We start from the raw sequence: 288358 nt of genomic DNA, 5'->3' as shown, positions 1-288358 counted from the left end.
TCAAAACAAGTATGGTGCTGTATCCCCTTTGAGGGGTCCTCCCTTTTCGGCAATAAGTTGGATGAGGCTATTACCCGAGCCACTGGTGGGAAGTCGGGGTTCCTTCCCCAGGACCGGCGTTTGCAGGCCCAGAGAAGGTCTTTTCCAAAGAGACAGTACCAGGAACGAGCCAGGGAAGCTCGCAGTTACAGACCGGGCCGTGAATTTTCCAGGCCCTGGAAATCAAGACAATCCTCTTTTAAAAAATCTACAAAAAGTGATTTGAAGGTAGAGAGGGAACCGACTAAATCCTTTTGAGGTTGGGCCCGCTCAGACAGGGCAGGTGGGGGCTCATCTTTTCCACTTTCGCCATGTCTGGGCGGCCTCGATCCAAGACTTCTGGACCGTCAAGACTGTCTCCTCAGGTCATGTTTGGACCTTCAAGGAATCTCCCAGGCTCAGATGGGTCCCCACCTCTCTTCCGGCTTCAGATGAAAAAAGGCTAATTCTTCTAGCCTACGTGGAATCTTTGTTGGCTCAAGGCGCCGTTATCCATGTTCCAGTCATTCAGTGAGGCATGGGAATCTACTCTCCTCTATTTATGGTCCAGAAAAAGAGCGGGGCCTCGAGGCCAGTCATAGATCTAACTCACTTGAAAATTTTTATCAAAAAATAAAAATTCAAGATGGAGACATTATCCACAATTCAACAATCTGTTCAAGCAGGGGACTGGATGGTCTCCATAGACCTCAAGGATACCTATTTTCACGTCCCAGTTTCAGAAAATTAACAGCAGTATCTCCGCTTCTCCGTGGGTGAAAGCCATTTTCAATTCACATGCCTTCCCTTCGGGCTATCAACTTCTCCTTGTGTATTTTCAAAAGTACTGTTGGCAGTGGTGGCTCTTCTGAGAACCAAAGGGTTTCGTCTACATCACTACCTAGACGACCTTCTGTTGTTGGCTCAAGACAAGGATCAACTTCTGGTACACAGAGAGCAGGTCCTCTTCACCCTACAGGAGTTCGGGTGGATTTTGAACTTGGAGAAGAGCCAGCTGGACCCATCTCAGTGGCTGGTGTTCTTAGGGGCCCTATTCAACACTGTCAGAAGCACCATCTCATTACCAGAAGAGAAGTTGTCAGTGGTCAGGGACAGAATCCGTCCAGCCCTCTCTGTCTCTCATCTCCAGGCTCTCCAGTGCCTGAAAATTATAGGCACTATGGTAGCGACAATTCCGATGGTGAGGTGGGCACAGTGGAGGATGAGGCCCTTTCAGAAGAGTTTCCTTCATCAATGGTCAGGCAGAAAAACCCAGCTGATTCGGATCACCCTATCCATGAGTAGGGATGAGCTTCGTCTTCGAGTCGAACATATGTTCGACTCTAACATCGGCTGTTCGCCCGTTCGGCGAATTCCAAACGTTATGGGCCATTCGCACCAAATTCGTGTGGCGCTCACGGCCCACAATGCACTGCGATGGCGCAGTGCATTGCTGGCTCATGATTGGCCAAGCATGCACTGTGACCCCGCATGCTTGGCCAATCACAGCGACAGCGAGGAGAGCCATGATTGGCCACAGGCAGGATGCCTGTAGCCAATCATAGCTCAGGCTGAGTAGTACACGCCCCACACTATATAAGGCCGCCAGCGCGGCGGCCATGTGTAGTGTGTTGGCGTCTGAAGCAGTTAGTGGGTGTTCTGTGTACCTTCAACACAGTATACACCGATCGTTATCGGCCGATTTTCGTTCTTGCTCTTCTGTAATGGTTGTTGTCTGCGTGCCCTGACCGCAGTATACACCGCTATATTCACCTATATAGCTAGCGATATATCTATCTTTTATAATAGAGCTTGCAGTCAGTGTTAGGAGCTTGTGCGTGCTGTCTGCGTGCTCTGAACCCAGTACACACCGCTATATTCACCTATATAGCAAACTATCTTGCTCGTTTTAAGTAGAGCTTGCAGTCAGCGGTAAGAGCTTGTGCGTGCTGTCTGCGTGCTCTGAACCCAGTACACACCGCTATATCCACCTATATAGCAAACTATCTTGCTCGTTTTAAATAGAGCTTGCAGTCAGCGGCACCGCTATATCCACCTACATAGCTCTTCTCTATTTGAGCCATCTGCCATCTGCAGGAGTTATTGGAAGTTGTGTGTGCCTCCAGCACAATATACACTACCCAATTGCTGTTTTTCCCAACTCCCTTCAGGCCATTACCATGTCTGGAAGGCCAGCAAGGAGAGGCAGACAGCCGATAAAAGAGGGCAAGCAGGCTCTGTGTCTAGAGACAACAGTGCTGGTCGTGGACGCGGTGCATCGTCATCATCAGCACGTGGACATGGGACACGCTTGTCCTTCTTTTCAGTAGCTGGACATGTTGAGCCACAACATGCCAATGACTTGGTAGAGTGGATGACCAAGCCCTCTTCATCCTCCTCATCCTCTCTCACCCAGTCTCAGGGTACTAGCAAAGCAGCTGCCAACGCATCGTCTTCCCTCCTCTCAATGTCATCATCAGTGACTCCTTCCCTAGACCCACCACGTCCTCCTGAGGAGTCTCCTGATCTCTTTGAGCACAGTGTTGGGTACATGCTCCAGGAGGATGCCCAGTGTTTTGTAGGCTCTGATGATGATACTCAGCTAGAGGAAGGCAGTAGCGTGAATGCAGAGAGAGGGGATGCTCAAGAAGGACAGCAATCTGGCAGTCATGTTCCACAAGCTGCAGCATATTGCCAGGTTTGCTACAGCGATGAAGAGGGAGGGGATGATGAGGGCACTGACTCCACGTGGGTGCCTGGTAGGAGAGAGGAGGAGGAGGAGGCACATGTCCAACGAGGCAGGATGCCCTCCGGGGGCCAGCTTAGGAGCAGCACATCGACTGAATCACACCGCAGAGCTCCGCCTGTGCAGAGCGCTGCCTCTGCGTGTTATTCTAAAAGTTGGGGCCTTTTTTGAGACGAGTGCATCAGATCGCACCGCTGCTATTTGCAACATATGTCTCAAGCGTATCTCGCGTGGCCAAAACATCAGCCGCTTGGGCACCACATGCTTGACCAGACATATGTTGACCTGCCATGCAGCTCATTGGCAAGGGTACCTCAAAGACCCACACCAAAGAACAAAGCGGACCTCTCCTTGCTCCTCATCAGCTGGCATCTCCAACCCCACTAGACCTTCAGTCCTCTCTGAAACCTTCTCTGAGAGGAATGAAGGTATAGAATTAGGTGTGTCACAGCCAAGTGCTTTCGGGCACTCTGCTAGCAGTACACCCACGTCCGATTATAGCAGGCAAATGCCCCTGCCCCAGCTGCTGGACCGGCGAAAGAAGTTCACTCCCAGCCATCCACATGCCCAGCGGTTGAATGCTAGCTTGGCTAAATTGCTAGCACTTCAACTGCTGCCTTTTCAGTTGGTAGACTCTGCCCCCTTCCGTGAGTTTGTACAATGTGCGGTTCCTCAGTGGCAGGTCCCCAAACGCCACTTTTTCTCACGGAAGGCGATTCCGGCTCTCTACCGGCACGTGGAAGGCAATGTCCTTGCCTCACTGGACAGGGCGGTCAGCGGTAAGGTGCATATTACCGCTGACTCATGGTCCAGCAGGTATGGACAGGGACGTTACCTGTCTTTCACGGCCCATTGGGTCACTCTTCTTTCAGCTGGGAAGGATGCAGGACAAGGTGCAATAGTGTTGGAGGTTGTTCCGCCACCACGCCTCCAAAATGCTACTATTGGTTGTGACACACCTCTCTCCTCCACCCCCTCCTCCTCTTCTTCTTCCTCCATGGCCTCTTCCAGTGCTCTGTCCTCAGAACCAGCGGTGCTCCGTAGGCGTTCCAGGGGCTACGCAAGTATGCAGGCAAAACGATGCCATGCCGTGCTTGCGCTGGTTTGTTTGGGGGACAGGAGCCAAACTGGGGCGGATGTTTTGTCAGCTCTGCAGGGGCAGGCCGAGAGGTGGTTGACGCCACGCCAGCTTAAGCCAGGAATGGTGGTTTGCGACAATGGCACCAACCTCCTCTCCGCCCTCCGACAGGGACAACTGACCCATGTGCCCTGTGTAGCTCACGTCCTTAACCTGGTGGTGCAGCGGTTCTTGGGCAGGTACCCCGGCTTACAGGATGTCCTGAAGAAGGCCAGGAAAGTCTGTGTGCATTTCCGCCGATCATTTAATGCCTGTGCTCGGCTGGCTGAGCTCCAAAAGGAGTTGAACCTGCCCAAGAACCGCCTTATATGTGACATGCCCACCAGGTGGAACTCAACGCTGGCCATGCTGCAGCGGCTGCACACGCAGCAGAGGGCCATCAATGAGTACCTGTGAGACTACAGCACCAGGACAGGGTCAGGGGAGCTCGTTTTTTTTCTCACTACGCCAGTGGGGCATGATCAGGGATGCATGCACTGTCCTGTCACCATTTGAGGAGGCCACAAGGATGGTGAGCAGTGACAGTACATGCATCAGTGACACTGTACCTCTTGTCCACCTCTTGGAGCATACACTGCGTGGAATAATGGACAGGGTACTTGAGGCAGAACAGAGGCAGGAAGAGGAGGACTTCCTTGCCTCTCAAGGCCCCCTTTATCCAGACAGTGTTCCTGCTGTGCCACCCCTCACACAGGAAGAGGATGAGGAGGAGGAAGAGGAGGAGGAGGATGATTGTGTCAGCATGGAGGTGGAGGCTGGCACTCAGCATCAGCAGCAGCAGCAGTCTTGTAGGGATGATTTACAGTCCCAAGAAACCCGTGGACTTGTACGTGGCTGGGAGGAGGTAGCTGCGGATCATGTTGTCCTTAGTGACCCAGAGGACTCCGGACCGAATGCCTCAGCTAACCTACGCTGCATGGCCTCCCTGATCCTGCAAAGCCTGCAAAAGGATCCTCGTATTCTTCGGATCAAGGAGAGGGACCATTACTGGCTGGCCACTCTCCTTGATCCACGGTACAAGGGTAAGTTTGCCGACGTTATCTTGCCATCGCAGAGGGAGCAGAGGATGAGACATCTCCGGGAGGCCTTGCAGAAAGGTCTGTGCAACGCGTTCCCAGAGACTGGGAGGTTAAAAACTCCTGGTCCTGGACAACGTGTTGCTGAGGCATCGGCCAGAAGGAGCGGTGGAAAAGGTGGCCGTTAGGGATGAGCCGAACACCCCCCGGTTCGGTTCGCACCAGAACTTTCGAACGGACCCCAAATTCGAACGAACTTTAGAACCCCATTGAAGTCTATGGGACTCGAACGTTCAAAATTAAAAGTGCTAATTTTAACGGCTAATATGCAAGATACTGTCCTAAAAAGGGTTTGGGGACCTGGCTCCTGCCCCAGGGGACATGGGTCAATGCCTAAAATGTTTTTAAAAATGGCCGTTTTGGCGGGAGCACTGATTTTAATGATGATTAAAGTGAAAAAAAAAGTGAAATATTCCTTTAAATATGGTGCCTGGGGGGTGTCTGTAGCATGCCTGTGAAGTGCCACGTGTTTCCCGTGTTTAGAACAGTCCCTGCACAAAATGACATTAAACAGAAATAACATCATTGAAAACTGCTTGCGGTTTTAATGTTATATCTGGTTCCTGCAATATGGTTGAAAATCTTTGAGAAAAATGGCATGGGTAGCCCTCCCTGCCCATTACCAGCCCCTTTGGGTCTTGTACGCATATTAAGGGGAACCCCGTACCCATATTAAAAAAAGGAAATGCGTGTGGCCCCCAGGCCCTATATACTCAGAACAGCAGTATACAGGCGGTGCAAACAAGACAGGGACTGTGTAGGTTTGTTGTGTTAAGTTGAATCTGTTTGTAATTTTCAACTGGTACATTTTTAAAGTGTAGCTCCAGTCAAAAAAACTATTTTTAAGCTTTTTGGAAAACATAGGGAAGGGTTATCACCCCTGTATAATTTTTTTTGTCGTACATCTTTTTTCATCTCACTTGCTGTTGTCTCCTTCCGTTTGCAAGTAGGAGATGTTTGTAAGTTGGATGTTTGAAAGTAGGGGCCTGCGTTATATGCTCTACAGAAATGGCGGAACAAGGTGTTGGTTTTGCCACAACATTGTAAGCCCTCAAAGTGACTCTTGGTGGGCGCTGGAGCGCCCTGCTGTGAACGATTATATCAAGAATTGTAATTACATGCCATTGTTGAACAGTGGTAGAAAAATTGACCTTTGGTGGTTGTGGTGCTGGTGCCGCAACACTATAAGTCCTCACAGTTACTCTGGGTGGGCACAGGAACGGGCCTTCCTGTGAAATATTATATCAAGAATTGTAATTACATGTCCCTGTTAAACAGGGGCAGAAAAATTGTGCCTTAGGCACTGGTGCTGGTGCCACGACACTGCAACCTCTCCCATATACTCTAGTTTTATTGCAGGAATTAGCCCTGCTGCAAAGCATTGCATCAAAAATTGTACTTAAACGCCCCTGTTAAACAGGGGCAGAAAAATTGTGCCTTAGGCACTGGTGCTGGTGCCACGACACTGCAACCTCTCCCATATACTCTAGTTTTATTGCAGGAATTAGCCCTGCTGCAAAGCATTGCATCAAAAATTGTACTTAAACGCCCCTGTTAAACAGGGGCAGAAAAATTGGGCCTTAGGCACTGGTGCTGGTGCCACCACACTGCAACCTCTCCCATATACTCTAGTTTTATTGCAGGAATTAGCCCTGCTGCAAAACATTGCATCAAAAATTGTAATTAAACGCCCCTGTTAAACAGGGGCAGAAAAATTGGGCTGATGGCATCACCCAGAACCAGAAATGTTCTTCCAACATATCAGCGGAGGAGGAAGAGGATAGACAATCAACATAACAGGACAGTCACTCAGCATCAGCATAGGCAGTCTTGAAGGGATGTGATATTTCAAAAAAAATTATTCGTTTACATCAGCTTCAGGTGCTTGGTAGCTGTGGGTGATCCAAGACTGATTCATCTTGATGAAGGTCAGTCGATCAACTGATTCGGTGGACAGGCGCACCCTGTGATCGGTAACAAAGCCACCAGCAGCACTGAAGGTGTGTTCCGAAAGAATGCTGGATGCAGGACAGGCCAGTAGCTCAATTGGATACTGTGCAAGCTCTGGCCAGTGATCCATCCTCAAGACCCAGTAAGCCAGAGGATTTTCGGTGGGAAAGGTGTCCAAGTCTGACCTTGCCCCTAGGTATTCCTGCACCATGTAAATCAGACGCTGGCGATGGTTGCTGGAACAGATCATACCTTGGGGCTGCGGACTAAAAAATTGTCTGAAAGCATCAGTCAGACAGCCACCTTCTCCACCGCTCCTTCTGACCGATGCCTCAGCAACACGTTGTCCAGGACCAGGAGTTTGTAACCTCCCAGTCTCTGGGAACGCGTTGCACAGACCTTTCTGCAAGGCCTCCCGGAGATGTCTCATCCTCTGCTCCCTCTGCGATGGCAAGATAAGGTCGACAACCTTACCCTTGTACCGTGGATCAAGGAGAGTGGCCAGCCAGTAATGGTCCCTCTCCTTGATCCGAAGAATACGAGGATCCTTCCGCAGGCTTTTGCAGGATCAGGGAGGCCATGCAGCGTAGGTTAGCTGAGGCATTCGGTCCGGAGTCCTCTGGGTCACTAAGGGCAACATGATCCGCAGCTACCTCCTCCCAGCCACGTACAAGTCCACGTGTTTCTTGGGACTGTAAATCATCCCTACAAGACTGCTGCTGCTGATGCTGAGTGCCGGCCTCCACCTCCATGCTGACACAATCATCCTCCTCCTCCTCTTCCTCCTCCTCATCCTCTTCCTGTGTGAGGGGTGGCACAGCAGGAACACTGTCTGGATAAAGGGGGCCTTGAGAGGCAAGGAAGTCCTCCTCTTCCTGCCTCTGTTCTGCCTCAAGTACCCTGTCCATTATTCCACGCAGTGTATGCTCCAAGAGGTGGACAAGAGGTACAGTGTCACTGATGCATGTACTGTCACTGCTCACCATCCTTGTGGCCTCCTCAAATGGTGACAGGACAGTGCATGCATCCCTGATCATGCCCCACTGGCGTAGTGAGAAAAAAAACGAGCTCCCCTGACCCTGTCCTGGTGCTGTAGTCTCACAGGTACTCATTGATGGCCCTCTGCTGCGTGTGCAGCCGCTGCAGCATGGCCAGCGTTGAGTTCCACCTGGTGGGCATGTCACATATAAGGCGGTTCTTGGGCAGGTTCAACTCCTTTTGGAGCTCAGCCAGCCGAGCACAGGCATTAAATGATCGGCGGAAATGCACACAGACTTTCCTGGCCTGCTTCAGGACATCCTGTAAGCCGGGGTACCTGCCCAAGAACCGCTGCACCACCAGGTTAAGGACGTGAGCTACACAGGGCACATGGGTCAGTTGTCCCTGTCGGAGGGCGGAGAGGAGGTTGGTGCCATTGTCACAAACCACCATTCCTGGCTTAAGCTGGCGTGGCGTCAACCACCTCTCAGCCTGCCCCTGCAGAGCTGACAAAAAATCTGCCCCAGTGTGGCTCCTGTCCCCCAAACAAACCAGCGCAAGCACGGCATGGCATCGTTTTGCCTGCGTACTTGCGTAGCCCCTGGAACGCCTACGGAGCACCGCTGGTTCTGAGGAAAGAGCACTGGAAGAGGCCATGGAGGAAGAAGAAGAGGAGGGGGTGGAGGAGAGAGGTGTGTCACAACCAATAATAGCATTTTGGAGGCGTGGTGGCGGAACAACCTCCAACACTACTGCACCTTGTCCTGCATCCTTCCCAGCTGAAAGAAGAGTGACCCAATGGGCCGTGAAAGACAGGTAACGTCCCTGTCCATGCCTGCTGGACCATGAGTCAGCGGTAATATGCACCTTACCGCTGACCGCCCTGTCCAGCGAGGCAAGGACATTGCCTTCCACATGCCGGTAGAGAGCCGGAATCGCCTTCCGTGAGAAAAAGTGGCGTTTGGGGACCTGCCACTGAGGAACCGCACATTGTACAAACTCACGGAAGGGGGCCGAGTCTACCAACTGAAAAGGCAGCAGTTGAAGTGCTAGCAATTTAGCCAAGCTAGCATTCAACCGCTGGGCATGTGGATGGCTGGGAGTGAACTTCTTTCGCTGGTCCAGCAGCTGGGGCAGGGACATTTGCCTGCTATAATCGGACGTGGGTGTACTGCTAGCAGAGTGCCCGGAAGCACTTGGCTGTGACACACCTAATTCTACACCTTCATTGCTCTCAGAGCAGGTTTCAGAGAGGACTGAAGGTCTAGTGGGGTTGGAGATGCCAGCTGATGAGGAGCAAGGAGAGGTCCGCTTTGTTCTTTGGTGTGGGTCTTTGAGGTACACTTGCCAACAAGCTGCATGGCAGGTCAACATATGTCTGGTCAAGCATGTGGTGCCCAAGCGGCTGATGTTTTGGCCACGCGAGATACGCTTGAGACATATGTTGCAAATAGCAGCGGTGCGATCTGACGCACTCGTCTCAAAAAAGGCCCACACCTAAGAATTTTTTGAATAACGCGCAGAGGCAGTGCCCTGCACAGGCGGAGCTCTGCGGTGTGATTCAGTCGGTGTGCTGCCCCTAAGCTGGCCCCCGGAGGGCATCCTGCCTCGTTGGACATGTGCCTCCTCCTCCTCCTCCTCCTCTCTCCTACCAGGCACCCACGTGGAGTCAGTGCCCTCATCATCCCCTCCCTCTTCATCGCTGTAGCAAACCTGGCAGTATGCTGCAGCTTGTGGAACATGACTGCCAGATTGCTGTCCTTCTTGAGCATCCCCTCTCTCTGCGCTCACGCTACTGCCTTCCTCTAGCTGAGTGTCATCATCAGAGCCTACAAAACACTGGGCATCCTCCTGGAGCATGTACCCAACACTGTGCTCAAAGAGTTCAGGAGACTCCTCAGGAGGACGTGGTGGGTCTAGGGAAGGAGTCACTGATGATGACATTGAGAGGAGGGAAGACGATGCGTTGGCAGCTGCTTTGCTAGTACCCTGAGACTGGGTGAGAGAGGATGAGGAGGATGAAAAGGGCTTGGTCATCCACTCTACCAAGTCGTTGGCATGTTGCGGTTCAACATGTCCAGCTGCAGAAAAGAAGGACAAGCGTGTCCCATGGCCACGTGCTGATGACAATGCACCGCGTCCAAGACCAGCACTGTTGTCTCTAGACACAGAGCCTGCTTGCCCTCTTTTATCGGCTCGCGCCTGTCTGCCTCTCCTTGCTGGCCTTCCAGACATGGTAATGGCCTGAAGGGAGTTGGGTAAAACAGCAGTGTAATGGAGTCACACAACACCCACTAAGCCCTGCAGATGGCTCTATTAGAGAACAGCAATAAACGGTAGATACAGGTGTATATTGTGCTGGAGTCACACAACACCCACTAACTCCTGCAGATGCCTTTATTATAGAACACCAGAGATAAAGGGGTATACTGTAATTGAGTCACACAACACCCACTAAGCCCTGCAGATGGCTCTATTAGAGAACAGCAATAAACGGTAGATACAGGTGTATATTGTGCTGGAGGCACAAAAAACCCACTAACTCCTGCAGATGCCTTTATTATAGAACACCAGAGATATAAAGGGGTATATACAAATGTATACTGTGCTGTGCTGGAGGCACACACAACTTCCAATAACTCCTACAGATGGCAAGTGGGCTCAAATAGAGAAGAGCTATGTAGGTGGATATAGCGGTGTGTACTGGGTACAGAGCACGCAGACAGCACGCACAAGCTCCTAACACTACTGACTGCAAGCTCTATTATAAAAAATAGATCACTAGCTATATAGGTGAGGTGAATATAGCGGTGTATACTGCGGTCAGGGCAAGCAGACAACAACCACTACAGTAGAGCAAGATCGAAAATCGGCCGATAACGATCGGTGTGTACTGTGTTGAAGGTACACAGAACACCCACTAACTGCTTCAGACGCCAACACACTACACAAGGCCGCCGCATTGGCGGCCTTATATAGTGTGGGGCGTGTACTACACAGCCTGAGCTATGATTAGCCACAGGCATCCCGCCTGTGGCCAATCATGGCTCTCCTCGCTACTGGCGCTGTGATTGGCCAAGCATGCGGGGTCACAGTGCATGCTTGGCCAATCATGAGCCAGCAATGCACTGCGATGACACAGTGCATTGTGGGCCATGAGCGCCACACGAATTTGGCGCGAACGGCCCATAACGTTCGGAATTCGCCGAACGGGCGAACTGCTGATGTCGACTCGAACACGAAGCTCATCCCTAGTGGCCGTCTGACTGATGCTTTCAGACAATTTTTTAGTCCGCAGCCCCAAGGTATGATCGGTTCCAGCAACCATCGCCAGCGTCTGATTTACATGGTGCAGGAATACCTAGGGGCAAGGTCAGACTTGGACACCTTTCCCACCGAAAATCCTCTGGCTTACTGGGTCTTGAGGATGGATCACTGGCCAGAGCTTGCACAGTATGCAATTGAGCTACTGGCCTGTCCTGCATCCAGCGTTCTTTCAGAACGCACCTTCAGTGCTGCTGGTGGCTTTGTTACCGATCACAAGGTGCGCCTGTCCACCGAATCAGTTGATCGACTGACCTTCATCAAGATGAATCAATCTTGGATCACCCACAGCTACCAAGCACCTGAAGCTGATGTAACCGAATAATTTTTTTTGAAATATCACATCCCTTCAAGACTGCCTATGCTGATGCTGAGTGACTGTCCTGTTATGTAGATTGTCTATCCTCTTCCTCCTCCGCTGATATGTTAGAAGAACATTTCTGGTTCTGGGTGATGCCATCAGCCCAATTTTTCTGCCCCTGTTTAACAGGGGCGTTTAATTACAATTTTTGATGCAATGCTTTGCAGCAGGGCTAATTCCTGCACTAAAACTAGAGTATATGGGAGAGGTTGCAGTGTCGTGGCACCAGCACCAGTGCCTAAGGCACAATTTTTCTGCCCATGTTTAACAGGGACATGTAATTACAATTCTTGATATAATATTTCACAGGAAGGCCCGTTCCTGTGCCCACCCAGAGTAACTGTGAGGACTTATAGTGTTGCGGCACCAGCACCACAACCACCAAAGGTCAATTTTTCTACCACTGTTCAACAATGGCATGTAATTACAATTCTTGATATAATCGTTCACAGCAGGGCGCTCCAGCGCCCACCAAGAGTCACTTTGAGGGCTTACAATGTTGTGGCAAAACCAACACCTTGTTCCGCCATTTCTGTAGAGCATATAACGCAGGCCCCTACTTTCAAACATCCAACTTACAAACATCTCCTACTTGCAAACGGAAGGAGACAACAGCAAGTGAGATGTAAAAAGATGGACGACAAAACAAATTATACAGGGGTGATAACCCTTCCCTATGTTTTCCAAAAAGCTTAAAAATATTTTTTTTGACTGGAGCTACACTTTAAAAATGTACCAGTTGAAAATTACAAACAGATTCTACTTAACACAACAAACCTACACAGTCCCTGTCTTGTTTGCACCGCCTGTATACTGCTGTTCTGAGTATATAGGGCCTGTGGCCACACGTATTTCCTTTTTTTAATATGGGTACGGGGTTCCCCTTAATATGCGTACAAGACCCAAAGGGGCTGGTAATGGGCAGGGAGGGCTACCCATGCCATTTTTCTCAATGATTTTCAACCATATTGCAGGAACCAGGTAAAACAATAAACCAGCAAGCAGTTTTAACCACCTCGCGCCCGCCCTATAGCCGAATGACGGCCGTAGAGCAGGCACGTTTGTACGGGAGGCCGTCCCTGGACGTCCTAATGTTTACTTCCGCAATGCGCGCCGCCGCGGGCGCGCATCGCGGAAGTTCTGTGTTCGCCGTGTCCCCCAGGGACAGGCAAACACAGATCGCTGTAAACGGCCAATCACAGCGGCCGTTTACAGCGCGATCGGTGTGTCCAATGGGAGATGATCTCATATGTAAACATATGAGATCATCTCTCAGCGCCGCTCTCCCTCCTCACACAGAGTGTGAGAGGGGAGAGATGAACGGCAGCCGTTCTGCTTTGCTTTGATAAAAAAAAGTGCCATCCTCCCCCAGCAGTGCCATCCATCCTCCCCCAGCAGTGCCATCCATCCCCCCCAGCAGTGCCATCCTGCCCAAGTGCCATCCGCCCCAGTGCCATCCGCTCCAGTGCTACCTGCCCCCAGTGCCATCCACCCCAGTGCCACCTGCCCTCAGTGCCACCTGCCCCCAGTGCCACCTGCCCCTAGTGCCACCTGTTGTCAGTGCCATTTGTCCCCAGTGCCATCTGTCATCAGTGCCATGTATAAGTGCCATCTGTCATCAGTGCCACATGTCATCAGTGCCACATAGTGCCATCTGTCATCAGTGCCACGTATTAGTGCCATCTGTCATCAGTGCCACGTATCAGTGCCATTTGTCATCAGTGCCACCTGTCAGTGTCACGTGCCATCTGTTGTCAGTGTCACGTGTCATCAATGCCACTTATCAGTGCCATCTGTCATCAGTGTCACGCGTCATCGGTGCCATGTATTAGTGCCATCTGTCATCGGTGGCACATATTAGTGCCACGTATTAGTGCCATCTGTCATCAGTGCTACGTATTAGTGCCACGTGTCTTCAGTGCCATGTATTAGTGCCACGTGTCATCAGTGCCACGTATAAGTGCCACGTGTCATCAGTGCCACATATTAGTGCCATCTGTCATCAGTGCCACATATTAGTGCCATCTGTCATCAGTGCCACGTGTCATCAGTGCCACATATAAGTGTCATCATTGCCACGTATCAGTGCCATCTGTCATTAGTGTCACATGTCATTGTCCTGGTGCTTCAAAAGTGTAATAAGTAGTCAACAAGTTAGATTTAGATCAATTGTTAGATCAACAATTTATGCTCCTAGAACACGTGATGGCGCTCCCTGCATGTTGGGCCTCTCTATGTGGCCAGGCTGTGAAAAAGTCCCACACATGTGGTATTGTAATACTCAGGAGGAGTAGCAGAATTTTTTTGGGGGTGTCATTTGTGATATACACATGCCATGTGAGAGAAATAACCTATTACAATGACAATTTTGTGGAGAAAAAAGAAAATGAAAAATCTTAATTTTGCAATGAATTGTGGGAAAAAAATGACAACATCAAAAAGCTCACTATGCCTCTTACTAAATACCTTGGAATGTCTACTTTCCAAAAAGGGGTCATTTGGGGGGTATTTGTACTTTCCTGACTTGTTCGGGTCACAAGAAGCGAGATAGTCCACCAGTACATCAGATGTGATCAATTTTGTGCGATTCGCACCACAGCTTGTAGACTCTCTAACTTTCACAAAGACCAAATAATATCCACTAATTTGGGTTATTTTTACCAAAGATATGTAGCAGTATAAATTGTGGCCAAAATTTATGAAGAAAAATTAATAATTTGCATAATTCTGTCACAGAAACAAAGAAATATGCGTTTTTTTTCAAAATTTTCGGTCTTTTTTCATTTATAGCGCAAAAAATAAAAACCCCAGAGGTGATCAAATACCACCAAAAGAAAGCTCTATTTGTGGGAAAAAAAAGGACAAAAAATTCATTTGGGTACAGTGTTGCATGACTGAGTAATTGTCATTCAAAGTGTGAGAGCACCGAAAGCTGAAAATTGGTCTGGGCAGGAAGGGTGTTTAAGTGCCCAGTAAGCAAGTGGTTAAATGATGTTATTTCCGTTAAATGTCATTTTGTGCAGGGACTGTTCTAAACACGGGAAACACGTGGCACTTCACAGGCATACTACAGACACCCCCCAGGCACGATATTTAAAGGAATTTTTCACTTTTTTTTTTTCACTTGAATCGTCATTAAAATCAGTGTCCCCTGGGGCAGGAGCCAGGTCCCCAAACCCTTTTTAGGACAGCATCTTGTATATTAGCCGTTAAAATTAGCACTTTTAATTTAGAACGTTCGAGTCCCATAGACTTCAATGGGGTTCTAAAGTTCGTACGAATTTAGGGTCCGTTCGAAAGTTCTGGTGCGGACCGAACCGGGGGGTGTTCGGCTCATCCCTATCCATGAGGAATTCCCTTCCGTGGTGGCTCCAACGGGAAAATCTCTGCAACTGCCATTCCATTCTCCCCATTTCATGGGTCACCATAACAACGGAGGCCAGCAACAGAGGCTGGGGCGCCCACTGTCTGGCGGAAGTAGCTCAGGGCACCTGCATTCTCCCCTCCAGAAGGACGGTGTCAAACATCCTGGAGTTAAGGGCAGCCTTTCAAGCTCTGCTAGCCTTTCGGCATCTGATTTCAGGAACCTCGGTCTTACTCAGGCTAGACAATACCACAGCAGTAGCGTACATAAGAAGGCAAGGGGGTACCCGAAGTCTATCCCTTCTCCAGGAGGTGGAACCGATCATGACCTGGGCTCAGAGGTACCTGAAGGATCTGACAGCAACTTATGTTCCGGGGATTCAGAACGTTCAGGCAGACTTTCTTTCCCAGGTACTTCTGGACAACAACGAGTGGTCTCTTCACGAGGAAGTGTTCAACTGGATCCTGACGATGGGGCTCTCCCCAGAAGTCGACCTGTTTGCCTCTCCCTGCAACTAAAAACTGGAGAAGTACTACTCAAGGTACAGGGATCCTCAAGCCTATGGGGGGGATGCCTTGACTGAGAAATGGTGGTTCCACAGGGCCTATGCCTTTCCACCAACTCCTATCATTCATCAGTTCCTGAGGAGACTCAGGTCAGAGACAGCAGAAGTGATAGCCATAATCCCTTATTGGCCCAACAGACCCTGGTTTCCGCTTCTGATGCTCCTCAGTGTCAGGGATCCAATTCCTTTACCATCCAGACCAGACGTTCTGTCTCAAGGGTCAAGATTACATACTTGCCCGGATCACCTGCGCCTAAAGGCTTGGTTTTTGAAAGGCGGCGGTTGAAGGCTTTAGGCTGTCCTGAAGAAGTCATTCCCACTCTTCTTAGTGCACGAAGAAGTAGTACCAACCGGGTATATGAGAGAATTTGGGCGAAGTTTACAGATCACTTGTCTTCAAGGTCCAGTTCCTGTAATACCCTGACAGTCCGGGATATTTTAAGCTTTTTACAATCAGGATTGGATATCTCCCTTTCGGTTAGTTCTCTACGGGTCCAGGTATCAGCAATTTCAGCTTTTTCTGGAGTCGCATGGGCCAATCATCCCTTGGTCCAACAATTTTTCAAAGGAGCAGTTAGGCTTAGGCCACAAAGGAAGCCTAGATTCCCCAAATGGGACCATCCATTGGTTCTAGATTTCTTCTCTCAACTTGACAAAACGCTCTCAATCAGGGAATTAACCCTTAAAACCTCTTTTCTGGTAGCCATAACTTCGGTGAAGAGAATCTCCAAAATTCAGTCTCTAGGTGCAAAGGAACCTTTTCTCACCTTCTTTCCAGATAGGGTAGTCCTAATTCCAATGTTGGGGACAAATCCCAAGGTTACCTCTGTTTTCCATGAAAATCAGGAAATCATTCTTCCTACCTTCAATTCTGATGGAAGTCCGGATCCACATCCACTCGATTTGGGAGTTACTCTAAAACAATATCTGGATGTTACAGCTTCTTTTCGTCAATCTGACTTCCTCTTCGTGTTATTTAACGGGAAAAATAAAGGCGCTAAGGTCTCCGTTAGATCCATCGCTGCTTGGGTGGTCCAGGCAATCCAATGGGCTTATAGAGAGAAGGGCTTGGCTCCTCCTGACTCAGTTACAGCTCACTCTACCAGAAGTCTCTCAACCTCATGGGCGGCTTTGCGTCATGTTGCGCCTGATGTAATCTGCAGAGCGGCTTCCTGGTCTTCAATTCATACCTTCATGTCTCACTATTGTGTTGAGTCAGCATCTTTATCCTCTGTTGATTTTGGTTTGAAAGTCCTGTCGGCTGACAGTGTTAAATAAATCTTTTGTTCAGCATTTTGCCCACCCGGGTGTGTTTGGCGAGTTATTTCCCACACGTTGCTGCCATGGAGTCTGTCAGGAAAATGGAAAATTCCTATCAAAATACTTACCGTAATTTTCCTTTCCTGATGGACTCCATGGCAGCAGGAGTTCCCTCCCAAATGGCTGGAGTAGGCTAGTTACCGAACACGGCCAGGGGCAGGGAGCAAAGATTTATGGGAGTAGTGTCCTATAGGGTAGTGGAGGCGGGACTTAACCCACACGTTGCTGCCATGGAGTCCATCAGGAAAGGAAAATTACGGTAAGTATTTTGATAGGAATTTTGCATTTTCTTTTGATGGTATTTGATTGCCTCTGCGATTTTTATTTTTTACGATATAAAAGGAAAAAGACTGAAAATTTAAAAAAATATAAATATTTTCTACTTTTTGTTATAATAAAAATCGAATAAACTAAATTTTAGTCATACATTTAGGCCAAAATGTCAATAAGCATATATTTATTGGTTTGCGCAAAAGTTATAGCATCTACAAACTAGAGTACATTTTCTGGAATTTACACAGCTTTTAATTTATGACTGCCTATCTCATTTCTTGAGGTGCTAAAATGGCAGGGCAGTACACAGTTTCGAAGGCCATAAAATGGCAAAATAGCACAAACCCCCCCCCCCAAATTACCCCATTTTGGAAAGTAGACACCCCAAGGAAATTGCTGAGGGGCATGTTGAGCCCACTGAATTATTTATTTATTTTTTGTCCCAAGTGATTGAATAATGATACAAAAAAAAAAATGTACAAAAAGTTGTCACTAAATGATATATTGCTCACACATGCCATAGTTATATGTGGAATTGCACCCCAAAATATATTCTGCTGCTTCTCCTGAGTACGGGGATACCACATGTGTGTGACTTTTTGGGAGCCTAGCCCCGTACGGCCCCCCAGAAAACCAATCACTGCCTTCAGCATTTCTAAGGGTGCACATTTTTGATTTCACTCCTCACTACCTATCACAGTTTCGAAGGCCATAAAATGCCAAAATAGCACAAACCCCCCCCCCCCAAATGACCCCATTTTGGAAAGTAGACACCCCAAGATATTTACTGAGAGGCATGTTGAGTCCATGAAATATTTTATATTTTGCCACAAGTTGCAGGAATATTACAAACTTTTTTTTTTTTTTGCACACAGTTGTCACTAAATGATATATTGCTCACACATGCTATGGGCATAAGTGAAATTACACCCCAAAATAAATTCTGCTACTTCCCCTGATTTCGGGGATACCACATGTGGGGGACTTTTTGGGAGCCTAGCCGTGTACAGGACCCCGAAAACCAAGCACCGCCTTCAGGATTTAAATATAAAACGCTACCAAAAAAAAAACTGTTAGCGATCGCAGGGATCAGGCCTGACTATGCGAACGCTGCAGTTATGTGTTTAGTGTTTTGTAAGTGACAGTGATCGATCGATCGATACTGCACTTGGGTGGGCTGGGCGGAGGGGCAAAACGCAAACGTGCTAGCAGGTATCTGGGCTGATCCCGCTAACAATGCGTTTTTTTGGAACCCTACCTAAACTGCTGGGGACGCTAGTATAGATCTGATAAGATATTGATCTGTTCAGAAACTATACCACTAAGGGAGGTGTATGCTTTGCGTGTGGGTGTTAGTGGTACTGGCACTAACCTAGCGCTGCCCGGGGCGACGCAGACCCTGACCCTAAAACCTAATTGATATCACCCGCCGGGTGATCAGGGGGTTAAACCTTTATTGGGTAATAAATGGTGGGTGCCCTGATGCTATAAAAATCAAACTACCTAACCAGAGTCACCCGTAACACTTATACAGTGATCACTGGTGAAAGGGTTAACTAGGGGCAATCAGGGGGTTAAAATTTTTATTAGGTAGTATATGGCGGTCCCTTACGCTATATAAAAACCTGACGGGGAACCTAAATAACTAACTGGCTAACCAGCGTCATCAGTGACACTTATACGGTGATCGCTGGTGAAAGGGTTAACTCTAGGGGCAATCAGGGGGTTAAAATCTTTATTGGGTAGTATATGGGGGTACCTAATGCTATAAAAACCTGCCGTTGAAGCTAAAAAAATAACTAGCTACCTAGCGGCACCAGTGACACTAATACAGCGATCAGAAAAACGATTGCTTAGTGACACTGGCAAAAGGGGGTGAAAGGGTTAACTAGGGGCAATCAGGGGGTTAAAACGTTTATTAGGTAGTATATGGGGGTCCCGGACGCTATATAAAAACCTGATGGGGAACCTAAATAACTAACTGGCTATCCAGCATCACCAGTGACACTTATACGGTGATCGCTGGTGAAAGGGTTAACTCTAGGGGCAATCAGGGGGTTAAAACCTTTATTGGGTAGTATATGGGGATACCTAATGCTATAAAAACCTGGCGGTGAACCTAAAAATATAACTAGCTACCTAGCGGCACCAGTGACACTAATTCAGTGATCAGAAAAACGATTGCTTAGTGACACTGGCAAAAGGGGGTGAAAGGGTTAACTCTAGGGGCAATCAGGGGGTTAAACCTTTATTAGAGGGGGTAGGGGACTACCCTGGACCTAACACTAACTGCCCTGACACTTTTTATTGTCACAACTGACACTAAATGCAGTGATCAGTAAATAAATGATCACTGCAATCAGTGACACTGTGACTGAGAGGGGGGGGGCTGGGGGGGGATCGGGGGGGGGGGGTGATCAGGGGGTGATTCGTGTGCCTATGTGTACCTACATGTCAGTGTAGTGATTGGTGCACTTACTATGTGTTCTCCTCGCAGTCCAGTCAAAAAGACCGCCCCGAGGAGAGTGACATCACTTCCTCCTGTCTGTGTTTACACTACACAGGCAGGGGAAGCTTCTCATTCGCCAGTAGCGATCGAGAGGGGATGGCCTGAAACCAACGGCCACCCCCTCATCCCGGATCGCTCCTGAAGCGAAACAGACTGCCGCAGCCAGTGGGAGGGGGTCCGATCGGACCCCCCACCCGCTGGAAGGCAAGCACGTACCGGTACGTGCTTGTGCCTGTCCGTGCCATTGTGCCGTCGTAGATTTACATGCGGCGGTCCTTAAGTGGTTAAATATGTTCTATTTCTAGGTCCGGCAGAATTTTTGAAAGATAAAGTCCACTGAAGCCCACACATGATCAGAATATCCGATGGAATGATTCCGTCTGACCTTTTCTGCCAGAAAGTCCAACCGCGTGCATGCGGCATAAGCCTCTAAGATCTCTCACAGCACTCGGTACTCACAAATGTCTAGGGAAAGTTGGTTGCCTCCTTCCAACATTCATGCAACATCTTTCAGCTATGATACCAGACTTGATCTTCAGATGACATTCCCTCGGTCAGCTCTCGTAGCTTTAGCATTCAGGCCCCCAGGTTGCCCAACTGAGGCCTCATGAACAGCAAGCCCATGGCAGCGCTCCCCTCTTCAGGCAAAGACCCAGAAGCTATGTGTCTCAGAGTATTTATACAGGCTCCCAGTAGCCTTTAGGGCCACTCTTCCTGATTACAGTGAGCACAACTAAATGTACCTAAGTGACCACAAATAAATGTAACTAAATGTACCTAATACAGCCATTGTAGCCATGCTGATTACAGTGCGGCAAGCTAATTTTACCTAGCACAACAATACAGCTCCACGGAACACAGTGAACCAGAACTAAATCTACCAAATCCTAGCACTTATCTAGGAGGTTGCTGCATTCGTGATAATGATATTCAACTACAGCATTTAAATGTCTGAGGTGGTATCCAAGTACCATTAGGGAGATATAAAGACTGCCTAAGTTACAAGATTAAAATAAGTCTTAAGCCCCATACACACTATCAGATTTTCTGCTGATTTTTTCCTTCAGATTTACCAAAACCATGTAGTTATAAGGGCTGCCTGATTGCATACAAATTGAAACTCCTAAGGTTTGACCTCATATTATATGGTTTTGGTAAATCTGCAGGAAAAAATGATCAGAATGATAGTGTTCAAAACTGGTACATGTGTATATTAACAATTTTACAGTTCAGTAACATCACATTTCTAGCCTTTGCTCCTAAAAATCTATATATTTTCTTAGTTAATTAAAACGTACCATAATACAAATCAAAATCGTATCAATGAGACAATTGTAGCAGCAACAGGAATGCCACAGACCAAGATGAAAATTAATATTCTTCCTTAATAAAATGGCCAGCAAGGACAAGTTCTATTCTGACATGTCTTGTGTCTTGGCACAACATTTTCTTGTTCCATGACAGTACGCTTTCTGGCACTCAAGTAGCATTAAAGTTGCATCAAAGTAGTGCAGGAGCCTTTATGTGTCCAAAGTCGCATGTTAGGGTTAAGTGCTAGGGTTAGGGTTAAGGGCCTGCATTAAATGATAGGGTTAGCCGTAATCGTTAGGCCCCTTTCACACTGAGGTGCTTCTAAACTTCCAGTAAAACATTTGAATGCTTTTGAAGAGCTTTTCTGGTGCTTTTGAAGAGCTTTCCATTAATTTTAATGGAGAGGGGCGTTTTTTCACCCCACTGCCCCAGTGTGAAAGCATTCATTGATTTTAATGGAAATAGGTTTTTCGTGAGCTTTTCGGGTGTTTTTTTAGCGTGAAAGCGCCTCAGTGTGAGAGGGGTCTTAGGGTTTGCAGTAATTGTGAAGGTTGGCGGTAGAGCACTAACAATTACCACTAACTCTAACCCTAACATGTAACCCTAGCCCTTAACCCTAACATTTAACCCTAGCCCTTAACCCTAAACCTAGTCCTTAACCCTAACATGTGTCTTTGGACACAAAGGTTCCTGCGCTACTTTCATGCAACTGAGGTGCTACTTGAGTGCCAGAGAGTGTAAAGTCACATCAAAGTCACAATCCATGAACAACTGCAACCTGCAATAGATGTGAACCTAGCCTGATAGTCCAGGTCGACAACGCCACCTCTGCATTGATAAACAGTGGGAGAGAGTTGTCACCTTTGAAAAGAAAGTGACAGGGCTGAGAGGGTAAATAGTTCATATTTTAAAGATAATAAGAAAAAAAACTAAGAATCAATACAGGTTAAAGGGTGCATGTTCAGCAATATTTTACAAGTATATTTCTCTTTGGTTCATTGGAGAACACAGCTTTTATTTAGATCATCACTAACTCGATAAACAGTTGTGCTCATAAGTTTACATACCCTGGAAGAATTTATGATTTCTTGGCCATTTTTCAAAGAATCTGGATAACACAAAAACTTTTCTTTCACTCATGGTTAGTGTTTGGCTAAAGCCATTTATTATCAATCAACTGTGTTTACTCTTTTTAAATCATAATGACAACAGAAACTACCCAAATGACCCTGATCAAACGTTTACATACCCGGCCTGATAACATGCACACAACTTGACACAAATGAGTTTGAATGGCTATTAAAGGGTAACCATCCTCACCTGTGATCTGTTTGCTTGTAATTAGTGTATGTGTTCTGGTCAATGAGTTTCTGGACTCCTGACAGACCCCTGCACCTTTCATCCAGTGCTGCACAGACGTTTCTGGATTCTGAGTCACGGGGAAAGCAAAAGAATTGTCAAAGGATCTACAGGGAAAAGTTAGGTGAACTATATAAAACAGGAAATTGATATAAAAAGATATCAATGGAATTAAGAATGCCCATCAGCAGTGTTTAAACTCTAATCAAGAAGTGGAAAATTAGGGGGCAAGAAATCATAAATTCTGCCAGGGTATGTAAACTTATGAACACAACTGTATTGCCACCTGTAGAAGTTGGAAACTACGTGTGCTAAAAAAAAAAAAAAAGCCACTCTGCTGTTGGTCAAAATCCCCTTCATATAATGTTCTTGCTTGGCTATTTGTTCATACTTTCACCACTGTTTAGACAGTGGATGTGGCAACATCAGTCAATGCAATTTTTGGGTGTAAATGTTTACAAGTGGCAGTTTGACTGTCTTGCATAATTTGTACTTTAAGGTGAATGTAAACCCTCACATCTACCTGCCTCGGATGATACACAGGGATGAAACAAATCTCCCTACATAAGTTTTACTTGTATATCTGTTGTCTTCAGCTTTAGATACTGTTTAGAAAGTTCAGATCCTCTTAAGAGATTTTCTCTTCCTGTTCAGCATGCAGTGTGAAGTCTGGGCACACATTCAAGACAACTGATTGGAGGAAAGGCACACACCCCCCTCTACATTCTTTTTATTTACACTACTACAACTGTGGAGGGGTCTTGGCCAACAGCATGGGTGAACCCTTTGGCTGTCTTCGGGGGGGAATTATCCCCTGAGCTTTGTACCTAAGGTGAAGCTCTACTGACTTCCATTAGCAAACCATGTGCAATTTCAATCCATACAATTGGATATTATTTGCACAAAAGCTTCACCACATTCACTTAGCATTTGGGGAAATTACCTTGCAGAGGTTCAATTTTATTTCCAAAGTGAACAGTGTATTTACCTTTAGTAAATCAACCCCCTTGGGTCAACCCCTAAACGTGTTAAAGGGGTTGTAAACCTTCAAGGTTTTTCACCTCAATGCATAGTGCATTGAGGTGAAAAAGCTCCTGTAATGCTGCAGCCCCCCGACTCCCTGTTTTACTTACCTGTACCCCCGCTATCTCGTCCAGGGGATGAGCACACCAGCCAAAGCCTGTGTCTTGGGTCCTGATTGGATGGATTGATAGCAGCGCAGTCATTGGCTCCTTGTATCCAATGACCCGGGGGTGGGACGAGTCATACATTCAGCTCCTATGACGCCGAATGAATGAATCGGAAGCGTGCCCGCAAGATAAGGGGGTTATCTAATGTGGGGAGGAGCTGCGGCGGTACCCCAGAAGTCGGTGTTCAGGGCCACTCTATGCAAAACAAGCTGCACAGTGGAGGTAAGTAAGACATGTTTGTTATTTTTAAAGTAAAAAAAAAACACGAAGCTTTAATGTCACTTTAATTTATCTAACTTGAATGCCTACTTCAGTATTTCTTCACTCATGCTGAAAAGATCTTTCATCTAGTGAAGAAACCAACAGAGAAAAAACTGAAGACAGGCTAACGGGAAATTAGCAAAACGATCCTGGTAATTATTACAAAATTGATATCATCCATAGACCTCTTTGATCCTTTATTTTTTTACACATCCATCCATTCTTCTCTCTATTCATCTTTCCCTTCATCCGTCCTTCCCTCCATCCAAGGCCTTGGATAGGACAGTATAACCAGCCCTGTTGTACCGGGCCCGGTCAGCGGGGGTGGGGGGGAAGCAGCTTTGTAGTTAATTTCTAGGTATATAGTATCTTCCTGGGCCCCATCAGGTTAACAGAGGGGCCCAGGAGGTGAGGGCAGAAGAGGGACTTTTTCCTCGATTTTTGGGCGCAGGCATACAATCCCTGCTCTGCACCAGTTTAACTTGTAACAAACTAAAGTTCCAACTGCTCACTGTATGCTTTCCCTGGAGGATGGATTCAATTGTAATGTGACTCCCTTCCCACAGTGAGTGCCGTGCTGCCGCCTGAGGGAAGAGACTGATCACTGAGGAGTCTGAGTGCAGAAAGAGTAATCCTGACGCCGGTCCACAGGCAAGCAATCCCCCTGGACGCACACTGACACATCATACAGGCTGAGGCTAAGGTGCAGTCCCCAGACTCCCCATTGTGTGCTCATGGTCATCATCATATTGATGATCACAGCACAACAGGTGCTTTATGGCTCTGTCAGTGTATCCAGGACTGGTGCTACCACTAGGCAAACTAGGCAGCTGCCTAGGGAACATTGCTGCCTAGGGGCACCCACTGGTTTCCCTCCACGTCTGCATGCGATGCAGGCTCTCAGTCTGACTAGTCGTGCGTATTCGAGGTGCAGCGCAGCACTGGAGCCAGCGCTAGAGGAAGCAGAGCCGATGCTTCCTGTATAGCGGCGCCTTCTGTCACATGGGCAAATGGGGTGCAATCAGGGGTGAGCCAATGGGGGTGGCAAAATTAGGTTTCGCCTTGCACCAGCACTGAGTGTAACATGCTGTTGGGTGCTGACTTTCTTAATTCATGGCTGCACTGTGTGTTACAGACTATACCACAGTACAGACATAACAAAGTCAACATCCAACAGCAGGTTACACTGACAGAGCCATATAGCACATAGTGAGATACTACATTACACATGTGTTGGGGGGGAAGGGACAGTGAAAACACAAAGCCAAGCTGCATTTTTACCACCCCAAAAGCACTTCCCTTTAATGTTTCATCAAAGCTTTGAAATCCGGTCCACTTGTCAGCTTTTCATGCAGACCTGATTGAAAGTTCAATGTAGGTCTACATGTATCCAGATATGAACTGAGTTGTGTGCATTTAGATCTGCCTACCTCCATGTCCATTCAGGTAAAAAAAAAAAAAAACATTGAAAAGAACATCCTTTTCTATTTTTCCAGACTTAAATGTGACAGATCAGAGGTAGCCTGATGTTAAGTCAAAGTCTGTGGAGCATGCGGACACAAACTGAAAGGGGATGGATGCCAAAACACTGACATCTCTCCCATTCAGATCCAGTTATGCTTGGTTGGGTGCTGTAAAGCTTCCTGGTGGTATAGCTAAGGTGGGTTCAGACTATGGTCCAAACACACCTGAGCTCATCCCAGCTAATTAGTTGTTATCAAAAAAGTTCTAAAACAAGACATGTCTCCTGCTTTATAATATTGTAAAAAGTTTAGAATAATATTGGTTATTAAGCGTCCGTTCACACAGGGGCAACACGACTTGTAGGCGACTTGAGTCAGGCAACTTGGACACGACTTGAGTTGAGATCACAGCGCGACTTGGGACGACTTCAACACGACTTGTGATGACTTCAACGCGACTTACAAGTCGCCCCAGGCCAGGCGACTTTTGCCGCGGCCAATCAGAGAATGAGCTCTCAAGAGGGCACTCCACGCCAAATTTATGAATAAAAATTTGGCGTGGGTTCCCCCTCCGAGAGCATACCAGGCCCTTAGGTCTGGTATGAATATTAAGGGGAACCCCCTACACCGAAAAAAAAACGGCGTGGGGGTCCCCCCCAGATCCATACCAGACCCTTATCCGAGCATGCTACCCGGCCGGCCAGGAAGGGGGGTGGGGACGAGCGGGCGCCCCCCCTCCTGAGCCGTACCAGGCTGCGTGCCCTCAACATGGGGGGGTGCCTTGGGGGAGGGGGGGCGTGCGGCCCCCCCACCCCAAAGCACCTTGTCCCCATGTTGATGAGGACAAGGGCCTCTTCCCGACAACCCTGGCCGTTGGTTGTCGGGGTCTGCGGGCGGGGGGCTTATCGGAATCCGCGAGCCCCCTTTAATAAGGGGGCCCCCGGATACCGGCCCCCCACCCTATGTGAATGAGTATGGGGTACAATGTACCCCTACCCATTCACCTGTGAAATAAAGTACAAAGAAAACACAACACAGGGTTAAAATATTTTATTGCACAGCTCCGGGGTCTTCCGTCTTCGGGGGTCTTCTCGCCGGACTCCTCCGCTATCTTCTTGTAGCTCTTTTGCTAGCGGAGGAGTCCGGCTTTCTTCCTCGCCGCCGCCCTCTTCTTCCGACTTCCGGGGTCTTGTCCCCCTCTTCGGTTCTTCTGCCGGGCCACCGCGCCTTCTTATAGCTCTTTTACAGGCGGTGGCCCGGTCTTCTGTCGCCGCCGCCTTCCGTTCTTCTTCTTCTTCTCCAGGAGATGTTGACTCGATGCTCTCTCCGGCCACAATGCCAGGGACGCGCTCCGCTGCCACTTATATAGGGACAAGGGGCGGTGTCACATGGCTTTATGTCACATGGGTTGGTCACATGGGTTGATGTCACATGGGGACTATGACATCGTAAGGGGACGGGGTCACCATGTGACACCAACCCATGTGACATAAAGCCATGTGACACCGCCCCTTGTCCCTATATAAGTGGCCGCGCAGCGCGGCCCTGGCACTGGCCCCGGTCTTCTGTCGCCGCCGCCGCCGCCTTCCGTTCTTCTTCTACTTCTTCTTCTTCTCCAGGAGATGTTGACTCGACGCTCTCTCCGGCCACAATGCCAGGGCCGCGCTGCGCGGCCACTTATATAGGGACAAGGGGCGGTGTCACATGGCTTTATGTCACATGGGTTGGTGTCACATGGTGACCCCGCCCCCTTACGATGTCATAGTCCCCATGTGACATCAACCCATGTGACCAACCCATGTGACATAAAGCCATGTGACACCGCACCTTGTCCCTATATAAGTGGCAGCGGAGCGCGTCCCTGGCATTGTGGCCGGAGAGAGCGTCGAGTCAACATCTCCTGGAGAAGAAGAAGAAGAACGGAAGGCGGCGGCGACAGAAGACCGGGCCACCGCCTGTAAAAGAGCTATAAGAAGGCGCGGTGGCCCGGCAGAAGAACCGAAGAGGGGGACAAGACCCCCAAAGTCGGAAGAAGAGGCCGGCGGCAAGGAAGAAAGCCGGACTCCTCCGCTAGCAAAAGAGCTACAAGAAGATAGCGGAGGAGTCCGGCGAGAAGACCCCCGAAGACGGAAGACCCCGGAGCTGTGCAATAAAATATTTTAACCCTGTGTTGTGTTTTTTTTTGTACTTTATTTCACAGGTGAATGGGTAGGGGTACATTGTACCCCATACTCATTCACATAGGGTGGGGGGCCGGTATCCGGGGGCCCCCTTATTAAAGGGGGCTCGCGGATTCCGATAAGCCCCCCGCCCGCAGACCCCGACAACCAACGGCCAGGGTTGTCGGGAAGAGGCCCTTGTCCTCATCAACATGGGGACAAGGTGCTTTGGGGTGGGGGGGCCGCACGCCCCCCTCCCCCAAGGCACCCCCCCATGTTGAGGGCACGCAGCCTGGTACGGCTCAGGAGGGGGGGGCGCCCGCTCGTCCCCACCCCCTTTCCTGGCCGGCCGGGTAGCGTGCTCGGATAAGGGTCTGGTATGGATCTGGGGGGGACCCCCACGCCGTTTTTTTTTTCGGCGTAGGGGGTTCCCCTTAATATTCATTCCAGACCTAAGGGCTTGGTATGCTCTCGGAGGGGGAACCCACGCCAAATTTTTTTTCATAAATTTGGCGTGGAGTGCCCTCTTGAGAGCTGATAATTCTGTCAGAGTCGCCTCCGTATAGACGGAGATCCGACTTGGAGGCGATCTCCATTGAAATCAATGGGTACCGGTCGCCTACAAGTCAGATAGAAGTAGTACAGGAACCTTTTCTGAAGTCGGAGCGACTTCAGTAGTGTGCATTAAGACGGCTCTCATTCACTTACATTGCTTTTTAAATGTTGTCCGACCTGAGGCGACTAGGGGCGACCTGAAGTCGGATCGGAGTTGTCCCTGTGTGAACGGACCCTAAAGGTTCACTTTTTGGAACATGTTACATGTTTCAGCTCCTGCCACCATTCCCCCAGAATTTCATGACAGTGTGGCGTTAGGGGCGGAACAATGGGTAGGGTTGTGGGTGGGGCTAAGAGGGGCCCCATCAGGTAGGCTGTATGATTTTTAACAGTGGCCCTGCCTCCATCACACCCTAATTTCTTGCATCCAACCTAATATTATATTGTCATAAGCCTACCTATATTCCTCCTTTCATCTCTGTAAGCATCTATCCTCCATTCATCCCTCCTTCTCTCTCTCTGTCCATCTTTCAATCTGTCTTTTTGCAAAAATGAAATAAAAAGTATTTTTTTCAATATTCTTCTTTTCTTTGACCATAAAACAAATCTGATGAACTGCAACGTAAATACCTGAAACAAACACCATTTCAGTGGGTCTGTCTCCATACTGCAAGGGTTAACTATTCATTTACACACCGCCTCATCATTAGGATGATATACTTACCTTTGTCATGGTTATGCAGTAATCTTTCTCTGTCAGCTTACCTCTCCTCCATGTGTTCACCTTTAAAGGCCAGCCACCCTCACCTGACTGCTTACATAATCTTCCCTCAGCATAGCTCCACCTCAGTCTCTAATTAGGAACACTATATTAACCTGTGCATTGCAAGCCAACCTTGCTGATCAACCATTGTGTGTTTAGCTTTCGTGTGCGACTTGCTGTGTCTCCTAAGTCTAATTCAAGTTACCGATCTTGGCCTGTTCTCGACTATCCCTGTCTGCTTGTGACCCTGACATGTGGCGTTTTCTATGTTTATCCTTTTCTGCTAGTCACCCTAACCTTGGCTTATCCCTTTACTATCTTTGTTGTTCCAGCCTGCTGCTTCCTTCCTCTTTCTCCTGTAGTCTACCGTGAGCTGTGAGACCCTGGGGGCCGCGACCTGGAGCCAGACTGCGGCTCAGTCCATCCTCACCACTAGAGGCTCTGGTGAACACCTGTTGACTCTTAGACTCCACGCCCTGGGGAATCTATGCTCTAGCTCCCAGTGGGATCTGTGTTATGCTCAGTAGACCTGCTTCCTGTCCAGTTCAATCAGCAGCAGTCAGCCCCAGGGTCCTCTACCTTAGTGATGCACTCCTGACTCCTATGGAGTGCACCTGTCACCTGGACTCAGGTCCAGTTTGATCAGCCATGGACTCGGCTGATGTGCCGCTACCTGCAGATGATCCGTTGCAGGGCCTAGTTCGCAGCCTTGAGACCCAGAAATCTAATCAGACCCAGGTGATGCGATTCCTTCAGGATTTGGCCTCACATTTTGAACAGGTTCAGGCCTCCTTAGGACCCCCGGTTCAACAACCTCAACCACTATCTGCTCCCGCACCTATTCTGGTCACAGCCACAAATTCTTTGCATTCACTTTCTCCATCCCATTACTCTGGGGACCCTAAGGCCTGCAGGGCGTTTCTTAGCCAGTGCACAATTCATTTTGAGCTTCAGCCCCAAAACTTCCTGTCTGATCGGGCAAAGTGAGGCACCCTCTGTGGGAACTGAATGATCCAGTGGTATCTAGCCTGTCTGACGTCCTGAATCTTTTTTGGATATCTTTGACGAACCGAGTCCTGACTCCTCAGTGGCCAATGCCCTTTTACATCTCCGTCAAGAGACCACTACTGTGGGACAGTACGCTCTTCATTTTCATATTTTGACTGCTGAACTGAGCTGGAATAATGAGGCCTTAGTTGCAACCTTTTTACACGGCCTCTCTGATAGAGTGAAGGATGAATTAGCGGGAACAGCTATTCCTGCTGATCTGGATGGTGTCATCACCTTGTGTAACCAGATCGATATTCGCTTTCTAGAGAGGACTCTGGAAAAAAGACACCAGCACTGCTCATTCTTTAGGCAGCCTGAGATCCCTGTCCCCTCTCTTCATCCCGATGAGCACCTCCTGCCTGCTGAGGAACCTATTCAGCTGGGCCAGACCAAGTTATCTCCCAAAGAAGACACTAGGTGCAGAACTCTGGGCCTGTGCCTCTATTGTGGGGTCAAAGGTCATTTTTGTGACACTTGCTCTCTTTGTCCAGAAAAACGCTTGGGGCTAATACATCTGGAAAGTGGAGTATTGGACCCTGAAATACCACCTTCACCTTCTCGTCTTCTCCTTTCTGTGTTCCTTCATGTTGGCGCTTCCTCTCATTCAGTCTCAGCATATCTGGATTCCGGAGCTGCTGGCAATTTCATGGACTGGGGAACTGAATCTTCCACGAGGCTTACCCCTTTGCCCCTCACAACGCCATTGTTGGTGTTAGCGATTGATGGCACTGTTCTCCCATGGGGCCCTATCTGCTTCCAGATTCTCCCTGTTAGGATGTCGGTAGGGACACTCCACCAGGAGTGGATATCCTTCCTTGTCTTATTTAAAGCTTCATCTCCTATCATTTTAGGCCTTCCTTGGTTATGGCCCCATTCTCCACACGTTGACTAGACTGCTGGACAGATCCTGCCTTGGAGTTCCTCCTGTTCCTCTTCCTGCCTACTCAAGGTTGCCCCAAAAGATAAACTTCCTGTTGCCGCCATTCCAGTATCTACTGCTCTTCCCACTGTATATAGTGATTTCTGGGATTTGTCCTGCAATAGTTGGGCCGAGGCCCTCTCTAGGTCATGTGGCACTCTGGATGAGGAGCCCACCTGTGAACCTGAGCCGATCATTTACTCCAGTTTGCATAACCATTTACCTTTGCCTGTCTCTAAACTCCCTTGGAGCCAGGTTAACTTGTACCCAAGTTCCACAGTTGTTATGCCCTGTGATGCAATTGAACTAGTCGCTACACCTGGCAATGCTATTCAGTCGGCCTTTGCACCAGTTATGCCATGCCCAGTGAGCTTCCTGCTTTTTCCTATTCTGGACCTTCTGTAACCTGGTCTCACCCTACTACTAGTACGTCCATTCAAACTTGTCTAAGAAGCTCAATCTATCCTTTGGATAGACTGCCTCATTCGGCCAGGTGGGGTTTTCAACCTTCCTTTCTGGACTTTCTGCATTCTGCTTGTGTTTCACCTATCCAGCTTGACTCTTGTGACACGTCACCTTCTAACCAACCTGGTCTCAGGGATCCACTGACCTCTGCCCAGTCTGATGGTCCTGTGCTGGTTGTCCAGCTCATCTTTAAGGGTCTGGGGGACCCTGCTCAGACTCCTGATGGCCTTCTCATGCCCTTACCCATTCCTAAGAAGCCTTTAGCCCTCAATAAGTCCTCGCATCCTCTCCCTTCCTCAGTTTCAGTCTCTGAGGATAATTTAAAGTACGAGGTTAGTCAAGTTCTGGATTCCCAGCGCCGTAGAGGCATTCTTCAGTGCCTCGTACATTGGAAAGGGTTTGGTCCTGAGGAGAGGTCTTGGATCACTGCATCTGAGATCTTTTTGCCTCATCTGTAGAGGAGGTTGCATCTGGAGTTTTCTCTTTAAGCCTGGGCCCAGTTGGGGGAGGCCTCCTAAGGGGGGGGGGGGGGGGTACTGTCTTGCAGTAATCTTTCTCTGTCAGCTTACTACTCCATGTGTTCACCTTTAGAGGCCAGCCAGCCTCATCTGACTGCTTATATAATCTTCCCTCAGCATAGCTCCACCTCAGCCTCTAACTAGGAACACTATTAACCTGTGCATTGCAGGCCAACCTTGCTGATCAACCATTGTGTGTTTACCTTTTGTGTGCTGCTTGCTGCGTCGCCTACGTCTGATTCCAGTTACCGATCTTGGCCTGTTCTCGACTATCCCTGTCTGCTTTTGACCCTGACATTTGGCGTGTTCTATGTTTATCCTTGTCTGCTAGTCACCCCAACCTTGGCTTATCCCTTTACCATCCTTGTTGTTCCAGCCTGCTGCTTCCTTCCTCTTTCTCCTGTAGTCTACCCTGAGCTGTGAGACCCTGGGGGTCGTGACCTCGAGCCAGACTGCAGCTCAGTCCATCCTCACCAATAGAGGCTCTGGTGAACAGCTGCTGGCTCTTAGACTCTGTGCTCTGGGGAATCTATGCTCTAGCTCCCAGTGGGATCTGTGTTATGCTCCAGTAGACCTGCTTCCTGAACCTCCCAGCGTTCAATCCGCAGCAGTCAACCCCAGGATCCACTACCTTAGCAGTGCACTCCTCACTCCTATGAAGTGCATCTGTCACCTGGACTCAGGTGACCTGACAAGCTTATTTTTCACTTCCCCAGCAGTTTTCACTCTTTCTTCCACTGTCTGACACTCTCGAATGTGGATGAGCCCTCGGCATCCTCTCATACGATCCTTCACTGCTGGTCTTGACCAGGGAGTGAAGAAAAGAGGCTCCAGGGGACCAATCACAGAAAGAGTAGAGAGCCTGTGGGAGTGCAGAAAAAAGTAAGTGCAGTATACACAATCATGATCCCCCAGGCAAAATGAACAGTTAACAAGCAGTGTTGCAAGGGTAAAGCAATTATTTGCCTGAAGTTCAGCTTTAAACATGATTTGTATTCCTCACAACCAATTGACATTTAGGTAGAACCACTGTATATTAAATGATGTTAACACAAACTGTTAGAGTGTTAATTTTTGTGTGCTAATTATTAATCTGTATATTTGTTTTGTCTTATCTTGGAGATTTAGGATTGAACAAAGAATATTCTACTGTATGTGAAACATACCTGTATTGCATAGGCCAACCTCTCTCAACCAGAGTTCCATGGAACCATAACGTTCCTCCAGAGGTTGCTAGGCGTTTCTTGAGAAATTAGCAATTTCTGACTCTCAGATATGTATCCTGTGACACCAATGATCTAGCTTCCTGTATATTCTTCCTACTAAGTACTGTGTAAGAAGCATTCTTTCCACTAACCACAATGCTAATTTACTGTTAAAGTGGTTGTAAAGTCACTTTCACTACTAACTAGAATCCTCTCTGTTATATCAGATTAAAACATTCAGGGCCTTTGTTTTTTTAAAATGATGCGGCCCAATACCTTACTTTGCAGCGCCGCTGTCAGTCAGCTGATGTCACTCTCCTGCGACTGTCCTGAGGACTACAGACGTCACCAGGAGGAGAGGAGGTCACGTGACTGCTCAGCGGCGGTCTTGCATAAGGTATTGTGCCGCATAATTTAGGCACCGACCGATTTAACCTGATATAACAGAGCAGATTCTAGTTAGTAGTGAAATTTATTGCACATAGTATGGAATCAGCAGGGGAGGGGCAGGGAGAAAACACGTGCTGACAGGTGGGGGGGGGGGGGGGGGGATGGGGGAGAGAGGACAGAACAGGGCTGCGGAAGAGGGAGGTACATAAACTGACCATGGTGTCAGAGCTTAGCAGCCATAATACACTGTGGTCAGTTTACAGGGGGAGGGCAGAACCAGGCAGGATCAACCTGTTTTTTTAGGTGACAGAAGGGCCAGATGACACAGAACAAGCACTGTGCTGCATAACACGCTTTCAAGGAACAGGATCCTATTTTTTGTTTTGTTTTTTAGGGCTACAAATGCTTTAACTGTAGATATAGTCATTAATATAGTAATTGTCCTGAAAAAAAAAAAAAAACGGTATAATTAACCTGGATACACTAAGTAGTTGTGATGATATCTACAGTTTTACTAACAAATGTCCAAGTTTCAAAACTGTGTTCGGGCACCCCTTGCAACTTGACTCTTGCTGAAAAAAACATCCCATGGGTGATCAATGTACATTTTAAGGATTTGAACAAACTTTGTTGCAGAGTCCTACCTGTTACTGTTCTGAAGTAGTCTTGTGCAGGACTGATTCTGATCAGTGCATACACTTGCTGCTCTCTAATGAGGAAAGCTGCAAGGTATGCATCCAGTTAGAAGTGATTACCGTATTTATCAGTGTATATCACACGTGCCGACGTATAACACGCACCCCAAGTTTAGGAGGGAATTTTAAGGAAAAAAACTTTTAGGAGGGAAATTTAAAGAAAAAAAAAATTACATTTTAATGCCCATCAATGCAGCCTTATCAGTGTCCATCTGAAGCCTTGTCAGAGTAATTTGCAGCCTTGTCATGCAGCCTGTCCATCATTGCAGCCTTGTCATTGCAGCCTTGTCCATCATTGCAGCCTTGTCATTGCAGCCTTGTCATTGCAGCCTTGTCATTGCAGCCTGTCTATCATGCAGCCTGTCCGTCATGCAGTTTGTCCGTCATTGCAGCCTTGTCCGTTGTCCCCTCAGCTTTTGTTTTTAAAAATGGCGCCGCCGAGATGTCCTTAGGCATCTCGGCGGCGCCCGGAAGTTCTCGGCGGCTTTCGGCTGCCACGGCCGTACTCGCAGGCTTTCGGCCGCCTCGGCCGTACTCGGTGGCTTTCGGCCGCCTTGGCCGTACTCCGCGGCTTTCAGCCGTACTCGGAGGCTTTCGGCCGCTCTCGACGCTTATCGGCGGTTTTCAGCCACCTCGGCCATACTCGGAGGCTTTCGGCCGCCTCGGCCATACTCGGAGGCTTTCGGGCGCTCTCAAAAACCGCTGAGAAAGGCCGAAGGCGGGCGAAAGCCGCGAGAAGGGCCGAAGGCGGCTGAAAGTCGCCCAGAGCCCAAAAATTGCAAGGAAATCGTGGCGGATCGGGGAATAACACGCACCCGCGATTTTCCCCTGATTTTAAGGGGAAAAAAGTGTGTGTTATATGCCGATAAATACGGTATTATATTATTATTATTATTATTATAGGAGCATCACACCAAACATTAAATTTTTTTGCAAAGGATGCTTAAAATCTGACTTGTATCTAAGTGCAGACATCTTGGAAAATCAGTGAGCCAATCACACAAGCAGGAAATCATTTTTTTGGAAGGGTTCTGTATACGGAAGGCCTACAAGTTGCCATATTGCATTGACAAAAATTACAGTGCTGCAAACTGAAAAGGAAAGATCATTTTTAATAACATTCAATTACAATATGGCTGTTATATATGCTATATATTTTTTTTTTAATTTGCTACGGTATATTATTTTCACCAAAAACAGAGTTGACTTTCCTGAACACTGGATGTTTTTAGAGCTGCTGTTTTTGGCTTTAGGCGTTTTTTTCTGTAGCCAGTAAACTCCCGAGCATGTTATCCTATGTGTCCATGTACACATAGGCTGTTATCAGCTTTTTTGGGCAGGGTCACACATTTTCTAACTGAAATTAATTGTAAAAACTTATGAATTCTGGGTTAATGTTTTGTAAATCTTGGATAAAAAAATTCATAAAAGGACTGACGTACAGCCGCTGCTGAAAATCTGTCTCAAGCATCCACTGCTTTTTTTTTATTGAGTAAAATAATTCTTTCTAATGGTACTTTTGAGCATACCTCTTTCTAGGCTGAGGTCATACCTCTGGTGTTTTTTAGTTAAGCTTGTGAGTGGAGCTTAATACGCCCGATCAAGGGCACTGTGTATAGCGCTCGCTAATGCCTGCAGGTTGTGTGAAACAACTTTTTTAAGTACTTGCCGATTACGATACTTTTTTAATGTCGTGTGAAAGTAGCACTGATGGGTGGCACTGATGAGGTGTGGACTGTGTCAGTAGTTTTTTATTTTTATTTTATGTAATGCACTACCCCCTTAGGAGCTGCTAATTTAGTTCATCTGCCAACACCACTACCGCCATACACACCACTCCCAAGAAACTGCAACAGTCCATCTTTAGGGTTTTCTTTTTCTAGATTTTATTGGCATGAAACTTTAACTTGAATGGGAGGAGGATTTCCTAAGATGCTCTCTTACTGCTTTTAGATTCTTCACTTGATTGCTATGCCAAAGAGTCACTCTGAATAACCCTTTAGTGATAGACTTCGGTAGAGTTGTAAAGAGTCACTCTGAATAACCTTTAAGCCCTTGTACACACGGTCGGAGATTCCAACGGAATGTGTCCGATCGGACCGTTTTGTCGGATATTCCCGACTGTGTGTGGTCTGCATTGGACTGTTTCCGTCTGAGTATCCGACGGACCAACTTTTCCAACTAGCCGGTAAAATTTTCAGACAAAATGCTCAGATCGGACATACTCCGATCATGTGTAGAGAATTCCGATCGGACAAAGTGCCACGCATGCTCAGATCAAATTCCTACACCAAAGCTATTGGCTACTAGCGTGAACGTAGTCCCGTCTTAACGAAATAACGTAATCACGTTGGATTTTCTGACAACTTTGTCCGGCCGTGTGTATGCAACAGTTTCGGACAAAATCCGATGGACAAAATCCAACGGATTTGGTTGTCAGAATCTCTGACCGTGTGTACAAGGGCTTAGTGATGGACTTCGGTAGAGTTTTAAAGAGTCACTCTGAATAATCCTTTAGTGATAGACTTCGGTAGAGTTGTAAAGAGTCACTCTGAATAACCCTTTAGCGATAGACTTCGGTAGAGTTGTAAAGAGTCACTCTTAATAGCCCTTTAGTGATAGACTTCGGTAGAGTTGTAAAGTGTCACTCTGAATAACTCTTCCCAAATATATTCCCCTACAGTGGGGTTTTTAGGCAGCAAAAAATGAATATAAGAGAGTATTATGTAAAAAGATTTCAATATGTATTAGTGCATAAAAACATATGGCACATTAGTTAAAAAATGAACTCCACTGGACAAATAATGAAAAATAATAAAGAATAACAATGAAAGCAGCCACATAGCACTTACAACTGCCTTTGCCTCTCTCCCTGGTGTGCGGCATCATTTGGGAGTGTCGGGGCCCCTCGTGGGGGGAGAGACAAGCGGTCTACCCTTGAGAAGGATTTCCACTGTGAATGTTTTCTCCATCTTTTCGGATGTACAATACTGGGTGACTATGCTAGGGTATAAGGTACCTACATTGTATTGAAGTCATTTTCAATGTACACACTTATAATATTCCTTTTTTTTATAACAGACCATCCCTCTGAAGAAGACCCACATAGCGTGTTGAAACCCGTCAGGGCCATATTCCCACTGTCTGTAATCCTGTACAGTGCTTGTATGAAATTATTGTCTGTATATCTACATCTTTTTTTTCATCATTGTTGTTCTTTATTATTTTTCATTATTTGTTCCGTGGAGTTCATTTTTTAACTAATGTGCCATACGTTTTTATGCACTAGAAAATATTGAAATCTTTTTACATAATACTCTCTTATATTCATTTTTTGCTGCCTAAAAACCCCACTGTAGGGGAATTTGTTCCTTTTCCTTTTTTTTGTCTGTTTTAGGGGAGAGCAGCACTCTCCAACCTCCTTGGTAGTGTGTTTTTTTCTGTTGATTCCCAAATATAGTCCCAGAAAACACATAGCCTGGATGATATGGAGTCACTCTGAATAACTCTTCACCCTGAGGACGTTTCTGCATCCCGGGCACACTTGCTGCTCTACCTCCACCTTTTGACTGCTACTTCAATTAGTACAGCACTCCCAATTTAAACAAAGGGCACCACTCTGAATAATCTCCTCTGCCTGATTGGATTTCCCTGGGTGTGGAACCTAAGCCACAGGCCATCACTGCCTATTTCCACGACTCCCGTTCCAGCATCCCTCAGTCTTTGGAAATACTGTTTCCCTGGGTTTTCACTCACTTGTCCTCCCGATCAACAGTCCATGTTCCAGTCACAGAAAGTCAATCACCCAGTCTTAGTTGTTCGCTTATGCCGGCCATACACGGTTCGAATTTCGAAAGAATTTTCTTTCGAAAATCATATCTAAGAATTTTCGTATGAATTTCGCGCCATTAGTGGGCTGCAGCAACAGCCGATTTTCGTGCGGAAATAAAATTTGAGGAATCGGACATGTTGGAAATTTTTAGAAAAACGAACGATTTTCTAATCAATGATGGGAGAATCGTGCGAGAAGCGTAATAAGAAAAGAAAATGTACGGAGATAAAAGAAAATGTACGGAGATAAAAGAAAATTTACGGAGAGAAAAGAAGATTCCCAGCCAAGAAAATTATTTTCTGTAGCAACATGAGGTGAAATTGAAGGCTTGATCGGCCGAATTTCGAAAATCAATGGTGGCATCATCGGATCACAAAAAAAACTAATTTTCTGATTTTGAAAAGAAATGGATGGAGGAATTTCCCACTTTTTCCATCTAACCATAGAAAATCTGCAGATAATCTATAGGTGTATGACCAGCTTAACTCTCTACATGTACCTGAGCTTCTGCATTTTCGAGGATCCTCTTTCTCTTTTGTCCCATGTCCTACAGGTTTGATACACCTGATACCCCATGACACAATATCACTCCCGTGTATGTGAGGTACCTATCACTAAGGAGGGAGTTAAGCTTGCAAGCCCCCTTACTACCAGGGCATTCTGTTGTTTATGCCAAGTTACCACACTTCACGCTGGCTGGCTGTTTTAGCACCCAACATAACTTTTGTTACCCACAGCAACATTGATATGGCCTCTCCTCTGGACCCACTGGATCCACTGCCAGCTAAACCTCTATATTGTCTCTTCACCACCTCTTCTTCATCCCAATTATAAGCCCTGTTCTTTTAAATGACTTGCATGTACCTTTTTTCTAACTTCAGACCAGGAACCTTTAGAACATGTAATTAATACTTCCTGCAGACACAAATTAGTATAAAACAGTCCTTCATGGCTCTTCCAACTGGGTACCCACCAATTTTAAAAAAAATTCAATATTTTTTACTTTTTGCTATAATAAATATCCCCAAAAAATATATAAAAAAACATTTTTTTTCCTCAGTTTAGGCCGATACATATTCTTCTACATATTTTTGGTAAAAAAAAATCGCAATTAGCGATTATTGATTGGTTTGCACAAAAGTTATAGCGTTTACAAAATAGGGGATAGTTTTATAGCATTATTTTTAGCGATTTATATTGTGACTGCGACATTATGGCGGACACATCGGACATTTTTGACGCATTTTTGGGACCATTGTCATTTATACAGCAATCAGTGCTATTTAAGTGGATTGATTCCTGTGTAAATGACACTGGAAGTGAAGGAGTTAACCACTTGGGGACGGAGAGGGATTAAGTGTGTGTGTGTTTTTTTTTAACTGTAGGGGGTATGGCTTGGCATCTGATGTCACTGATCGTCTTTCCCTATAACAGGGAACAGATGATCCGTGACAGGCTCAGTAGGAAGCACGGGAGAGGTTTGTTTACACAGACCTCCCCTCGTTCTTCAGGTCTGTGACCCAATCGCAGGACACCAGCGGCAATCGGGTCCACTAATCCCACGGCTACGGTGAGGACCGGGTCAGGAGAGCGACCCATGGCTGGGCACATAAAGAGCAACGTACAGGTACGTGCTTGTGCCCAGCCATGGCATTCTGACGACGTATATGTGCAGGAGGCAGTCCTTAAGAGGTTAAAACAGCTCAAAGTAACAAGAGGTAATGTGCATCCCAAATGTAGACACCTGCCTACAAACTTCATCTTTAAAATACTGCCCTTCTAATGCCACGTACACACGACCAGACTTTCCGGCAGAAAAGGTCCAACGGTCTTCCCGACTGATTTTTGACAGAGTTACGATGGACTTCCGAATGAACGGATTTGCCCACACACGAATGTTTGAAAGTCCATTTGTTTTGAACGTGATGACGTACAACGGGACTAAAAAAGGAAGTTCAATAGCCAGTAGCCAATAGCTGCCCTTGCGTCGTATTTGGTCCATTGGACCAGCATACAGACGAACAGTTTTCCGGATAGAAATTGGTGCGTCAGAATATTTTAAAGAAAAACAATCGGACTATCCCACACATGATCGGGCTATCGGACGGAATGATTCCATCAGACCTATTCTGCCGGAAAGTCCGGTCCTGTGTACGCAGCATGAAACTTATTTACCCTTAGGGCCCATTTACACTATGCTTTGCATATATGCAAATGCATTAACTGGCATTATAATGCTTTAACAACTTCCATTTTCACACCTCCATCTCTGGGGGTTGGAGCAATTTTTACATGCGTACTGTGGACGTTTTTATTTGTCAATAATTGTGTCTTTACTTATGATAGCAAAAATTTCATTTTGTATTCAATCCATAGACAAAAACATAAAAAAAACAAACACAATTTTGTTTCCATTTAGATCCCTTGGTGGGAGGAGACTGTAACTTGGCTTTAGACCCCTTTTTGAAGGTCTCAAAAGGAGCCTCCCACTTACCATACTCGAGGAATGTTCAGATGCTTTTTCATGACCACCAGCTGGTGGACAGCTGAAGAGCGCCCAATAACCTTGACAGGCACTATACATTCCATTCACCCAAACATAAGCCCTTGTACACATGGTCGGACATTCCGACGGAAAATGTGTTGTCCGTGTTGTCGGATAATCCAAACGTGTGTGGGCTCCATCGGACTGTTTCCGTCGGAATATCGGACGAACAAAGTTTTAGAGCTGGGCTATAAAATTTTCCGACAACATGATCCGATCAGACTTTGATCGTTTGTAGAGAATTCCGATCGGACAAAGTGCCACGCATGCTCAGATCAAACTCCTAGACCAAAACTATTAGCTACAAGCCTGAACGTAGTCCCGTCGTAACAAAATAACGTCATTACGTTCCGTACGATCGGATTTTCCGACAACTTTGTCCGACCGTGTGTATGCAACACCAGTTTCGGACAAAATCCAATGGATTTTGTTGTCGGAATGTCCAACTGTGTGTACAAGGGCTAAGACCTACATGAGATTCAACTGTATTTTTATATTGCAGCGTGCACTCTCTTCTCTTTCCACTGCCACTATCGGCTTGTTCGTCTTGTCTGGGTATATCCCCATGCACTTCTCACTCGAGCTAGTTAAGGCAAACCCACACAATTGGCACTGGAAATGGAATGAAACACTTTTGCAAGTCCCCACTTCCGTAAATAAATTATTGAATGCCTTGGACCTATTTATACAACTAATGACACAGGAGATGTAATGCCCTTCTGTTTATGGGGAATGCATAAATACGTGATCCATGGTATTCTCAATAAACTGGGGTCCCACAGAAAAAAATAGCTAACCTCTCATATTAATACCTTAATGGCTGAAATCCGCTCCTTGGAACAGGTGCGTGAGTAAGCTCAAGCACAACAGGTTGGGAAGCAGCTCAGGTGCTTGTGTGGCCAGCTGAACTCTTTCCTGGTAGAAAAGGCAAAAGCTAATCTTAATCGCTGCAGGAGGGCATTCTACGAGTTTGGCAACAAATCAAGTAGGATGCTAGCTAACACTCTCAGGACCACTCAGGCAAATAATTATATCTGGCAGATCAAGACACAGGGTGATATATCATCCTCAGTGATAGCTTGAGCCTTTAAGGCAGGGATCAGCAACCAGTAGATTGCAGCCAAGTGATTGGTAGATCGCCGTCTGGGCTTGCTGACCTGCCATCCCAGTGCATCAAACAGAGTGCAATGCAGAGGCACTTCTTGTAAAGTTGGAGCTGTAGTATGGAGCAAGAGCTGCATAAGCCGATGACTCCCCTGTACTGATGGCTCCTGTCCACGCGCAGTGATATGTTGCTTCCTTACCACCTGATGGTAGTACGGACATTAGAGGTTTAAATCAGGTGTGAGGAGGTGACACTGTGCCCGGTGATCTTTGACTTCTCCCATGTTGTTTAGGTAGATCATCACCGCTTTAAGGTTGCCTATCCCTGCTTTAAGGACTATAACAATTTGTAATACTGACATATAATCACACACACAGGTTGGACTTGATGGACGTGTGTCTTTTTTCAACCTCACCTACTCTGTAACTATGTATATGTAATGGACCGCCTGGGTGCCCCTGGCAAGATACAGCTTCCTCCACTCTGGAACCAGGTTTTATAGCTAAGAATTGCACCCAAGAACTAGATGACACTAGTTTAGGTGCAAATAGGAACTCCCTTTATTGTAAATTCACACAGAATTTATACCACACAAAATAAAGTAGGAGCTTGATCACATTATCCTGAACAATGCAAATTTTAAACATTAATATCATCAGTACATCTAACAGTACATCTAATGAAAGGCTAGCAGCTAACAGTAGCCTAATTAAACAGTGATCTAATTAACAGTAATCGAATCAACAGCCAGGAACCCAAGCTTTAATTAGTCAAGGAGCCCACCCCAGACAGTCCGGAATCAAGCCTACAGCCCTGGAGACACAAAGTACATTACACATGCTGTGTTTCAGGTGTTTGGCTTTCACTTGTGGAATCTGTCCACTAGAAAATACATCATAAGAAAAAACTTATACAATGTTCCATCAGTCTGAAAAAGTAGTAATAATAAATAAAATAAATAATTTATCTTCATAGATTTCTTGAGGGAGCTGGTTGATAAATATTTATTTCCCGGTGGAGGAGCTTCTCCAACCCAGTGTGCAGGATGGCCACCATATTTACTCACCAATTACCTGTACAAGATTAATATTATACCTTTCCATCCACTCCAGAAGCTTTATTGTCTTCATTCATAGAATTAATCCAAGCCTCGATCTCAGCGCTCATCACGTTGTTGTCCATCATTAGAGAATGAGATCAGAGGCTGAACTGAGCTCTTTTTCATGCGCTGACCAGGAGAAGTAGACAAAATCCCCAATCTCCTCCATGGGACATAATCAGTGGGGAGAAGGCTAACCCCTAGTTCCCTCCAAAACAAAACTGTCCTGGTTAGGTCTGTCACAGTATAACCTGGTAGACATGCACTCCTCACCCACCCATAGGCATTCTGCTGCACAACAGTATATCCACACTTCAGGGATGCCCTCCCTTTCTGCGGAAACAGCTGCGGAACTCGAGGCTCTGATTTCGGTTGAGGAGTTCCTTGGGGCAATACAATTCATGAAGCTGAGTAAAGGACCTGAGCCAGATGAATATACTTTACTCTACTATAAGAACTTCTCTGATAAATTAGCCCCCTAGATATATGGCAGCCTACAACTCACTCAAGACACTAGAGGCCCATATTACTGTTATCCCAAAGAACGGCAAAGACTTTTATGCCGAGTATACACGATCAGAATTTTGACCAGCAAAAGACTGATGAGAGCTTTTCTTAGGAAAATGCGACCGTGTGTAGGCGCCATCTGAATTTAGCTGGCCGAATTCCCACCAGCAAAAATTTGAGAGCACGTTCTCAATTTTCCCGATGGAAAAACTTTCTATCGGAAATTCCGATCATGTGTATGCAATTCACACAAACTCACGCATGCTCAGATTCAACTACGAGACGGATGCTATTGGCTATTGAACTTCCTTTTTCTAGTCCCGTCTTACGTGTTGTACGTCACCGCGTTCTTGGTGGTCGGAATTTGGTGTGACCGCGTGTAGGCAAGACAGCTTGAGCGGAATTCCGTCAGAAAAACCATCAGACCTTTTTCTGACCATAATTCAGATTGTGTGTACGTGGCATTAGTAATCTTCCTATATCACTATTGAAAGTTGAATGTTGAATGTTGAACTAAAGATCTTTACAAAAATCCTAGCATGCAGAATGTTACAATATTTCCCCTCTCTTATCCACCCAGATCAATCAGGATTTACCTCTGAAAGAGGCTGAAAGAGAAAGTAGGGATAACATACAGCAGGTTCTCAATGCCGTACAGTACTCTACTGTGGCTCATACACTTCTAGTGCATTTTTTCGCATATGCCACATTGGAACATATAGGCCTTGGGAAGGGAAGGCAACAGTGAATATCATCATTATACTCAGCTCCTAGTGCACATGTAAAGACTAACAACGTAATTTCAGACATGTTTCCTATTCGGGATGGGGCACGGCACAGTTGCCATCTGTCGCCCATAATTTTTATACTTACATTAGAGCCCCTCTGTCACATACCTGAAGGTAGAGCCTGAGGCCGCGTACACACGGGCGGACTGTCTGCCCAACTTAGTCCGCCGAAACACATTTCAGCGGACAGTCCGCTCGTGTGTGGGCTTCAGCTGACTTTTTCAGCGGACAGTCTGGCGGACTAAGTCTTTCGGAATGTTGGAAAGACTGTCCGTCGGACTCGCATTTCAGCGGACAGTCCGCCCGTGTGTGTGCCAGTCCGCCCTACTTTTGAAATGAGTGGACTTTTCCCGCCCGGAGAAAAGTCCGCTCATTTCGAGCGGGTATCCAGGTAGGCGGGGCCCGCGACGGAGACGTAGCTGGCCCCGCTGCCTGGTATGGACTTAAAGGGGAACCCCAACGTCGAAAAAAAATCGGCGTGGGGGTCCCCCCAAGTCCACAGCAGACCCTTGTCCCAGCACGCTACCCGGCCGGCCAGGAAAGGGGGGCGAGCGAGCGCCCCCCCTCCTGAGCCGTACCAGGCCGCGTGCCCTCAACATGGGGGGTGCCTTGGGGAAGGGGGGGCCACGCGGCCCCCCCACCCCAAAGCACCTTGTCCCCATGTTGATGAGGACAAGGGCCTCTTCCCGACAACCCTGGCCATTGGTTGTCGGGGTCTGCGGGCGGGGGGCTTATAAATATTTGACATATACCATGTGACACAGCCCCATTGTCACTATATAAGTGGCCGCGCAGCGCGGCTCTGGCATTCCGGCCGGAGAGATCGTCGAGGCAACATCTCCTGGAGAAGAAGAAGAAGAAGAAGAAGAAGAACGGAAGGCGGCGGCGACGGCGGCGACAGAAGACCGGGCCACCGCCTGTAAAAGAGCTATAAGAAGGCGCGGTGGCCCGGCAGAAGAACCGAAGAGGGGGACGAAGCGGCGGGGAAGAAAGCCGGACTCCTCCGCTAGCAAAAGAGCTACAAGAAGATAGCGGAGGAGTCCGGCGAGAAGACCCCTGTGCAATAAAGTATTTTATCTCGTGTGTTGTGTTTTTTTTGGTACTTTTATTTTACAGGTGAATGGGTAGGGGTACATTGTACCCCATACTCATTCACATAGGGTGGGGGGCTGGTATCCGGGGGCCCCCTTATTAAAGGGGGCTCCCGGATTCCGATAAGCCCCCCGCCCGCAGACCCCGACAACCAACGGCCAGGGTTGTCGGGAAGAGGCCCTTGTCCTCATCAACATGGGGACAAGGTGCTTTGGGGTGGGGGGGCCGCGCGGCCCCCCCTTCCCCAAGGCACCCCCCATGTTGAGGGCACGCGGCCTGGTACGGCTCAGGAGGGGGGGGCGCTCGCTCGCCCCCCTTTCCTGGCCGGCCGGGTAGCGTGCTCGGACAAGGGTCTGTTGTGGACTTGGGGGGACCCCCACGCCGATTTTTTTCGGCGTTGGGTTCCCCTTTAAGTCCATTCCAGGCGGCGGGGTCAGCGACGTCTGCTTCGCGGGCCCCGCCTACCTGGAGACGCGCTCGAAATGAGCGGACTTTCCTCCGCGTGTGTGGGCGAGTCCGTTCATTTCAAAAGTAGGGCGGATTGTATGGCGGACTTAGTCCGCCGTATTAGTCCGCTCAAAAAGTGCCATGTGTGGGCAAGTCCGTTCATTCAAAAGTTGAACGGACTGTCTGTCGGATTGTCTGACGAACTTAGTTGGGCAGACAATCTGCCCGTGTGTACGTGGCCTGATACGCAGAGGACGGCCTCTCTTACACCTCTGACTTGAGATCCCTCATAGAGCAGTCAGGAGGTGCAGGAGTGCAGAGTCGCACAAGTGCCTGGCAGGATCGCTAGCAGAGGAGCTGGGCCGGTACTTATTGCAGAGTTGTGCAGGAACACAGCGGAGGACCAGGAACAGCAGGTAGGCTGGAAGCTGGAACAGACTGGTACTGGGCACACCACCGGCTGAGAAGCAGCTGCTGGTGGAATAGATGATCTGAGAGGACCAGTGTGAAGGCAGGTGCAGGCAGGCTGGGTCATACACTGGCGAGAAAGTCAGGAACTGATTCAAAGGCAGGAGCAGAGTCAAGGTGCAGGCCAGGTCAGCAGCAAGCTGACAGCAATGTACCAGAGGGAGCAGGCAGGTGCAGAGTTGGAGACAAGGTTTCAGGCAGATAGCAGGGGACATCAGGAACAAGCTGGGTCAATCTACTGGAACAGGTATCAGGCACACCCGGTACCTGGAAAACGCTGTAGAGCAGACAGCATTGATTCTGGGTGCTGACCCAGTTTAAATAGCCCCTTTGGCGCCATGACTTGTCACACAGGGTGTGCACGCACAGGCACACCTGCGGAATTCTTCTCATGGGAATTGGGAGCTCTGGACATTTTCTGTGACCACCATCTTGGCTGATGGCATGCCCATCCTGACATTGCCCCCTCCCAATGCCTCCGGCTGCCCAACTGGGCCAATTTGGCAGGATGAGAATTTTTGAAAGCCTGAATAAGCCTTTAGCATAAATATATCCTTTTGGCTCCCAGTTGCCCTCTGGCCCATAACCTTTTCATTTTTTCAGGTACTAGATTTGATTCCTCCTTTTCCTGCAATCTAAAATTGCTTTGACTTCAAATTCTTCTTACCCGTCAACAACTACAGATTCAGGTGGACCCACATTCTGTCCAGGAAAGGAGTCAGGGATATCAGGCTTTAGTAAGGTTAAATGAAACATGGGATGAATCCTGAAAGAGTGTGGCAATTCCAACTCGTAAGCTACATCATTGATCCACTTCTTCACTGGAAACGGTCCCACAAACCTGAGACCCAATTTATTCGATGGGCAAGTTAATTTCAGGTTCATTGGGGAAAGCCATACCTGATCACCAGGATTCAGGATCAATTCTCCTCTTCTCTTTTTTATCAAAGATCTCCTTGTTATATACCTGGTTTTGGCCATTGATTCCTGCAACAAATTGTTAGTACTGAAGAAATTAATCATCTCAAGGAGAGCTGGTAGGGCACTATGGAATTGTATTAGACAGGGAAGAAGGATGGAGTGGCGTGGTTTGGCGCACAGAGTGAATGGACGCTGAATAGGAGAACTCTGGCGAGTCAGGAGACCTAAGGTGAAAAACGGCCTCTACACGGGACGAATATGCCCACCTACAACAAGAAGGGGCTCCACAATCACTCCCTGCGGAACCCCCAAAGGCAAGTTATCATCGGCCAGCCTAAGCAAATACCGCTACAGCGGCGAGCACAGCAGTCCCAAGATGGTGCTAACATACAGAGCTGCCGGAAGAGAAGACAGGGATGATGATGAAATCTCCCTACCAGCGTCAGAGGACTCCAGCAGAGGTAACACTACCAATGACCCACCCCTGACATGCCACGATGACTGAAATTGCTGCAGATATAAAAAGCTCATTCTCTGCAGCTATCACTGATATTAAAATGGAACTACTTAGACTCACAGAGCAAATGGCGGTAATCGAACAGACGGGGAAGAGGATAGACAGAGCCCTGGTGAGACTGGATGAAATAACAGACACACATTCCACACACATGCTGGAAATGAATAGACAAGTTGAGGACCTTGACAACAGGGGAAGAAGGCACAATATCAGAGTGAGAGGTGTCCCTGAATCCATCACCCCTGAACAGATTAAACCTGCCCTGTCCTCCATCTTCAACAGCCTTTTAGAAAGGCCTGCAGATTCTCCCATAGAACATGACAGAGCTCATAGAGCTCTCAGGCCCAGGGCGCCAGACAACAATCCGCCTAGAGACATTATATGCTGCCTGCCAAATTTCCCTCTGAAAGAGGACATTTTACAGAAAGCCAGGACAAATGACCAAGGATTTTTAATGGTGTAACTGTCCAGCTCTTCCAGGACTTGTCTCCAATTACCCTGAGAAATTGAAGAGCTTTGAGACCGCTTCTAGCAGTTCTCCAGGAAAAAGGGATCACTTACAGGTGGAAATTCCCCTTTGCCCTCCAGGCCACCTATAATGGCAAACAATATCTACTCAGTGTTCCGGAAGAGCTACCTACATTTTTTGAGAACCTGCAGATCGTCCCTGTGGACCTCCCTGAATGGTATGCTGACTACAGACTGCCTCCTTCCACCAACAATGTGCCTCTCCCACCAGGTCCTTCTCCTGCAAAATCACCCTACCACCAAGGGAGAAACAGAGGAAACTCTAATGCCCCGTACACACGAGCGGACTTTTCAACATCCAAAGTCCGAAGGACCGAGTCCGTCAGACTATCCGATCGTGTGTGGGCTGCAACGGACTTTTGATTCGCCAAAGTCTGACGGACTTTAGAAATGAAGCATGCTTCAAATTTTCCCGAAGGAACTCCGCCGGACCCGGTCCCCTTCGAAAACTCCGCTCGTGTGTATGCTACTCCGACGGACTAAAACCGACGCTAGGGCAGCTATTGGCTACTGGCTATGAACTTCCTTATTCGAGTCGGGTCGTACGTCATCACGTCGAATCCGTCGGAGTTTAGTGTGATCGTGTGTGGCCAAGTCCGTTCGGCCGAAAAGTCTGTCAGAACTCCGTCGGAACTCCGTCGGAACTCCGGCGGAACTCCTTTGGAAGTCTGTCGGACATAAGTCCTCTCGTGTGTACGGGGCATAACAGACGCAATTATACCTCTCCCTCTGGTAAATGTTCTAGAATGTGATTTACCTACTGAAAGGTTATGTTAAGCATCCATCTTGTTTCTGTCAGTCATCTTAATATTCACAAACTTCCATTTTACAATATGTACAGTTTGAACACCCCTTTAACTTCTCAGATAACTGTCTCAACATTAGATTCTTCTAACTCACTTGTTCTCACACACTTATCTAAAACTTTCACACATTTTATCAGCATTCCTTCAGCTACTGGAGAAATCATGAACTGTCTCACGCTTTGTTATCTTTTAGCTAGCTTAGAACAAAGCCTTTTTGTCTTGACCAGCTGTAATCGTCTTGATGTCTACTGCGCATGTCTTATTCTGTGTGACGTGTAATTTACTATATGAATCACTTTGTGTTAACTTAATACAATTAGTTCTCAAGGGACAGCGTGGTGTGAGTGTGGTTTTATTTGTCCTTTGAGAATTGATTCCAGATATATCTGAATTTATACAATACATTGAATCTAAGGTCTGAGAGGTTGAAGGGACCACCCTAGACAAAGGATTAACCCTTTCAGCACTGGGGGCTCGTCCGAAAGATGGATGTTTATTTACCCTTAACGGAATTGGAAAGCTACATTTAACGGTTAACGGGCTCGGTAAGTTGATTCTATTCTTATTGAGTGAAATTGACTTGCCGGGGTCCAGGTGTCAGGTGTATGACTTGGCTTCCATCCCACAGAAATTGCTGTTGGGTTATAGAACCTCTCATAAGTATAGATAAGTTGACCGGTCATGACCTTAGGGGTCATATAGTGTTTTGGGGACACTTGAAAAGGTTTTGGTGACCTTAGAAGAATTTACAGAGTACTTTAGAGTTTTAGTTCTGTTCGGGACAGAACTGGTGACTGGTGATCAATGTATTGTGTAAACTTTGTGTATGATTGTATAACTGCTTTGCTTTAAAAGTACCACACTGACTGAATTGCGCTGAGTGTGTATATGTGAACTGCTATTTTGTTTCAAGAACTTGGTGAGTGGTATTCCCGGAGGTTATAAAATTTGGGTAAAGCTATTTTGGGAAAGGTAAACAGATTAATGTACATTGCAAAGTTAATTTCATAGGTGGTTTAAATTTGTCTGAAACAAAACGGCAGCTCCATGAGCAAGATTGTGCATTTATTGTATGTCTGAAATACTCTTTAACTTGTTCCAAATTTATTCTGTTACAGACGTGAAGTGATTGTAGCCATATTAGTATAAAAAAGTATCACGCACAGTACTGAATTTTTTTGTTAAAGGAATCTAAGTTGCAATATTGTCTGATTGTCTGATTCACACCGTTGCCTGATTGTCTGCACCGCTAGGTGGCAGTCAAGCACGATAAATTGTTTTGTTTTCATAGGAAAATGAAATTTACGGAGCAATGCCTAGTTAACCCTTGGGTGGATCATATGGCAGGATGGACAGAAAGCCAGTTTGGGTATTCTGACAAATTTGGATCCATTATTGATCCAGACTTTCCTGAGTATTCTCAAACCCCATTTAGTGGTCCCAGTCAAACAAATGATTACTGAATGGTCAATACTTTCTAGAACTAACTTTGGCAAAGCTCTTTCACAGAAAGATGCAACAGGTTGTTTTGATATACCAAAGCCGTCGCCTGTCTCCACACAACATTTCCAAGGGAATATGAAGGGGAACTTTAGAGGCAGAGGAAATTTTAGAGGCAGATTTAAAGGCAGAAATGGAGGAGGGACGAGTCGCTCTAGAAACAATGGATGTTTCAATTGCGGTGATGAGGATCACTGGGTGAGTCAGTGTCCTCACCCCACCCCTCCTCAGACTCCCGTTTCCAGCTCTGTCCCTAACCAGACACAACAACCATAGGCATCCATCAAACAAGGTCCAACATTTCCAATCAAATGGGGAAATCAACAACAATGATGGGGCCCCGGAGGGTAGTGTCCAAGCTTTTCCTTTTGTCTCAGATGATTTCACTGACAGTCCAATGGTTGTTATTTCAATAAATAGGAGACTCCTCCCCTATCTTGTCGATAGCGGGGCCACTAGGAGTACTATTTGTGAAGATAATTTCAAAGGCAAGTGGGAACCAGTGGAACCCTCTTTGGGAATTAATGGGATACTGACAAAAACATATAGGACCCCACCCCTACCAATAGAAGATGATAAAGGGTACACCATATGCACACATTCTTTTAGGATAATACCAAGGTGTCCTGTAAATTTGTTGGGAAGAGACTTGTTTTGGCCACTAGGAATCACAATTAGAACCAACTCAGAAGGAGGTCTAGACATTTCCTCAGATAAAATCACTATAGTAGCATGCAAACCCGGTTTATTGATGCTGTCACAACAAAATAGTGAAGAAGATTTTGAGGATATAGACCCCCAGGTCTGGTCTACATCAGATCTGGATGTAGGATTTGTTTCATGCACACCATACAAGGCCACTCTCAAAGAAGGTGCATTTTCTATATATCACAAACAGTATCCACTCTCTAAAGAAAAGATGGATGGCATAGTGCCAATGGTGAAAAAGTTTCTGCAGGATGGAATCCTGGAAGAAATTATTTCTCCATACAAAACACCTGTTAACCCTGTAAAGAAGCCGGATGGCTCCTTCAGATTTGTACAGGACTTGAGGGCCATAAATTACCTCATAGTCCCAATAGCACCCATTGTACCTGATGTTCCATCACTACTGTCCTCCATTCCAGCAACAGCCAAATGTTTTACTGTAATTGATTTAAAGAATGCTTTTTTCTCTGTCCTTGTAGACAAGGAGACAAGGCCACTCTTTGCTTTTACTGTGTCGATTGACCAACACAATCGCCAGTTTACCTGGTGTAGAATGTCCCAGGGTTACATAGACTCACCTGTGGTCTTTTTTATAGTACTACAAGCCACCCTCAGGCCTTGGACTGCCCCTCATGGTTCTGTACTGTTGCAATATGTTGATGATCTTTTGATTTGTAGTTCTTCAAAGGAGGACTGCCGAGCTGATAGCCTATCCTTATTTAAATGGTTACATACATGTGGTCACAAAGTGTCTAAGAAAAAATTACAATGGTGTAAACAGGAGGTTGATTACCTAGGGTTTGTGCTGTCTCCTGGAGTTAGGAAAGTCAGTCACAAAAGAACTTTTGCTATAGTGGGTCTGCCCTGCCCACTTACCAAGAAAGACCTGCTAACCTTTCTTGGAATGATTGGTTATTCCCACCAATGGATACCTGACTGTTCTTTCTATGAAAATATATTGAGACAAGCAACCCTCTCTGAAATGTCTGACATTGTGAAATGGTCTGATGAAATGTTAAATGCTTTTGTCATGCTGAAATGTGCAATGGTTACCAGCCCGAGCCTCGGCCTCCCTGATTTTGGCAAAACGTTTCACTTGTTTGCTAGGGAGAATTGCAGAACCATGGCAGGAGTACTGGCCCAGGAACATGGTGGGAGACTGCGCCCTGTAGCTTTTTTCTCAAAGGTGGTTCCAGTACAGGTGCAAGGCATGCCTGCTTTTCTCAGAGCAATGGCTTCTTGTGCTATGGTTGTAGAGATGGTAGCACCATTTACCTTGGGCCATAACACTACTTTACACACCTCACATAATGTTACCACACTCCTCAAAACTTTACATACTCAGCATATGTCAGCACAAAGACTGAGTGGGTATGAAGTTCAAACATAAACTCTGGCCCAGCTGCAATTTTGAATGCCTTATTAGGTCTTAAAGGAGAACAGGATTACTTACTACCACCTCATGACTGTACACAATCAATAAATCAGGACACTTCACCTAGAGCAGATATGCTTTCAGTACCAATTCCTACTGCACAAACAGTTTTTGTTGATGGCTCTTGCAGCAGACCAAGTGATAATGTCTATCATGCAGGATATGCTGTTGTCTGACTGCCAAATACTGTCCTCGAGGCCAATCCAATACCCTATCAGTCTGTACAAGCTGCTGAATTGATAGCATTAACCCGTGCATACCAGCTGTTTGCAGGAAAAGAGGTAAACATTTACACCGATTCTAGGTATGCTCATGGTGTGGTCTGAGATCATGGTGTAATATGGCTTTGCAGAGGATATGTGGCAGCAGATGGAAAGAGCATCTCACACTCTGACCTAGTCACAGCATTACTAGATGCAATTCAGTTGCCTTCAAAACTAGCTATCATGCACTGTAAGGCACATACAGGCCAAATGACTGAACTAGCCAAAGGTAATGCACTAGCTGACAGAATAGCCAAAGAAGCTGCATCAACACAAAAGGCAGACATTCAAATGCCCATGCTAACACCTCAGCCATGTTTCCTGAAAGAGACACATTGGCTCACGGAATTGCAGGCTTTTTCCACCCCTGATGATATTGCGCAATGGAACTGTGATGGGATGGTACAGAAGGATCCTAAAACAGGATTAATCTGCAAAGAGGGGAAACCGTGTATTCCTGTTGCTAGCGCCCCCCTGTTCATTGCGCAATACCATGGACTGGGTCACAAGGCCTGACAGGCCACATGTGAACTCCTAGATGCAGATTTTGTCATTGCAGGATTACCTAATCTAGTCAAAGCCTTTGTACGGAGATGTGTCACTTGCATTAGGAACAATCCAACAAACCCAAAGAAATCAAAGCATGAACATCTTGAGTACCCAACAACACCGTTTACCTATTTACAGATAGACTTTACACATATGCCCAAAGAAGAAAAGAAACAACAATATCTTTTGGTCATAGTGGACATGATGTCACACTGGCCAGAAATCTTTGTCACCAACAATGAAAACGCACAAACTGTAGTGAAGATCCTCACACAGGAAATTATTCCTAAATGGGGATGTCCATTGCAAATAAATTCAGACAATGGCCCAACTTTCACAGCTAAAATCTTCCAAGATCTTGTAAAAGTACTAAAAATAGACTGGAAATTTCACCTCCCCTACCATCCACAGAGTTCAGGGATTGTAGAGAGAATGAATAGAACAAATTAAGACAGGATAAGGAAAGCTACAGGTGGGAATTTTGGCAAGTGGAAAAAAGTTCTCGCAGCTGTATTAGCTGAAATCAGAATGACCCCTCACAGTGTGACGGGTTATTCCCCTTTTGAGGTACTCATGGGTAGGCTATTCCCCACACCGTGGGCTAGTTATCCCTTGATGGTAGAGAAAAGTGATTTGGAACAAATACAGGAGGAATATGTAAAAAAACTGATTGAAACTCTTGATATTGTTGAAAGAAGAGTTGCTCGCACCTCTCCTTCTTCAGAGGTACCAACCCACCCATTCCAGGTTGGTGATCAAGTTGTGGTCTAGAGGCTTCAGAAAGGTTGAAAGCCGCAAGAGGTTCCATTCGGACCAGTGACCAAAGTGGTAGCCGTCACCAGGACCGCCATCCTTACAGAGGAAAGTCCTACTTGGAGCCATGCCAGCAGAATAAAGAAGGTTGATCTAAGCCCAGGAATTGAAGAAAGGCTAAAAAGAGGCGAAGCAGGTGTTTTAAGTCCTCAAAAGACAAGCACAGAAATAAAGGACAGTGATGACATTCCCTTCCACACCAGTAAAATTATCATAGGTCATATGTGTAGTTACAAAAATCAATCCCTTAACAACACCATTAGTGAACTTACTACATACAGGAACACAACCTCTGGGATACTTGTGAGTAAATTTGTTAGTGTTGCATTTGAGGCTTGAGCTGAGCCCCAATGTAGTTCTCTAAGAAGTTTTTCATTGGGAACCAATACATACATATGCTGTGCTAAAATTTGCTACCCATGGATCCCCGCGGGAGTGAAAGGATGGTGTTATTTAGCACAGTTGGTACCAGTCATGTCAGCCCTAGGCCAGAATCAGGAACATCACATACAAGTTACTTCAAGTCAAGGGCATAGGTTAACTTATAAATACAAGAGAGAAAACCCACCTATGTTTTCTATTTCAGATAAGTCATGGACATGGTTTCCATCCTGGACAGGATGGGGCATAACCATGATGGACAAATTAAATAACTACACTAGTCTAATAAATGATGTTATGGAAAAAAACTCCCAAGATATAGGACTACTCAATGTCAAGCTCAAAGCAATTAGAAGACAACTAGAGTTACACAAATTGGCTATTGAAAGCATGAGTGCAGCTCTGACAGGTTTATGCGAAATGACCCAAGATTATGAATTTTGTACATGGTTTTACAATACCAGCCTGGAAATCCCAGACTACTATGATGTTATTAATCAACACCGAACACAGGTAAATTAATTAATGAAACAAGCAAGGGACATAGGTAATTATGGATGGAACCCCTTTTCTAGTTTGAGTTTAGGTGGAATGTTTTCATGGTTAAAGGACATAGTGATTATGATTATCATAGTACTATTGTTAGGATTGATAGGCTACCTGATTTTACAGCTTATTCTACTTTGTATTAGCAAATGCACTACACCAGACCAACCTTCTCACGCATATACACAATATCTGCAGCTTTATGTAAATGAATATAACAAACCTAGCAAGAACCATAGATTTCAGGAGCCTGCGGATCTGTAGAAAGTCATTCCATGACTTAAGAGGGAGTTGAAAGGTTATGTTAAGCATCCATCTTGTTTCTGTCAGCCATCTTAACATTCACAAACTTCCATTTTACAATATGTACAGTTTGAACACCCCTTTAACTTCTCAGATAACTGTCTGAACATGAAATTCTTCTAACTCACTTGTTCTCACACACTTATCTAAAACTTTCACACATTTTCTCAGCATTCCTTCAGCTACTGGTGAAATCATGAACTGTCTTACGCTTTGTTATCTTTTAGCTAGCTTAGAACAAAGCCTTTTTGTCTTGACCAGCTGTAATCGTCTTGATGTCTACTGCGCATGTCTTATTCTGTGTGACGTGTAATTTACTATATGAATCATTTAGTGTTAACTCAATACAATTAGTTCTTAAGGGACAGCGTGGTGTGAGTGTGGTTTTATTTGTCCTTTGAGAATTGATTCCAGATATATCTGAATTTATACAATACATTGGATCTAAGGTCTGAGAGGTTGAAGGGTCTGGAGCCTTTTTCTCTCTTTTTCTGACAGCTACCACGTTGCCTATAATGATAAATCTTATTTTTCAATCCTAACGCCACAGCTATCCGGTTATACATACGTTGATTTCACCACATTGCTTTATTATATGGCTACAGAAAACTTGTACAACTGATTGCCATTCACATCTCCCACCACTAGATGGAGGGAACAAGACAGAAGTTGGTCGTAAGAACCAGGTTAGTAACAATTGCTGATTCTCACTGTTGCTTCCCTGCACCAGAAGGTCCTCCTTTATTAAGATCAATATAATAACTTTTATCAGAAGTTAAAACACGTAAACAACGGGCCATCGCCACAGCCTGCGAATACCAAATAGACTTACACACAACAGCAGCATAAAAGCTTATGTTGGGCCTCAGACCACATATTACTAAGTCTATATGTACGAATCCTAATGTAATCTTTTTACCTGATTGCCTAGGATTTTTCTGAAGGCATATAGAAACTCTAACAAAGCTCAAAACTCAGGGAAGCATAAACTGTTTGGATGCAGTAGTGCTGAGCTGCTCTGAATTACTTTTTAGTTACAGACAAAATGCACGTCCAAATGCCATTGGTACTTTTCTCCACTAGATGGCGGGAGCACGATAGAAGTTGGCCTGCTACTGTATCACCCTCGCAAAACCTTCCCCCTACCCCCTTCCCCCCCCCTTTTTTTTTCTCTCTCTCCTTTAACCGCCCTTACAATGGCATACTCCTTTCTGGGGAAATCTCCCACACTGATCTCGCATAACATAAACGGGCTCAATATCCCTGAAAAAAGAATCAAATTACTCAGAGAGCTTAAAAAAACGAACCCATCTATAGTCTTTATCCAAGAAACACATTTTAAAGGACCAAAACATCCCCAAACTCACCAACAACATATTTAAAAAAGCATATCATGCTACGAATCCACTAGCTAAAACTAAAGGGGTATCCATCCTCATAAATAAAAATTCCCCTTTTAAATTGACCAACCAACTTACAGACCCAGAGGGCCACTACATTTTTCTCAAAGGCACATGGGAGGGCTCACCCATCACTTTGGCGAATGTATACTTTCCAAACAAAGCACATATAACTTTTTGTAACAGGATAGAAAATGAACTCAAGTGGTTCGCAGAAGGCTGCATTGTCTTGGGAGGTGATTTTAATATCCCACTATCACCACTCCAAGACACTTCAACAGGGTATTCCCATGTGTCATACAAAATCTTGAAACGAATAAAAATCCTTTTACAATCGCTAGCCTTAGTCGACTCATGGAGGTCCACATACCCCACAGGGAAGGACTTTACATACTTTTCACCTCCACATCAGAGATACTCAAGGATCGATTTGATCTTTGTATCCCAGAGAGATCTGATCAATTTAACCAAAGCTGATATTGGAATTATTACAATATCTGATCACGCCCCCACGGCCATCACCTTAAAACTTGACCAGCCTAAACAAACCCCCTTTAACTGGAGGCTTAATGCCACTTTACTCACTGACCAGACCATACTGGAAGACATACACGAGTCTATCAAATCATATTTCACAAACAATGCCGACTATGACCCAAACCCCCTTAAAGCGGAGGTCCACCCTAAAGTGGACCTTCCGCTCATTGGAACCCTCCCCCCCCTCTGGCGCCACAATTGCCACCTTTCAGGGGGGAGGGGGGTGCAAGTACCTGTACAGTACAGGTATCTGCACCCACTTCCGTCGTAGATTCTGCAGAAGGTACGCCCCTTTCCGCAGAATCTACGCCCCTTTCCGAAGGTCCCCCGCTGCCTGCTGGGAAACACACGGATCCCACGTGAGAGATCGGCTTCGGGTGTCGACATCGTGGGCGCGCTGGGCGGGTAAGTGTCATTATTTTAAAAGTCAGCAGCTGCAGTATTTGTAGCTGCTGGCTTTTAAAAAAAAAAAACGGCGGACTCCCGCTTTAATAATTGGGAAGCGCATAAGAGTGTGATCAGGGGGGAACTTATAAAATGGGGAGCAAGAAAGAAAAAAGAAAGAAACAAAGAAATTATTGACTTGTCCCTTAAGATAGCTAGACTTGAGACCCAGCATAAGCAATCCCTTATGGCTAAAGCAGCAGATGAACTTGCTCAATGCAGACACTCTCTGCTACAAATTCTACATTTCCAATCCCAGAAACCTCTTTTCTTCCGTAAAAGCGTATTTTACAAGTACGGAGACAAGAGTGGGAAATAGCTCACTAGAGCTTTAAGGGATGCAACGACAGTGAACCATATCCATGTGATACGTAATAAAGCAGGTACACTTGAACACAAACCAGAAAAAATAGCAGAACTCTTTCATGAGTTCTACTCCAAGCTATATAACTTGCCACCAGAACACAAACCTGCACATGTACTACACTCGAGAGTGGACATGATCAAAAACTTTGACAGAAAGCAAAATTCCCTCCCTACAAACATCGGACAAAGACATTCTAAATGAACCCATCTCCATCACGGAAATACAAGATGCAATTAAATAGCTAAAAACAGGTAAAAGCCCTGGTCCAGACGGTTTCACGTCACAAAACTACAAAACCTTCACACAATTACTCTCCAAACCCCTACTCAAAGCTTTCAACCACCTAGCCAAACATGACAACGATTCAAACACCCTCCTTATGGCACACATAGCGATTATTCCTAAGCCAGACAAGGATCACACAGACTGTGCAAATTTTAGGCCAATATCCCTTTTGAACATAGATATCAAATTGTTGGCAAAAATCCTAGCTAACAGGTTTAAACCCCTACTCTCAAAATTGATTGGACCAGAGCAAGTGAGCTTTATGCCTGGCAGAGAGGCCAGGGACAATATTACCAAATCTCTGAACCTGATCCATTAGGCCCGTAAATCTAAACTCGAAGGCCTTCTGGTATCCACAGATGCTGAGAAGGCCTTCGAGGGAATATATGTTTGCTACTTGTACCCATGTAGGATTAGAGGGAAATATGTTAAACTGGATTAAAGCTCTTCACCGAACCCCACAGGCCAAAATCAAAATCAACAATACATTCTCAGACCCGATCCATATTCACAATGGCACCAGACAGGGATGCCCCCTCTCACCACTTCTCTTTATCCTAACACTCAAACCACTAATTAGAACTATAAATATGTCCCCCGAAATCAAAGGCTTCGATATACACAAAAGAGAATATAAAATAGCTGCCTATGCTGACGACCTCCTGTTCTTTGTCACACAACCCCATTTGTCTCTTCCCAATCTCATAAAACTCTTCTCGACCTTTGGTTACATATCAAATTTTAAAGTGAACCAAACCAAGTCTGAGGCACTCAACCTAAACCTCCCACCTGAAAAGCTTAGAATCCTTAAAGGAAACTACAAATTTAAGTGGGAACTTGACACACTTAAATATTTAGGAATCAAGTTAACAAGTAACATGGAATCCCTCTATTCATCCAACTTCACCCCTCTGTTAAACTCCATAGCCAAAGACTTCCGAAATTGGACCTCCAAATTTTTCTCTTGGTTCGGTAGAGCCTCAATATTAAAAATGATGATACTCCCAAGACTGCTGTATTTTTTTAACGCACTGCCTATCCCAGTACCCAATTCCTTCTGCTCCAAATTATTGTCAATACAAAGGAATTTCCTCTGGGCCAACAAAAAACCCAGGACAAATGTAAGGCTGACTGCAGGGCAGCCTGTGATTGTAGGAGGAGTCAGGCTGCATAAAGCCTGCCCTCCTCTGTCTCCTCCTCTCGTGGATGCCGGCTCTCGTGTGGCTGACGTCACTTCTGGCGGGTTGGAGGAGGACGACATTCTGCTGCTCTGGTGCTCGTGGATGGGGGTGCTTTTGGTCCCCGCCGGCTCCATTTGCGGGCATCTGTGGGTGGGTAGGGGGAGGTTCATCCGCCGGCAGCTTCTGTATGCACGGGGGAGCCTTCCTCCCACCCGCCTCCTTCTCCGGCTGCCTCTGCTGAAGGGGAGGGGGAGGGAGGTTTCTGTCTCAGGCTCCCCCCTTGTCGCCCACCCGCCTCCTTCTCCCGCTGTCACTCCCGGAGGGAAGGGGGGTGCCAGCCACAGGCTTCCCCTGTGTGGTGCTGTGGGGGGGTTCACTGTACACTCCAGTCACCACGAGGGAGCTTTCTCCCGCCTGCCTCCCTCTCCGGCTGCCTCTGCTGGAGGGGAGGGGGGAGGGAGGTTTGCATCCATAGGCTTTCCCTTGGTAGTTCTGCAGGGGGAGGGGGGGTTCACTGTATGCTCTGGTCACCACGGGGGAGCCTTCTCCCGCCCGCCTCCCTCTCCGGCTGCCTCTGCCGGAGGGGAGGGGGGAGGGAGGTTTGCATCCATAGGCTTTCCCTTTGTCCCTGTGCCATGGGGGAGGGGGGTGTCAGCTGTGGGTTCTCCCGCCCTCCTCTTTCTCCTTGTGCTTCGGCTGGGGGAGGGGGGTGGGGGGTTTTGATCACCGCTGAGTGGGGGGGGGGGGCGGCTAGTGCATTGGAGTACATTCGGCCTGTGGTGGGACCTCCTACATTGCCTTATGCTGGATATGATGTTCCATTCAATCAGTGATCACACTGGGGAATGTGAGGACTGCCCATCCCATGCTCTCCACATAGCAGCAATCTGAGGGGACTGGGAATGTTTAAACGTTGTAGGCCAGGTTCACATGGAGCTTTATATGTGACTCCCTTCACACTTGTGTGATGCAGGAACTCGAGCTGAATGGTGTTTGTTCCTGCACATCCTATTTTGCAGGTGCACATCCTCTTAAGCTATAGATTTCATCTGTGTGGCTCAGGGACGTGTGCAAGAGTGTACATATTCCCCATCCCCCCACAGGGAAACGCTCTGCACTTCAGTAGATGCATGGGGTTGCCATTAATTCTAGGCCCCGTGCACAATCTCACCTAGCCGCCTTTCCTCCTGATCAGCAGAACACAATTGACACTTGTAAAAGCATGTGATGTGATTAGGTGTGTCCAGTGCCTCGGCATTAACTTATTTCATTGGTCGAGGTAGAGCTGCACGATTCTGGCCAAAATGAGAATCACGATTTTTCTGCTTAGAATAAAAAGATCGGGATTCTCATGATGTAAAATCTTTCACGTTATACCCCGCCTGAACTGCACATGGCGTGCCTCCCCCCGCCTGAGCTCCACGTGGAGTGCCTCCCCCCGCCTGAGCTCCACGTGGCGTGCCTCCCCAAGCATGAGCTCCATGTGCATTTTGCAATTTACGTTCTTGTGTGATTTACATTCTTGTGCTATTAATGTTCTCGTGCCATTCTTGTTCTCGTGCTATTTACGGTTTTCTCATGCAATTTTACGTTCTTGTGCATTTCACGGTTTTCTCATGCGATTACGATCTCATGCGATTCACGTTCTCAAGCAATTATGTTTCTCAAGCAATTATGTGCTCATTCGGTTTTCGTCCTCATTCGATTTACGTTCTCATGCAATTATGTTCTCATTCGATTTTACGTTCTCATGCGGTTGTGTTCTCATGCGGTTGTGTTCTCATGCGGTTGTGTTCTCATGCAGTTATGTTCTCATGCAGTTACGTTCTCATGCAGTTACGTTCTCATGCAATTATGTTCTCATGCAATTATGTTTTTGTTCGATTTATGTTCTCATGCATTATGTTTTCACGCACGTTTCTTACACGTTTTTTTTACGGTTTCACATGGAATTGCCGTTTCTCATGCAGTACACAGTTTATGCAATTCACGGTTTTCATGCAATTGACGTTTTTCGTGAAATTTACGGTTCGTATGCAATTTTGTTTTTCATGCGATTTGGGTCTCTCACGTGATTTACTTTTCTCATAAAGTTGGCGTTTCTCATGCAATTGACGGTTTTCCATGCAATTTTACGGTTTCTCATACAGATCGCGTTTCTCGTGCGCCTTGCATTTCGCAGGCAGTTGACGTTTTTAAACGATTAACAGTTCTTACGCAATTATGGTTTTCATGAATTTATGGTTCTCAGGCATTTTACGTTTCTCATCAGATGTAATGTATGTGTCTGTTGCAATTTACGTGTCTCATGCAACTTCTTTTTACGTTTCCTATGTTTCTGACGTTTCCCCATGTTTTCCAGCGTTTTGTTACATATTCCCATGTTTTCTCGTGTACGTATTCCCATGTTTCTGTGACGTGTTTCCCGTGTTTTCTAACGTGTTTCCTTACGTGTTTCCTTACGTATTCCCATGTGCCGCACGTTTCATGTCTTATGCCTTTCATGTCATTGCCCTTGTGTAATTTTATGATTCTCAGGCATTTTACGTTCCTCATGCAATTTACGCGTCGGATGTAATGTACGTGTCTGATGCTATTTACGTGTCTCGTGTATCTTCTCACGTTTCCCATGTTTCTGAAGTTTCCCATGTTTTTCTTGCCTTTTCTCGTTGTTTCTTATGTTTCTTATGTATTCCCATGTGCCGCACGTTTCATGTCTTATGCTTTTCTTGTCATTGCCCTTCATTCACTGCTTTTTTGTTAGCTGGTGCTTACATCCAGGATCTTTCACGTTTACAGGTCCTTACGGGCTGAGGTTTTGTTATTAATTGCCGTCCCACAATCTTCTTGCCTGTAGTCCATACGTCATACGTTACGTTCATCTTTACACCTCTACTACTACCCACCACGGTCTGTGGGTACCTTAGCCCTGAGTGTTCATTTTAATTTCCTGTCTTAGCGCTGCAGGTTGCTCGGGCTTACTTCTGCATTCACTAGGGTGGTGTTGTCATTAGGTTCACTTTCATGCGCTATTGGTCCTGTCATTTCGACACCCACGTCCTTATATTTAGCAGATACCAGGGGGATGGTTATGTCTTGAGTAGGTGGGCTATCATGTTCTCTGGTTGTTTCACACAGCTGGGCTGTCCATGTATTTCCACCACGGGTTACCAATCACGCTTATGGGTATAACAGATTGAGGTGATCGTTTTTAATTGGCTTGTTTGGGGGCAAGTCTCCTCATCTGTTCTTTTCACCACTCGGATTTCATTTTAACTCACATTTCTCATGCGGTTTGTTCTTATGCAGGTAAGTTTCATGCAAATTATGTTTCTCATGGAATATTTCGGTTCTCAAGCAATGTTACGGTTTCTAATGCATGTCCTTATGCTATGTTACGTTTCTCATGCTATGTTACGTTTCTCTCGTTTTCCAGGTTTTTGCTGGTGTCCCCAGATTCCATCTCGTGTCCCCAGGTTCCCTCTCGTGTCCCCAGGTTCCCTCTCGTGTCCCCAGGTTCCCTCTCGTGTCCTCAGGTTCCCTATCGTGTCCTCAGGTTCCCTCTCGTGTCCCCAGTGTCCCTAGGTTTCTCTTTTTTTCCTAGGTTTTTCTCGTTGTTTCATCAATTCACGTTCTCATGCAAACTGTGTTTCTTATGCAGATGGTGTTTTCTTGCAGCTTCAGTTCTTTTGCTGCTCTCGTTTGTTCCAGCTAACCCTACTCATGTTTCCTGTTTAGTCATGTTTCCTTCACGCAGGTTACATTTTTGTCACGGGTTAGGTTTGTCTCATGTCACTGCATGACATGTTTTCCAGGTTTTCTGGTCTAGGTTTCCAGTCCTCATGGTTAACATCCAGTTCCTATTTCCTTTTTCTGTTTCTTTTTGGCCTCTTCCAGCTCGTATCATCCCACAGCACTTTCAGGTCGAATCGAGTTGAGTCTCACCATTTCAGGTGGGTTAACCCATCAGGTTGTTTTATTTTCGGCACTTCCGATTGAACCCATCCTCAGGGGTTTCAGCAGAGTAGTCCCCCTACTGTGCTCATCCATTGTGGTTCCTAGGGCCAGGGGGAGTGGTGCTTCTGGCCCAGGGTCTCGCATACTTTAGCCAATCAACTGATTTGCACCCCGGCTTTCTGTTACATCTGTATGTTTGCGAAATTCAGCTTTTGGGGGCGGCTCTGTTCTTGGAGCCCAGTAAGGTGTGGTGCTCGGGTTGGTTTATACCAACTTGTTATGTTACATTTGCCAAACCCTGGGATGGTCCTCTGCTGCCTTTCCTAGCGCTCCCCCTTTCTGCAGCTAGGTTCATATTTTCATTGCTGTCACCCCAGGTTAGATGTCAATTCACAGTTTAATCTGGTTGTTAAAGCTTTCATCCTACTGTATTTTTTGCCCCCTTTTAGGCATACTGACCACGTGACCCCGGCACACTTCAGGTCTATGTTCTTTGTAGCTCTTTGTTCCTTGCCATACTATCCACAGATTGACAACAAATGTAAGGCTGACCGCAGGGCAGCCTGTGATTGTAGGAGGAGTCAGGCTGCATAAAGCCTGCCCTCCTCTGCCTCCTCCTCTCGTGGACGCCGGCTCTCGTGTCCCACCCACCCATTCCCTTTTTCATTTCATTCATTATATTTCATACTTGGGTATGCCCCCTTTTAGACATACTGACCACGTGACCCCGGCACACTTCAGGTCTATGTTCTTTGTTGCTCTTTGTTCCTTGCCATACTATCCACAGATTGACTCCGAGTACAAACTTCCGCTTTTTAACATGGCCCAAACACAAAGGAGGGATTAGCCTGCCTGACTTCAAAAAATACTATTATGCCACGCACATTGCCAGAATAATTGATTGGCACTGCCATAGCAAGACGAAGGATTGGGTACAACTTGAACACCATCATGGTAAACCACAATTACTATGTTACCCATGGTCCGTGCATTCTAAAACCACCAGACACATTACACACCCACTGGTAGCTAATACTTTAAACATATGGCATAAAATTGCTCCACAACACAGACTCGCCACTATTCCAGGTCCATTGACCCCACTAGTCAATAACCCTGACTTTTTGCCAGGTTTAAACCAGAAAACACTCCCAAGCCCAGGTCACAACTCAAGATTCTTAGCCATTCACTGCATGTGCGGAAAAAAAGTCAAATCACTAGAAATTCTCAAATCAGAACTAGGTGACTCTTCTCCAAATCCCTGGTTTTACCTATAGATAAAAATGGAAAAAGCAAACAAAGAAAGATGGGAAGCAGACCTAGGCACCCTAAGTGACCCTAAGTGACACCCAATGGGAAAAAGCATGCATTTTAGCACATAAATGCTCACTTAGTTCAAGATATCAAGAAATTTCTTACAAAATACTCACACAGTGGTATATGACACCGGTCAAGACTAAAAAATGATATCACACATCCTCAGACACATGTTGGCGCTGTGAGAGAGAAATAGGTACATTTATGCATGTTTGGTGGGGGTGCCCCCTGATCCTTGACTACTGGAACAAAATCACTAATTGGATTAGACACATTACAAATACTAAGATCACCCTTGATGCTGCCACTTGTCTACTATGTCTACTACACATTAACTCTTTCACGATCAGTAAATATAAGAAGTCTGTCACAGATCAGCTACGGAGCTGATCTGTGTCTCACCTTTACTGCAGTGGGTCGGCTGGCATCTGTTGTTCCACTGTCGGGTGTTCAGCTCTGTGCACTCTGCAGCTATGGGTGTTGCCGCCCTTCACCTGTTGCCTAATATATGTTTCCTTCCTGCTACTTCCTGTCCAGCCCCTCATGTGCTTCTCTATTTAAATCCCTTTCTAAGCAGCTACCATTGCTTGAGCAATGTTTGTTTCTAAAGCTCCCCTGTGTGACCTGTTTTACCTGACCTCTCGTGAACTGATCTTTTTGTGTACCGACCTGGCTAGTTCCGATTACGTTGTCTGCAGCCCGCCCTGACCTTGGCTCACTATCCGGCTCTCCTTTGCTTCATCCATCCATCCTTGTCTAACAGTGTCTTCTGGTACTTCCCTAGTGAGCAGGGTGAACCCGGGGGTCGTGACCAGGGGTCAGCACGCAGCTAAGTCCAAACCTTTGTGAGAGCGTCCCTGGTGGAACACCGGCTGGCTCTTAGATTCCACGCCCTGGGGGATCCAGTGACAGCACCTAAAAGTTTAATTCCATTGCACTAGAAATCCACTCATGTTCCGAAGGTCAGGGATTGGCTGGACAGAGTCCATTATATGTATAAAATGGAAGTAGCGGCAATTAAAAAAGAAAACTGTACTAGCTTCCATGAAATGTGGCAACCTTGGCTACTGTTCGCTCTAATGAATTCCAATCCATTCTCTCATGAAGACAGGAAGAAATACACTATGTGCTCCTAGCACGAGGGCTTTTGACTATCATAGAATTAGCATAACTAGATGACAACATTACACCCCTGGGCTCCCTAGAGCCCAAATCAGATATCCACCCCACATTCGGTAATACCATTAATATTATTATCAATTCCTTTGTGTTGTTCTTTTTGTACCTAGCACCACCCTACTTCCTTATCCCTATCCCTCTCCCCGTCCATATCCTCCCCCGCTAACCTATTCCAAACCCCTTCTATTTCCCCTTATCCTCTCCCTCCAAGTATTATATAATAATCTTATATGATCAAGCTTTAAAATACCTGTAATGGAATAAGCTAAAATGTCTTATTGTTTACGATGACAAGATCTTTTTCCATGTTCTTCATCTCGCATATAAATCCCTTTTGTTTTTTCATTGTATGTTACATTTTCATTAAATAAAAACCTTTGATTGTGAAAAAAAAAAAAAGGATGGAAGCCGTAATTGGCAAAGAATGATGACTGCTTTGTTGCTGAATGAACATAGTAATTGTAAGCCAAAAATGAACCCCGTCAATGGGACTTTGTCAGACCACCAACACGAACAAATATAAAAAAATATTATTTTATTGATACAAAATGGTAAAAACAGAGACAGACAACTCGTTTCTAAACAATAAAAATATACAATACACAATAGGGAACAAACATTAAACCATATACAAAGACCACTTGTACTCTCATAGGGATTGGATATCCCATAACCCAACGCGTTTCCAGTTTTGCTCAAGAACTTTCATCAGGGGTGAAGAGTAAGAGAAAATAATATGGTAATAACTCGTGTAACAACTGTTCCTCAATACGAGATGGAAATATACATTGGTGTCAAGGCAGCTCGACCACAATGACAAATCTCTGATTAAGATCGTAGATGGTGGAGTATTCTTCCATAGACAAAATGCTCCAAAATAGGTCTTGCGGGTTATATATCCACTGTCCCCAGAAGGATATTGGGGGGTAGACTAGCCCCCATGACAACATGAATCCAAGCCCAAAATATGGCTCCCAGGGGCCTCCTAGTTAATGTGGATCCCTTAATGAAAATGTCAGGAAAAACAATGATGTGTGGTATGGTATCTCTTGTGGCTGAAGTGCTGCACACTTCTTGAGCCGGTAAGAAATGTGCCATCTTAGACAACCGATCTAATACCACAAAGATGGTATTACAGTATAGCCCTCAGATGGGGGAAGCTCAACAATAAAGTCTATTGAAATCATTCTCCATGGTCTATTTGGGACAGGTAAAGGTTTAAACTTGCCCCAAGCTATGGACTTGCCGTTCTTGTTGCAGATGCAAGTGGTGCAAGATTCCACATACTTCTTACAATCTTTTCCCACCTGAGGCCACCAGACCATCTGTTGCACCATTTCGGAGGTTTTGCTAATGCCAAAATGCCCAGCTAGCACATGATCATGGCACAGCCCCAAGGTGGAGATTCGGAGATCTTCTGGTACAAAGATCTTGTCTCTGCACCAAAGCAGCCCATTTTTTGCTTGTAAGGTAATTCTTGAGGGTGGGGAGCTCCCCACTGAAGCTTGTTTAATTTGGGACACCAAGTCTCCTTGTATTAGGAGGGAGTTCCCTGATGACAGAATCGTATCTGGGGGTGAAGTTTAATCAGACTCACTAAACATGCGTCACAACTCATTGGGTTTTGTGTTCTTTGACCCAGGCCTGTATGTTATATGAAAAGAGAATCTGGAAAAGAATAGCGCCCACCTGTCTTGCCTGGGTTTCAGCCTCTTTGCTGTCCTTAAATATTCCAGATTCTTGTGCTCTGCATAGACCAAGATTGAATGTGTGGCTCCTTCTAGCAGGTACCTCCACTCTTCCAGAGCAGTTTTGATTGGACTAGGAGTTTGCAGTCCCCAACATCATAATTCCTCTCCGCTGTTGATAGTTTATGGGAAAAAAGGCAACTGGGTGCAACAAAGCCTTGGACCCCTGCCTCTCAGAAAGCACTGCTCCAACCACTGTTTCTGATGCGTTTACTTCTAGGACGTATGGTAGGGCTGGATCACGGTGTTTCAGAACAGATGCAGAGGTGAGATTTTTTCAAAGGCAGACTGAGCTTCAGGGGAGCAACAGAATCGAATGTCTTGTTTGGTCAGTTGTGTGATGGGGGAGATGAAAATCGCTGAAAATCCCCTGATGAATTTCCAGTAGAAATTTGCAAATCCCGCAAAGCGTTGGATACCTTTTTTTATAACTGGGGGATGGCCAGTCCAAGATGGCAGTGACCTTTTGGGGATCCATCTTGATACCTTCAGTAGACATGATCAGGTCCAGAAATGAAATGCTTTGCCATTCAAACTCACACATCTCAGTCTTGGCATATAGTCCATGCTGTTGAAGTCGGCCCAATACACTTTTAACATATCTGCGGTGGTTGTCTAGAGATGGGGAGAAGATTAATATATCATCAAGGTACACTATGACAAACATATCCAGGAAATCTCAGAAGACATTGTTAATGAAGTGCTGAAATGTAGTGGGGAGGTTACAAAGTCCAAAAGGCATCACAAGGTACTCAAAATGCCCAAATCGAGTGCGGAAACCTGTCTTCCATTCATCCCCCTCTCAAATAAGAACCAGATAATAGGCACCTCAGAGATCTAGTTTTGTGAATATGGTGGCAGCACCGAACCTCTGGAACAATTTGGGAACCAATGGAAGGGGATAATGTTTCTTGACGGCAACTTTATTAAGTTCATGATAATCCACACAAGGCCATAAAGAATGATTCTTTTTCTCCACAAAGAAGATACCCGTTGGATGGACAGATGAAACCTTTCCTTAAGTTATCTTCAATATAATCCTTTAATGCGACAAGTTCAAGTTCAATCAAAGGGAAGATTCTCCCAAAAGGGACTTCAACCCCTGGGAGAAGTTCGATTGGGCAGTCATAGGGCCGATGGTGAGGAAGAGTCTCTGCCTCTTTTTTTGATAAACACATCCAGGAAGTCATGATAAACTGCTGGTACAGATAGACAAGCTTTAGGGTCTGTGTCAAGGCACAGCAGGGATGGTTGATCACAGGAGGCTTCCTGCAAACAGTGTTGGAGACCGTAGGGGGAATGGAACTTGATTATCTCCATGGCCCAATTGATATGCGGGTTATGTGCTTTTAACCATGTCATGGATGACTGGAAACAGGGGTGAGGAGATGGCATCCAGGTATAGCAGTTCTTGATGGTGTTTGGTAATGGTGGCAGATAATTGGAACTGTTTGGGCGACTAACCTGGATTTAATGGCAGACCCATCAGTCTCTGAGCCTTAGGTTTTTTAGGAGTTTTTAGCACTAATAAATTTGATTGTATTTCATTATATATTTTTTAACAGATTATATAGATATTGTCATATATATATATATATATATATATATATATATATATATATATATATATATATATATATAGTCTAAGCACTGCACCTTTTTTATTATTATTTCACCATTAGGGATGGCCGAACGGTTCGCCCGGCGGTTGTTTCGCGGCGAATATCGGCGGACTATTGGCGCAGTTCGCCCGGCGGACTTTCGTGTTTACTGTGTAAAAGAACTTTGACCTATGATGACACATCCATCATGGGGTACAGGACAGCCAATTGAGACATTACAGCACATGGACACTTGGACATTCCCCCTAACTTATAAATAGACCCGATCCGGCGGCCATTTTACATTCTCTCTTCTGTCACTATAGGGAGAGGTTGCTGTGTGGAGCAGGGAGAGACTTCAGTGACCCAAATCGCTATCTATTAGTTCCACAAAAGTTATTTTAAGGACTGGTATCATGGTATAGGTGTTAGGTGTAGTTCAGGATATAGGTTTGAGGCAGTGCTGTGCTAGTGATTGTTGCAGCAGCCTGAGTGTCAGTGTAGAGAAAGGGACAGGATGCTGTGTGCTGCAGGGACAGTCTAATCATTAGCTGTTACTATTAGGTCCACAAAAGTGCTATTCAAGTTATTGTTCCAGCAGCCTGTGTTTTGTCAGTTTAAATAGGGACAGGCAGGAAGCTGAGTGTGAGGCAGTGAGGGACAGTCAGTTTAATCAGTAGCTGTTACTATTAGGTCCACAAAGGTTCTTTTCAGGACTGGTATGGTAATAGGCTTGTACACGTATAATATTCTTTCTTCCAAATATAGAAAGAATATTATACTCGACTGCTGCCCTTCTGCTGCAGTCTGCTAATCATTCACAACCTACTTGTTCCACAAAGGTCCTTATAAGGACTGGTAAGGTCTATGGTGCTACAGTACATAGGGTTGAGTGAGGTACAGTCTGCTATTCCTTAAGGACTGGTATAGGTCCACAATACATAGGGTTGAGGTGCACTACTGCTGACCGCTGCCCTATACTGCAGCAGTCCTTCATCAGTATAGGGACTGACGTACAATCTGCTAATCATTCACAACCTACTTGTTCCACAAAGGTCCTTATAAGGACTGGTAAGGTCTAGGGTGCTTCAGTACATAGGGTTGAGTGAGGTACAGTCTGCTATTCTTTAAGGACTGGTATAGGTCCACAATACATAGGGATGAGGTGCACTACTGCTGACCGCTGCCCTATACTGCAGCAGTCCTTCATCAGTATAGGGACTGACGTACAGTCTGCTAATCATTCACAACCTACTTGTTCCACAAAGGTCCTTATAAGGACTGGTAAGGTCTAGGGTGCTACAGTACATAGGGTTGAGTGAGGTACAGTCTGCTATTCCTTAAGGACTGGTATAGGTCCACAATACATAGGGTTGAGGTGCACTACTGCTGACCGCTGCCCTATACTGCAGCAGTCCTTCATCAGTATAGGGACTGACGTACAGTCTGCTAATCATTCACAACCTACTTGTTCCACAAAGGTCCTTATTAGGACTGGTAAGGTCTAGGGTGCTACAGTACATAGGGTTGAGTGAGGTACAGTCTGCTATTCCTTGAGGACTGGTATAGGTCCACAATACATAGGGTTGAGGTGCACTACTGCTGACCGCTGCCCTATACTGCAGCAGTCCTTCATCAGTATAGGGACTGACGTACAGTCTGCTAATCATTCACAACCTACTTGTTCCACAAAGGTCCTTATAAGGACTGGTAAGGTCTAGGGTGCTTCAGTACATAGGGTTGAGTGAGGTACAGTCTGCTATTCCTTAAAGACTGGTATAGGTCCAAAATACATAGGGTTGAGGTGCACTACTGCTGACTGCTGCCCTATTCTGCAGCAGTCCTTTATCAGTATAGGGACTGAGAGTTTTGTCACAGGGTCATTTAAAAAATGACAGGCAGAGGAAGAGGCAGGCCCTTCCGCAGGGGTGGTAGGGGTAGGACAGGAGCAACAGGCTTGAGCCAAAGTGGGAAGTTGCAGAAGGTGCATTCAATTAATTTAAAGGACGCACCAGACTTGGTTGAGTGGCTTCCTCAGCCTTACTCTTCTGCACCCTCCTCATCCTCTCGATCTGCACCCTCTTCTTCACTCTCTGCTATGTGCATCCCCAAAGACACTACCACCAACAACACCACCACCACCACATACCTTCCGCTTGAGTCACAGGAATTATTTTCCGATCCATATCAAGACATTTCTGATGCGCAGCCACTCTTGGTATTGGATCAGGAAGAGGAGGTAGCAACAACCGCCACTCAGCAGTCTGATGACAGTACCCAGATCATGTCCAGAAATGTATCAGAAGCGAGTCATCGACCATGTACGGTCACATCTGGCGCTCCCATGACACCGGCACATGGCTCCGCAGTGTGGGCTTTTTTTTACGTGTCTGCTGCTGACAATAGCGTTGCCATCTGCAATCTTTGCAGTCAACGCATTAGTCGCGGTAAACCCAACACTCACCTAGGGACGACCGCCTTAAGAAGGCACATGAGCAGCCATCACCGAGCCCAGTGGGAGCAACGGAACACACAAAGCCACACTCCAGGCTCTCACCGTCCAGCCTCGTCTTCTACTTCTCCTTCTCCTCTCTCCTCACAATTGTCCTCCACTCCACCTTCCATCACACCAAGCTCACGTTTTTCTGCAAAAAGGCAGGCTTCCGTGGGCCTAATGTTCGAGCGTAAAAAAATGATGACACCGGATAACCCTCTTGCCCAACGGTTGACGGCTGGCTTGTCAGAACTGATAGCCCGCCAACTACTGCCATATAAACTGGTGGACTCGGAGGCCTTTCGCAAATTTGTGGCCATTGGAACACCACAATGGAAGGTCCCAGGACGGAAGTATTTCTCAGAGAAGGGCATCCCAGAGCTATATGGCCATGTTCAGCAGCAAGTGAATGTATCTCTGGCACACAGTGTCGGTGCCAAGATACATCCGACCACAGACACGTGGTCTAGCAAACACGGGCAGGGAAGGTATATCACTTTTACTGCCCACTGGGTAAACCTTCTGACGGCCGTCAAGCATGTAAGCCATGGCACCCGTGTAGATTTGGTTTTACCGCCACGGATTGCATGCAGGCCTGGCTCTTCTTCTCCTCCTCCTCCTACTCCATCCTCCTCCCTCTCCTCCTCAGCTGACTCCTCCTTTTCCGCTGCTAGCGTCTCTTCCGCTGCACCGCCCAAGCTCCCCAGAACCTATTCGACATGCCAGGTGAGACGTTGCCATGCCGTGCTGCGTCTGTTGTGCCTGGAAGCCAAGAGCCACACTGGCCCGGCACTCCTTTCAGCTTTGCGTTCACAGGCAGATCAGTGGCTAACACTGCTCAATTTGACAGTTGGTAAAGGGGTGTGTGACAACGGTGCCAATATGCTTAGCGCATTGAAACAGGGCAAAATTAGGCATGTGCCATGCATGGCACACGTCTTAAACTTGGTCGTGCAGCGATTCGTTGTCAAATACCCTGGGGTGCAGGACATCTTGTGGCAGGCAAGGAAAATCTCGGCCCATTTCAGAAGATCTTACACGGCCATGGCTCGCCTTGCTGACATTCAGGGCGACACAATCTGCCGGTCAGACGTCTTATCTGCGATTGCCTGACGCGATGGAACTCAACCTTCCATATGCTTGATAGGCTGCTCCAGCAGAAACGTGCAGTTAACGTCTACCTGTATGAACTCTGCGGCAGAACAGGTTCTGGGGAGCTGTTTTTTTTTTCACCGCGCCAGTGGCTGCTATTGCGCAACGCATGTAGACTTCTGCGGCCATTTGAGGAGATCACCAAACTGATCAGTCGCAGCCATGGCGCCATCAGTGACATGGTACCTTATGCCTTCTTTATGGAGCGTGCATTGCGTCGTGTCATTGATCAAGCTGTGGAGGAGCAGGAGCGGGAAGATGAGGAAGTCGCAATGCTGGATGAATTCCCAGGGGGGGCTACTCTATCTGAGACAAGTCAACAACAGGAGTCTGAAGAGGAGTCAGAGGAGGATGGTGCCGGGGTGGATGAGGAGGAGCAAGAAGAGCATGCTTTAAACCTTTCTGGGATCCCTGTTGTTGTGCGTGGATGGGGAGAGGAGAATGAAGAGGATGACATTATCCTGGATGATGAGCAGGAGCCAGGCCACCACACCGCTTCCAGTTTAGTGCAAATGGGGGCCTTCATGCTCCAGTGTTTTAATAGGGACCCCCATATAAAAAGCATAAGGGTCAAGGACCAGTACTGGGTGGCAACGTACTTAGACCCCCGGTACAAACACAAAATAGCGGAAATGTTACCGCCGTCACAGTGGGCTGTCAGAATGGAGCACTTCCAGGCCTTGCTTCGAGAAATGCTGCATTCTGCTTTTGCGTGCGCTGGTAGAGGAGCAATTCCCATTCCCAGAGAAGGAGTTGCGGGTACCAATCCAACAGTGCCTGCAAGAAGAGGCCGGTTTGAAGATGTGTTGGTGACTTCGGATATGAGGTCATTCTTTCAGCCGACCCATCGACAGGTGTCATCCGGATCCAGCATCAGGGAACGCCTAGACCGTCAGGTGTCCGACTACATCGGGTTAACGACCAAGTGATGAACCCCTGGACTACTGGGTGGGCAGGCTTGAACTCTGGCCAGAGCTTGCCCAATTTGCAATCGAACTGTTGGCTTGCCCCTCATCCAGTGTCCTGTCCGAAAGGACGTTCAGCGCAGCAGGGGGGATCGTGACCGAAAAGCGTACTCGCCTAGCTCATGACAGTGTTAACTACCTCACATTTCTAAAAATGAATGAGGCATGGATCTTGGAGGAATTCAACACATGTGACCAGTAGACCATGTATATGTCTATAAACAATTTTTTTAATCGAGCACACAGACCTTCTTTCTTCATATGGCTCACTTCCTTGTCCAAAAAAAGCACACCGTACTATATGCCCGTACCCTCCTGTTTGAAGAGGTTGAGCGGTGTCATATTTCTACTGGAGCTTCTTATTATGAGGGGCTCCCACCATCCCTGTGCTGTGCTGACTTCCTCCTGGGGCTGTACCTCTGCTGTGCATATTATGAGGGGCTCCCACCATCCCTGTGCTGTGCTGACTTCCTCCTGGGGCTGTACCTCTGCTGTGCATATTATGAGGGGCTCCCACCATCCCTGTGCTATGCTCATTATGAGGGGCTCCCACCATCCCTGTGCTGTGCTGACTTCCTCCTGGGGCTGCTTATTATGAACGGCTCCCACCATCCCTGTGCTATGCTGACTTCCTCCTGGGGCTGCTTACGGTGCAGGTGTCAGTGCTGTATATCACGGTGCTGGTGTCAGTGCTGTATATCACGGTGCTGGTGTGAGTGCTTTATGTCATGCTGCTGATGTCAGTGCTGTATATCACGGTGCTGTTGTCAGTGCTGTATAGCACGGTGCTGGTGTTAGTGCTTTATGTCACGCTGCTGATGTCAGTGCTCTCTATCACGGTGCTGGTGTCAGATCACTCTATCACGGTGCAGGTGTCATTGCTGTATGTCACGCTGCTGATGTCAGTGCTCTCTATCATGGTGCTGCTGTCAGTGCTGTATATCACGGTGCTGGTGTTAGTGCTTTATGTCACGCTGCTGATGTCAGTGCTCTCTATCACGGTGCTGGTGTCAGATCACTCTATCACGGTGCAGGTGTCATTGCTGTATGTCACGCTGCTGATGTCAGTGCTCTATATCACGGTGCTGCTGTCAGTGCTGTATATCACGGTGCTGGTGTTAGTGCTTTATGTCACGCTGCTGATGTCAGTGCTCTCTATCACGGTGCTGGTGTCAGATCACTCTATCACGGTGCAGGTGTCATTGCTGTATGTCACGCTGCTGATGTCAGTGCTCTCTATCACGGTGCTGCTGTCAGTGCTGTATATCACGGTGCTGGTGTTAGTGCTTTATGTCACGCTGCTGATGTCAGTGCTCGCTATCACGGTGCTGGTGTCAGATCACTCTATCACAGTGCGGGTGTCATTGCTGTATGTCACGCTGCTGATGTCAGTGCTCTCTATCACGGTGCTGCTGTCAGTGCTGTATATCACAGTGCTGGTGTTAGTGCTTTATGTCACGCTGCTGATGTCAGTGCTCTCTATCACGGTGCTGGTGTCAGATCACTCTATCACGGTGCAGGTGTCATTGCTGTATGTCACGCTGCTGATGTCAGTGCTCTATATCACGGTGCTGCTGTCAGTTCTGTATATCACGGTGCTGGTGTTAGTGCTTTATGTCACGCTGCTGATGTCTGTGCTCTCTATCACGGTGCTGGTGTCAGATCACTCTATCACGGTGCAGGTGTCATTGCTGTATGTCAAGCTGCTGATGTCAGTGCTCTCTATCACGGTGCTGCTGTCAGTGCTGTATATCACGGTGCTGGTGTTAGTGCTTTATGTCACGCTGCTGATGTCAGTGCTCTCTATCACGGTGCTGGTGTCAGATCACTCTATCACGGTGCAGGTGTCATTGCTGTATGTCACGCTGCTGATGTCAGTGCTCCCTATCACGGTGCTGCTGTCAGTGCTGTATATCACGGTGCTGGTGTTAGTGCTTTATGTCACGCTGCTGATGTCAGTGCTCTCTATCATGGTGCTGGTGTCAGATCACTCTATCACGGTGCAGGTGTCATTGCTGTATGTCACGCTGCTGATGTCAGTGCTCTCTATCACGGTGCTGGTGTCAGATGGCTCTATCACGGTGCAGGTGTCATTGCTGTATGTCACGCTGCTGGTGATCATCTCCTGCACCCTCTTCTTTGCCTACCCTGACCTTCCCTCTCCTCCATTGCCTTCATGCGCTCCACAGTCCTGAATTGTCACAACAATTTCACATATAAAAAAAGAATGCTTGTAGTTGTCGATCCCAGATTCACCTCATACATGTGTTATGTCATTGGCCATGTGGTGGGACTATGTTTGCACAGCTATTAATTATTTTGTGGCTGCAAATTTGACCTGTAGGTTTGCACAGTTCGCCTCCCATTGAAGTCAATGGGGCCCGCTGCGAACGTTACGGTTCGCAAACTATCGGCCGCGTCCGCGGTCGCGAAACGTCCCGTCGGAAGTTCGTCCATCACTATTCACCATTTTGTTTGTTGCAGTAAGTCTGCAGTGCTGGCAGCTATTATATATTTGTTGTTTGCGGATAGCGCGTTTTTTTCTCACTTTATATACACTTTGTTTATTTTTTCAACTGCGGCAGTCCAGCCACTCTTTACAGAGAGATAAACTTTTCGTGGATATCATTGAGTATAGAGCTACACATAAGGTCAACACAGAGGGTGTTTTTACGGCTATTAATAATGATAGTGAAATAGGAGGTCTGTTTATGAGGCTTAAAAACATCATGACAACAGAGTTACACCTACAATGGGACGTATCCTTTTTAGAACATTACATCTCAGAGTCTATGGTACCCAGGAGTCTGAGATGGGATGTGTACCCACAACAAGGTGACCCAGATTTAGACTCCTGGTTTAAATATTTTAATGATGCTGGTTCTAAGTTTTTAGATTTTCTTGTTAACGGAAAGAAAAGCAAACTTCAGGTACTTGGTAGAGAAATTAGGGAAGTTAAATACAAACTTTCAGTTTTTAAAAATTAAACTGAATATAATTCCTTTTCTATGGGGCTCCAAACCCATCTAGAAAAAGAAGATAAGGATCAGAAAAACAAAAAACTTAAAAAATATTCTAAGGATTTTGGTGATTATAAGTCAGGGTCTGTTTTCGGTTGGCAAAAATTTAAATAACTGAAAGCACATCCGAGACTCCTATGGAATCTGGAGCCGGACTTGTGGACAATACTGCAGCGGTTCAGCCCAGAGTTTCTAAACAGCAATTACCACAGACCCCCAGGGGTGGAGATTGACAACATAAAGATGAGTCTGTACCCCATCCTAGAAATAATCTAAATGCACGTACTCCAGTCCAACATAGAGGTACCGGTAAGAGGGGTGGAAGGGTTTTTTCCAGAGGCAATCATCTCAACCCTGGTCCCAATCCATATAGAGAATATGATCATTATTCTCAATATAATTCCCCCTCCCAACGGAACGATTATTTCGTCCCTCATAATGGACAAATGCATCCCCCAAATCGCCCCTATCTGGCTAATCATAATAGATTTGCTACTTTACAGGACACCTATATGACGATTATCGTCACTACATAGCAGACGAATTTGATTCATCATCATATATTCAAAATTAATATGAGTATCAACCTTTTAACAATCAGGTTTTTCAGCAGGACACTCAGGGACGAAAAAGGACTCAAGACGCAAAAGAGGGTGCAGAAGCGGCAGGAGAGTTCAGAGGAAAAAGGAGGATAGTATAGTAGGCCAAGGGGTGTTCAATTTGAGTTCTAAGATACTCACAAAAGATGAATTATACACTTTGGATAAGGGCCTTAAATATGCCCCTCCAAAAAAATTGGATAAGTTTCACACCTTCATTGATGTGCAGAAATATATTAGAAAAATAAACATCCAGAGATATTTAGTGTCCAATCCCTGTGAGCGATCGGCCATAGCTGCTACAGGTACAGTACATTTTGGACTATCAAATCCATCATTGTTTAGTCCGCCAGTCCCGGTTGCCCCAGCAGTTGCCATTTTTAGAGATCTTGTTCTTAAGGATTTGGCAGAATTACCAGTTAAAAAACCATATACGCCCCCCTCATTTCAAATGGGTCTCAATTCACTCAGTAAAAACAAAGAGATCATTATACGTCCCGCTGACAAAGGTGGGGGTATTGTGGTACTCGATCAATGTGATTATGAGCAGGAGATGTTTAGAATTTTGGGAGATACGGAAACATATAAAGAGTTGTCTTACAACCCTACCAATCATTTTAAAGGAAAATTGGTGGAATTAGTACAGGAAGGGTTTGATAAACACATCGTCACGTACCTGGTGGTAGAGCCCGACCTGCAGGAAGAGACTTCTCTTGCGGCTCCGACTCGAGGGCCCTGGTACAGGTAGCACAAGAGTCCAGAGTGGCACGAGTGCCTGGTAGGAGCAACAGCAGCAGAGGGATCTGGAGCCCAGGAAGAACTTGTAGCAGGACCACCAGCTGGATCAGGAGATGACTGGGATCAGGAAGGAACAGGATCAGCAGGCAGGTGCAGCAGGCTGAAGCAGAGCGGTAGGTGGGTAGCTGGACCCGGAAGACAGATGCAGGAACTCAGGCAGAAGCAGGAATTCAGGTAGGAGCTGGAGCCACAACTGTAGGTAGAACAGCAGACAGGAACCAGGAACAGAATGCTGGCAGCAGAGAAGTCAGACAAGCCGGGTCGGAGGTCAGGCGGTCAGCGAAGGTACCAAGGATCAAGCAGGTGGATGGTCGGACAAGCCGGGTCGGTAAACAGACAGGCAGCAGAAGTACCGAAGGATTAGGCAGAGGGGAAGTCAGACAGGCCGGGATCAGGTGCAGGCGGATAGCATGAGTGGTAGGTAAACAAGCCGGGTCAACAAAGTCACAGAAGGCAGGCAGGTTCTCAGGATCGGGATACTCGCACTCTGTAGATCAGACAGCAAGAAGTGAATGTGACAGACCGAGTTAAATAGCCCGCCTGGCGCCAACAGGCGCGCGCGCTCTCCCATGCACGCAACCGGGCACACATGCGCCCGCGCACACGCGAATGCATGGAGGAAGGTCCAGACTGATCCCCGCTGGCAGGATCTTCCTGACACACATTTTGAATAAAAAGGAACAGACATATTTGGTGCTATTGGTGCCTAGGATTCCTACAATGTACTACCTACTGAAAGTACATAAGGATCCTATTCATCCACCAGGCCGCCCCATTGTGAGCGGCATAGATTCAGTTACATCTAGAATTGGTAGATACATTTCTTTATTTATTTTTTTACATAGATTTTTTTCTACAGCCTCTTGTGAAACGAGTTCCCTCATATTTGAGGGATACGAGTCACACCATTCAGGTACTGGAAAAAATGGAGATTAAGAGGAACTGTCTGCTGGCCACAGCGGACGTGGCCTCATTATATACTTGTATTGCCCATTCATTGGGATAAGAAGTCGTTAGACATTTTTTGGAAAGGGACCCGTCCATTGTGCGTGATCAAAGCGATTATATAATGGAACTATTGGAATTTGCCACTGGCCACAATTATTTTTGGTTTAATGGCAAGTTCTATATTCAATAAAAGGGCATGGCTATGGTGGCTAAATTTGCTCCCAGCCTCGCTAACTTGTTTATGGCTAAATGGGTGGAGGATGTCCTCTATCAAGAGGGTGGTTCCTCACTAGTCCTTTGGGCTAGGTATATAAACGACATCCTCCTCCTATGGGATGGGAGTCCAGAGTCTTTGCGGGACTTCTTTTCCAATTTGAATCTCAACGATCGAGGTATTCATTTGACATATGAATCTAGTGCACAGTCTAGTGTCTACTTTTTAGATTTGAAAATTTGCATCAATTCAGGAAGTTGGGAATTTCAGACTTTTTTTAAACCGACCGATAGGAATGGCTTTATACCTATCGACAGCTGCCACTATCGGTCGTAGCTTAACGCTGTGCCCAAGAGTCAGTTCCTCAGACTCTGCACGGACGTTGAGATTTAAAAAAAACAAGCCCAAGAGTTAAGAAATACGTTTCTTGATAAGGGATATGATCCCATATCTGTGCAAGAACATTATGAGGAGATCCTTCGGACAGATCGTAATTTATTGTTTGACTGCTCCCCTAGAGAACGTGACAACTCACATACATGGTCTATTCTGACTTCATACTCTATTCAACATAGAGATATACAAACGATTTTAAATACACATTGGGGGGTGTTAAAGACAGATAAAACTTGATGCTTTCTGTTACCAGAACGGGCGAGAGTTACATTTCAAGGTGTCTCGTCACTTCAAAGTAAAATAGCTCAGAATATAATAAACCCTCCTGTTCACCCGGTATTTTTCCAGGATTTAAAGGGTTATTACCCATGCAAAAAATGCACAGTGTGTTGTCATAAAATAAATGGTAGGTCTAAAACACTTCAGTTTGGTTCAACGGTTACTAACTGAGTGTATCCGATAAAGGGGTTCCATACGTGTGCCTCCAGATATGTTGTTTACCTAATAACATGTCCTTGTGGGAAACAATATGTCAGTCGGACCACTCGTACATTTTCTATTAGAGTGGGTGAACATGTCTCTAAAATTAAAAGTGGAGATGTTAAGCATACAGACATTATTGGGAGTGCCACGACCGCAACCCTATTGGCACTAGTTTCCTGGTAATTGACAGTTACGTCCCACCATGGAGGGGTGGAGCTCTGACCAGAGACGTTTCCCAACTCTAAACATATTGGATATATGAGCTCCAATCATATCAGCCGTGGGGTATTAACGTGGAATGGAACATTAATGCGTTTTTAAATAAAGCATAAATTCCCACACTAACCAGTAGTTCTGTTCATATTTTGATGGTTTCGATGTCTGTTCATTTTTTAGTTATATATATTTTTTTCTTCATTCATTCCTGTTTTTATAGTTTTCATATTCTCGATTTTAAGTTTATTAATTCTTAGTCGAATTACCAATTCCAATTTTGATTGTATTTGATATTTATCATATGGGTTCATTTTATTGTTGGAATGGTGTGTATTCATTTATTATATATTTACATTGACAATATGGGGTTCACATGGGGGTCAGCCCCCCAAGAATTACTATACTCAATTATTAGAATGCATTATAAAAATACTTTTTTAATTCTCACTTTTGTGGTCACTCATTGTGAGCATTTTTTACTAGTTAATCCATGTTGACTTACATGCCCATCTTTATTTAATGATATGCAAAACCTTTTGAACTAATTGTGTTTCCGTAACGTTGTATTACAAGGAGGCATGGGTCGCCTCGCGGGCATGGTTTTTCTTCCGGATATGCACAATTGACTGTGGTAGTGCGCACTTCCGGTTGGATGCTGAGTTTGCACGGTGCATCCTAGAGTGCCCCCGGTATGGAAACGGAGGCTTGGAGTGCACACCACTAGACGGATGTTGTTCCGGTCATGCGTCCCGTTCACGTGGCGCGACCGGAAGTACATTCGTAGTGAAATCGAGGCTTGGAATGTTCCGGCCTCGTTTTGACATTTTTTCATATTGTCATTTGTTCGGTCTGTTATAGAGCATTATGCCTGATATATTAGATCCTATTGAATGTTTTGACAAATTAAGAAATTCATATTTTAATATTTTATTCTCTGGGCATATAAGATATAAAAATGTATGGAGACATAATTTTATGCTTGTATGATGTTTTGGCCAGGACTAAACTGGGACCAGAAGTATTGATCAGAATGAGGCTTGGATAGCAAGCCATGGACGCCATTTTGCTGACCAGAAGCAATGATCAGAATGAGGCTTGGCTAGCAAGCCATGGGTGCCATTTTTATGATACTGGAAACAGTTCATACCTGGACCTAGCTGATAGGGGAGCTGACCTTCTAATGTGAGTACCCCGTAATCTATATAAACGCGGTGGCCGCAGTGAGCTAACATCCCCAGATGATGCCTGTTTAGGAGAAACGCGTCGGGTAGGGCTCGTTGATGCCACTGCGTTGCCAGATTTTAATTCCATGCTTGTATTTGCCTGTAATATGTGAGTACCCATTTATGCTTTTAAAGTGGTTGTAAACCCTTACAACACACTTTGACCTACAGGTAAGCCTAGATTAAGGCTTACCTTTAGGTCCAAGAAATATCTCCTAAACCTATACGGTTTAGGAAATATTTGTCCAAAGACAGGCACCGCTGTCTATGGCGCATGCACCATAGACAGCGGCGCACAGGCACACTGAGCGCGACACCGTCAACGACGGAGATGCCGCGCGTGTCGGCTCCCGTGCGCATGCGCGGCAGTGACGTCATTGCAGCTTCGCCGAATGACAGCGGCGGAGCTGTGAGACCCCACCGAGAAGATAGATGCGCCGGACTACAGGGGACAGCGGTGACTTCTCTGGCTCCTGTGTCAGGTAAGTGACACATAATGGACTACTATCCGATGCATAGTAGTCCATTATGCTTTGCCTTTGCAGGGAATGAAAAAGGAAGTAAACTCATCAGGGTTTCCTCTTTAATGTTAATAAAAGTTTTAAACGTTATTTCACTATGAGGCTGTATTCTCTTTTTGGCCTATAATATATGTGGAAGAATCTCTGTCCTCAGTCACCCCAAAAGGTGGATAGCCATTTCATCTATTTTTGGGTCATCTCTCTGTCTACTCTGGTACCCATGAGAAGTTACAAGTTTGCCAGCTGTTTTTTTATGTGGATTTACATCAATAAACTCGTGTGACTCACTTGGTATATACCTAACTGGGTCCATAACATCTGGTAATCCTCCTCTCAAGTGGTGGTGGATTTCTGCAAAGCATTCACTGAAGTCACCATAACTTCTCAAGCTATTGCACTTTGTCACCATATTGTTCCATTCACTCGAGTTGAACATACGAACGACTCGAACATTGGCTGTTCGCCCGTTCGACGAATTCTGAACGTTATGGGCTGTTCGCGCCAAATTCGTTTGGCGCTCACGGTCCACAATGCACTGCGCCATCGCAGTGCATTGCTGGCTCATGATTGGCCAAGCATGCACTGTGACCCCGCATGCTTGGCCAATCACAGCGCCGGCAGCGAGGAGACCCAATCATAGCTCAGGCTGTGTAGTACACGCCCCACACTATGTAAGGCCGCCAGCGCGGCGGCTTTGTGTAGTGTGTTGGCGTCTGTAGGAGTTAGTGGGTGTTCTGTGTACCTTCAACACAGTATACACCGATCGTTTTCGGCTGATTTTGCGTTCTTGCTCTTCTGTAGTGGTTGCTGTCTGCGTGCCCTGACCGCAGTATACACCGCTATATCCACCTATATAGCGAGCTATATTTCTCTTTTTTAATAGAGCTTGCAGTAAGTTGTAGGAGATTGTGCGTGCTGTCTGCGTGCCCTGACCGCAGTATACACCGCTATATCACCTATATAGCTAGCTATCTTGCTCTTTTTAAATAGAGCTTGCAGTCAGTTGTAGAAGATTGTGCGTGCTGTCTGCGTGCCCTGAACCCAGTATACACCGCTATATCCACCTATATAGCTAGCTATCTTGCTCTTTTTAAATAGAGCTTGCAGTCAGTTGTAGGAGATTGTGCATGCTGTCTGCGTGCCCTGAACCCAGTATACACCGCTATATCCACCTATATAGCTAACTATCTTGCTCTTTTTAAATAGAGCTTGCAGTCAGTTGTAGGAGATTGTGCGTGCTGTCTGCGTGCCCTGAACCCAGTATACACCGCTATATTTACCTATATAGCTAGCTTTCTTGCTCTTTTTAAATAGAGCTTGCAGTCAGTTGTAGGAGATTGTGCGTGCTGTCTGCGTGCCCTGAACCCAGTATACACCACTATATCCACCTATATAGCTAGCTATCTTGCTATTTTTAAATAGAGCTTGCAGTCACTTGTAGGAGATTGTGCGTGCTGTCTGCATGCCCTGAACCCAGTATACACCGCTATATCCACCTATATAGCTAACTATCTTGCTCTTTTTAAATAGAGCTTGCAGTCAGTTGTAGGAGATTGTGCATGCTGTCTGCGTGCCCTGACCACAGTATACACCGTTATATCCCCCTACATAGCTCTTCTCTAATTGAGCCATCTGCAGGAGTTAGTGGATGTTGTGTGTGCCTCCAGCACAATATACACTACCCAATTGCTGGTTTTCCCATCTCCCTTCAGGCCATTACCATGTCCGGAAGGCCAGCAAGGAGAGGCAGACAGGCGCGAGCCGATAAAAGAGGGCAAGCAGGCTCTGTGTCTAGAGACAACAGTGCTGGTCGTGGATGCGGTGCATCGTCATCATCAGCACGTGGCCATGGGACACAGTTGAACTTTTCGGCAGCTGGACATGTTGAGCCGCAACATGCCGAAGACTTGAGTAGAGTGGATGACCAAGCCCTCTTCATCCTCCTCATCCTCTAACCCAGGCTCAAGGTACTAGCAAAGCAGCTGCCAATGCATCGTCTTCCCTCCTCTTAATGTCATCATCAGTGACTCCTTCCCTAGACCCACCACGTCCTCCTGAGGAGTCTCCTGAACTCTTTGAGCACAGTGTTGGGTACATGCTCCAGGAGGATGCCCAGTGTTTTGTAGGCTCTGAGGATGATACTCAGCTACAGGAAGGCAGTAGCGTGAATGCAGAGAGAGGGGATGCTCAAGAAGGACAGCAATCTGGCAGTCATGTTCCACAAGCTGCAGCATATTGCCAGGTTTGCTCCAGCGATGAAGAGGGAGGGGATGATGAGGGCACTGACTCCACGTGGGTGCCTGGTAGGAGAGAGGAGGAGGAGGCACATGTCCAACGAGGCAGGATGCCCTCCGGGGGCCAGCTTAGGGGCAGCACACCGACTGAATCACAGCGCAGAGCTCCGCCTGTGCAGGGCGCTGCCTCTGCGCGTTATTCTATAAGTTCTTTGGTGTGGGCCTTTTTTGAGACGAGTGCATCAGATCGCACCACTGCTATTTGCAACATATGTCTCAAGCGTATCTCGCGTGGCCAAAATATCAGCCGCTTGGGCACCACATGCTTGACCAGACATATGTTGACCTGCCATGCAGCTCGTTGGCAAGCGTACCTCAAAGACCCACACCAAAGAACAAAGCGGACCTCTCCTTGCTCCTCATCAGCTGGCATCTCCAACCCCACTAGACCTTCAGTCCTCTCTGAAACCTGCTCTGAGAGGAATGAAGGTGTAGAATTAGGTGTGTCACAGCCAAGTGCTTCCGGGCACTCTGCTAGCAGTACACCCACGTCCGATTATAGCAGGCAAATGTCCCTGCCCCAGCTGCTGGACCGGCGAAAGAAGTTCACTCCCAGCCATCCACATGCCCAGCAGTTGAATGATAGCTTGGCTAAATTGCTAGCACTTCAACTGCTGCCTTTTCAGTTGGTAGACTCGGCCCCCTTCCGTGAGTTTGTACAATGTGCGGTTCCTCAGTGGCAGGTCCCCAAACGCCACTTTTTCTCATGGAAGGTGATTCTGGCTCTCTACCGGCATGTGGAAGGCAATGTCCTTGCCTCGCTGGACAGGGCGGTCAGCTGTAAGGTGCCTATTACCGCTGACTCATGGTCAAGCAGGCATGGACAGGGACGTTACCTGTCTTTCACGGCCCATTGGGTCACTCTTCTGGCAGCTGGGAAGGATGCAGGACAAGGTGCAGTAGTGTCGGTGGTTGAAGCCATGCCAGCTTAAGCCAGGAATGGTGGTTTGCGATAATTGCACAAACCTCCTCTCCGCCCTCCGACAGGGACAACTGACCCATGTGCCCTGTGTAGCTCACGTCCTTAACCTGGTGGTGCAGCGGTTCTTGGGCAGGTACCCGGGCTTACAGGATGTCCTAAAGCAGGCCAGGAAAGTCTGTGTGCATTTCCGCCGATCATTTAATGCCTGTGCTCGGCTGGCTGAGCTTCAAAAGGAGTTGAACCTGCCCAAGAACTGCCTTATATGTGACATGCCCACCAGGTGGAACTCAACGTTGGCCATGCTGCAGCGGCTGCACATGCAGCAGAGGGCCATCAATGAGTACCTGTGCAACTACGGCACCAGGACAGGGTCAGGGAAGCTCGATTTCTTCTCACCACGCCAGTGGGGCATGATCAGGGATGCATGCACTGTCCTGTCACCGTTTTAGGAGGCCACACGGATGGTGAGCAGTGACAGTGCATGCATCAGTGACACTTTACCTCTTGTCCACCTCTTGGCGCATACGCTGCGTGGAATAATGGACAGGGCACTTGAGGCAGAACAGAGGCAGGAAGAGGAGGACTTCCTTGCCTCTCAAAGCCCCCTTTATCCAGACAGTGTTCCTGCTGTGCCACCCATCACACAGGAAGAGGATGAGGAGGAGGAAGAGGAGGAGGAGGATGATTGTGTCAGCATGGAGGTGGAGGCTGGCACTCAGCATCAGCAGCAGCAGCAGTCTTGTAGGGATGATTTACAGTCCCAAGAAACCCGTGGACTTGTACGTGGCTGGGATGAGGTAGCTGCGGATCATGTTGTCCTTAGTGACCCAGAGGACTCCTGACCGAATGCCTCAGCTAACCTATGCTGCATGGCCTCCCTGATCCTGCAAAGCCTGCGGAAGGATCCTCGTATTCTTCGGATCAAGGAGAGGGACCATTACTGGCTGGCCACTCTCCTTGATCCACGGTACAAGGGTAAGGTTGCCGACCTTATCTTGCCATCACAGAGGGAGCAGAGGATGAGACATCTCCGGGAGGCCTTGCAGAAAGGTCTGTGCAACGCGTTCCCAGAGACTGGGAGGTTACAAACTCCTGGTCCTGAACAACGTGTTGCTGAGGCATCGGTCAGAAGGAGCGGTGGAGAAGGTGGCTGTCTGACCGATGCTTTCAGACAATTTTTTAGTCCGCAGCCCCAAGGTATGGTCGGTTCTAGCAACCATCACCAGTGTCTGATTTACATGGTGCAGGAATACCTAGGGGCAAGGTCAGACTTGGACACCTTTCCCACCGAAAATCCTCTGGCTTACTGGGTCTTGAGGATGGATCACTGGCCAGAGCTTGCACAGTATGCAATTGAGCTACTGGCCTGTCCTGCATCCAGCGTTCTTTCGGAACGCACCTTCAGTGCTGCTGGTGGCTTTGTTACCGATCACAGGGTGCGCCTGTCCACCGACTCAGTTGATCGACTGACCTTCATCAGTCTTGGATCACCCACAGCTACAAAGCACCTGAAGCTGATGTAACCAAATATTTTTTTTTTGAAATATCACATCCCTTCAAGACTGCCTATGCTGATGCTGAGTGACTGTCCTGTTATGTTGATTGTCTATCCTCTTCCTCCTCCGCTGATATGTTGGAAGAACATTTTTGCTTCTGGGTGATGCCACCAGCCCAATTTTTCTGCCCCTGTTTAGGGGCGTTTAATTACAATTTTTGATGCAATGCTTTGCAGCAGGGCTCATTCCTGCACTACAACTAGAATATATGGAAGAGGTTGCAGTGTCGTGGCACCAGCACCAGTGCCTAAGGCCCAATTTTTCTGCCCCTGTTTAACAAGGGCGTTTAATTACAATTTTTGATGCAATGATTTGCAGCAGGGCTCATTCCTGCACTACAACTAGAGTATATGGGAGAGGTTGCAGTGTCATGGCACCAGCACCAGTGCCTAAGGCCCAATTTTTCTGCCCCTGTATAACAGGGGCATCTAATTACAATTCTTGATATAATATTTCACAGGAGGGCCCGTTCCTGTGCCCACCCAGAGTAACTGTGAGGACTTATAGTGTTGTGGCACCAGCACCACAACCACCAAAGGTCAATTTTTCTACCACTGTTCAACAATGGCATGTAATTACAATTCTTGATATAATCGTTCACAGCAGGGCGCTCCAGCGCCCACCAAGAGTCACTTTGAGGGCTTACAATGTTGTGGCAAAACCAACACCTTGTTCCGCCATTTCTGCAGAGCATATAGGGCAGGCCCCAACTTACAAACATCTCCTACTTGCAAACGGAAGGAGACAACAGCAAGTGAGATGAAAAAAGACGGACGGCAAAACAAACTATACAGGGGTGATAACCCTTCCCTATGTTTTCCAAAAAGCTTAAAAATGTACCAGTTGAAAATGACAAATTCTACTTAACATAACAAACCTACACAGTCCCTGTCTTGTTTGCACCGTCTGTATACTGCTGTTCTGAGTATATAGGGTCTGGGGGCCACACATATTTCCTTTTTTTTAATATGGGTACGGGGTTCCCCTTAATATCCGTACAAGATCCAAAGGGGCTGGTAATGGGCAGGGAGGGCTACCCATGCCATTTTTCTCAATGATCTCAATGATTTTCAACCATATTGCAGGAACCAGATATAACATTAAAACCGCAAGCAGTTTTAAATTACGTTATTTCCGTTAAATGTCATTTTGTGCAGGGACTGTTCTAAACACGGGAAACACGTGGCACTTCACAGGCATACTATAGACACCCCCCAGGCATGATATTTAAAAGAATATTTCACTTTTTTTTTCTCATTTTAACCACTTAAGGACCAGGCCTCTATTTCAGACTTGGTGTTTTCATGTTTAAAACAGTTTTTTTTGCTAGAAAAGTACTTAGAACCCCCAAACATTTTATATTGTTTTTTTTCTAACACCCTAGAGAATAAAATGGCGGTCATTGAAATACTTTTTTTTACACCGTATTTGCGCAGCGGTCTTACAAGCGCACTTTTTTTGGAAACAATTCACTTTTTTTAATAAAAAAATAAGACAACAGTAAAATTAGCCCAATTTTTTTTTATATTGTGAAAGATAATGGTACGCCAAGTAAATTGATACCCAACATGTCACGCTTCAAAATTGCGCCCGCTCGTGGAATGGCGTCAAACTTTTAGCCTCAAAAATCTCCATAAGCGACATTTTAAAAATTCTACAGGTTGCATTTTTTGCGTTACAGAGGAGGTCTAGGGCTAGAATTATTGCTCTCGCACTACCGATCGCGGCGATACCTCACATGTGTGGTTTGGCCACCGTTTTCATATGCGGGCGCTACTCACATATGCGCCCGCTTCTGTGCGCAAGCTCGTCGTGACGGGGTGTTTTAAAAAAAAAATGTTTTTCTTATTTATTTTAATTGATTTTATTTATTTTTACACTGTTTTTAAAAAATAAAATAAAATGGATCACTTTTATTCCTATTACAAGGAATGTAAACATCCCTTGTAATAGAAAAAAGCATGACAGGTCCTCTTAAATATGAGATCTGGGGTCAAAAAGTCCTCAGATCTCATATTTGGGCTAAAATGCAAAAAAAAAAAAAAGAAAGAAAATCCGACATTTAAAAAAAATATACCTTTAAGAGGTATGGGCGGAAGTGACGTTTTGACGTCGCTTCCGCCCTCCTATGGTATAGAGACGAGTGGGGGCCATCTTAGCCTCACTTGTCTCTATGCCCAGCTAGGAAGAGGACCCGATCGCCTCCGCCGCTACCGACGGCTCCGGTAAGCGGCGGGAGGGCGGCGGGAGGGGGGGTTGCACCTCTCCCGCCGCTGATAGCGGTGATCTCGCGGCGAATCCGCCGCGGAGACCACCGTTATCGTACAGCCGACCGCCGCCTGAAGAGATGGATATCTCGGTTGTGGCAGCAGCTGCTGCCGTTACCGAGATATCCCTCTTCAAAAATAGGACGTACATCGTCGTGCGGCGGTCGGCAAGTGGTTAATCGTCATTAAAATCAGTGCTCCCGCCAAAATGGCCATTTTTAAAAACATTTTAGTCATTGACCCATGTGCCCTGGGGCAGGACCCAGGTCCCCAAACCACATGGCCACTGACATAACACATGTATGAAGTGAATGGGATCGACAACTACACGCATTCTTTTTTTTATATGTGAAATTTTGACAATTCAGGGCTCAGGAGCGCATGAAGGCAATGGAGGAGAGGAAAGGTCAGGGTAGGCTATGACGAGGGTTCAGGAGGAGATGATCACCAGCACTGTGATATAGAGCACTGACACCAGCACCGTGATAGAGTGCACTGACACCAGCACCGTGATATAGAGCACTGACACCAGCACCGTGATATAGAGCACTGACACCAGCACCGTGATAGAGTGCATTGACACCAGCACCGTGATATATAGAGCACTGACACCAGCACCGTGATATAGAGCACTGACACCAGCACCGTGATATAGAGCACTGACACCAGCACCGTGATAGAGTGCACTGACACCAGCACCGTGATATATAGAGCACTGACACCAGCACCGTGATATAGAGCACTGATACCAGCACCGTGATATAGAGCACTGACACCAGCACCGTGATAGAGTGCACTGACACCACACCAGCACCGTGATAGAGAGCACTGACACCAGCACCGTGATAGAGAGCACTGACACCAGCACCGTGATATAGAGCACTGACATCAGCACCGTGATATAGAGCACTGACACCAGCACCGTGATATAGAGCACTGACACCAGTACCGTGATAGAGTGCACTGACACCAGCACCGAGATAGAGAGCACTGACACCAGCACAGAGATAGAGAGCACTGACAGCAGCACTGATACCAGCAACTTGCTGCTGGGCCCCAAAAATAGGACACCGCTCAACCTCTTCAAACAGGAGGGTTCGAGCATATAGTACGGTGTGCTTTTTTTGTACAAGGAAGTGAGCCAAATGTCGAAAAAAGGGTCTGTGTGCTCGATTAAATAAATGGTTTATATACATGGTCTACTGGTCACATGTGTTGAATTCCTCCGAGATCCATGCCCCATTCATTTTCAGAAATGTGAGGTAGTCAACACTGTCGTGAGCTAGGCGAGTGCGCTTATCGGTCACGATCCCCCCTGCTGCGCTGAATATCCTTTCGGACATGACACTGGACGAGGGGCAAGCCAACAGTTCCATTGCAAATTGGGAAAGCTCTGCCCAGAGGTCAAGCCTGCCCACCCAGTAGTCCAGGGGTTCATCACTCGTTAACCCGATGTAGTCGGACACCTGTCAGTCTAGGCGTTCCCTGATGCTGGATCCGGATGAGATCTGCGATGGGTCGGCTGAAAGAATGGCCTCATATCAGAAGTCACCAACACATCTTCAAACCGCCCTCTTCTTGCAGGCACTATTGGATTGCTACCTGCAACTCTTTTTCTGGGAGTGGGAATTGCTCCTCTGCCAGCACACGCAAAAGCAGAATGCAGCATTTCTCGAAGCAAGGCCTGGAAGTGCTCCATTCTGACAGCCCTCTGTGATGGTGGTAACATTTCAGCCATTTTGTTTTTGTACCGGGGGTCTAAGTACGTTGCCATCCAGTACTGGTCCTTGACCCTTATGCTTTTTATACGGGGGTCCCTGTTAAAACACTGGAGCATGAAGGCCCCCATTTGCACTAAACTGGAAGCGGTGTGATGGCCAAGCTCCTGCTCATCTTCCAGGATAATGTTGTTCTTCCTCGTTCTCCTCTCCCCATCCACGCACAACAACAGGGATCCCAGAAAGTTTTAAAGCCCGGCACCATCCTCCTCTGACTCCTCTTCAGACTCCTGTTGTTGACTTGTCTCAGATAGAGTAGCACCCCCTGGGAATTCATCCAGCATTGCGACTTCCTCATCTTCCCGCTCCTGCTCCTCCACGGCTTGATCAATGACACGACGCAATGCATGCTCCATAAAGAAGGCATAAGGTACCATGTCTCTGATGGCGCCATGGCTGCGACTGACCAGTTTGGTGATCTCATCAAATGGCCGCAGAAGTCTGCATGCATCGCGCATGAGCAGCCACTGGCGCGGTGAAAAAAAACCCAGCTCCCCAGAACCTGTTCTGCCACAGAGTTCATACAGGTAGACGTTAACTGCACGTTTCTGCTGGAGCAGCCTATCAAGCATATAGTAGGTTGAGTTCCATTGCGTCGGGCAATCGCAAATAAGACGTCTGACCGGTAGATTGTGTCGCCGCTGAATGTCAGCAAGGCGAGCCATGGCCGTGTAAGATCTTCTGAAATGGGCCGAGATTTTCCTTGCCTGCCGCAAGATGTCCTGCACCCCAGGGTATTTGACAACGAATCGCTGCACGACCAAGTTTAAGACGTGTGCCATGCATGGCACGTGCGTAATTATGCCCTGTTTTCAGATTGGCACCGTTGTCACACACCACTTTACCAACTGTCAAATTAAGCAGTCTTAGCCACTGATCTGCCTGTGAACGCAAAGCTGAAAGGAGTGCCGGGCCAGTCTGGCTCTTGGCTTCCAGGCACAACAGACGCAGACCGAAAAGGAGGAGTCAGCCGAGGAGGAGAGGGAGGAGAATGGAGTAGGAGGAGGAGGAGAAGAGCCAGCCCTGCATGCAATCCGTGGCGGTAAAACCAAATCTACACGGGTGCCACGGGTTACATGCTTGACGGCCGTCAGAAGGTTCACCCAGTGGGCAGTAAAAGTGATATACCTTCCCTGCCCGTGTTTGCTAGACCACGTGTCTGTGGTCAGATGTATCTTGGCACCGACACTGTGTGCCAGAGATACATTCACTTGCCGCTGAACATGGCCATATAGCTCTGGGATGCCCTTCTGTGAGAAATACTTCCTTCCTGGGACCTTCCATTGTAGTGTTCCAATGGACACAAATTTTCGAAAAGGCCTCTGAGTCTACCAGTTTATATGGCAGTAGTTAGCGGGCTATGAGTTCTGACAAGCCAGCCATCAACCATTAGGCAAGAGAGTTATCCGGCGTCATCATTTTTCTACGCTCAAACATTTGGCCCACGGAAGCCTGCCTTTTTGCAGAAAAACGTGAGCTTGCTGTGATGGAAGGTGGAGTGGAGGACACTTGTGAGGAGAGAGGAGAAGGAGAAGTAGAAGACGAGGCTGGACGGTGAGAGCCTGGAGTGTGGCTTTGTGTGTTTCGTTGCTCCCACTGGGCTCCCACTGTTCCACTGCTCCCACCGCTATAATTAGAGATCTCGGAGTAGGCAGCAACAGCGGGGACAAACCTCCTCCTTGGGCTGACCTGGGTACTGTCGTCAGACTGCTGAGCGGCGGTTGTTGCTACCTCCTCTTCCTGATCCAATGCCAAGAGTGGCTGCGCATCGGAAATGTCTTGATATGGATCAGAAAATAATTCCTGTGACTCAAGCGGAAGGTATATGGTGGTGGTGGTGTTGGTGGTAGTGTCTTTGGGGGTGCACATAGCAGAGAGTGAAGAAGAGGTTGCAGATCGAGAGGATGAGGAGGGTGCAGAAGAGTAAGGCTGAGTGAGCCACTCAATCAAGTCTGGTGCGTCCTTTGACGTAATCGCACGCACCTTCTGCAATTTGCCACTTTGGCTCAAGTCTGTTGCTCCTGCCCTACCCCTACCACCCCTGCGGAAAGGCCTGCCTCTTCCTCTGCTTGTCATTTTTTCAATGACTCTGTGACAAAAGTCTCTAGAGAAGTGCAGTATGTATGTAAGAAGGTATATAACACCCCGCTTCAATCTGTTGTTTTTGGGGGCCACTGGTCTATCACACCAGTTATAATACTTTTTTTTTATTGCGTTTGTCGCTCTCTGTAGTATCGCTGCAGAACCGCTCAGCAGTCACAATGCTGCACAGTGGAAATGCACTATGCTTTGCTTTCTATATGTGCAAGTATTTTATACGTGTATTACACACCTATATACTGCACACCAAATAGTACACCTATACCAGTCCTTACAAGGACCTTTGTGGACCAAGTAGATAGTGATTTGCAGACTGTACCTCAGTCCCTACACTGATAAAGGACTGCTGCAGAATAGGGCAGTAATCTGCAGCAGTGCACCACAACCCTCCAAATAGTACACCTATACCAGTCCCTACACTGATAAAGGACTGCTGCAGAATAGGGCAGTAATCTGCAGCAGTGCACCATAAACCTATATATTGTACACCTATACCAGTCCTTACAGGGACCTTTGTGGACCAAGTAGCTAGTGATTTGCAGACTGTACCCCAGTCCCTACACTGATAAAGGACTGCTGCAGAATAGGGCAGTAATCTGCAGCAGTGCACCACAACCCTCCAAATAGTACACCTATACCAGTCCTTACAAGGACCTTTGTGGACCAAGTAGCTAGTAATTTGCAGACTGTACCTCAGTCCGTACACTGATAAAGGACTGCTGCAGAATAGGGCAGCAATCTGCAGCAGTGCACCATAACCCTATATATTGTACACCTATACCAGTCCTTACAAGGACCTTTGTGGACCAAGTAGCTAGTGATTTGCAGACTGTACCTCAGTCCCTACACTGATAAAGGACTGCTGCAGAATAGGGCAGCAGTCAAGTATAATATTCTTTCTATATTTGGAAGAAAGTATATTATATGTGTACAACCCTATATACTGTACACCTATACCAGTCCTTAAAAGGACCTTTGTGGACCTAATAGTAATAGCTAGCTAGTGATTAAACTGACTGTCCCTGCTGCACACAGAGTCCTGTCCCTCCCTGCACTGACAAAAGACAGGCTGCTGCAATCACCAACAAAGCAGTGCACTGAACCCTATATACTGTACACCTATTCCAGTCCTTAAAAGGACCTTTGTGGACCTAATAGTAATAGCTAGTGCTAGTGATTAAACTGACTGTCCCTGCTGCACACAGCGTCCTGTCCCTCCCTGCACTGACAAAAGACAGGCTGCTGCAATCACCAGCACACCAGTGCACTCAACCCTATATACTGTACTACACCTATACCATACCAATCCTTAAAAGGACTTTTGTGGATCTAATAGCTAGCGATTTGTGTCACTACAGTCTCTCCCTTCACCACACAGTGTCCTGTCCCTACATTGAAATAAGACAGAATGTAAAATGGCTGCCAGATCAGGTCTATTTATAAGGTAGGGGGAATGTCCAATTGTCCATGTGCTGAAATGTCTCAATTGGCTGTCCTGTACCCCATGATGGATGTGTCATCATGGGTCAAAGTTCTTTCACACTGTAAACACATATGTCCGCCGGGCGAACAGCGGCAATAGTCCGCCAATTGGGCGAATCGCGAACACGCTAAATTTACCGCGAAACGACCATCGGGCGAACAGTTCGGCCATCCCTACTCAGCAGCTGTTTACACATCTGGACCCAGGAGAACTAGTGTGGGACACAAGAACAAACTTTTTTTAGGGTGTCCCACATAGGTGCTCCAGTGGATACTTGGTGTCTCCATGTGTGAAAATTGTCAGAAAAAGTTAAGTATGCCAGCTTTGGTAAGGTAAAAAAAATCATGCCTTCAGCTTGGAACTCTGCCCAAAACAGACAATTGTACTCCACTTCCCAGTAATGTTTCATATTCCTATTTCTGGACTCAAATATCTGTGTGCTAAGGATACCTTTATGTTTCATTCTCATAAGGGAGAAAAGACTCGGAGCACACCTCCCAAAGGACACCAGGGACCCCACACATCACCAAGAAGGGGAACTCGGCCCAAGACTACACCCCGAGGATCTGGAGGAAGTTGGTGAGATTGTCACCAAAACAGGTGAGTGTCTGACACCCCAGCTTCAGGTAATATACAGTATGTATGCCTGCATATTTATAAGACATGTTTTTAATCCAATTTTTAGGTGATGTGCTGGTTGTTGAAGAGCAAGCTGAACATTTCACAAGTGACAGTGCCCAAAGGCTCATCAACGAAATCATGGTGTGGAATGGTGAAATCAACATCATAAGGAAGAAACTGAATGTTATGGAACAACAAATGAACATGATTGGGGAGAATATACATTTCTTTCAGATCCCATCCATTTTCACATTTGTTGGACTAAACCAATTGTTTTTTTTTGTACAATTAAAAGCCAGCATTTGAAGATGCACACGGTATGTCAACATGTGCTATCTGCCATCAGGGGATCTCAATATACACGTTTTTGTGGGTGCCCTTCCTCGTAACTCAAGTAGGTGAGAGGAAGGGGTTGCATCCCCAAAACATGTCCATTGATCCCCCATGATAGGAGATCGCACATGTTGACATTAGGCATGGGATCAGGAGGGAAATGCCCATTTTGACTTCCAAATCGTGTGCATCTTCAAAATTTGGCTTTTACAGGGGTGACATCATCCCGTCTGATGAAGGCAAGATCCACACATTTTGGACAATATAATGTGTGATCTTGCCTTTTAAGTTTTTCAATGTTGAACTTTGTAAGTTCCAGAGTCGTGTATGTTCTGTTTTGAAACATGGCTGTTTATGTAACCTTAAAACCAAAAAATATGTAGCCAACTCAAAATGTTATATTTTTTTTACAAAAAAATGTTTTACAACGCACATGTAAATGTGTACAGAGTAAAAGAATTATCAAGACATTTTTGGCACTATAATTTCTGATATTGCCTTCTGTTTTTATACGTTGAACTTTGTAAGTTCCAGAGTTGTGTATGTTATGTTTTGAAACATGTCTGTTTAAAAAAAAAAAAAAAATCTAAATAATTGAGAAAAAAAAATATTTTTTTTCTAAAAATGTTTATAACGCACATGTGAATGTGCACAGAGTAAAACATTTGTGAATCAACTATGTGTGTAAGGCATGGACAGGGACGTTGCCTATCTTTCACGGCGCATTGGGTGACTCTGGCAGCTGGGAAGGATGCAGGACAAGGTGTAGTAGTTTTGGAGGTTGTTCCGCCACCTAACTTCCAAAATGCTACTATTGGCGATTCTGACACACCTCTCTCCTCCACCACCTCCTCTTCTTCCTCCATGGCCTTTTCCTGTGCTTTATCCTCGGAACCAGCGGTGTTCCATAGGCGTTCAAGGGGCTACGCAAGTACGCAGGCAAAAAGATGCCATGCGGTGCTTGTGTTGGTGTGCTTGGGGGACAGGAGCCACACTGGGGCAGAGATTCTGCAGAGGCAGGCTGAGAGGTGGTTGACGCCATGCCAGCTGAAGCCAGGAATGGTGGTTTGCGACAATGGCACCAACCTCCTCTCCGCCCTCTGACAGGGACAACTGACCCATGTGCCCTGTGTGACTCACGTCCTTAACTTGGTGGTGCAGCAGTTCTTGGGCAGGTACCCGGGCTTTTAGGATGTCCTGAGGCAGGCCAGGAAAGGCTGTGGGCATTTCTGCCAGTCATATAATGCCAGTGCTCGGCTGGCTGACCTCCAAAAGGAATTTAACCTGCCCAAGAACCGCCTAATTTGTGACATGCCCACCAGGTGAAACTCAAGTTGGCCATGCTGCAGCGGCTGCACATGCAGCAGAGGGCCATCAATGAGTACCTGTGCAACTATGGCACCAGGACAGGATCAGGGGAGCTTTTTTTTTCCCCCCACGCCAGTGGGCCATGATCAGGGATGCATGCACTTTCGTGTCACCATTTGAGGAGGCCACGAGGATGGTGAGTAGTGACAGTGCATGCATCAGTGATACTGTCCCTCTTGTCCACCTGTTGGAGCACACGTTGTGTGGAAAAATGGGCAGGGCACTTGAGACAGAACAGAGGCAGGAAGAGGAGGACTTCCTTACCTCTCAAGGCCCCCTTTATCCAGACAGTGTTCCTGCTGGCCCGCCGATCACACAGGAAGAGAGCGAGGATGAGGACGAGGATGATTATGTCAGCATGGAGGTGGAGCCTGGCACTCAGCATCAGCAGCAGTCTTTTAGGGATCATTTTACAGTCCCAAGAAACCCGTGGACTTGTACGTGGCTAGGAGGAGGTGGCTGCAGATGATGTCGTCCTTAGTGACCCAGAGGACTCCGGACCGAAAGTCTCAACTAACCTATGCTGCATGGCCTCCCTGATCCTGCAAAGCCTGCGGAAGGATCCTCATATTCGTCGGATCAAGTAGAGGGATCATTACTGGCTGGCAACCCTCCTTGATCCACGTTACAAGGGTAAGGTTGCGGACCTTATCTTGCCATTGCAGAGGGAGCAGAGGCCTTGCAGAAAGGTCTGTGCAACGCATTCCCAGAGACTGGGAGGTTACAGATTCCTGGTCCTGGACAACGTGTTGCTGAGGCTTCGGTCAGTCACAGAAGGAGCGGTGGAGAAGGTGACCGTCTGACCGATGTGTTCAGACAATTTTTTTTAGTCCGCAGCCCCAAGGTATCATCGGTTCCAGCAACCATCGCCAGCGTCTGATTTACATGGTACAGGAATACCTAGGGGCAAGGTCAGACTTGGACACCTTTCCCACCGAAAATCCTCTGGGTTACTGGATCACTGGCCAGAGCTTGCACAGTATGCAATTGAGCTACTGGCCTGTTCTGCATCCATCGTTCTTTTGGAACACACATTCAGTGCTGCTGGAGGCTTTGTAACTGATCACAGGGTGCGCCTGTCCACCGACTCAGTTGATCGACTGACCTTCATAAAAATGAATCAGTCTTGGATCACCACCAGCTACCAAGCACCTGATGCTGATGTAACCAAAAATTTTTTTTTGAAATGTCAGATCCTTTCAAGACTGCCTATGCTGATGCTGAGTGACTATCCTGTTATGCTGAGTGACTATCTTCTTCTTCCTCAATGATCATGTGGATAACTTATAAGAACATTTTTGGTTCTGGGTGCCGCCACCAGTGGCTAAGGCACAATTTTTCAGCCCCTGTTCAACAGTGGCATGTAATTACAATTTTTGATGCAATACTTTGCAGCAGGGCTCATTCATGCTCTCCAACTAGAGTTTCCGTGAGGTGTTGCAGTGTTGTGGCACCAGTGCCTAAGGCCCAATTTTTGTGCCCCTGTTCAACAGGTGCATGTAATTTATAATTCTTTATATAATAGTTCACAGCAGGGCCCGTTCCAGCACCCACCAAGAGTAACTGGGAGGACTTACAGTGTTATGGCACCAGCACCACCACCAAACGCCCAATTTTTCTACCACTGTTCAACAATGTGCATGTAATTACAATTCTTGATATAATAGTTCACAGCAGGGCGTTCCATCGCCCACCAAGAGTCACTTTGAGAGCTAACAGTGTTGTGGCAACACCAACACCTTAGGCCCAAATTTCTGCAGAGCATATAGGGCAGGCCCCTACTTTCAAACATCCAACTTACAAACATCTCCTACTTGCAAACGGAAGGAGACAACCGGAAGTGAGATGAAATCTATCCCTAGCAAGGGAAATTCTCTCCTGTAAGAGTTGATATGGGAAAAACGTGTCTCCTCTCAACTGATCCTTTATCCCAATCCTTGTTTTACTAAAAAACCCACATTTTCAAAAAACATTTGAAACATCATTGGGACAGAAAGTGAGGTAAAATCTTCTGAAGAGGTGCACAGACAGCAAAAAAACATGTTACAGGGGTGATAACCCTTCCCTATATTTTCCAAAAAGCTGAAAATTTTATTTTTTGACTGGAATAACACTTTAAAAATGTATCAGTTCAAAATTACAAACAGATTCTACTTCACAACAAACCTACACAGTCCCTGTCTTGTTTGCACCGCATGTATACTGCTGTTCTGGGTATATAGGGCCTGATTGGAGAAATTCATTATCACTTTGTCAAATCAGGGATCAGACAGTGCTCTGGTGCCCTTCATCCAACTGGAGCCTAAGACTGCACTGTGAAGGGCATTGCATTGTGGGGCGCTCAGTAGGTGAACATCCCGCTGAACGACTCGCAAATTTGTGTGTTCACCGAACAGGCAATGTTCGGTCCGAACTCTTTGCTTGACCAAACCGTTCCCCCAACACTACTTCTGTCTTTCAAACCACTTTAAGGACTTAGTCCTCTCCATTCATAGTCTGACCCCTCGTACCCCAATGGCTCCAGATGAGGGGATAAAAAAAAATATGAGGAAAGAAGGGACACCCCTCCCCTCCTTCCATCCCAGGTGTCCGTTCTTTAATTCTGCCTACCTTACATTGGGGTTATTATTGGCTGCCTGCTCTGCTATATAAGGGTTTACAGCCTGAGCCTCATATTGGCTGCCCGCAGCCTGCAGACTTTGTTTACTAAAAATAAAAATCAACCAGCGCTAAATAACAAGCCCTAACACAAACTGCAGCTGAGATACTGAGGGTCAAATTACCAAATCCCAAAATAGTTCAATATAAAAAAGCAGTACAGCGCAGATAATTAAGCTAAATCATTAAACTAAAATAAAAACGCAAAGAACAGTCCATTCTCTTTAATAGGGATGGGCCGAACACCCCCCAGTTCGGTTCGCACCAGAACTTTAGAACGGACCGTAAATTTGTGCGAATTTTAGAACCCCATTGAAGTCTATGGGACTCGAACGTTCAAATAAAAAGTGCTAATTTTAATGGCTAATATGCGAGATATTGTCCTAAAAAGGGTTTGGGGACCTGGCTCCTGCCCCAGGGGACATGGGTCAATGCCTAAAATGTTTTTAAAAACTGAAGTTTTTTCGGGAGCACCGATTTTAATGACGATTAAAGTGGAAAAAAAGTGGAATATTCCTTTAAATATCGTGCCTGGGGGGTGTCTATAGTATGCCTGTGAAGTGGCACGTGTTTCCTGTGTTTAGAACAGTCCCTGCACAAAATGACATTGAAACGGAAAAAAAGTAATTTAAAACTGAAAAATTGCATAGGTAGCCCCCCTTGCCCATTACCAGCCCCTTTGGGTCTTGTATGGATATTAAGGGGAACCCCGTACCCTTATTAAAAAAAGGAAATACGTGGGGCCCCCAGGCCCTATATACTCAGGACAGGAGTATACAGGAGGTGCAAACAAGACAGGGACTGTGTAGGTTTGTTGTGTTAAGTAGAATCTGTTTGTAATTTTGAACTGGTACATTTTAAAGTGTAGCTCCAGTCAAAAAATCTATTTTTAAGCTTTTAGGAAAACATAGGGAAGGGTTATCACTCCTGTATAATTTGTTTTGCTGTCTGTCTTTTTTCTCTCACTTCCTGTTGTCTCCTTCCGTTTGCAAGTAGGAGACGTTTGTAAGTTGGATGTTTGAAAGTAGGGGCCTGCCCTATATGCTCTGCATAAATGGGGATCCAAGGTGTTGGTGTTACCACAACACTGTAAGCCCTCAAAGTGACTCTTGCTGAAGCACCCTGCTGTGAACGACTATATCAAGAATTGTAATTACATGCCATTGTTAAACAGTGGTAGAAAAATTGGGCCTTTGGTGGTTGTGGTGGTGGTGCTGGTGCCACAACACTATAAGTCCTCACAGTTACTCTCGGTGGATGCAGGAACGGGCCCTGCTGTGAAATATTATATCAAGAATTGTAATTACATGCCCCTGTTAAACAGGGGCTGAAAAATTGGGCCTTAGGCACTGCTTGCTGGTGTCATAACACTGCAACCTCTCCCAGATACTCTAGTTGGAGTGCAGGAATGAGCCCTTCTGCAAAGCATTGCATCAAAAATTGTAATTACATGCCCCTGTTAAATAGGGGCTGAAAAATTGGACTGGTGGCATCACCCAGAACCAAAAATGTTCTTCCAAGATATCAGTGGAGGAGGAAGAGGATAGACAGTCAACATAACAGGACAGCCACTCAGCATCAGCATAGGCAGTCTTGAAGGGATGTGATATTTCAAAAAATAATTATTCGGTTACATCAGCTTCAGGTGCTTGGTAGCTGTGGGTGATCCAAGACTGATTCATCTTTATGAAGGTCAGTCGATCAACCAAGTCGGTGGACAGGCGCACCCTGTGATCGGTTACAAAGCCACCAGAAGCACTGAATGTGTGTTCCGAAACAACGCTGGATGCAGGACAGGCCAGTAGCTCAATTGCATACTGTGCAAGCTCTGGCCAGTGATCCATCCTCAAGACCCAGTAAGCCAGAGGATTTTCGGTGGGAAAGGTGTCCAAGTCTGACTTTGCCCCTAGGTATTCCTGCACCATGTAAATCAGACGCTGGAGATGGTTGCTGGAACCGATCATACCTTGGGGCTGCGGATTAAGAAATTGTCTGAACGCATCGGTCAGACAGCCACCTTCTCCACCGCTCCTTCTGACCAAAGAGTCAGCAACACGTTGTCCAGGACCAGGAGTTTGTAACCTCCCAGTCTCTGGGAACGTATTGCACAGACCTTTCTGCAAGGCCTCCCGGAGATGTCTCATCCTCTGCTCCCTCTGCGATGGCAAGATAAGGTCGGCAACCTTACCCTTGTACCGTGGATCAAGGAGAGTGGCCAGCCAGTAATGGTCCCTCTGCTTGACCCAAAGAATATGAGGATCCTTCCGCAGGCTTTGCAGGATTAGGGAGGCCATGCAGCGTAGGTTAGCTGAGGCATTCAGTCCGGAGTCCTCTGGGTCACTAAGGACAACATGATCCGCAGCCACCTCCTCCCAGCCACGTACAAGTCCACGGGTTTCTTGGGACTGTAAATCATCTCTACAAGACTGCTGCTGCTGATGCTGAGTGCCAGGCTCCATCTCCAGGCTGACACAATCCTCCTCCTCCTCGTCCTCTTCGTGTGTGATGGGTGGGACAGCAGGAACACTGTCTGGATAAAGGGGGCCTTGAGAGGCAAGGAAGTCGTCCTCTTCCTGCATCTATTCTGCCTCAAGTGCCCTGTCCATTATTCCACGCAGCATATGCTCCAACAGGTGGACAGGAGGTACAGTGTCACTGATGCATGCACTATCACCATCCTTGTGGCCTCCTCAAACGGTGACAGGACAGGACAGTGCATGCATCCCTGATCATGCCCCACTGGCATGGTAAGGAAAAACCGAGCTCCCTGACCCTGTCCTGGTGTCGTAGTCGCACAGGTACTCATTGATGGCCCTCTGCTGCGTGTGCAGCTGCTGCAGCATGGCCAACATTGAGTTCCACCTGGTGGGAATGTCCCATATAAGGCGGTTCTTGGGCAGGTTCAACTCCTTTTGGAGCTCAGCCAGCCGAGCACTGGCATTAAATGATCAGCGGAAATGCACACAGACTTTCCTGGCCTGCTTCAGGACATCCTGTAAGCCCGGGTACCTGCCCAAGAACCGCACCACCAGGTTAAGGACGTGAGCCACACAGGGCACATGGGTCAGTTGTCCCTGTCGGAGGGCGGAGAGGAGGTTGGTGCCATTATCGCAAACCACCATTCCTGGCTTAAGCTAGCATGGCGTCAACCACATCTTGGCCTGACTCTGCAGAGCTGACAAAATATCTGGCCCAGTGTGGCTCCTGTCCCCCCAAACAAACCAGCGCAAGCACGGCATGGCATAATTTTGCCTGTGTACTTGTGTAGCCCCTTGAACGCCTACGGAGCACCGCTGGTTCCAAGGACAGAGCACTGGAAGAGGCCACGGAGGAAGAAGAAGAGGAGGGGTGGAGGAGAGAGGTGTGTCACAACCAGAGGTAGTATTTTGGAGGCGTGGTGGTGGAACAACCTCCAACACTACTGCATCTTGTCCTGCATCCTTCCCAGCTGCCAGAGGAGTGACCCAATGGGCCGTGAAAGACATGTAAAGTCCCTGTCCATGCCTGCTTGACCATGAGTCAGCGGTAATATGCACCTTACCGCTGACTGCCCTGTCCAGCGAGGCAAGGACATTGCCTTCCACATGCCGGTAGAGAGCCAGAATCACCTTCCATGAGAAAAAGTGGCGTTTGGGGACCTGCCACTGAGGAACCACACATTGCACAAACTCATGGAAGGGGGCCGAGTCTACCAACTGAAAAGGCAGCAGTTGAAGTGCTAGCAATTTAGCCAAGCTAGCATTCAACCGCTGGGCATGAGGATAGCTGGGAGTGAACTTCTTTCTATGGTCCAGCAGCTGGGGCAGGGAAATTTGCCTGGTACAATTGGACGTCGGTGTACCGCTAGCAGATTGCCCGCAAGTACTTGTCTGTGACACACCTAATTCTACACCTTCATTCCTCTCAGTGCAGGTTTCAGAGAGGACTGAAAGTCTAGTGGGGTTGGAGATCCCAGCTGATGAGGAGCAAGGAGAGGTCCGCTTTGTTCCTTTGGTGTGGGTCTTTGAGGTAAGCTTGCCAACGAGCTGCATGGCAGGTGAACATATGTCTGGTCAAGCATGTGGTGCCCAAGCCGCTGATGTTTTGGCCACGCGAGATACACTTGAGACATATGTTGCAAATAACAGAGGTGCGATCTGATGCACTTGTCTCAAAAATGGCCCACACCAAGCACTTTTTGAATAACGTGCAGAGGCAGCGACCTGCACAGGCGGAGCTCTGCGGTATGATTCAGTCGGTGTGCTGCCCCTAAGGTGGCCTCCGGAGGGCATCCTGCCTCATTGGAGATGTGCCTCCTCCTCCTCCTCTCTCCTACCAGGCTTACACATGGAGTCAGTGACCTTATCATCCCCTCCCTCTTCATCACTGGAGAAAACCTGGCAGTATGCTGCAGCTTGTGGAACATGACTGCCAGATTGCTGCCCTTCTTGAGCATCCCCTCTCTCTGCGCTCACGCTACTGCCTTCCTCTAGCTGAGTATTATAATCAGAGCCTACAAAACACTGGGCATCCTCCTGGAGCATGTACCCAACACTGTGCTCAAACAGTTTGGGGGACTCCTCAGGAGGATGTGGTGGGTCTAGGGAAGGAGTGACTGATGATGACATTGAGACGATGGAAGAGGATGCGTTGTCGGCTGCTTTGCTAGTACCCTGAGCCTGGGTGAGAGAGGATGAGGAGGATGAAGAGGGCTTGGTCATCCACTCTACCAAGTCTTCAACATTATGCGGCTCAACACGTCCAGCTGCCGAAAATAAGGACAAGCGTGTCCCATGGCCATGTGCTGATGATGATGCACCGCGTCCACGACCAGCACTGTTGTCTCTAGACACAGAGCCTGCTTGCCCTCTTTTATTGGCTCGTGCCTGTCTGTCTCTCCTTGTTGACCTTCCAGACATGGTAATGGCCTGCAGGGAGATGGGAAAACCAGCAATTGGGTAGTGTAATTTGTGCTGGAGGCACACAACACCCACTAACTCCTGCAGATGCCTTTATTATCCACTTGACCACTGGGCACTTAAACACCCTTAATAACCAGACCAATTTTCAGCTTTCGGTGCTCTCACATTTTGAATGACAATTACTCAGTCATGCAACACTGGACCTATATGAAATTTTTGTCCTTTTTTCACACAAATAGAGCTTTCTTTTGGTGGTATTTAATCACCGCTGGGTTTTTTATTTTTTGTGCTATAAAAGAAAAAATACAGAAAATTCTGTAAAAAAATTAATTTTTCTTTGTTTCTGTTATACAATTTAGCAGATTAGTAATTTTTTCTTCATAAATTTTGGCCAAAATGTATACTACTGCATATCTTTGGTAAAAATAAGTACAAATTGGTGGGGGCGTGGCTTGGCGCGCGGCGGAGATGGCAGCTTAACAGAGGAGCTCCGTCGATAAAGTGGCCCCAAGCCCGTCTGTTTTCACCGACGAACGCTGGAAAATGAACAGGCAGAACAGGCAACTGCTCCAGACTCGCTCGCGCCGTTCCCAGGCTACCAACACCGGGAGAAACATCTCGGATCTTTTCAAATCCCAGGCCTCAACATTGAAGGTGGTGGAGGGAGGCAAGATGGCGCCGGGCCATGCGGAGGAGGACTGCAGTGAGGATTCACAGTCGGCCGCAGAGGATAATGGTAGGAGAGACACCCGTTCCACCCATCCCCTTACCTATGAGGATATGTCGGGCTTCGCTGCAGATATTAAGGCTTCGTTTTCCGCCGCTATCACTGACCTAAAGACTAGCTTCCTTGTCCTACAGGAGAAGATGGCAGCCACAGAGGCTGCGGGGAAGCAGAGGGACAGATCCATTAACAGGCTAGACGAAGCGGTAACCACACACTCCCTCCACTTCATTGAAATAAACAGGCATTTGGAGGACCTGGACAACAGGGGGAGACGTAACAATATTAGGGTACGCGGCATACCGGAATCGGTAATGGCGGATCAGATTACCTCAGTCCTGCAGAGGGTTTTTAATTCCCTCCTGGAGAGGCCAGAAGAGACTGCCATAGACTTTGTCAGAGCACACAGGGCACTCAGGATGAGAGGCCCGGACACTATGCCCCCTCGTGATATCGTATGCTGTCTCCAGAGCTTTGCCCTTAAAGAGGACATCATGTCACGGGCGCGCAGAGATGACCAGATCGTTTTCAATGGAGAAAGCATTAAACTTTTTCAGGACCTCTCCCAAATTACCCTGAAAAACCGCAGGGCGTTGCGGCCCTTGCTGGACAAACTAAGAGAGAAAGAGCTGCGGTATTCCTGGCGTTTCCCCTTCGCCCTTCTGGTCAATCATGGCGGCAAGCAGCTTATTTTACGCACACCTGCAGACCTCCCGGAGTTCTGCACGGCCCTCCAGATTGAATTGATTGCCTTACCTGACTGGTACCGGGAGTTCTCACTACCACCCAAGGATAGGACCCCACCTTTCTCCCCGCTGGCATCTCCTGAGAAACACTCCACCAAGAAGCGGAGACAAGGCCGTGCCGACGCCTCACCGAGGGGCACCCCCCGAAGTCGCCCTCACTCCTCCAGGATTCTGATGGATGCTTAGGCACACTGTGGTAACTTTGGGCTTACGGGGGTTTTGTATATGACTTTGTTTTTTTTTTTTTTTTTTTTTCTTACCCCTTTTTTGCCCACACGTTCCCCCGTTTTCTTGCCTCTACTTGTGCATATGAAACATTCCCAGCTTCCTCACCATTCTATCTCGGACCTTCTCATTGATTGGGGGATGAGGTTGTTTGTTCATGCTTTTTCATTTTATTTTCTCCTTTGTTTTACCCCCCCCCCCATTATCCGAGAGGTCAGAGGAGGCCCGATCTGTTATAACTACACTGGAGCAAAAGACTGCTGGTTACATCCTGCCCTTTACTTGCTAAGGACTCTTGGGATGCCTGTTCGGGTGACCCCAAGTACTTATCCATACACCCAACTTATGGCAAGGGCAGGGAGTGAAATGCCCTTCGGAGACTCCTGTGTTTATCACCCACGTGCCCTGCTTTCCTGCTCGATTAACTGCTCATCTGATTTATTTGTATTTTTACTTTTTCTTAACTTTTTGGTTATTGCAAGGGGACGTGGGGCGGTGGTGATGCTCTGCTGGTAGAGTCCTGGGAGTCTGCCTGCCCAGTATCCCGAGGGGTTGCGGATGTTGGGATGTTATGCATGTACCTCACTTTGGCTGTTTATAGCTGTTTATTCAGATTCTTTGTTATAATTTCTTAGTTCGTTGGTGTACAACAGACTGTTCAGCACTTATCATAGATATGTATTGGGCCACGCTCGACGACCCCTACTTGGTTAATCGAGTACTAGCTCTAGCTTGGTTGATTGTTGTTATTTCTTTTTTTTATTTTTTCCTCTGCACGGTGTGGACACCTGGACTCTTAGACTGGTGTGTTCTACGTGGTGGTTGCTGCCATCTCTGGGGTGGGCCTCCCTGACCCCCCCCAATAGTGTCTAGTACGGGCCCGGTTGCGGCCCGTCCTTACACACTAACTTAAACACTCGGGACGGCTTAACCGTCTGAAGGGAGAGTAACCTGTACTTTATTTTCTTTATACTCCTCTTCTACTTTCTGCTACTTCTTTATTCTACTCCCTACCTTACCTTAGCCTATATCAATTTAGAGACTTTATACTGCCTTAAATATACTCATATAACTGCTGAGCTATTTTTACAGGTTCTGACATCCGAGCCTCCCTGAGTCTGGGCCATGGCGTATTCTGATGTTGGTCGGGGTCCCACGGTCATCTCTCACAACATTAAGGGGCTCAACATCCCTGAGAAGAGAACCACTTTATTGAGGGAGCTTAGGAAAGGTAGGCCCGGTTTTGTATTCCTCCAGGAGACCCATTTTAAAATCGATCACATACCAAGACTTACTGACTCTTACTTTGTTGAGGCCCACCATGCAGCCAGTCCCGAGACCAAGTCCAAGGGGGTCTCGATACTGGTGAGCAGGGACGCTGCCTTTACGGTGACGGGCAAACTGGTAGACCCTGAGGGGAGATTTCTTTTCCTTACGGGGTTGTGCCGGGGAGTCCCCCTGACACTGGCGAACGTTTATTTCCCCAACTCGGCCCAGCTCGCTTTCTGCCGGAAGGTGGTTGATGAGCTGTTGAGCTTTACTTCCGGTAGACTGATATTGGGGGGAGATTTTAATATTCCTCTTATACCGACTGAGGACACATCCACTGGCAAATCAGCTATCTCATACAAAGTCCTGAAGAGTATTAAGAAGCTTCTACATTCACTGAACCTAGTGGACACCTGGCGACACTTAAATCCGGATGGTCGGGATTATTCCTTCTTCTCGGTCCCACACAATCGACACTCGAGAATCGATTACATTTTTATAGCCCAGAGAGACCTCCCATTGCTACATGATGCTCGCATCGGTCTGCAAACCATTTCAGACCACGCACCTGTTTCCATCTCCTTAGACTTGTCAGATACCCCTACCAGACACAACACATGGAGACTGAACTCGTCGCTGCTGACGGACCCGACGCTCCTACCTGACTTGGTCTCCTCACTGACTGAATATTTCCGGCTGAACAATACGCCTGGGATGAACCCCCTTACGCTTTGGGAAGCCCACAAATGCCACATTAGGGGCGAGCTGATCCGTATGGGGGCCAGGAAAAAAAGGGAGAGGGACAAAGCAATCTCTGACCTGACTGTCAAGATCCGTACCTTAGAATCCCTCCACAAACATTCCCTTACCGTTGACTCGGCGACTGAACTCCTTGAAGCAAGAAAGACCCTGAAACAAATTTTTGATAATACCGCCAGGAGATTCTTATATTTCAAAAAGAAAATATATTACGAACATGGGGATAAGACGGGCAAGCTCCTAGCAAGAGCCCTGAGGTCCCAGACAAATCACAACCACATTATGGGTATAAAAGGCAAAGGGGGGAAGGTTGATTGTGACACGGGGAACATTGCCCGACATTTCCATAATTACTATACAGCTCTTTACAATCTCCCATGTATGCATAAACCTCCCGACATGCAGAGTGACCGTGCCCAGGCGATACAGGCTTACTTAGAGGCAGCTAACCTCCCCACATTAAAAGTTGATGATCGTATCCAGCTGGATAGGCCTATAGGGGACGCGGAAATTAAAATTGCTGTTAGAGATCTGAAGCCAGGTAAATCCCCTGGTCCCGACGGTTTTAGTGCTATATACTATAAGACCTTCCTAGACGTTTTACTCACCCCCTTTAAGAACGCTATGAATTCCCTGACAACTCAGGGACTGGTCTCCAATGACTTCTTGTCGGCTTTTATCACAGTCTTACCCAAGGAGGGGAAAGATCCTCTAAACTGCTCCAGTTACAGGCCGATTTCCCTTTTAAATATTGATGTCAAACTTCTAACGAAGATCTTAGCCCATAGATTAAGACCCTTGCTTCATGACTTGATAGGACCCACCCAGGCCGGATTTATGCCCGGTAGAGAGGCCAAAGATAATGTTACGAAGTCCCTGAACCTAATCCACCTGGCGCACCAGCGAAAGATCGAGGGCTTTCTCCTGTCGACCGATGCGGAGAAGGCCTTCGATCGAGTAGCTTGGGACTATATGCTACAGACATGTAAACATACAGGACTGGGACCGAATATGATGGCCTGGATTTCAGCAATGTACCAGAACCCCTCAGCCAGGCTCAGGGTGAATGGGACGTTGTCAGACACAGTGCATATCAAAAATGGTACCAGACAGGGATGCCCTCTGTCGCCCTTGCTCTTCATTATTTCCCTTGAACCCTTTCTACGACACGTACTCGCGAACCCAACCATTAGAGGATTCCACCTCAGTGGCCGAGACTACAAAATTGCGGCTTTTGCCGATGATTTGTTGTTTTTCCTGACAGACCCTCATGTTTCCATCCCCTCTCTTTTGAAAGAATTTGCTGGCTATGGATATTTATCTAATCTCAAAATAAATTATTCTAAATCGGAGGCGATGAATATCTCACTTCCCCAAAACTCAGTGACCAGGATTCAGGTTAATAGTCCCTTCCATTGGGTTGAGTCGGCCATTAAATACCTGGGAATATGGCTAACACCAAGACTGTCAACGACGTTTGTGCAGAATTTTTCCCCCCTCCTTAAGACTCTAACGCAGGACTTGCAGAGGTGGGTTTCGGGGTTCTTCTCATGGTTTGGCAGGGCTGCCATCTGTAAGATGGTCGTCCTGCCAAAGGTATTATATCTACTGCGAACTTTACCAATTAAGATACCCTTGAGTTTCTTTAAAGCTCTTCACTCGCTTCAGATGAAATTTATATGGGGTCACAAACCGCCCCGACTGAAGATGACGCTACTGACCGGACCCAAGGACAGGGGGGGCCTAGGCGTTCCTGACTACAAAAAGTACTACTACGCCACACACATTGCACGCATTATCGACTGGCATTGTCATTCTCACCTCAAAGACTGGGTCCTCTTGGAGGAAAACTCTGGCACAAGCCCCCTCAGGTTTTTACCCTGGATCCCGCGTGCAAAATGCCCCGCAGCCATGTTGGCACATCCCACCATTGGAACTACCCTTTCCATATTTCATAAACTAACAAGGGATTCCAAGTTCTCCTCACCCTTGAGCCCACTTACCCCTATGCGAGACAACCCGGATTTTCCCCCGGGTTTGGGTAACCCCTTGCTCACACTGTCCAATCCGAGTAGGCCACTATTGGGGACTGATTGCTTCCTCAACAACAAGATGAAAGACTTTGCTCAACTCAAGTTGGACTGTGCTATCCCACATTTGCCTATGTGGACGTACTTTCAACTACGCAGCTATGTCAATGCCACTAGTCGTAAGCCTTATTTTTCGAGAGACCTAACAAACTTTGAATCAGTGTGTGCGAGGGGAGAACCAATTCCAAAGACCACATCGCTTTCCTATGCTTGGCTACAATCATTGGGTCCACGGGAGGACCTTAGACTCAGGGAGCGTTGGATCCAAGAACTGGGAATGTCGACCTCTGAAGATCAATGGTATAGGGCCTGTGTCCTTTCTCACAAATGTTCTCTGAGCACAAAAATGCAGGAAACGGCATACAAGGTCCTCACTCATTGGTATGCCACCCCAGTGAAAATCCACAAGTGGTACCCGAGCTCATCAGATAGGTGCTGGAGGTGTGGCACTGGGAGGGGCTCTCTGTTTCACATATGGTGGAACTGTGAGTTGTTGAAGCCATTCTGGACAGGGGTTCGGAAACTGATAGTCCAGATCACGGAGACCAGACTTGGGTTGGACGCTGCTTGCTGTCTGCTTCATGTGTCCACTATGTCTTTTAAACGGTACAAACATTCTCTTACGAGGCACATGTTGAATGCAGCAAACTCTCTTATCCCACTTTTCTGGAAATCCACGGCCATCCCTACCCTGAAGGACTGGTTGGGTAGAGTCTCCTTCATCTGTGAGATGGAGGACACGGCTGCTCAATCCAACGAAAGAGTGGAGCGCTACCATAAGACCTGGACTCCGTGGTTTGTCTTTAGATACTCCCAGACTTTTCGGGACATGATGACTTAGGTGGATCTGCCAGCATGGAGATCGGTCGCTTAGGTTAGTCCTGTGTCTCGACAGATTCCTCCAGACATATCTGTTCTGACCTAGGGTTTACAGTTTGTGCATTCTATCTACTACTTGATCAGTGATATGCTACCTTACGATTCCTCTTGATATAGGTACCCTTCCCCCCCCCTCTCTCTCTTACTTCCTCTTTTTCCTTTCTCTGGATGTTGACTATATCCTGCTTCTTCTATAGTCTATTACTTTTCTTCCTTCGTTTTCTTTTCATTCCTCAGATATATGTGGGATTAGCTTACATCGAGGTGTTTCTTGATGACCCAACCTCCAAGGGCTTTTTGGGTTCATTTTGGAGGCATTTGATTCTCCGAAGGTAATACCTCTGTGGTTGTTCATGTACACAATGTTGACATGTCTATGTTTTATCCTGGCTTGTAATAACTCATTGGTGTCAATTATGCGCCCACGTTTATGTTTTTGTATTTTGTTCATGCAAATAAACTTTCTCTTTAATGGAAAAAAAAAAATAAGTACAAATTGGTGGATATTATTTGGTCTTTGTGAAAGTTATAGAGTCCACAAGCTATGGTCCCAATATCTGAAAATTGATCACACCTGAAGTACTGACGGCCTATTTGAATTCTTGAGACCCTAACATGCCAGAAAAGTACAAATACTCCCCAAATGACCCCTTTTTGGAAAGAAGACATTCCAAGGTATTTAGTAAGAGGCATGATGAGTTTTTTTAAGTTGTCATTTTTTCCCACAATTCTTTGCAAAATCAAGATTTTTTTTCCTTTTTTTTTTTCACAAAATTGTCATATTATCAGTTTATTTCTCACACACAGCATATGCATACCACAAATGACACCCCAAAACACATTCTGCTATTACTCCCGAGTACGGCAATACCACATGTGTGAGACTTTTACACAGTGTGGCCACATACAGAGGCCCAACATGCAGGGAGCACCCAGGACAATTCTGACATTTCTCTCCTACATTTAAAAATCATCATTTATTTGCTAGAAAATTACATAGAATCCCAAAACATTATATATGTTTTTTTAGCAAACACCCTGGAGAATACAATGGTGGTCGTTGCAACTTTTTATCTCGCACGGTATTTGCGCAGCAATTTTTCGAATGCTTTTTTTGGAAAAAAGACAGTTTTGTGCTTAAAAAAAAAAAACACAGTAAAGTTAGCACAATTTTTACATAATGTGAAAGATAAAGTTACGCTGAGTAAATAGATACCTAACATGTCACTCTTCAAAATTGCACACGCTCGTGGAATGGCGCCAAACGTCGCTACTTAAAAATCCCCATAGGCGATGATTTAAATTTTTTTTACTGGTTATATGTTTTGAGTTACAGAGGAAGTCTAGGGCTAGAATTATTGCTCTCGCTCTAACGTTCGCAGTGATACCTCACATGTGTGGTTTGAACACCGTTTTCATATGTGGGCGGGACTTACGTATGCGTTCGGTTCTGCATGCAAGCACATGGGGACAGGGGCGCTTTAAAAAAAAAAAAAAAAAAAATGTTATTGTTCATTTTACTTTATTTATTTTAGTTTGAAATTTTTTTCCCCAAAAATAAATATTTTGATCACTTTTATTCCTATTACAAGGAATGTAAACATCCCTTGTAATAGGAATATGGCATGACAGGTCCTCTTTACGGTGAGATATGGGGTCAATAAGACCCTGCATCTCACCTCTAAGCTGGGAAGCCTGAAAAAAAGAAATAAAAAAAAAAAGAATCTGGCTTTGATCGTATTGGCGAGTCGGTAGAAGCACCGGAGGGCGGTGGGAGAGGGGGGGATGTCTATGGCTGGGTATTGCAGGGTATCACCGACTATGGCTGGGTATGGCTGGGTATCTCAGAGTATGGCTGGGTATCTCAGAGTATGACTGGATATCTCAGGGTATGGCGTTGCAGAGTATTGCCTTGCAGAGCATTGCAGGGTATTGGCGGGTGTTGCAGAGCATTGCAGGGTATTGGCGGGTGTTGCAGAGTGTTGCAGGGTATTGCAGAGTGTTGCAGGGTATTTGCGGGTGTTGCAGAGCATTGCAGAGTGTTGCAGGGTATTGCAGTGTTGCAGGGTATTGCAGAGTTTTGCAGGGTGTTGCAGGGTGTTGCAGGGTATTGGCGGGTGTTGCAGAGCATTGCAGAGTGTTGCAGAGCATTGCAGGGTATTGGCGGGTGTTGCAGAGCATTGCAGAGTGTTGCAGGGTATTGGTAGGTGTTGCAGAGCATTGCAGAGCGTTGCAGGGTATTGCAGAGTGTTGTTGCAGGGTATTGCAGAGTGTTGTTGCAGGGTATTGCAGAGTGTTGTTGCAGGGTATTGCAGAGTGTTGTTGCAGGGTATTGCAGAGTGTTGTTGCAGGGTATTGCAGAGTATTGCAGAGTAATGGCAGGGTATGATGGGGTTAATTTTCGGTGAGCAGCGATGTGGGCACTGCAGATGCAGCCCACAGCGCTGCTGACACCGATCTCTTTCCCCTCCGCTGTACCGATCGGTACAGAGAGGGGGAGGGAGGAACCGGCGTCATAACATGACGCCGGTTTGTTTACAAGTAGGGATGAGCCGAACACCCCCCGGTTCGGTTTGCACCAGAACTTTCGAATGGACCCCAAATTTGTTAGAACGTTAGAACCCCATTGAAGTCTATGGGACTCGAACGTTCGAAATTAAAAGTGCTAATTTTAACGGCTAATATGCAAGATACTGTCCTAAAAAGGGTTTGGGGACCTGGCTCTTGCCCCAGGGGACATGGGTCATTGCCTAAAATGTTTTTAACAATGGCCGTTTTGGCGGGAGCACTGATTTTAATGACGATTAAAGTGAAAAAATTCCTTTAAATATGGTGCCTGGGGGGTGTCTGTAGTATGCCTGTGAAGTGCCACGTGTTTCCCGTGTTTAGAACAGTCCCTGCACAAAATGACATTAAACGGAAATAACACCATTTAAAACTGCTTGCGGTTTTAATGTTATATCTGGTTCCTGCAATATGGTTGAAAGTCATTGAGAAAAATGGCATGGGTAGCCCTCCCTGCCCATTACCAGCCTATTTGGGTCTTGTACGCATATTAAGGGGAACCCTGTACCCATATTAAAAAAAGGAAATGTGTGTGGCCCCCAGGCCCTATATACTCAGAACAGCAGTATACAGGCGGTGCAAACAAGACAGGAACTGTGTAGGTTTGTTGTGTTAAGTTGAATCTGTTTGTAATTTTCAACTGGTACATTTTTAAAGTGTAGCTCCAGTCAAAAAAACTATTTTTAAGCTTTTTGGAAAACATAGGGAAGGGTTATCACCCCTGTATAATTTGTTTTGTCGTCCATCTTTTTTCATCTCACTTGCTGTTGTCTCCTTCCGTTTGCAAGTAGGAGATGTTTGTAAGTTGGATGTTTGAAAGTAGGGGCCTGCCCTATATGCTCTGCAGAAATGGCGGAACAAGGTGTTGGTTTTGCCACAACATTGTAAGCCCTCAAAGTGACTCTTGGTGGGCGCTGGAGCGCCCTGCTGTGAACGATTATATCAAGAATTGTAATTACATGCCATTGTTGAACAGTGGTAGAAAAATTGACCTTTGGTGGTTGTGCTGCTGGTGCCACAACACTATAAGTCCTCACAGTTACTCTGGGTGGGCACAGGAACGGGCCCTCCTGTGAAATATTATATCAAGAATTGTAATTACTAGTCCCTGTTAAACAGGGGCAGAAAAATTGGGCCTTAGGCACTGGTGCTGGTGCCACCACACTGCAACCTCTTCCATATACTCTAGTTTTATTGCAGGAATTAGCCCTGCTGCAAAGCATTGCATCAAAAATTGTAATTAAACGCCCCTGTTAAACAGGGGCAGAAAAATTGGGCCTTAGGCACTGGTGCTGGTGCCACCACACTGCAACCTCTCCCATATACTCTAGTTTTATTGCAGGAATTAGCCCTGCTGCAAAGCATTGCATCAAAAATTGTAATTAAACGCCCCTGTTAAACAGGGGCAGAAAAATTGGGCCTTAGGCACTGGTGCTGGTGCCACCACACTGCAACCTCTCCCATATACTCTAGTATTATTGCAGGAATTAGCCCTGCTGCAAAGCATTGCATTAAAAATTGTAATTAAACGCCCCTGTTAAACAGGGGCAGAAAAATTGGGCTGATGGCATCACCCAGAGCCAGAAATGTTCTTCCAACATATCAGCGGAGGAGGAAGAGGATAGACAATCAACATAACAGGACAGTCACTCAGCATAGGCAGTCTTGAAGGGATGTGATATTTCAAAAAAAATTATTCGGTTACATCAGCTTCAGGTGCTTGGTAGCTGTGGGTGATCCAAGACTGATTCATCTTGATGAAGGTCGGTCGATCAACTGATTCGGTGGACAGGCGCACCCTGTGATCGGTAACAAAGCCACCAGCAGCACTGAAGATGCGTTCCGCAAGAACGCTGGATGCAGGACAGGCCAGTAGCTCAATTGCATACTGTGCAAGCTCTGGCCAGTGATCCATCCTCAAGACCCAGTAAGCCAGAGGATTTTCGGTGGGAAAGGTGTCCAAGTCTGACCTTGCCCCTAGGTATTCCTGCACCATGTAAATCAGACACTGGCGATGGTTGCTGGAACCGATCATACCTTGGGGCTGCGGACTAAAAAAATGTCTGAAAGCATCAGTCAGACGGCCACCTTATCCACTGCTCCTTCTGACCGATGCCTCAGCAACACGTTGTCCGCGTTGCACAGACCTTTCTGCAAGGCCTCCCGGAGATGTCTCATCCTCTGCTCCCTCTGTGATGGCAAGATAAGGTCGGCAACCTTACCCTTGTACCGTGGATCAAGGAGAGTGGCCAGCCAGTAATGGTCCCTCTCCTTGATCCGAAGAATACGAGGATCCTTCCGCAGGCTTTGCAGGATCAGGGAGGCCATGCAGCGTAGGTTAGCTGAGGCATTCGGTCCGGAGTCCTCTGGGTCACTAAGGGCAACACGATCCGCAGCTACCTCCTCCCAGCCACGTACAAGTCCACGTGTTTCTTGGGACTGTAAATCATCCCTACAAGACTGCTGCTGCTGATGCTGAGTGCCAGCCTCCACCTCCATGCTGACACAATCATCCTCCTCCTCCTCTTCCTCCTCCTCATCCTCTTCCTGTGTGATGGGTGGCACAGCAGGAACACTGTCTGGATAAAGGGGGCCTTGAGAGGCAAGGAAGTCCTCCTCTTCCTGCCTCTGTTCTGCCTCAAGTGCCCTGTCCATTATTCCACGCAACGTATGCTCCAAGAGGTGGACAAGAGGTACAGTGTCACTGATGCATGCACTGTCACTGCTCACCATCCTTGTGGCCTCCTCAAACGGTGACAGGACAGTGCATGCATCCCTGATCATGCCCCACTGGCGTAGCGAGAAAAAACCGAGCTCCCCTAACCCTGTCCTGGTGCCGTAGCCGCACAGGTACTCATTGATGGCCCTCTGCTGCGTGTGCAGCTGCTGCAGCATGGCCAACGTTGAGTTCCACCTGGTGGGCATGTCACATATAAGGCGGTTCTTGGGCAGGTTCAACTCCTTTTAGAGCTCAGCCAGCCGAGCACAGGCATTAAATGATCGGCGGAAATGCACACAGACTTTCCTGGCCTGCTTCAGGACATCCTGTAAGCTGGGGTACCTGCCCAAGAACTGCTGCACCACCAGGTTAAGGACGTGAGCTACACAGGGCACATGGGTCAGTTGTCCCTGTCGGAGGGCGGAGAGGAGGTTGGTGCCATTGTCACAAACCACCATTCCTGGCTTAAGCTGGCGTGGCGTCAACCACCTCTCGGCCTGCCCCTGCAGAGCTGACAAAACATCCGCCCCAGTGTGACTCCTGTCCCCCAAACAAACCAGCGCAAGCACGGCATGGCATCGTTTTGCCTGCGTACTTGCGTAGCCCCTGGAACGCCTACAGAGCACCGCTGGTTCTGAGGACAGAGCACTGGAAGAGGCCATGGAGGAAGAAGAAGAGGAGGGGGTGGAGGAGAGAGGTGTGTCACAACCAATAGTAGCATTTTGGAGGCGTGGTGGCGGAACAACCTCCAACACTACTGCACCTTGTCCCGCATCCTTCCCAGCTCCCAGAAGAGTGACCCAATGGGCCGTGAAAGACAGGTAACGTCCCTGTCCATGCCTGCTGGACCATGAGTCAGCGGTAATATGCACCTTACCGCTGACCGCCCTGTCCAGCGAGGCAAGGACATTGCCTTCCACATGCCGATAGAGAGCTGGAATCGCCTTCCGTAAGAAAAAGTGGCGTTTGGGGACCTGCCACTGAGGAACCGCACATTGTACAAACTCACGGAAGGGGGCCGAGTCTACCAACTGAAAAGGCAGCAGTTGAAGTGCTAGCAATTTAGCCAAGCTAGCATTCAACCGCTGGGCATGTGGATGGCTGGGAGTGAACTTCTTTCGCCGCTCCAGCAGCTGGGGCAGGGACATTTGCCTGCTATAATCGGACGTGGGTGTACTGCTAGTAGAGTGCCCGGAAGCACTTGGCTGTGACACACCTAATTCTACACCTTCATTCCTCTCAGAGCAGATTTCAGAGAGGACTGAAGGTCTAGTGGGGTTGGAGATGCCAGCTGTTGAGGAGCAAGGAGAGGTCCGCTTTGTTCTTTGGTGTGGGTCTTTGAGGTACGCTTGGCAATGAGCTGCATGGCAGGTCAACATATGTCTGGTCAAGCATGTGGTGCCCAAGCGGCTGATGTTTTGGCCACGCGAGATACGCTTGAGACATATGTTGCAAAAAGCAGCGGTGCGATCTGATGCACTCGTCTCAAAAAAGGCCCACACCAAAGAACTTTTAGAATAACGTGCAGAGGTAGCGACCTGCGCAGGCGGAGCTCTGCGGTGTGATTCAGTCGGTGTGCTGCCCCTAAGCTGGCCCCCGGAGGGCATCCTGCCTCATTGGACATGTGCCTCCTCCTCCTCTCTCCTACCAGGCACCCACGTGGAGTCAGTGCCCTCATCTTCCCCTCCCTCTTCATCGCTGTAGCAAACCTGGCAGTATGCTGCAGCTTGTGGAACATGACTGCCAGATTGCTGTCCTTCTTGAGCATCCTCTCTCTCTGCGCTCATGCTACTGCCTTCCTCTAGCTGAGTGTCATCATCAGAGCCTACAAAACACTGGGCATCCTCCTGGAGCATGTACCCAACACTGTGCTCAAAGAGTTCAGGAGACTCCTCAGGAGGACGTGGTGGGTCTAGGGAAGGAGTCACTGATGATGACATTGAGAGGAGGGAAGACGATGCGTTGGCAGCTGCTTTGCTAGTACCCTGAGACTGGGTGAGAGAGGATGAGGAGGATGAAGAGGGCTTGGTCATCCACTCTACCAAGTCATTGGCATGTTGCGGTTCAACATGTCCAGCTGCCGAAAAGAAGGACAAGCGTGTCCCATGGCCACGTGCTGATGACAATGCACCGCGTCCACGACCAGCACTGTTGTCTCTAGACACAGAGCCTGCTTGCCCTCTTTTATCGGCTCGCGCCTGTCTGCCTCTCCTTGCTGGCCTTCCAGACATGGTAATGGCCTGAAGGGAGTTGGGTAAAACAGCAGTTGGGTAGTGTATATTGTGCTGGAGGCACACAACACCCACTAACTCCTGCAGATGCCTTTATTATAGAACACCAGAGATAAAGGGGTATACTGTAATTGAGTCACACAACACCCACTAAGCCCTGCAGATGGCTCTATTAGAGAACAACAATAAAGGGTAGATACAGGTGTATATTGTGCTGGAGGCACAAAAAACCCACTAAATCCTGCAGATGCCTTTATTATAGAACACCAGAGATAAAGGGGTATATACAGATGTATACTGTGCTGTGCTAGAGGCACACACAACTTCCAATAACTCATGTAGATGGCAAGTGGGCTCAAATAGAGAAGAGCTATGTAGGTGGATATAGCGGTGTGTACTGGGTACAGAGCACGCAGACAGCACGCACAAGCTCCTAACACTACTGACTGCAAGCTCTATTATAAAAGATAGATCACTAGCTATATAGGTGAGGTGAATATAGCGGTGTATACTGCGGTCAGGGCACACAGACAACAACCACTACAGAAGAGCAAGATCGAAAATCGGCCGATAACGATCGGTGTGTACTGTGTTGAAGGTACATAGAACACCCACTAACTGCTTCAGACGCCAACACACTACACTAGGCCGCCGCGCTGGCGGCCTTATATAGTGTTGGGCGGGTACTACACAGCCTGAGCTATGATTGGCCACAGGCATCCTGCCTGTGGCCAATCATGGCTCTCCTCGCTGCTGGCGCTGTGATTGGCCAAGCATGCGGGGTCATAGGGCATGCTTGGCCAATCATGAGCCAGCAATGCACTGCGATGACACAGTGCATTGTGGGTCGTGAACGCCACACGAATTTGGCGCGAATGGTCCATAACGTTCGGAATTCGCCGAACGGGCGAACAGCCGATGTTCGAGTCGAACGTATGTTCGACTCGAACATGAAGCTCATCCCTATTTACAAGTGATCACTCCATCATTTGACGGAGCGATCACGTGGTAAACGGCCACGATGAGCGTGATCACGGATGCTCTCGAGTGCACGCCCCAGGGGGGCGCGCGAGAGCGGAATTCTGGGAGGACGTCATATGACGGCCTCCCAGAGTTAAACAACCGCCCTGTAGCCGTCATTCGGCTATAGGGCGGTTGTTAAGTGGTTAAAGAACACCAGCAATTAAAGGGTAGATACGGGTGTATACTGTGCTGTGCTGGAGGCACAAAACACCCACTAACTCCTGCAGATGGCTTTATTAGAGAACACCAGCAATAAAGGGTAGATACAGGTGTATACTGTGCTGTGCTGGAGGCACACGACACCCACTAATTCCTGCAGATGGCTCTACTAGAGAACAGCAATAAAAAGGTAGATACAGGTGTATACTGCGCTGGAAGCACACAACACCTACTAACTCCTGCAGATGGCTCTATTAAAGAACAGCAATAAAGGTAGATACAGGTGTATACTGTGCTGGAAGAAAACAACACCCACTAACTCCTGCAGATGGCTCTATTAGAGAACAGCAATAAACATAGATACAGGTGTATACTGCGCTGGAAGCACACAACACCCACTAACTCCTGCAGATGGCTCTATTAGAGAGCAGCAATAAATGTAGATACAGGTGTATACTGCACTGGAGGCACACAACACCCACTAACTCCTGCAGACGCCGGAACACTACACAAGGCTGCCACGCTGGTGGCCTTATATAGTGTGGGGTGTGTACTAAACCGCCTGAGCTATAATTGGCCATTTATGGCTCTCCTCACTGCCGGCGCTGTGATTGGCCAAGCATGCAGGGTCACAGTGCATGCTTGGCCAATCATGAGCCAGCAATGCACTGCGATGGCACAGTGCATTGTGGGCGTGAGCGCCACGAGAATTTGGTGCAAACAGCCCACAGAGTTCTGGCTTCACCGAACGGGCGAACAGCCAGTGTTCGAGTCGAACATGCATTCGACTCGAACACCAAGCTCATCCCTACTCTTTAAACTGAAGCGAGAAAGAGATTAAATCAGCAAAGAAGCTCAGAGATATCCAATGAGACAAGTGATCTACACATCAGGTATGGTGACCTGAATGTCACCCTCCACCACTGATAGTAATGGCCGCTCACCTCAGGAGATGGACCCTGAGTAACTCAGTCAGGTCAAATACAGTGGTCCCTTTCAGGGAATAAATTAGCGGACCCAAATGCTGGTATCAACTGTGGAGCATGCTGTGTCTACGGCTTATCATTCTCTTCCAGACATAATGCTTGTAATGAAAGTAATGAAAGCAACACAACCTAGTGCTCTCTGATTGCTCAGACAATATTTATTTAAAAGTAAAAGTGTACACTCACATAAAAAGCACTGTGCCCCAGTGCCAAGGATAAATGACAGATCTTAAATGAAGTGTGTAAGGACGTGGGTGATGTCACGATTGCAGTCAGGTGGTTTCCGTACGCATTACGCCCCAAGGGGGTGGGACTTCATCAGCGGCGACGGCATGACGTAAGCCACCCGTTTTATACACCTAATCAGCTGACTGCTGTGGCCAATGAAAACGGTTGTGCAGCCATCACCATGACACCCGATTCATCCATAAGATGCGGCAGCAAATATAACGAGAGGACAGGAGAAAAACAAGCCTCAATGTCCGATGTGATGATTCACCACATAATCAGCTGTAATAGTGTACATACTAAGGCTGAATTGGACATGTGCCCACAAAAAAATTATTTTAAAATATCTTTATAGAAACATCAATCTATGCGTCACCCTGCGTCCCAGCTGACCCATACAGGGGTTACTCCATAAATTACCCTTGAGCACAAAAAATGAAAGGGACTATTGCGGTACCCAAATGGAATAGTCATAAGTGATAAAATTTGAATTGACATTAATTAAATAGTTTATATAAAAAAACAAAAAGCAAAAAAAAATATAAAATCGAAAAGACAATACATTTTACAATCTATACAAGATAATAGGGTTTACAATAATTACGGAGGACCCCAAATAGAGGGGGGCACACTGATGTAGTGAGAGGGTCATCAAACACTGGCGAGGTGGCAATTTCATACGCCAGTTAAGCCGTAGAGAATCTCACTGGTTCCATGAAACCAAAGTTCTAGTGCCAGGTGGCCTGAACGTGGAATTTGATTTAAATTGTTTCATTTCTGATCGGTGATCAGTATAATATATATTCTGGGATCGTAGACACTTACCTGTCCAGGGAGCCCACGATGTCAGCCCCCCAAAGCCGATCCATCCACCGGATCGGGTGCCAGCGCCGCCATCTTAACTGCCCGTTTCCTACTACGCATGCGTGAGTCACGCAGCACTTTGAATGGCAGCACTTTGTGAATGGCCCTGTTTTCTGGAACACACACATCCCAGAAGACAACAGGGCCGCACACCGAAGAGGAGGAAGCGCAGCGGAATAGGAAATAGGAAGAGGCAAATTAGGTAGACTGCTTAGCAACATTTTCTGGTACGTGTGTGGTAGAGAGAGGAACCCACTTGGGAGAGTCAGGGCGTAGCACGGGTCAGGTTGTAGTTGAGGAGGGATAGCTCAGGGAAGGCTTCTTCGTCACTTTAAACACTCCAGTAAGCAGTGCAGAGGTGTGGAGGAACACAGAGCAGCAGAGCAGACCTGCGCTGGAGGCTCCATCCCAGCTCCAGCTCCAGCACAATCTCTCTGTCATGGGGGGGTGCCTAACAGAGGCATCCAGCACAGAATAAACAGATCGATGGGCTGCACTAAAGGAATCAGGCTCAAAGGGTAAGTGAAAATATATATATGTATTAAGGATAAAGACACACGTGCAAACCAAACACAGCAAACCATGAACAAGCAAGAATGCAAATAATATACAGCAACCCCAAAACCCTAACCTAACTACCTAACTAACTATATATACACATGGAAAGGGAACACATATATAACAAGGCAGGGATGAGAGACAAGGGGAACAGGAGGCCAGGTGGAGGAAGCAGAAGCAAGGGGAGCCAAGGCAGGAATCAGGGGACAAGTCTCAGGAACCAGGTACAGGAAACAGAGTCCAGGGCAGGAAGTAAATCAGGAATAGGTTTCTGGCAACCGATCAGATCAGGCGGGGACAAGTCTTGCAGGAAGGAATTCTGAAGCAATGAGCCTCAGTGAAGGGCGGGCTTATATACTTCCAAGCAATTCCACATCAGGTGCAGCTAGATCACTAGAATGTCCATTTGCTGGGAGACACCCGCTGGTGACCACCAGAACTGCAACCTTTGATGGCGAAAGAAACAGTGACACCAGCAAGCGATCCAAGCAATAACACTGTTCCTGACACTCTCCTTCCCTCCCTCTGGCTTCCCCCACTCTTCCCGCTCTCCCCCAGGCACCAGACCAGCCACCAACTAACCTGCATACTCACCCAGGTTCTAGAGAGGATAGTGACACGGGGGCTGTGAAAAAACCCCCCTAGTCACCTATCCACCGCTCCCTATCCTCCGCCGCGGCACGGACTACCGGCCTCCCGCTCGGGTAGGCATTACGCAAGACTGTGGCTCTGGCCTAGTCCGGTCGTACCGTGGTCACTCACCGTGCAGCCGCCTGCACCATCCCCCTGAACCTCGGCAGTCCAGGGCTCGCACGCCACGTGGGCCCCCGACCTTCATTAGTACCGGGCCCCGGGGCATGAATTAGGAAAGCCCGGGCCTCCGGCCTTGCTGGTGGCCATCTCGGTCCACCCATTCTCGGGGGAAATTATCAACTTCCCACCCTTGTTCAATCAACCCTGAAGAACCCTTAAAGTGACCACGCTGCAGCCACCCTGTCATCACCCCTAATGGGCTAAACATTTAGCCACATACAGACTGGTGGCTGCGGCAGAACCACATAAAAAAAAAAAAATTCTCCTCCCCGCCTTTTTAAAGATCCAACTGCAAGGGGCAACTGGAACGCTCTCCAGAAACATCAGTCTTACAGCTAGCCAGATTCACCGGAACCAGACAGTTAACGGGGACCACCGCAACCAGGTAAGCTCGCCCCTCCTCCCCTACCCCCCCTAGTGATTGTTCCAGGGACTCCGTCCGACCGCCTCCGGGGGTCAGGAAGGAATTTTTGCCCCACTGGTGCGTTTGGCTGCTACTGCCAGGGTTTTTTTTTTGCCGTCCTCTGGAACAATCAGGAACAACCGTAGGTTAGCATACCCCTACCTCCGGCCTCCATTCCATTTTTCACGCTATCCTAGGATGACTACTCCGGATCACAGCCAGACTTCTTTTCTGAGCGGGGATCCTCGCCTCAAGTAAAGGTAGCCGGAAAACAGCCAGCAACCCAATACAACAACTCCGTCCGCATCCATATAGGAATCCCCTGATCAACTTGTGCACTAATAGCCTCAAGCACGGCGGCAAGTTTGATATCTAGCCCGTCCTCAGGGTCAATACCCTGACCAGGATCATCACCTTTAGGCCCATAGTACCATCAACCTCATCGACAAACCATGTTCTACTTCAAATACTCAGTAGAAGTTCTCCACAGACTAAGGGACATCAACACCACATTGCCATCTTCCATACAAAAAATCCTTCAAAGAGAACAACTATTAAAAACCGGAAGACAAGCAACTCCCAATCACAGGAAGAATTCTACTCAACCACTACAATTAGATTGCGCCTTGATTAACGCCAGGTCTGCAGTAAAACACAGACTGGAAGTACACAACTTCATCATCGAGAACAACGTAGACTGCCTCTTCATCACCGAAAGCTGGCTAACCGCTGACTGCAACACCATCCTCACCGAATTGGTGCAGAAAAACTACAGGATCCTAACCGAACACCGGATAGGGAAAAAAGGAGGAGGCCTAGCAGTGATCTTTAAAGCTCACCTGAGGCTCACCAAACCATCATCACAGAACCCAGTGCCTTTTATGGAAACCCTGATGCTACATCTCCAATCAACACCCCATGACACTACTCATATTCTACTGTGCTACAGACCACCGGAACCAAAGTCCAATCTTCTTTCACCCCTCATGGAATCCTTCGCAATACACACCCTAAAATTCAAAAATTTCCTGGCACTTGGAGATTTCAACCTGTGGGCAAACGAGCCCAAAGACCCCATCGCGACTGCCTGCATCAATCAACTAGAAGAATTGGGTCTCCAGCAACTGATAAAGACTCCCACGCATGGGTCAGGATACACCCTGGACCTCATTTTCAAACAGAACATTGACGTCAACATACTGGACAACATAACATTGCCATGCATGGACCACCACGCCATCAAATTCAAAATCGCTACCAACATCACCAACAAAAAATGGAAACCTGTAACAACAACGCACTGGACCAGATCACATAAAAAAACTGTATTCCGAATCCTTCAAAACCACTCTATCCAACAAGATAACTACAATAACCTTAAACCACTCTGCGGAGGAAACACTCAACTCCCTGAACAGGGCATTACTGCAATCAGCAGACTCGGTAGCTCCAAAACGCAGGGCTGTCATCAGGAAGAAAAATTCTGGGTGGTTTAATAGCTCACTCTCCCTATTAAAACAAGAACGCAGAAGAGCGGAAAGAACATGGAGAAGAAATCCCACCGAGGAAAACCACTTTAACTACAAAGGTCTCACAGAGAACTATCGAAAAGCAATCTTTAAAGCCAAAAAGGATCACTTCGCATCTACAATCTCAACGGCCACAAACCAACCTCGGGAACTGTTTAAACTAGTCAATCAATCAATGAATCCGGTGTGCCTAGAACCCCCAGAAAATTAATCCCAGGATTACTGTGACAAACTATCGGATTTTTTCATCGATAAAGTCAAAACCATCAGGGAATAAATTTGTCAGAAGAAAACATCCAACTTCAGCCAGCAAATACACAAAGAGGATGTCTGCACCAACATTCCGCAACCGCCAAAATTTTCAGTAACCCCAATTACCGCAGACACGACAGAAAACATCATTAAACTTCGGGACAACAACAACTTGAAAACTGCCTCAAATCAATAGAGGACTGGATGACCACTAACTCCCTCCAACTCAACCAATCAAAGACAGAGCTTCTTATCTTACACCCAAATCATAAGCCTGCAACCAAAACCTCCTGGTATCCACCCACCGTCTTTGGGCAGACTATCTCCCCAAAGACCAAGGCCAAGAGTCTCGGGGTTATTTTAGACGCACAAATGTCAATGGATGCGCAAATTCTCAAAAAAAACCTCAAGACCTTCCTCTTCTAGCTGATGATCAAAGCTCGCCACAGCACCTTGAGGCGATTCAGTTTGCATTGTGCGCTATACAAGTATTTCATTCATTCAACATGGGTTTCTGGTAATTAGAAAAAAAAAGGCAATTTTTTTTGAGAATGTTAACGTAATTTTTTATTTTAGGATGGACCTCCGCTTTAACCAGTTACCGACCTGCTCACGCAGATATACTGCGACAGGTCGGCTCTCCTGCGTGAAGTGACAAACCTGTATGTCACTCCGTGCAAGGAGTATAGCGGGCGCGCGCAAACCCCCTGCACACCGCTGGAGCGTGCCTGCGGACTCAATTTCCTCCAGCGGCCCGTGATTGCAGTGAGGAGAGGCAAAAAGGGGAACTGCCTATGTAAACAAGGCGATTCCCCGTTCTGCCTAGTGACATGACAGAAATCTACTGTTCCTAGTGATCGAGAACAGTGATCTCTGTCATGTTCCAGTGAGCCCATCCCCCCCCCCCCCTAGAGTTAGAAAACGCTGAGGGAACACACTTAGCCCTTTGATTAAGCCCACTAGTGTTAACCCCTTCCCTGCCAGTGTCATTTTTACACATTTGTCATTTTATAGCACTGATAAATGTAATAATGTCACTGGTCCTCAAAAAGTGTAATTTGTGGTCAGATTTGTCCCCCGTAATGTCCTGCTAAAAATCACAGATCCCTGCCATTACCAGTAAAAACAATGAAAGTCCCTAAACCTATCCCTTAGTTTGTAGACACAATAACCTTTACGCAATCCAATCAATATACGTCTATTGCGATTTTTTTTTTTCACCAAAAATATGTAGAAGAATATATATTGGCCTAAACTGATATATACATTTTGTTTTATATTTTGGATATGTATTATAGCAGAAAGTAAAACATTTTTTTTTTTTTTCAAAATTGTCGCTCCTTTTTTGTTTATAGTGCAAAAAAGAAAAAACGCAGAGTTGATCGAATATCACCAAAAGAAAGCTCTATTTGTGGGTAAAAAAGGATTTTTTTGTTTGGGTACAGCATTGCATGACCATGCAATTGTCAGTTAAAGCAATGCCATGCCGTATAGCAAAAAAATGGCCTGGTCATTAAAGGGGTGAATCCTTCCAGGGCTGAAGTGGTTAATTATCAATAACTTCAATAAATTCAATACTTAATTGTATTAAATTTTAAATAAGCGATACATATATTTTAATATTAAAATATTACATCACATTAACTCTAGCTCAGCTGTATTGGCTCAAGCTATTTTTGATGATATTTGATCGCCTCTGCGTTTTTTATTTTTTACAGAGTGACAATTTTGAAACAAAATGCATTATTTTTTACTATAATAAATATCTCCTAAAAAATATTTTTTTTTTCTTCAGTTTAGGCCGATATGTATTCATCTACATATTTATGACATTTTTATTATTATTTTTTTTACTAGTGATCTACGATTTTTAATTTTTTTATCGGGAATGCGACATTATGGCGGAAACATCGGACAATTTTGACACATTTTTGGGACCATTGTCATTTATACAGCAATCAATGCTATAAAATTGCACTGATTACTGTAAAAATGTCACTGGCAGTGAAGGGGTTAACACTAGGGGGCGCTCGAGGGGGTCAATTGTGCTCCCTGGGAGGTGATTCTAACTTAAGGGGGAGGGGCCCGATTGGAGGAAGTGACAGATCGTGGTTCCTAGCTAATAGGAACACAGAATCTGTCATCCCTGCCAGAAAAGAGCAGGGAAGTGTTACACACACTCGTCCCTGTTCTGTCTCTCCTGCTCACAATGTTATGGTTAAATTCACCATAACATCCCCTTTCAATAAGGGACAATACTGAGAAAGTATAAACCTCATAAATAAGGCAACGACAGGTGGGGGGGGGGGGATGGGGTGGGCTGGCAGCTTTCTCTTAACTCTTCTTCCATCTGCCTGCTTGATGACGCATCCTCTTCTTTTTATAGGTACCTGCTCGTGTCAAAGGACTGGATATCTGCCAGTTCATTTATCCAATGCTTTTTTAAAAAAAAAATTTAATTTTTTTTTTTACCTTTTATTAAGATTAACTATTTGTCTCTCACGATGCCATATGTGGTGGGGGTGGGGACATTTTATGCCCCACCCCTCACTTTTATTCCCTTAGTATATTTATTAACCCCCGCACACCTAAGGGTAAAACAAATCTAACGACCTAAGCTCAATTTTGCAACTTTGACATGTGTTAGTAAAACTGTATATATTCCTAAAATATAATAAGACCATAAGAGGTTTAATACTGTACTAGTGGATGGGAGTGGTAAAAGTCCATGGGTTAAGGGGTGCAAATGACTTGCCTTGGCCTGGGCGCTGACAACCCACGCTACGCCACTGTGGAACATCCCACAATAGCTGCAGTTTTGAAGCCATTACAGTTTGGCCCTTACCGAGGTCCCTCATTTTTTTCTGCTTTTTGACACATTAACCACTTGCTGACCAGCCGTCATTATACTGCGGCAGGTTGGCACAATCCCGCAAATCACCGTAGGTGTACGTCAGCACCTTTTTAAGGGTGATAGTGGGCCCACTGCACAGAGGGGGACCCGATGCGTGTGGCCAACCACAATCGCAGATCCAGAATGGGGATGTATATGTGTACACACACACACATATCCCTGTTCTGTTCCCGGTGAGTCACATCCCCATACAGTTAGAATCACTCCCTAGGAGACACATTTAACCCCTTGATCACCCCCTAGTGTTCACCCCTTCCCTGTCAATGACATTTATACAGTAATCAGTGGCTATTTTTTTAGCTCTGATCGCTGTATATATGTCAATGGTCCCAAAAATATATCAAAAGTGTCCGACATAATGTCACAGTCCTGAAAAAAATAATAATAATAAATCACTGATAGCCGCCATTACTGGTAAAAAAAAATATATAATAAAAATGACATAAATCTATCCCCTATTTTGTAGACACTATAGCTTTTGCACAAACCAATATATGTTTGTTGCGATTTTTTTTTTTTCTTTACCAAAAATATATAGAAGAATATATATCAGCCAAAACTGATAAAAAGTGTTTTTTTTTTTTTTTGGGAAGGATATGTATAGCAAAAAGTATCGCAAAAAATGGCCTGGTCATTCTTACGGCCCTTAAGTGGTTAAATAAGAATTGCAGTCTGCTCACTTCATTTGTAATACAAACATCTTTGCCATTCTGAAGCTTCCCTCCAACCACTTTGCATATTATTTTATATATACTGTGATTCTGTACTTGTCAAATATGCTGCAGAAATCTTCCTCCATGGAGTCTGGCTGCATCCATTTTAACTGTGGGCAGCTGAAGCTGCTGCCTGTTCACTTCCTGGATTTACACAGAGGCACAACTCCAGCTCTGCAGCTCTCACTGGCCCTCTTATGACTCGACTCCCCTCCATGGCAAACTCTCAGTGAGTGAGAGAGAGCTGTATATGATGTCATAGGCCTAGGCTTTTTACCGCACAAGAAACAGGAAGTGGGCTGTAGAAGGTATTTATTAGCAGAAAAAATGGTTTACTATCCAAAGTTAAAACCACAAGGGCAGAAGATTAAATAGATGGGGAAAAAAAATAAAAAGACTGAAGTTCCACTTTAACTTCAGGGACAACATGTTCATTGGTTGCCTAATATATCCCCTTTGCTATCAGATACCACTGTAACAAGACAATCAGTGCTATTCACTTTATGTCAGTGTCCACAATCCATACCTCCCAACATTTTGAGATGGGAATGAGGGACACCTACTAGCAAACATATGCAGGCACAGGCCACGCCCCTGCCACACCCCCTTAAAGGAGAATTAACCATAAAAAAGTTTAATTAAATCCACAAGGGCTTTTTTTTTTTTTTTTAACCACTACTATTCCTTTATATTGGCTTTTAGAATTTGGATGAAAGGTTTAGCCTTGGGAAACAATTTCTGAAAGATAAAAAGTTTATTTTATAGACGACTATATAGATCAGACCAAAATGAGGCGGAAGGAGGGATATTGTTCCAAATCAGGGACAGTCCCTCGAAATCAGGGACGGTTGGGAGCTCTGCCCAATGTTATGGCCGATCGGTATATATATTTCGCACACTCTCTATGGTTCTGAAGTTTCATTTCTTGGTCTAAAAGGACCTTTTATTTCGTTTCCTAGAAGAGCACTGATGGCAGTAATGGGTTAAGTTTATAGAGTTCTATTATACGGCTTCCCTCCGATCTCTCGTCCCCCATCCTAGCTGTGTACATGGAGTGCAGCGCCAGTCAGCCCTTCCCACTGCAGTGAGGACGTCCCTGGGAAGGGCCTGCAGTTGTTCTGCTGTCATCATCACTATGTCCGGATCAGAGAGGACGGAGACAGCACCAGGGAGGGATCGGGCTACTCCTTATCACTCTACTCTCTAACCAGGTGAGATCGCTACTTACGTGCTTTACAACCTCTGCTTAGAAGACGCCGATCTTATATTTACCGGATTAATAAACTGATCAACTCCAGTAACCTTCACCAAGCTGCGGGGCACAGCCATGGATCTCTGCCAGGACTAGAACTGCAGAGTTCTTGGTTTCTGGAACCTTTTGCCATGCTGAGTCCTGGAGGAAGGCTTTGCACCATGTGTTGTCACTTGTCATTGTTTGTAGCAGATCGGTGGAAAGCCTTGTTATCAGGATCCGTGCACAGAAATATTGGGGTGATCTGGGGACAGCTGACTATTCTAAGTTCACCCACTTCAGATACAGAGAGCAGGGAGTGGTTGATGGCAGAGGGCTGTATTGGCAATGATGCAGTGCAGGTCTACTCTGTGCTATAGGAAAGGTGCAGTCTTATGTCAGACTTCTGCCTTCACATTTAAAGGGCTCTGCTAAACCTTTGTATAAGAGGTTCAGGATTGTGCTTATTTTAATGAGTGTTGGTGCATACAAAATGTTTTATGATTGATTCTGTGATAGATAACTGAACAGTTTAGCTATGTGCTTGTCCGTTTTCAAGAAATACATTCTATTTATGTAATAATCTGGAGCCGGGGTGTCAAACTCACTTTCATCACGGGCCGTATCAGCAGTATGGGATGACCTCAAAGGGCCGTTTGTATGTGGGGTGCGCTGAGCGCAGAGTTCTGGGGTGTCATGTACAGAATGAAGGGTTTGGGGGTGTGCCATATGCAGACTTCAGGGGTGCGCTGTGTACAGAGTGGAGGGTTTGGAGGAGGAGGGGGGGTGCGCTGTGTACAGAGTGGAGGGTTTGGAGGAGGAGGGGGGGTGCGCTGTGTACAGAGTGGAGGGTTTGGAGGAGGAGGGGGGGGGGGGGGTGCGCTGTGTACAGAGTGGAGGGTTTGGAGGAGGAGGAGGAGGGGGGGTGCGCTGTGTACAGAGTGGAGGGTTTGGAGGTGGAGGGGGGGGTGCGCTGTGTACAGAGTGGAGGGTTTGGAGGAGGAGGGGGGGGGGGGTGCGCTGTGTACAGAGTGGAGGGTTTGGAGGAGGAGGAGGGGGGGTGCGCTGTGTACAGAGTGGAGGGTTTGGAGGAGGAGGGGGGGGGGTGCGCTGTGTACAGAGTGGAGGGTTTGGAGGGGGGGGTGCGCTGTGTACAGAGTGGAGGGTTTGGAGGAGGAGGGGGGGGGGTGCGCTGTGTACAGAGTGGAGGGTTTGGAGGAGGAGGGGGGGGGGTGCGCTGTGTACAGAGTGGAGGGTTTGGAGGAGGAGGGGGGGTGCGCTGTGTACAGAGTGGAGGGTTTGGAGGAGGAGGGGGGGTTCGCTGTGTACAGAGTGGAGGGTTTGGAGGAGGAGGGGGGGGGTGCGCTGTGTACAGAGTGGAGGGTTTGGAGGAGGAGGGGGGGGGGTGCGCTGTGTACAGAGTGGAGGGTTTGGAGGAGGAGGGGGGGGGGTGCGCTGTGTACAGAGTGGAGGGTTTGGAGGAGGAGGGGGGGGGGGGTGCGCTGTGTACAGAGTGGAGGGTTTGGAGGAGGAGGGGGGGGGGGGTGCGCTGTGTACAGAGTGGAGGGTTTGGAGGAGGAGGGGGGGGGTGCGCTGTGTACAGAGTGGAGGGTTTGGAGGAGGAGGGGGGGGGGTGCGCTGTGTACAGAGTGGAGGGTTTGGAGGAGGAGGAGGGGGGGTGCGCTGTGTACAGAGTGGAGGGTTTGGAGGAGGGGGGGTGCGCTGTGTACAGAGTGGAGGGTTTGGAGGAGGGGGGGTGCGCTGTGTACAGAGTGGAGGGTTTGGAGGAGGGGGGGTGCGCTGTGTACAGAGTGGAGGGTTTGGAGGAGGGGGGGTGCGCTGTGTACAGAGTGGAGGGTTTGGAGGAGGGGGGGTGCGCTGTGTACAGAGTGGAGGGTTTGGAGGAGGGGGGGTGCGCTGTGTACAGAGTGGAGGTTTTGGAGGAGGAGGAGGGGGGGTGCGCTGTGTACAGAGTGGAGGGTTTGGAGGAGGAGGAGGGGGGGTGCGCTGTGTACAGAGTGGAGGGTTTGGAGGAGGAGGAGGGGGGGTGCGCTGTGTACAGAGTGGAGGGTTTGGAGGAGGGTGCTGTGTACAGAGTGCAGGGAGATCATTCTTTCTGACTCTCTCTGGAGATCTGTTCCTGCCGTTAGCGCATGCAGGGATCTGTTATATCCAGGAGCCGCTGAGCAAAGCTGTCCTTTCTAAAACGCGTAAGCTTCTGTGTTTACAAGCAACAGCGGAAGAAGAGGTTAAGAGACGGAGGTGCCACAATTTGTCTGCAAAACTGAGGGCCATATGACCGGGCTTGGTGGGCCGGATTCGGCTCACAGGCCTTTTGTTTGCCATATTTGATCTAGAGTGTTAGCTCTGCGTATCAAAAGTGCGCTGAGAACAAAAAAAAAATCCTCCTCGACTGTTGCCTACCTCCTTTTTATATAGCATAGATAATCAGCCAAATGATCAGACTTAGGACCCATTCACACAAGGTGTGGTGCAGTTTTTTTTTCTGCGCTAGATAAACACAAGTTACTGCTAGGGCACATAGAAAGCAATTGTTTTCTAAGTGTCCTGTTCACACCACATTTTTCTGCACTGCATTAAATGGCACCACATGTTACAACAGCATATCCCAACACACTGTGGCACAGTGGTGTAGTGGTTAGCACTCTCACCTAGCAGTAAAAAGTGTCAGTGGTTCAAATCCCAACCACGACTCTACCTGCCTGGAGTTTGCATGTACTCCCTGTGCCTGCGTGGGTTTCCTCCGGGTACTCCGCTTTCCTCCCACACTCCAAAGACATGCAGGTAGGTTAATTGGCTTCTGTCCAAAATTGGCCCTAGTATATGAATAGGGGACCTTGGATTGTGGGCTCCTTGAGGGTAGGGACTGATGTGAGTGTGCAATGTACAGGGATAGGGGTAGACACTCACTCAGGTTGAACTGGATGGACAGTGTCTTTATTCAACCTTACTAACTATGAAACTATGCTGCTGTGCATTGACTAGATGACACTAAATAAAGTTGATTGCAAAAAGAAACGTGCATCATGCTGCTCCCTGCCAGAGTCAACACTGGGCTAGCCTGAATGGTAAAACACTGTTTTATCACACAGACTAGCGTGAATGTAGCCTTACTGAAAAGTGATCCACTGCAGATTGCTTTTCAGAAAGGAGGGCTGCATGTATTAATGAACCCATACTGCTGTAAGGTTACCATTTGTCCCTGTCCCTCAGCAAATAAATACCCATCCCTGGTAGTATTTCTATATTCACAGTGGGCAGGCTCTATTGGTCTTTTGGGCGCTGGGCTTGCTTTCCTTTTCTAGTCTCTAAAATAAACATTTTGCACCCAGCCAATGCCGTCCTCCTGTATAGAGAGGAGACGCTCACATGTGTTGCATTCTGTCTTCTGGCCCAGGGGACCATAGCTCATGTTGTATGGGCTTGGCATGTAACCTCTAGGCTGAGAACCAAGCTGGGGTCCTCAATCGGTTTTTGGGGCCCCAAGCTAGTTAGAAGTGCCCTTTACTTTACTGCTTTCTTTTGGGGACAACACATTTTTGGTATCCAACGTTTCCTATCTGCACTCTGTGCATCACTTAACACGGGAACATGCGCAATATTTTCCTGTAGCGCAGGAAGACGTGATATGTTGTGGCGGGTGCGCTACGGTACCATTCATTCTTGATGACACCCCAAACGCACCAGCCAATGCATGTGCACCAAGTCTCACCATAATGCATGGTAACTTATAGCCGTGTGTTGTGCTGAGATGTGATTTAGAAAAAGATGCCTGCAATTCTTTTGTGCAATCAATTCCTGTTCTGGTGACAACCCAATATTTTGGATTTTGGACATAGACAGCAGTACAGATCTTAGAGGTGTTCCAGTTCATATTCTATTCATATCCAAAATTGAAAAGTAAAATCTTGCCTTTCCTTTTACATTATTGGTGTGTGTGTTTTATTTATTTATTTATATTTATAGGCAAATCGCCATCCCTTACCATGCTGAGGGCATGTGTCCTGATATGGTCCAGAAGGGTAATTGGGTAGCATACGTATCCCCCACCTTTTCTGGATAGTTAGGCTGCATGCTCAAGTTAAGGGTCTGGCATAGATCTTTATGGAGACCTCACACTTTTTTATTTTTTTTTCTGTGTGTATATATGTGAAGACTACCCCTTAAAACCCATACCAGCCCTGAAGTGACTGGTATGGATTTCTTTTTTTAAGGACCCTAATTTTTTTTATTTTTTTTGCATGTAGTAACCCTTTTAAAATCAAGACTAGTGACTTTTGGGGGGATTCTATGTGTGGGTTTTTTTTTTTTTTCTTGCTGTAGGATTTACAAAAATTACAGTTTAAATTGGCAGCAAGGAAAACTGCATTTTGCCAGCTTGGGGGGGGGGGGGGGGGATGGGGAAAAAAAAGCACACAGACCCCTCCAACGTTCCCCTACAATACATATAGACCATTTTAGAGGACCTTTGGGATTTTATTTTTATTTTTTTTAACAAAAGAGAGAGATGTAATTTGCTGCCAATATAAAACTTTCTTTTTTTTTTTTTTTTTTTTTGCGTTGGAAAAAAAATCCCTACTCCCAGCCACTTGAAATTTTTTCAAATTTTGTGCGCTGGTACATATTTCATAGGTTACTTCCCACCCACCCCATGCTATTTTTACACCCCTTTGCCTATTAAAGAGGGGTACCCCCTAAAAAAAAAATTTTAAAGTCAGCAGCTACAAATACTGCAGCTGCTGGCTTTTAATAATCGGACACTTACCTGCCCCAGGGTCCAGCGATGTGGGGGAACGAAGCCCCCCCCTCGCTCCCCGCTCCGCTCGTGGCGCCGTCATGCATACTGTGGGCACCCGGCTGTGGCTTCACAGCCGGGCACCCACTGCGCATGCGCGAGCGGCGCAGGGCGCCGTGATACGCCGTACAGTCACCTGGGACACATGACAGGTCCCAGGTGAATGTGCGGCGTGAGGGGAAGTGATGTCACCAGCCCGGGCAATGAGGAAGGCAGATTACGAGGGACCCCCTAGCAACCGGTATTTAGAGATGAGTAAAAAATTTTTTTTTTGCCAAATATTTTTTTTTAATTTTTTTTACGAATTTTAAGCAGTTTTAATTTTTTGGTGGCAACACCACTTTAACCTAGAAAATGGGCATTTTTTTAATATGACAGGTTTGGCTCCCATTTACATGGGTTTCAGCATCCAAACATCCTTGAAATTTGGTAAACGCCTGCTGAGCCAAATGCCTCATCACTAGTACTGACAGGGAACATTCTGTGATGAGAAGAGAGATGACTTCATCAAGCTCCTGCTGCTGCTTTATTGTCCAGCCACAACAGAATTGCCAATCTCCCACAATTTATTTAACTGACAAAAGACAAAACATTTGCCAGAGCACATTCTCATTGACCATCTGCCTGGCTTTACAATCAAAGTCAAAATAGCACAATGAAATGTAAGAATAACTAACTACGGTTATGAAATACCTGGGGAGCCTCAGAATAGAAGAGAGAGAAGTTCTGTAGTGTCCTTGTGAAAAGGTGGTCATGGTCAAGTTGAGCCTAACAGTGAGAGAGTGGCTTAAAAAAGGAAAGAACTTCACATTTTGGGTGAACTTCCAATTTAAGCTGGCCATACATCTATCACAATTTGGGTGGTTCAGCGGGGACCTGCCGAATTACGATCAGTGTGGCCGCCCCCACTTGATAGAACTTGATAGAATTTTCTTAGAGCAACTGGTGGGGGGGGATCCACTTTGTTTTCTGTTGGCTAAAAAAAAAAAAAAAAAAAGTGTGGTGCTTATACCTTTTTGCCCTTGAGCTGGTGCTGGCTGGTAAAAGGACATTCAGAGGCAGTTGGATGCTTTTTTCAGCTGCCCCTGAACTCATTCAATGTTATCTTATGTGTAAATGTACACAGGTTTGTTTAATGTTGTTTTTAGGCAGTTGCATTTAGAGGCTTTTCTTTGAAGGCAAAAAAAAAATGAGTTCAGACTCTAAACGCGGTACTGGCATTTAGCCACATTTTTGTTTAAAAATGCTTCTAAAGTTGCCCTATTTAAAATGATAGCAAATGATGGAAAAACCACAAAAAAATATTTTAAAAACTTGTAATTGCTTGTTTTGCTTCATCGACCATTTATATACCTATAATGAGCCCATGATCCAATCCAATACACCACTAGTATAATTGACCTATATGTTAGATTTTAGCCAGATGACCCCAACATTGAGCTTCACCCCCGACTTGATCATAGTTGCATGAAATCTAATATCTGGCTTTTTTAAGTGCATTTTTCCCTCGTGTTAAATTCTAGGTAGCTTTGACAATGATTAGGGTTTTCCCCGTGAAGAACAAGTTTCTGGTTATGGTTTCTGGATGGGGTTTCCCATTTAGGGTTAGGGGGCTTATGTTTAGGGTTTTCCCCTTGCAAAACAAGGTTAGGATATTATGGTTAGGGTTTTCCCCTTGAAGAACAAGTTACAAAAAACAGTTTAAGGTTATGGTTTCCAGTTAGAGGGTTATAGTTAAGGTTTTCCCCTTGAAGAACAAGTTTAGCGTTAGGGTTTCTGGGCCTCGCACGTGATTTCTGACGTCTTTCCAGCCTCATCAACAGCATCGGCAGGAGCATTTCCTCACATATGCTCATTATGGGTTCCATAGTAAAAACACCGAAATTGAAGTAAATACAAGTACACTGCTCCTCTCTCAGCTGCTGCTACTCACTCTGGTCTCACAGAATGGCTGCAATGGTTAAACAATGATTTTTATTTTTTTTGGGCTTTGAGAGGTTCCTACGATATATCTTAATTAAAACGCTTCTAGATGCAAATGCAGCATGCAAGCGCGGCTAAACGGGTGTTTTTAAACGCCGGTTTCAAGCTGTCAAAAAAATCGTTCTGAGGAGGTTGCTTCAGCATCCTGTATACATTAAGCCTAATAGGATCAAATGTTCTAGTCATGCAGGGCATGTCAAGGCAAGGGGTAGAGGGGTTGAAAGACTATTTGCCTAATCTGCTCAGTACACATCCTATCTTTGTTACTATTAATGAATGGAACAACATGTAGGTTAATATAACATTTCAAATGTTTCTAAAAAACGGTTATTTTTTTTTTTCTATTGCTTTTTAAGTGGCAGTTATTCTCTTTTTTTTTTTTCTTTCAGGATTAGCAACAATGGGTGAAATGTCAACCACATCATCAGGTGAGTCGTCTGCTTGTGTGCCTAATGTACAAGCTCATTCTACTTTCCTACAGGAATAATGCCCATTGTTACTCAAGGCAGCCCCTTTTTTATTTATTTTTTTTCTCCAGTTTTATTAAAGTGGAGTAAGGTTGCCAATCTGCCACAAATTTTCTTTTTGACAAAAATTCTTTTTTTTTTTTATTTTTATTTTTATTGACGGCCTCAAATATAACAAATTCCCATTTCAAATTTAAACCGTATTTAATCTTAATTTATAAATTCCTACTCTATGCCAAACCCCCCCCCCAAGGATGTGAAAGGGTGATAGTGTTACATAACATACAATATCACACTGCTGCTGCATTCAGTTAAATATAAAACAAAAAGGAAACCTGAATTAAAAAAAAAAAATACACATCCCCAGTGTAGCGCTATATGCAAATATAAACCAAAGCAAGAGAACCCCCTATGATGGACTTTTAAGGCACAACTAACTAAAATAGGAGTATTTCAGTAAAGAATTTTATTAATTATTAAACACATTGAGTAGAATATAATAAAAAGGAATGTATTATCCATCCATACCATTATCACCATCTCCTAACATGACAAATATGATCCTCTTGCCACCAACGCGTTTCGGACTACAGATATCTCCTTCAGGGATGTTTATTGAAGAGGAAAATATGTCTATAATATAATTTGAAAAACAGTAAGTATATAGCAACATGAAAATATACATGCATACTATGGCTAACAATTCATACAATCGATTAAAGGGTACACTTACATATATTTTGGTGGCGTGGTAGATTAGCATTCCATCATGTTGCATTTAAAAACAAAGCAAGCATCAAAAAGAACTGTGCTTGCTGACTTTCTGCTTCAATATCTCAAGCAAAGGGATTCTTAAAACTGCATAATGTATCTATCCCAAAGAGTCGCTTCCCCGTCCTCTCTTAACCCCACAGAGGAGGAGTGGCCAGAGGAACTCGCTGGGGTCAGAGTGAAATCCTTGTTTTTAAATGTAATATGATGGAATGTTACATTTGATTGTATAATTGTTATCCAAAGTATGCATGTATATTTTATACTCCGAAACCTGTTGGGTGCAAGAGGATCATATTTGTCATGTTAGGAGATGGTAATGCTATGGATGGATAATATATTCCCTTTTCATATGCATATACTAAATGTGTTTAATGATTAATAAAATTCTTTCCTGAAATACTCTTAAATACTCCTATTTTAATTTGGTGTGCCTTTAAAAGTGCATCATGGGAGGTTCTCTTGCTTTGGCTCTAATACTAGATGTGGCACTATAAAACACATAGAACGTGCCTGGGACAAGAACATCAAAACTGTGCACCAATGATTCCTGTGCTCCCTACCTTATGTAAGTTCCCATAACACTGTTCTGATTCCATGCTTGCATGTTCAGCATCATTTGGTCCCCCTACAGAGGCATGCGCGATAACATGGTGTTGCCCCTGTAAAATCTGGGTTATCCCAAAGACAATTCTGATTGAGCCCAAGCCATGACCTCACACAAGGTGAAGCTGCTACTCTAACCACGCACAGTAGCAGCTTTTGCACAATAGCACAGTGGCGCTGGGCCTCTGAAAATGGCAACCGCTTTGGGCAAAAAAAACACAAAAACAAACAAAAAAAAAAAATAAATAAAAAAAAGCTTGCTTCCACAAGTAGTAAACACAAGACCTTATCTTAAAGCGGGATTCCACTGCCGTTTTTTTTTTTTTTTTTTTACCTGTGTCACTGTTGGGCGATTCCTACCGGGTCTTTGCAGCCACGATCGGCGTCTTTTTAACCCCTGGCGTGACGATTTCATTGCTAAGGAAAACTTTTAAAAAAGCAGTCCGGCGGTTTCCATTTTCACTGTGGGCGTTTGAAGCCCACAGGCATTTACTTCCTGGATGCGATGACACTGAGCTCCCAGCATCCACTGCTCCATCTCGCACATGCTCATTGAGTGTCCTCTTTGTTTTCCTTCCTTTTGTCTCCTGTGCTATAGTGGTAATGGCTGATAGAGCTGCCTGCCCACTTTCAAAATGGCAATTTCAGCTTGACTGTGTCCCCCATGGATTCCTGGGAAATAGCTAAAAAAGTTCCCAGGGATCATTACGAAGCCGATAAACACGCCTACTCCCACGGGAGGAGAGCCCAGAAGTCGGCATAAACATTAAAAATAAAAGGTAAATACTGCATATTATTTTATTTCAATGGTCATAACTGCATCTATGTTCCAAAGCCATTTGAATAAGATGAACTTGCAATTTTCTGTACAAAACCACTTTAAGATTTGTTCAGCTGCTGCTGTAGTGTAAGGGTGCTGGGTGAGCGTTAATGAAAAATGCACTGAGCAGTTTTTGCTATTTGTGCATGATCACCAATCTGCCACCATCCCTTTAACCCCCCACCACTGCTGTAGTGAAGGAGGAGCAGCATAGGAAATAGGAAGAAGTGCTGATGGATGTTTAGGTATTCCCCTCCAACACTCTGCCAGGACAGCTGCCTCTGAGCTCAGTTCAATGCAAATAAGCGTTATTGGCAGGGCCAAATACATTTCAGCATTGGCAAAGCAGTTGTTTGTAGAGGGGAGAGGGGGGGGGGGCTAGTTGGCTCTAGGGCAGCCTTTTGGAGGGGTAAGGAGTAATGCAACGAGGGTAGAGGTGTGTGTGTGTGTGTGTCTCTCCATGTAAAGGATTTTTCAGTCCTCTGTTTTTGATGTCCTTCTCAGTCTGTAACATGCTGTCGCATATTGTGCAGCTATCAGTAGAATTTGACATTTCCTATTTTCTATAAAATTGAAGTTCAGGATGAGAGCGGAGAGTCTCTGAAAGTGAGTATTCCTCACTGATGAGTACTTGGGATATTGTTCTCACCACTTCCAACACCCTCTACCACTCTTACCTCTCTTCCAGGGCTGCCCTCCCATCGCCCCACCAGAGCCATTCCACCACTCTGCACCTCTACCACAGCCTTCACGCTCTTTTTTTCACTACTTTACCAAACCACCACCCACTTTTTGCCAGCACCTTCACCTATGCTATCACCAGTACAGCCACCAATCCCCTCCCCTCACAGCCTTACTGGATTTCTCGAATTCCCATGATCAACGTTGTATAGTCAGTCGTATTTTTTTTTTTTTTTTTACTTTATTTCTTTATTTGACATATTTCAATATAGCAGACCAAGTTATAACAGACCAAGTTACAGCATCAGTATATATTTTACAATTTTGTTTCCTTATACCGCTAGTACGTCCTTTCCTCATTTTCCTATTTGTTTCGATTGATCTGTGCAAAACATCTTTTTTATATATATATTTTTTTCTCTTTTCTTTCTTACTTGCCACTATCATATATACTTCCTAACCATCCTTTAGACACGAGTATTTACATACACATAAAAAATAAATTAAAAAAAAGCCACGCACTCACCGGGCGACAAATCCATATCGTCGTTTCCATAGTGAGTTATATACCACAAGCTGACAAAGGAGAAGATTGTTTCTACCCACATCTTTTATCGTTACAATTTTTTATTTTGTTTTTTTTCCTGCCCTCTGGTATAACCCTCTACCCCGTTGTCCTTTGAATACCGTGTTTACTGTCCCACTCAACAGAAAAAAACTGTACTAACCACTCAATACAGACTCCCCCCATTACTAGTGAGAGTGGAGCTAATCAGTCGTATTTCTGACTATATTTTGCTACTGTGATGGCCTGTTTTGAGATGGAGATGTAAAAAGATAGGGAAACAATGCAGAAATAAAATAAACTTGCCGCTCTGTCTACATCTGTGTAAATACTATTCACAGATGTGCTAATGATAAAATATATATAATCTAAATAGACAATATATGTACTGAGTGAATATATATTTATTAATATAGTGTATGTATCTCTGTTGGAGATTTTAAACAACCTGTATGATACCAAAGTGCAAATGTTGAATCAAAAAGGTGCCCAAGTACTGATGCATAAATCAAAAATTTAAATGCAACTATTCATTTCAAACAATCTAAAAAAAATGAAATAAAAACAAATTGTCCTGTGCTCAAACACTAGTATCCAGTGCTCCAAAACAAACAAAATTGTCAGTGACAGTACTTCACAGATGGAAAATCCTTAAAATAGTGGTGGGGAATGTGAATCAAATGGCCAAGAATTTGGGGCCAACATAAGGGTATTCAATTTTTAACTTTTTTATGAAACTCTTATTTTGTGAATACTGTAATAGTATTTGAATCATGTTTATCTCTTGGACCACTAACTTATTTCCTTTTTTAAAGTGATTGTAAACATTCAGATAAAAAAAAAAAAACACAACCCATCAATCATGTTATACTCACGTCCTCTATGCAATGGGTTTGCACAGAGCAGCTCCGATTTTCCTCTTTTCTTATCCCCTGCTGGCACTCCTGTCTCCCCACGCTAAGTGCCCCCATAGAAAGCCACTTGAGGTGCTATGAAGGCACTTGCGGGTGCCCACTCCCAAGCATGTTCTGTAGGTCCATAAGAGCGTGGCACGGCCCTGCCCCCTGCTCCCTCCTCACTGGCTGTGATTGACAGCAGTGGGAGCCAATAGAGGTAGACAGCCAAGAAAGCCTCATCTCTTGTGCACATCACTAGATCGAGTAAGTATGGGGGGGGGGGGGGGAAGCAGCACACTTTTTTACAATAATGCAATACCTTCGGCCTTTAGAACCACTTAAGTGAGGCCATGGGTGATATCTATAAAATTGTTTAGATGCAGAATGAATTATTAACTAGAGAAGAAAGCATTTACAGTAGGTTCAGACTTGCTGCATCAGTAGCATTAGAAGACATGTAATGGGCTAAGCACTGGCAGATGAAAAATGATCCAGGATTATAAAACCACTAAATTTTTTTTCTACCATACTTAAAACACACTGACCCTAATGCTGATACACTGACATTCTCTAAACTAGATGAAGTCCTAATCTATATAAATATTTACAGCTTTTTTTTTAATTTCCATTTCAATATTTCTTGGTTTTCAACATATTTTGAATACAGAAGAAAAGGGAAAGGACATTTTAACATTCATAGGTAGTGGTACAAGTACAGAGTAAAATGATCAATAATGATGTATTTAAGTTGGAAGGAATAAAGTGGTTTATCTGTAGGGGTAAGTGTAGTAATCTGAGTTGGATAAGCCATATTCTATCTGTAGGGATCAAAAAATTCTGGGAGCTTGTCCTATCATAAGGTCATCTATTCCCTTTCCACCCATCTAGTTACATTTAAGTCAGGTATGATAGTGGGTAAGCTTAAAAGCGGTAGGGGGAGTGAAGTAGGTGTGAAATCTTGGAAGGGAGTAGTTAGGAGTGATTTCCAAGCCTGAAGAGAGGCCCTTATAGTAGGGGACAATGATGTAGCTGGTAGGGATTTGTGTTGGCTGGCAAAAGAAGTGATGGAGATTATGTCCCTGCGTTTGGGTTCTTTCAAGTTCTTCCCATTTAGTACTGTTAGAATGAGGAAACCATATTTTAAGTTGTGCTAAGATTGAAGCTGTGTAGTAATCCAACTGTGTAGTAGTCCCACTTCCCCTGTTTTCCTAGTTGTAGTCAATCTAGAGAATGCGAATCTCATGTTCCGGCCTTGTCATAGATACCGGTTTACCATCGATTGGGCAGTTGCAAAAAAAAAAAAGAAAGGTACCAGTTACTTTCCGGTAGCTGTCTTTCTGGGAAATCTTCCAGGACGGCACACCTGAGAGATGAGAGGCTCCTCCCTACAGGAAACGCAATCAATCGACAGTTTTAAGTCTCCACCCTTCCCCTTGATCCTCAGTTTGTAGAGCCTGAACCTGGTTCACAAGGGAAATCATTCCTCAAAGGCACTCACCTTCTAGTGTTCTACAATTTTCCCCCCTCCAACGGGCGGGAAGTAGGCCTGCCGTCCTGAAAGATTTCCCAGAAAGCCAGCTACCGGTAAGTAACTAACTGGTACCTTTCTCAAGTCCTCTTCCAGGACGGCACACCTGAGAGGATATACAACTATTTCAGGCCTACCTTACAGTGGGGCCACTGCAAGACTCTCTTGGTTCTGCAGTGAGCTTTACCTCCACTCCATATGCTTGATGAAGGTATCTTAGCTGGATCATGCGGCTGATCTGCGGTCTGCTCCACAGATGTGCCTGCCTTTTCCGCTTCGGATGCAGTATCTAGGTGGAATGGGCTCTTAAAGATGGAATCAGAAAACATGTTAAACTTGTAGGTCTCACACATCTAACAACCATGGCCTATTGTGCCTGTAGGTGCTACTTGGAACCACTAAAAAGATAAATTGGAGACCTTTGTTGTAAGACAAGGACACTACATTAATCAATAAGAGGGCCTGTCTTGACACTACCCTGTTCAGGGAAATAAAACTGCAAAAAGGGGGGGGGGGGGGGCCTGACAGACAACCTTCTTTTTTGTTCCTTTTTATCTTTACGTCAGCAAAGACTAAAGGGAAGCCTACTTAAGGGTAATAGATTAACAGAAGCTTGAACCCTGGGTTTAAGGCATGCCCAATCTATGGCTTTACTTACGGAGATTAAAGTCCCTAGCAGGAGTAGACTACCCATATGGCTATGTCCAGTTTTGCTAAAAGGGCGAAATGAAGGCCATGCACCGAGCTGAAACCTATTCGATCGGGTATACATCTTTATACTTCATCCTCAGGCCCTAATACTTCTCTGAACAGAACTCTCCAAGTTCTTAATAAACAGGGCGATTCATTATCCCCTTCCTCCAGTGTCCCATAACCCTACAGGGCTTCAAACCTAAGAAATGGTTCTGGCATCCCTGAATGTAAGGGGTCGAGGTTTTCTGACATCTGCAGCCCGAACACCTGCCCCCTCCATGGAAAAGAAGGCTGAAATACAAAAGGTGATACATGTAGTATTAATATCACAAATAAAAAGATTATAGATTGTGGGCACGGCACAATAGATTTAGACAGAAAGGACACAAGCATAGACAACAATGTTGTGTACCTGAGTGTGACTAGCTAAACCGATATATCAAATATGGGAAGAGACCCAAATCTGAACCTCAATGTAGACAAACAGTCCTCAGTCTAGTTTTCTGATGTGCTGCCAAGATGTAAAAACATTAAGACACAAGCAAACCCTTAATGCTGCGTATTTCTGAAGTGCAGCTAGCTAGGTCATAACTGATATACAAATACAGAAAGGACAGGAACCCCCTTTACTGTTGTGTGTTACTGATATACAGCAAAACAAGGCTATAAATATAAAGACAGACCCAAACTTCTATGGTGCGTATTTCTGACAAACCACCAAATACAGTTCTAAGATCAATATGAACACCAACTCCCGTGTTGTGCATTTCTGCTATGCCACAGGGTAAAATATGGAACACAAGACAATCCTTTCTGTCATGCACTTCTGTAGTGTAGTTCAGATAGAACCAACACTGAGAAAAGACACAAGCAACCTGCAGCATTGTGTTTTTCTGAAACGGAAAGCACCAACAAGCTTCCATCTTGAGTATTTTTGCTGTGCAACAACATAAAAGCAGACACCGAGGAAAAAGACAGACAGCCTTTACAGCTGCAATCTTTCTGGTCTACTGCAAAATAATACAATAACGCCATGAGTATTCCTGCTGTGTAGCAAAACCTCAACCAGAAGGGACAGATGAGCTTGGGGCTCCCACACCCGTGTGACCCAACCTGCGACTTGGGACTGCAAGACGCATGAGAAGTCATACACTATGGCTTCCAATGGGTACCATTCAGGTCTGTGCGACTCCAGCAGTCCCCAATTCCTGGATCCACAGACCTCAAGATTACACAGGTCACAGGGAAAAATTTCAGGTCAAACAAGTGAGGGGTCCCCAATGCTGTGACTCCCTGGAGGAGTGCAGCCAACAACCCCCTGCTGTGTATCCCTAAGATGCAGAAAGGTAGATCAATGAGAAACACTGCTCACTGCTGTGCCTGATGTACAAACGATAAGGCAGTAAATATAGGACATACAGGACACAAACATTCAATCTTTGTGTATGTCTGATGTGTAGCAATATACCAATACTGAGCAGAGATGCCAGCATCCTCAATGTGTCTCTCAGCTGAGCAGCAAAAACAAAATCAGAAAAAGACAAGCAACCTTCACTGCTGTGTCCTTTATGATATGTAGCCAACAAGGCAGTATATGCAAGACATAAAAAAGGACAGACAACCTTCAATCTTGTATATGTCTGATGTGCAACAATATAACAATTCTGAATAGAGATAGCACATCCATATTGAAGCGATTTGGCCTTGCGACTTAACATGTCAAATCGCATGGCTAAAATCAGCACGACACCACTTTGTGGTGCTACACGGATTACCAAAGGCAGTATATGTACTACACCTGGCAGGGGTTCAACTTGTATTTCTGCTATGTAGCCCAACAAATTTGAACCATCAATTTTCACTGCTGCCTTTCTAATAAGGCAGTAATACAGGACACAAAACACCACAGACAGACCTCAATCTTGTGTATGTCTGATGTGCAGCAATATAACCATTATGAGCAGAGATGTCGCAAATCTCAATGTGTATTTCTGCTCTGCCACAAAAACATCCCAGAAAGGACAAACCTTCACTACTGAGGTCTACTGGTGTGCAGCCAATGAGGAGTCATGGTCTATCCCTTTATGAAATAACCAACAGGCAATTTATTTCATAGGCATAGCCTGGGCTGTAGATACTAAACCTTCACCACCAGTGAAGGAACAAATCCCAAAATGGTTGGACACCCTACTGTAGTAGTTGTTGTCCTACCTTACCTCCATGAGCAAACACTAGCCAGCTCATACCAAGGTGGGGCTGATTAGCAACTAGCCCAGCCCTAGAAACCAATTTAAGACTCTAGAAGAGGTGGTTACCAATTTACCCTGGGGGTAAATAGCTACTTGCAGGATTCAAACAAGCAATTATGTAGCTCTTGCATAGGTTTGCACAGAAAATCCTCAATTAAAAGGATGCAGGAAGTGATCTATGGTGAATCGCCTTTAGATCTTCCACTGGGTGGATTGTAGCCCAAACCAACAAAAAAGGTTTTTCTTACCTCCTACACTATAATATAACCACAGTGTAAAGGTGGAGTGGGAGGTTGGAGCTTATGAAAGTTACCTATAGCAAGCAACCCCCAAAAAGGAGCATCTGTCACAAGGGAACCCCTACTGTGCCACACAGAAGCTTGGTCCCTGCCCATCCTTGAATGTTGGGTCAGCTTTTAAGCATCTTGAAGCAACTTCAGATTCCTAGCAGCTGGGCTAATGGGGCCGGTAACCTAGTGCACCTGCTGACCAGGGGAGCTTTTGAATCCACCAACCACTGCCCAATTGATAACTTGTTCAGTGGTATACCTGGCCTCTAAGTAACTTTGTATCTACCAGGTCCCCTCTGTATGCTATATTCATCCCTACTAATGTACCACGACTGGGCATGTAGGGAGAGGCTGGCAACCTACTGCTGTGATAACCACAGTGTGTCTGCTGTAAGAGGGAGCTGTGGCTGGTGGTTTTAGCAGTGGCGTCTGGGCTATTTGTATCCCGACCCCAGGTTCTGCACTGCACCAGTCAGTATATACACGGGGAAGGGGAGCAATGGCTTACCTATCCCTTTCCCATCTGAGGTGGTTTAGGCACACTCATTCCTCTGCACCACCTGTCCACCATACAGCATATCTGATGTAAGAGGGAGCTGCGGCTGGTGTTTTTAGCAGAAGCTTCAGGGCTATTTGAATCCAGATCTCAGGGGAGATTATCTCAAATGCCCAGATTCCCTCTGGCTGGAATTGGGGAGTTTGCAGATAAATTCCCAAGGCAAAGGAAAGTACTCACCGTTGTCGTCTTCCCCTTTTGCCACAGCCAGCGGGCTTGTTTTTCCATCCTTATGGTCCACACGCAAGGAGGATAGCCGCCAAAGTGCCCCCCCCCCCCCATAGGGAGGTGCAAGGTTAGGCTGTGTCCTGCACTGTACCAGTCAGTATATACACATGGGGGGGGCGGCGGCGGCAATGCCTTCCGTTCCTAATTCCCATCTGAGGTGGTTAAGGCAGACATCCAACTTAGTGAACTGCTGCCTCCTCGCTCTAGCGCAAGGAGGATGTGGGCGCCTGCTCCTGCTGACTCTCAGCCTTCCCTCCTGGGTAAGAACGCCGCCATTTTCCCGAAGTTTAAAAATGGCGCGGGTGCTTGTTGCCGCGCCCTCTCCGGCAGCCCATGTGAGCTACCGGGGGCCCAGGAGTCGGGGACACTATCCCCCTGGAAAGAACCGATGGCCAGCACCCCCGTCTGAACAGCCACCTGGACAGGTAAGGAGGGGAGACAGGATAATGGCCCCTGAAGTTCTGGGTACACCACTGTACCCAGGGTCCTTCAGCTCTCAGGGGGGCTCTTCCAATTTTTGCTGCCCCCCCTGAGGAAAAGATAGGGGAACCCCCCCCCCCCCCCCCAGGAAGGACAAGAATATCCTACCAGACCCAGAGTCTTCCTAAGCTTGTGGTCCAGCTTCCAATAGGGGAGACCACCAGCCCCAGGCTTCGGGTCATTTGGAAAAAAACAAACAGTTTTGCTGTGTAGGGAGAAACGCCATCAAAAACTGAGGATCAAGGGGAAGGGTGGGGACTTAAAACAGCAATTGATTGTGTTTCCTGTAGGGAGGAGCCTCCTGGAAGATGACTTGAGGAAAAAAAAAAAGAGTTGGGTACAGGGATAGTGAGTGTTCTTTATAGGTACAGGAAATGAGGAAGGGGAATCCTCTTAAAGACTGCTAAATGACCCGACCAGGAGAGTTTGGTTTTAGCTAGGTCTTGAAGTTTGGAGCGTAATTTGTCTAGGAATGGGGGGGAAAAGTTTGCTTTGAACAGTTCTTCCATTCTTGGCGTTAGTTTGATGCTTAAATAGTTTATCCCTGTGGCACTCCGCATGTACGGATACATTTCTTTTGTATAGGAGGGGGGACGTTAAGTCGTAGAATATAAGATTTGTTCTTGTTTAATTTGTGATGGGAAAGGCAATTAAACCTTTTCAATACTTGGTGTACCGAAGCCAAGGAGGTCTCCACCTCTGAGCATGAGAATGATGTCATCTGCAAACAAGCTGATGGTATGTGATGAGTTGTGGAACCTGAAGCTTGTGATGCGAGGGGGATTGTGAATGTGACTAGCCAGAGGTTCCATGAGTAAAATTAAAGATTAATGGCTAGAGTGGGCATCCCTGGCGAGTCCCATTCGTGATGTTAAATGGTGTGGAAAGGACGCCAGAAGGTTTAGTATATAAAGCCAAAATTGCTGAGAATTTCAGACCTCAAAAGCCATTTAATACCTTGGCCAAGTACCCCAAATTAATTTGGTCTAGGGCCAGAAGCAGAGAAGCGATCTGTGCATTTTTGCATGGTGGATGATTATTAGACGTCTCGTGGCATCAGTAGTCTGGCGTCCTTTGGTAGACCCTAATTGGTCTGGGTGTATAAGCTGAGGGAGAATATGTATTAATCGCAGAGAAAATATTTTGGCATATAGCTTTAGGTCATTATTAAGGAGTGATATAGGCCTAAAATTCAGAGGAGTGGATGTTTCTTTTCCTGACTTGGGTAAGGTTATAATCAATGCTTTTAGCATTTCTGGGGGAAAAGAGAGGCAGCTGCAGCGTTGTATATGTTGACTAAGGCAAAAGTATTTGTTTGAAAGTCTTATAATATTCCCCAATATATCCATCTAGGCCTGGGTATTTGTTTGGTAATGTATCAATTGCTTGGAACACTTCTTGTTTTGTAAAGGGTGAATTTTTAGTTGGAGTAGCTGTTCTGAGGTTAGCTGGGGAAGGGACAATTTTTGTTTAGGAAATTGTTGTTAAATTGATTCAGGAGTGGGTTGGTATGTATGCAGATCATTTTCTAGGTTGAACAGTGATCCATAATATCTATGTCTTTTAGAATGGTAGGGTCTGTCCTTGGTAAGGGAGTGTAATAATGAATGGGATTTTAGACTTGTACCTACAGCCACAAAAGGTATTGTGCCAGAACTTTCCACGCTCTGTTGCCATTGGCATAGTAATTCATTTTCAGTCTCCTGGAAGACTTCTCAAAGTCCCCCCAGAAGAAGTAATCGGAGGTCATAGCAGAGTTGGTTAGTCAGCACGAGGTTTGGGGATTTGTTTATTTTGAGTTTCTAAATTACGAATTTTAATCTACAAGTTCTCGCAACTGCTTTTGTCTCTGCCTCTTCATCCCTGCCCCCAATTTAATAAAAAGATACCTCTCACGAATGCCTTCTAGGCATTCCATAATGTGAAATAATCATCTACAGAAGTTTTGTTATCTACAAAGTACTGTAATAGATGTTGTTCCAGTATTCCTTTTGGAGTCTTCTCTTTGTAAGATGTGGGTTAGCTCTCCATATTGGGACAGCATTGGAGGATAATGAGTCCTTGATGTCAGTACCACGGAGGCATGGGCTGACTATGTGTTGATCGAGGATGACGTTTTCTTTTTCAGGATCCATTGGTCAACAAAAAAAAGTCTATACATGAGTAGGACCTGTGGGGTGTGGAGAAAAAGGTGAAGTCCTTCTCTCCTGCATGAAGTCAGTGCCATGCATCAAATAGGTCATTTTGGTGTATTAATCTGTTAAGTGATGGACCCATCCAGTTAGATGATGAGATTGAGTCTATTGCTGGGTCTGCGATAAGATTAAAGTCTCCACAAACCAATAGGGATCCTTTTTGGTGTGTGTGTGTATTTTGCGCATGAGTTTGTTGAGAAAACTAATTTGATTGTAGTTGGGGGCGTATATATTGCCAATTGTATAGGTTGTGGAGTTAATATCGTGTATCAGAAGCATTCCTTGTGGGTCCTTAACCACTTCAGCCCTGTAAGAATTTACCCCCTTCCTGACCGAAGCACTTTTTGGGATTCGTCACTTTAACTGACAATTGCGTGGTCGTGTGATGTTGCACCCAAACAAAAATCGACATCCTCATCTCCCTCTCCCCCACAAATAGAGCTTTCTTTTGGTGGTATTTGATTACCTCTGCGGTTTTAATTTTTTGCGCTATAAACAAAAAAGTGACAATTTTGAAAGAAAAAGCATTATTTTTTACTTTTTGCTATAATAAATATCCCCTAAAAATGTGTTTTTTTTTTTTTCCCCCTCAGTTTAGGCCGATATGTATTCATTCTTCTAGATTTGGTTTAAAGAAAAAAAAAAAAAGTAATCGCAATAAGCATCTATTGATTTGGATTGTACAAAAGTTATAGCGTCTACAAAATAGGGGATAGTTTTATGGCATTTTTATTTTAATTTTTTTTTTTTTTTTTTTTATCGTGACTGCGACATTATGGCAGACAAATTGGACATGACACTATTTTGGGACCACTGTAATTTTATACAGCGATCAGTTCTATAAAAATGCACTGATTACTGTGTAAATTATACTGGCAGGGAAGGGGTTAAGTGTGTTCTAAGGCGTGATTCTAACTGTGGGGGGGGGGGGGATTGGCTACTACTCACATGACGGGAGCAGTGATTTCTGTCATGTCACTAGGCAGAATGGTTACAGGCAGAATGTAGCAAATTGCTTACAAAGGCATCTCCCCGTTCTTCCCCGTTCCCCTGCTCCCTGACACAATCGCGGACATAGAGTCCGCAGTACCCGCGGTCACAGAGAACGTGCCCACAATGCCGCATCTTAACCATTGCGCAAACCAATAAATATACAGTTATTGACTTTTTTTTTACCAAAGACATGTGGCTGAATACATTTTGGCCTAAATGTATGACTAAAATTGAGTTTATTGGATTTTTCTAATAACAAAAAGTAGAAAATATCATTTTTTTTCAAAATTTGCGGTCTTTTTACGTTTATATCGCAAAAAATAAAAATCGCAGAGTCAGTCAAATACCTTTTAAAAGAAAGCTCTATTTGTGGGAAGAAAAGGACGCAAATTTTGTTTGGGTACAACATTGCATGACCGCGCAATTACCAGTTAAAGCAGCGCAGTGCCAAAGTGTAAAAAGACCTCTGGTCATTTACCAGCAAAATGGTCCGGTCTGAAAGTGGTTAAAGGGGATGTACCTGTACGTTGTGCGGCAGTTGGGAGGGGGTTAATTTCATCATGGAGTTTAAAGGTAACGGTGTCTCTAATTGCAGTAAGAACGCTTTTTTTTTTTTTTGTCTTCATTGGTGGAGAAAATGTATGGGAAGTTCCTGTTAGTGCACTTGGGAGGTGTTAGGCTGCTAAAATATGTTTCCTGAGCGCATAGGACATCACATTTAAATTGCAGGTCGTCTTTCCACAGTGTTTTGCTTTTTGACTGGGTGATTAAAGCCTTTTGTATTTAAAGCGGGATTCCGCAGCCGTTTTTTTTTTTTTTTTTTTTTTTTTTTTTTTTTACCTGTGTCACTGGTGGGTGATTCCTACGGTGTCTTTGCAGTCACGATCGGCGTCTTTTTAACCCCCGGAGTGACGATTTCGTTGCTAAGGAAAACTTTTAAAAAAGCAGTCCGGCGGTTTCCATTTTCACTGTGGGCGTTTGAAGCCCACAGGCATTTACTTCCTGGATGCGATGATGCTGAGCTCCCAGCATCCACCGCTCCATCTCGCACATGCTCATTGAGTGTCCTCTTTGTTTTCCTTCCTCTTGCCTCATGTTCTATAGTGGTAATGGCAGATAGAGCTGCCTGCCCACTTTCAAAATGGCAATTTCGGACATGCCCTCGTCACGTGACCGGCGTCCTCCTTCCGAAATCTCACGAGATTTCGGCATGTCTGTGTCCCCCACTGATTCCTGGGAAATAGCTAAAAAAAGTTCCCAGGGACCATTGCGAAGCCGATAAACACGCCTACTCCCACGGGAGGAGAGCCCGGAAGTCGGCATAAACATTAAAAATAAAAGGTAAATACTGCATATTATTTTATTTCAATGGTCATAACTGCATCTATGTTCCAAAGCCATTTGAATGAGATGAACTTGCAATTTTCTGTACAAAACCGCTTTAATAGAGAGAAATGTCACTCCCCCATGTGGACAATGAAGAAATGATAGTTTGCTATGCAGTGTTACAGTAAAGCTGTCCGTGTGTGGAGAGCGCACTCCAGTGGACAAATTTTGTAATTGGTTTTGTTGTGGAACATATGTATAGAGCTTGTATCATTAGTACTCACAGTATGTAGTCCATTTAGTGCTTTGGTGGGATGAAAAACATTCTGATAGAGACCTTTGTGCTGAAGCTTCTGTCCAGTGGTGGATTCCCAGTGATACAATGGCACTTGGCTCTCCGGAGTGTGATGTTGGCTGCTGGCCAAATTTCTCTGGCCGAATCTCCAGGGAGAGTTTTGGCTGTGAGGTTATCTGTGAAAAATATCTAGGAGGTCATGGTAAGTCAATACATTCTGACTGTGGCAAAACAAAAGACAATTAAGAGAAAAAAATTAAGATTGCAATGTTAACAGTTTTCCAGTTACCCGGAAAGGCACAAATGTTGTGGACTTGCAGTCCAAACCAAAAGTAGGTAACTTGTACCCGAATGCAGCACACTGCTGCTCAGTTTAACTCAGAGGGGTAAGTTGGTGTTGGAGAGAGGCCCATCTTCCAAGGGACCGATGGTTTAAATCTCTGCTCTCCAGGCTCATGAGTGTCTTTTGGAATTTTTTGCGGTGACCTTTTTCCATTCAGGTTCCACAGCTGGAACATTCCTAGGAAAGTCAGAGTTGCTAACAGGTTCTGGGCTGATCTGCCACTCCTTAAAGTGGAAGTAAACTCCCCTATCTTTTTCAGCCAAGGACGCTGCCATCTTTGCCTCTGTTTTAATATTCAACTGCTATGGTGCTGCACATGTGATTCGTTATGACACCAGCCATTGGATGGTTTGATAGTTTGGCTGAGAGCACAGCCAATGTGCAGTAAGCATTCCCGACATGCCTTTTTTTTTTTTAACTGTTTAAATCCATGGGTTTAATTCCACTTTAAGTAGGGTTAAGCCTTTTTCTAGTGAGTCCACGACATAGGTGGTCCCTTTTTTTTAGTGATAGTGATTTTTGTTGGATATCCCCACCTGTAGTTAATCCTGTGATTCCTGAGGGCTTTAGTAATAGTAGTAAGGCTTTTTCTCTTTTGGAGAGGGTGTTGAGGTCTGCATAAAATAACAGGTTTTGATACTGTGGAGGAATGTGCTCTTTACCTCACATTGCTGCCATTCATTTTTCCATTGGTGTAGTAAAAGTGAAAGCGGAGTATAACATCTCTCAGTATCTGGTCAGGGAGATGTCTGTGTAGGAAGGCGATGGATCCTGTCTATAGTGACATCCAGCTCTGTGAGCTCAGGGAGGATTTCTTTGAATAGAGTGACGGTGTAGGCACACAGATACCCTTGCTGGATAGATTCAGGAATTCCTCCTTTTTCATATTGCTCCTTCTGGCTCTGTCGTCCATATCTGCTATTTTTGTTTTTAAGCCATTTTATCTCATCCTGCCTCTCATCATGGGCATCTACCAGGTCATTAACAGTTAATGTAAACTCCCTCATCCTAGTTTCAATATGATCCACTCTGGATTCAACAGCCTGTATCTCCTTATTGAATTTTCTGCATGCAGGACATCATGTCAGTCTGGAGTGAGCTCCACAAGGATAAGAGCATGTCTTTAAAACTGTGTCAATTACAGGCTGATTCATGGTAGAGAGTTCCTCAATGCCACCTGGCAGCTCCCTGGTGTCTTCCCCATAGTCGATGCTAGGGTTGGCAGCTGGGCTGCATCCAGAGCCATCCATCCTGAATTTAGCTTTGGCTGGGCTAGCTGATTGAGGTGTGTTAGGGTAGGACTGTGGGCTAGTAGGGAATCCACAATTTCTGCTGATGGATGTGGATTTGGCTGATCAGGAGTGTGAGTTATGGGCGGGGCAGATGATCTTGCCTACCACCATGTGGCTACTGTGAACAGAATTCAGTCCGCTTCTGAGGCTTCCTGTGTTCCTCCCTCTTCCTCGACATGGTCCACAGGCTGGTGGGATGCAGATCACTCCGTTGGTGGGTCAGAAAAGCCCCCTGGAAAGCAGTTTTGTGCCGCTGTATGTCCCCGGGAAGCAGAGCTCGGCTCTCGCGCTGCCATCTCATTCTGCGGCCGGCCATGCCCTGTCTTTTTAAAATTATTATACACAGACTTCTACTAGTGAGGAAAAATTATATACAATATATCCTCACAGTAGTGATGCCTTTGACTTGCTATCCCAATCATCAGTGCTAGGAGCACGCAATGGAAAATTATTCCTTGCACAAATACACATGTATGTTGCACCCAGAAAGAGCGCCTACTTCCTTGACACTGCATATATGTGTGACTAGGTCATAAAGGAGTTAATGTGCTTCTTAAGACAACATCGGCAGCAAAAATTGTGTATGTTTTGCCTATTTGAATGGGAGATCTGTTTACACTTGCCTTTCCATAGGGATACAAGGACCTTCAGATGGATGTTCTGATCATGTCTGTCAGATTTTCAGGCAGACCTGATCAGAACGCCCATCTGAAAGGGGTCTTAGTCATGTAAAAGTGATAAATACATCTGTTAACCATCTAAAAATAACTACAAGTTATACTTCTACTCCACAATTATTAAAAAAATAAGCGCACACACAGGCAAAACCAATATTCCAGGGGGCGTGGCTAGCCGCGGACTGAGATGGCCGCTTGATTCCTCAGCTCCGCTCAGCCTAAGGACAACCAGCAACCCTCAGCGTTCAATCACAGCTCCTACGCCCTCTCTCCTTCACCAGAGAGGAGCGGAACCATCGGGCACCCGATCGGTATGTCCAGCAGCGGACGTACCGGCCCCCTCCAACCCCGCCGCCTCACACATTATTTCCAGAGAGCTGACATGCTGAGGACACAAGATGGCGCCGGCGCGCTGCCAAACACCTCACTGACTGCAGCTGAGAGCTCTCTGCTGATCATCTCTGACGAGATGGATAGCTCCACCGCTGCAGATGAAACCTCTCACCCCTCGCCTGCTGATAGAGGTAAGAGGGCTGCGCAATCCCCAGTCCTTTCACCCAACAAGGCTCCTTTGATAAAAAAGCAGCACTGGGACACCTCAACCCCTGCAGGCCCTGAACCACCAACCCAAGACTCCTTAGCTGCACTGCCAGCTTCTGACCAGCCAGCGTCTGAGCACACACTCAAGCTCATGCTGCTATCCCTACAACATGACATCCGTAATGAACTACGATCGTCGATCTCCACGCTACACTCTAGAATCGATCAAATTGAAGATCGCACAGAGGATATTGAAAAATTACTCACTGAACATACTGCGGCCTACAACGAAATGGCGGACGCGCATGATCATCACTCTGATGAAATTCACTATCTGCAAGCTAAAGTCGCAGATTTAGAAGATCGCTCGAGAAGGAATAACATTAAATTTAGAGGAATACCAGAGTCGGTTAAACCCCCGGATTTGACCCCCTACATACAACAATTATTCCTCTCACTTATACCGCAATTGCGACAAACCGACATGGTCATAGACCGAGCACATCGACTTGTTAAACCCAACCACCTCCCTGCATCCGTACCCAGAGATGTACTAGCACGTATCCACTTCTTCCAAGTGAAAGAAAAGATCATGGCGGCTGCCAGATCCATTTCTCCACTCCCTGATCCCTACTCCTCGGTGTCCCTATACGCTGATATCTCTGCTGCCACTGCTCAGAAAAGAAGAGAGTTTGCTCAGACTACAGCAACCCTCAGGAAGAACAACATCCCTTACAAGTGGGGCTTCCCTACCAAGCTGATAGTCACACACCAGAATCAGAGTACCACCATTTTCACCCCTAAAGATGGTATCAAACGCATGATCAACTGGGGCTTAATCACCGCCTCGCCACCGGAACGGCGACACCAACGGCCTCCGCCATCATCATCCGCCTTGGGTACAAGGCGCCATGCTCCTGCTTCCACCCACAGATGAAAGCTACCGTTTCCTATCCAATCACAACGAGTGCCCTTTGGAATCTTGGAAGCCACTGATCCAGCACCACTTCACCTCATCTATGTCCTTGATGAGTGCACCAGATTGAACACTCCGTTCTCTTTTCCCCCAGAGAAGGAAAAGTGCTAAGCACTTGAACACCTAACTGCTTCCTTGTTTTTTTTTTTTGTTTTTTTTGTTTGTGTTCTACGCTAACTCCGTAACCTACCGTTGCGTTTCACAAGCTATGTATACTGTGGTATAAGTATATTTGGTTTTCTATACACTGTTAGTTGAGTTTACTACTGTACTTATCTTTTACAGGTTTACCCCCTCATACCCTCCCCCTGATACACTCGCTACCGGGGTACACCTCAAAGCTTCCCCTACCCCACTACCTATTTGCCTACCAACATGTCCATCACCTTTACATCCATTAACGCGAAAGGCCTAAACTCTCCTTACAAAAGGAGTTTGTTGTGGAAGGAAGCCTTAACACACTCCTCTGACATATTATGTGTACAAGAAACACATTTTGTGTCCAACAAACCTCCCTCATGTTCCCACAAACAATACCCTCACTCCTACTTTGCCAACGCCACCAAGAAAAAAGCAGGTGTAATGCTTGCCATACGATCCACAGTTTTGTTCCAACCAATCCACACAGAAATAGACCCAGAGGGCAGATTCATTATATTGAATGCAATTATCAATAACCAGAACATCACCATTGCTAACATTTACACACCGAATACAAATCAACGCCCTTTTTACAAATCACTGTTAAAGAAGCTGACACCTTTTAAACAGGGACCCCTAATCATTTGCGGCGACTTTAACCAAATTGTTGATGCCTCACTAGATACCTCCAACCCTGCCCGCAAAAATTCCACCTCTCTTGCCTCCCTACTCCGCTCAGAAGACCTTTATGATCCCTGGAGGTGCCAACATGGTTCCGAAAGGGATTATACGTTTTTCTCCCACACACAGCAAACCTATTCAAGGATAGATCTCTTCTTAACAGACAAGCATACCCTACAACTAGTCCAAGACACTAAGATCGGTCTCATTACATGGTCCGATCATGCGCCCATATCAATGAAATTGTTTCCAGCTCTCTCATACAAAAACAACAGCATCTGGAGGCTCAACACCTCTATCATCACGCGCCCGACCTACCAAAACCAGATTCTATCCGAGCTGCAAAACTATTTCACCACAAATGAGGGTTCGGTGGCTGACCCCTCTGTATTGTGGAATGCCCACAAAGCCTACATCAGAGGCCTCCTCATTAAAATGGGTGCCCACGAGAAGAAGAAATATACCTCAACCACAAACAACCTCCTAGAGCGTATACGCACTCTCGAACGAGCTAATAAATCCCAACCCTCCCCTTGGCTCACCTCTGAACTACAAACAGCTAGGCAAGCCCTGAGTGATCACCTCCACTCCAACTTTGACTACCATCTTAAGCGTCTTCGCCTACAAACTTATTCACATCACAACAAACCTGGAGTGTACCTAGCCAAACAACTTAAACGCAAAGCGACTCAGTCTAAAATCTCGTTCCTTACGGACCACCAGGGCACTAAGTATACCAACCCCAAAGACATTGCAGATCAGTTTAGCTCCTACTATGCCAAATTATATAATCTCACCAACACTGGCTCGGCCTTGCCACCCTCCCCCTCTGAAATTGATGACTTCCTAGCCAGCATTCACCTCCCCTTACTCTCGCCGGAACAAGTTCTTCAACTTTCCTCCCCATTCTCCCCAATGGAACTTGCAGCAGCCATAAATGCCCTACCACTACACAAAGCCCCGGGCCCTGACGGATTTAATAACGAATATTATAAGACGTTCTCTGAACTCCTTACTCCCTACCTATGCCACTCCTTCAATTTTATTGCAACTACAGGCTCCATTCCACCAGAATCCCTCCAAGCTACAATTGTCACTATCCCAAAACCAGGTAAACCGGCCGATCAGCCTGCCAGCTACAGACCCATCTCCCTACTAAACACTGATACTAAGCTATTTGCCAAACTCCTGGCTACGCGACTTTCTGATATCATCCCACAACTAATTCACATGGATCAGGTGGGGTTTGTGGCTGGCAGGCAGGCCTCGGACGGCACTCGCAGGTTCATTGATCTGATACAATGGGTGGAACACAGTCGAACGCCTTCTCTGCTCATTTCCCTTGATGCGGAGAAGGCGTTTGACAGGGTGGATTGGTCCTACCTAACTGCAGTCCTCCGAAAATTTGGCTTTAAAGGGATCATCTTGCAAGCCATAATTGCCCTCTACTCCTCACCCAGTGCCAGAGTACTGACTTCAGGGCTGCTTTCGGACCCTTTCCGCATTTCCAACGGGACACGTCAGGGGTGTCCACTCTCACCCCTAATATTCGCCCTTGTCATGGAACCCCTAGCCCAGTCGATTAGAGATAACCCGCGTATTTCCGGAATAATCACAGATCGAACCACACACAAAATTGGATTATACGCAGATGATGTTATCATCTCCCTAACTGACCCTACCACCTCCCTTCCCGTACTCCACGACACCCTCGCACTATTCAGCAAAATCTCCCACTATAAAATCAATTTTACCAAATCCAGCATGCTGGGCATTGGCTTAACCCAACATGTCAAACATGCTATTACCCACTGCACCTCCTTCTCGTGGACATCTAACTCCACTCTTACCTACCTAGGCATCCAACTCACCACGCCCTCATCACACTTACGTTCTCTCAACCTTAACAATCTCGTAACCAAACTGCATAAAACCATTCAAGACCTTCAACATACCACGGCCTCTTGGGCAGACAGAATAGCTCTCGCTAAGATGTTCTTGCTACCCCACGTTCTCTATCTGTTCCGAACCCTCCCCATACCCTTCCTCAAACAACAAATAACCCACCTCCAAACTATCTTTAATACATTTATATGGAATGGCAAACGTTCCCGACTTAAAAACAACACTCTCTGCACGCCGGTTGCCGCTGGAGGAATGGGAGCACCTAACCTATTAGCCTACTACAAGGCAATTATACTAGCCCAAACCAAGGCCTGGTGGAACACTGCTCTACAAACCACATGGGTACAAATAGAACAAGCGGCACTCGCCTCCCAACCCAAATTGATCCTGTGCGCCCTCTTACTACAACACCACGAGCCCCATTCCTTCCTAGACACAATTAACGCTTCCATTCGAGTGTGGAAATCTACCCTACAAACTTCTGCGGGTATCCCGTTACGTCTACTCCAACATATACCACTGTCAGCTCTACACATCCTCACTCCTGATATCGATCTCTCCGCATGGACATCCTTAGGGGTCCTCAACCTCGGACACCTGTACCAGAATTCCAACCTCAAACCATTCCACACTCTACACGCCAACTTTCACATAAGCCATAAGGACTTCTTCAAATACCTAAGAATACGATCGATTCTCTCTAAAATACAATGGTCAAACAACCTAACTACTTGGCACATACTGACCTTCTTCAACCTCACCTCACCCCACCAACGAGGGATCTCGATTTGCTACAAACTCCTCACTGAAATCTCTCCACCTCTCAAATCCCCCACAATGTTAAAATGGGAACACTTACTACATCGCACCTACACCCCCCAGCAATGGTTCCGCTCGCTTCGAGCACCCATGAAATTCTCCAAATGCCTACTGCATTGGGAAACAGTCCAAAAAATATACCATAATTGGTACCTCACACCAATCAAACTGGCCCATATATATCCAACTGCGAGCAATCTGTGTTGGAGAAACTGTGGATCCTTAGGTACTTCACTCCACATATGGTGGGACTGCCCAATCCTAACCCCACTATGGTCCATGCTATCCAAACTCCTTATGTCCATTTTAAAGATTCCTGTACCACTGACACCGCAACTAGTACTATTTGGTCTCGAATTGGAAGACTGGCCTCAACCCACTCGACACATTCTCACCCATGTTCTTATCGCCACGCGTCTAGCCATCGCCAAAAACTGGAAATCCCCTCTAGCCCCTTCCGGTGTGGAAATAATCGCACTTTTAAACAACCACTGCCTGATGGAACTCATGCATGTCAAAGGCCACCTCCTTATTCTTGAATTCAGAAGCAACTGGGACCTTTGGCTTCAACACCCTAAATGCAAACCCCCTATGACAGACCTATTACTTACCTGACCTCCTTACCCGGTCAGTACCTGAAGCTCTTACCCTGTGTACCTGTGTTGCTCTCCCAATTAACACGTTGTTTCTTGTTAAAGTTATCTATTACAACTCTGAGTTAAGCTATATGTTTTGTGCTACACCTGTAACAGACGGTCTTCCCACCTTCATTCACTAGCCTCCGCTATTGGTCATATACATTTGCGAGATGGAGCTCTAGGGATCATCATCTGGGGCCAAAGTCGGACCCCTTCCTATGGCGCCCTTAAGAACCCGTCACAGTTAGTTCCCAGATGGGGTGACGAGTTCGACCTCCCACTGACAACGTCTCCTACTATGCCATATGAAGCCTGCATGTGTATGATACTGTGTATACCCTGAGCTCCTCTCTCTTTTTTTTTTTTTTTTCTTTCCCCTTTCCCTCATCTTTCTTTCTGTTCTGCAGTTGTTCTCATTATGTATAACTGACATGTTGCACTACCTGTTGCATACCTTGTACCATATACTATGAAACTCAATAAAAATCTATGGTTAAAGGGAAAAAAAAAAAAAAACAACAATATTCCAAATAAGACAAGTGGCATTTTGACTTTTGTTAAAATGGAGTCTTCCTAATGTTCCAGTTTCAGAGGAGTTGTTTTTTTGAAATTCAGTACAGTATTTATTTATTTATTGGCGTGTAAAAATGTAAATTTAACAGGGAGGTGGGGGGGGGGGGGGGGGGGGGCTTTACTAAAACTGGTGCAGCTGTACCAGTCAACCTCTAACGTCAGCTTTTACAGTTACAAGGAAAAGGAAAAGTCGTGCTATTGGGAAAAAATAAATTTCCAAAAAAATTAATACAAATATATTGCGAAACCCAAATAACTTAATATAAATAATATATTTAGCTTGATCAATATCAATAAAACACAATATAAAGTTGAAAGAAATTAACATAAATTCATATCATGCAAAAAATAAATGGAAAAACACTGTGCAAAGCCTGCTTAATAAAAAAAAAAAAAAAAAAAAAGCAGGTGGCCTATGAGAACGTCGTGTGACAAAACGCGTCAGGGCCGCGCTGCGCATTGACGTCACTCATGTTCACGTGATCCCGGAAGCAATGGCGTACGTTTTTGTGTATTTTATTGCCGGCAATCCTTTTAGAAATTTTCTTCATTTTTGAACTTATTTTAACGAATAAAGTAATAGTGGTTAAGGATAATGCACTAGAGTACAGATATGGTCTGTTTGGGTACTAGAGGGTGTCCAGCCTTGCCACATACTGGATGACAAAGTGGTGTTACGAGCCTGGAGGTTCCGATACCTTGGATTGACTTTAAGGTAGGGATGCGCCAAATGGGTTTTTTGGTGCCGAAACCGATACCGAAAATGAAAAATACACTAGGCCGAAAACCGAAACCAATACGGAAACAGCACCGATACCGAAAATGACTGTTTTAAAAAAATATTTTTATACAGGAGGTGGTCAGAGACTGGCGACATGGTTCAGGAGGTGGTCAGAGACTGGCGACATGGTTCAGGAGGTGGCCAGAGACTGGCGACATGGTTCAGGAGGTGGCCAGAGACTGGCGACATGGTTCAGGAGGTGGCCAGAGACTGGCGACATGATAAAAGTGATAAGTGTGGTGTCACCTCGTGCAGCCAGTGTTTGTGTCACCTCGTGCAGCCAGTGTTTGTGTCACCTCGTGCAGCCAGTGTTTGTGTCACCTCGTGCAGCCAGTGTTTGTGTCACCTCGTGCAGCCAGTGTTTGTGTCACCTCGTGCAGCCAGTGTTTGTGTCCCCTCGTGCAGCCAGGGTTTGTGTCCCCTCGTGCAGCCAGTGTTTGTGTCCCCTCGTGCAGCATGTGTTGTCCCCTGTGTAGTCAGTGATGCAGAAAGAGAGGAGAGCCGCCTCTGCCGTCTGGATCAATAGAGCGCCGGGAACATCACAGCTTTAATTTCAATAGCTGTGTGTTCCCCCGTCGCACGCCGCCGCATATAGCCCCTCCCCCTTGTCCGGGGAACTGTGCTAGACAGATCCCCCGTCCAATCTGGACGGGTGATCTGTCTATCAGTTCCCCGAACGAGGGGGAGGGGCTGTAGGCGACGGGGCACGACGGGGGAACACACAGCTATTAAAATTAAAGCTGTGATGTTCCCGGCGCTCTATTGATCCAGACGGCGGAGGCGGCTTTCCTGCGCTATACACCTCCCGTGATGGGCGGAGCTCCGCCCTGCCCAGGCCCCGCCCCATTTTCGGCTCAATTATCGGCCGTTTTTTCCTTTCGGCAAATTGCCGAAAGGGCCATTTTCGGCCGATATGTTTCGGCGGCCGAAATTTCGGTGCATCCCTACTTTAAAGACTCTCTGCAGAGGGCTATATCTGTAAGCGCTAACGACCTTACTAGAGATAGGTTTACCTTATCAGGTAAGGGTCTCCACTATTTTTTGGTGTGCACCCCAAGGAGAGATCTTTCCCTCATTCCCCCGGTGGTTATGGTGGAAGTCTAATCTTCAATTTACATCTTCACTTTCTTTTTTTCACTTTGTATCTGGACTAAATTTTTCCTTATGCGGACTTTGCACATAGTGTTTTTTTTCCATTTATTTTTTGCACGATATGACTTTTTTTATGTGGATTCTTTCAACTTTATATTATATTGTATTTATTGATATTACGTTATTTGGGTTTCAAAATATATTTGTATACTTTAATTTACAACAAAATTTTTTATTTTTTTCCCCAATAGCGGGACTTTTCCTTGCACTTCTTTTACATGGATATCACATGTTTTTTTGTGTCGCAGCTTCTCTTCAGAAGATTATTATATTTTTCACTAGTAGCGCGGTATATGCACCTTGTATAAAGCTTTTACAATTAAGCTTTGACATAAAACCTTGAGCCTAGGTTCACATTGCTACGGGTTAGAAATTGCGCAAGTAGCTGAACTCGCATGATCTCAACCCGGCAATGCAGTCCGACATAGGGGGCGATTTGACTGACATCTGTGCGGGTTCTTGCCAGATGTCTATACAAATCGTCCCCCGAAGTCGCTATAAGTAGTACAGGAATGGTGCCATGGCTGGCAATAGCCGCCAATTTGGCATGCGATATGACATGTCAAATCGCTCAAATGTGAACCTGGGCTTAAGCTGATTGGTTACAATACACAGCTGCAACAGGTTCTGTGTGCTTCAGTTTTAGTAAATCTCCCCCAGAGAGCATACTGGCATAATGGAAGACAGTGGCGGCCCACCCATAGGGGGCGCCCGGGCGCCGCCCCCCTCTCCCTAGGTGTAAAAAAAAAAAAAGTAAAAAAAAAAAACAAAACAAAAAATAAAATAAAAAGGGGCCCTTTAAGACATTTAAAAAAAAAAAAAAAAAAGTCATTTAACAATTTAACACAGTGTACTGTGGCGCCGGTCACAGTGCACTATGGGAAGCGCCACGTCGATGCAATCACAAGATTTCATCCATGGCGCTTCATTTGCGGGTTAAAAACCCGCCTTGCGGCGCACTGCAGAACGCCGACTAGCTTCCGCCCGTAAAATCACTGTGATTCTACGGGTGGGAGCATTGTCATTCTTAGACAGGCAGTCACTTCCGGCTTTCGGCTGCTTTACGAAACCCGGAAGTGACGTAGACAGCTCCGTTCCTTAGCCCGAGCGGAGCTGCCAGACAGTGAGAGGTGAGTCACCGCATAAAGGCTTTCTAGCTTCTACTTTGTGGAGAATGTTCGTGCATTTAGCTGAATGAATGCAAAAAGCTTTCACAGCCAGAAAGGTTTCCCCAGGCCAGGCGACTTTTGCCGTGGCCAATCAGAGAATGAGCTCTGAAGGGGGAACTCCACGCCAAATTTCTGAAAAAAAAATTGACGTGGGTTCCCCCTCCGAGAGCATACCAGGCCCTTAGGTCTGGTATGGATTCCAAGGGGAACCCCCTACGCCGAAAAAACGGCGTGGGGGTCCCCCCCAGATCCACACCAGACCCTTATCCGAGCACGCTACCCGGCCGGCCAGGAAAGTGGGTGGGGACGAGCGGGCGCCCCCCCCCTCCTGAGCCGTACCAGGCCGCGTGCCCTCAACATGGGGGGTGCCTTGGGGGAGGGGGGGCGTGCGGCCCCCCCACCCCAAAGCACCTTGTCCCCATGTTGATGAGGACAAGGGCCTCTTCCCAACAACCCTGGCCATTGGTTGTCGGGGTCTGCGGGCGGGGGGCTTATCGGAATCCGGGAGCCCCCTTTAATAAGGGGGCCCGGATACCGGCCCCCCCACCCTATGTGAATGAGTATGGGGTACAATGTACCCCTACCCATTCACCTGTGAAAAAAAGTACAAAAAAAACACAACACAGGGTTAAAATATTTTATTGCACAGCTCCTGGGGTCTTCCGTCTTCGGGGGTCTTCTCGCCGGACTCCTCCGCTATCTTCTTGTAGCTCTTTTGCTAGCGGAGGAGTCCGGCTTTCTTCCTCGCCGCCGGCCTCTTCTCCCGACTTCGGGGGTCTTGTCCCCCTCTTCGGTTCTTCTGCCGGGCCACCGCGCCTTCTTATAGCCCTTTTAGAGGCGGTGGCCCGGTCTCCTCCTCCTCCTCCCTCCTCCCTCCTCCCTCCTCCTCCTCCTCTCACATGGGTTGATGTCACATGGCGACTGTGACATCAATTTCACGTGGGCCCCCCCCTCCGAGAGCATACCAGGCCCTTAGGTCTGGTATGCTCTCGGAGGGGGGACCCACGTCAAATTTTTTTTCAGATTACATAAGGGGGGCGTGTTTTATGAGAAGTGGGAGGGGCCAGAATGATGGGCGGGGTCTGGCGCCCGCCCCCCCCCCCCATCCAAAAACTTCACCAGCCGCCACTGATGGAAGAGCCTGTAAAAATATTTAATTGCAATATTTAAAATAAACATATTGTACCCTAAAAAGTGATATAAAGGCACACTTTCACATACTTTCCATAAGGAACATCTCTTCTATCTATTAGTGTTTCATTCCAGGACCAACCTCTAATTTCCTGGCTAATACACTCTAAGGCAGCACCCATTCATTAGAGCCAACTTGCCCACGTCAGCCAGAATATTAGGGGTTGGGGGCTTCAAATGAAGCACTAATGGACAATTCATGTCCCTTTATAGAAATTATGTGAAATGCAAATGTTTCACTTTTGTGTGTACAATATATTTATTTTAACCATTTCTCGCAAATGGACAAACAAATATGTCCTCTGGTGTCAGTGGTAAACTAGGATCAGGGCTACAGCTGCAACCTTGACCCTGGTTAAGTTTGTGTTTTTTTTTTTTTTTTTTTTTTTTTTTTTTTATTCCGGTGCTGCTCTTCAATGTAAAAGTGATCCAAGCAACTGTACAGTCTCTGCATCACTTTTACATGTGCCGGAAGGTGGTTACCACTTTCTTCGATCACCTTCCCAGTCCATCAGAAAGCCCAGGACTGAAATGGGCGGTACATCATGGAGATTGAGGAACTTCCGTTCCCCAATTGTCTCTATGGTATATGTAACTGTAACTATTTATTTTCACTTTGGTTTCGGTTTGTTTACAAGCTGTTACTCGCGTGTAGATCATCTGATCAAATACTCTCTATAGATCTCTCCATAAAGAGGACCTTTCATGGCCCATGCTACGACAAGGGATATTGTTCACCCCTTGTGATATCAATAAAGTCAGGGACATAAGAAAATTGCAACATTAACCATTTTTTTTTATTTTTTTTATTTTTTTTTCCCCTTCAGGACCTTTGCTTTCATAAAATATATAATGTTTGGTGGTCCTAGGGACCCTTCCACACAAGACAAGCTCTGTTGCAGTTTGTTTGCTCAGTGTGGCATCTGTCTGATCTGATCCCCACGGAGTGGGCGAATGGCTGCGTATGCAGAACAGACACAGCCCACTCTCCTCTATAGGCGGTCGGATGTAAATGGACCACCTGCCCATATATACCCGACCGCCATCCGCTCTGCCAGGGAAGATGGGGAATAGATCCCCTTTCCTCTGTTTTTAGTGGATAGGATTGGATCGTAGGTCAGCGGGTGTAAACCGACACATGTGCATTTACACCACTCCATAGAGGAGACTAGAGGGTCCGATCGAGTCTGCCTGAAAAACGGACAGGTGGACCCAATCGGTCCACTAGTGTGAAAGGGGCCCAAAGCTGGCCATACAATTTTCCTATTAAATAGATTTTTGGTAAATCTAAAGGAAAATTGTATAATGTATGGCCAGCCTTAGTAGTTATGTGGTAAAAAATGTGTGTGTGTGTGTGTGTGTGTGTGTGTGTGTGTGTATGTGTATATATATATATATAAGTGTTGGCTTGGGCAGCAGGTGGTTAAAGTGGTTGTAAACCTTTGTATTTTTACCTACAAGTATCCTATAATAAGGCTTGCCTGTAGCTAAACCTGTCCGGTTTAGGGGATATTCACTTTGCATGCAGCCCTCTGACGTTAGTGGCGCATGCGCTGTGCAGGTCCGGCAGACACTGTCAGACCTTGCCAGAAAGAATTCTCCCGCACACATGCGGGGCAGTGACATCGCGGCTCCGGCCACTCGCAGTGCGGAGGACGGGTCAAGGGGAAATGTCTGCTACCTCAGCATGGACTGGAATCAGTTGCAGACGTTTCGTTTCTAAGGGATTTCATAATGAGCTAGTATGCGGTGCGTTTTAGCTCATTGTGCCTTTTGCCTTACAGGTTTAAAAAAATATATATGTTTTTTGTGTGGGTTTACAACCGATTTAATAAAGATTTTTTTTTTTTGGAGGATCTTACGGTGTCCGTGTACTGTTACATTTACAGTTTTTATAAGAATTCACTGGTCTGGAGAGAACTGCAAGGAAGTGAATTTATTTATTTATTTTTTCTACTACATTATGTTGAAGAAAGACCCTGTGGCAATAATTAGAACTTTGGCAGAGTCAAATTGCCTTTAGTAAATCCAACCCCATTGACTTCTAGATGCCATCTCCCTTGAACATAGTTTATTTTTGGTTGTTTGCTAAGGGTGTGCCCACACAACTAACTCTCCTTTCATAAGTTAAAAAAAATATGTGCTTGTATAATACTATTCACAATAGGTTACTAACAACTGTTTGACGATGCTGCAATATTTACTGAGCTAAAAGCTTTATAAGGATTTAGTTTTGAAAGGCTGACTATATACATAAATAAAATATACAATACATTAATCATTTCAATGTTGGACATCCTGGTATGGCTGTATCAGAAAATTAATAAAAAGCCAACATACATAATTGCTTCTGACTGCAGAAAAACACTATTAGATCATAGTGCATGGTAACTGACTTTTTACTTTCAAAACAATGTACCAACTTCTGGCTAAATGTAAGGTAAGGTGGCTGAACCCTATAGTGGACCACACGCAAATATAAAATTCCACTGTTAAAACCAGTTATGGTTTCATAAAAATTAGTGCTTGAATCCATCTTTACATTACACTTGGCTGTATGAGACAGTCCCATTTTAAACAATGCTCAGTGTCCGAGCCACAGCATATAACCTAGTACAGTCCCAATTCAGGCAAGCTCACCCAGCAGGATCAAGTCATAGGCAACAAAGGTTCCTTCCAGCTCCTCTCAGCTCTGATAGCTCAACAGCCATTCCCCTCAGCCTCTCTGACCAGGTGGCTAATAAGCAGGCCTGAAAGGGAAGTACTTGCCCTGTTTTATTTCCAGGCTGACTCTCCACTATCTAATCTATTTATCTAATAAAAAATAAATACAATTTGACACTTTGATATGACTTTTAAAGCCTTTACAAAATGTAAATAAAAGAACTAATTACCCTTAACACATACAGTATATTGGCTACTTTGAATACATTCCAGCTGAGATGTTTTTGGTACATCATTGTGGTTTCCCTATGTAGTAGCTAGCGATACAAAAGATGTTTTAAAAGTATTTGCTTTGGAAAATTAAACTTGTAATTAGTGCCTTTTTAATTAGTACTCTGTAATTTGATGGCAAAATTTCGAAAGATGTTATTTATAAACCGAGCAGACAAACTTGCACTAGTTATATCAAAAGCCTCAGTAAAGCTATCTGTTGTTCTCTCTGCAATTCCTGTTATCTAAGGCCCCTTTCACACTGGGGCGGGAGTGGCGTCGTCTGTAAAACTGCGCTATTTTTAGCGCCACTTTACTGCCATTTTAGCAGCGGTATTCAGCCACTAGCGGAGAGGTTTAACCCTTGCTAGTGGCCGAAAAAGGGTTAAAACTGCCCGCAAATCACGGTATAGCCACGCTGCCCCATTGATTTCAATCACAGGCAGTGAGACATTTTCCGACAATGTCTCACTGCCTGTCATTAGCGCAGCACCGTGCCGACTTTCTGGCGGGCTCTGCACGTGGGCTGTGCGAACACGCTGGAGCTCATCCTTACAAACAGCTAAAGGGGAGATATTTGACAGGTAAGGAAACATGCAGGAGGCATATATATCCTTATAGATGAGCACTATGGAAGTAATTTATTGTATATTACTAATATTAATTCATGGTATAAGGAGCCTTTAGACTCATTTCACACTGTGGCAACTTCTTTAACATAAGTCAATGCAAGTTGTGCTGAAGTTGCACCAGAAGTAGTGCAGGAACCTTTTTCTAAGTTGGAGTGACTCAAGTCACTCCTATTAGACCGATTCCATTGCAATTAATGGGGCAACTTGTCATGCGACTTGTGCTATCAAAGTCTGAAGCACATGTCGCACCAGTGTGAACCGGTCTCTATCATCTCTATCATCTCTATCTCATAATGACAACAGAAACTGCCTAAATGATCAAAAGTTTACATGCCCCAGTTCTTAATACCATGTATTGCCCCCTTTAACATCAATGACAGCTTGAAGTCTTTTGTGGTATTTGTTGATAAGGCTCTTTATCTTCTCAGATGGTAAAGATGCCCATTCCTCATGGCAAAAATCCTTCAGTTCCTGTAAATTCTTGGGCTGTCTTGCATGAACTGCACATTTAAGATCTCCCCAGAGTGGCTGAATGATATTGAGGTTAGGAGACCGAGATGGCCACTCCAGAACCTTCACTTTATTCTGCTGTAGCCAGTGAATGGTCGACTTGGCCTTGTGTTTTAGTTTATTGTCATGTTAGAATGTCCAAGTACGCCCCATGCGACGCTTCCTAGCTGATGAATGCAAATGTTCCTCTGGTATTTTTTGATGACATACTGCATTCATCTTGCCATCAATTTTGACCAAATTTTCTGTGCCTTTGTAGCTCACACATCCCCCAAAACATCAGCGATCCACCTCCGTATTTCACAGTAGGAATGGTGTACCTTTCATCATAGGCCTTGTTGACTCCTCTCCAAATGTAGTGTTTATGGTTGTGGCCAAAAAGCAAAATTTTGGTCTCATCACTCCAAATGACTTTGTGCCAGAAGGTTTGAGACTTGTCTCTGTGATGTTTGGTGTATTGTAAGTGGGATACTTTGTGGCATTTGCGTAGTAATGACTTTCTTCTGGCAACTTGACCATACAGCCCATCTTTCTGCAAGTGCTTCCTTATTGTGCATCTTAAAACAGCCACACCACATGTTTTCAGAGTCCTGTGTTTCACCTGAAGTTATTTGTGGGCTTTTCTTTGCATCCAGAACAATTTTTCCAGGCAGTTGTGGCTGAAATTTCAGTTTGGTCTACCTGACCGTGGTTTGGTTTCAACAGAACCCCTCATTTTCCACTTCTTGATTAGAGTTTGAACACTGCTGATTGGCATTCTCAATTCCTTGGATATCATTTTATACAGTTCAACTACCTTTGACAATTCTTTTGCTTTCCCCATGACTAAGGATGAGCCGAACACCCCTCGGTTTGGTTCGCACCAGAACCTGCGAACAGACCTAAACTTTGTGTGAACTTTAGAACCCTATTAAAGTCTATGGGACTCGAATGTTCACAATCTAAAGTGCTAATTTTAAAGGCTAATAAGCAAGTTATTGCCCTAAAAAGTGTTTGGGGACCTGGGTCCTGCCCCAGGGGACATGTATCAATGCAAAAAAAAGTTTTAAAAACGTATGTTTTTTCAGGAGCAGTGATTTTAATAATGCTTAAAGTGAAACAATAAAAGTGAAATATTCCTTTAAATTTCGTATGTGGGGGGGTCTGTATAGTATGCCTGTAAAGGGGCGCATGTTTCCTGTGCTTAGAACTGTCATTTAAAATCACTCGCGGCTATAATGAATTGTCGGCTCCCTGTAATACAGAGAACAGTTATTGAAAAGTCATTGATTTAAAAAAAACAAAAAACAAAAAAAAAAACGTAGGGTTCCCCCAAATTCAATTACCGGGCCCTTCAGGTCTGGTATGGATATTAAGGGGAACTCCACACCAAATAAAAAAAAAAAAAGATGGCGTGGAGTTCCCCCTCAAAATCCATACCAGACCCTTTATCCGAGCACACAACCCGACAGGCCGCAGGAAAAGGGGGGAGGATGAGAGAGAGAGGGCCCCCCCCTCCTGAACCGTACCAGGCCACTTGCCCTCAACATTGGGAGGATTCTTTGGGGGTCTGTGACCCCTTAAAGCACCTTGTCCCCATGTTGATGAGGACAAGGGCCTCATCCCCACAACCCTGGCCGGTGGTTTTGGGAGTCTGCAGGGGGCTTATCAGAATCAAGGAAGCCCCCTTTAACAAGGGGACCCCCAGATCCCGGCTCCCCCGTTTTGAAATGGTAAGGGGGTACAAAAGTAGCCCTACCATTTCACAAAGAAAGTGTAAACGAATGTTTAAAAAAAAAAAGACACACACACACAGTTGAAAAAGTCCTTTATTAAAAATAAAAATAAAATGTAAAAAATATTCCAGCAGTGGTAATCCACTCTTGCTATCCAGCGACGGATGATCATCTCTCCGGGGTCCAGCGACGGGTGATCTCTCCCTCCAGCGCAGCACAGTTCATCCATCCTCTGTCTCCACTGGCGGAGACACTGCAGGAATCCCGGCAGCCTGACATTTCTTATGAAGAGGGCGGAGCCACCCGTCACCGGACCCCACCAACCTCTGACGCAAGTGGGAAAGCCTGGCTTCCCCAATGATGTGTGAGTGACCCCGCCCCCCCCTGATGTAATGCAGGTTTCCGTTACAATTCATTATAGCCGCAAGTGATTTTTAATGACTTTTTTTTTTTTTTCCTGCAGAAATGACACTTTGTGCAGGGACAGTTCTAAGCATGGGAAAAATGCGCCCCTTCACAGGCATACTATACACACCCCCCAGGTACAAAATTTAAAGAAATATTACACTTTTATTGTTTCACTTTAAGCATTATTAAAATCACTGCTTCCGAAAAAAAACGTTAATGCAAAAAAAAGTTTTAAAAACTGATACATGTCCCCTGGGGCAGGACCCAGGTCCCCCAAACACGTTTTAGGACAATAACTTGCATATTAGCCTTTAAAATTAGCACTTTAGATGTCTCCCATAGACTTGTACAGGGTGTTCCGCGTCTTTTCGAATTTGCCGCGAACACCCCAAATTGTTCACTGTTCACCGAACAGGCAATGTTTGAGTCGAACATGAGTTTGACTCGAACTCGAAGCTCATCCCCACCCATGACTCAGAATCCAGATGCATCAGTGACGCACTGGATGAAAGATGCAAGGGTTTGTCAGGAGTCCAGAAACTCATTGACCTTTTTACTCGCTCTCGCTCTCGCTCTCACATTACAAGCAAACGGATCACAAGTGAGGATGGTTACCTTTTTAATAGCCATTCAAACCCCTTTGTGTGAACTTGTGTGCATGTTATCAGGCCAAAATCACCAGGGTATGTAAACTTTTCACCAGTGACAAATTACACATCATATACTCTATGTATATTTATATACATAAAAAAAAACACATCAAATGCAATACATTCCATCCTTGACTCTCCCAGACCCCTCATAGAAAATTACTTAATTTCAAACAGCACTCATTCTAAACCTTCTTTAGCCATGAGTGTAACTCCCTCTAATTTTTACACCACCGAGAAGGTGTTTTAGTCAAAAGTTCATTAGAAGCAAATCCAGGCTTGGAACATATCCAACATCAGAGGCCTTGCCATCATGAAGCCACTTTTCTCTGGTCTTCCTATGGCTCAAAGTGGAGACAGCCTGTGAAGTGGGAAACAACGCAGATTATCTATGCCTTCCAATAATTCATAAACAATAGACCCTGGCCCTTCAGCTACAATTTCTCCTTTAACTGGACTCTTGCCTGGATCGCTGACCAACACCTTGTATCCACTTTTGATCCTCCCAAAGAACATCAATAGGGAGGAGAGGAAATATACAGATATTTCCCAAAAGATCATTTCTGTTTATTTTGGAAGATTTGATAATAAACAGACTCTCTTTCCACTCTTGCTGAGAAGTGTTCACTAAACAGAGTCCCAGCCACTGCCCTGAAGCTTATCTGCCAATGCAAATATAACTTCAAACCTTCCTGCCAGATTCCCTCTCATTTTTAGATAGGCTTCAGCTTCAGATACATCACTCCTGCTTTCTATGTCATGGGAAACCGTAACATGGTACCTGTTAAGCCCTGTTCTTTCAGGAATCTTATGTAAATGCTGAACTCTGCACTCTGGCTGTGGAATCTGCACCTCAGCCCCAACCATCCTCTCATATGGTGTGCTCTTGGCTATTGGCCTAGAATTTAACATGACTGCCTGTGTGAAGACCCAATCCCACCCCCTTAGTGTATGTGTGGGTGTAAGTTGGTGTATCTGGTCCTTCAATAGTCTGTTGTATCTTTCAATCAAACCAGCTGCCTGTGGATGGTATGTGGCACAACCAGTACACATCAGAGTCTTTTGCCTATTGCTGTACTGCTAATCTGGTGAAGTGTGAGCCGTTATCACTTTGGACTTGTTTGAGACAACCGTAAGCAATGACAAGTTTCTGGAGCAGTTGAAGAGTTGCCGCTTCATCTGCACGTTTGCATGAATGAACAAGCAAAAGTCCTGAATAGGTGTCCACTGCAGTACAACAATATCTCAATCCATTGTTTCCCCGGGGCAGAGGACCAATGAAGTCAGTCTGACATATCTCAGCAGGCCTCTCATCCCTCTTAATCGACCCAGTGGAGTACTTTTGCAATGCTATTGTCGCACTTCTCCACACACTGAACAGTTCTCTATTACAAATGTCCAGATTGCTTGTGGGCCCAGTTGGCCAAGTTCATCAAGGCAGGATCAATTGGCACAGCTGCATTCACCTTGGCAATTTCATCTGCCAAACTGTTGTAGCTCTTAAAGCCTGGTATCAGGGACACATGTGCGTCAACATGCCCGACTTTTATGGTGCGGGAGTGAGCTTCATTCCAGATATAGTCCCAGGCTACTTTGCCTCCCCACACCACCTTTCCATGAATCATCCATTCACCGGACTTCCACGTGGGCATCCAAGTTGTCAGTCCTTTAAAAACCACCCAGCTGTTGGTGTAGATAGTGACATGGGAAGAAGGATCCTCCAAAAGTGTCAGGGCAGTTAGTGTTAGGTCCAGGGTAGCCCCCTACCCCCCCAATAAAGGTTTAACCCCCTGATTGCCCCTACACTTTCACCCCCTTTTGCCAGTGTCACTAAGCGATCGTTTTTCTGATCGCTGCATTAGTGTCACTGGTGCTGCTAGGTAGCTAGTTATTTTTTAGGTTCCCCATCAGGTTTTTATAGCGTCAGGGACGCTAAGGTTTAACCCCCTGATCACCCGGCGGGTGATATCTGAACATATCAATATCTGATCTGATCAGAGCTATACTAGCGTCCCCAGCAGTTTAGGGTTACAAAAAAAACGCAGGGGTACCTTGAGGATTTTAGCAAGTGGTTTTGCTTCTTCACTATCTGATCAGTTTTGACAAAGCTTTAGTCCCGGTTCACACTAATGTGGCAAAAAGAACCACATGTACTTCGGACAGGAATCGCATCACATTCCTGTTCAAATAACCACTTAAGGACCACCGCATGTAATTATACGTCGGCAGAATGGCATGTACGAGCACAAGCACGTACCCGTACGTGCTTGCCTTCCAGCGGGTGGGGGGTCCGATCGGGCCCCCTCCTGCTGGCTGCGGCGGTCCGTTTCACTTCAGGAGCGATCCGAGATGAGGGGATGGCCGTTGGTTTTTGGCCATCCCCTCTCAATCGCTCCTGGCGAATGAGAAGCTTCCCCTGCCTGTGTAGTGTAAACACAGGCAGGGAGGAAGTGATGTCACTCTCCTCGGGGCGGGCTTTTTGACCGGTCTGCGAGGAGAGGACATAGTAAGTGCACCAATCACTACACTGACACATAGGTACACATAGGCACACAAATCCCCCCCCCCCCCCAGTCAGTGTCACATTGCAGTGATAATTTATTTACTGATCACTGCATTTAGTGTCAGTTGTGACAGTAAAAAGTGTCAGGGCAGTTAGTGTTAGGCCCAGGGTAGCCCCCTACCCCCCCCATAAAGGTTTAACCCCCTGATTGCCCCTACACTTTCACCCCCTTTTGCCAGTGTCACTAATGCCGCGTACACACGATCAAACAAGCGGGTGGAAAGGTCCGGCAAACTCAAGTCCGCCAGACAATCCCCCTGTGTGTAGCCTCCGGCATATTTTTTGACCCGAAAGTACGGCGGACTTAGAAGTTTTGCACTCCAATCTTCCCGCCGGACTCGCATTTCGGCGGACATTCCGGCCGTGTGTATGCCAGTCCGCCGTACTTTTGAAATGAGCGGACTTTTCCCGCCCGGAGAAAAGTCCGCTAATTTCGAGCGGGTCTGCAGGTAGGCGGGGCCCGCGAAGGAGACTCCGCTGGCCCCGCCACCTGGTATGGACTTAAAGGGGAACCCCAACGCCGAAAAAAATCGGCGTGGGGGTCCCCCCAAGTCCACAACAGACCCTTGTCCGAGCACGCTACCCCGGCCAGGAAAGGAGGGGCGAGCGAGCGCCCCCCCTCCTGAGCCTTACCAGGCTGTGTACCCTCAACATGGGGGTGCCTTGGGGAAGGGGGGGCCGCGCGGCCCCCCCACCCCAAAGCACCTTGTCCCCATGTTGATGAGGACAAGGGCCTCTTCCCGACAACCCTGGCCGTTGGTTGTCGGGGTCTGCGGGCGGGGGGCTTATCGTAATCCGGGTGCCCCCTTTAATAAGGGGGCCCCCGGATACCGGCCCCCCACCCTATGTGAATGAGTATGGGGTACAATGTACCCCTACCCATTCACCTGTGAAAAAAGTACAAAAAAAACACAACACAGGGTTAAAATATTTTATTGCACAGCTCCGGGGGTCTTCCCGCCGGACTCCTCCGCTATCTTCTTGTAGCTCTTTTATTAGCGGAGGAGCCTGGCATTCTTCTTCGTCGCCGCGGCCTCTTCTTCCGACTTCGGGGGTCTTGTCCCCCTCTTCGGTTCTTCTGCCGGGCCACCGCGCCTTTTTCTAGCTCTTTTACAGGCGGTGGCCTGGTCTTCTGTCGCCGCCGCCTTCCGTTCTTCCGTTCTTGTCTTCTTCTTCAGATGTTGCCTCGCCGAGTCCTCCGCTCACAATGACGGGGAGCGGGCACGCGGCGACTTATATAGGGACAAGGGGCGTGGTCTTCGGTGGATGTCACATGGGTGGATGTCACATGGCGAAGTCCCAGCATCCTCCGGGACTGTAACATCGTAAGGGGGCGGGGTCACCATGTGACATCCACCGAAGACCCCGCCCCTTGTCCCTATATAAGTCGCCGCGTGCCCGCTCCCCGTCATTGTGAGCGGAGGACTCGGCGAGGCAACATCTGAAGAAGAAGAAAAGAACGTAGGAACGGAAGGCGGCGGCGACAGAAGACCGGGCCACCGCCTGTAAAAGAGCTAGAAGAAGGCGCGGTGGCCCGGCAGAAGAACCGTAGATTTTTAACCCTGTGTTGTGTTTTTTTTTTTGTACTTTTTTTCACAGGTGAATGGGTAGGGGTACATTGTAGCGTCACCAGCAGTTTAGGGTTACAAAAAAACGCATTGTTAGCGGGATCAGCCCAAATACCTGCTAGCAGCTGCATTTTGCCCCTTTTGCCAGTGTCACTAAGCAATCGTTTTTCTGATCGCTGTATTAGTGTCACTAGTGCCGCTAGGTAGCTAGTTATTTTTTTAGGTTCACCGCCAGGTTTTTATAGCGCTAGGTACCCCGATATACTACCTAATAATGGTTTTAACCTCCTGATTGCCCCTAGTTAACCCTTTCATCCCCTTTTGCCAGTGTCACTAAGCGATCATTTTTCTGATCGCTGCATTAGTGTCACTGGTGCTGCTAGGTAGCTAGTTTTTTTTTTAGGTTCACCGCCAGGTTTTTATAGCGCTAGGTACCCCCATAAACTACCCAATATCTGATCAGATCTATACTAGCATCCCCAGCAGTTTAGGGTTCCAAAAAAACGCATTGTTAGCAGGATCAGCCCAGATACCTGTTAGCACCTGCATTTTGCCCCTCCACCCAGTTCACCCAAGTGCAGTATCGATCGATCACTGTCACTTACAAAACACTAAACACATAACTGCAGAGTCAGGCCTGATCCCTGCTATCATTAAAGCCGCGTACACACGTAGCCGTCTGTCCGACGTACTTAGTCTGGCGGACTTCCCACCAGTCTGTCCGTCTGACTTTCCGAACGGGCTACTTGCCCACACACGGCCCTTTTTGAGCGGACTAATACGGCGTACTAAGTCCGCCGTACTATCCGCCCTACTTTTGAAATAGACGGACTCGCCCACACACGCGGAGGAAAGTCCGCTCATTTCGAGCGTGTCTCCAGGTAGGCGGGGCCCGCGAAGGAGACGTCCGCCTGGTATGGACTTGAAGGGGAACCCCAACGCCGAAAAAAATCGGCGTGGGGTCCCCCCCAAGTCCACAACAGACCCTTGTTCGAGCACGCTACCCGGCCGGCCAGGAAAGGGGGGGGCGAGCGAGCTCCCCCCCCCTCCTGAGCCGTACCAGGCCGCGTGCCCTCAACATGGGGGTGCCTTGGGGAAGGGGGGGCCGCGCGGCCCCCCACCCCAAAGCACCTTGTCCCCATGTTGATGAGGACAAGGGCCTCTTCCCGACAACCCTGGCCGTTGGTTGTTGGGGCTTGCGGGCGGGGGGCTTATCGGAATCCGGGAGCCCCCTTTAATCCGGCCCCCCACCCTATGTGAATGAGTATGGGGTACAATGTACCCCTACCCATTCACCTGTAAAATAAAAGTACAAAAAAAAACACAACACACGAGATAAAATACTTTATTGCACAGCTCCGGGGGTCTTCTCGCTGGACTCCTCCACTATCTTCTTGTAGCTCTTTTACTAGCGGAGGAGCCCGGCTTTATTCCTCGCCGCCGGCCTCTTCTTCCGACTTCGGGGGTCTTGTCCCCCTCTTCGGTTCTTCTGCCGGGCCACCGCGCCTTCTTATAGCTCTTTTACAGGCGGTGGCTCGGTCTTCTGTCGCCGCCGCCGCCTTCCGTTCTTCTGTTCTTCTTCTTCAGATGTTGCCTCGCCGAGTCCTCCGCTCACAATGACAGGGAACGGGCACACGGCGACTTATATAGGGACAAGGGGCGGGGTCTTCGGTGGATGTCACATGGGTTCATGTCACATGGTGACCCCGCCCCCCTACGATGTCACAGTCCCGGAGGATGCTGGGACTGTCGCCATGTGACATGAACCCATGTGACATGAACCCATGTGACATCCACCGAAGACCCCGCCCCTTGTCCCTATATAAGTCGCCGCGTGCCCGTTCCCTGTCATTGTGAGCGGAGGACTCGGCGAGGCAACATCTGAAGAAGAAGAAGAAGAAGAAGAGGAGAAGAACGGAAGGCGGCGGCGGCGGCAGCGACAGAAGACCGGGCCACCGCCTGTAAAAGAGCTATAAAAAGGCGCGGTGGCCCGGCAGAAGAACCAAAAAGGGGGACAAGACCCCCGAAGTCGGAAGAGGCCGGCGGCGAGGAATAAAGCCGGGCTCCTCCGCTAGTAAAAGAGCTACAAGAAGATAGGGGAGGAGTCCGGTGAGAAGACCCCCCGAAGATGGAAGACCCCCGGAGCTGTGCAATAAAGTATTTTATCTCGTGTGTTGTGTTTTTTTTGTACTTTTATTTTACAGGTGAATGGGTAGGGGTACATTGTACCCCATACTCATTCACATAGGGTGGGAGGCCGGTATCTGGGGGGCCCCCTTATTAAAGGGGGCTCCCGGATTCCGATAAGCCCCCCGCCCGCAGACCCCGACAACCAACGGCCAGGGTTGTCGGGAAGAGGCCCTTGTCCTCATCAACATGGGGACAAGGTGCTTTGGGGTGGGGGGGGCCGCGCGGCTCCCCCTTCCCCAAGGCACCCCCCATGTTGAGGGCACGGGGCCTGGTACGGCTCAGGAGGGGGGGCGCTCGCCCGCCCCTCCTTTCCTGGCCGGCCGGGTAGCGTGCTCGGACAAGGGTCTGTTGTGGACTTGGGGGGGGGGGGGGGGGACCCCACGCCGATTTTTTTTTTTCGGCGTTGGGGTTCCCCTTTAAGTCCATACCAGGTGGCGGGGCCAGCGGCGTCTCCTTTGCCGGCCCCGCCTACCTGCAGACCCGCTCGAAATGAGCGGACTTTTCTCCGGGCGGGAAAAGTCCGCTCATTTCAAAAGTACGGCGGACTGGCATACACACGGCCGGAATGTCCGCCGAAATGCGAGTCCGGCGGGAAGATTGGAGTGCAAAACTTCTTTCTAAGTCCGCCGTACTTTCGGGGTCAAAAAATATGCCGGAGGCTACACACGGGGGGATTGTCTGGCGGACTTGAGTTTGCCAAACTTTTCCACCCGCTTGTTTGATCGTGTGTACGCGGCATAACATTTTTTTTTTTTTTTTGGTAGCGTTTTATATTTAAATCCTGAAGGTGGTGCTTGGTTTTCGGGGTCCCGTACGTGGCTAGGCTCCAAAAAAGTCCCCCACATGTGGTATCTCTGTGCTCAGGAGAAGCAGCAGAATTTATTTTGGGGTGTAATTTTCACATATGCCTATAGCAGTGATGGCGAACCTTGGCACCCCAGATGTTTTGGAACTACATTTCCCATGATGCTTCACTACACTGAAGAGTGCATGGGCATCATGGGAAATGTAGTTCCAAAACATCTGGGGTGCCAAGGTTCGCCATCACTGGCCTATAGCATGTGTGAGCAATATAACATTTAGTGACAACTTTGTGCAAAAAAAATAAAAAAGTTTGTAATATTCCCGCAACTTGTGGCAAAATATAAAATATTTCATGGACTCAACATGCCTCTCAGTAAATAGCTTGGGGTGTCTACTTTCCAAAATGGGGTCATTTGGGGCGGGGGTTTGTGCTATTTTGGCATTTTATGGCCTTCGAAACTGTGATAGGTAGCGAGAAGTGAAATCAAAAATTTGCACCCTTAGAAATTGGGAAGGCAGTGATTGGAATTCGGGGTGCCGTACGCAGCTAGACTCCAAAAAAGTCCCACATATGTGGTATCCCTGTACTCAGGAGAAGCAGCAAAATATATTTTGGGGTGCGATTCCACATACAACTATGGCATGTGTGAGCAATATATCATTTAGTGACAACTTTTTGTAAACTTTTTTTTTTTTTTTTTTGTTTGTCATCATTCAATCACTTGGGACAAAAAAAATATTCAATGGGCTCAACATGCCCCTCAGCAATTTCCTTGGGGTGTCTACTCTCCAAAATGGGGTCATTTGGGGGGGGGGGGGTTGTACTGCCCTGCCATTTTAGCACCTCAAGAAATGAGATGGGCAGTCATAAATTAAAAGCTGTGTAAATTCCAGAAAATGTACTCTAGTTTGTAGACGCTATAACTTTTGCGCAAACCAATAAATATGCGCTTATTGACTTTTTTTTTTCACTAAAGACATGTGGCTGAATACATTTTGGCCTAAATGTATGACTAAAATTTAGTTTATTTGATTTTTCTTATAACCAAGTCGAAAATATCTTTTTTTTTTTTTTTTTTTTTTTTTTTTTTTAATTTTCAGTCTTTTTCCTTTTACATCGTAAAAAATAAAAATCGCTGAGGCAATCAAATACCATCAAAAGAAAGCTCTATTTGTGGGAAGAAAAGGACACAATTTTTGTTTGGGTACAACATTGCATGACCGCGCAATTACCAGTTAGGCCGCGTACACACGGGCGGACTGTTCGCCCAACCTTGTCCGCTGAACAGTGTTTGGGCGGACAGTCCGCTCGTGTGTGGGCTTTCAGCGGACAGTTTCAGCGGACAGTTGGACGGACAAAGTCTTTCGGAAATTCCGAAAAACTGTCCGCTGAAACTGTGTTTGAGCGAACAGTCCGCCCGTGTGTGGGCCTGTCCGCTGTACTTTCGAAATGAGCGGACTGTTCCCGCTCGGAAAGTCCGCCCATTTCGAGCGCGTGTACAGGTAGGCGGGGCCCGCGAAGGAGACGTTGCGGGCTCCGCCGCCTGGAATGGGCTTAAAGGGGAACCCCAACGCCGAAAAAAATCGGCGTGGGGGTTCCCCCAAAGTCCACACCAGACCCTTGTCCGAGCACGCTACCCGGCCGGCCAGGAAAGGGGGGCGAGCGAGCGCGCCCCCCCTCCTGAGCCGTACCAGGCCGCGTGCCCTCAACATGGGGGGTGCCTTGGGGAAGGGGGGGCCGCGCGGCCCCCCCACCCCAAAGCACCTTGTCCCCATGTTGATGAGGACAAGGGCCTCTTCCCGACAACCCTGGCCGTTGGTTGTCGGGGTCTGCGGGCGGGGGGCTTATCGGAATCAGGGAGCCCCCTTTAAGAAGGGGGCCCCCGGATACCGGCCCCCCACCCTATGTGAATGAGTATGGGGTACAATGTACCCCTACCCATTCACCTGTGAAATAAAGTACAAAAAAAAACACAACACAGGGAAAAAATATTTTATTGCACAGCTCCGGGGGTCTTCCGTCTTCGGGGGTCTTCTCGCCGGACTCCTCCGCTATCTGTGTGTAGCTCTTTTACTAGCGGAGGAGTCCGGCTTTCTTCCTCCCCGCCGCCGGCCTCTTCTCCCGACTTCGGGGGTCTTGTCCCCCTCTTCGGTTCTTCTGCCGGGCCACCGCGCCTTCTTGTAGCTCTTTTACAGGCGGTGGCCCGGTCTTCTGTCGCCGCTGTCGTCGTCGTCGCCGCCGCCTTCCGTTCTTGTTCTTCTTCTTGTTCTTCTTCTTCTCCTGGAGATGTTGACTCGACGAGCTCTCCGGCCGGAATGCCAGAGCCGCGCTGTGCGGTCACTTATATAGTGACAATGGGGCGGTGTCACATGGTATATGTCACATGGGTTGATGTCACATGGGGACTATGACATCGTAAGGGGGCGGGGTCACCATGTGACCAACCCATGTGACATATACCATGTGACACCGCCCCATTGTCACTATATAAGTGGCAGCGGAGCGTGTCCCTGGCATTCCGGCCGGAGAGCTCGTCGAGTCAACATCTCCAGGACAAGAAGAAGAACAAGAAGAAGAACAAGAACGGAAGGCGGCGGCGACGACAGCGGCGACAGAAGACCGGGCCACCGCCTGTAAAAGAGCTACAAGAAGGCGCGGTGGCCCGGCAGAAGAACCGAAGGCGGCGACAGAAGAACGGAAGGCAGCGGCGACAGAAGACCGGGCCACCGCCTGTAAAAGAGCTACAAGAAGGCGCGGTGGCCCGGCAGAAGAACCGAAGAGGGGGACAAGACCCCCGAAGTCGGGAGAAGAGGCCGGCGGCGCGGAAGAAAGCCGGACTCCTCCGCTAGTAAAAGAGCTACACACAGATAGCGGAGGAGTCCGGCGAGAAGACCCCCGAAGACGGAAGACCCCCGGAGCTGTGCAATAAAATATTTTTTCCCTGTGTTGTGTTTTTTTTTGTACTTTATTTCACAGGTGAATGGGTAGGGGTACATTGTACCCCATACTCATTCACATAGGGTGGGGGGCCGGTATCCGGGGGCCCCCTTCTTAAAGGGGGCTCCCGGATTCCGATAAGCCCCCCCGCCCGCAGACCCCGACAACCAACGGCCAGGGTTGTCGGGAAGAGGCCCTTGTCCTCATCAACATGGGGACAAGGTGCTTTGGGGTGGGGGGGCCGCGCGGCCCCCCCTTCCCCAAGGCACCCCCCATGTTGAGGGCACGCGGCCTGGTACGGCTCAGGAGGGGGGGCGCGCTCGCTCGCCCCCCTTTCCTGGCCGGCCGGGTAGCGTGCTCGGACAAGGGTCTGGTGTGGACTTTGGGGGAACCCCCACGCCGATTTTTTTTCGGCGTTGGGGTTCCCCTTTAAGCCCATTCCAGGCGGCGGAGCCCGCGACGTCTCCTTCGCGGGCCCCGCCTACCTGTACACGCGCTCGAAATGGGCGGATTTGCCTCCTCCTTACGTGGGCGAGTGCGTTCATTTCAAAAGTTGAGCGAACTGTTTGGCAAACAGTTTGCTGAAACAGTCCGCTCGTGTGTGGGCAAGTCCGCTCATGCAAATTTTGAGCGGACTGTTTGCCGAAACTGTTTGACGAACAAGGTTGGGCAAACAGTCCGCGCGTGTGTACGCGGCCTTAAAGCAGTGCAGTGCGAAATTGTAAAAAGACCTCTGGTCCTTAGGCTGACAATTAGTTCGGGGCTTAAGTGGATAACATGAGATTCTTTGCAGTACTATTTGAGTCCATTCATTTGGTATGGCTCAAATTGCACCCCACCTGCATGCACTGGAAAAGGATCGCATGGGTGTTCACACCCATGCAATCTGATTCAGCCAATCGCACTGCGTTTTTGATAACTATTTGAGGGTGCTGTTAACATTGAAACCCACAGTGGTTTGCATGAACGAAGTGCAATAGTTATACAGTGCAAATCCTGAACCGCATCAGCATGAACCAAAACTCATTGTTTAACCGCTTGCCCCCCCTTACCTATTGTCAAATGATGGAGGAACGGTGCAGCTCTCATTCTAAATGGATGTCATATGAAGGCGTGCATTGCGTCTAGTGCGTCGTTTTGCTAGGACATTGCGTGAGCCCCGATCTCTGTAAAGAGCCAATCACATGGCTCTTTAACAATGTGATCTACTATGTCCAATCACAGCCGGTTACATGTAAACACGGACATGCTGGTGATTGGCTTGCACCACCTCATACTGACAGTGTGTGGCGAGGAAAGACTATCAGCGGCATCTCTGCACAGGGAACACCCAGACATGTAATAAGGGCACTTCTCATCAGTGCACTGATTACGGTAAAGCACCCCCACCAATCAGTGCCCATTAGTGATGCCAGTCACTGCTACCTTTAAGTGTCCATCAGTGCCTCCTCATCAGTGAAGAACAATTACTTTACAAAATGTACGGGGGAAAAAAATGGAAACTAAAACTTTTTTTTTTTTTTTTTACAAGTGATTAAATACCACCAAAAGCTCTTTTTTTGCGAAGAAAATTAAAAAAATAATAATTTGGGTACAGTGTTGCAATTGTCAGTGTGACAGCGCTGAAAGCTGAAAATTGACCTTGGCAGAAAGGGGGTGAAAGTGCCTTGTAGGCAAGTGGTTAAACTTTGATGGAAAAAAGTAAATGGACAGAGTTTTGCATTGTGTCTAGTAGAAGCGTCTGGAATAGTAATCTGTTTGAACAGAATAACTGACAAATTCACATTTCACAAGTTTGCTTTTTGCTTAAATTCCAAACCACAGATCATTGAGGATCTGTCCTAAAGTTTGCAAAAATGCCTTGCAGTTTATTTGCAAAAGTTAACCTGGAGCGAAATCTTCTCTTCGCCGTCAATAAAATTATAGCTTCACTTTATTCAAACTTTTCATGACTCTACATAGTACATTAAAATGGCATGGGACCTTTATAGAGCCTTATGCCGCGTACACAGGATCGGACTATCCGCCGGACAATTCGCCCGTGTGTGGGCTCCGGCGGACTTTGAAAGAAGTCTTGACTCAAAACTACCGAGTCTGGCGGACAATCCACCCGTCTGTGTGCTAGTCCGCCGGACTTTTGAAATGAACAGACTTAGCCCACACACGGAGTCAGTTAATTTTGAACGTGGCTCCAGGTAGACGGAACTAGCGAAAGAAGTAAATGTCACCGCCTCCATCGGCGAGATTGACCCCTCGCAAGCCCCGTCACGTGGTATGAAATTAAAGGGGAACCCCCATGCCGAAAAAACGGTGTGGGGGCCCCCCCAAAGTCCATACCAGACCCTTGTCTGAGCATGCAGCCCGGCCGGTCAGGAAAGGGTGTGGAGACGAGTGAGCGCTCCCCCCCTTCCTCAGCCGTACCAGGCCGTTTGCCCTCAACATGCGCCCCCCACCCCAAAGCATTGTCCCCATGTTGATGAGGACATGGGCCTCTTCCCGACAACCCTGGCCGACGGTTGTCTGGCTCTGCGGGGGGGGTGCTTATCTGAATCCAGGAGCCCCCTTTAATAAGGGGGCCCCCAGATTCCGGCCCCCCACCCTATGTGAATGAGTATGGGGTACGATGTACAGCGGTGATGATGAAGAAGAAAGCGGCTCCTCCGCTAGTAAAAGAGCAGAAGATAGCGGAGGAGCCTGGCGAGAAGACCCCCGAAGACAGAAGTAGACCCCCGGAGCTGTCTAATGTACTTTTAAAAGCCTGTGTTGTGTTTTTTTGTATGTACCCTTTTTTCCGAGGGGAAAGGGTAGGGGTACATCGTACCCCATACTCATTCACATAGGGTGGGAGGCCAGATTCTGGGGGCCCCCTTATTGAAGGGGGCTCCCGGATTCCGATAAGCCCACAGACACTGACAAACAGGGTTGTCGGGAAGAGGCCCTTGTCCTCATCAACATGGGGACAAGGTGCTTTTTGAGGTGGGGGGCGCAGCACCCCCCATGTTGAGGGCACGCGGCCTGGTATTACTCAGGAGGGGGGTGCTCACTCATCCCCACCCCCTTTCCTGACTGGCTGGGCTGCGTGCACGGATAAGGGTCTGGTATGGACTTTGAGGGGACCCCCATGCCGTTTTTTTCGGCGTAGGGGGTTCTGCTTTTAAATCCATACCAGGTGACGGGGCTAGCGAGGTGTCAATCTCGCCGATGCTAGTTCCATCTACCTGAAGTCACGTTCAAAATGAACAGACTTTACTCCGTGTGTGGGCAAGTCCGTTCATTTCAAAAGTCCGGCGGACCCCCCCATAGTCTGGCGGATTGTCCGCCAGACCTAGTCCACCAGGAAAGTCCGGTTGTGTGTGGGCAGGTCCGCTCGTTCAGAAAATCTGGCGGACCTCCGCTGCAAAGTCCGGCGAGTTGTCCGCTGGATAGTCTGATCATGTGTATGCGGCATTATAGTGACATCTGGCAGTGGACGCCAGAAAATTGCTGGTTTAGAGCTGTAGATTCAGGGTTTTACACCGATACCAAAGCAGTGGGCCTGGTTGGAGAATCTTATGGTCTTCTTTTAATCAAATTGAAAATCCAACAATCATAATTTTATAGGCTTTTTATTTTTTTTATTTTTTTTTATGGTGCTACAGTCTGTTATTTTACTTTAATGCATTTTCTGCATTCAGGTATAAAACACCCCACTACTTGTCCTACCCACCCCAATCCCTAACACTTTCCTGACTCCTATTACCATGCCATTGCTGTCTCAGCTGCAGTACCGCTCCCCTTTCTTCATGGCATCACAGGGGGCAATAAGAGCAGTGAGAGCCATAGGCTTGTTGAGAAAGCACCCAGAGGAGGGAGGCGTGGACAGTGCTGGAAGGAGACTGCCAAATGACTGCAATATCATCACAGAGCAGGTAAGTATAACTCCTTTCAATATCACTCAATTGCAAAGAATGCATTAAGGTAAATAAATAGACTTTAGAACCACTTTAATCATTTAGAGGTCTGTTATCAGTATATAATGCCCAGCCAACCCTCAACCTCTGCCTACAGAGCATGTCCAATGAAGCGGTCTCATCAGGTACAATGTTTGGAAAGGGATCGTGCCAATAAATCACTGGAACTAGGTTATGATGATACTAATGATCAAGTGAAACAAGCTATAGCTCATCGCAACCTTTCATCTTTAGTTTGGGGAAAATGAAAAAAGGAAATTTGGTTAATAAGGGGAACAGCTCCATGGTTTTTTCATTTTTACTGGCAGATTTTTTAAATCGTTATTTTAAATCATGTCCTTCTTGCTCTCTGGCTCTGTGTAGAATTCAAGGTGGCAAGGTCGACACAGAAGTATAGTTTTGAAAAATGAAAGCTGATTAAAAAAAAAAACATGCTAACTAGAAAATTTCCTTTTGTAAAATATAAACCTATTCCCTATTACTTTACTATACTGAATGTGTTTTCTAGAAAGCATTAGCAGATCAATGATTACGCTTTATAGCTTGTGTTACTCTTTGCAATAGATCAATATAAAAATGATAGAAAGTCAAACAGTAGTGCTTTTTAAATATTATATCTTATAATAATTTATTATTATAATTCTCTAAATCTCTTTCCATTTTTTTTCATTAGGAAGTGAAACTCGTTTCTCTCTCAAAGCAAAATGTAAAGGTACGTTGATGTTTAGAGTGTAATAATGGAACATTGTCCCTTGACAGGTGTTTTTATATATGGTTACTGTTGATATTCAATTTACTAGTGGAAGGGCTGCTAAATATATACATAGCTCCCAACTGTCCCCGATTTTAAGGGACTGTCCCTGATTTGGTCCCTCTTTCCTCCTTTGTTTGTCCCTCATTTTGGTCTGATGTCTAAAGTTCTCTTTCAAAAAGGCTATCATCCAATTTCTAAATTGCTGCACTTGTAAATTTCAAAAGCCATTCTAAGAAGTAGTAATGGTAAAAAAGGACTTGTGGGTTTAATTTTTTGTATTTCTCCTTTAAGGGGGTGTGGCGGGGGCTTTTCTATGCCTACATTAATTTGGTAATAGGTGTCCTTTGTTCCTATCTTAAAAATTTGGGAGGTATTAAAATCAAATTGTGTGTATGTATGTGTGCCTTGCAAAAGTATTCACCCCCCCCCCCCCCCCCCCTTGGCTTTTTACCTATTTTGTTACATTACAACCATTAGTTCAATGTTTTTTTTAATCTGAATTATAAGTGATGGATCAGAACACAATAGTCTAAGTTGGCAAAATAAAATTAGAAAAATATATGCATAAAACAATTTTTCAGAAATGAAAAAAATTATAATTTGGCATGTGCGTATGTATGTATTCACCGCCTTTTATTTTTCCAAAATAAATTTTTATTGAAGAAAAGGTCAACATAGCAAGATTACAGAATCATCATACAATCGTTTAGAGATCAGATATCAAGTGAGCAAATGAACAATGGCTGTTGTGGAGAAAACATACAGTATATACTCAACATCTTGGTATCATATAGGTTCTCTTGTGCACACAGTGTAGAATCCAGATGGGGGTGAAATGGTATGCATGGTAAAATGAGCCATATTGAATCAACTTTATAATAAGTACTACTAAGTACCATAGCTCATTGTTCTGTCTTGTGGTGAAACTATTCAGGGGAGGTTCTGAGATTTAGAATAATGGTGCGGGTGTCCGCATGATGATTCGGTCTAAGCGTATGCAGTTGCCGCTTGGGTGATCTAATTTGGGCACCCGAGCCACAACGGGTAACAATACTAGGTCTTAGTGGATGGGAAGAAACAGGGGGATGAAGGGTCTCCCATACTCGTCCCTTGAGTAGGGGTGGGAGGCCCATGTCACCTGAAAGAGAAAAAAGAAGGGGGTGTAGGGTATTGTGCTCAGTATGTTCTCAGAGCAGGACATGTTCATGGGTTAGTTCATCAATGTCAGATATCTATCGGTTGTTTGAAAATGCATCCAACATGCTCATGTCTTAGAGAATCTGGCTGTGGAGTCTCGAGCAATGAAAATGAGTTCTTCCATTTTAGCTATTTTTTTGATTTGTTTAAACTATTCTGGAATGGTTGGTACTTGAGGAGAGCCCCAGTGCCTAGGAATACACATTTTAGCAGCATTGAGGATCAGGGTCTTACGATATTGGTGGGCTGGTATATCTGAGTGATGGAAGAGACATTGGGCTGGGGTGTGGTCTAAGGTATATGTAGATATTGATTCTGTGAGCTCTCGTACTTGTAACCAGAAGGGTTGGATTACTGGACATGACCACATAATGTGTAGCAAAGTGCCCGGTCCTTCGGCACAAGTCCAGCATTTGTTTGGATAGGAGGAGTTGCATTTGTTTATAATTGCTGGGGTTTTGTACCAGCAAGTTATCGTCTTGTAATTGTTTTCCTGAATGGAAACATTCAGGGAGCCTTTATGGGCAATCGTGAATATACGTTCCCATTGGTCTTCTGATAAGTCCAATTGTGTTTCTCTTTCCCATGACTTGGGTGCTTTCCCATCTTTAGGAGAGATCTGCAAATAGCATAGTGTAGATATTGGAGATCAAATGTTGGGGGGCTAGATTGGGAGCATAGGTGTTCAAATGGGGTTAATGGTCGTGTGATGGAGGAGTCGCAGTTGATCTCTTGTAAGAAATGGCAGATTTGAAAGTAGGTCCAGAGCAGGAGAGGATTTTCGGTGTGGGTGGGTACTAACGCAAGACAATCTAGGAGAGAACCGTCATGGAAATATTGGTGTGCGAGCACTTCTGGATGTTGCCAGCGCTGTGTTGGGAACTGAGCAGACATACCAGGGGGGAAGGCAGGGTTAAGTCTTATAGGAGTTGAGGGTCCTGGATCGGAGGAGATGCGCAGCTTTTTACAAGTTTCCTTAAAGGAGCAGAGCATGGGGTCAATAAGAGGATGTTTTAGTGTGAGGGGGTTAGATGTGGTTAGGTGACAACCAAGGTGTCGATCATAGTGGTATGGGGGACAATGAGTTCTCTAATCTGACCCAGTCTTTACTATGGTTGTGTAATGTCCAGTTCACAATTCTAGCAAGATGGCAGGCCCAGTAATATTTTTTGAGATCTGGAAGACCTATGCCCACTTTTATTTTTGGCTGTGTGAGGATTTCATATGCGATTCTCGGAGGTTTGTGCTTCCACATAAATCTTGTAGAAAGCCTTTTGTATGATGGGAAGAAGGATGGAGGGAGTTTTATGGGTACAGTTTGTAGAATGAATAAGATACGAGGAAGGATGTTCATTTTTAGGATAGCTGCGCAGCCAAACCAAGAGAATTGGTGTTTGTTCCATCTTCTGAGATCATCAGCTATAGTCTTGAGAATGGGTAGATAGTTTTTGGCGAAAAGATCTGAGAGGTTTGTTAGGTAAATTCCTAAAAATGTTATCGCATCATGTTGCCATTGGAAGGGGAAGTTAGTTTCGCAATGTGTGACCATCTCCTGTGGGATGGTAACATTAAGGGCATGGGATTTGGAGAGGTTTAATTTTGAAATTCGAAAGGTGCTAGAAGAGTTTGAAGTCTTTCAGTAAGTTTGGGATTGAGATATGGGGTTCGCTAAGGGAGAGTAAAATGTCGTCTGCAAATGCTGCTAACTTATAAGTGTGATTTGCTATGGGTATGCCTTTTGACATTCTCATTATTTCTGAGGCAGTTCAAGAGTGGTTCCAGGGTTAGTACAAAAAGGATAGGGGAAAGTGGGCATCCTTGCCTAGTCCCATTGGTTATGGAGAAGGCGTCTGACAAATGGCCATTAACCCGGACTCTAGCAGATGGTGTTGTATATAGGGACATTATTGAGTTAAACATTCGATCCTGAAGTCCTAAGCGTCTCAAAACTGCTCCCAGGTAGTCCCAGGCCAATCTGTCAAATGCCTTCTCTGCGTCTGACGGGAAGAACCCTTTGTGCTTGTTGGTGGTCATCCATTCACCCCCTTTATGAAGCCCATAAAAAGCTCTGGTGCAACCAATTGCCTTCAGAAGTCACATAATTAGGGAAATTATGTCCACCTGTTTGCTAAAGTGTCACATGATCTGTCATTACATATACACACCTTTTGAAAGGCCACACCTAAGCAAGAGGCACCACTAGCCAAACACTGCCATGAAGACCAAGGAACTCTCCAAACAAGTAAGGGACAATGTTGTTGAAGTACAGGGTTAGGTTATAAAACCAAAAAAAAATCCAAATCTTTGATGAGCACTATCAAATCTATCATAACCAAATGGAAAAAACCTGCCAAGAGACAACCGAACACACTCATGGACCAGGCAAGAAGGGCATTAATCAGAGAGGCAGCACGGAAACCTTAAGTAACCCTGGAGGAGCTCCAGAGTTCCACAGCAGAGACTGGAGTATCTCTACATAGGACAACAATAAGCCGTATGCTCCACAGAGTTGGGCTTTATGGCAGAGTGGCCAGAAGAAAGCCATTACTTTCAGCAAAAAACAAAATGGCATGTTTTGGAATTTGCGAAAAGGCATGTGGGAGACTCCCAAAATGTATGGAGGAAGGTGCTCTGGTCTGACACTAAAATTTAACTTTTTGTCCATCAAGGAAAACGCTATGTCTGGCGCAAACCCATCACATCACCCAAAGAACACAATGAAACATGGTGGCAGCATCATGCTGTGGGGATGTTTTTCAGCAGTCAGGACTGGGAAACTGGTCAGGGTTGAGGGAAAGATGGATGGTGCTAAATACAGGGATTTTCTTGAGCAAAACCTGTGCCACTCTGTGTGTGGTTTGAGGCTAGGATGGAGGTTCACCTTCCAGCAGGACAATGACCCCAAGCACACTGCTCAAGCAACACTTGAGTGGTTTAAGGGTGAAACGTGTACAGTAAATGTGTTGGAATGGCCTAGTCAAAGCCCAGGCCTCAATCCAATAGAAAATCTGTGGTCAGACTTAGATTGCTGTTCACAAGTGCAAACCATCCAACTTGAAGGAGCTGGAGCATTTTTGCAAGGAGGAATGGGCAAAAATCCCAGTGGTAAGATGTGGCAAGCTCAGAGACTTATCCAAAGCGACTTGGAGTTGTGACAGCCATAAAAGGTGGCTCTACAAAGTATTGACTTTAGGGGGGGGGGTGAATAGTTATGCACATTGACCTTTTCTGTTATTTTGTCCTATTTGTTTGCTTTACAATAAAAAAAATCATATATATCTATAGCTTCTTTAGACATCAGTTTCATGGTTTCCAGTGTTCGTTATTTCATGTGCAAACTATTGTCACACATTTTAGTCATCAAGTTAATCTATCATTAAAATTATAAATAGCTCGCTCTGTAATGACTGCGTCCCGTTCGGACGGGGGTCTAGCGTTTCCAGACCTCGTTAAGTATTACCAGGCAGCCCAGCTCCGAGCAGTGACCACCTGGTTCACCCAGCGGTCGTATAATAGATGGACGGAAATCGAAAAACTTTGGCTGGCCCCAGCTCACCCTAATAGTATGCTCTGGAGTGCGGCAGCATTGGTCCCCCGGGCCCAATTGCTGGGAACTATGTCTCACCTGCAGGGCCTATGGCATAAAATATCGAAGGTATATGATTTGTCTTCGGATAAGTTGCTCCTGACGTTCTTTTTATACCACCCTAAGGTGCCAGATAGCCTGACATACCCGATGGCCCATCCGTGGTCATCCCGGAATCTTTTCCATCTGGGGACCCTGGTGGACCCCAGATCGCGGAGACTGATGTCATATCCCGACCTTCAATCTAAATTCGACCTCCCGCGACAGAGTTTTTACAGTTATTTACAGATACGATACTATGCCCAGACCATATCCTCTGACCTACGCTTCTCCCCGCCCTCCGCTTTTGAGACTGTAATCCTAGCGGGCATGGCCCAAAGGGGATTGATATTTGCCATTTATAAAATAATCAACGCTCCCCCTATAGCTTTAAAAGGCAAGCATACCTATATGCTCAAGTGGGAGGAGGCGTTGGGTGAGGAGATCACGGAGGAGCAGTGGCAGACGATATGGTCCCAGGCCTCAAAAAGCTCCCTATGCACGCTCTACAGGGAGAATGCGTATAAAATTTTATTTTTCTGGTACATGACCCCGGACGTTCTTCACGCCATCTACCCCACCTCCTCCGACAGATGCTGGCGGTGCTTGGACCACAGGGGTACGCTGTTCCACATTTTTTGGCAATGCCCCATTATAGTTCCCTTTTGGGAGGAGGTCCAGCGCCTCTTGACTAATATCCTAGATCAGCAGGTGGCGCTGGACCCCAAGACCTTCTTGTTGGGCATCCCCTTTCCTAAATTGACGAAGTCCCGAAAGAAACTGTCGAGACATATCCTGACAGCCGCGAGGTGTCTAATTGCTCTACATTGGAAAAAAGTACAGCCCCCCACCCTCTGTGCTCTCCATACTAGAATCAGGGACGTGGAGTTGATGGAGAGGATGACCGCCAGGATACAGGACTGGATTGAGGCTCATGATGTGGTCTGGAGCCCATGGAATCTTCGGGAGGACCGGATGTGATCTGGAGCGGGGGCCACACACGGTGATTACCCCCTCTTCCCTTCCCCTTCCTTCCCCCCCCCTCGCTCCCACCCCTCACCCCTTTTTCTTTAAGTTCTCTCTCCCTTTTCTTATCCCTTTTATCTCCTATTCTCTCGTCTTTGCTCCATTTTCTTCTCCTTATCGTTCAGTATCTCTTTCCTTTTTTTTTCTTATTTTTTCTCTATTCTCCCTGGCTCTCGTTTCCATGTGCTTCATCGCTCCTCTAGAAAGATGCTTTGAAGACAACGACTGGAGTGAGCAGTTAGGTACAGATATCTACAAATGTTACTATCTATTGGGCTACCTCACTGGACACTATGATGGGCAGCACTATATATCTAACTCCAGTGATGGCCCGGTTGATCGCGGAGGAGTCTCTTTGGCCTGGTTTGTACCTACTCCAGGAGGCTCCCTGTGGTGGGTCAGTGGGCGGGAGGCCCCTAGCGATTGCTCATTTTCTTTCTTGTTGAGCTAATGTGACGCAGTACAGCATGAAGTGTAATGCATTGTTTAAAAGAATAAAAAGTTATTTGACAAAAAAAAAAGTATAAAGATCAACACTTGGGCAAGCCCACCATACATCAGCAGGGTTTAGAAATGGTGGCGAGGCTTTTTTCTTAATGAAGTACAGACTGCTTATGTACCAATATATGAATAACATACCGGCCTTCTAGAAAGGAAAAGGATTTTCCTGTGTGCTAGGGTAGGCCTCATCGCAAACTTTTTTAAAGTTTGACTTCCTGGTATCCATCCTGCAGGACTTTAGAGCAGTTAGTAAAGGGAGGATGTTCCCTGTGTTCAAACATAGCCCTCCCCACCCCCAAAGCTCTCCTGCTCCAGAAAACCCACATACCACTCCAGGAGGTAGCTCCTATCTACCTCTACAGTATACACCAAATGCTCCAATGTGGATGTATTTTACTTAATGCTCCTGACTACATGAAAAATCCACCCCTGTAAGGAAAGGGATGGTCAGCACTCAGGATGACTTCCAAAAAATTTGTATTCCTTTATTGAAAAGACATGTACAAAGTTGAATCTGTAAAAACAGGCTACGCATTTCAGACGTTAGTCCTTAGTCATGGCCAACACCTGGAACACACAGGCTGTTTTTTTTTAGCTTTGTACATTTCTTTTCAATAAAGGAATACCATTTTTATGGATGTCCTGAGTGCCGACTATCCTTTTCCTTACTCTGGTACATGGAAGTTGTCAGCAGCATTGAGGTCTAAGCATCGGGCGGACCTTTGCACATGAGTCCAGCAGAAATAACGCAAGCACAATTTTTAACACTGCGTCCCAACAAACCGCATGGTACTGTGATACCATATGTTTTGGCGGTCACAAAATCACATGTGGATTGTCTATGGACTTTTTATGAACTCTTTAATTAAGAAATCATATTAACTGTCATTTTTTTATTTTTTATTTTGAATGTATCAACCATTTATAACCTTTAAAATTTCTTTTTATTCTGGGTAGTTAGGTATAGATCATTTCCCTGTTGGCGCAGCTTTTTGTATTTCCTCGTTTTATGATTGATTGTCCATTAATCAACCGATCGATTTGTTGCACAATCCTCATTTACACCCATGTGCATATTCCATCTAATACCTTCACTGACATACGTATATACTCTTTGCTCCTGTATTTGACCCAAAATTATTTTAGGTCAGAGTTTGCTTTCCCCCTTTAACCAGGGTTGGTATAGCCACGATTACTCTCCAGCATAGGATCTTAATCTACATCCATCCTCATGCCCCTTAAGGAATCTTGTTCTCCAAAGTTCAGAAAAAATAGACCATCCTAGTGTATTACTGTTTCCCTCCAATATGGAATCGCACATTAAAATGCGCACATGCGGTGCTCTACAGTATAAAGGATGATTCCACTAGAATGGAAGAGGTAGTGTACTGCATGTCTGTGCGGCTTGTAATATGTTGGCCACACTAAAGGAGCTCTAGCCAAGAGGGTGCAGGAACATGTGTACAACATTTCTATAGGTTTCAGCAAACACAATATTTCAAAGCATTTTGCATTATATCACAATAAGGACAAAGCCGGAATAACATTTTGGGGAATTGAAAAATGTAATATACATTAGAAGGGGAATAATAAAGTCAGCACACTCAGCCGGAAGGAATCGAAATAGATTTATTGCCTACAAACTCTGGTACCTAAAGGGTTAAACATTGATTTTGATATTAATTGTTGCGTTGAAGATTTTTAATGAATTGATTTTTACTTTCCTAATGTGTTGTCTAATTTAGCAGAATTTTTGACCCGTAGGTGGCACTTTTTTTGTTATTTTTGTTATTACTTTTTTTTTTTTTTTTTTTTTTTACAATTTGCACATTTAAACCACTTACCGAAAGCCATATAGCACATTTACTGCTATAGAGTGACCGTGCTGCTCAGGTTCACATATATGTACGTGATCTTGCACTTCCGGACATTGAGTGCCAGCCACTGGCGGCTTGCTCCCGCTGTAAATCTACACAGCAAGAGCTGATCAGCGGGCGCTCTCAGACCCGAAGTCTGCCGGCATCCGCTGATCGTTCTGTATACAGGCAGAACGGTGATCTGCCTGTGTAAACAAGGCAGATTGCCATTCTGTCAGTACAGAAGGCATGGATCCTGTGTTTTTTTGTAAAGCAGAAACACAGATCCATTCCTTCCACTAGTAAAAGCATCTCCCACACTACACGGAATCACCAGCTAGGCACACATTTAACCTTCTGATCACCCCTGATGTTAACCCCTTCCCAGTCATTAGTACAGTCCATATTTTTAGCACTGATCACTGTATTCGTGTCAGGTGTCCAATTTATCCGCCTCAGTATCGCAATACTCCCATATGTTTCTGATCGCCACCATTACTAGTAAATACAAAAAAATCCATAAATATATCCCATAGTTTGGTTTGCGCAAAAGTTATAGCATTTACAATCAATATATGCTTATTGGGATTTTTTTTTACCAAAATATGTAGCAGAATATTTATTGGCCTAAATTGATGAAGACATTTTTTTTTTTTTTATTGGACATGTTTTAGAGCAGAAAGTAAAAATTTTATATATATAATATATATATCGTGAGAGGAGGAGAAGAGCTTACCCATTTGTTGCTGATTTCCTTCTTTGCAAAAGCTGATCATTTCAATGATGTGCCTGCTCCATAGTGAAAGATGTCAAAGCTATACGTTAATGCTGAATAAAGAAATGTCAGCTGCCAATCAAGCCCATGTTTAGAGCCTTGCTCTCTCCTGTATGTATACATTTGTAGAGTGCCCCTTGTCCTATGTAATGACCTGAAAGTAAATATCTGAACACCAAGTACACTATCTGGTCATTTGTATATTTATACATGGTGAACATATCCCCACTTAATTTCCTCTTCTCGAGTGAATAAATTTAGTTCAGCTAATTATAGCTGAGCTTTTCCATGCCTATTATCGGTTTGGTTACCCTTCTCTGCACTTTCTTCAGTTCTCCCCTCATCTGGAACATGCAATTCACTTTTCAGAACAAACACCTAGAAAACCTCCATATACGCTATGCCCACAATTTATCCAAAGGAAGGCAAAAAAACACAATAAGGCAAGATCCAATTTGCTCCATCAGGCGAAAAACTCGTTCCTGATCACCCCAAGAGGCAATCCAATATTCCCTGGCATTATTGCCCATAAATGTAAATATCCACTTTTATTTTGTGTATTTAGGAATGCTTTCAGCTCTGTCTACTGAGTTGGCTAGAACTAGTTGTTGAAGCAGTCTATTGTGCCATCAAAAATTATTCATTCATATTCAGTATTCATACCCCCTTGAAATTTTCCACATTTTGTCATGTCGCAGCCAAAAACGTAAATGTATTTTATTGGGATTTTATTTGATAGACCAACACAAAGTGGCACATAATTGTAAAGTGGAAGGAGAATCATACATATTTTTTCCATTTTTTTGAAAAGTGAAATGTGCATTTGTATTCAACCCCCTTTAATCTGATACCCCAAACTAAAATCTAGTGGAACCAATTGCCCCCAGAAATCCCCTAATTAGTAAATAGAGTCCACCTGTGTGTAATTTAATCTCAGTATAAATACAGCTGTTCTGTGAAGCCCTCAGAGGTTTCTTAGAGTACCTTGGCGAACAAACAGCATCATGAAAGCCAAGGAACACACCAGACAGGTTAGGGATAAAGTTGTGGAGCAGTTTAAAGCAGGGTTAGGTTATATATATATATATATATATATATAATTGCAAGCTTTGAACTTCTCACGGAGCACTGCTCAATCCATCATCCGATAATGGAAAGAGTATGGCACAACTGCAAACCTACCAAGACATGTCCGTCCACCTAAACTGACAGGCCGGGCAAGGAGAGCATTAATCGGGGGAAGCAGCCAAGAGGCCCATGGTAACTCTAGAGGAGCTGTAGAGATCCACAGCTCAGGTGGGACAATCTGTCAACAGGACAACCATTAGTTGTGCACAAATCTGGCCTAATCTGCACATAACTCTGAACACACCATCCCCACTGTGAAATGTCATGCTGTGAGGAATGCTTTTCTCCATCAGGGACAGGGAAGCTGATCAGAGTTGATGGGAAGCTATGGATGGAGCCAAATACAGGGCAATCTTAGAAGAAAACCTGTAAGTCTGCAAAAGACTTGTCCTGCTGGAAGGTGAACCTCCACCCCAGTCACAACAACCCTAAACATACAGCAAGAGCTACAATGGAATGGTTTAGATCAAAGCATATTCATGTATTAGAATAGCCCAGCCAAAGTCCAGACCTAAATCTATTAGAGAATCGGTTGCAAGACTTGAAAATTGCTGTTCAGGCGCTCCCCATCCAATCTGACAGAGCTTGAGCTATTTTGCAAAGAAGAATGGGAAAAAAAATGTCAGTCTAGATGTGCAAAGGTGGTAGAGACATCCCCAAAAAGACTTGCAGCTGTAATTGCAGTGAAAGGTGGTTCTACAAAGTATTATCTCGGGGGCTGAATACAGAGGGGTATGAATACTTTTTCAAGGCACTGTGTTCAATATTTCCACAGCTCTTTCTGTGAAGAAGCCTTTCCACATGTGGAAGTTACAGATTGCTGTCAATCTATACCAAAAAGTGGTCAGCATCTTTGTGAAACTGAAGTTTTGCCCATGTGGGCTGAGCAATAGATTCACTTTAACCACTTCCCGACCAGCGCACGCCAATGTACATCCGCAGAATGGCATGGGCAGGCATATTGGCATACAGGTACGTCCAATCTTAAATGCCATCCTGCCATCGCGAGCGTGCCGCCGGCAGCGCGCTCGCTCGCATGCGAGTTGGGACCCCCGTGAGTCCGGTCGTGGGTCCCGCGGACTCGATTGCCACGGGCATACCCACGATCGTCTCACGGGGCGGCTGAACTGGGAGATGCCGTTTATAAACAGCATCTCCCCGTTCTGCCTAGCAACAAGTGACGCTGATCTCTGCTCCACGTGATTGGAGCAGAGATCAGTGTTCACTAAAAGAGCCCAGCCCCCAACAGTTAGAAACACACCCCTAGGAACACTTAACCCCTACACTGCCACCCACTGTTTAATCCCTTCACTGCCAGTTTCATTTACACAGGAATCACTGCATTTGTATAGCAGTGATTGCTGTATAAATGACAATGGTCCCAAAAATGTGTCAAAAATGTCTGATGTGTCCGCCATAATGTCAGTCACAATAAAAATCGCTGATCACCGCCATTACTAGTAAAAAAAAAAAAAAATTTATAAAAATGCCATGAAACTATCCCCTATTTTGTAAACGCTATAACTCTTGCGCAAACCAATCACTTATTGCGATATTTATTTATTTTTGTTTTACCAAAAATATGTAGAATACGTATCGGCCTAAACTGAGGGAAAAAAAAAATGTTGTTTTTTTTTAAAATATATTTTTGGGGGATATTTATAACAAAAAGTTAAAAAAAAATGCGTTTTTTTTTTTAAATTGTTGCTCTATTTTTGTTTATAGTGCAAAAAATAAAAACTGCAGGGGTGATCAAATACCACCAAAAGAAAGCTCTATTTGTGGGGGAAAAAAAAGACATCAATTTTGTTTGGGAACCACGTTGCATGATCACGCAATTGTCAGTTAAAACAACAGTGCCAAATCGCAAAAAGTGGTCTGGTCTTTGGCCAGCAAAATGGTCCGGGGCTGAAGTGTTTAATGGTCGCCCCACTGGCTGCATATAGTCTCCTTCCTTTCACTACCCTGCCATTTTGACCACTGGGACTGCAAAGAGGAAGAGCCCAGGATTGTCACATGGGAGGAAGGCGAGGGAGTCGCACGCTTCTCCATACCTGGAAGTACCAAGTATTTCTATTTCTCTCTGGCAGCCAAACAGAATGGTGGGGAGTGTAGGGAAGTATAAGAGGGAACAGTATAGTCTATTGAGTTTTTTTTCTTTTGTACTTGTAAATTAGCTTTCGATAAATAATTGTACTATTATGTGTTAATGTTTTAAAAGCCTTGTTTTATGTATACTTTGTAATTATACATGTATAAAGTCATATTTGCTCATCGCATATGCAGGCTCTGCTTGTTTCTTTGCAAGTCTAAGGGTCTGATCTCTTATTTCAACAATTGCTAGAGACTCTGTCATTTGGGGTAGACGGGGCAAAATGCTGTAGGTATGAAGTGCACAAATACCTACAGCATTTAGCCCAAACCTTTTCATTAAGAATGAATTACAGGCTGTTCTGCCAGGCAAAGCTGTTACACTTCTAGGTAGTTTCAGATCTTGCAGTAAAAGGCTCAATTTCTTTTTGGTAAAATAAAAATAAAAAGATGTTATACATACTTTGTGCAGCAATATTGCAGAGATATCTTTCCCTGCCGATGCGCTCTCCTTCCTTTTTTGCCCGCTCAGAAAGCCATGTGCTATGTGGGCACCCTCCCAAGCCAGCTTGTGTGTGTGTGTGTCCATAGACACACACACACACACAGCACTGCTTGCCCATGCTCTCTCTATTCCTCCCTCACAAGATTTGTTTGACAACAGCAGGAGCCTGCTGCTTTCTAGAAGAGTCCCCTGTCCCACTGCTGACGATGAGCACAGTGCTGGATAGAGAGAGGATTCAGGTAAGTGTTAAGGTGGGTGGGTTGCAGGTATTGGAAGATTTGTATCTTAATAGAGAAAATGCATTAACCCCTTAGTGCCAGGGGTACGCCCTTGGCACAGCATTGTTTAAATCAACCCCAATGGTGGTGGGGGCGCAAACAAACGGAAAAATTTTAACTGTAATGCCGCGTACCCACTATCCGACTTTCCGGCAGACTTGGTCCGGCAAGAATTCTTCAGACAATTTGATCGTGTGTGGGCTCCAGCGGACTTTTTTTTTTTTTTCCCCAAAAGTCAGACGGACCTCAAAATAAAACCTGTTTCAAATCTATCCGAAGGACTAAAAATCGTGAAAACTGTTTGTCTGTGTGCGAGTCCTGACGGACCAAATACGACGCAAGGGCAGCTATTGGCTACTGGCTATTGGCTACCATCACAGTGCCCCTTTACATCGGGTGTCCCCATCACAGTGCCCCTTTACATCGGGTGTCCCCATCATAGTGCCCCTTTACGTCGGGTGCCCCCATCACAGTGCCCCTTTACATCAGGCATTCCTGTCAGAGTGTCCCCTTACATCAGATGTCCCCATCAGAGTCCCCTTTAACATAAACTGTGCACATCAGGGTGCCCCTTAACATAAAATAAGGGTCATGCTGATGGGCACATTTTATATTAAGGGGCACTCTGGACACAACAAAACGCGCCCCTTAACTTAAAATTTGCCCATCAGAGTGCCCCTTTTAATATAAAATGTACCCATCAGTGTTGCTCTTAAAATAAAATATGCCCATTAGCGTGCCCCTTAACATGAAATAAGGGTCACACTGATGGCTGCCTATTATGTTAGGAGGCTCTCTGATGGACAAATTTTATTTTAAGGGGCATGCTGATAGGTATATTATTAATATGCACAATGCTGGGCTTTTTTTGTAAGGAGCACATGGGTATATTTTGTATGTGCACACTGATGGGCATGTTTTGTTAAGGTGCCCCTTAACAAAATATGCCCATCGGTGTGCACAATAAAAATATACCTATCAGCGTGCCCCTTAACATAAAATAAGGGTCACGCTGATGGGCACCTTTTATGTTAAGGGGTACTCCGATGGACAAATTTTATTTTGCGGGGCACGCTGATGGGTATATTTTTAATGTGCACATCGATGGGCATATTTTGTAGGGCACATTTTGTTGTGCCCATCAGCGTGCCCCTTAACAAAATATGCCCATTGATGTGCACATTAAAAATATACCCATCAGCGTGCCCCACAAAATAAAATTTCTCAATCGGAGTACCCCTTAACATAAAAGGTGCCCATCAGCGTGACCCTTATTTTATGTTAAGGGGCACGCTGATAGGTATATTTTTATTGTGCACACTGATGGGCATATTTTGTTAAGGGGCACCTTAACAAAACATGCCCATCAGTGTGCACATAAAAAATATACCCATGTGCTCCTTACAAAAAAAGCCCAGCATTGTGCATATTAATAATATACCTATCAGTGTGCCCCTTAAAATATGCCCAACAGTGTGCACAATAAAAACGAATGAATTATCCATAATGTGCCCACATACCTTTACTACAGGAGCGAGGGCACAACTGAAACTGCCTGGCAAGAAGAGCCAGGACCCGGGAATAGGGAACCGCGGGCAGCAGGGGGGCAGGGCGCGAATGTGACGTCACACCCCTACTGCCCGTGAGCGTGTCTCTCTTCAGCTTCGAGAGACACGGCCAGGAGCAGGGGGCGGGCACATGCGCGCAGCGTCACTGGTTGCTGGGGAAACCTGCGGTCCCAGCAAACCAGTGATTGCTTCAATTTAGTAGTATGCTGGAGGCACGGCGGTCCGGGCAGAAGCTCCGTTCGGTCCGGACTCGGACCGCGGGCCGCCATTTAATGATGGCTGCACTAGAGCATTGGAAGATTCAGTACATAAAGAGCAATATAGAGCAAGGTGAAAGACATAAGTTACAACAGACAGAGAAAAATGTCCACAAACGCAGGCGCAAAGGTGAACTGCGTATCCGTATCTCGTACTATAAATAACAAACAGTTAATGTAAATCAAACAAACTATTCTGGTCAACAAGAGGCCGGAGGCCAAAAGAGAAAAGCTAAACATCCGAACATTTATATGGTCAGCATAGTATGTCCCCAGGAGGGGAGGGGACAGGTTACCCGGAGGACTGGGTAGGGAAGGGGGGGGCGGTAGCCATCAACAAAGGGCCCCGGTCGGTAGCTGCAGTCAGATGGATGTTCCGGCAGGGGGGGCCTCATATGCTGATCGATCCCAGGGTTCCCACACTTTATCGAACTGAGGAACCAAATCATGCACCGAGGCTGTCAAATACTCCATTCTCCTAATTTCAGAGTAACCTAGGACGGGGGAGTTGCACTGGACAACCAACACAATGGGACAAGCCTCTTAGCAGCAAGTAAAATGTAGGAAACCAGTCGATTGGTGTTTTTAGGTATACCTGGTATAGGGAGACCCAGCAAGCAATGTAGGGGATCAATCGGGAGGGATACCCCCGTCACCTACACCACCAAAGAGCCCACCGCTATCCAGAAAGGCCGTATCAAAGGGCATTTCCAGAAGATATGAAACAATGACCCAATGTCAAGTCCACATCGCCAACAAGATGGCGAGACTGAGGAATCGTATTTGTGGATGACATCGGGGGTCTTGTACCAAAACATAAGGATTTTTATTGCTGTTTCCCTTTGCGTGACACACTTAGAGGATTAAGTTTCATGCATTTTTGATGCTCAGGGAGCTAACCGAGATGAAGCCCGTAATACTAATGTTATCCACTAGAAGGAAGAACAAATCATAATTTTTAGATTTAATATTGCAAGAAAAATATTTTTCTTTGCAATATTTATATCTATAAGGGAGCCATCAAAAAGACAAATATTGCAATAAATAAAAATTCACCTTGGCTGCAATGCATTTGTGGTCTTCTGGATCGAGCACCGCCTCTTCGGTTGAAAACCACCTTTACTGCTTTTGTCAACCAGGGACGGGAAAGAATCTCTACAGAATGTATGAGTAATAATAACAAAAAATAATAATACATTGGAACAACACATGGTAAAGGTGAAATACAGCCTGCTGGAACTGCTCAATGCTCCCCTTTATGTGGTCTGAATCTATATCAGTCTTCAGGAGTTTGGCATAAACTGTATTGACTGCACGGCTGTGAAAGTTCCATTTTTGAGAAGCGGCCTGTTGCATTATTAGATTTAGCTGATGTGCATAGCAGTAGATATATTGGGCATTTGGGTACACCTCTTGTATCTTCCTTTGCACACCTGCAGTGGCACCCCTAATTACTCTGGCTCCATCATATGCTTGGGAGATGAGTTTATGCTTCTGATCCCTGGAAGGATGGCAGCAAGGCGCTCTTGTAGTGCTGTAGCAATGAAATCCGCTGTGGTTGAATGCAGAGAAATAAACTCAAAAACCTCTCCTGTATGTTGTTTTTTGCATCAATGTAGCGCAGTACAAGCACAAGTTGGCAATGAGTGGCAATATCGGTGGTTTTGCCTGGATTGAGATAAAATCGTTGCTTCTTGGATAATGTGCTCCTTTACAACAGACAACATACAGTCCAACAGCTCGTTCTGCACAATTTTTAAGTTCTCCCTAAACACAGTGGCATTCTCGAGGTGCTCTTTCAAAACTCCATCAAGAGAAGCAACAAAATAGACCAAGCCACAGATTATTCCGGGATTCTCTGATCTCTTGCTCTCATCATGGCCATGCAAAGCCAGCTTGAATGCACCACAAAATTTGACAGTCTATTATTCTAGGCAGGATGTGTTTTTTTTTTTTTTTTTTTTTGTGACCACTTCATTGTGCCTTTTAATTCCAATTCTGTAGCTTGCATCTAGCTGTTTAAAAATGCTACGCGTCCCAAAAAACTGGAGCTTCAGAGCGTTGTCAAGATGGCTCTGGGTGCTTTTCATGCCGCTTGCACTTTTCACTGAGATGCTTTAAGCCGAAAAGCCCCTGTTTTTGTCCACTTGTTGGTTCCAGGGCTTTCAAATGGCAAACAAGGGAAACCATAAAAGGCATGACTCATTTATGAAATTAAGCATATTTAGCTTGACGTGTTAGCTTTGTGAACTGAACCTAGTTTAAAGAATGCAAACCTTTTTATTTCATAATTGTAAGTGAACCCTAAGACAGACACTGGTGTCATTTGAGTTGTGCAATATATATATATAAATCTTAGCACTTAGATGGGAGGGCTTGTAGTCCCTCAATATACATTGTGAAGGTAATTTGTAAATTCTCTATATACTTGTATTGTTTTGTAACGGAGACCAACGTGGGGGGTGAAGATTGGGTCTGTTGGTTTTACCACAGAATCCCTGCGGTGGGAAAGGTAAGTGGAGATTTCGAAGGAATTTAAAAGTTTCTTACGAAATGTCTCCTTTAAAAAGTAAATGTCATGACTAAAAGTCACCAATGGGGGCTGTATAGAACACGTACCTTGTCATACTTTCTCAGATCATGCTGTGTCAGCAGAAGCTGCAGACTTCTCTCTGGATAGCAGTCACAGGACTCCAGTAAGATGGGGTATTTTTTTCTATAAACACCCCCCCCCCCACCAGGACAAAAGCTCTCCCCCTCTCCCTGAGTAGAGGGGGAAGCCAGAACGATCAGCGGATGCTGCTCCGTTTTCTAGGTGGTTTGTCACAGCTCAACTCCTCGCCGCCCCCACACATGCCGATCCCGTCAGATCGGAGGCACGCGCTCGTGTGGGAAAAAGCTTTTTTTTGTGAAAAGAGGAGGGGGAGCATGGTGGCAATACAGTGTGGGCATGGCTTAGCGTGGCATTGGCATGCAGCAACGTCCAGCACAGGAGTACTTTTAAAAGGCTCCATTTTTGCTGACTGCAGCTGTCGGACACAAAAGCAAAAAAGGGGCATGTAAGTGGTGACATAGGCATTCCCTTGCCACATTTACTGAAGCATCAGGCTGAGCGTTAATAGCAGCGAACGTTGCTGGACTATTTGCTCAAGCAGTGAATGAAATTTCTTCTGATAGTACCTCTGCATTTGTGCATCGGGCTATGGTCAGAATGGGAGGTAGAAAGGGCTCAAAAGGGACTCCTTCAAGCTGTAAAAATCCTAAACTCATCTCTACAATGGCATCCTCCCCTGAGAGTTCTGGGGTGGCCAGTCGTGAGCCATTGGGGCGTCAAATATTGCAATTGTTTTCAACACTGCAGCCCCTGTCTATATTACTGAAGATGGTTTTTCCTCAAGCCATGATAGGATTGGCTAGTGACTTTAACCGCTTCTCCACTGCCTCATGCAGATATATTGCGGGAGAAGGGCACGTACAGGCAGATTAACGTACCTGTACGTTTCCCTTTAAGAGATGACGTGCGCCCACCGGGAGCTCCGAGACCGTGATCGCTGCTCCCGCGGACTCTGTCTGCGGGCATACCCATGATCGTCTCACGGTGAGGAAGAACAGGGAGATGCTAATGTAAACAAGCATCTCCTCGTTCTGCCTAATGACACTGTCACTGATCACCACTCCCTGTAATCGGGAGCGGTGATCAGTGACGTGTCACACACATCCCCTCCCCCCCACAGTTAGAATCACTCCCTAGGACACACTTAACCCCTACAGCGCCACCTAGTGGTTAACCCGTTCACTGCCAGTGACATTTTTACAGTAATCAATGCAATTTTTTAGCATTGATTGTTGTATTAATGCCAGTGGTCCCAAAAATGTGTCAAAATTGGCTGATGTGTCCGCCATAATGTTGCAGTCACGATAAAAGTTGTTGATCGTCGCCATTACTAGTAAAAATTAAATTATCAATAAAAATGCCATAAAATTATCCCCTATTTTGTAGACTCTAACTTTTGCGCAAATCAATCAATAAACGCGTATTGTGTTATTTTTGGTTAAAAAAAATGTAGAAGAATACGTATCGGCCTAAACTGAGGAAAAACTTTTTATATATATTTCTGGGGGGATATTTATTATAGCAAAAAGTAAAAAATGCATTTTTTCAAAATTGTCGCAATTTTTGTTTTTTTTGTTTTATAGCGCAAAAAATAAAGACCGCAGAGGTGATCAAATACCACCAAAAAAAAGCTCTATTTGTGGGGAAAAAAAGGATGTCCATTTTGTTTGGGAGCCATATCGAACAACCGCAATTGTCAGTTAAAGCAACGCAGTGCCGAATCGCAAAAAGTGCTCTGCTCAGGAAGGGGGTAAATTCTTCCGGGGCTGAAGTGGTTAATTGCATCCCAGAATCGGATAAAATGCGACAGGTCCCTTTCTATTACCCAGGACCCTCAAACTGAGGATCTGGGGGTGGGAGAAGATGATTTCCCTCAGAGGACCGTGAAGAGGCTGATGACTCCTCTTCTGAGGAGTCAAATGCGGGGGGATCAGCTTCACAATCTGAAAGATTGATGGTGTAATTCTTACTGAATTTGTCCGCTCCACATTTTTGCTACTCTTCATTGAGTCGGTTGATATGCCCACTTTTTGTTGGGTTCACTAAAGTCCCCTCAAGCTGCGCATGCCTTTTCCTGTCCAGTCTTTGCTGGAAAGACTTATGCATTCTGAGTGTGATCACCCAGATAAGCAGTTTTTTTTTCCTCCTATAAAGTTTTAACACTTTATCCTATGGAGGAAAAATTCACGAAGAAGTGGGAGATAACAGCAATTGTCGTACTATATCCTCTGTGAATGAAAGTTTGACTTGTCAGGTAGACGATGCTCAAATGCTTAGGGATCCAACACATAAGAAGTTGGAATGCCTATTTAAAAAAACAAAACAAAAAAAACACATTTTTTTTTTCTTTGACTCAACCTGGCAAGCTAGCAGCAATTGGTGTATGTCAATCCTTGAGAGGAGGAGGTGCTCAAGGTTATTCCTGATCAGCAGGCCCAGGATTTAGCCGGGTTACCAGCGGCCTTATGTTTGGCAATAGAAGCCATGAGAGATTCTATTCTTCAAGCCTCGCGCCTTACGCTTGGGCTGGCGCATAGACATAGAAATCTTATAATTGAAAAATTGATCAGCTGAAGTGTCATGCAAAGCTCCTGGCTAATTTTTCCTTTTCACGGTGAACGGCTGTTTGGGGATGATTTGGATAAATACATCCAAAAAATTTCTAGTGGAAAAAGTACCCTTTTGCTAGTTGGGAAGAAGGGTAAATGTATTTCGTTTTAAACAAGCTCCTTCTCCAGTGCCAGGAGCATCTGCCTGTCACAATGGCCGTCAAGTTCAAAAAGGGAAACTGAAGCCTCCTTATGAGGGGGTGCCCCCGCTCGCTCGAGTGGGGGGGGGAGACTTCTGCAGTTCTCAAGAGTCTGGCAGGAAGAGTGTCAGGAGCCTACAGCCACATCACCCTGAAAGTGCTAGATCTTGTCTGATCTCAGAGGCTAAGCAGGGTCAGGCTAGGTCAGTACCTGGATGGGAGACCGCCTGGGAATACCAGGCTGCAGATGGTGACTTCCTCAATAACTCTAGGGTACAAACATGAGTTCCAAAAGTCCCCGTCTCCTCGTTTTCTCAGATTCCAGAGGAAAAGAAGGCTCTTTCAAGCATTGGACCATCTTTTGTTTAAAAAAAAAAAATTGATCTTAGTGGAGCAAGGATTGGGGTTTTATGTAAACCTTTTCACGGTACCAAAACCAAATGAGTATGTCAGACCTATTCTAGATCTCAAAGATCTAAACCAGTTTCTGAATATCTGCTCTTTTCACATGGTGTCAATCCGATCAGTGGTATCCATCCTACAAGGTGGAGAACTTCTGGCGTCAATAGACATCAGGGATGCATACCTCCATGTGCCTATATTTCCCACTCACCAGAAATATATCTACGTTTCAAGGTAGAAAATACTAATCTTTTTCAGTTTGTAGCTCTGCCTTTCAGTCTAGCTACTGCAACTCGAGTATTTACAAAGCTCCTGGCTAATTTTTCCTTTTCACGGTGAACGGCTGTTTGGGGATGATTTGGATAAATACATCCAAAAAATTTCTAGTGGAAAAAGTACCCTTTTGCTAGTTGGGAAGAAGGGTAAATGTATTTCGTTTTAAACAAGCTCCTTCTCCAGTGCCAGGAGCATCTGCCTGTCACAATGGCCGTCAAGTTCAAAAAGGGAAACTGAAGCCTCCTTATGAGGGGGTGCCCCCGCTCGCTCGAGTGGGGGGGGGAGACTTCTGCAGTTCTCAAGAGTCTGGCAGGAAGAGTGTCAGGAGCCTACAGCCACATCACCCTGAAAGTGCTAGATCTTGTCTGATCTCAGAAGCTAAGCAGGGTCAGGCTAGGTCAGTACCTGGATGGGAGACCGCCTGGGAATACCAGGCTGCAGATGGTGACTTCCTCAATAACTCTAGGGTACAAACATGAGTTCCAAAAGTCCCCGTCTCCTCGTTTTCTCAGATTCCAGAGGAAAAGAAGGCTCTTTCAAGCATTGGACCATCTTTTGTTTAAAAAAAAAAATTGATCTTAGTGGAGCAAAGATTGGGGTTTTATGTAAACCTTTTCACGGTACCAAAACCAAATGAGTATGTCAGACCTATTCTAGATCTCAAAGATCTAAACCAGTTTCTGAATATCCGCTCTTTTCACATGGTGTCAATCCGATCAGTGGTATCCATCCTACAAGGTGGAGAACTTCTGGCGTCAATAGACATCAGGGATGCATACCTCCATGTGCCTATATTTCCCACTCACCAGAAATATATCTACGTTTCAAGGTAGAAAATACTAATCTTTTTCAGTTTGTAGCTCTGCCTTTCAGTCTAGCTACTGCAACTCGAGTATTTACAAAGGTCCTGGCCCCTCCTGTAGTCGGATTAAGGGCCCATGGTATAACTATTATAGCTTACCTAGATGATCTGCTCTTAAACCAGTCGGTAGCCTGCTTAGACCAAAGTATGATCCACAGTCAACTACCTGGAATACCTAGGTTAAATTCTCAACCTAGAGAAATCCTCCTTAAAAAAAACTATCAAGGCATTTGGAATACTTGGGTCTGATTGATACAGCCCAGAAAAGGGTATTCTTGCCCCAGACATAGATCAGTGCCTGATTCAGGTGAACAAGGCAAAGAAGAATTCTTCTATTCGACTTTGCATGAGGTTGTTGGGAAAGATGGTGGCTTCATTCCAGGCCATTCCTTATGCTCAGTTTCATTTGAGGCTGCTGCAAAACAGTGTCTTATGAGCTTGGAAAAAGAAGGTCCAAGCTCTAGATTTCCAAATGGGGCTGTCTCCAGGGTGTGCCAGATCCTCAGTTGGTGGTTGATAACCAAGAATCTGCAGAAGGGAAAATCTTTCCTACCAGTTACCTGGAAGATGGTAACAGATGCCAGCCTTTCGAGTTGGGGAGCAGTCCTGGAAGAGGCGAAGGAAATAGCCCAGATCAAAAAAAATGACCTTGACCATCAACATTCTATGGATACGGGCAGCACGCTTGGCCCTGAGGACCTGGACGTTCTGACAGGATCCACTCCGACAATACAGTGGCCTAGATCAATCACCAAGGGGGCACGAGAAGTCGTACGGCCCAGAGAGAGGTGAATCAGGTCTTAACTTAGTATATAAAAAGTAGATGCAGTCCTAAAATATAAATAAAAGAATCAAAGTGAAAAGAAAAGTGACAAAAGAAAAAATATAAGGCTAGGTGAGAATGCGCGGAACTCCCAGGAGGAGGCTGTGGTAGAGATCTCCACTCCGGCCTTCCTCAGCCCCACCAGCTATCCATTTGAGCGGGACCTACCGCATACCGACCCCCCACACCTCCTGGATGCTCCAGGGAACTGACCCGCATTATGGGCTGCCTCCCAAAAAGAGAAATTAGCTGCCAGCTGGACTTTAATATGGTGGCCCCTGCACCGTCCAAGATGGCGGAGCTAGCACACGGAGGCACAGAGGAACAGGACACCATTGCTGACCCACCATCACTTCACTATCAGCCCAGTCCCTTGCAGGCAACCCATGTGAGTACTAGTATCCCCCAGGGGATCTCCCCTGCCTCTACCGAATCCCTGCTGAGCAGGACAATGGGGGATCTCCTCCACAATCCAATGATGAACTCCCCACTAGGCCTTGCAGGCACCCAGCAGACCTCTCCCATGCCATCAGCCTATCACCCAGACATGAATCCTTTTTCTGCACAGCTTCTCTGAAATGCTGGCTACAGGCCTTGTCCAAAATGCTTCACAAATTACAGCTACCATTTAAGGCCGACTTGCAGAGCCTAGGAGCCGGTATGGATGCTATTGAGCAGGCAGTGGATTACACATCTGCCCGCACCAACCAAAACGCCACCTGCATCCAAACGCTGAAAGATCAACTTGAAGCTGCATTGGCCAAATTGGATGATTTGGAAAACAGGAGCAGGAGGTACAATTTCTGTATAAGGGGGATCCCTGAATCGGTTACGGATATACCAAGCACAGTCAAACTTTTCATCAAAGACATTATACTAGACATCCAGGGCCACAGACTCGAACTAGACAGAGCACATAGAGCCCTACAGCTCCCCTGCCAGGACTGGCCCCCAAAGGGACATTGTAGTCAAACCCCATTATTATGGCGTTAAGGAAGATGTTATGAGAATAACCTGCAATCTGGACAACATCACATTCCAGGGAAACGAGATCCAAATTTTTGCAGACATTTCCCCCACCACTCTCCAAAAGCAGTGATCCCTCAAGCCTCTCCTTGGGATTCTTGCTCAGAAATCCATCAAATATCACTGGTAATTTCCCTTCTGTCTTCAGTTTCAATTCAGAGACAAATCATACGGATTCACCAACTTTCAAGACGGCGAATGCTTGCTGTTACAAATGGGATTTATCTCCCAAGAATTAGCACCCCAGCAACCATCAGCCAAGACTAGCTCCTCCAAGCGCCCCCCCCCCCCCCCGGGTAGTCCACACTGACCCCGCTGCGGAACAAGCAACTACCAAAGAGACGCAGAGACTCTCACCCCTGAAGATGATCTGCCCTCCATTTATTCCCTGACAGGATGTTTTGCCCCTATTTTTTGGGCTGGAAGTCTGCCCCACCCTCTTTTGTGTAGTGATTTTCTCTACACACATCTGATTTCTGATGAACTCATTAGGCCTCTGGTCTCACTGAGATGAGCCTCCTTAGCCCCTTCAATGGCTAATTGGGATACCTGTTTTTCCTCCTGCCTCACCCCCTAGCAGGGATGGTCTCTGATTAAGTGTTTATATGCACAAAGTTTTGTTCCCTCTAGTTATTCTTCCCCTATTGATTTCCCCATCACCCACCTTCTCCCTCCCTCCCCTTCCCTTGCAAGGAAACCCCAATTTTTTCATCTTATTTTTCCAGTTAATGTGTGTTGTTACTGTTAGGATGCTTTTGGTTGGTTCGAACTTGAGTATTTTTTATACTCGCCTTCTCGGGTCCCACAATGACAATTTTCCCCATAGGGGGACCTGACGGCTGGAGCGGCCCAATATGCCTGTTATGAAATAGAGGGATTAGTATCCCTCTGGGGACACCAGGTACACAATCCCTTACGTGGTTGTATCCTCTGATTCCCCCTATCGAGGGGCTCTGACAAGGACTAGGCTTGCCAGTCCTGTAACTACATTACTAGACTCAGTATAATTTTTAGTACTAATGTTTTTATTTTTCCCTCGCGCTCTCTCTCCTCATCTCCTCCTTCCTCCTCTACTCTTCTTATGTCTTTTCTCCACTCCCCCACCCTTCGTAGCTACATACTACAGAAACCTTTGCGGGGAACACCTTCCAATTTTTTTTTCCTAAAGGTGCCCACAGGTTCTCAGCTCTCCAGAGACAGAGGTAAACTCCCCTTTATACATATTCGCTAACCCCCCTCCCCCAGACGCTCATGGCTGATTTGAACCCTCACCACTTATCTTTAAAGAGAGCTTCACATAATGTGCAGGAACTTAACTCGCCCTCCAAACGCCGGAAGGCCCTTCAAAGCTATCACGCCAGAAGCCTTGATATTGTATTACTACAGGAGACTCATTTTCCCTCCTGCTACACCCCTTCCTTTCTCCATCGTAACTTCCCCACCTTCTATTTGGCAAATGCGGGCTCTAAGGGGGGGTTACCATCTTATTAGCTAAACAAATTCCATTCGTACACACACACAGTCAAGGACACAGAAGATAGAAACATACTGGTCAAAGGGCACATTGAGGGAGTGATGTACTTCATTATTTCCTACTATGACCCTAACAAAGGTCAAGCACACTTCTTTACCTCCATGTTGTCAACTCTCTTCCCCCCTGCTGGAAAGAAGAGTAATTATAGCTGGTGATTCCAACATCGCATTTGATCATATGCTGGACAGGTCAGCCCAGGATAGGCCACATCTCAAAAAAACACCTAAACAAAGTCTCCGTATATAACTCATCTACTTCACGACCTGTGCCTAGTTGACTCCTGGAGGGAATTTAACCCCTCTTCTAAGGGCTATACACACTACTCTGCACTGCAAAAGACGTATTCCAGAATTGACCACATTTTTAACCCCAATTCAGAAATTGACACTGAGTCACATGCTTCTATCCATGAAGTACCTTGGTCGGACCACTCTAGCGTTCCTAATGCCGTGTACACAGGACCGGACTTTCTGACAGACTAGGTCCGAAGGTCTTCCTGACGGATTTTTCAGCGGAGTTCCGACTGACTTTCCGAACGGACTTGGACACACACAATCCTACCATTCGAACTTGATGACGTACAACCAGACTAGAATAAGGAAGCTCATAGCCAGTAGCCAAGAGCTGCCCTAGCGTTGGTTTTCATCTGTCAGACTAGCAGACGAACTGATTTTTCGACCAAACTTGAGTCCGTCGGAAAGATTTGAAACATGTTCTAAATCTTACGTCCGTCTGATTTTTCGACAGCAAAGGTCCCATGAAGCCCACACATGATCGAATTGTCTGATGGATTAGTTCCGTCTGACCTTTGCTGTCAAAGTCCGGCCGTGTGTACACTGCATTAGAATCGCTAGCTCCCTTTCCCCTCCGCCCCCCCCCCCCCCCAGTGGCGCCTAAGTGAATCCCTCTTGTCCAACCCAGTCCACTGTTCCATGCTAGAAAAAAATATCAAGGAATTTTTCCTCAGACACTGGAGACACGACCCCAAGCTCCCTGGGGGGCACGCAAAGCTGTATTAAGGGGAAAAATGATTCAGCTCACATCCAAATTAAAAAGGGAAAGGAAAACTAATGTGGAGAAACTTGAAAAAGACTTTAAATCCCATAAGCGTAACCCTACGTCCGACACTTTGGCCAAGTTAGAATCCACTATTTTAGCCCTGACCTCCAATGCCGACAAACACCTCAGCTGGTTGAGTGGCAGAATCTGAGGGCCGACAAAATTGGCCCACACCCAGCAGCAACTAAACTATCCCCCAAAATAAAAACGCTCTTTATTACAAAACATTTTCTGAGGTCCACTCTCCTCGTCTGGTCCGCCTCTAACTCCCTGCGCGAGGGGTCTCCCCGGAGCCGGCAGCCAACCTAGCTTATATAACTGTTATTCCCAAACAGGGAAAATATCCCAGTGAAGTAGGAAACTATAGGCCAATCTCGTTAATCAATAACGACTTAAAGATAATGACAAAAATTTTAGCAAACAGACTGGCTTCCTTCATAGACTCATATTGATTTATCCCCAGGAGGCAGGGGCCGGACCAGATTAGGAGAGCGGTAGATTTAATTTCCCTAATGCAATCCTCTTGGGATGGGGGCCCTCCCCAAAACAGGATACATCCTGGATACATCCTGTCCATAGACCTCCAAAACCTCACCTGTCTATACCTTTTTTACTGTCCTTCAAAAATGGGGCTTTGGTCTGGAATTAGAACCCTCAGAACCCTGTATTCTACCCCCAAATTAAACTACAAGGTCACTCCTTGCATCAATTCCCCATACTGAAAGGCACCAGACAGGGTTGCCCTCTCTCCCCCATCCTTTTCGCCATTGCGATAGAAACGTTGACATTGGCTATCAGACAAGACCCGGACATACATGGAGTTAAATGTGGTCAACAGACTCACAAATATGACCTATTCACTGATGATGTCCTCCTGTTTGTCACTTCCCCTTTCATCTACACTCCCAACATTCTTCAACTCCTGAAGACTTTCGGATTGGTTTCCGGCTTGCACGTGAACATGTCCAAATCAACAGCCCTCAAGATCTCCTCCCCCCAAGATCTAGTGGACAGATTGAAAAACCACTTCCCCTATTCCTGGAGCTCATCTTCTTCTCTTCGCTACCTGGGTGTACACCTTACTTCTAAGATTGAACTACTACATTGCCATAACTACCCACCAATGCTCAAGAGACTGTCTAAGACCTCTTGCAATTGTCCCTCTATGAAATGTCCTGGGTGGGGAGAGTGAATGCGGTCAAGATGACCCTGATTCCCAGGATTTTGTATCTCTTCTGCTCCCTCCCCATACCCATCACAAAGCATCTACTATACGAACTACAGTCTGCGATCATACGCTTCATTTGGGGGGGGGGGGGGGTGTAAGGGACACTGCCTCTCTAAGAATGTTCTGTATAGATCCAGGAAAAGGGGAGGTTTAGGACTACCCAACTTATGGTGGTATTATCAGGCCGCCCAGCTATGCCAATTTTCAGTAATTTACTCCAAAGGCCCGAAACCAGATTGGGTAGACATAGAAACACAGGCAAGCCCCACTCTAGATTTTCTAATCTGGACCGCACAGAAAGATTGGCACCCAATTTTATCCCGCACATTATCACACTCCATGATCCTATGTAATTCCTTACATAAGACACTCCCTGACCTTGGCTTGGCGCCCTTTAGCACACATATTCCATAACCCCCAATTCCCCTCCGATTAAATATCAAGGCTTTCAGGTGGTGGCTCGACAAAAGCCTTTATAGAATAGGGCAATATTTCAATAGCAATGGACCCATCACACTTGGCTGTTGCATATCCAAATTGGACATGCCACCTTCGGAAACGTTCCGCTATAACCAGCTGTTGCATTTCCTCTGCCAGGTATGGAAAAGTTCTGACTCCCCGCCCTCTGTAACTCAATATGAACTTTGGTGTTCCTCAGCCATGAGCGAGGGGGGGGGGGGGAGAGAATCTCCCTGATCTATTCAGCGCTAGCTGACCCCTTGGATAAAGATGTTGAATTGGGAACGAGACCTTCAGATGGAGTGGGATCTGGAGACTTGGCACATGAACTTTGCCTGCTCTTACAGTGGAATACTCAGTATCTCCATTTGTGGAAGCGGACCTCAAAGTGATATCCCGATGGTACCTGGTTCCCACCCGCCTCACCAAATTCTACCCTCTGTCCTCTCTACGCTGCTCCAGAGGATGTGGCCACCTAGGCTCCCTCCTACACACCCTTTGGGAGTGCCCCAAAATCAGGGGTTATTGGAACAGAATCTTTAGCCAGGGTTCACACATGTGCGTTGCGAATTGAAGCTCCGGTTTCACTGCGAAGATAAAAATCAGTTGTTCAGAGGTTCCTCTGCGTTTTAGCTGTGGATCAGTGAGCAGGGAGAGGGGGGAGGAGGAGAGAGTTTGTGTTCAGAACGGAATGCATCTGCAAAGCAGATGCGTTCCCATGGGTTGTAATTCGCGCCGCAATGCCCAGAAAATGCACACATCTTTGTGCAATGCGCAGTGCGAATGCAACGCACATATGGGAACCAGATGCATTCAAATTAATGTATTTTAACCACTTCAGCCTCGGACCAATAAATACCTTAAGGACCAGAGGTCTTTTTCCAATTTCGCACTGCGCTGCTTTAACTGGTAATTGCGCAGTCATGCAATATTGCACCCAAACGAAATTTGCGTCCTTTTCTTCCCACAAATAGAGCTTTCTTTTGATGGTATTTGATTGCCTCTGCGATTTTTATTTTTTGCGATATAAATGGAAAAAGAGCGAAAATTTTGAAAAAAAATGATATTTTCTTCTTTTTGTTATAAGAAAAATCGAATAAACTAAATTTTAGTCATACATTGAGGGCAAAATTTATTCAGCCACATGTCTTTAGTAAAAAAAAATGTCAATAAGCGTATATTTTTTGGTTTGCGCAAAAGTTATAGCGTCTACAAACTAGAGTACATTTTCTGGAATTTACACAGCTTTTAATTTATGACTGCCTATCTCATTTCTTGAGGTGCTAAAATGGCAGGGCAGTACAAACCCCCCCCAAATGACCCCATTTTGGAAAGTAGACACCCCAAGGAAACTGCTGATGGGTATGTTGAGCCCATTGAATATTTATTTTTTTTGTCCTAAGGGATTGAATAATGACAAAAAAAAAAAAAAAGTACAAAAAGTTGTCACTAAATGATATATTGCTCACACATGCCATGGTTATATGTGGAATTGCACCCCAAAATATATTCCACTACTTCTCCCGAGTACGGGGATACCACATGTGTGGGACTTTTTGGGAGTCTAGTCGCGCACGGCATCCCGAAAACCAATCACCACCTTCAGGATTTCTAAGGGTGCAAATTTTTGATTTCACCCCTCACTACCTATCACAGTTTCGAAGCCCATAAAAAGCCAAAATAGCACAAAACCCCCCAAAATGACCCCATTTTGGAAAGTAGACACCCCAAGCTATTTACTGAGAGGCATGTTGAGTCCATGGAATATTTTATATTTTGCCACAAGTTGCGGGAATATTACAAACTTTTTTTTTTTTGCACAAAGTTGTCACTAAATGATATATTGCTCACACATGCTATGGGCATATGTGAAATGACACCCCAAAATACATTCTGCTGCTTCTCCTGAGTACAGGGATACCACATGTGTGGGACTTTTTGGGAGCCTAGCCGCGTACGGGACCCCGAAATCCAAGCACCGCCTTCAGGATTTCTAAGGGCATAATTTTTTTATTTTACTCCTCACTACCTATCACTACCTATCACAGTTTTGACGGCCATAAAATGCCAAGATGGCACAAAACCCCCCCAAATGACCCCATTTTGGAAAGTAGACACCCCAAGGAAACTGCTGATGGGAATGTTGAGCCCATTGAATATTTATTTTTTTTGTCCTAAGGGATTGAATAATGACTAAAAAAAAAAAAAAAAAAAAAAATGTACAAAAAGTTGTCACTAAATGATATATTGCTCACACATGCCATGGTTATATGTGGAATTGCACCCCAAAATATATTCCGCTACTTCTCCCGAGTACGGGGATACCACATGTGTGGGACTTTTTGGGAGTCTAGTCGCGCACGGCATCCCGAAAACCAATCACCACCTTCAGGATTTCTAAGGGTGCAAATTTTTGATTTCACCCCTCACTACCTATCACAGTTTCGAAGGCCATAAAAAGCCAAAATAGCACAAAACCCCCCAAAATGACCCCATTTTGGAAAGTAGACACCCCAAGCTATTTACTGAGAGGCATGTTGAGTCCATGGAATATTTTATATTTTGCCACAAGTTGCGGGAATATTACAAACTTTTTTTTTTTGCACAAAGTTGTCACTAAATGATATATTGCTCACACATGCTATGGGCATATGTGAAATGACACCCCAAAATACATTCTGCTGCTTCTCCTGAGTACAGGGATACCACATGTGTGGGACTTTTTGGGAGCCTAGCCGCGTACGGGACCCCGAAATCCAAGCACCGCCTTCAGGATTTCTAAGGGCATAATTTTTTTATTTTACTCCTCACTACCTATCACTACCTATCACAGTTTTGACGGCCATAAAATGCCAAGATGGCACAAAACCCCCCCAAATGACCCCATTTTGGAAAGTAGACACCCCAAGGAAACTGCTGATGGGTATGTTGAGCCCATTGAATATTTATTTTTTTTGTCCTAAGGGATTGAATAATGACAAAAAAAAAAAAAAGTTGTCACTAAATGATATATTGCTCACACATGCCATGGTTATATGTGGAATTGCACCCCAAAATATATTCAGCTACTTCTCCCGAGTATGGGGATACCACATGTGTGGGACTTTTTGGGAGTCTAGCCGCGTACGGCACCCCGAAAACCAATCACCACCTTCAGGATTTCTAAGGGTGCAAAGGCCATAAAATGCCAAAATAGCACAAAACCCCCCCAAATTACCCCATTTTGGAAAGTAGACACCCCAAGCTATTTACTGAGAGTCATGTTGTCTGAACGAAAAAAAAGAGATTGATCGGTGGGTATGCCCACCATTAGATACCTCCCTTCATCCACCCACTTCTAATGATGGACATACATGCACCATTTATATATGCCGAAGCATGGGGGCATCCTCCTGCAAAAAAGTTATGCCGCGTACATACGTTCAAACTTTTCCATGGGCAAGCCCCCTGTCGGAATTTTGACCGTATGTACGCGGCATTAGGAGCAAAATCGCTCCTCCACCCCTTATGCCCCCATGCTTCGGCATATATGCTCTTTTTTAACTGTGGTGGTGAAATCACCGCCTACAGCACTGGAGTCACGGCTTTATGTATCGTGGGAGCAAACGCTGTTGCTGTCAAGATAAATAAATCCGCGCTGCAGCTGAATGGCGTACCTGCTAAGCAAATTATGGTTAACGTTAAAACAAAGTAACATCCCAGTAAAACCTTACCATACCATACCTGCAAAGCAATTGCCAAAAAAAACTGTAAAAAATAAAACATTTTTTAACACAACCTGTGCCTAAAATATATATATATGCCGAAGCATGGGGGCATCCTCCCGCAAAAAAGTTATGCTGCGTACATACGTTCAAACTTTTCCACGGGCAAGCCCTCCGTCGGAATTTTGACCGTATGTACGCGGCATTAGGAGCAAAATCACTCCTCCACCCCTTATGCCCCCATGCTTCGGCATATATGCTCTTTTTTAACTGTGGTGGTGAAATCACCGCCTACAGCACTGGAGTCACGGCTTTATGTATCGTGGGAGCAAACGCTGTTGCTGTCAAGATAAATAAATCCGCGCTGCAGCTGAATGGCGTACCTGCTAAGCAAATTATGGTTAACGTTAAAACAAAGTAACATCCCAGTAAAACCTTACCATACCATACCTGCAAAGCAATTGCCAAAAAAAACAGTAAAAAATAAAACATTTTTTAACACAACCTGTGCCTAAAATATATATATGCCGAAGCATGGGGGCATCCTCCCGCAAAAAAGTTATGCTGCGTACATACGTTCAAACTTTTCCACGGGCAAGCCCTCCGTCGGAATTTTGACCGTATGTACGCGGCATTAGGAGCAAAATCGCTCCTCCACCCCTTATGCCCCCATGCTTCGGCATATATGCTCTTTTTTAACTGTGGTGGTGAAATCACCTCCTACAGCACTGGAGTCGCAGCTTTATGTATCGTGGGAGCAAACGCTGTTGCTGTCAAGATAAATAAATCCACGCTGCAGCTGAATGGCGTACCTGAAAACATGAAAAATGGTTAACAATAACACAGTAAACAGTAAAGTATAAAAAATTTGAGAGAAGAGAGAGAGAGAGAGAACAATAAAACGACAACTATTTTTGGTTTTTATATTTTATATTTTTTTTTTTTTTTTTATTTTACTTTTTTTTTTTTTTTTTTTATACACTTTTTTTTGAACTGTAAACTGTAACTGTAACGGTTCGGGTCTCTCAAAATGCGATGGCATCTTGGGAGACCCTGTGTTAGTGTGCCTAGCCTGTGAAATGCTGTACCCTACGCTAATACTTCACTAGTTCATGGTAGCGTTCAAAACACTCACCCTGACAAAGACCAGGATTGCCAGGACAGCGTGGACAATAAGAACGGGTGTCACGCCTATATCCGCGCTTGCTACAGACACGACATCTTTTTTGGGGGGCTCGTTGGGTAGGGGTACTCGGGAGGACATAAGAATAATGCCTCTCATGCAGCCGGCTTACTGCATTTGGTTGGGAATGGTGAGGTACAGAACCGTCTGGAAACAGAAGCTCTGTGACAACCTCTCTTTGGAAGAAAAGAAAGGTTAATGTTCCGCCTGAAGTTTTGTATAGCACAAAAGCATTCAGCAAAGCCAATTGAAATAAGTAAGCAGACACTTTTTTGTACCAGCGTCTGGTCTTACGGGAAGTTAGATACGGCGCCAACATCTGGTCATTGAGGTCCACCCCTCCCATATTTTTGTCATATTCGTGGACACAGAGGGGTTTCTCCACAATACCAGTCGCCGTAGAAATTTGGACCGTCGTGTCTGCATGAAGGGAGGTAAGAACGAAAACATTCTTATTATGCCTCCACTTCATAGCGAGCAAATTATTACACCGATAGCAGGCTCTCTCCCCCAGCCTAAGACGGGAATCTACAAGCCGCTGGGGAAAGCCCCGGCAATTAGGTCGCACGGTGCCACATGCTCCAATCTGATTATCAAATAAATGACTAAACAGTGGCACGCTGGTGTAATAGTTGTCCACGTACAAGTGGTACCCCTTTCCGAATAAGGGTGACACCAATTTCCACACTATCTTGCCAGCGCTTCCTATGTAATCAGGGCAGTTCTCCGGCTCTACGTAACTATCTTTACCCTCATAAACCATAAAGCTCCATGCATAGCCTGTGGCCCTGTCACAGCACTTATAGAGCTTGACCCCGTATCTGGTACGCTTGTTGGGAATGTACTGTTTGAATGACAAGCGACCAGTAAACTTAACCAGGGACTCATCAACGCAGACAACTTTTTGGGGAGTAAACAAGTCTGCAAAACGTTGGTTGAAGTGGTTTATGAGGGGCCGAATTTTGTAGAGCCGATCGTATTCAGGGTCTCCACGTGGACGACAAAGTTCATTATCACTGAAGTGCAAGAACCGCAAGATCTGCTCGTATCGTTTCCTGGACATGGAGTTAGAGAACACGGGCATGTGGTCAGCCGGATGCGTGGACCAATAAGCCTGCATCCGCATAAATTTATGTGTGCCCATGTTGAGGGAAAGGCCCAAAAACTTCTTAAATTCGGAAACCGTAACTGGTTTCCAATCTCTGGCAAGAGACGGCAACTGGGGATTAGCGGCGATGCGTTGACCAGCATATAAATTGGTTTGGTCCACAATAGATCTATAGAGATCTTCCGTGAGATACAGAGAATAAAAATCGAGTGGCCTAAAATCATCTGTATCCACCTGAATACCGGGTTGGGCAGTGAATGGGGGAAGTACGGGTTCTGCAGAAGTGGTGGGCACCCAATTGGGATAGGCGAATTCTGCAGGAAGGGCACTATGGGTACGACGGGCCTGTCTTTGTCTTCTTCTTGGTGGCAGCGGGACACTACTTGTGCTTGCCACCTCGCCAGCTTGAACTGCACTTATGGGACTCGCCACGTCACCACGTGATACTGCAGTGCTGGATGTACGTCCAGGGTGTACTAGGCCGCTGGTGCTTGCCAGTTCACCAAAAGGATGAGCGGCGCTAGTACTGGCTCTATACTCCATACGAGGGACTTGCGGTTCCTGCACCTCAACAACATCAGAAAATCGGGGTCGGGTACGCCTGACAATAGCAGGGACCTCTTCTTCGTCGTCAGAGCTATCTGACATGGAGGCGCTGTCCTCTACAGGTTCGTATTCTGAGCCTGAATCTGACAGATCAGTGTCTTCCTCTTCACTATCTGTCATGCTCAGAAACGTGTAGGCCTCTTCACTAGTGTACCTTCGCTTTGCCATTTTGGGCTCTAAATTTAGGGGTACAGTAGTGAGGCTCACAGGTAAAAAAGCACCTAGCCTGTCAGCGACTGTATAAAACGCTACCAAAAAAAACTGTTAGCGATCGCAGGGATCAGGCCTGACTCTGCGAACGCTGCAGTTATGTGTGTTGTGTTTTGTAAGTGACAGTGATCGATCGATACTGCACTTGGGTGGGCTGGGCTGGGCTGGGCTGGGCAGAGGGGCAAAACGCAGGTGCTAGCAGGTATCTGGGCTGATCCCGCTAACAATGCGTTTTTTTAGAACCCTAAATTGCTGGGCACGCTAGTATAGATCTGATCAGATCAGATATTGATCTGTTCGGATACTATACCACTAAGGGAGGTGTATGCTTTGCGCGTGGGTGTTAGCGGTGCTGGCACTAACCTAGCACTGCCTGGGGCGACGCAGACCCTTTCTGACCCTAAAACCAAATTTATATCACCCGCCGGGTGATCAGGGGGTTAAACCTTTATTAGGTAATAAATGGCGGGTGCCCTGATGCTATAAAAAGCGAACTACCTAACCAGCGTCACCCGTAACACTTATACGGTGATCACTGGTGAAAGGGTTAACTAAGGGCAATCAGGGGTTAAAACCTTTATTGGGTATTTATATGGGGGTACCTGAAGCTTTATAAAAACCTGACGGGGAACCTAAATAACTAAATAACTAACTGGCTAACCAGCGTCACCAGTGACACTTATGCAGCGATCACTGGTGAAAGGGTTAACTCTAGGGGCAATCAAAGGGTTAAAACCTTTATTAGGTTATATATCGGGGTACCTAACGGTATAAAAACCTGGCGTTGAACCTAAAAAAAAACTAGCTTCCTAGCGGGACCAGTGACACTATTGCAGCGATCAGAAAAACGATCGCTTAGTGACACTGGTAAAAGAGGGTGAAAGGGTTAACTGGGAGGGCAATCAAGGGGTTAAACCTTTATTAGGGGGGGGTAGGGGGCTACCCTGGACCTAAAGGGGCCTAACACTAGCTGCCCTGACACTTTTTACAGTCACAACTGACACTAAATGTAGTGATCAATAAATAAATGAACACTGCATTAGTGACACTGTGACTGGGGGGGGGGGGGGGCGGGGGGCCGATCGGGGGGGGTGATCGGGGGGTGACTGGGGTGAAATGTGTGCCTGTGTGTACCTATGTGTCAGTGGACTGTTGGTGCACTTACTTGGACGTCTTCACTCCTCGCTGTCCGGTTCAAAAAGACCGCCACGAGGAGTGTGACATCACTTCCTCCTCCTGTGTTTACATTTTCACAGGGGAGGAAGTTCGTCACTGGCCAGGAGTGATCGAGAGGGGATGGGCGGAAACCAACGGCCATCCCCTCATCGCCGATCGCTCCGGCACCGAAAGGGACCGCCGTATCTAGCGGGAGGGGGTCCGATCGGACCCCCCACCCGCTAGAAGGCATTCACGTACATTTACGTGATTGTGCCTGCCTGTGCCATTGTGTTGACGTACATTGGCAATACGGCGGTCCTGAAGTGGTTAAAATGTTCTGCAAATTTGGATGCGTTGTAAGCCGCATCTAATTCGCATAGGTGTGAACAGGGGCTCAATCTCATCCGCAAGTCCACTGGATACGTGGTGAAGCAGGATCCAACCATAGCACTCCTTAATAGCCAAATCCCTGATGTACCCAAATTGACTCAATCCCTAATCCATTTTATCCTACTAGGGGCTAAGATAACAACAATAGCACACTCATGGAAATCCCCCTTAGTCTCCTTTTACCAGACTAAAAGCCATTTTGGATTCCTTGGAGAGATTTAAACTCACATGGGAACCCTGGGCTAAATAGCCTCTTTGCTCCCCTAAAGCATAGAGGGCCCTATTAGTCCCAACTACCCTGTTTTCGCTCCTCCCCGCAAAGATTCCCCACCTCCCTCTTTCTTCCCTTCCCTCTCCCCCTCTTCCAGACTCTCTCTACCCCCCTTTTCTCCCTCTTCACTGTTTGCCTATCTCTGTGTGTGGTGTGACTGGGGTGGGACTCGTGAACAGAGCCCTTTTAATACTGTTTGTATTTTCACCCCCTGTTCATTTCTTTGCATGGAGTCTGACTGGTTCATGTTGGAGACTATCTGTAAATTGTTTTTCTCTTCCAACTACTCACATGGGACTGTTCCATTTTTGTACAATTCCTATATATTGTGTTCCAACTTTGTACATGGTCGTTTTTCATCCTGTACAATTGTTATACTCCTTCCTTTTTGGAATAAACTTCTTTGAAAAAAATAAATTATATAATGTGTGTGTGTGTGTGTGTGTATGTGTGTGTGTGTATATATATATATATATATATTGTGCAAATATACACACACACACACATACCTACATATATATATATATACACACACACACACACACATTAATATATATATTAATGTGTGTGTGTGTGTGTGTGTGTGTGTGTATATATATATATATATATATATATATATATATATATATGTAGGTATGTGTGTGTGTGTGTATGTATATATATATATATATATATATATATATATATATATATATATATATATATATATATATATATATATATATATGTAATTATATTATGTCCCATCACATAAAAGAATCCATAAGTGTGTTTAAAGTCCATCCATGGAAATAGGAGAAAAATAGTTTTCATACACAAAATATAAATATATATATATATATAATGTGTGTGTGCGCATATAATATAGTGCATCCGGCTCTGCACACCCAAGGTGATATAATAATCTATAAAAATGAAATTTGTTGCGCTATAAGCAAAGGATAGAAATACAGCAGCTAACACAATATTGCTGGACACAATACAAGATATTTAAAAGTTACAGTGTAGCGCTTAGAAAATATAACAGAAACAAAGTTCATATGAATTGTTTGTATAATTTAAACTCCAAAAGAAGAAAAATCCATCCGTTTCAGTCCAGAGAGGTAAAGAGAAAAGGGACCATCGCCAGCACCCAACAACACTGACCATCAGTGCAATTTAACAATGCACATAAAGCATGTTCCTGGACAATCAGATCCCCTGGTCTCTTCCTTATCCTGACTCAGCAATCCAATCCAGAACATATCATCAGATGGTACATATGAAGATTTTAACTCCACCATACTCCAACAGATATATCCTCAGTAATAATTCAATAGCCACATGCAGGAATGAAGAAAACAATCTCGTTGCGCAAATACCATAAAAAATCTGAACAATCTTTATTCAAAAATTCTAATAAAAATGCACTCACATTTTATGTGAAGTTTACCAGCATAAAGATGGGGAAGTAACCAGCACTCCCTAGCACCAAAATGGAAGCCACTCTCGAACTCCTCCGCATGTCACTAGTCCCTCATACACCCAACGTTTCGCCATAATTGTGCATCTTCAGGGGCGTGGCTATGATGTGCTAAGGGTCTTTTATAGGGAATGTAATGAATAATGATGACCTTAAACAGGTGAAGCTCTCCACATGGGGGAAACATCCTTCCACCTAGAAAACTTCACCGAATTACGCATGTGCTGTGGTTAATCATACGTATGCGCTCCATTGGCCAGAAATTACGTTATGGTGCCTTGATATGCACCGCAATTATCCATTAGGCCGCGCGTGTGTCCCACTCACCGGAAATGACGTAAACAAATCTTCCGCATACACCGCGGCTAGTTTAATTCAATGCGTTCCGGAAGTGACACCGGCTCTCCTTCCGGAATGCAACCAAAACCAGAAGTCGGTATATTAAGGCCTCCTACTCGGCAAGGTTAGAATGCAAATACTATTAATTTGGCCTAACTTCCAAAACGGTGAACCGCAGACCTCAATATAACACGTTCACTGAACGTAAAATGTGTCCAATACGGAGAAAAAAAATAAAAATAAAACACACATATGGACACAAAGGAAGACCAAAAAATGTTTTTTTCTCACCAGATAAAATTAATTAATTAATTAAAAAATATTTTAAAAATATTTAATTAAACTCTTTATAATACAATAGCCCCAGTCCAGAAATCGGGAGTTGCATACTACATGAGAAATGGTCATTTACATGAGAAATGTATATATAAAAAGATCTACACAAAAAAATAAAAAATACAAAAATGAAAATAAAAAATGAAAAAAATACAATAAAGAAATATATATAAAAATAAAAAAATAGAAACTAATGCAAAAAAAAAAATATATAATTAAAATATAACCATATCATCCCATACCATAATTCAACCAAAGAGAACTTTATATCTTTCATAAATGAACAGTGTATATGTCCCCAAACACCAATCAGTCAACATAAAGATATGATTCTAACTATTATTGATAAATGCGTTATACCCCATTCGGTATGAATATCGAATGGGATATTAACAATGAACCTGGTATATCCATTTAGTTTCCAAACGTGAAATCTCCCGTACCATATTGCTGCCCCTCCAATGGCCACAAAACTTGTCGATGCCAAGGAAAGTGGTACCTTCTGGGTTTCTATCATGTTTTAAAGCATAGTGTTTAGATGTTTGTAAAAACCTCGCCTAATATTAGCTATATGTTCCTCTAGCCTTACATGAAGCATCCATTTAGTCCTACCAATATATTGTTTTGAACATGGACACTTGATCACATACACCACATATTTAGTGGAGCATGTGATAAAAGGCTTAATCTGAAATGTTTCCTGGGTGGAAGTAGATTGAAACGAATCAGTCCTTCTGTTGGTATTGGCATTCAGTTTGCAAATAGGGCACCTTCTGCATGGGTAAAAAAAAACATGCTCTGAAAAAAAGATAGTTGTCTTGGTGGATTGATTACATTAGGGGCAACTTGTAATTTTAAAGGGGGAACCCCCGGATACACGACTTTCGGTCGTTCCGGTAAGATAGAACTCAAAACCCTATCCCCTCTAAGAACTTTCCAATGTTTATCCATTATATTTTTTTATATCATAATGTTGGTTAGACTAGCCCAGTGTTTCTCAATTTCAGTCCTCATGGCCCACTAACAGGTCATGTTTTCAGGCTTTCCATTATTTTGCACAGGTGATTTGATCAGTTTCACTGCCTTAGTAATTACCCCAGCTGTTTCTTTTGAGAGAAATCCTGAAAACATGACCTGTTAGTGGGCCATGAGGACTGGAATTGAGAAACACTGGACTAGCCCGTAATGAAGTAAAACTTAAAGGAATTGTCCTCCCTCTTAAGTTTAGCTACCAACAATTCATCTCTACTTCTCTCCAGAGCCAAAGTGAAGGCTTCATCGAGTACTTCCTCCCGGTATCCCTTTTCAAGAAAACGTGCTTTCAACATTGCAGAAATCCTCTACGTTGGTGCAGTTGCGCCTCAATCACAGAAATTGGCTCTTGGGGATAGACTCTAACCAGACTTTATGATGGCAACTCTTGACACTAATGAGGCCATTTCGATCACTTTCCTTAAAATAGGTTGAAGTAACCACCTTTCCATCACTGACCCTAATTTTAAGGTCCAAAAAATGAATCCCTTTATTACTGGCCTCATGTGTCAAGAGAATACCTCTATCATTAACATTCAAGCCCTGAATAAAGCTGTTCAAAGATTGCAAGCTCCCATCCCACAGGAGGAGGATGTCGTCTATAGATCGTCTCCAGAGGACCAACTCCAGTTTGGCCTCCCGATAGTCGACATCCTCCCATTTAGCCATGAAGAGGTTTGCCATGCTTGGGGCAAAAATAGCCCCCATGGCAACTCCCCTTCTTTGGACATAATAGGAGCCATTGTACCAAAAACAATTCTGTTCCATAGCATACCTTAAAAGCCTCATAATAACGGATCTTTTGGGATGGAGAGTATCTTGCTGTAAAAAAGATTCCACTGCCTCCAATGTAAAGGTGTCTTTCCACTTTATACCTTCTAATAAATTGATAACTTGCATAGAATCTCTCAAATAGGATGGTGTACATACTACAAGGGGCTGTAAGAAATGATCAATATATTTGCCCACCCTGGAAGTAACCGAATCGATGCCACGAACCATCGGTCTTCCTGGGGGGCAAACAGGATTTTTGTGAACTTTTGGTAAATAATAAATTACCGGTGTTCTAGGGGCTACCTGAAGGGTCTGGAATGGCTATTTGGGGGAAATCCCACGTCGTGGGTTTTTTTTTTATCAATAACTTTCAATGACTGTTCTCTGTATTACGGGAAGCTGACAATTCATTATAGCAACGAGTATTTTTAAATTACTTTTTTTTTTTCCTGCAGAAATTACTCTTTGTGCAGGGACAGCTCTAAGCATGGGAAACATTGAGTCGAACATGAGTGCGACTCAAACTCAAAGCTCATCCCTCATCATAAGGATGGCGGTAGGGGACCCATGGTCCCTACAACCACGTCCAGACCTTCTCTCGCAAGGTCCGGTATTCCATCCTACCTTACAAACGCTAAATTTAATGGTTTGGCTATTGAGTCCCACGTTCTAAAGAATCGTGAGCTGTTAGGTCCAGCAGTATTTACCTTGATTAATGCAGGGAAGCTGGCTTCCAGAATCATAGATTATAGAGTCTGGAAAGCATATGTCTCCTGGTGTGAATCCAGGTGTTGGCACCCCAGCAAGCTGGCCTTGCATACTATCAAAGGCCAGGTCTCAGCCTTATCGGTATTATTTCAACAACCACTTGCTTCGCTTTCTTTGATTTGTAGCTTTATTCAGGGGGTAACGCGGCTTAATGCTCCAGTTAAGTCACCCCTGAACCCTTGGAACTTGAATTTAGTTCTGTCAGCATTGCTAAAACGGCCTTTTCTCTTTCGTTCATTGACGGACACTGCTCCTTTAATTCTTAATCTTGGGGTTATCATGCCACCTTCGGGAGAGGCCTAGGCAGAACATGAAAAACATGTAAAAACAGCAAGACTGCACAGCACCGCAAAGGGGGCAGTCCCTATGGCTATAACTCCTCACTCTGCTTCCTGCAGCTCAGTTTTTTTTCTGCCTAGTGTAGGAGAAGGAACTGGCTCCCTGAGACGATCATTGGTCCTGGGAATTTTTTTTCATTTTTTTTCTGCAATTTTGATCCTGTGATCTACAATTAACAGCCAGGCTGGGTAATGGGCTGGATAATATAAATCCTTTTAGTCTCCCTAGCCTGGCCATCAAACGTGAGCAGACCCTAGCTACACGCTGGGTAGGCCACGACATGCCCCTTCTGCTCCAGGGGTGGCCGGTGAGCTATATGCTTCGGGGCACACATATGACCGGGCTACTGCAGTCCATGTCACAGTGTGCCGTGGCCAACAGCCATTCCATACTGCTCGAGTGATGGGTCTGTGGTGGAATGCGTCCAGCAATCCCGACAGGAGGGGTAAGTACAGCTCTCCCTGCCTCGGCAGGATGGAGCAGCTGGGCATTCCCTGGGAGGTCGACTAGGGGGTCTCTCACTCTCCCTTTCCTCTCCCCATCCCTCATTCTTTCCTTCCCCTGCAGGGGCCTCTGTGTGACTGGGCATGAGGTGCAGTGTATGTACCTGGCCGAGGGTCCTACGGGGGGGCCCCGGGCTTTTTCTTGTAGTCTTATGCAGTGTATGTGTTGTCAGCCATTTTCTAGAAGGTACGGCGGCCATTTTCTTGGTGATTTTTTGCTAAGATGTCCGGAAGCCATTTTCTTGTAGCCTCAATGCAGTTTACCTCTAGTGCTGGTGACTGTGTACACCAGAAAAGCACGGTTTTTACTCTGGGCACTTCGTGACTTACTCAGGGCAGAGTGGAAAGCACATTGCAGCACTAGGTCAGGGTGGTGAGTCCTGCGGGGGGGGGCCCCCTCAGTCTGTGAGCAGCTAGGATGGTGGGATTTGTGTGCATTGCCTTAAGTTCCCAAGTTGTGGCAGGTGAGTGAGGGTCAGCATGGCGTCAGAAGCTGGCACCTTCTTCCCCAGACATTCCTGCTATTGTGACCGGCTCACCTGCTCAAAATGCGGAGCCTATGGACGCTTTGTTTGCGGTCCTGGAGACCTTTGTTGCCAGGGTGGAAGCAGCGTGCGAGCACGAGGGGGGTAAAAACGCCCCCTGCCCCCCGTCTTCTGGGGAGAGCTCTGATTCAGACTCGGCCCCACGGTGACTGGCAGCCCCTGTTCTGACATATCAGAGGATGCAGACCAGGACCGGTCGGACAGTGAGAATAACTGACTGTGTCCGGGTTAGCACAGGAAAAAGCGCTAGTAGGAGCACTTATCACAACGATGCGGGATACCCTGAAGATACAGGATGCAGCAGGAACTTCTGCTGAGGGGGTGGTCCCTTTTGGGTTCCGAAAACCGGTCCGCACGCCTAAGGTGTTTCCGTATTTGACTTATTTTGATAAGTTCATCTACAAGGAATGGGGAAGACCGCAACGGGCCTTTCCAGTCCCAAGAAGAATGGCGGTGCTTTACCCCTTTGAGGAGAGCCTCCTGAAAAAATTTACCCAGTCGTTGATCCCCAGGTATCCAAGTTAAATAAAGTAACCACAATCCTGGTAGAAGGGACTCCTGCCTTCAAGGACCCTGCCAACAGGAGGGCCGAGGCAGTGGCCGTTCCATGTTTACGATGGTGGGGTCGGCATTATGACCTGTGCCGGCCATGGCCTTGGTGTCGCAGACGTTTACTGAATGGGCAAAGTTGTTGCACTGTAAATTGGAGACGCAACAGTCTTCTCTGGTCTGCATAGAACTGGCAGATCAGTTAATGCATGGCCTTAACCTCCTCGCGCCCGCCCTATAGCCGAATGACGGCCGTAGAGCAGGCGCGTTCGTTCGGGCGGTCGTCCCTGGACGGCCTGATGTTTACTTCCGCAATGCGCGCCGCCGCGGGCACGCATCGCGGAAGTTCTGTGTTCGCCGTGTCCCCCGGGGACAGGCAAACACAGATCGCTGTAAACGGCCAATCACAGCGGCCGTTTACAGCGTGATCGGCGTGTCCAATGGGAGATGATCTCATATGTAAACATATGAGATCATCTTGCAGCGCCGCTCTCCTTCCTCGCACAGACAGTGCGAGAGGGGAGAGATGAACGGCTGCAGCGGCAGCCGTTCTGATTGTGGGAAAAAAATAAATTAAAAAAATGAAATAAAAAGTGCCATCCGCCCCCAGCAGTGCCATCCGCCCCCAGCAGTGCCATCCACCCCAGTGCTACCTGCCCCCTGTGCCATCCACCCCAGTGCTACCTGCCCCCAGTGCCATCCACCCCAGTGCTACCTGCCCCTAGTGCCATCCACCCCAGTGCTACCTGCCCCTAGTGCCATCCACCCCAGTGCTACCTGCCCCCAGTGCCATCCACCCCAGTGCTACCTGCCCCCAGTGCCATCCACCCCAGTGCTACCTGCCCCCAGTGCCATCCACCCCAGTGCCATCCGCCGTCAGTGCCACCTGCCCCCAGTGCCACCTGCCCCCAGTGCCACCTGCCGTCAGTGCCACCTGCCGTCAGTGCCACGTGTCATCAGTGCCACATAGTGCCATCTGTCATCAGTGCCACGTATCAGTGCCATTTGTCATCAGTGCCACCTGTCAGTGTCACGTGCCATCTGTTGTCAGTGTCACGTGTCATCAATGCCACTTATCAGTGCCATCTGTCATCAGTGTCACGCATCATCGGTGCCATGTATTAGTGCCATCTGTCATCGGTGGCACATATTAGTGCCACGTTTCAGTGCCACGTGTCATCAGTGCCACGTATTAGTGCCACGTGTCATCAGTGCCACGTATAAGTGCCACGCGTCATCAGTGCCACATATTAGTGCCATCTGTCATCAGTGCCACATATTAGTGCCATCTGTCATCAGTGCCACCTGTCATCATTGCCACGTATCAGTGCCATCTGTCATCAGTGTCACTTGTCATTGTCCTGGTGCTTCAAAAGTGTAATAAATAGTCAACAAGTTAGATGTGTAACTTATGTTCCTAGAACACATGATGGCGCTACCTGCATGTTGGGCCTCTCTATGTGGCCAGGCTGTGAAAAAGTCCCACACATGTGGTATTGTAATACTCAGGAGGAGTAGCAGAATTTTTTGGGGGGTGTCATTTGTGGTATACACATGCCACGTGAGAGAAATAACCTATTACAATGACAATTTTGTGGAGAAAAAAAAAAAAATGAAAAATCTTAATTTTGCAAAGAATTGTGGGAAAAAAATGACAACATCAAAAAGCTCACTATACCTCTTACTAAATACCTTGGAATGTCTACTTTCCAAAAAGGGGTCATTTGGGGGGTATTTGTACTTTCCTGGCTTGTTCGGGTCACAAGAAGCGAGATAGGCCACCAGTACATCAGATGTGATCAATTTTGTGCGATTCGCACCACAGCTTGTAGACTCTCTAACTTTCACAAAGACCAAATAATATCCACTAATTTGGGTTATTTTTACCAAAGACATGTAGCAGTATAAATTGTGACCAAAATTTATGAAGAAAAATTAATAATTTGCATAATTCTGTCACAGAAACAAAGAAATATGCGTTTTTTTTCAAAATTTTCGGTCTTTTTTCATTTATAGCGCAAAAAATAAAAACCCCAGAGGTGATCAAATACCACCAAAAGAAAGCTCTATTTGTGGGAAAAAAAGGACAAAAAATTCATTTGGGTACAGTGTTGCATGACTGAGTAATTGTCATTCAAATTGTGAGAGCACCGAAAGCTGAAAATTGGTCTGGGCAGGAAGGTGTTTAAGTGCCCTGTAAGCAAGTGGTTAAAGAGGAAGTAAACCCTGATGGGTTTACTTCCTCTTTCATTCCCTGCAAAGGCAAAGCATAATGGAGTATTATGCATCGCATAGTAGCCCATTATGTGTCACTTACCTGACACAGGAGCCAGCGATGTCACCGCTGTCCCCTGTAGTCCGGCGCATCCATCTTTTCGGTGGGGCCGCTGTCATTTGGCGGAGCCGCGATGACGTCACTCCCGCGCATGCGCACGGGAGCCGACACGCGCAGCAGTTCCATTGTTGGAAATGCTGCGCTCAGTGCGCCTGCACGCCACTGTCTACGGCGCATGCGCCGTAGACAGCGGTGCCTGTCTTCGGGCAAATATCTCCTAAACCGTATAGGTTTAGGAGATATTTCTTGGACCTACAGGTAAGCCTTAATCTAGGCTTACCTGTAGGTCAAAGTGGTTTGTAAGGGTTTACAACTACTTTAAGTAGGTCTGTGATGTGGCCCTGTATACGGTCCCCCTGCTCTCTAGAGCATCAGAATCAGCAGTGGTGCTACGGCACCTGATTTGTCTGAAATGCTGGTCTGCGGACCAGGCATCTAAAAAAAAAAGCACTGGTGGATTTGCCCTTCCAAGGTGAGAGGCTATTTGGAGCCTCGCTGAATGACATTATTAAAAATGTTACCGGTAGGAAGAGCACGTTGCTCCCACAGTCCAGGAAGGGTAAGGAGCCATACCGTAGGCAAGGGCCCTCTTTTTCTGCACAAACGTTTTTTGCGGCCACCCAGGTCGGCAGGTAAATGTTCCCAGTCCAACAAGTAAAAATGTCACCGCATGAAGGTTTGCCCCCACCCAACTCTCGGGTGGGGAGTTGCCGTTGGGAGTTTTGCAACTCGGTGGACCTCCCTACTGTCCGACCAATGGGTCTGTGATCTGGTTTCATCGGGATACAAGAGAATTTCTTTGTCCACCAAACTGATTTTTTTCCCCTCCAACCTACCTCTGCTTCTGGCTTGTCAGGAAGCCCTGTTCTGGGCAGTACAGGACCTGCTACTGCGCAGGGGGATAGTACCTGTACCGACGCTGGAAAGATTTCAGGGATTCTACTCTAATCTGTTTGTAGTCCCCAAAAAGGAAGGGGTACGTCCAATCCTGGACTTGAAGGCCCTTAACAGCTTTGTGAAAGTGCAAAGGTTCAGGATGGAATCTGGTCGCTGCACTCCATCGAGAACTTCCTGGCATCCTTGGATATCAAGGACGCATACTTACATGTACCCATATGCCTCAGGCATCAGATTTCTGCAATTTTCAGTCGGGGAAGAGCACTATCCGTTTATGGCTCTCCCTTTTGGGATTCAGGATCCAGTCGGACAACGCTAAGGCGTGGCATATGTCAACCATCAAGGAGGAACAAGGAGCTCAGCTGCAGCACGGGAGGTCACTCCCATCCTCCAGTGGGCAGAGTGGCACGTGCCAGCCCTGTCGGCCATATACATTCCAGGTGTAGAAAACTGGCAGGCGGACTACCTAAGTTGTCAGATGCTGGACCCAGTGGAATGGTTGTTGCATCCGGATGTATTCTGGCTCCTTTGCATAAAGTGGGGCACACCAGATGTGGACTTGGCCTCTCGGCTCAATCAGAAGGTGCAGATGTTTGTGTCCAGGACAAGAGACCCCTGGGCGGATGCGTCAGACGCTTTGGTGGCTCCATGGGGACATTACCGACTGATTTATGCCCCCCCCCAAACTTCTACCACATCTGCTGCGCAGAGTGGAGGCCAAGGGAATTCCGGTGATTCTGATTGCCCCAGATTTGCCTCGACGGCCTTGGTACACCGACCTAGTATGAATGGTGGCGGATGTTCCTTGGCGGCTGCCGATGCGAGAGGACCTTCTATCGCAAGGTCCGATACTTCATCCTGCTTTACCGTCGCTGGTTTTAATGGCATGGCTGTTGAAAACCAGATACTAAGGGACCAAGGTCTGTCAGACTCGGTCATTTCCACTATGCTGAGGACACAGAAGTCATCTTCTCAAAAGATTTACCATCGTATGTGGAAGGCTTACATCTCCATGTGTAAGTAGATGGGGTGACGTCCGTGGACTTATTCAGTTTCCAGGATCCTGCTGTTTTTGCAGCAAGGAGTGGATCAGAAACTTGCCTTTAGCACCATCAAGGGGCAGATATAAGCCTTGGCTGTCTTTTTCCAACCTCCCTTGGCGACTCACTCATTAGTGAGTACTTTTGTGCAAGGGGTTCGACACTTAGTCCCTCCGGTTCGACCACCACTACCTCCGTGGGATCTGAATCTGGTGCTAAACCGCCGTTTGAACACATTAGGGAGATTCCCTACTTTCTCAGAAAGTAGTCTTTCTAGTGGCTATTACATCTGCCAGGAGGGTTTCTGAGTTGGCAGCCTTGTCATACAAGTCTCCTTACCTGGTCATCCACAAGGATATGGCGGTGCTACGTCCGCAGCCCTCTTTCATTCCAAAGGTTGTTTTGGCATTTCATCTAAATGAGACATTGTGTTACCATCCCTATGTCCTAAGGCGACACACCCGAAAGTTGTCTTGCATTCCCTAGACGTGGACCGGGGTTTACGGTACGGTACACTCTACTGTATCTGTCTGACTTCTGGAAGGGAGCCATAGCAGACGCTGTCTGCCTCGGTGGCTGGTTCGAAGAAAGGTCTGTGGTCTCATCGACCACCATTTCTCGGTGGATCAGACAGATCGTGGATCAGGCCTATGCCTTAACGAGGAAAAGAAGAGTGGGTTGCGCTAAAAAACAATAAACTAAAATGAAATACAATAAATGTTGTATCACCAAAATTAAATAAGTGAATGTGTATATCAATCCTATGCAGAAATAATGTGCAGGAAATATGCAAAAATTACAGTGAGAATAACAAAAACAATCCTAAGTACTAGTAAAAATACTGAGAATGATAATTAACTGATCATGTGACCGCAAAAACAATTATTGAACTGTGTAGGTATTATAAGAAATATACATAAAAAATTCATTATATTAATAAATTAATCAAGAGAAACATAATTATAGACAGTAAGAAAAACCCTTTGATAGAGATAATTTTAAAACGTCCATATAAAAGTCCTTAATTGAAAAAAAATTATAGTGACTCCGCAGTGATGAGGTGATGACAGACCATCCAAAATATTGTGAGTAGTGAGCACCTCCACCACAATTTAACACTGCCGCTTACCAGAAGTGTATGGTTCTTTGTTATAGAGAACCATAAAACACGAATGACTGACTCCCCCAGTCCAGGGTATTCCCAGGTGGATGCAGGAAAAAGGCACTTCTCACAGCTTCCAATCAATTCCTCTCATCAGCGACCATAAAAGAAATATAAGGCTCGCAATAGTGTAAAACCAAAACACTTTAATATAATAAATAAAAAAGCCAATTGCGCACTTACAAAATGTCAGTAAACAGATCGCATAATAGATTCGAGCCGGCCGGTCTCAATACACAGCGCCCAATACTTCCGGGACAAACACGTGAAACGGTGACGTCAGGACGTCGCTCCTCCTCCTGTTTTCTTATTTATTGTTGAATGTAGTATAACATTTAGGTTTGCTGCTCATTTTTTTTATTTTACGATTGGACAAGCGCATTTTTTTCCTTTTTTCTATGCCTTAAAGAGGCGGGTGCCCCCTTTTTCCTGTCACGGATCATTCCACCAGGGCAATTGGAACCTCCTCGGCTTTCCTACATCAAGCGTCTGTCTCCCAGGTGTGCAAGGCGGCGACTTGGTCGTCCATTCACACTTTCAGTAAATTCTACAAAGTCGACGTAAGCGCATCTTCGGATGCTTGCTTTGGCTGCAAAGTTTTACAGGCGGCTGTGTAAGGTTGCAATTTACACTTTCTTTCAGTTACAAGTTTGTTGTGAACGCATCTTTTGATGCATAAGTTTGCCGCAGGTTTTGATGGCGGCCATTTACGATGGCAACTCCTCTGTTGAGGTGTTCCTTTTATTGTGGGTGAAGTTATGTTTTGCTGTTTCCACCCCTCGTTTTTTGACACTGCTTCGGGTCAAAAATTAAAGGAGCTGTGTCCGTCAATGAACGAACGAGAAAATTGGATTTTTGGACTCGCCGTAAATCCTTTTTCTCTGAAGTTCATTGACGGACACAGCACCCACCCCTCCTATTTATGTTTGTACTGCTTTATGACGAACTGAGCTTCAGGAAGCTAGGTGAGGGGTTCTAGCCAGAGGGACCGCCCCTGGGTGGTGAGGTGCAGTCTTGCTGTTTTTACATGTTCAGCCTAGTCCTCTCCCGAAGGTGGCGTGATAACCCTAAGGTCAAGAATTAAAGGAGCTGTGTCCGTCAATGAACTTCAGAGAAAATGATTTTATGGTGAGTACAAAAATCTAATTTTTGTGCTGATACAGCATGTTCCCTTACTCCTTTTGACAAGGATACAAATTTTTTCTGGTAGCTATATCTTCTGCAAGAAGGGTGTCAGAGTTGGCTGCTCTTTCTTGTAAAGAGCTATATTTGATTATTCATAAGGATAAGGTAGTATTGTGTCCTCATCCTAAGTTTCTACCGAAGGTAGTGTCTAGTTTTCATCTAAACCAGGATATTGTTCTACCTTAATTCTTCCCAGAAACCTGTTCTACGAATGATTAAAAAAACGGATGTTTTGTTTGTGTTGCCTGAAGGTCCCAGAAAAAAGACAGGCAGCATCTAAATCTACTATTTCTAAATGGCTTTAGCAGGTAACTGCTCAGGCTTATGGTTTAAAGAGGAGGATTCCACCCTCTCTAATCAAAGCGCACTCCACTAGGACTGTTAGTGCTTTGTGGGAGTGCATCACCAAGCTTCCATGGTTCAAATATACAAGGCCTCAACGTTGGTCTTCAATTCATGCATTTACTGGATTCTATCAGGTGGATGTAAAAAGACATGAGGCTATTGCCTTTGGGCGCAGTGTGCTGCAGGCAGCAGTATAATTTCTCTGATCTCATGGTGCTCTACTTTTGTTGTCTCCCTCCCTTAAGTTGGCATTGCTCTGGGACATCCCACATAGAAATTACTATGGCTCTGTGTCCCGTGATGTACGATTAAGAAAATAGGATTTTTATAATCGCTTACCTGTAAAATCTTTTATTTGAAGTACATCATGGGACACAGAGGTCCCTCCCCTCTTTCTGGTATACAAGTGTATTTCTTTGCTACAAAAACTGAGGTACTCCCAGTATAGGGAGCATATAACCCACATAGTAATTACTATGGCCCTGTGTCCCGTGATGTACTGCAAAGAAAAGTATTTTACAGGTAAGGTGTTATAAAAATCCTATTTTGGACTTCTGGATATCTCTATTACTGCAGGGTATTGTTATCATTTATTATGTTATGACATCAGGAAAATAATGTCAAATGGAAACTAAGGACTTGTGTTATCTAGCTAAAACTAACAGAGCAAGCAATGAGAAATGTATAATATTGCCAGTAAAAAAGATGGCTTTTTGAAACCTGAAACTGGAGTTCTTACACAAACAGTATGATAGAAAACAAGCCATTGTAATATATTTATGCAAGCTGGACACAGTAATGAAGGGTTCAACCCCCCCCCCCCCCCCCCCCCCCCATATATCAGAGCTGTAGCTGTATGCTTTAGCTTTATAGCTTTATGCAAAGGTGCTATTAGACAAAGGTAGTCAAATATTTCATTTTTAATGGTCCCACATTCTGTATATATACACTCACTCACTATACTCAATATACAGCTAACTAAATGTTCGTCTAATGAAAGGTTCAAAATATGAATTTGTTTTGTTTATGTACAAATATAACAATGAAAAAATGCGTACATTTGAATTCAGCCACCTTATTGCCTCTATTGGAGGAGGCTGGAGACAAAAGAAAACCACATATGTTAAATTGATGACGTAGGAATCAGCTGCTGTGAGCCCAGTGCAGGACACACTCCCTTGAAGACCCAGATATTTACATTTTTTGTAGATTTGATCCTGGTTTTATACTGAGTATGCAGTTTATCACCCAGAAGGAGACTCTGTATTCAGAGTCATTGGATCCTTTTTTTCCCAGCTCAAGAAGCAGAGCTCAATGTTTTAGCAAAGTCTTGTGAGCTATAAAAAGAGTATATATTCCTATAGATAGTAGAAAATTAAAGATCCTTTTTGGTTCCATTTGCAGGGCCAGAAGTTTGTTTTTACTTCAACAGGTAAACCAATAAAGCACGCCAAGTTAATTGGCTGTTTTCAGCCTTCCAGCTTCTTTCTGAGGTAGCCATATTAACTTTAAAATTCACACATGGAAGCAGACCAGGTGACTCTAATGCCCCATACACACGGTCAGACATTCCAACCACAAAATCCGTCTGATTTTTTTCAGACGTATTTTGGCCAAAACTAGTCTTGCATACACACGAACGCACAAAGTTGGAAAATCCGATCGTTCTGAATGAGGTGACATTCGTAACGTATGACGGGGCCACGTAGAGGCCTGTAGCCAATAGCTTTCATCTCCAATTTTTTTCTGAGCATGCGTGGCAGGGTTGCAGGGTTGAAGGTTTTGCTCAGTGCACAGTGTGCCACATGTATGCAAAACTGGTGCAAGAGCTCCAGGATGCATACCGCTGTGACAGATGTGAGCAGGTTGCCCTTCTAGAAGCTCGCATTAGAGATCTGGAGGAGCAAGTTGCAACACTGGGTGGAAAGGACAACCTTGAAAGGGGTCCTCTGCTCGCTGAGCAGGTGGTCAGTAGGGTTGATGTGGAGGGTGGAGGGGCAAGTCAGGATTATCACGTAGGAAGATGGGTTAATGTAGTTAGAGGGAGTGGAAGGGGCTCGCAGAAAAGGAAGGCCAGTCCTGTGTTTGTGCATCAAAACAAATTTGCCGAGTTGGGTGAAAATGTGGAGGTGACAAACACAGAGGTGGCAGCCCTAGATGTCACTGCTCCCCCTAACAGCCGGGAGAGCAGCCCATCTAGTAGAGGAGGTGAGGGGAGTGCAGAAAGGCCTAGACAGTTGGTGGTTATAGGGGATTCTATAATCAGAAGGACTGATAGAATAATTTGTCGCCAGGATCGCCTCAACCGAATAGTTTGCTGTCTCCCTGGTGCTAGGGTTCAGCATGTGGTGGACCGGGTGGATAAATTACTGGGAGGGGCTGGGTATGACCCAGCAGTCTTGGTCCACGTTGGAACCAATGACCGTATACATGGAAGGTGGAGGCTCCTCAAGAATCAATTTAGAGAACTAGGCTGCAAGTTGAAGGGAAGGACCTCCAAGGTGATATTCTCTGAAATATTGCCTGTGCCATGCGCAACACAGGAAAGGCAGGGGGTGATTAGAGAGCTGAATGCATGGCTAAAGACCTGGTGTAGGGAGGAGGGATTTGGGTTTCTAGAGCACTGGGCTGACTTTTCATTGGGGTGCAACCTATATGCTAATGATGGTTTGCACTTGAATGGAAGGGGGTCTGCTGTGCTGGGGAAGAGGTTTATGGGAAGGCTGGAGGAGTATTTAAACTGGGTTTGAGGGGGGAGGGTGAACCAGAAGTACATTGGGCAGACAGGTCAGTTAGGGGTCAGACATTAATGGAGGGTGGAATGGGGATAGATGGGGGGTGGGATATGGCAGGTGTCAAGAAATTTCCCATGTTGCAAACAGCCATTGAAAACTATAGTGCAATTTGTACTACTAAAAATAATATGAAAAACACCAGAGCAAAATGTAATAATGCATTAAAGTGTTTATTCACCAATGCCAGAAGTCTGCCAAGCAAAATAGGTGAGTTGGAAGCTGTGGTGCATCAGGAGAGCTATGATGTAATCGGTATTGCTGAAACTTGGCTTCAATCCTCACATGACTGGGCTATTAATATTCCTGGCTATGCACTCTTTCGGAGAGACAGGGTAAAAAGGAAAGGTGGCGGGGTCTGTCTCTATGTGAGAAGTGATCTCAAAGCAAGTGTGAAAGAGGACCTGGTGGATGGAGAGTGTGATGAGTCCGAAGCATTATGGGTGGAACTGCATTTAGATGGGGGTAGTTCAAAGTTAATCGTTGGAGTTTGTTATAGACCACCCAATGTGAATGAGGAGGTGGAGACTCAGCTCCTTGCACAGATGGAAAGGGCTGCAAGGGCTGGGACAGTGATAATAATGGGGGATTTTAACTACCCAGAAATTGACTGGAGTAATGGCACTGCTGGGACAGTTAAAGGGCAAAAAATGATAAACCTATTACAGGACAATTTTTTGGTCCAGTTTATTGAGGCCCCAACTAGGAATGAAGCTCTGTTGGACCTGGTAATCTCAAACCATGCAGAGCTTATTACTAATGTCCAGATAAAGGAACACCTGGGTAGCAGTGATCATAACATGATTTCCTTTGATGTTAGCGCTAAACAAGAAATACATACGGGTAAGATAAAAACACTTAACTTCAAGAGAGCTAATTTTCCAAGGATGAGGGCTACTCTCCAGGACTTAGACTGGGAGAGAATATTCGCTTCAATGGGCACAGAACAGAAATGGGAATTCTTCAAAAAGACTGTTGGGGACCTCACTGCAAAGTATATTCCCATGGGCAATAAGTTTAAAAGGCTAAAAACAAAACCTATGTGGCTCACGGCCAAAGTTAAAAAAGCTATAAACTGTAAGAGAAGAGCTTTTAAAAAATATAAAAATGAAGGATCACTAGTGTCATTTAAATGTTACAAAGAAATTAACAGTATATGTAAAAAGGAAATCAAGGATGCAAAAATTCAAAACGAACGACAGATTGCAAAAGATAGTAGGACAAACCCCAAAAAATTCTTCAAATATATTAATAGTAAAAAGGTCAAGTCTGAGCATGTAGGCCCTTTACAAAACAATCTAGAGTTGGTGACTGGGGACAAAGAGAAGGCTAATTTATTAAACACTTTCTTCAGCTCTGTGTACACAAAAGAGCATGGGGGAGCTCATGTCCATAATGGGGGTGGTAGTGACACAGCCCCAAATGATCCACAATGGCTCAAAAGGGATATGGTCCAGAAATACTTAGACAGAATAAAGGTGGATAAAGCACCTGGACCTGATGGCATCCACCCACGGATCCTAAAAGAATTGAGCTCTGTAATTTCAGAGCCATTGTATCTAATTTTTAGGGACTCATTAATGACGGGAATAGTCCCACTGGATTGGCGCAGGGCGAACGTGGTGCCTATATTTAAAAAGGGATCAAAGTCTTTACCAAGTAACTATAGACCTGTTAGCTTAACTTCTATAGCTGGGAAGATACTGGAGCGTTTAATAAAAGACCACATCGACGAGTTCTTGCTGAACAATAACACTTTAAGCAACAGACAGCATGGATTCATGAAAGACAGAAGTTGTCAGACAAATCTGATTTCTTTTTATGAGGAGGTAAGTAAAACCTTGGACAGAGGGGTGGCGGTGGACGTGGTATACTTGGATTTTGCAAAAGCATTCGATACAGTTCCGCACACACGGCTCATGTGTAAGGTAAAGTCTACAGGTTTGGAAATATCAGTTTGTAAATGGATAGAAAATTGGCTAGAAGACAGAATTCAAAGAGTCGTGGTTAATGACTCTTACCCTGAATGGTCTAAGGTTATCAGTGGTGTACCCCAAGGTTCAGTGTTGGGACCCTTACTTTTTAACATCTTTATAAATGATATTGCGTCTGGCATCAAAAGTAATATTTCTGTCTTTGCAGATGACACCAAGATATGCAGTGGAATAACGTCTTTACAGGATGTCTCCAATTTACAAGCCGACCTCAATACACTGTCTAATTGGGCGACTATGTGGCAGATGAGGTTTAATGTTGATAAATGTAAAGTTATGCACTTGGGGCCTAAGAATATGCATGCATCATACATGCTAGGGGGAGTACAACTGGGGGAATCCATAGTGGAGAAGGATCTGGGGGTTTTGGTAGACCATAAGCTCAATAACAACATGCAATGCCAAGCTGCTGTTTGCAAAGCGAGCCAAGTCCTTTCTTGTATTAAGAGAGGTATGGACTCCAGAGAGAGAGATATAATTTTGCCCCTGTTCAAATCATTAGTAAGACCTCACCTGGAATATGCCGTTCAGTTTTGGGCACCAGTTCTCAAAAAGGATATCGGGGAACTGGAGAAAGTGCAGAGAAGGGCAACCAAACTGATAAGAGGCATGGAGGAACTCAGCTATGAGGAGAGATTAGAGGAACTAAATTTATTCACTCTTGAGAAGAGGAGATTAAGGGGGGATATGATTAACATGTTCAAATATATTAGGGGTCCATATAGTGAACTTGGTGTTGAGTTGTTCTCTGTACGGTCAACCCAGAGGACACGGGGGCACTCTTTACGTCTAGAGGAAAAGAGATTTCAGCTTCAAGTACGGAAAGGTTTCTTCACAGTTAGAGCAGTGAAAATGTGGAATAGACTCCCACCAGAGGTGGTTCTGGCCAGTTCAGTAGACTGCTTTAAGAAAGGCTTGGATACTTTCCTGATGGTACATAATATAACTAGGTACTAACATAGGTAAAGTTGATCCAGGGAAAATCCGATCGCCTATTGGGGGATCAGGAAGGAATTTTTTTCCCCTGCTGTAGTAAATTGGAGCATGCTCTGCTGGGTTTTTTTTTCGCCTTCCTCTGGATCAATTGTGGGCATAAAATTGGGTATCTGGATTGTACGATTATTTTTTATTTTATTTATTTGTTTTTAAGGTTGAACTGGATGGACTTGTGTCTTTTTTCAACCTGGCTAACTATGTAACTATGTAACTATGTAACTATGTGGCACTTTGTGCGTCGGAATTCTCTACACACAAACGGAAAAAGTCAGATCGGATTTTGTTGTCGGAAAATTTTAAATCCAGCTCCGACTGGATTTTCCAACAACATAATCTGATCGGAATTTCCGACCGTGTGTGTGGGGCATAAGGATGCTGCATTTACAGCCCCGCACACTTGCTGGATGTGTGCAACTCAGATTCCACCCCAGTTCTGGCCCAGTATAGCTGGGATTAATAATTCAACTTTAAGGGCCCCAGAACGAGAATAACAACAAGTGGTCCACAGGGGGCATCTTCTTATTAAACAGGACTTTGGAAAAGGTGATCATTTTATGTCTGCAAGACTTACTTTTCCCTCCAGCTTGACACATGGACCGTGTCATCAGTCACAAGCAGTGATGGCTGCCTTAGTAAATGAGTGTGTGATAGAGCCAGGGATCACCACTGTTGTGTGTGTGTTTTTTTTTTTTGTTTTTTTTTGTTTGTTAATAACATACCACTAATCAATAAGAGGATAGGAGTTGCCTATCTAGAAAATGTCCAGGTCAACATACTACTCCTTCCTATTTTAAACATTAATTTTTTTGCTTCTGAAACAGCTTTACCTAAAACATTCAGTGAACTTATTTTTATTCTAGCCTAATGCTAGTTGCTCCTTAACCAGTTCCCGACCAGCGCACACCGATGTACGTCGGCAGAATGGCACGGGCAGGCATATTAGCGTACAGGTACGTCCATTTCTATATGCCGCCCTGCCATCGCGTGCGCGCCACCGGCGGCGCACTCGCGTGACGGTCGGGACCCCCGTGAGTCCGGTCGCGGGTCCCGCGGACTCGATCGCTGTGGATATACCCGCGATCGTCTCACAGGGAGGCTGAACAGGGAGATGGCGTAGTAAAATCTCCCTGTTCTGCCTAGCAACAAGTGACACTGATCTCTGCTCCATGTGATTGGAGCAGAGATCAGCGTTCACTAACACAAAGTCCAGCCCCCCACAGTTAGTAACACCCCTAGGAACACTTAACCCCTACACTGCCACCCCCTGGTTAACCCTTTCACTGCCAGTGTCATTTACACAGGAATCAGTGCATTTATATAGCACTGATTGCTGTATAAATGACAATGGTCCCAAAAATGTGTCAAAAATGTCCGATGTGTCTGCCATAATGTCGCAGTCACAATAAAAATCACTGATCGTCGCCATTGCTAGTAAAAAAAAAAAAAAGTAATAAAAATGCCACAAAACTATATCTAAACCTATTTTGTAAACGTTATAACATTTGTGCAAACCAATCAATAATTGCTTATTGCGATTTTTTTTTTTTACCAAAAATATGTAGAATACATATTCGCCTAAAACTGATGGAATTTTATATATATATATATATATATATATATATATATATATATATATATATATTTTTTTTTTTTTTTTTGGGGGGGATATTTATTATAACAAAAAGTAAAAAAGAATGCGTTTTTTTCAAAATTGTCGCTCTATTTTTGTTTATAGCGCAAGAAATAAAAACCGCAGAGGTGATCAAATACCACCAAGAGAAAGCTCTATTTGTCGTAAAAAAAAAGGACGTCAATTTTGTATGGGAGCCACGTTGCACAACCGCGCAATTGTCAGTTAAAGCGAGGCAGTGCTGAATCGCAAAAAGAGGTCTGGTCTTAAGCCAGCAAAATGGTCCGGCCTGAAAGTGGTTAAAGTGAAACTTCAGAAAAACATCTAGAATTGAAAGCCAAGAAGAAAAAAAAATAGTTTACCAGACCATGGATTATTGGCTGCATTCATTTTCCTTTTTATACATTTTATTTTTTAATTTTCCTTATTAACAAAATAATCTCATGCATTGCTTGCTATAACATTCAGCGCCTTTTATAGTCCATAATCAAGAATTGCAACCAACCAACCAATCGCACAAGGATTGTTACACACAGATGACAACGTTTTCCCATGTCTAATTCTAGCTAAATAGTCAGGAAGAAAGGTGGGAGTATACAGCTATATACACCCACCTTCCTTCACCTTCCTATATCATCACTGACTGCAGATATAGATATACATCATCTGTCCTGTATAAAGCTATATATACAGTAACCGGACAGATGTATATCTGCAGTCATTGATGATAGAGGAAGGTCTCTATATACAGGAAGGAAGAAGGTGTGGCTATATATAGCTGTATACGCTACACAGGACAGATGTAATCACAATTTGTAAGTGCTGCTTGATACTCCTTATTTAAACAGCTTGTAACGTACTAATCAAAAACACAATAATGGACGAGAAAAGAACTGAAAATTAGTCAAATAACGGTGAAGTGGTCCAATCCCTATATACTTGTAAAAAAAAAGGCTTCCCCCTGAGTGGGTGGGATTTTAAATGACCATCAACTCCGGACACACATGGACACAATAATATACAATTTTTATTCATAAATTACACAATGTACATAATATTACCCGGAAGTGCAAATGGGCTAAACAATGTCCTCCTGGTATATTAATAAATAAACAAACATATATACAGAACAAAATATGATTAAAACAATGCTTGTCCTATATCACCCACACCCGACGCATTTCCAGTTGCTGATAATTCAGAACCTTCATCAGGAGTGAACAAACTTAATGATATAGCAATCTAGTGAGGTGTAAGTTCAAGGATCAAAATGCCTGCCATTTAGAAAAATGTAAGTATGTCTGAAGAGTACTTCAAATACTGTCGAGATGTCAACCAAGTACAGGATGTCCTGCAAATTACTTCCAGATCAGTTAGACGGATTCTATGGCAAGGGGGGTTTTTGTTTCTATGTGAGACATTAATTGGAACAAACAATGGCTATCTGGATGTTTCAAGTCCACCTTCATGTGTGTGTCAAGCTGAATTAGCATGTATATGACTTGCACCCAGGGTTGCCTTGTCCCATTCCCAGGAAATAAGCCCAAAAGGAAAACTGGAAGCTGTAGTCCAACCACAAATTACAAACAGCAAAGCAGTCCTCTATGTGCAGCGTATGGATAAAAACACAATAATGGCGGAACCCTCAAATGCAGTGGTAGGCAACCTTTAAAGCAGAGTGTGGCAAAAATTTTTTTCGAAAAAACAGAGCGCATAAAACAAAACGTTCACACTCTCAATCACGAAAAGGAAATATATACTGCAAGGTAACTCTGGTAAAGTTGAAATGTATATGCCAGTCCCAATTCCTGCACCTTTTATTACACACCTCAGATCGGTCACAATTCCTGCCCCTTCAATCCTCAGATCAGTCGCAATTCCTGTCCCTTCACCCTCTCAGATCAGTCCCAAGTCCTGTCTCTTCACACCTCGGATCAGTGCCAATTCTTGCACCTTTACACTTCGGATCAGTCCCAATTTCTGCACCTTTACACATCTGATCAGTCCCAATTCCTGCCCCATCACACCTCAAGGCTTGGGATGTGGCATTTCTCATAAATCCTGGCATGTGACATTTCTCATTTGTCTCCCCTTATGCTTGAGTCTGTCACATGGCTACTTAAAGTGTAAGTTCACCTTTACAGAAAAATCTGTAAGGTGAACTTACACAGGTACCCACCCCCACGGTCCCGCTGACCTGTACCGCCACAATCTCCAGTTCCAAGCCCCAGTATATCTACGTCAGGAGCCGGGGCTTAGAAATTCTCTCTCCATCCTCACGTCTTCTGCATAGCTGACAGGACGGGCTATGCGGCTGCTGATTGGCGCCGCCCATTTGACGCCGGTGACCAATTAGAATGCTCTAAAATGCCCCCCAACATTCAGAGGATTTCTAAGCCCCCGGCTCGCGGCGTGGGTATAACGGGGCTTAGAACTGGAGATTTTGTCGGTACAGGTCAGTGGGCCCTGGGGGGGGGGGGGCAAGGAGGGGGACCTGTGTAAGTTCACCTTACAGAGTTTTCTCTAAATGTGAACTTATCCTTTAAGCAGAGGAGGGTTCAGAGACAGCAGGTCCACACATGTGAAAAGCCCACAGAGGGGGAAAAAAGTGCATAATTACCGCCATGAGCAGTGCTGCTGGCCCCAGGGCACTCGATTCCCTCTCTCCACAGCTGGAATCAATGGAAAGTGCTCACTGATGCCGGCGGGAAAAGAGGTGGATGGGGACCAGTCCCACTGCTGAATCTCCTCTATACTGCCACTGTGCCACTGACTGGCTGAACTGGACCGGCATTCACTTGTGGGATTTGGGTCTCCCAGGATCATTCTCATATGCAACCACCCCCCCCCTGACCGTTGTCCACGTACGCACTGCTTCTCTATAAATCCGCTCAAATAGACCAGCTTTCACGTGTGCGAGGTGTGTCTCCCAGGATCGCTCCCAAGTAGCACCCGAAGGGTGTCCACGTGCCGCGTGTGACGGGGATTGCCAACAACTGCTCTAATGAATGTAGACCTCAAACTTCAATATCGCCACAGTACCCGTCTTTGTGATATGTAGTCATATATACATCACACTGAACATAAGACATAAAAAATGACTGCAAACTTAACAGGGATGGTGGAAACCTCTTCTACAGATATTTGGCTGTGGACTGTGTCAGTAAAGCAGTGGACAGTCAGTAGGGCAGTGGATGATGTCCATTGCATATCAGTGCAGCCTATCAGTGCCCATAAGTTCAGTCTTATCCGTGCTGCCTGCCTGTGCCCATAACTGCAGTCTCATCTGTGCCCACCAGTGCGGTCCCATCTGTACCCACTAGTACCGTCTCATATACAGCTATATATACCTCACCTTCCTTCCTGTATATAAAGACCTTCCTCCATTTATCACTGACTGCAGATATACATCTGTCCTGTATACAGCTATATATACAGTAACACGACAGATGTGTGTCTGCAGTCAATGATGATGGAGGTAGGTCTCTATATACAGGAAGGAAGAAGGTGTGGGTGTATCTATAGCTGTATACACTACTACACAGATAATATACACAAATTGTGAGTACATCTGTCCTGTGTAGTGTATACAGCTATATAGACCCACCTTCTTCCTTTCTGTGTATACCTCATCACTGCAGTCTCATCTGTGCCCACCAGTGCCATCCCATCTGTGTCATCTGCTCCCACTAGTGCCGTCTTATCTGTGCCCACCGGTGTCATTTCATTTGTGCCCACCAATGCCATCTCATTTGTGTCTCATCTCATCAGTCCTGTGTCATATACAGCTATATAGCCCACCTTCCTTCCTGTATATAGAGACCTTCCTCCATCACTGACTGCAGATATACAGTATCTCACAAAAGTGAGTACATCCCTCACATTTTTGTAAATATTTTATTATATCTTTTCATGTGACAACACTGAAGTAATTAAACTTTGCTACAAAGTAGTGAGAGTACGGCTTGTAGAACAGTGTAAATTTGCTGTCCCCTCATAATAACTCAAAACACAGCCATTAATGTCTAAACCGCTGGCAACAAAAGGGAGTACACCCCTATGTGAATATGTCCTAATTGGCCCCAAAATTTCAATATTTCATGTGGCCACCATTATTTTGCAGTACTGCCTTAACCCTCTTGGGCATGAAGTTCTCCAGAGCTTTGCAGGATGCCACTGGAGTTCTCTTCCACTCCATGACGACATCACAGAGCTTGTGGATGTTGGAGACCTTGCGCCTCTCCACCTTTTTGAGGCTGCCCCACAGATGCTCAATAGGGTTTAGGTCTGGAGACATGCTTGGCCAGTCCATCACCTGGTCCATCACCTGGTCAGCCAGGACTGTGGGGGAAGGGAGAGGAGAGCCAGCCAGATCACACACAGAGGGGAATTCCTTCTCTGACACAGCTTGTATCTGAAACGCTGGCCACCGTCAAAGTCCTCCTGGACCGGCTCTTATGATAGACAGCACACCGGTCCAATGCCGGGAAATCAAAGTAGTGCAACGTCTATATTGTAGAGTGGGACTTTAACAGTGGCCAGCATTTAAGATCCAACCTGTGTCAGTGGGAAGTCCTCTCTGTGATCTGTCCAGCTCTCCTCCCTGCGATTCCTGTGCAGAGATAGGCTTCATTCATGAGCGCTGATGAGGCTTCATTCATGAGCGCTGATGAGGCTTCATTCATGGGCGCTGATGAGGCTGCATTCATGGGCGCTGATGAGGCTGCATTCATGGGCGCTGATGAGGCTGCATTCATGGGCGCTGATGAGGCTGCACTGTTGGGCACTTATATGCTGCCGTTGAGGAACACCGATAGGCTCAACTGATAAAGTTGTAGGTAAGTGGTTGTAAACCCTCCTGGAAAAAAAAAAACACCCTGCAAGATGAAGGCATTATGAATTACTTACCCAAGAGCGAAGCCCCTGCAGCTGTCCTCGTCTCCCCCTCTGGCCAGCGACATCTATCCCAGAGGTTACTTCCGGGTATCACAGCTCTGGCGCTGTGATTGGCTGGAGCCCCCGTCACTCCCACGCATGCGCAGCGGCAGCCGGGAATGGCACAGTACAACTGAAGCAATGGTACGTACGCATGTGCCGCATGACGTCGGCAAATACAGGGATTTCTCCTAAACCGTGCATAATTAGGCTTACCTGTAGTTTAAAGTGATTGTAAAGGGTTTACAACCTTTAATATTTATTTGTTGTATCTTAATTCTGCATAAAATATTTAACAGTGTCCTTTCATGAGATCATTTATGAGGGCGTGTTTAGGGATTGAATTAGGGGTGGGGCAGGGTAGGGTTTAGAGGTTTGCTTTTGGGTTTATTAAGGTTTAATGTCCAACACTACATATTCCTACATGAGTCTGTATCGATCTACAAAAATAGCAGCTATATTCCAGTAAAGCCGGATATCTGCCAAGTGCGCCTAATTAAGGTGCATATCCTACTGCTGATATCCTACTGCTGACACAAGAATAATGTAGTAATGTAGTCTAGACAGGAATAAGCTTCACAGCGTTATCAAGCATAACAAATGTGCAAAAGGTCATTGTATATTCTATTCTAAAGCCATGAGCAGTTCCACTTATACATTTTATATACAGAGTGTATGTATATTTATCACTCAGTCCATCAAGTAATCTGAGAAGGATCACTGCATCTCAGGTATAAAGTTATCTGTAGCGGGATACCCAAATCTCAGGCCATTGTGACAGGCAAAACTTCTGCACTTGCTTAACCACTTCATCCCCGGAAGATTTTACCCCCTTCCTGACCAGAGCACTTTTTGCGATTCGGCACGGCGCCACTTTAAATGGCAATTACACAGTCGTGTGACGTTGTACCCAAACAAAATTAACGTCCCTTTTTTCCCATAAATAGAGCTTTCTTTTGGTGGTATTTGATCGCCTCTGCAATTTTAGATTTTTTGCACTATAACAAAAACATTTGACCCACGGTCACGGAGACTGCGGTGACACGACACGCTCGTGACACCGCTTCTTAAATGGGACGTATCTGTATGACCTTTTGCCTGCCAGTGCCATTCTGCCGACGTACATCAGCGTGCGCTGGTTGGCAAGCGTTTAAGATTGCCTGCCTTTTCCTGCCTCCCTTCCCTCTCCCTCTTCCTTTCCCTCTCCCTTTCCCTCTCCTCTCTCCCTCTCCCCTCTCCCCTCTCCCTCTCCCCTCTCCCCTCTCCCCTCTCCCCTCTCCCTCTCCCCTCTCCCTCTCCCTCTCCCCCTCTCCCTCTCCCCCTCTCCCTCTCCCCCTCTCCCTCTCTCTCTCCCTCTCTCTCTCTCCCTCTCCCTCTCCCTCCCTCCCCCTTTCCCTCTCCCTCCCTCTCCCTTTCCCTCTCCCTCCCTCTCTCTCTCTCCCTCTCTCCTTCTCCCTCTCTCTCTCTCTCTCTCTCTCCCTCTCTCTCTCTCTCCCTCTCTCTCTCCCTCTCTCTCTCTCCCCCTCTCTCTCTCCCTCTCTCTCTCTCTCTCTCTCTCTCTCTCTCCCTCTTTCTCTTCTGACCCCCATCTCACTCTCTCACTCGCGCACTCTCTCTCTCTTTTGCGCTCTATCCCCCTCCCCCCAATCTCCTCTCCCCCCCCCCTCTCCTCAAAAAAAATCCCACAGTTCATTCCAAACTCCCACAATGCACTGAAAAAATATAATGCCGAACACTAATTAATGCGCGTTTATAAGCGTTTATCAGCGTTTGTCGTTTTTTGGCGGTAAAAAACGTCACTTTGAATACGAGTTTGTGGTGTTCAGAAAAAAGCCCATAAACTCCACTGCTCATTAAAGCTAAAAAACATCCATGTGTGCATGGACACATAGGCTAACAGAGTGGAGTTTATGGGCTTTTAAAAACATGCCCAAACTCCAATAAACTGCAGTTTATGAACTCCAGTGTGCATGGAACCTTAAGATGAGATAACATTGAGGAGAGTTCAAGGCTGCTGATAAAACACCCAACTGCTCCTAAACGTGAATTTAGCAGCTGCAGTGTACATGAGGCCAATCAGATCTCCTACAGCCTTGATATGTGTGGTTCTTCATTGTGTGAAGTTTGTGACTATTTACTGCATTTTTAATGGAGCACTGTGCAGCTATTTTTTCCGGAGGGTCCCCTTCTTTTTTCTTTTCCCTTCAACTGGCTATCTGCAACAGTACAGTTATGATTATATATTGACACTAATGATTCTACTTTTAATTATGTCAGGTACTGTTTTACTGGGGGGGTTATGGTTTTAAATGAGGATGTTTCTCCTTAATGAATAGGATATACATATATATGCGCGTGCGTTTGAGTTTTTTGGGTGCTATAGGCTCTATGCAATAGACCTATGTTGGACACATTATTTAGACCAGACAGCGGCTCCCCAAGTACCACAACTGCCTGTCCCTCTGACACTGCCAAGAGCCCGCACAGCCCCCCCCCCCCACACGAACAAGCAAGGAGAGAGGGCTTGGTCCGCTCCTCCTCCTCCCGCGACTACCCTGCTGTGTCTGCCTGCCTACACTCCAATCTCCGGCATGCTGTGCCTCAGAAAAAGTTTGGGGAAACTTGAAGCCGATCAACCGGCAGATACATCATGGTTGAAAGATGTCGATGCCTGGGCCTCCATTCTCAGGTGAGTGAGCTCACCATCCACTATTTGTGACTGAAGTTTCCCTCCTCCCCCCTTCTCCCTGTTGCCTCCTCCTGAGTACACTAAGGAAAGGGGGACTCGGATCTAAGGGGTGCTCTGCAGACTCTGATGTACGAGGAAATTGGGGAACCCTAATTTAATGGGAAATGCTGGAAACTCTGTAATTGGCAGCTTTGGTGAGCAGAAACCCCCTTGCATAATAGTTCCCCTTTACACCAGTCCACTGTGTTCCCCCTTAAAAAAAATGCTCTGTGCCGCTAAAGTGTGCAGGTTTGGCTTGAAGCAAAGTTTGCAACCCTACACAGAAAGCACCTTTATAGGGAAATATTCAAATCATTGGAATTAAAACATGGACATAAAATAGAAGGGCAAGCATGCACAAATGGATTCTGGGGGGAAAAAAACATTTTGGGAAGTTTGAGATGGAGATGAGTGTACTGAAAAGAAATACTATACATATTATCTGTGTATAAAAGACATTAAGATTTGATATGTTATTCATCTTTTAAATGAGTGCTTCACATTCTCTTTTATTTCTTATACATTTTTTGATTAATTAAAATGTTCAGTAACATTTGCATTTTATCATCTTTTTCAGCCTCGCAACTCTTCACTTTATTGCTCTGGACAACACTCAGCCTTGCCATGATTATCATAGGTAACAAACAGAGAACCTATTTAAAATATATTACATTCTTTGTCAATTTAATTTTACCATTAATGCAAAAATTGACATTGTTGTTTCCATTTATCTGCAGGGTCCATGCATGTTTACAACTGTCCAGTTGAACCCAAAATCCCAATCTACTTGATAGTAGCTGGCGTCTTTCATCTGCTAGCATTTGCCCTAATCCCGCTGAAGTTGGTTGCTGAAAAAGTGGCATATGGTATAGAGAGTGTGCTGGGCCTCTTTTCTTTTGCCTGGTTTATTGCAGGTACATGTAGTTGGATTTTATTATATCCTCACAATATGTGCAAGTAATTTCCTGTTAAAAATTTAAGAGGAAAAACACATAATCCATGATGTAACTATAAAATACTAGCTGCAGATGGGAACTTCAAATGCAGATACAAGAGATATTCTTAAAGGAGAAGTATGGCCAAAGCGCTTTTGGTCCTACTACTCCTGGGGATCATAGGAGTGCCCTCCATTCTGCACTCCTGTGACCCACATTCAGCTAAAGCCCACTGTTGGCTGACATCACTCAGCTGGTCCAGACTCTAGAGAGATTGTGAATTTAATGTGAGGATCCACCAGGATGCCCTGGACTACCAGCTGGTTCGGCCTCTCGACGTAATGCTAAGACCCTGAGCCAGACGCTCCTGCCCCCTGCACAGTGCAGCTCTCTGAGCACTGAGGACAGAGCGATCCGCTGTCTTTGATTACTCAGTTCTAGGTGTAGAGGTGACAGGGAACAGATGCAGCAGCGGATCAATGCTGCATCCACCTAGGTGAGTATAAATGGTTTTTGTTTTTTTAATCCCAAACTTCTCTTTAACACTCTCTAATACATTTTTATCATGTTGTTTATTTATACTTTACATATTATGTATCTAAATACAACACACATTTAATAAAAACAATAAAAGGACCCCAATACCCACATCAAACAAAAAAAATATTTTTGTTGTACTCTGAACTTAGGAAAGTTAATTCTGATTAGTTGCTCTGGGGTCAGCTCAAAAATATTGTTAGGCTATTCGAGGTGAAGATGAAATATTAATTCTTGAGAAATATAGGCTTTTAGTAGGTTTTCTTTATATTTCCTGTGACAATTAAATTGCTTAACCATACAATACAGGACACGGCTTCCATTATTCAAGACTATAAGATATATGCTATCAGCTTCACTGGCAAACAAAAACTGTCAGGACAACCCCAACAACTTCTCCCACTTGCAACAATCTGTTTTTTGCTAGTGTCCTTAGGTGATGGACAGCCTCTCTCTACTGAGAGAAGGTTTCTTTCTGGTTTAGAACCCCGATTTCTATCTGAAAGATTGGGAAGACTATGCACTGTTCTTCACACAGAGAGGTCGGTTCTCTACCTAGCTGAAGATCCTAGGCAGACTCACATTTTGGTGCTCACCCTTGAAACAGTACAATGAGGTGCAGTTGGCTACATGTCCAGGGCAATGAAGATCCGCATCGATGTCACCCAATGCCCAAAGACGACCGCTATGCAGGAGGGGTCAGTCCTCATCTGCTGTGTTATTCCCTTGTACCCCTTCCTCTGCGGGTTCCACTTCACACGTCCTACATTCAATCATTCAACCACCCCTATGGCCTTTTTGCTCTGTGTTTTTGCTTGGTGTCTAATAAAGGTTCTTGTGGTAAAAGCCAAGGAAGCTTAGACTTCTGTAGTGTATCAATGCTTTACTAAATAGAAAAGCCAAACATATAACTGCACAATTCATAGTTACAACATATGCCTACAACATGCACAAGCCAATTATCCTTTCTAAGCATGTACAATATGTATTCAATAAGTAAACTAAACAGTTACTCAACATAGAGATGGAATCATGATGAATGTTCTTCATGGTTCTTTTCTCAGAGTCCAACACCTACTCCAAAGGCCCTCAGCTTCTAGCAGCCATGTCTTGTCTCTTTGTCTTCCAAAACAACTCTTTTGTCTCTCCACATGATTGTTTAAAAAAGTCCTAAACTACTAATCCCCCCCCCCCAAACTTCAGCTTACATCATACCCTGTCCTCTGCTTAGCTCCTAAACTAATCCAACTGGTTTATTTGCATATCAATGGGGGAAGCCTGGCTTCTTAATGCAGCACATGATCTTAAAAAACAAATCTAATCTAACAATTACTTTTGCTATAAAATCACCTAAATTGCAGCAACCGATTTTGAGTATTCTTAGGGGATCCGCTTGCCCTCATGGTGGATGTCAGGCACAAGGGAAAGGGGGTGAGGAGGCATGCCAATGCACACTATGCGCACAGGGCTATAATGAGGTTATGCAGGGTTAATCTGATGTAAGGGCTTACCTAGGTTGGAGTTCATGGCGCAGAGATGTACGCTCACCCTTGCAAATAAACACAGCCCACGGTAACAAAGAGATAAGCTACCTGGGCTGTGAATCTGTGCACAGGGGCTAGACAGGAATAGCCATGGGATAGTAGCGGTAAAGCCGCAGACAGGGATTCCAGAAGTCAGGATAATGATAAACAAAACCAGGGTCTGAAGCCGGGGTCAGTCTTGCAACTCTGGAACACTGCAACAGAAGCCAGGTATACTTGACAAACCTGAGAAAATGAACTGACAAAGCTCTCAGAGTGAGACAGAGTTTAATACCCAGCTAATTAGGTAACCTGCCTCAGCTGATCCAGGAGTGACAGGTACAAACACAACAGTACTTCATGCTAAACTAGGCATGGCTGGAAAGCAGGCTGAATAGAATGAGGTGTGGCTCAGAGGTAAAGAAAACAGGAGCAAGAACAGACAGTCATGAGTTTAATATCGCCCAAAGCCACTTGGGGCGCGACCATACCTGGCCGTCTGCAAGATATGGTAGTGACAGTGACGTCTGAAAACTTTGCTTCTGGTACTTTGGACCTCATTGTCCACACCTTAGAATCTCTCCATCTGCTCAGGTACCCCCCATTTCTCCTTTTAACTAGAAATGTATTTTCATGAGACCTTTAGAAAGCGTTTGCTGCCATAGCGACTTCAGGACACAGTGTGCTGCTCACTAACACTACAGGGAAGGGCACACCTATGTCGTCAGTAGTTCCCGATAAACCTAGTTGTATCCCTAGTGTTGTATCCCCTGAAAGACCAGAGGCTTCCGAGCAGTCAATAAGTCAACGCTGTTGCTTCACCCTTTATCACTAAGGATGAACTGTCCTTGCCCCTAGTTGCGTTAGAGCACATAAATGCTGACATGATTGCCTCCATCCCGAAGGGTGACAAGAAGAGTGACAGATCCCCCTTGCCAGAGCCTCCTAGTTTGGAGTAGGACTGGGTTGAGGATGGGGAAGAGCTAAAAGCTCTGGATTCTGTGGAGGGCCTGGTGGATTAGTCTGCTTCCGAGCAATCTGGACAAGAAGATATCCAGTTGATGTCTGCCTCTCAGTCGCAGAGGCTTTTTATCCTGACTCTTACCGAGATGGTTTGTTCTGCCTTTAAGTTGTCTCTTGCAGAGATTACTGAGCCCCCTTTGTCCTCTTTGGGGTCCCTGAGGCCTCTTCAGGCCACACAGGATTTCCCCTTACATCCTCTGTGGGAACTGGCAATGTATGCTTATTGGGAACAGCCTGACAGGATATTTGTTCCTCCTAAGAGGTTTTCCCTTTTATATCCCATGGATGAAAAGTTTGTTGAGAAGTGGAGAATGCCAACCATAGATGCAGCAGTCTCTTCCTTTAAACAAGAACTTAACTTGTCCGGTAGATAACGCACAGGGCTTGAAAGACCCTGTTGACAAAAAAACTGCAGTCATTATTAAAGACTTCCTTTTCTTTGGCCTGTTCAGCTATTCAGCCAGCTGTTGCAGCAATTGGTATCGTCCCAACTATAGCAGTTAAACTAACAAGTCTTTAGTTCTTTGGTAAAGACTTTGACCTTTTTAAATATAGGCACCATATTGGTCCTACGCCAATCCAGTGGTACTATTCCAAGTCCTTAATGAGTCCCTAAAAATTAGAAACCATGGCTTTGAATCTTTTAGGATCTGTGGGTAGATGCCATCTGGTCCAGGTGCTTTATCCACCTTTATTCTATCTAAATATTTCTGGACCATATCACTTTTGAGCCAATGTTGATCATTCGGGGCTGTGTCAATTGCCTCCCCATTATGGACTTGAGCTCCCCCTTGCTCCTTTGTATACAAACAGCTAAAGTATTTAATATGCCTTTTCTTTGTCTCCAGTCAACCACTCCAGATTATTTTGTAGCGGCCCTACATGCTCAGACCTGACCTTTTTACTATTCATATATTTTAAAAAAAAATTGGCGGTTTTTCCCACTATCATTTGCAATCTGTAGTTTTTGTTTTGAATTTTCACGTCCTTTTTACATATTTTGTTATATTCTTTGTAACATTTAAGCAATGATAGTGTTTCTTCATTTTTTTTTATATTTCTTAACAGCGCTTTTCTTATTATTTATAGCTTTTTTTAACTTTGGCTGAGCCGTTTTATTTGTAGCATTCTAAACTTCTTGCCCATAGGAATATACTTTGCAGTGAGTTCCCATACACTCTTTGAAGAATTCCTATTTCTGTTCTGTGTTCATCTATGCCAATATTCCCTCCCAGTCTAAGTCTAGGAGAGCAGCCCTCATCCTTAGAAATTGTACTCCCTTAAAATTAAGTATTTTTATATTTCCAGTATGCGTTTGTTGCGTACAGCTAACGTTAATTTAAATTGTGTAACCGCATGATTTTGAAAATGTGGGTAATTTTAAGTTGAGCCCAGTTACATAGTTAGTCTGGTTGAAAAAAGACACAAGTCCATCTAGTTCAATCAACATAGAAATAAATAAATAAATTCTACAATCCTATATACACAATCCTATACCCACACTTGATCCAGAGGAAGGCAAAAAAAAAACAGCAAAGCATGATTCAATTTGCTCCAGCAGGGGAAACAAATCCCTTCCTGTTCTAAAAAGTAGTGAAATAGTAATGAAGATGTAGTGAGAGAAATACGTTACTATAATCCGCAGTACTGGTAGAAGGCCAGTAAGTGCAGAGTGCAACAGATATAATATTTCTGTATAGGGAATAGAATGGATTTTGATAATACTAGAACAAAGTAAAATTAGAATTAAATTAAAGTGCAGCAAAAATTCATATAAGAATGGATTTTGATAATACTAGAACAGAGTAAAATATCATGAGATCCCCTGATGAAGTCACGTGGTCGTGACAAGATAGGCGCTTCATATTGACGTAGCCAGCATGAGCTTGCTGCTGGTAGGAGATAAGTGTTATTCATTTGTTTATGTGAGTACCCTGTATAATATTTTAATAAATATGCCGATTGTTTAAAATTACTACACTATGGTACTCCCCCCCCTCTTTTGATTTGCTCTTGCTCCCACTGAGAGACAAAGACGAAAAATAAGGACCCATTGGGATAAATATCCAGGGATAGGGGGAGAAGAACTAATACATCCAGTGTTTGTGTACATGCGATTACCTCTTTACCGCAAGGTAAGGGGCCACTACTTATCAGTGTGTGTTTGCACGAAGTGGAGAAACACCTGGATGTTTTCTCCTTTTGGAATTGTTGCACATCTAAATACTTGCAGAGTGAAGCACCTGCACTTTAGAATATTTGCACTATATGCATGGCTGAACATTAATATATTTATTATATTTATATGCCGATTTATGCATAGAAGACTTTTTGGATAAATAGACTAGCACTCATTTTTGTTGGATTTGCACAAATTTATCATTTGTGTGATATAAATTCATATATCAGTTGTTACTTTTTTTTTTTTTTTTTTTATCGGCACAGGTTAGATTCACAGAAAGTTATGCATAGTAACACCATCTATACACTGCTTTAGTGTACTGTATACATATTATTTATTATTTTTTGATCTCATTCACTTTGCACTTTATTGCGGATTTTTGCACGGATTTTATATACATTACTGTTTACATTTGCATTTTTGCACTGTGTGATATGTTTTAATTGAAAGGTGAAGATATTGACTCACCTTTCGTGCACAGGATCTTATTATATGAATTTTTGCTGCACTTTAATTTTATTCAAATTTTACTTTGTTCTAGTATTATCAACGACTATTCTTTTCCCTATACGGAAATATTATATCTGTTGCACTTACTGGCTTTCTACCAGTACTGCGGATTATAGTAACGTATTTCTCTCACTACATCTTCATTACTATTTCTCCTATCATATTACTATTTCACTACTCTTTAGAAGAGCACAACAACACTCTCTTAATTTAATACTATTTGTAGTGGATACAGTTTGATCCACATTCGGTGTCTGCAGCAGTTCATTTTTGATGCTTTTTACATGGTAGCGCAGGAATATTTATTCATTACATAAATCCCTTCCTAATCCGCCAGGAGGCAATCGGATATTCCCTGGATCAACTTTACCTATAAAAGTTTGTATTCATTTATGTTATGTAATTATATTGTGATTTGAAAATTGCGGTCACTGGGCTAAAATAAAGATTCTTAATTATCAGAGGGTAATCTACTGCTAGTATCTCCACTACTGTGATTTCCTTTGCCTATATTATAGCAGAGGTCACTCTGTAAGACTGTAAGAGACATCTTGCAAAGATTTATGTATAGTCTGTGTTGAGAAGTGACTGGGGGCACATTACTAATGCCACTGGTGCCAGCTTATTAGGAGAAAAGCCACCTCAGTAGATACCATACATATTAAACTGTGTCCCAATCTGGCCACAAATTGTCACCTATAGAGACACCTTTAGAGACTTAGAAGTGTTTTGTGGACTGTGCATCTTTTCTGACCCTTACTACATTTAAAAAATTATATTTTACAGATATATTTCTCAAATTGAAAACTGGCATATTTTTCCCTTGTTTTTTCTTTTAGGTAGTGTCTGGGTTTTTCGAATCTATCAAGACAATCCAAGACGCTGCAATGATTTAGTATATAAATTTGCGTTTGGAATCCTGATCTTTGAGTATATCTTTCTGGCATTCCTTGTTGCAGTCATTTGTCTCTGTACATGTTGTGCAGGTCTCCTGGTAAGTAAGCTATTATGTAAACATACTGTATATATTACCACATGCCCAACACTTGCCCAATATAAGTGAGAAAATCATTATCATTTAATATTAAAGATGAGCTCCAGTCGACCCCCCCACCCCCAAAAAAAAAGTTAGCAGCTACAAATACTGTAGATGTTTACTTTATATATAAGGACAATTGCCTGCCCAGGGGTCCAGCGCTGTCCTCACCCGAGGTGAATCTTTAAACCACTTTGAGTCCAGACGCCAACATCTTAAATAAGAAATGGAGTGAAGCCTTATGGCTTCACAACCAGTTTCCCACTGCACATGCACAAGCCATGCTGCACATTGTGAATGATCCCGCAGTCTTCTGGAACCTGTGATGTGTCTCAGAAGTCTGTGGGGAAAGGGGAGGATGCCGAACCTCCACTTGGATCGCCGCAGCAATCTAGCCGAATGTTGGAGATGGTACCTGTCAAAACCAGGTACCTGTCCCCCCCCCCTCCAATAAAGTGGCAATTGTTTAAGAGGAGGGGGGTGGATGCAAACAAGTGAAACTTCCCCTCCCTGAACTTCTACTAAGGGTTGGTTCACACTGGAATGCGCATGTTCCTTTGCCATCTGGTTTTGAAAACCCATTCATTTGTCTGGCTTGCCAAACGTGGAGGAATGCACAAAACATAGTGCAGTCACTACTTTCAGATTGCACTGCACCAAACTGCATGGTACTGCAGTACAATGAGGTTTGGCAGCAGCAAATGCAGATGCGTTTGGGGTGCCATTAACAAGTAATGCAGCTCGCTGGTTGAACGGAAAGAAAAACTGATAGATTCCTCCATTAAGACAGGCGGTGTTGATGCAGAGATCTCTCCTGATGATCTGATGCTGGTTTTCCAGCATGACTGTTCAACAGAAGCCAGTTGTTAGACCGGCTTCTGCTGAACAGAGAAGAGTACACACATACTGAAGTTGGCAAGTTCCTGCTGAAGCAGGTGACTTTTCAGAATTTGTGTGTGTAGCGGCCATAACCCTTTGCAGGGCGGCCTTAACTTTTTGGGCTTACCGGTTACATCTGCTTGGCTTGTTCTTCAACGTCTAGGGGTTCCCAGGGTTGATACCCAACAACTTTGGATGCTGACACCAATAAAGTCCTTTTGAAAGGTTTTATTTTGCAGGGGTAACATCCAACAACACAGTCTCGTATAGGAACAGAGGACAAGGGTGAAGAACTGGGGCACCTTAAACTGCAGACATAACAAAGTCTCTAGTACCACCCAGAGAGTAGCCACTCACAGCTGGGCGCTTCAAGGCTGAACAAATCTCTAGCCAGAGATTATGGCAGTCAGCACTTTGATTCAGAACTTGTAAAATCTCTAACCTTAAACAAGTTGTAACTGAAAGTGACCAGGAACCTTTTTCCTCAGTACCTGGAACGTTCTCTGTCTCTTTGAGAGTACTGAAAAAAGCGTGGATTCGTCAATGTCCTTCCCAACTCAGTAACCAGGCACTTCTCAGGATGCCAACTTGTTCCCCCTCCTGAAAAGTCCTCCCCTGGTCACCTTCACGAGCTGTGGTGCCTCTCCAAGCCGAGAGCACACCCGGACACCTTGAATCCTCCCTCAGTTACTGCACCTCGGACTAGCCGGCTCCGAGACTCGGGAACAGACGGATCCCTACCCCAGACCAGGCGGGTCTATTGAGGGTAACCAACAGAAGCATGTTGCGGAGCATTGAATGCTCCATGACCGGGACCCCTCGCGGGGCTACCTCGGTGCAGGAAACAGGGACAGACCGCTAGGGCCTCACGAACGAACCACTCGTAACACGTGACCTCAACATCTTAAGTACCCTTCCCCAGACTCCTCAGTGGGCCCCGGCACACCCACTGATTGGCTCAGAGGAAGCTGATACCCAAAGCGTCCAACCAGGTCTGGTTCTGGCCTGTCATGTGCACCTCACTGTACACATGACTATGCAGAACTCTAAAGCCCCATACACACTATAAGTTTTTCTGCTGAGTTTTTCCTCCAGGTTTACCAAAACCATGTAGTAGAATGGCCTGCCTGATTGCATACACATTGAAACTCCTAAGGTTTGACCTCATATTATATGGTTTTGGTAAATCTGAAGGAAAAACTCAGCAGAAAAACTGATAGTGTGTATGGGGCATAAGTCCCCGTACACACGGTCGGACATTCTGCCAACCAAATCCGTCGGATTTTGTCCATCGGATTGTGTCCGAAACTGTTGCATACACACGGTCGGACAAAGTTGTCGAAAAATCCGATCTTTCAGAACGTGATGACGTAATTTTGTTACGATGGGACTACGTTCAGGCTAGTAGCCAATAGCTTTGATGTAGGAATTTGATCTGAGCATGCGTGGCACTTTGTCCGATCAGAATTCTCTACACATGATCGGAGTATGTCCTATCGGACCAGTTTGTCGGAAAATATTTCCAACAAGTTGGAAAATTTGGTCCGACGGATATTCCGACGGAAACAGTCCGATGCATACCACACACAGTCGGATTATCCGACAACATGGTCCGATAGGACACATTCCGATGGATTCTCCGACCACGTGTACAGGGGCTAACACAGCCCAGCCAAACTGATGTCAATGTTAACCTACATAATTAACCCTCAGAACCTCATTACCGTTCTGAGGCAAAAACTAAATTTACAGTCGAATGACGCTTTGTCCAAAGTGTCATCTGCTACATGTGTATACCCAGATTTAGATTGTTTAGCTTTCATGTACAATGAATTATGCACCAAATGATTCTGAGCCATGCAATGCAACAGCTACTACTTTTTCTGAAGAAGAAAACCAAAGAATTTCAAAATTCAACTTGCTGACCAGCCTGTGACCAACCAAATTGACGTGCCTAACAGTATGCATTAAAACAGCGGTTTAGTTGCACACATTTGCAAATACATGTGTAGGCTGCAGGCCCCAGCAAGGCACCCTGTTACCTGCAGTCCCTACCTCCTGACTTTTAAGAGTCTCCACAATGGGAGCACATGCATTATAATGAAAAGATGGAGGGCAAGTGACTGGAGGGAGTCCACTCCTCCTAAAGGCGCAGGAGCACACTGAACACCCAGCACATAACAAAGGTGTCAGTGCATTGCCTGACCAATATATCAACAATACAACAAATGGTCACTGCTTCCACCTATAACTGTTCTTTACAGCAGGGAGCACTGGGAGGGCGAACGCATGTCAAATAAAACCAAAGAATTTCCAAGCTCATCTTACCGACCAGCCTGTGACCCACCAAATTGACCTGTCTAACAGTATGCGTTAAAAACAGGAGTTTAGTTGCACACATTTGCAAATACATGCATAAGCTGCAGGCCCCAGGAAGGCACCCTGTTACCTACAGTCCCTACCTTACCTGCATTAAATGCGAAATACCTTTTCTCAGCAGTATATAGCAGTCTTGTGACTTCTATTAGTGTCGGCAAAACAATGGATTAACCACTTCAATACCAGGCACTTTCCCCCCTTCCTGCCCAAGCCAATTTTCAGCTTTCAGCGCTGTTGCTATTTAAATGACAAATGCGTGGTCATGCTACACTGTACCCAAACAAATTTCTTTTAATTTTGTTCCCACAAATAGAGCTTTCTTTTGAAGGTATATGATCACCTCTGTGATTTTTATTTACAGCTAAACAAATAACAAATAAAAAAATTTCTCTTCATTTCTGTTACAAAATTGTTCTCCTTCACTGATGGGCACTGATGAGGCTGCACTGATGGGTACTGACGGGGCTGCACTGAAAGCACTTATGAGATGGTACCAATGAGGTGGCACTGATAGGTGGCACTGATATGCAGCACTGATGGGCATTGATAGGCGCCATTTTGGGCACTCATAGATGGCACTGATGGGCACTCATTTAGCCGCAAGTGCATCAATACAAGTATTTTATTGCTGCCCTTGGCAAATGTGGTGTTCAGCAGTGCAATATACTTCCCTTTAAATCAGATAGCCACGGATGATCTGTCCATGAATCGGTCTCTGCTAAATGGGCATATGGGACACAATTAGCATGTAATAAGCCTTGTAAGGGACAAGTATTGCTTTGTGTCTTTATCACCCATTCACAGACCATCAAGGATTTGATATATGGAAGTGTTCATATTCAGTGTATAGTGAAGTTAGTTTGCACCATTACAGTGGCATCCTGTGTGTGATTTTTAAAGTGACAACGTTGTCTCTTTATTTTAACCAATTTTATTGTGTTTAGAGGGGTGGTTTACACTGCCCATGTTTAAAATATGGGTTCCTGTTTATTATTAGATTTTTGTACTATTAAAGATTTATTCAGCAATTAAATACCATGGTTTGGTCCTCCCTTCAACTACTTGTCCCCTTCCACGCTTGTTTCCCAATCTTTTTGTAAAGAAGCACAGTTGTGGAGGTACCCCGTCCACATGGACAAATTCGTATTTTTTTTTGTTTGACACTGTCAGAGTTTGAGATCCATCTTTTATGCTCTTTTTGACACTGATGGGCACCGATAGGTGGCATTGATGCATTGATGGACACTGTTGGGTGGCATCCTTGGTGGCCATGGGTCCTTGGTGGACATACCTGGTGGTCACAAGTGGTGGGCATCCTTAGTGGTCCTGGTTGCGTCCCTGGTGGTCCTGGATGGAAATCCTCGGGGGGGGGGGGGGGGGCTGTGCTGATAAACCTGCCGTTATGCGGCTTTTCCTGTTTACACCATGATCAGCTGTGATTGGACACAGCTGATCACATGTTAAAGAGTCTCCATCAGAGACTCTTTACCTAGATTGGAGTTGGTTGCAGTGTGTCAGACTGATGGCGGGCGGGAAGTGGTTAAGCTTGTAGGGGAAGTTTTCATTCTTTTCTGACTGTCCTATGAAGCTGCATGACCACTAACCCCCTGCCTGGACAGTGCTGATTGGCCCTGTGCTGATCACATGCACCTTCCCAAAACAAAACCTGTCTAGCAATACACAGCAAACTGAGCATGTGCAGAGTGCCTCCTAGGGCTGTACAGTTAAAGAATGGGAGTATCAGATGTAACGGAAAGTGCCACACTCCGCTTGAGTGCTTCCGTCATATACTACTTCCAGTCTGAATATAGATATTAGATATTATAGTCGCATATTACAACCCAACCAAGAACTAGGCAGGACTCGTTTGGCTGCAAAGCTGGAATATGAACTGTTTATTTGAACATGGGTACAGAGATATACACTCAGAGAACAATCCCCCCTTCTTTGTACAATGACACAGGGCAGGGTAGACTAGATTCAGACACACATCTTTTTTTACCCAAGGCTGACAAACACAATAGAACAATGGGATACAGGCACTTAACAAACGCATAGCAACCCCCTCTCCACCTAAAACCATCTACAAATGGTTTCTGATGAAAGGTGAACTTTATCGTCGTATATTCTTGAGGGATATTGTTCAAAAATATTAATGTCCCAAGTGAAAGAGCCCCTTCATTCCTCCAACACAAAGCACACATATAAGACCCTGGATAACGGGTAAAAGGGAATGCTGAGTCCAGTGTGGTTGTACGGTGAGGCTCATTAGTGCAGATCAGACTGGAGTTCTCGGTCACCCTGTGCCCCTAATAAACACACAGGGTAACTTACACATAGTAGGGCCCAGGGGAGCTGGACGAAGAGTTTCACGAGTTTGCAAAGGTAAGCTGGGGTCCACAAGACCCCCTTCCAAAGTGACTCCCGTCACGTCAGACAAGACAGGATCAAACAGCCTTTTTACACAATGTGGCCGATTAACCCCTTAGGGTCCACAGTGAGAATAACTAGCTTTGCTGCATATGCACGCTGATTTTAGAGTTATGGGATTAGTAACACTGTAATTAATTTTGTCATCTCATATATTTCTGCATTAATGTATAGATTGAAACTAGTCTCTCTTTTCAGGCGGCAGGTGGAGATATAGAAACTCCTGTCGGGAACCACTCTCCAGAAGATGAAGAAGCTCTGAAGTAAAACAGGAAGGGAGGTTGCCAAGAACATCGTTTCTTTATTTCAAGTTATTCTAAATGGTGAAATAAATTTTGAATAGGCATATTCATCCAGCAGGTCAAAAAAGAGTGTTAAGAAGTAGTTTTTTTTAGAATCTGAAGTTAAATTTGCATTGGAAGTGAATACAGAAATCATCAATACAAAGAATACATTTTTTTTTTCTCATCGTGGTATCTGCTACATAAAGAGTCCATTGACTGCCCTTATGTCAAATATAGCAATGCTGCTTTAGAATTTAGATGTCAAATTGCTACGTATCCATTGCCCTCTCCCTATAAGCCAGTAAACGAATGAGGTTTCGCTGGCAAAACATATGTAATCCATGTTCACTGCCACCAACCATTCTGATGCGTGTATTTGGATTGATTTACAGAAGAAACTACAGTACTGGAGACCTGGAGGAAGGGGCTGACCTAAACCACCTACAGCTCTGCAACTTTCCTTCAATTACTATATGTAACCACATAGTTACTTATTCCCACTGTGCTGAGATCTTCCCTGTGGGGCCTGCTTGGTACAACTCCATTCATTCATTCATTCATTCAAAAAAACAAAAACCTAGCGAATGTTTTGAATTTTGAGACAATCTATGTATTGGGAGGGACTCCCCCACTTGGACTTCCTGGTTTGGGAGTTAAAGTGATTGTAAAGTCTTGTTTAAAAAAAAAACATGTTATACTTACCTCCTCTGTGGAGTTGGTTTTGCACAGAGAAGCCTGGATCCTCCTCTTCTCAGGTCCCTCTTTGCTGCTCCTGGCCCCTCCCTCCAGCAGCTTCCTATGGGGAAACTGGAGCCGAGTCACAGCTCTGTGTGTCCATTCAGACACTGAGCCATGACCTGGCCCCACCCCCTGTCTCCCCTGATTGGCTGACTAAGTGATTGACAGCCACGGGAGCCAATGGCGCCACTGCTGTGTCTCAACCAATTAGGAGGAGTGTCCCAGATGACTTAAACATTTGTTGACATCGCTGGAGAGAGATGGTGCTCAGGTAAGTATTAGGGGGGTGCTGGGGAGGCTGCTACACAGGAAAGTGTTTTTATCTTAATGCATAGAATGCATTAAGATAAAAAACCTTCTGCCTTTACAACTCCTTTAAAGTAAACCCACACATTAAAAAAAAACCCTGCAAGGCAAAGGTATAATGACCTAGTATGCAGCTCATTATCAAATACTTGCCTCAGAACGAAGCCCCCATATCGGTGTCCGGTCCATGCCAAGGGAGCTGACATCTTGCCCTTGGCCTGTATTCCGTGTTAGCGGCTCCTGCACTGCAAGTGGCCAGAGCCACGATGACGTCACTCCCTCGCACACGCGCAGGAGTTTTCTTCCCGGCAAGGTCTGGCAGCGCTGCCGGATCTTCAGCTGGGGCATTCAGAGCGCATGCACCTGTGACATCAGCGGCTGCATGCATAGAAAATATCTCCTAAACCATACAGTTTTAGGAGTTATTAATTTTACCTGCAAGTAAGCCTTATTATAGGCTTACCTGTAGGTAAAAATAAAAAAATGGGGTATACAGCCACTTTAACTCCTTTAGCCAATTGCATAGAGCTATAATTACTGGTCAGCTGGCTTTAAAGCCATCAAGAAAATTGATGTGAAATGTTCCTTTCCCTGGAAATCCTCTTATAAAATCGATATACCGGTGTAAAGTAGATGTATGAATCTGTGCTACAGACCTTGACTTGCTGTGTTGTATATAGTGTATAAAGGTTTATGAGCACATAGAAAGAATTATGTTAAAATAATACAGGCTTTGCAGCTACTAATTGAAGAGAGATTTTTTTTTATTTCTTTGACTAAAAGCAAAAGATGAAAAAAGTCTGATCTAAATAACTGAGAGCAGATGTATCAGAATACATGGCTTTATTTTTCTTTAAATATATGTACTATATATCCATTGAAAATATATCTATGTATATGTATTACAAGTTTTCGAAGATTATGTATAAAAACGATTAAACTGAAAAAAAAAACCCACGTGGACATTTTGGCTTTTTGCATATAACTTGTTGATACATGTTGCTGAGTAGTTTTATTTTGTAGTTTCTACAACTAAATGGTTATGAAAGTTGTATTAATAGTGGGCTACAAAGGACAGCTGGATGAACACCTTGGTTATTAATGCTAACTTGCACAGGCCACTTTCTTTCCCTTGGCATGTATCTCCTTGCCGGCACCATATTCCCCTGGCTACTACAGTACAGCACAGTGTTCTGTGGTTCAGCAGCCTATATTACTGGGCACAGAAGGCTTCTATCTCCAAAGCAGAAAAGATCATGACTATCCCTCTGGGGACAGTTTGCATGGCACGTAGCCGATTAAAAGCGCAGGAACAAGGGGTCAGATGACCTTGCTAGGTCAACTAAGTACATGGCTCCAGATGGGATGATTGTCTCTAACCCATGGCCCCTAGTACCCAGACAGATGCACAATGTTTGACTCCCTGCCAACCCTTTGGGCACTGTGCCGGCCCTGTGGCCAAACAGCCTTTCTGATTTTATGGGCTCAATCTGTCCTTTCAGAGGCTGTAGATAGCAGGGGTCACAAATGAACCCCTGCTGTCCAGTCTTCCTGAGTTGTTGGTTTCTGGCTTTGCTTTTGCTGCAAATATACTGCCTTACAAGGAAATAAATAAGATAGATTAATCTTCTCTCTAAGATAAATTGAACTAGCTGAGATCTCATTCCCTGCATTAAGACAAAAAATACCCCACTAACTAAATCTTTCTCTTCACTCTCTAAACCCTTACCTGAGCCTATCAGAGTTCCAGCACTGCCCCGGCTACATTCTTCCCTCCCCTCTCTTCTTCTTATCACAGGAATTAAGGCAGCAGTGGGGCACAAGTCCTGTTATGAGTAGGTAGGTGGGTGGGTGGGGCTGAGCCATGCTGTCTGTCTTCAGACACAGGCAGTGCAGCTCAGGAGCAAGCCTGCTGGTGGGACCCCATAGGAAGTGCAAACACAGAGCAGGTAAGCATAAAATGTTTGATATGTTAATAAAAAAATGAATTTAATAACAATTTAAGGCTACAAATGTTACTTATGTCCTGTGCTGAACCATCCCAAAGAAATTTCTGTCCACTCTCTTGACAAAGTACATGCTTTGGGAGTCTGCCTCTTGGCTCTTTTTCATTTTCCCTCTTTGTTGTTTCAGAGGGTTCCCATGGGGGGGCCCTATTTCTTGCTCGACCATTGCTAGGTGAATTCGACAAGTCATAATTTGAGCCTATGGTCTGGTGAGGTGTCTGTTTTTGCTTAAAGTGGATGTAAACTCACTCTCATCCTTTCTAAACTACTGTCATAGTGGTTATCTAGAAGGATATACATACCTCTTGCATGTATACTTATCTGTCAAATGTGTTCCCTCTGTCTGATATGAGACCTGTAAAACTGCAGATTTTGTGGGTGGGTCTGTTTTTCAGGGCTTGGTGGGTGGAGTCGTGATGTCAGTAGACTCCCCGCCCACCTTTACACTCCCCTTATCAACATGCATTTTCCCCTGTGTATTTCTTACACTGAATTTCTGCTATGATCACCAACATCCAGTCAAAACCCAGAAAAGTCCCCACATGACTTCAGCATGCCAAATCATGCTGAGGTGTGGAACAGCCAATCCTTGCAGAGCAGCAGAAGAAAGGAGTGGAGGAGGGAATTAAAAAATAATGCACGTCTCTTAGGCTAGTGCACGAGATATGCAAATCACCTGTCACTCACAGCAAGGGGGAGGATTTGACATTTTTCTGTTTGTCAAGATTTATCTCGCTGAACAATAAAAGAGGATTGCTCAGAGCTGGATTAACCCTTTTTGGCATGACTGGGCTCAAATGATAGGAAATCATTGATATGATATCAAAAAAATAAATAAATACATTTTCGGGTCTACATCCACTGTAATGATCTTTTTCAGCATCAGGCATCGGTTTCTCAGATTCGCAAGGCTGTCACCTACAGTGCCTTGCAAAAGTATTTACCCCTTGACTTTTTATCTATTTTGTTACATTACAGCCTTTAGTTCAATGTTTCTTTAATCTGAATTATATGTGCTGGATCAGTAAAATTAGAAAAATATATACATAAAACTATTTTTCAGAAATTAAAAACTGATGATTGGCATGTGCATATGTATTCACCCCCTTTGTTATGAAGCCCATAAAAAGCTCTGGTGCAACCAATTACCTTAAGAAGTCACATAATTGGTGAAATGATGTCCGACTGTGTGCAATCTAAGTGTCACATGATCTGTCATCACATATACACACCTTTTTGACAGGCCCCAGAGGCTGCAACACCTACGCAAGAGGCAACACTAACCAAACACTGCCATGAAGACCAAGGAACTCTCCAAACAAGTAGGGACAATGTTGTTGAGAAGTATAAGTCAGGGTTAGGTTATAAAACAATAAGCAAATCTTTGATCCCTAGGAGCACCATCAAATCATATAATTAAGTGGAAAGAACATGGCACAACAGCAAACCAGCCAAGAGACGGCCGCACACCCAAACTCACGGAATGGTCAAGGAAGGCATTAATCAGAGAGGCAGCACAGAGACCGAAGGTAACCCTGGAGGAGCTGCAGAGTTCCACAGCAGAGACTGGAGTATCTGTAAAAGGACGACAATAAGCTGTACGCTCCATAGAGTTGGGCTTAATGGCAGAGTGGCCAGAAGAAAGCCATTACTTTCAGCAAAAAACAAAATGGCACGGTCTGAGTTTGTGAAAAGGCATGTGGGAGACTCCCAAAATGTATGGAGGAAGGTGCTCTTGTCTGATGAGACTAAAATTTTACTTTTTGCCCATCAAAGAAAAGGCTATGTTTGGCGCAAACCCAACACATCACATCACCCAAAGAACACCATCCCCACAGTGAAACATGATATTTTTTAATTTTTACAAAAAGCCGCGCTTAGGTAAGTAATCTCGGTTGCAGCCTCCCCTAAAAATAAAACTCCTATACCAGAGTCTTACATAAAGAATTATACTTAGGGTGGGGTCAATGGCACTACCTTTTTTATGGGCGTATGCTACTGTTATGCTCTAGATATTTTCATATAACCTGCTTATGGCTAAAGTGCCTATTGTAGGAAGAATTTAGGGTATTAAATATGCAGTGCTATAAAAAGAAAAAATAACAAAACCTGATAATAATGCACTATATACACCAACAGTGCGTGTACCTATTACAAGGAAAAGGTAAAAAATATATCACACATGCAGTGATGTAAACAAAAGTGCACTCTGTGTGCACAAAAATAGGTATACTTATATTTTGTGTTAGTGCCTATATTAGTGCATGTGTTAACCAATTTCCCCCAAAACCTGTATGGTATTAAATACCAGCTAGGATGAGCAAATAATCACAGGGTCAGTTAATCATCAAATAAGAAAGTACTTAATCCCTAGCAGGGTGTACTATACATATATAAATAATATCCAGTGCAATATAGTGTTATATAGCCAAACAGTACAGTGACTAACGTGCAAACGCATGTAAAAACTTATTATGAAAGAAAGTTATCCCAAAAATGATATATATAAAACGAAACAAGTGAAAAATAAGGGTGCTGTTAATAATAGTGTTGTCCGTAGCACCTAAAAAGTGCTCAAGCAAAAAACCAATGTCATAAAACACACAGCAATCTTGTGAAAAGTATATATGCATAAAAGATTGTCCAAACAATTAGTAATTCATGTGCAGATCTGTATACATAAGGTGTTGGCCGTACGATTAATCAAAAATCCAAAAAATAGAAAAAATATATAAAGGTGACTTTCGTGCTCCTGAAATCTGAATGCTCCCCCTAAAGGGTCCCTACTCACCGGATCCTCGCACCCCTGCAAGGGTAGTGTGCACGTAGTTCCACTTTTCTAGGAATGTACCGCCCCGGCTCCCTCAGCTTCAGGCTCCACTCTGTACAGCTCCAGGGATATACCCTGATCTCGATACTGTACTAGATGTGCAAGGCTAGCCTGAAATGTGACCTTCAGGCACTTATCTATGCATTGTGACACTTTCCAGGACCAAAAAGTTCTGTGCCAGTTAGCCGTGGTGCTCTTTTCCGTTCCAATTTTTCGATTGAAAAAGCCCAGGGCGTGCAAAACACACCCAAACAATTTCCACCCGGTGCATAAAAAAAGTGCACACACATAAAGAGTGAAACACGAAAAAGTGCAGACGGGTGTCTGACGTCCTCCATAAAGAAGGACCATACCCTGATCCCCCGGGGCGTTAGGCTCCTGACAGGGACTGAGGTACCAGACTCATCAGTGGCCGTCTAGCCGAAGCCAGACGGCCTCCTTTCCCCAGGAGGACTGCCGAAACAGAGCCTCCTAGGTACTTGGTACTATGGGGCTTCCCCGAAGGTAGGCCCCCCAATGGAGGTTGGACCAAGCCAGAAGGCCTATGTCCGCGCTCCCACAAGACTTTCAGGATTGGTCCGAGGACCGACACCCTACTCATCAAAACGTGAAGTGACAAAACACACACAAATAAAATAAAAAGTGAGGAAAGGTGCTCTTTTCAGTTCCAATACTATGGCACAGCCCCAAGTGTCTGTTAAGACTCATTTTGTGACTAATGCCTTTAAGGCAGAGGGACTGGGAGCTTCCTCACTGTTGCACTGCTGGACACCTTTTTATAGTTTTTGCCACCTCTAGTTTTATAGTGGTAAAGTGTTTAGTGCTCACGTCCTCTGGGTAGAGCAATGTGTGTATGTGCTCCACGCTCTTTTTTTTTGCCCTTCAGCATGAAGGAAACATCCCATTCCTGTTTCTGAAGTACCATGGCAATCTCCAATCTATTACACTGCCAATCTACAGATACCTGGTCTATATTACTTGCCAAATAATCTTTATCAGCATCAGTTGCCTAGCATTGTGAGTGCCTGAGGCTTTCCCTCTCATAACGCCTATTTGAATACCGCCTTGCAAGCGCAAATGTCTTCTCTAAGAAAACACAGTCTGGCTGCCACAGGTGACCTCAGCCCATACTTCTATAGTGACTTCTCTAGTGACTCTGGAGAATCTGCCTCCAAGATTAACAATACCACAGCTAGCCTAGAGTGCGATCCTGCCTCAATGCAGAAGGTCTGCTATTCAATTCTGCTTTTTCATCTAGGTACTTTGTAAGTCTTTTAAATCCTATCTCTCACTCGGACTGCAGGGCTCAAAACCAATTATCGGCTAACAATTCTGAAAAGCCTTCAGCATGAAGGTGTGTCCCAGCGTCTACCAGTGGGGGTCTGTGTGCACATCAACGCTGGTCATTTAGTGGTTTGTCTTTGACATTTGGGTGCTTAGCATACCTCTACCACTTTTTTTTTAATTTCCCTCTTATTGTCTTTCTGGTGCTATTGCACTAAACAGTGCAACTTCCCATGTATTCCTAACCTCCTAGTGTTCTGGGATCCTTTGTCATTGTCAGCTACTTTAGTTACATAGTAGGTGAGGTTTGAAAAAAGACACAAGTCCAACCTATGTGTGTGATTATATGTCAGTACTACATTGTATATCCCTGTATGTTGTGGTCATTCAAGTGCTTATCTAATAGTTTTTTTAAAAGATCGATGCTCCTCGCTGGGACCATCACCTGAAGGGAATTCCACATCCTTGTCGCTCTTCCAGTAAAGAACCCTCTACGTAGTTTAAGGTTAAACCTCTTTTCTTCTAATTTTAATGAGTGGCCACGTGTCTTATTAAATACCCTTCCGCAAAAACGTTTTATTCCTATTGTGGGGCCACCAGTATGGTATTGATAAATTGAAATCATATCCCCCCTCTTCTCCAGAGAGAATAAATTCAGTGCTCACAACCTTTCCTCATAACTAATATCCTCCAGACCCGTTATTAGCTTTGTTGCCCTTCTTTGTACTCGTTCTATTTCCAGTACAGCCTTCCTGAGGACTGGTACCCAGAACTGGACCAGAGTCTTGAAGAGCGGGAGAATTATCGTTTTATCTCTGGAGTTCATCTCCTTTATTAATGCATGCCAATATTCTGTTTGCTTTGTTAGCAGCAGCTTGGTATTGCATGCCATTGCAGAGCCTATCATCTACTAGGACCCCAGGTCCTTTTCCATCCTAGATTCCCCCAGACATTCTCCCCCCAGTGTATAGATTGCATTCATATTTTTGCCACCCAAATGCAATAGTAGTACCTCATCCTGGCTCCCACTCCCCTTTCCAGAAGAATCTTATATTTGTGGGTACTGTTAAATCCCTTATGATACCTGGTACCCCTCAGTATCCCTCTTCTTTGAAGTGATGCTTTCTGCTTTTTCCTACACTATCACGGACCTGGCGCTTGGTGTCCTTCAGAGAGATCAGCTGTTTCTTGGAGCAATGTATTATGTGGCTACCCTAGTGCCTTTTCCTGGTATCCCTATTGTAGAATGCTCAAAAGGCCTTTTCTGAAGAGGGTCAGTTTTTTGGACCCTTGTATTCAGAACCCTGCAGAGGGCCTAACCCTTGCAAGCTTTGACCAGGTAGTGATCTATAAATGATAGCTTTTGGTCACCAGTGCACAAGGCTACTCAGCTTAAATCCTCAGTAAAAAAAAAAATACATCCTGTGTGTCAGTCTAATCTTCCTTAACTGTCAGGGATTTCCCCCTTCCACATCAGGGGGGTTTGTAGAATGCTTTTCAGCTACTTCCTCTATTCCTGGCATCCAGATGGTCTTTTTAAACCAAGTAGTCCCTGACATTACTTGTCAGTCTCTTCAAGTGAATGGGCGGTCTTTTCCCAACAACTAGGGGGGACTGTACTTTCCGGGGTGTCCCCATATCTGGGGCATACTATTTGTTTCCTAGAACAGATGGTCCTCTGCATAGTCTCTGTTAGGCCAAAGAAAGGTGTTCAAGATGGATGGTTTTTGCTCATCCTTTTGTTCCTCTGGTGTTCAAGTGCACCAATCTGGGCTTGCAATATACCTTCATCTCTGCCTTTACCTTCCTGGATAGAATTGGAGCAAAGGTAAATACCACAGAAGCTACTGTTCTTTAAATTGTACAAATTGAACCACTTCGCTTTACCAAGGAATAGTAAGAGTAGCTGGTCAGATACAGAGAGGTCTCCAGCTGACCCTATACATGTCAACTTTAGAGACCAATTATTACTTGCACATTATTTCACTATTTCCTGGAGTAATCCATACACCTTATTACCAAGGAAATTATTTTCAATATGCTGAATTATGGCATTTCACAACAACCTTCCCCAACTCTTACTAATGTTTACCATCGGGTTATTTCAAACTGTTCTGATTTTTAGTAAGTGCCCGTTCACACAGGGGCGACACGACTTGCAGCGCGACTCACAGACGCGACCTGCACCCGACTTCAGCAGCGACTTGCAAAACGACTACTGTATAGAAGTCAATGCAAGTCGCCCCAAAAATAGTACAAGAAACTTTTTCTAAGTCAGAGCGACTTGAGTCGCTCCTATTAGAACGGTTCCATAGCACAGAATGGAGCGCGACTTGTCAGGCCTGACAAGGCCAGGTCGCGGTAGTGTGAACGGCACTAACTGTTAGAAAATTGCATTGTTACTACTCGTTTTATTAAATTTTTTTTTTTAAGTTTTATAAATCATTATCTTATGCTGAATTCCAGACAGACAGCTAAATACACAGCTGAAATGCGTATATAAACATTCTTACTATACAAAATAATTATACATTTGTGCAGCCGGTGCCTTTAGACTATAATGAAGTAAAACTATATATAAACTGGATGGAATTTAGGGATTGATTTACTAAAATTGGAGTGCAAACTCTGGTGCAGCTCTGCATAGAAACCAGCCAGCTTCCAGGTTTCATTGTCAAAGGTGAAGTTAGAAGCTGACTGGTTACCATGCACAGCTGCATCAGATTTTGCATTCTCCAAGTTAGCGAATCAACCCCTCAAGCACACTCTACCCAGCAGGCCTCAGTTTTTGCAAGTATGTTTAAGTACTGTATTCTGTTTGTGTGTTTTTTGTTTTTTTTAAATGCTGTATTCACTTTGTGTCATCCTCTTTGCATTGCACTGCACTGCTGATCTTTTGTATCATCTTTGCAGCCACATTCATTTAATGTGTGTGCTCAAGAGCCATTGCATGTCATTGCATGGAGCATCAGCAGCCAGCAATAGATCACTATAAAAATTATAAAAATTATCAGTTGCTCCAGGAGGTGGGGCTGGATCAGGTCTTCCCTAAATTGATCTAGATGAAGAAAAAAAGAGAATCCTAATTTTTTTACATTGGACAGATGGTGGAAGCGTCACACACTGGAACCCCTCCACTATACAGCGGGAGCTTAGGTCGAAGTTGTATCTTCACCTGTCTTTTCCTGTTCTGGAGTGTGGCGCTTCTACGTTCTGTCCTCCTGAATTGCTTTTGCTAGCTTGTCTGAATGCAAGCACCCAATATGTGCTTTGGACTGTAGGTGGGCGGCTTTGTAATGCTTTTAGTGGTGCTCAAAGTTCTTTGTACATTTTTTCTACATGTGAAATGAATTAGGATTACCTGACTGCTCACAAAAAAAAAAAAAAAATCATAGTCATTCAAGATTTTAGCAATCGCAATAAATGGGAAAACTTTGTCATACTAATTTGAGCACAAGCAAACCCAGCTCAATCTCATCATTATTATTATGTCAACAATTACATAAACATCGTTTTTTTTTTGTATGCATGCATTACATTGTAACATCAAAAGGAGACAAAAAGCTTACCAGGAAGATGATAATGTTTGAGTTAAGCTTAACCATTATCCTATGTTACCTAAAAATCACATTAAGATCCGCTCGCTCAGTGGGGATCGCTCCGTTGTCCCCGCTGAGCCAGCTGCGGACAGGGCTGTGCAGGGACTGCCCTGTCAGCTCTCCGCTCTCCTCTATGGGGATCGGATGAGCACGGACTGTGTGTCCGTGTTCGTCCGATCCGCTCTGCAGACGGATAGAAAAATAGGATTTTCCTCCGTCTGCAGAATCGGACTGTTGCGGAGGCGGACGAAATCGGGTGTCTGCGGATGTTCATCCGCAGACACCCACTATCCCATAGGGATGAATGTATGTCCGTATTTCATCCGCAAACGGATGGATGAAATACAGACATACCATCCGCATGTGTGAAAGGGGCCTTAGGGCCGGTTCACACTGGTGCGATGCCAGAGAACGGATGTGATTCGCACTGCAGTGAAAATCACATGCAATCTCTGTGTGATGCGATTTTTAGCCATAAAGATCATATTACTGAATTTGCATCACACTCGCACAGGACCCTTTTTTTTGTCCACAGCTGAATGTGTGAACGCCCATGCGATCCGATTCCTGTCCGAGTTTGCAGATTGCACTGCGATATGCAACCTGATTTGGGGGTGTCATTAACTTTTACCTGACACTCCCAGAAGTTTGCATAGGGCAGTGTGAACTGCCGCTAGGAAACATGTGATGTGGAAACCTGCAGTGGATTTGCAGGGTTCCCGCATTGCAGCAGTGTGGACCGACCCTTAAGTGTTATTCTTCTGATCAGACGACTTTGTCAATGACATTTTGAGGTAAATATCTGGGACTTTGAACATTACATACTGTAAAAAGATGCTTTTGGGAAAATATGAAAATTATTTTTTTCCTAAATACATGTATACAAATCTGTCTTGAAGAAAATGATGTATAAAATACGTTGGAGTAGACTACAAATGTCCCAAAACTCAATGCTGTTTTAGATGGGGTTAAGGCTCAATGGTTAACATGTTCAATTTATATCAGATTTTGATGGCTGGGTTGACATTAAGTTTAAGCAACATAGTTTGATCCAGTACCCACCTTAACCTGTCACAGATGATGAAGGAGCAGTTTGCTGTATGTTGATTGCATCTAGGCTGGGTTCACACTAAAAACTGATGCGGCTGACAGCAGTGGTCCGGTGCGTCTCTGTTCTCCATTTCAGGGACAAATCTGGTCCAAATTTTTGCCTGAATCTGGACCTGAAATGGAGCCAAAGACTCACAGGACTCCTGTGCAATCCACTCCGCAGATGTGTGAACTGTCTCCGGGGCCGGATTAACATAGGGGCTATTGGAGCTGCAGCTCCAGGCCCCTTTCTCAAGATAGGCCCATTTGCCCCAAAAAAAAAATATATATATATATTTATGGTCCAGAGCCCTATGTCCGGTATGGATAAGGATGACAAACAGGGTTAACATAAACTTACCACTTGAAATAGACCTGAAAGTGTGCCTTGGTCTAACGTACGGTATACCAAAATAAGGGGGCATACCCTAGATAAGAAATGAGGATTAAATGAAATGAACATGAAATGAAGTGAAATGAGTACTCTGTGAGGAGTATGATGCCTTGAGAAATGCCCTAAAATGGGGATGGGAGGGTGGGTATTGCACACAGGAACCGACAAGGAACACAGCAGAATGGGCTGATTAAATACCCCTCCGGGCTCCTCCCATAAATTCCGGCCACCATACTGGCTGATAAGGAACACAGCTGAACGGGCTGATCAATTACTTCTCCGGGCTCCTCCCATAAATTCAGGCCACCATACTGGCCTTCTAACTTATGGTCCAGAGCCCTATGTCCGGTATGGATAAGGATGACAAACAGGGTTAACATAAACTTACCACTTGAAATAGACCTGAAAGTGTGCCTTGGTCTAACGTAGATCGAGTTTGATCACTGAGTGAGTTTAATAGATGCCTGAGCCATTTCCACCTGAGGATTGTGGCTGTACTGGGTGAAGCAGGCAGACTCCTACCTGCCTAGCTATTCAATGACATTGTCTGGGGACCCGCTATTACCGATTCTGTAAAGTGGATGTCTACGCTGGAGCTTACTTGCTGCTCTTTGAAACCGCTAGGTGAAGTACGAAGTGATCTTTGTATTAGGCTAAGTAGCGTCTACATAGCTCTCGGCCTGCTGGATTACCGCAGGTGAACTTTGCTTGTATGACCATGCTAGGGGAGAGACCAAACGAAGGGATAGTCAGGATGGTCGGTATACCCTTAAGGATGTCACCCGTTCAGGTAAGCATTTGTCACCGACCATCGGTTGGATTTCCTGGACTTCACGAAGCACGGTTCAACCAGCGTGGGACATGAATAAAGGAGGTTTGCGGGGTCCGGCAAGGACAAGGAATGTTGCCTGCCGGCTAGGTATAGCCGGACAGTGTTATGGGATAGGCAGCTAGGTAAGACAGTATGAGGGAAAGGCCAGTAACTGCCTGATGTTGGAAGTTTCACAGGAGTGGTGTGTCCAGAATTTCTGAAGGCCCTCCAGGCCATCTGGTAGGTTGAGCATGTTGCGAGAAAGTGAGACGTTTACGAGCTTGGTCGCTGTTTGTAGATTTTGTACTAAACCGGGGTTTAGGTGAAACCGACCAAGGACAATGGCTGACACTGGATCGGCTCCAGTCAAATTCGACAGCGCATCTGCTACGAGATTGCTCTAGGCCAGGAACAATGTATAGTCAACTTTAAACTGAATTTATAACGACAGCTGTACCGGCCTACACAGGAAGGACATGACTGCTAGGGATTTAGACCTGTCTTTGCGATAATCTCTGCTGGTTGCCTGATGGTGGCCAAAAATTGCAGCAAAGCCTGTGATGGTCGCTACATCTGTCACTAGCTGGGGTGATAGGGGCGAGATAGACGGTATGAACATGATATACCGATCTACGTAGTACGGAACCTCTGATATTGAAAGATCCGTGGCATCCAGATTAAGGGTCTGACAGGGGCCCTGAATCTGGGAGGGGAAGACGAGGATGCATGACATAAAGATCAACCCTGGGGAATGACCATATTGCAGAACTGAGCATACTCGAAACAGACTGAAGCTGCTTCTAGGTATACCCCTGTGTGTGGGTGAAGTATTTGAAAAACTGACCTGATAGGATCAGCTTGTCAAGGGGGAAACTGGCGTGCGAGGATGTTCTACATCTCCCTAAAGATGGCAGTTGTGATGGGCAAGCGTCTAGCGTTAGCTACGGGCAGATGTTTCTGGATACCAGTTAGAGGGGATCTTACTGTATGGGCCATCAACAGACGGCTCACGGGGTCCTGTAAGGATAGAAATGTCGGATGCTGGCTAGATATAGCCTGACAGTGTTATGAGAAGAAGCCAGCTGTGTGTGGCAACTCGACCTCTGGTGTAGAACGGAAGCTGAACTCAACTGCCCAACAGGAGGAATGAGCGTCAGGAATGGCGAGTGGCGTATGAAAAATGTCACTGGGGCCAAGTGGCCAAATGAGTACCGCTGAAAATGATGTGTGGCTGAGTGCCAACAAAAGTGCTTGCAACGATCACAAGTTATGCTAAGTTGCGCGCCTAGCTGTGATAGCAAGTGTTGCGTTTAAATGTGTGCTCACAATGATAGCAAGGGAGTTAACGTCACTGGAGATGTGTTTGTGGTGGCTGGACTCGGTGGTGTCGCAGGCGTCCGGACACAGGGCTGTGAGCAGTATGACCTGCAAAGACTGAATAAGTTATGCCAAGATGCGTGCTTGCTACGATTGCAAGAAGTTATGCTAGGATGCGTAGTTAGCTAGGTTGAAAAGAGTCCACCCAGCCCACGACAAAATCAACAATTTAGACAAACAACATTGCACAACCCAACACACCCAATGCTATCCCCACAGCTGATCCAGAGGAAGGCAAAAAAACCCTGCAGAGCATGCTCTAATTAGCTACAGCAGGGGAAAAAATTCCTTCCTGACCCCTCGAGCGGCAATCAGATTTCTCCCTGGATCAACCTACTTACAATATAGCACCCCATTATACTACGTACGTTAGGAAAGTATCCAGGCCTTACCCAGCAATGCACTGAGCCAGCCAGAACTGCCTGCCAGCAAGGATAGTACTATGTTTGTGCCTGGGGCTTGCTAGCGACAACTGCAAAGTTTATGCTAGGATGTGTGCTAGCAACCATTGCAAGAAGTCTATGCTTGGATGCGTGCTTGCAACGATTGCAAGAAGTTTATGCTTGGATGTGAGTCTGCCACGATTGCAGGGAATTATGCCTAGATGTGCTTGCGGTGACTGCAGGACGTTTGTGATTGGATGCGTGCTAGCAACAAGCTTGCACAAAGTTGTACTTGGACGCGTGCGAAATGAATCCGATATGAATCGGATTTAGGTGTGAAATGAATCCTATGAATTGGTTATGTGAAAAATCTGACACAAACGATCGTGGAGTACATGAAATGAATCCGATATGAATTGTTGAGTTATACCCGTAAGGCTGAAATGACGGGTGCGGATTAATGCGTTGCTGGTTTGAGTGGATTCGACTTGGTAAGCGATGAATATGTGAAATGAAATAAATGAAATGTTTGCCGTGATATAGACAAGAATTGGTATGTTATGATTAACGATGAGCTTGAACTGCGGAGCACAGAACGAAATGAGATCAAGACAACTGGGGCATGCCTAGACGAATCAGTGCATGGAGGGTGCTACTGGACTCGACTGACCTGTAAACACAAAGGCAAAACCAGTTGAGAACTCCATACCTGTCACAGACAACTGGCCAAATGGTGACTCCAATGGGAGTGGTGAGCTTTGAAATGAAACGAAATGAAATGAGACAAACAAACACAATGAAATGGGTTTTTTTTTTTTTTTCTTCTTCTATATTTTTTTTTTTCCTTTCTTTTCCCCCCTTTTTTTCCTCTTTTTTCTATTATTATTATTTATTTTTTTCTCTTGTTCCCGTTTTTTTTTTTTTTTTTTTTTAAATGAAATGAAATGAAATGAAATGAGCTGAACAAACATAAACGAAATGTTGCCTTTGATGAGAACCTGCCATGGCAGAGGCGCAGCTCGGTCGTGTCGCCGGCGCAACTGACAGCGAGCCGGACTCTGGAGCATGTACTGAAATGAGGCAATTAGTGAAATGAGGCCAAAAGAGCACGGCCCCTTGGCTAGAACCCGAATTTGTAAAATAACTGGGTTTGAACCGAGGTGCAGGAGGTGACAGTGAAATTAGTGAATCCGCCATGATAGAGGCCCGAATCGCCATGCCGTAACTTTGCGACTGAGCACGAAACGGACTCTGGAGCATGTACTGAAATGAGGCCAGTCCTGGGGCACTCCGAGACGAATTAGAACATAGGCGTGACTATTCGTGTCGGAGCGTGATAGGTGAAACGAAATGATACCCATGACAAAGACAGGGGTCAATGGCTGCGCTCAAGAATCGACAGTGACCCTGTTCTCTGGAGCATGTACTGAAATGAGGCCTGTCCTGGGGCACGCCTAGACGAATCGGTGCATCGGTATAATGCGACAGGATTCGTAACGGGGCGTGATAAGTGACCAGAAATGATATGCCATGACGAAGACAAGAATCAAAACCGAGCCTGAACCTGCGAACGATTCCGTCTCCGGAGCATGTATTGAAATGAGGCCGACAACTGGGGCACACCGGAATGAATTGGTGCATCGGAGATGCGACTAGATTCGAATCGGAGCGCGATTCGTGACCGAAATGAAATGAAATGATTTGAAATGATCGAAATGATTGAAATGATCGAAATGACTGAAACGATCGAAATGTTTGAAATGATCGAAATGATTGAAATGATTGAAATTCTCGGTTAGAATTTAGAACGTCTGTTTGGGAATTTTCGAAATGATCCGAATGATTCGGACGTGGAGACCAGTAATTTGGTCGGTATGCGGAAGGTTAGAAAAGTGAAATGCTCGATGTGGTGTCATGAACGGGTGACCACGATTTTTTATGAAATGAAAGAAATGATTTGAAATGATCGAAATGATTTGAAGTAATTGACATGTTTGAAATGATTGAAATGAACGAAATGTTGGAATGATCGAAATGTTTGAAATGATCAAAATGTTTGAAATGACCGAGGTGATTGCAATGACCGAAATGACTGAAATGATCGAAATGATTGCACTGATCGACGTTTCTTCGGTTAGTTAGACCTTAGAACATCTGTTTGGGATTTTTTGAAATGACCCGAGCGATTCGGACGTAGAGACCAGTGAATTGGTCAGTATGCGGAAGGTTTTGAAAATGAAATGCTCGATGTGGTGTCATGGACGGGTGACCACGATCTCTTTCGAACGAGAGCGTGCAACGACATCGTGAAATGAAATGAAAATGAGATGAAAAGATTGAAATGATCTGGTTAATTTAGAATTTAGAACGTCTGATTGGGAATTTGCGAAATGACCCGAACGATTCGGACGTTGTAGTAGAGACCAGTGATTTGGTCGGTCTAGCGAAAGGTTTGTGAAATGAAATGCTCGATGTGGTGTCCACGACTTCTTTCGAGAAGTAAGGAGCACAAATGTTTAGAGGTAACGGATGCATGAGATGATATCGGAAAATACGATGGTGACATTTCAGTGAGTGGTTCGTGAGTTCAACGTATCACAGTTTAGTGACATAAAATATCATGAAATGAGAAATGGGAGCCGAAGCCCTACCTGCGACAGCCGGACCAGATGCGTTGTACGACACCGGCAAGTTTCGAGTATTGCGACACTCAGACAAATACACGAACGCTCACGACGACAAAACCAGACTGTAACACGAGGACAAAGACAGGACTTCTAACGAACACGGAACTCACGAACACGGAACTCACGAACACTGCACTCACTCTATCGAACGGTCTCGAATAGTCGGCCCTATATCTGTGACGTAGTAACTATTGCACACAGGAACCGACAAGGAACACAGCAGAATGGGCTGATTAAATACCCCTCCGGGCTCCTCCCATAAATTCCGGCCACCATACTGGCTGATAAGGAACACAGCTAAACGGGCTGATCAATTACTCCTCCGGGCTCCTCCCATAAATTCAGGCCACCATACTGGCCTTCTAACATATACCCTGTTACCCCTAAAATAAGACCTAGTGTGATTGTCGGTGATAGCTGCAATAAAAGCCCTACACCCCAAATAAGCCCTAGTTAAAGTCCTTGTAGGTCTTCTTTTCAGGGTAGGGCTTATTTTTGAGGAAACAGAGTAGGGCTTATTTGGGTGGTAGGGCTTATATTGCAGCCAACACCGACAATCACTCTAGGTCTTATTTTAGGGGAAACAGGGTATATATAAAAAAAAGATCAACTTCGAGGATTGTAGCTCGGCGATCAGGAGTCACAGAGGCCCCAAATTTGGGGGGTAGGTAGCTAAATACCCACTCCTGGTTAAAATATGGGGCTGCTATCATCTATGGTTCCAGAGACACAGGGCTACTTGCGCCGCCTGTCAGCAGCTGCATACAGGGCAGCCAGTTTAAATACAAGCTGGAACACTCTGCAGCAGACTGAGAGGATGACCTCACAGTGCTCATAATAATTATCTGTATATTACTTATGATAATTAACCCCTTGCCACCCGGGCCCATTCTGAGACTTCTCTCCTACATGTAAAAATCATCATTTTTTTATGCTAGAAAATTACTCAGAACCCCCAAGCATTATATATTGTTTTAGCAGACACCCTATGGAATAAAATGGAGGTCTTTGCAACTTTTTATGTTACACGATATTTGCGCAGCAATTTTTCAAACTTTTTTTGGAAAGAAACTGTTTCATTCATAAAAAAAACACTAAAGTTAGCACAATTTTTTGTTGTATACTAAGCGTTGCTTTACATTTTTTTACAGGTTACATGTTTAGAGTTACAGAGGAGGTCTAGTGCTAGAATTATTGCTCTCGCTCTAACGATCATCGCGTATGTAACCTGTGTGTATCTGGCTCTGATACTTACCAGTGCCTACCCAGGGACTGACTAGTATCTCTCCCCAGCCTGTTCCCACACACCCTCTCGCCTGGTGACCTGGGATTGGGGCAATCACTCCTGCAGTGTTATTGTGTTCTGCCAGTGAATACAATGATTAGTGTTGCTAACTATAGCTGGCAGCACTGATTGTTTTGGGGAAAACCTGACAGGCTGGTTGTACTCAAGTCGGTTAATAGGTTGACTTGTGTAAAACCAGCTAGCCCATACATAGATCAACTATGGCTGGTCTCTGCTTAATTGGTGTAATTTCAATCCATGTATAGCCCGCTTAACCACTACGCAGTCCCTAAACATCCTTCCACAAACCTTTACATTTTTCCTTCCCAGATTACTTCACCCTCCTCTCCTATACATAGTGCCCACTGTCATACTCTCCACACTTCACTCCTATACATAGTACCCACTGTCATACCCTCCACACTCCTCTCCTATACATAGTGCCCACTGCCATACCTCCAACACTTCTCTGCTATACATAATGCCCGCTGTCATATCCTACACACTCCTCTCCTGTACATAGTGCCCGCTGTCTTACACTTCTCTCCTGTACATAGTGCCCACTGTCGTACCCTCCACACTCCTCTCCTATATATAGTGCCCACCATCATACCCTCCACACTTCTCTCCTGTACATACTACTCACTGTCATACCCTCCAAACTCCTCTCCTATACATAGTGCCCACTGTCATACCTCCAACACTCCTCTCCTGTACATACTACTCACTGTCATACCCTCCACACTCCTCTCCTATACATAGTGCCCAATGTCATACTCTCTACACTCCTCTGCTGTGCATACTGCCCACTGTCATACGCCTCACACTCCTCTCCTGTACATAGTGCCTTCTGCCATACCCTCCACACTCCTCTCCTGTACATAGTGCCCACTGTTAGATCCTCCACATTCCTCTCCCTCACCTGCACACACTTCCCACTTTTATACCATCCATACTCCTCCCCTATGCCTCTTACCCACAAAAACTGTTCTTTAAAATTATGCTGAATATCCTCAATGTTACCAGCTCTAGAATTGGCACACTTTTGTTATTTCAACTAAAGGAAATCTCACAGTCCTCATATTTGTTCTGCCCCATTATTAGTACTTATTTAATTTTGTAATTACTATTGTGATGTATAGAGGAACATAGGGGATCTCAGCTTCTCTAAATATAGCACTTGTAGAAAAAAGTGTCCCTGAAATTATTTTTCTCGTTCAAAAGTTTTTATTTTATGTTAAAATAAATTACATGTACAGAATATAAGACAAATTATGTGATACCAGAAATAAAAAGTAGACATATTGAAGTACGGATGATACAAAGCAAAGAGGAATTTCAAGATATTCTCGTGGAAATGACAATAAATGGCCTTATATATTTTAGAATTTGAAAACATTCTTATAGCTGAGTTTTAAACATTTTAATCCCAAGAAAATATAAATATGTCTAAAAGAAAATATGTGATTTTAAAGTTTTGACCATAACTTCTAAAGTATGTTTATAGTAAGTATTATATAGTAAGGGAAGAACATAAAAGGTATATAGGAAGGGAAGGGGAGGGAATAATTCTCCGGAGGAGGTTTTATGTATCAGCTAATGTTGTAATTCTATAAAAAATCTTAATCACCATAACAATAAAACTCGGTTGTCAATATTATCTGATGTATAATATTTAATCCAAGGTTTCCATATTATATCAAACTTTGTCATCTGTTTTTTTATCTATAGCGTCCATTTTAGCATGGATGAAAGATTGATTCATTCTACGTTTCGTTTCTGCAATATTCACCACATCTGTTTTCCACGCGTTGGCTATAGTCTGCTTTGCGGCTATCAGGAGTGTAAGAACTAATTTGAATTGTTTCTGATTCAGAAAGGCTGGTTTTAAATTAAGGAGAGCTATAATTGGGTCTGGAAAAATTGGACGATCAAAAAATTTTGTAATTATCAGAAAGATCTTTTTCCAAAATGATTGTACAATTGAGCAATGCCACTAGGTATGTATATAGGTACCTTTTTCTGGACAGCCACGAAAGCAGAGGCCAGTGTTGTCTGTTGAGAATTTGGCGATTTTCGCAGGAACCAAATACCAGCGTGTGAGAACTTTATATGATGATTCAGATGCCAATATATTTATAGAGGAAGATTTTGTGAAAGACCATATGTTGGACCAAGACCTAAAATCGATCATACAATCCAAATCTTTTTGCCACTTGGCCACATATTTAGGTATAACAGTATTAGAATTAGATATCAATTGTGTATACAATGATGTAATACGACCTTTAGCATGTGGTTCCTTGAGACAAAATCTTTCAAATTGAGAAATATTATGTAAGTTTACATTTAAATTGAGAAGAGGAGTATAAAAAATTTTGATTTGGAGATATCTGAATATTTTTGATTGTGGAAGCTTATATAATTCACATAGATCTGTAAAAGATTTTATTGATGTAGTTGAAGTTAAATTATATAGACAAGTGATACCAGCTTTAGACCAAGCTTTAAAGGTTTTGGGATATTTCCAGGCTGGGTAAAAAGTCGGATTCTTGTGGAAAGATAATAGCGGATTTTGTGGAGATTGCAGATCATGTGAATTTCTATACCTATCCCATATAGATAGAGAGTGCTTAGAAATGGGGTTATTTATAGACTTACGATCCGCAGGTTGTAACCATAATATGTTTATAGGAAGAGGATCACAGTCTACAGCTTCAATGAGGACCCATAAAGGAATCTCTGTAGAAGAGTGATATTTTGTTAATTGAGATAATTGAGCTGCCTTATAATATATGTTAAAGTCTGGAAATCCCAAACCACCCAAAGCTTTGGGGAGAACAAGTGTTTTTTTGTGAAGTCTGGGTTTTATTTTCCCCCAAGTAAATTTTGTTACTTTTTGTTGAATCAGCCTAAGAAAATATGCAGGAATATGAATCGGGAGAGTTCTGAATAAATATAAAAATTTCGGAAGAACAGACATTTTTATGATATTGATTTTCCCAAACAATGATAACGGCATTGATGACCAATTAGATAACGACCTTGTAATATTTTTTAATATAGCTGGGTAATTAGCTGCAAATAAATCGGAGGGGCTAGGAGTAAACTGCACACCCAGATATGGGAGGCTATGATCTACCCACTTAAAGTGTAGTGAATTTTGTAAAGATTGTTTATCTTTCTCAACAAGTGAAATGTTTAATGCTGAAGATTTTTGAATATTGACCTTAAGGCCCGAAATAAATGAGAATTCTTGTAGTACAACCATAAGATTTGGGGCCGAAACATGTGGAGAAGATAGAAAAAGGAGAATATCGTCTGCGAATAAACAGAGCTTATGATGAAAGCCACCCATTTCAATACCTGTTATAGTGGGTTCCATCCTAATTCTTTGTGCTAAAGGTTCACTGAGTTAAGCAAATAATAATGGCGAAAGTGGACATCCTTGACGAGTCCCCCTCAATATATTAAACTCGT

General features: G+C 45.5%; 1 protein-coding gene across 1 annotated transcript; it reads left to right on the top strand.

Moving 5' to 3' along the window:
- Positions 1-130109: 130109 nt before the first annotated feature.
- On the top strand, positions 130110-266649 carry LOC143933495 (transmembrane protein 272-like). Its single transcript, XM_077456413.1, has 7 exons — positions 130110-130264; positions 137473-137511; positions 187136-187174; positions 252949-253008; positions 253109-253285; positions 259921-260075; positions 266004-266649. Exons 2-7 carry the CDS (start codon positions 137484-137486, stop codon positions 266070-266072), a joined length of 528 nt encoding a protein of 175 aa, XP_077312539.1. The 5' UTR covers positions 130110-130264; positions 137473-137483; the 3' UTR covers positions 266073-266649.
- The last annotated feature ends 21709 nt before the right edge of the window (positions 266650-288358 follow it).

This window comes from Lithobates pipiens, unplaced genomic scaffold, assembly GCF_037356315.1.
Source record: "Lithobates pipiens isolate NorthernLeopardFrog02 unplaced genomic scaffold, aLitPip1_a1.2 Scaffold_10, whole genome shotgun sequence".
In the NCBI taxonomy this organism is placed as follows: domain Eukaryota; kingdom Metazoa; phylum Chordata; class Amphibia; order Anura; family Ranidae; genus Lithobates; species Lithobates pipiens.
Note: the sequence above shows the minus strand (reverse complement) of the source record. Positions and strands in the feature narration are given on the sequence as shown.

Bases quoted from the DNA above. Each gene is read 5' to 3' on its own strand.
- LOC143933495 (XM_077456413.1), top strand. From the start codon at position 137,484: ATGGGTGAAATGTCAACCACATCATCAG. The intron at 187,175-252,948 runs GTACGTTGATGT...CATCTTTTTCAG, and splicing joins TCTCAAAGCAAAATGTAAAG to CCTCGCAACTCTTCACTTTA. The intron at 253,009-253,108 runs GTAACAAACAGA...ATTTATCTGCAG, and splicing joins CCTTGCCATGATTATCATAG to GGTCCATGCATGTTTACAAC.